The 288,358-nt window shown below is 36.2% G+C and overlaps 1 pseudogene across 1 annotated transcript; it reads left to right on the forward strand.

Moving 5' to 3' along the window:
* Positions 1–31,301: 31,301 nt before the first annotated feature.
* Positions 31,302–37,397, forward strand: LOC149153696 (linoleate 9S-lipoxygenase 6-like; annotated as a pseudogene). The gene is made up of 9 exons (XR_016263334.1): positions 31,302–31,311; positions 31,998–32,281; positions 32,605–32,857; positions 32,958–33,298; positions 33,405–33,490; positions 33,625–33,732; positions 35,846–36,150; positions 36,254–36,517; positions 36,611–37,397. The product of XR_016263334.1 is annotated as a linoleate 9S-lipoxygenase 6-like (transcript).
* The last annotated feature ends 250,961 nt before the right edge of the window (positions 37,398–288,358 follow it).

Genomic DNA, 288,358 nt, shown 5'->3' on the forward strand with positions numbered 1-288,358 from the left:
TTTCATTCAATTTTATGTCTAGTTGTGTTTCATTTTTTGCATCTAGCTTACTGTCCATTTTTGCATCCTTGCTTTCACATTGATATCATTTTTTATGCCCAGTTTTGTTCCCTTTTGTGTCTAGTGTTGCACCTTTTTTAATTATAGTTTAAAATCCTCTTTTTTTCCTTGTTTTCTTCTTGTCTTGACTCATAGTTTAAAATCCAATTCTACTTACATTTTTACATCCACATATGGCTTCTTTTTTACTAGAGTGTACTTTTCTTTCCATTTATGACCCCCTTTATGGGTTCATTATACCGATTTCAATTACATAGTGAGATATATTACAATTTCTAAATATCATTAAATTAGATATCACAATTAAAATTGATAACATAATGTTTGCAAGTAAATTTGAAGAAAATTGAAAACATCCATCCAGGGAATAACATTATCGTCATATATAATAATTCTCCATCAAAAAATCGTTGACAAATTTCAATAAACATATATGACTACCAAATCAACACCTATCACAGATATCATTATTCTAAGGTAAATTTACAACATCCATCTAGAAATAGTAATGCCATCATACACAATAATTCTCCATAAAAAAACATTGAAAATTTTCAACACATATATAAAGTAACAAGATAATACTAATAATATCATTGTCGTCTTTAATCAAATTAGCTAAAATTCAAATGTGTGATTACTAGATCAAAATATTTCATGGATATCATTATTCTAAGGTAAATTCAAAATATCCATCCAAAGATAATAGTATGATCATACATAATAGTTCTCCATCAAAATAATGTTGATAATTTTCAAAATGTACATAGGCATATAAAATTTAATCTTATAATGTAGTGATATGTGGTGAGAAAAGCAGTGAGGCTATGGGCCTCGATCACACCATTATTCAACAAATAAAAGGTTGAACATACAAGTGGGAGTATCATATTCATAAATTTTGTAACCGTTGGTATCATATACATCAATTTTGTAACCAGTTGGTATCATATACATAAGGTTAGCGACCTTGTAAAATAGCTGAGAAATGGAGAAAAATCCAGAGGTTTCCATATGCTTTAGATGGTCCACGCCTGATGTTTGACCTTTCAAAAGTACAACTTAGCAACAGAGAGTGGTTGCTGTTGCTATCAATGTTTCTACTATTTTTGGTGGTGGTGATTCCTCAGGCGTAGGATCCGAGGTTGTTTCTACTACTTCCATTGGTATTGAAGCCTCAAATACAGGAGTCGGAGGATAGGAAATAAGCAAGGTAACCAATGGAGGAGTAGAAAACAATGTAGCAGAAGTGACACATGGAATATACTGGAGGTATGAACACATGGAGGGGGTGGGATATGGGAAGGCCTCAACATGCACATATCGTTGTGTAACAGGAGAGGCCACTCATAAATTCTAATGATGTAGCTTCGAACAGTGGAAATACAAAATCATAACATTAAACTTATGCATGTCTTTCCCCTCCACTGTGAATCTATTTTTCTCATGTGTCAATCCATTGGATGGATTTGCATTATTAAAACACTTGTATTAGTTGTTAGGTCAAAATGATATGGATTACCATATACCATGGTGATAGTTTTAATAACAGATATCTAACCATTCAATATAGTTGTGATGATTCTATAACTACTATGGACATATACATTTCACAACAATAAAAACCCTTTATTCTTGGAATTAACTAGATTAAGTGAATAAAACTTGGTGCTCAAACCTTAATGCTTCTTTTACTTATGAGTTATGGAGATGTTATCGTTGTTAGACCTACATTATCAAAACCCATGCATTAGAGTTGTAGATCTAGCTATGGATATATGAATCTCACAACAATAAAATCTTTTTATCAAAGCCCATGTAGTATTTCTGGTATACCTGCATTATCAAAACTTGTGTATTAGGGAAATAGATCTAGCTATGGATATATGCATTCCAAAACAATAAAAGTCCTCTATCCAAAACCCTTGTGTTAGCTATGGATATATGCAATCCAAAATAATAAAAATCATCTATCTAAAGCCCATATGTCAATGAATTAGCTATAGATATCACTTTTATCGTTGAATTAGATCTAGCAAACCCCTGTATCAATGAACTGGATCTAGCAAACCCCTCTATCGACAAAACTAGATCTAGCAAACACATGTATATGTGAACTAGATCTTAGCAAACCCTTCTAGCAAATATCTGTATTAGCAAACTGGATCTATCAAACCCTGGATGAGTGAACTAGATGTAGCAAATATCTGTATGAGTGAACTAGATGTAGAAAATGGATATATGCATTCCACAAAAATTAAAAGCCAGATATATTGATAGAGTCTATAGATATATAATGAGGGAAAAAAGAGACTAGGAAGGAAATTTAACAAATGAGGAAAAAAATCATAATCCAAGGAAATTAAAAAATAAATAAATAAATGAGGGAAAAAAGAGACTCTAGAGAAAATTTAATTATTAATTATTTAATTCAAAAAAATAGTTTTTTTTTAATACATAATATCTAATTTAAAACCATTTTATTTCCAATTTAGTTATATATTAGCCCCACTATTTAGCCTTATTTATTGAATTATTAATAACCTTATTTTCCTTCAATTTAAAAAATGATTTTGCTTTTAATAATGGTTTATATATATATATATATATATATATATATATATATATATATATTCTTTTTATTTGTTTAAAAAAAAAATTATTAGTTTTAAAGCTAATTTTTTTTTTTTTACTTTGTATACATAATATCTAATTTAATACCATTAACCCTAGGATTTAGCCTTATTTATAGGCCTTTTCATCACTTATTTTCTTTCAAATTAAAAGAGAATGTTCTTGCTTCTAATAACATATTTTTAATATATTTCTCTTTATAAATATTTATATTTTTAATACTTATATTTTTCCTTATGTCATTTTTTATTATTTTTATGTCTACATATGTTTAAATAATTTTATTTTATTTTATTGGTTTTTGACTAATTAATGTTGGCTTTCTTTTTTATTTGATTCTTCCATTGAATTCAAGCATTTTTTCATTATTTATTTCCTCCACCTATGTCATGATGATGAGTTTGGAACACTGACCCCAAAATATTGTTGTGATTAATGGAAGAAGTCATTCTCTTAAAAAATATTCTGGATTATATTAATATTTAATTTTGATATCATCATGATTTTTCATTCTTAGATTAATTTAGGTTGAAGGTGCATTCTCATTCTCTAAAATACAAAAATCTATATTAATTTAGGTTGAAGATATATTCTATTTTCTAAATTGTATAAGTAGAGTAGGGTAAAATTAATATTAATTTAGGTTATTCTATATTTGTGAAATACCAATGAGATTGTATTTATTAAAATATTTGTCTTTACTCTAAATCTACCAAGCATAGAGAAGGATTGAACTTCTAGTGATGTAAACCTATTTTTGAGTGCAAAACTTAAGAAAAGATTTGCACCTTGAGAGATTTGATCCCTCTCGACACTTACAGATTTGGAATTAAGATATATATATTTGTTGGTTTTATCAAATGTCAAGAGGGATCAAATCTCTTGAGATGCAAACTCATTTTGAGTGAAAAATTGAGAAAATGTCGAAAGATGTGATCCCTCTTGATACTTAATAGATTCATAATTAAGATGGAAATATTCTTGTTCTTTATAATACTATTTATATTATATATAAATTTCACATGTCTATCAATAAAAATTCTTATTATTAATTTTATTATAATCCTTATAATACATATAACTACATACATGTAAAGGGAATTTTTTAGACATGTTTTATTAATATTTTAATGTAATATGCATAGCATGAGGTATATATAAAGAGAGTATGTGTACATGCTTAGAAAAAGAGTTTATTGTAAGTATTAGGTTGTTATATGTTTATTAACTAAATTTAAATTTAATGTTTTGAAATGTCATACTTACAAATATGAATCTCCCCTCTATGGAATGACTAAGACATGCCAAGTCGGAGAGTGCATGTCCATCATCCCATCTAACACTCACATATGAGGATGTGGCTATGCACCCTCCCTAATGTCATTAACAAGCCATCATGAAGTTTTTTGGATGATCGTTTGACATCACTCCAATTTGGTGTCAAATCCCTCTGGAACTAATATTGGTTTAATGGTTTCAACTGAGTTGAAATTAATATTATTTATGTTATTGGGCTATGTATTTCTAGAGAAATCATTGGTTTCATTATCAACCTACAAGCCTCTGCAGAACACTCATAATTTGTAGGTGTGGCCATTTTCTCCAAGAACTAGTCATAATTTGCACAAGGTAGATGTTAATTCAAGCTACAAGGCCTTGTAATGTATTCAATTATTAGCATTCAAGGGCTATTGTTCTTCAACTACAATAATGCCATAGGAGGTTTTCTCTAGGGATACTACTTTAACTCTGTATAGTGGATAATTTGCTACCCTTTGTTGTTTCCTTTATTTCTATTGTTCTCTCCCAGTGCATCCCCCGAGCATCAGTTACATTGTTTTCTCTTTTCTTTTTTGTTGTGTCAACTTTAAACCCCTCACTTAGACTGTTATAGTTGGGTTTGGCTAGGTTTCTCCTTCGCTTTGGATATATTTTTCAAGTAAGGAACAATCCTTCTCCTTTAAGTTCTTCTCTGAATCCATCCTTGAGAAAATCCCTCATCTCCCAAGTTCCTCTCCTCCTTGGCTTCCACTACCCTTCACTTCCATCTCTTAAGCAAACATTCATATTTTAGTAAGTTTGTGTTATCATTGATTCAAGCTTACAATGCATTGTCGATGCACTCAAAGCCTACGTGGAGTGGCCCACTACATAAAACAAGGCTTTTGAGCCCAATAGAAAGTTTAAACTTCAACACCTTTGTATTGTGTCGAAACTCACTAAATATTCATGACAAAATAATGACACTAAAACATGACATTGTAGGAAAGACCAAATGTTTGATAGATATCAAAGTGGCTAGAGAGGTAGCATATTGGGTGCTTAACATAGCACACACTAGAGGAAGATACAATTAATACATGTATATTGTTGATATCTACTAACATTTGAAAATTCTATTAGGTATTGTATTGTTGGATCACAATGAGGCCAAGGAGGAATTTTTCCTCATGTTCCATGAGTTACAACTTCCATTAAGAGGCATGAATTTTGGAGGGAAAAGAAGAAAACTAATTTTGTATTTGTAATTTCGGCTTCTCTCCTCATATATTTACTCAAATTTCAAGTGTAGACACTCATTGGATGCAGAATTAAATTCCGCATCCAACAAGTACCCATTATGCATACTTTTGAGAAGACCCGCATTGATAAAAAATGAAGATACATTAAAAAAGAGTGTTCAAGATGCTTTTTTAATGTATCTGAAATTTTTATCAATGTGAGTATTCTCAAAAATATGCATAATGTATACTTGTTGGAGGATGAATTTAATTATGCATCTAACGAGTCTCTACACTTGAAATTTGAGTAAACCTGTAAAGAGATAAGCCAAAAATACAATTAAAAAAAGTATTTCTTCTTATTTTCCCTCTAAAATATTTACATGTAGATCTTTTTAAATTTAAAGGATTTTGATTGGTTTACATATTATGACATGGGAATTACATGAAAATATCATGGACACTTTTAGGCTAAAATTTCTTGTAATGAGCTAATCATAGTGGAAGAACCAAACTCTTCTAATTTTGAATAATGGGTTATATTCAATTGGTTGGGAGGTTAAACTAGTTAGTTATTTCTCATATTCCTGCATTGATTTCATGTACAACCAAGACAACTAAAACTTATGCCCAAACAATGACCATTAACTTGGTTCATTCCACAAGACTAGGTAGACCACAATAAATAGGCGGTAAAAAGAAGAAGAATAAGAAAACTATTTTGAATGAGCAGAAAGAACCATAAGCTCCAAACGCAATGTCATGGGAAAGAAAGAGTGAAAGTTAAAGTTCCCATGTAAATTTTGTGTTAGGGGCCATATGAAACATCATTTTCCACATTTGGATGAGGTCAATGAGAACAATACTTAGTGAAATCCTACCACACAACCTATTGTACTGAAAAATCCTTTCCCACCTCAGCAACAATGCCAAATCATGATTGTTGCAAATATTGCACCTCTAGAAGTGGGAAATGTAGGGAATTCTCCTAGTGGGGATGCACCTGTGACCATTATGTTATGTGAAGAAATGGTAAACTTGACCATGAGAAGAAAAATAGATGAAATAGTCATGCAAACTTGGATGCAAATGTGGATTCAAAAGTGGAAGTAAATATGGGAGCAATAATAGGTGCAAAACTTGGCGCAAATTGTGGTGAAACAAAAGTGGATGCAACAATGGACACAAACTTCGATGCAAAAAGGATGCAAACTTGGATGCATAATAAGATGTAAAAAGGAATGTAAACATGGACACAAGCATGGGTGAAATAGTGGACACAAAATTAGATGCAAAAGTGGATGCAACAAAAGTAGATGCAAAAGTAGGTGCAAAATGAGATGAAAAACATCACGTAAAAGTCAATGCAAAAAGGGACACAAAAACATACACAATATTTGATGAAAAATTGGACAGAAAAGAGGATTCAAATGTGGATGCAAAAGTGGAAGAAAATTTGGGTGCAATGATATATGCAAAACATGGAAGAAATTGTGGCTCAAAAAATATGGATGCAAAAGTGGATGCAGCAAAAGAAAGAAATGAAGATGCAAACTTGGATGCAAAACAATATGCAAAAAGGGATGCAAAAGTGGATGCAAATGTGGGTGCAACAGTGGAAAACAAATTGGATGAAAAAATGGATACAACAAAAGTAGGTGAAAAAGTGGATACAAAACCCCATGCATAAACCTGACACAAAAGTGGATACAAAAATAGGCAATATTTGATGCAAATTTGGATTCAAATGTCAATTCAAAAGTAGAAGAAACACATCTTCAATAGTAGGTACAAAACATGGCACAAATTATGGTAGAACAAAAGTGGATGTAAAAGTGGATGCAATGATAGATGCAAAAAAAAGAAGCAAAATTTGGTGCGAAAAAAATGAAAAAATAGATACAAAAGTAGACATAAACATGAGTGCAACATTGGATGAAAAAGTGGATGCAATAGAATTTGATGCAAAATGAGACTTAAAACTCGATGCAAAACTTGACGCAAAAGTGGAAAAAAAAATGATGCAAAAATAAATGCAAAATTTGATGCAAGCATAGATGCAAATGAGGATGCAAACATGGATGAAAAATTAGAAGAAAAAGTGGGTGCAAAGGTAGGTTCCAAACTAGGTGCAAATTGTGGCACAACAAAAGTGGATGCAATAGTGGACACAATAATGGATGCAACAAAAGTAGATTGAACACTAGACACAAACCTTGACACGAAACTTGGTGCAAAAGGGGATGCAAAAATGGATGCAAAAAATGATGCAAAATTTGATGCACATGTAACAGAATGTGGATGCAATAGAGGATTAAAAAGTAGGCAAAACACAAATTAGGTGCCAAACTTGACGCAAAACCTAGCACAAAACCTAGTGCAAAGGATGGTGCAGGCCTTGGTGCAAAACCTCATGCAAGACCTGGTGCTAAACTTGGTGCAAAAACTGCTTCAAATTTTGCACCATATTTGATAAATGGATGCAAATAGCACCAAAAATGGTCTGTAGATGCAAAAAAGGAGCAAAAAGGGATGTTAATCACAAGGTTTTGTTGCAGTGATGAAACCTACTTTGAGAAGTTTCTCAACCTCAACTTTAATCAAAGAAGCCTTTGGCAGATGCAGTGGATGTAATTGTTGTCTAATAGGTTTTATATCTAGGTAAGTCTTAATCTCACGCACAACAAAGTGTGGGTCAATTCTTGGCATTCCCTCATAGGACCAGGAAAAAATGTCCCAGAATTCTTGAAATAGGGCTTTATACATTAGAATCGCTTCAAATGAGCACGAAGCACCTACGTGAATATTTGCAATAATTCATGTTTTGACTGAGATATCAAAGGAAATTTTTGTAGATATGTTTCCCAAATTATTTTCATATTCAACTTGAAAAACTAACATGGGCCATCTCATATTATCTACAATCGCTGTCAAAAAAATAGTTGAAAAATCATTCTCGATTTTATCAGGGTTAGGGAGAAAAGATGAACGATGATGATAATCATCCCATGGCATTTCATCTGTAATGATGACCTCCATAAGTCTTTCATCTGTTGGAAACATATTGTCGAAAGGATCAGGAAGTCAAATTGGTTCTAACCAAGGTAAAAGAGAATAATCATCATTCATCGCATTCACTCAATTAATCTCAAAATATGGTGAGTCTAAAAATGATTGAACTTCCTGATAAGCCAATCTAAGCGAGCTCAAAGGCATCTCATTTCCATAGGAGGTCAATTCAGACTCTGAAGGCACTATCCACGGATCAAAATATTCCACAGTGATTGATGCAATCATGTTAACCTCGGAAAAATTAGAATGAAATTTCGGTGGAGGGAGTTCAAAGGTTCCCATCAGTGATGAGTTTTTGAGAAAACCACCACCAATATCCTCATAAAGAGTATTTGTTTTTCCGACAAAAGGTATGCTACCTGTACAATTAGGGTCAGAAGTGTAGTAAGACAACTAGTCTACTTTGACAACTTTCCCTTTGTGAGGAAAATGTATCATATGGAAAAGTGTTGAGACCACTACTAACATAACATAGGTCCGACTTCAACCAAGCAAAAGTTTGTAATCGAGCTAAGAATAAATAACTTCAACATCGATTGTGATTGTTTTACCCTCCAACTCTATGGGAAAATCATTTAGGATTCCATAAGGGTGAAAAAATATTCCATCAAAGGCTTTCAAAGTGTTAGGTAATTGATTGATAGTTGGAGAAAATAAATATCTCCAACAAGCAATCGACATGATACATGTCGAATCTCCTGCATTAACAACTGTATGAAAAACTTGTCTAGTTTTGACAAATACTAGAATCTCAAATACCAGTTGATGTGGGAGTCTAGGTATATGACTTTCTATATCAAAGATAATTAGATTAGAATCTTGTGGATAAATCACTCCAATAGCTTAAAATAATAACTTTCTTTGTCTTGGGCATGTTTAAAACACTTCTAGAGATGACATTATTGATGGAGACATAGCCAAGACTTCAACAATGTTATAGTTATGTTCATCTCTAGCATGTAGGTTGAAAGTTGATTTTCAAAGAACACCTTTGGGAGGTGGTCAAATTATCATGTTAAGATTCGATTTCTTGATCTGTAATGGTTCAGAAGCAAGAGGATTAATTGAACTAGAAGGTTGAATAGATGCACTCGCCTAGTTCCCATTGACTATAGGACCTTTAGATCTGCAATATTTTGATCTTGTTGCTACCATAACTTGTTGCGAAGACATCATCATGATATATTGCGATGTGGAAGAAGAATATGTGTTATGAGAAACCATTTTTCTGTATTGAGAAGGAAAATGATCCTTCAAAACAACAGAAGTTGGAGAACCTTTAATGAATTTGGTAACCTCTACCTGATGTGGGCATTCCTTTGTATAATGATATTCATTACATATAAGGCAAGGATAACGAGGTTTAATTTTCTCGTCAGTAGGTTTAGGTTTAGTGGGTTTCTCTTTTGGGGAAGAATTTTGTTTTGTTTTACCTTTCCCCTTCCTTTTACCTTTGGATGATTGACCCTTTCCAATAGATGATTCTACGACATTAATTTAGGAAATAACTTCCAAAGAAAGGCTTTCAGCAGGTGAATCTTGTATGGCCAAAGTCTGAGTACTTTTAGAATTTTTTTTTACCCTTAGACTGTTGGCTGACAAAACCTATTATACCATTAGCGACATTAGATCTTGGAGAAGTTAAATCTGTTGGATCATTTGAAATTGTTGGGCGAGGTAAATTCGTGATTTTCTCATATAAGGTGTCAGATTGGGTATAGAATAAGTCTAAGTATTGGGCATGAGCAATTACCTATTCTTTGATCACGACATCTCCTTTCGCAACATTCTCAGTAATAACAGGAAGTAATGACTTCATAAACCATTCAACTAAAGTCTGATTTGGAATAAAAACTTTGACTAATCGATGCCTACGTCTCCATTCACGTATATGATTAGAAATGTGGGTGGACTTTGATTATTTTAAGGACATCAATAGTTCACTACCAATATCGTATTGAATCGGTAGCTGTAAATGGGTCAAAAACATTGTTGCTAAGGAGTTAAAGTTATGGAAAGAAGTGCGAGTTAACTCAATGTACCATTTGGTTGCCAAACCAATTAAAGTTCATTAGAAAAGGTGAATTCTAATAGAATCATTAATTAAGGAATTTGATACACACCAAAGATGATAGGTTAGCACGTGATTAGATGGGTCTTCTCCTTATTTGCCTTCAAATTTGGGTATGTCACTCGGTAACTTGGTGGGAATTGTCGGCCAAAAAGGATAATAATAAATAGGATCATTCATTAGCTGAGATAAATCAGGTAAATTTAGGGTTGCAATGAATGGAAACTATTGTTTAGGTTCTTTCTATAGAGTTTGATAATCTTGCGAGTTAAGACCAACTCCTAGAGGGGGATACCCAAGACATCCTAGAATAGCCTGTGTGATTGGAATTTTGATTCCATCTACGTAACCAGGGTGAATCATACCAGGTTGAGGTTGAACAAATACTTGATAAGTATGACTAGGGTATGGTTGACTCTAGAAAGGTTGACTTTGACTCATTTGACCCAAGTAATATTTCTCGTGCACAAGTTGAGCTTGTAAAGGTTGACCTTGAACAAATCAACTTTAAACAGGTTGACTTTGGATAAACTAACGTGAAAAAGGTTGGTTTTGGAAAGCTTGACCTTGGAAAAGTGAACATTGAAAAACTTGACCTTGAAAAGGTGGAACCTGATAAGCTTGACCTTGAAAATGTGGGCTTTGGAAAGCTTGGCCTTGAAAAGGTGTTTGCATTGTTCCTGTACCAGGTTGTCCAATAGGAATCTGTGGTGTAGACTGGACGGTAGGACCAGTTTGATAAGCAGAAGCCTAATGTATTTCTTGTGTAGTTTGTGGAAAAGTTATTTGAGGGGTAACTTGAATGGTCATTTGTGACACTCCTAGGATAGGTGTCTAGTGTGAACATGGAATTGGCTGTGAAATAGGTGTTTGAACATGTGTTTGAGGTGCACTTTGGATAGGTTGTTGAATTGGTTGTTCAAAAAGTTGTTGAGTTGGTTATTGAACAGGTGTTTTAGGAATTCCTTGGATAGTCTGTTGGATAGTTGTTTACGGAATTCCCTGAACAGGCTACTGGACAAGTAAAAATATACTTGGAATAGGTATTTGAGGAATAGATTGTCTAGTAGGCTGAACATGTTGATAAACTAGCACTTGCGGAGCAATTGGAGAAAACTGTTGAGAAAAAGTAGGGTTCCAAATAGTGTTTCTCCTAGGGTAAGGAGTATCAATCAAAGGTTGAGCCACAGTAGCTTGATTCAAACTAGCATGAGGCATATGACCATAAGTTCTAGTAAAAGGTTTTCCTCCAGCCGTAGGAGAATATCTGACAACAAGTTGTCCTCCAAGTGGAGGATAAGGTGGTTTCCCCTGGTGGGTAATAAACACCAGGGGGTTTACTTGAGGGTTACCTAACTTACCGGATACCATGTGAACATATTGGTTTGATGTCGTAGGTGCTTCAGGCATGGATTTCATGCTCTAAATAATAGATGTAGATAAACCAGATGACCAATTAGAAGGTTGATGAGAAGAAGAAGCTTCTAAAAAAGTCCTAGAAAGTGACTGGTATCAAGGAGGAAGTGACGAACCACCATACAATAGTCATTCTAAGGATCTAGTAAACATAGATGAAACAATAGGTTGGCTCCCAAGAGGAATTATAGCTAACATGGTTCTTCTCGGTGAATAAAAAGGAATGTGGTGAGGTGTAAAAGTAGGACCTAAAAATTTTAAAGGGGTAGAATACCAGGGATTAGGTCAGAAAGGATCGAAAGAAACTCTTGGAAAAACTCTTGGATCAAAAGCTTCACCAATTGTAATTGGAGTATGAGGTGATTCTTCCTCCTTGTTCCCAGTACTATCTTCAATGCTAATTAAACCAAGAGGTAATCATGTCATAATTATCGACTTCCTTCGAGGTGAAGGTGGAGCAGCAGTAGGATATATAACAACCAAAGGTGATTCATGATGAGAAATATCAAACTTAGGTTCTTCTACTTCTAGTTCAATCCGTTCAATTTCTAAAACTTCACCAATATCAGATTTAGCTTGAACAACTTTGGTAATTTCTAGGCCATAATGAACTAAGCCTGATTCTACTTCTTGCATTGGGTTCACTTCGGTTTATACTATCTCAAATTGTAAAACTCTAGATGTTTCATGTTGTTTTGTGGTTCCAAATCATGTTGATTTTGACCTTTCATTTTTTTTCTTTTCCAATTGACTTGGTGTAAATTCAGGGGGTTTACCCTTAATTCTATGTGAATGCCTTGGTGAAGCAACCAAGATGAAATTTTATAAATAAACCAAAAAATATTCATAATCCAATCCTAAGGTCTCTAAAAAGTAAAAACAAACAATTAACATGCGCTAAAAAATCTATGGATTCAAACCATGCAAACAAGCTTTTCACAACGAAACCACTAGTTGGTGATGAAATCCAATGTCACAGAGATAAAAGTGAAAATTTGTTATAGATAAAGCAGGTGGAACCATTTACATTGGCAACCTGCTTAATGTACACAATTTGGTGCAAGTAAACATCATTTATGCCATATCGAATGAAGAATACCCTCTAAAAAGGCCCAAGTGAGTCTAGCCAACATTTTTTCCAGGTGCAACATAGACTTCCCCTCCATCGTCACCTTAGGTAAAAGCCCTAATATTATGGTCTCTAAGGTTACCACGTAAAACAATTTAATATGGGGGGATAGTCGCAGATCTGACGTACACACAAGGTGGAGTAACAATGCTCAATCCCCTTGAAAGTTCCTCAACATGGTTAATCTGAGGTTTACTTCCAAGTGACTCCCAAGTACCTTTTGGCACTATTTTTTGTACGTGTAAATCACTCTACCATAACCAATGAAGTGGGGTCGATCACTCCACTGGGTTTGATATGATCTCGTGCTTGACTCCTTTTTAAGGGGAGCTTCCCAAAGAAAATTTTCAATAAATGGATTTTTCTCCCTATCGCAAGATGCTAATGTTTGTTTGTAGCTTTGGAAAGCTAACTCACTTCCCTATTCCAAATCCCTACAACCTAATCTAATGTATGTGGAAAATACCCCTAAAATAATAAAAATTTCTAGATTGATTTTATTAGTGCTGATTTTAAGAGTTCTTATTTGCTCAAAGGTAATGGATGTGAAATTGATGGAATTATAACTTGACACAAATCCTCATGCAATCAAAAATGAAATTGTAATCTTTTTGTTTCAATGAATTTCTATCTGAAGTAAGGAAAGAGTCTTTCCAAGTTTTCAATTAAAATGTAAAAAAAACTCTTCAATCCCACTATATCCCTTTTCCTAAATGTAGATGTCCAATTTTGAATTACACAAATACTAAAATTAACTTTTAAAATTTCACTTTTCCCACTAGCTCAAGAAACCAAGAAACGTCTCTTTGACATAAAATCAATTGAGAATTTGCAAAATGCAAGAAGAATCCAATCAACACTAAAATGATTTTTTCCTAATTGAATGTTATGAATCCACTCGCAATCAAGAGTACAATTCATAAACACTTCAACAATGGAACAAAAATTACTTTTCGATTCACATTTAGCATAAGAAGTACTTTTCACAAACAATACTCATTCTTGTAAATCATTTATTTTCACTCACAAAACTGATCTAATAGAAAGAAGAAAGACATGAAGAAAATAAAGCAAGACCAACTGATCTCTCTTTTGATAGATCGACCACTCACCAGATGAGACATTACCCTAATTTGTGAAAACAAGAAAATTATAAGAAAATCCTTTCACAACACTCAAGAATACTGACAAAGACTCAATGAAGGTACAAACAAGTGTAACTAAACGTGAAAAATAAAAAACTCTGGACTTGATGAGGATAAAACTGAAATTTACAAAAATTCTAGGTCTGTGTGTAGGTCATAGAACAAGCGAGTGCGCAAACATATTGTTGCAAAGAGAAAAGTGTACATATGTGCATTTTGTGCCTAAAGATAAAGTGCACACAACAGACTATAAAACACAAAATCTAGATTTCCAAAAGTTCCAGACACTTAGAGAGAGCTATGAATAAAGGATCAAAGGTCAAAATAAAGAGAAAAATGGAGAGTGAGACGTTCCCTAGTGGAGTTTCCAATTTGTTAGGTGGACTAATCCCTCTCGCAAACAAGAAGAATCTCCTTAGACCTTAGATAAATTTAGTAACAAACAACAAAGAATTTTTACCTTTCCCTAGCTTATGATTGACGGAAACAAACAATATGAGAGAGGTCACTTACCATTTAATTGAAATGCCTGATGAAGTCCCTTTCAGTGCCTTTAATCGTTCGCTTTTCATCGATTCTTTAGACATTGTTCCAGCACTTCCCATAGCTTTCCGATGATGTGTTGAAGGAGATCTGCATAGACAGAAACACACACAAGATCAAAGCATCCATTATATAGCATAAAAGATAAATGAACTAATTAACTCAACATATATCATAAATTGAATAGATAAACAATCATAACCTATGTGGGTGATCAAGTAATCACAAAAATGATATCAAAGAAGACATAATTAGGAAAGAACATTTTCTTTAATATTAATAAAATGGAGAACAAACTTACAGCCTAAAAGCGTTGATGTTACAAGTCTCTTCTCAAAATCTCCAACCCTCCCCTTGGATGAATAACCTCCTAGCCTTGTTTATGTCGCATAAGCCTACTTCCAATAGTCCCCCTCAATCCTCTGGCATGTGTTAGATTTATAGGCCAAGAGGGGGAAGTTTGGGATCCATTTCACAAGGGATGAGATCCATAAATGGTGGGATAGGGGTTCCATAAAGAGAGGGAGGCAGCTCCATGATGGGAGGGATCAGGGTTGAATAAGCATCCATTCGAATATTGTAAGTTCAGAAATATTCGATTAACAACACTTCTAGACTTAACTTTTATTTTTACATTCGTTAAGTCATGTTCACATGCCACAATGTAAGACAAAGAACACTTATGCACAATTTCTAATGAACTCTTCTGCGTATGCATAGAGATTGACTAGGGAACTGTGCAAGAAGCCAAAAATTGATTTTTGAGCCTTGGGATCCAGGAATTTCATTCTCTTTGGGATAATTTGTATTCTAGCCTTGCAAGGGGATGCTTTTGGAACACATTGATGGATATCAAAAGATCCAAACCAATGATCATGGTCTAATGTGACAAAATGACGTGTAACAGCCTAGGCTCTTCAGTGAGAAATTCAGGCACAATCCTGCTTTAATACCAAATCAGAAACTCACAACATACTTCATTAATCAAAATAATGTTACATGTATAATACATGAGTGTTATCTCAATATAGATAAGATATCTTGATCACACAATCAACTAGTTGAGCAAATCTCTCAACCTCACACCAGTCTAGGAACTATCTTGTTGGAGAGAATCTCTCATGCCCAACTAGAAATAACCAAATCCTAAATAATAGGAACATACTCCTTTTTGTAGAAATTTCCCTACCTAATCATAACAATTGAAATAAGACCACACACATGACAAGTAGGAGTTACATACTCTAACAGAAAAAGGATGAGATGTCTAACGAAATGGCATAAAGGTAAAAATGTCACCATCAATGTAACTTTGCATAGATTTAAGTTAATTTATGTAAATTTGATGATTTAAATATAACTATTACCTTGATAAGTACACTAAAGTACTCAATGGAGAGCCCATATTAAAAAAATGTAAATAAAGAAAAATTCTAGCATAATTTTTTATTAAACTTAAAGGAAAAAGTCACAAATTCATAAACATTAATAAAGAAGAACTCATGAATCTATAGGGGAAATTATAACATCAAGACGAGGCAACACTTTTACAATATTTAGTTCCCTATTGTGCAGAAAGTGGTATTTTATCACCAACTTAGACGTTTTATATCCCCACACAAGAAAATTTTCAAGTCCTTATCATTTCCTTTGATCTTATTTGATAAATGATAGTAACATTCATAAGAAAAACGATGCAACTAAAATGTTAACTTGTATGCTATCTCTAGTTTGAATTGATTTGAGGGTTCCTCATAAGCATCCTATCATGCATGATTATAAAAAATTATATTAATTTATTATGGGTTTAAATGTGGGATGTCCACCTATGGTTTAGAGTGTGATGATTTTGCATAAAGAAGTAGAGAAAAAAATGCAACTGCTAACAATGCATCTTCCTTATAAACAAGTTTTGTTGCTTCTAACAATATGCACTTGGATTGGATTAGAATGAAAAATATCTTATTGAATCTTATTACATGGTCAAACATTCTAATTAGGATGGTATGTAAATGAGTAGACTGTGGCATCTCTCCAACTACAGTTTAGAGCATGAACATCATTCATGAAGTAGAAAAAATGCAACCTCCAACATCTCATATTTCTTATGACCAAGGTTTTATTGCTTTTACCATTATGTAATTTGTTTGGCTTGAAATTTTGAACCTCTAATTGAACCCTTTTATATCATGCAACATGCCAATTTGGATGATAATTTAAAAACATCCTAAAGATTTGATGTTTCAACTTGCTCTAGTTTTCCATCACCAAAATTTGATAAGGAAATATGTGTTGATTTTGTAATCTATGATTAATGAAATTGTTATTTTTAATGTAAAAATGGATTTATTTTCCTTGAATAACTTAACTATATTATTGGATTGTGAAATACTAACATGTTATATTTTAATTTACATCAATCCAAAATGCTTATTGTTGGATTCCAAACTAAAAGTGCTAGTTTCCTTTCTCATTATTTTGAGAAATTGGAAAGAATCGGTAATCACATTATTAATATCATACTAGAACTTTTAAAACCCTTACGCTCTTGATGGTCAAATAAGTGGCTCATAACCTCAAGTTATTTGTGTGTTCACCCTCACACTAAAAGGCAAGTGGTCCATTCTCTCATCATGCTATGTTGACCAAGTCACTTAAAATCCCTCACCCATGAAGGGTGAAATACTTAACATTCTTATGCCTAGTATCCTTATCAATGAGTTGTCTCACACTTGATAGAAATTTTTATCATCAATTTTTGAATAGATGGTTTCTCCCATGTTCAACATCAATTCTTAATCACATGGGGATAATCATACTTGGTGGTATTAATGTTCAAGATTTTTCAAGGACCTTGGGCATTTGTTGTTCCAAAATCATGAATCATTGTATAATTTCTCATCTATTTCAAGGTACTTTCTAAGTGGAAATTTGAGTAAACTTGTAAGGAGATAAATACAATAACAAAATTAGTTTTATTTCTTCACCTTTAAAGATTTATAATTCTTACTTTATTATTTTAACTATTGTTTTATTATTTTTCATAGGAGGCTTATTTTAGACCTCAAAATTCTTATAATGTGAGATATTGATATAATTTTGGCATGGCCCTTTTTATTATCGAACAAGAACCACTTTGATGCATTATGGCATGGTTTACCCATTTATTGAGCCATGGATCCATTTGTATGATGTACTTTTCTTTATTAAGGTGTCAGCAATGAATCACTTGATTTATTAAATAAAATTATTATCTTACCTTGAATGATTGTGATTGCATGCAGTTTCTTTGTTCTATGTCTCATTAATGATTTCCTACACTTGCTCTTCATTTTCAAATGTATTAAAGGAAAACTTGATATATTTTGGCCATGCTTGATCCAAAATGGATTATTGTCTACCTTTTCATCTATTTTTGTACTTTCAGGGTGGGAAAAATTTGGCCTATTGGCTTGTAGGTCCCATTTTAGGGGTAGGTCCTACTTTGGTGATTTGGAGTCTAGAAACATCTAAAGAATTGTTTAGATCTTAAATGACCATTCTTTGGGCCAAAACTTTGGAAATAAATCAAACTACCTCTTAATTTTACCATACACATCGAGATATTTCCAATGGTGTGAAATTTTAAATGACCGCAACTATAGTTCATATGTACAAGTTATGTATTCCACAAGTTTATATATCTTTTTGACCACGAGGTACTAAGTAGATGACATGTCAACTTTATTTACTCACATATGTGGCACTAGTCACTTGTGTACATTTAAGAGGATTTTTTAGGTAATGGGGGATCTACAATATTGATTCTTGTGGTGAAAGGAAATGGTGAGAAGCTCAAAGATAAATATTGATAGATTCAATGGGTAGAATCTTGATCTGTGAAAGGTCAAAATGGAAGATTTTTTGGTGGAAAAATATTAGTGTATTGTTGTGGATCCAAGTACTATGTTGACAAAGATGTTGATAGAAGACTGGGCCAAGTTGGATTGGAAGAAAAAATATGGTTGTGTCTCTCAAATTCAGTATTGTTGAATGTTTCATGAGAAGCTGCAATGAAGGAATTATAGAGAAAGTTAAAGGATTTGTATTAGTCTAATTCAATGATGAAAATTTGTTCTTTGGAAGAATTTGTATAAGTTGAAGATGAAGGATGGAGACTAGGTGATAAAGCATCTGAATGCCTTCAATACTATGGTAAGTCAGCTACTATACATCGATATTAACATCTTAGATGAAGATAAGTGTATCAATATGTCTAATAGACTCATGGAATAGTTTGGTTATTGCCATAGGTAGTAATGAAACTACTTTACGTTTTGATGAAATAGTCTCATCCTTGTTATCGGAGGAGATGATCTAGAAAAACATGGAAAGATATGATGTAGATTCCCTATCTATATGAAGATGTTCCCCAAGATAGAAATAAAAATAAGTCCTAACTGGGAGATATAAATCTAGAGAAATCTCTAAGAAAATTCATAAAGGTATGGTGGAAATGTGCAAAACAAGGGCATTATAAGAAACATTGTAGATACAAAAGTGTTGAGAAAGGGAAGGAGTCTATTGATGCTCCTCCTATAAAAGAAAATTCCTCCTCAGATTAAGGAGGGGATGTGTATGTGGCTACTTCAACCACACATGGAGAAAATTAGGAATGGCTAGTCGACTTAGATGCATCTTTCCATATGAATCCTAATGCAAATGTTTTTACAAATATGAAATATATGAAGGAATTATTTTTTTCCTAAGGGATGACTCAATAGTCATAATCAAAGGGCAATGAAAATTCAAGTTGAAGCTCATGGATGGAAGGCTTAGAAGGGTCCCTAGTGTTATACACATCCCACAATTGGCCAATTTTTTTTTATTTTTGTAAGAAAGATGAGAAATGTAGGCTAAAAATAATGTTTGAAAAGAAACATATAACATGGTTTGAGGATCAATGATGCTTCTAAGGGGATTTTGGACTAGAAGTTTGCATAATTTTTTAGGAAGAACTATTAATAATGGGTACAATAATTCCATTCTTCCCTAGAGTAAAGTTGAAGAAAAAAAAAATTCTTATTTTCTCTGGTGAAAGACTATGTTGTGGCATCAAAGACTATGACATATTAGAGAGAAGGGAATTTGAGTACTACATGGTAAAGGTATGGTTGAATATATGTCTATGTTATGAAACCAGCTCAAGAAAAGATAGAAAAGATAGATCAACGCCTTAGAATTCAGCCTCTTCGAGGGGGCAACCTCCTTTACATTACATAAATGAACAATTCTTGGATGATACAAATGACAAAACCTCCTTTCTATATATAGGAGTCTAAGGAGTCACAATATAATCCATCCGACCTAACAATAATAATATAAAGCCACAAAAATAACAATAGAGGGATTCTATGGGGCACAGAAATAACAATATGGGGGTAATAGGGGCACAACAATATAAATAAGGGGTATAACTACAATAGTAATGGGGTAATCACTAGTATTATAGGGACCCAACATGCCCCTCTCCTTCAAAAAAGTGTTGTCCTCAATGCTTGAGCAGTTCTGGATACTTCTGCATAAAATTCTCATCCTCCCATGTGGAATCTTCAGCAGATAAGTTCTTCCACTTGATAAGATACTCTGAAATTGATCGATTTCGTAGCTGTCGAGTTCTTGTTTCTGTGACTGCTTCCGGTTCCAATATAATTTTTCCTTCCTCGTCAAGTTCTGGCAATATTGTTTGAACTGGGAGCTTGTCGCCTATAACCTTCTTTAAACATGAAACATGGAAAACTGGGTGCAATCGAGAAGCTGCAGGAAGCTCCAATTTGTATGCCATAGTACCAATCTTTTCCAACACCTTGTACGGACCATAATACTTTGGTGATAATTTATTATCCTTCTTAGCTTGCTTTAGGGACATTTGCTTATATGGTTGTAGCCGTAGGAATACCCAATCACCTACATCAAAACTTCTTTCACTGCGATGTTGATCTGCCTGTTGTTTCATTCTATTTTGTGCCAACACGAGGTTATCCTTTAAGAGTTGGAGGACTTGTTGTTGATGTTCGATGTGATGTTCCACTGCCTGAACCTTAGAATTTTCTCTTAAATATGATGTGATTGATGGTGGTTGATACCCATAAAGTGCCATAAATGGGGTCATTTTTGTTGTTGTATGGAAGGAAGTGTTATACCACCATTCAGCCAGAGGCAACCATTTGACCCATTGTGTCTGTTTATCAGATACAAAGCAACGAAGATATCCTTCCAAACATTTGTTTACTATCTCAGTTTGCCCATCAGATTGAGGATGATAAGATGAGCTATGAGCTAACTGAGTACCAAGACAAGAAAATAATTCTGTCCAAAAATTTCCAGTGAAAATGGGATCTCTGTCACTTACAATAATCTTTGGGTTTCCATGTAGCTTTTGAACTGTTTCCATAAATGCAGTAGAAACTGTACTGGCTTTAAATGGATGTGATAATGCACAAAAGTGTGCATACTTGGTAAGTCTGTCAACTACCACCATGATGACACTCTTTCCCTCAGACTTGGGTAAACCTGTGATAAAATCCATTGAAACCTCCTCCCAACGTTGGCTTGGAATGGATAAAGGTTGTAATAGACCCGGTGTCTTAATTGTTTCAACTTTATTTTGTTGGCAAACCAAACATTCCGCCACAAACTTTTGAATATCTGATTTAAGGCCATCCCAAAAAAATTCCTTCTTAACCCTGTGGTAAGTTTTTAAAAATCCTGAGTGCCCTCCTAAGGGAGAAGTGTGCAATTCCATAAGAATCTTTTGTTTTAGCTGGGAATTCTTACAGAGGTATAAGCGATCTTTGTACCATAACGAATCATTTTGCCAGCTAAATGTATCAGAAGTACTGGAATCTTGTTGTAGCTTTCGAATAAGTGCCCACACTTCTTCGTCATTCTTCCATTCCTCCTTTGCTTCGTTTATCCAATCTGGTTGGATAATAGAAATGGCACACAACAATGCTTCCACATCCTCATCCTTTCTTGAGAGTGCATCTGCCACCACATTTTGCTTCCCTTTTTTGTAGATGATTTCAAAGTCATAACCCAACATCTTTGTGACCCACTTTTGTTGCTCTTCAGAGGATAATCTTTGTTCTAAAAAGTATTTAAGGCTATCATGATCTGTTTTTACCTTGAAGTGTCTTCCCATTAGGTAGGGTCGCCATTTCTTAAGTGCATGGAGTATTGCCAACATTTCCTTCTCATAAATAGCTTTGCTTAAAAACTTTCCCTTGATTGGACGACTTTCAAAAGCAATGGGTCTTTCATCTTGCATTAGAACAGCACCAATTCCATTTCCTGAAGCATCACATTCCACAATAAAGGTTTTTGTGAAGTCTGGTGTAGCTAAGACCGGTGCTTGGCACATTGCCTCTTTAAGATGTTTAAAGGCCTTTGTTGCTTCCGGAGTCCATGAAAATGAATCTTTCTTCAATAATGTTGTTAGAGGTGCTGCTATTCTCCCATAATTCTTAACAAACTTGCGATAATACCCTGTCAACCCAAGAAATCCTCGCAGATGCTTTATGGATGTGGGGATTTTCCATTCCTTAATGGCTTTAATTTTGCTAGGGTCTACCTTAACTCCTTCATGAGATACAATATGACCCAAATATTCCACCTCCTGGACTCCAAAGAAACATTTGGATCTTTTTGCATATAATTGTTTCTCCTCCAATAGTTGTAGCACCTTGTCAACATGTTCAACATGATCCTTCCAAGACTTGCTGTAGATTAGTATATCATCAAAAAATACTAACACAAATTTTCTAAGGAATGGTTTGAAAATTGAATTCATCAAACCTTGAAATGTTGAAGGTGCATTGGTAAGGCCAAAAGGCATGACCAAAAATTCATAATGACCCTCATGAGTTCTAAATGCCGTTTTCGGAATGTCTTCAATCTTCATTCTGATTTGATGATATCCCGAACGAAGATCCAACTTGGTGAAGTAAATTGATCCATGCAATTCATCCAGTAATTCATCAATGACAGGAATGGGGAACTTATCTTTAATAGTGAGCTTGTTGAGCTCCCTATAATCTGGACACATGCGCCATGATCCATCCTTCTTGTGCACCAATACTACTGGAGCTGAGAAAGAACTTTGACTCGGTTGAATTATACCAGCCTCTAGCATTTCTGCAACCATACGTTCAATTTCACTTTTTTGGACATATGGATATCTGTACGGCCTGATGTTTGGAGGAACACTTCCTGGAATCAGATGAATAGCATGATCATGATCACGCATAGGTGGGAGACCTTTGGGAGTCTCAAATACCTTGGAATGATTGTCCAGGACTTTTTGGAGATCTGGAGAAATAGATGATTCCAATGTGGAAACATCTAGCGAACATAATTGTGCAATTACACCTCTTTGCTCCTTTTTTAGAAGCTTTGTCATGCCATTAGAGCTGATTATCTTTCCTGGTTTCCCTGCAATACCCCTTAATTCAACTTCCTTTCCTTCCACAGAAAATTTCATGAAAAGTTCTTGAAAATTAAAAGCTATTGTACCCAAGGATTGTAGCCATTGGACTCCTAGTACAACATCAGCACCTCCCATTGGAATGGAAAGCATTGGGCTAGTCAATACATATTCTCCCATGGATAGCTTGATATTATGGCACTTTCCAGAACAATTTATTGTTCCTCCATTTGCAATCATCACTTGACACTCTGGTGCTGGATATAGGAAGCAATTCAATTCTTTTGCTACCCTACAATGAATAAAATTGTGGGTGCTTCCTGAATCAATCAACACTATTACCTTTTTCTTCTTGATTTGTCCTTCTATCTTGATGGTTTGAGGAGTGGTAATTCCCGCCAATGCATTACAAGATATGGTCGGATTTATTTGTTCTTCATCTAGGCTTTGTTCCTGGAATATATCCTCTTCTTTTGACCTTTCTTGCTCCTTTTCTTCTTCCTCTTCACAATCTATGTAGAATAATTTCTTCTCAGCACACTTATGACCTTTTGTGTATTTGCTATCACAATTGTAACAAAGCCCTTTTGCTCTTTTTTCTTCCAATTGTTGTGGTGTCAACCTTGTAGGTTGTGGAAGACTATGGGCAACAACACTTCCGTCTTTATAGTTGTGAATGGTATGCTTCCTAGTTGCCATAATTTTGCTTTCCATTTTTCTTGCTAACCTGAATGCCTTCTCTAATGAATCAGGTTCCCAAAGGCGCACATCATGTTGGATATTATCCTTTAAAGACCCTATGAACACATCAATCCTATGCTCCTCTGGAATATCTTTTACCCTTATGTTCAATTTTTGGAACTCCTCAATGTGCTCCATTATTGAACCCTTTTGTTTGAGACTTATCAATTGGCTAAAAAAAGTGTTGCTTTTTGTATCCTCATAATGTGCTATCAATTCTTCCGTAAAAATTGCCCAAGTGATAAATTGTTTACGAGAACAAAGCCATTGATACCATACAAACTGATTTGGTTCCAAATATAAAGTTGCCATACGTACCTTTTGTGTGTTTTGCACATTATTGAGATCGAAGAATTGCTCCATCTGTAATATCCATGTGGCGGGATCCTTGCCATCAAACTTCCTCATATCGATTTTTGGAACATGGTGAGTCTTCGATCCAACATTAGAGTCTATGGAATCATGATTAACATTTCTTTTGTTCTCATCATGAGTTTCCTTTACTACCTTTTCACCATTAGTAACCCTTTCTTGTAGCAAGTTCTTCAATTCTTCCATGTCTGTCTTCAAATCTATCTTCAAATTTACCATCGAATCCTCCATCTTAGCTTCCATGCCCTTTATCTTAGATTCCATGCCATTTATCTTAGATTCCACGCCATTTATCTTAGATTCCACGCCACTTATCTTAGCTTCTGTTAGCTTTTGTGAGTGTGACATTTGTTGCACTTGTTCTTGTAATTTTGATATATCATGTAGCATTTCTTCCTCTTCTTCATGAGTCATGCTAGAGCTTTCAGGTTCCTTACTAGGTGTTTGCATTTTCTTTCCTCGGGGCATCAGTTACCGATAATAATGCTTTACTATGCCCTTTGAATTCCGTTAAACCAAGCTTACATAAAAATTTAAAAAAAAAACTACACACCTTTTTTCACTTTATAGAAGCCTGATATTGAATCTGATGTATCTCTGTAATTTCGGATCATCCAGTTCTGAAATTTCTACCTATAGTAGCCTTCTACGTCCTCTTTCCAATGCCACAAGTCTGAGCCAAATTGGATTCTCCAAGGAAGAGTTATGTGAAATCTCCCACAGTGACTTGCTTTTAGACTGGTTCAGTAGAGCGAACTTGTACGATGTGCCACGTGTCACTGTTTCAACCTTTGAATCTAAAACACACATACAAGAAACTACAATCTGTCCTCTTTTTGTACCTTCTTACGAAATTTCAATCCGATCCCCAGAGAGAAAGTTATGACGATTGTCCCCAGGTCACCTGGTTTGAATGTAATTCAGGAGTCTGCAAAAAGACCAACTTCCTCAGATCATATCTCCGCAAATATCGCGCGAAAAGATCTGAAATTCGGACCCAAGGTTCAGTGCGATTTCTTCTCAAATGGGTTTTTTTGCGACTTCTGAAACGTCACAGAAAAAAATTTATAGCGAAAATGCCACAATGACCTGTTTGGAGCAGCGAAACCCTAAAATCCAAAGCTCTGATACCAAATGTTATGAAACCAGCTCAAGAAAAGATAGAAAAGATAGATCAACGCCTTAGAATTCAGCCTCTTCGAGGGGGCAAACTCCTTTACATTACATAAATGAATAATTCTTGGATGATACAAATGACAAAACCTCCTTTCTATATATAGGAGTCTAAGGAGTCACAATATAATCCAGTCGACCTAACAATAATAATATAAAGCCACAAAAATAACAATAGAGGGATTCTATGGGGCACAGAAATAACAATATGGGGGTAATAGGGGCACAACAATATAAATAAGGGGTATAACTACAATAGTAATGGGGTAATCACTAGTATTATAGGGACCCAACAGTCTAATTGTCCTCTGGATTTTGATTTTTATGAACATTTGTTATATGGGAACAAGAATCATGTAAGATTCTCATCCAATGCTATGAGCATAAAAGGAGTATTATAGTTAGTGCACAAATATGTGTACGTACCTATGTTGGTTCCATAAATATGTTAATATGTGTACGTACCTATGTTGGTTCCATAAATATGTTAATATGTGTACTATGTATCATATATAGATGAATTCTTGAGGAAGACATGGATTTATTTCCTCAGGAATAAATATCAAGTTTTTGACAGATTTAAATGGTTTGAGGATCTTGACAAAAATCAAACAAAGAAGAAAATCAAGGTGTTGAGGATAAATAATGGTGGGGAATTTTGTGGTAATAAGTTTGAGAATTTTTTTATGTAGTTTAATATAGAAAGGAAGTAAAATACACCATACACACCTCAATAGAATGGCGTTATATAAAGGATGAATAGGATATTAATGGAAAAACTTAGTAAGTAGGTCACCCTTATTAGCATTGGATGACAAGAGTCCACAAAAGGTATGTAATAGAAATAAACCATTTGTTAAACATCTTAGCATATTTGGACATGACACTTATGTACATTCCAAAGAAGAATAGGAGTAAGGTAGATAATAAATATGAAAAGTGTATTTTTATTAGGTATAAAGATAGTATGAAAGGCTATAGATTTTGAACCCAAATGATCCATATATAAACAAGAACACAACAAATTACAAATATAACCATAAATACAAAGATGTAGTAGAAATAACACTTCATTTCATTAATCTCAAATACTGAAATATGCTTACAAACATAATGGAAATAAGACTAGCTCGGGCGATGGTAGCTTATCTCTGAGAAGAGATGTGGCGGCTACATGCCCCTGAATTGTGTTACAATGAGGCTCAAAGGCATATTTATTATTGAAAAGCAATGGAAAACCCTAAAAATCCAAAAACCTAACCCTAGGAGATGAAGCGCCAAACTATGGGCCCTATTTGGGTAAATTGGTACATCAACTTCCCGAGGTCATAACTTTGGCATACGATCTTCATTTGACGCACACAATACCTCGTTAGAAAGATCTATCTGAGGAATACAACTTTTGAATGACCAACATTGGTAAACAATCCATATCAGTCTTATTTTTCCCAAAATAATGTCGTTTAGGGCCTCAAAATGGCTCCGGAAGTTCAAGACCCGAAAAACTACCAAAAATAGTAAATTGTGCTACAAATAAGGAAACTGAAAAACTGAAAGAAACAATCATGGGGGTCCAAGTGGAATAAGTAGGTAGCCACCAATATCCACCTAGATCACCAAAAACTAAGAAGGTTGTGTATAGTTGAGATGTAATATTTAGAGAAATCAAAGATGTTGTCAAATAGTAATTCCTACCAAGGGAGAAAGAGCCAGAGACAATAAAGTTTGAATTGAAGGGTGATGAAACAGACTCTACAGAAGAACATTCTCGAAAAAATCCCATTGGCAGAAAATGAGTTTTCAAGAAGAATTTTAATGCAAAAGAAAAAAATGAGAAATACAAAGCTTAGTTAGTGGCAAAAAATTATTCCTAGGTAGAGGGAATTGGCTTTAGTGAAAAAATTTTCTCATTGGCAAGTTAACTTGTACTAGATTTTTTTAATCTACTGTTGTTAATTTTTAATTTGAAGTAGAATGAATGGATGTGAAAACAACATTCCTACATGGGGATCTACAAGAGTAAATCTACATGAAGTAACTAAAAGACATTGTAGTGAAGGAAAAGAAGAGTTAGTATGCAGGTTGAAAAAGTCCATGTATGGGTTAAAGTAATCAATAAGGATGTGGTATCAAAAATTTGATACTTATATATTGGGACTTAGTTTCATAAGATTAAAAGCAAATCAGAGTGTATATTTTAAGTTAGTTGTTGATCATGATATTTATTTGGTCTTGTATTTGGATGACATGTTGCTAATTGGAAATGACGACGATCATCCATGATGTGAAAACTCAGTTGTCCTCTAAATTTGACATGAAGGATATTCGTGTTCCAAATTTTATTTTGGGCATGGAAATTAAAAGAGATAGAGAAACATGAATCTCTAGTTAAATCAAAGGAAATATGTCGAGACAATATTGTGAAGGTTTAATATGCAAGAATGTAAACTAGTAAAGGCCCTTATCCCTGTAGCTATAAATTTACCTATAAATCATTGTCCAAAGACACAGGAATAGGAAGACAACATGTCCCATGTTCCATATGTTGGTGCGGTTGGAAATTTGATGTATGCATGGTTTGTACTAGTCCAAAAATTACACATGCAACATGAGTTTTGAGTAAGTATATGTCAAAACTAGGGAATGACTATTGGGAAATAGTAAATAAGTTTTTCATCTATTTACATGGAACTATTTTCTATGGATTTTGCTACCAAGGAATATTAAGATTGGACAGAGTGTTGGACACACATAGGTTTGTTGATGTATATTGGGTTGGAGATCTAGATCAAAAAAGATTTAAAAGTGGGTATATGTTTAATATATTTAGAGGAGCAACCAATTAGATGAACAAGAGACATTCTATAGTCACACTCTTAACAATAGAAGTTAAATACATAACATCCACTCATGCAAGGAAGGAAGCAATATGGTTACAAAAATTGTGTTCAAGTATTGGGTTGTACAACAAACTTTGAGGATAGATCGTGATAGTAAGAGTGTAATATTCTAGAAAATAACTAAAATTATCATTTTAAGGCAAAGCAGATTGATTTTTAGTATCATTTTTTCAGAGATAGAAAAGTAAGTGTTGTAGGTGAAGGTGGACACTTTGAAGAATATTATAGATTCACTAACAACATCTATGACAACTGAGAACTTTTCTTGCTGCAAAGAAATAATGGGCATTGGTTCCATAAATCATTGATCAAGAAAGCTTGCGTTCCCCAATATTCAATGCAAACAAGTGGGAGAATGTTGGGTATGTGTTATATCCATTACTCGAAAATCCCCATGCATGATTCATTGCATCGAGCGTAATGATGGGTCATATGGGGTGGAGACTCCCCTTCTAAGGGGTGATAGCCCTTGTGTAGGGCCCTAAAGGGGCCTATTGAGAAAAAAAATCATTGATAGTTTTTTATAAAGATTTTTTTATTTATAATTTTTTCTTGGTATGGGTTTTTTCCTTTATTGGTTTCATGGCACACAATTTTAAGTTGTGGTAATATAATTCTAGTTAAATAATTATTGGTTATATTCTAATTTAGGGTTAATGGATTTAAGGGGTATACATATAGTATTGTAGCATTGTAAAGATAAAGTATACTGAAGAAGAAAAAAATGGTTTTCCCGGTTTGGATTTCTAAGGTAAAATATTTGTGTTAAATGTGTGTGTGTGTGTGCGCGCGCGCGCGTGCACCATTGCATCTTTTCTATTTTCATTAAGAATATGGTTGCAACAATTAACTCTACAGAGTTAAAACCTATAGTTGCGTATAGCACATACCTTTATAGACCATATATTAACCTTGATATTAATCATGTGCATTACTTTCTCCCCTAAATGTGTATAGAAGGGGATAAAAATCAAAATTAATGAGCATGATCTCCTTGAGTAGTGCACACCCATTGAAAAGGTCAAAATTGATGTAGCCATTCTCTTAGGTTGATTAAATTAAACTTAAACTGATACATTGTGTGAATTAACCTATGGTGATTAAGTTAATACCTGTTGTGAATTTAATCTATGTAGATTAATTAAAACTTAATTATTTTTACAAAGTCTAGTGCACCTTTTTTTGTTGGGGTCACATTTTTCCATGTTTATTATGTCAAAATAAACTACTTGTGAAAATATCAATGTGTTTTTTTTATGGAGTATGGTGATTTGGTCATCCTTGATTGATATTAGGTACATATTATGCCATGGGATTCCTTAAGTAATGGACCACATTAATGATACCAAAGCATTAACAACCTCATACTCTATTTAAAATCATCTTTAATATATGTACTATCAATATTTTGGTGTGAATCCCCTCTAAATGTCTAGACTTGGTATTGGACATTAGGTTGTCACTACTATGATTCTCTTTTTTATGTTGAAAGTGCTACCCAACTTAATGCAATGTTCCTTTTATTGGCCCATTTTTATGGAATTTTAAAGAGAAAAGGGTTGGTGAATATTTTAAGACCAATAGACATAATAGATCTTTGGAGATGATCAAACCACAAGGAGAATGGACTTGGTTAAGTCACATCAATTCATAGGTATAGATCTTGTTGATGTATCTCTTTCTTCTTGATAATATAATCTCCTCCTTTTAACCCCATTTACTTTGTGTTGATTTAGTGTTTTTATTTGAATTCTTATTTTTAGATATCATTGAATCTTGCAAGTAGATTATAAGGGTTTTTTTTTTCCATTATTTAACAACTTATATCAATAGTTTTACCATTTGTAAAGTGTGAAGGGTGTTTTTCTTAACTTGCATAGAAGGATATTGGAGCTAGAACCTCAATTTTATTTCCATCAACCCAACGATGAGGATCCTCAATTTTATTTCTTTCATGTTTTTCTTGATTTCATCCTCATTTCTAGTTTCCTAGACTAAATTCAATTTCCTACCAAACCATGGTAAGGTTTCCAATCCAAGTGCACTATGTAGCCTCATAATAACTACTTCCTATAATCACCCAACAATTCTCCCAACCTCCATGCTAATTTCCTTTATTCTCCATGGATCCACCATTTGTATATGTCACATACCAGATGACATCCTTACATGGGATGTGATACTTTTATCCAATCCCTTCCTTTTGTCCTCACCAACATCTTATAGGAATCATATCTAGGAATCCATGGTTCATAAGGTAACCCAAAATTCCTTTGTGGAACTTTTGGTGACCTTCACTCTAATCATTTACAAAAGCCTCGCATTAATCTTGGTCATTGATCCTCTTCCTAGATCAACAACCATTAAAGACTTTTTAGGCCTTCCACACAACTACTCCTTGCACTTCATAATGTCCAAAACATTACAACACATGTCACATGATGATTTAGTCTCCATGTAACCTATTCAATCCACACCATTTTCACATTATTGGATGAGTTCGTCCTTCTTGTTCATCCACATCAATTCACTCCTTGAATGACTAGAGATGCTCCTACATCACCTTATGAGGAAGTATTTTTGCGTAACAAAGTGTTTGAAAATGATGACCTTGACTTGGTGAAGGTGATCCCTCAACTCTTGTTCTAACATAGATTGTGAAGGTGTAGAGAGGAGCGTTTGGTTGGGAAAATGGAGGGGCTAACATTGTTTCTTTAAATCGATGAAGGAAGAGAAAGAATTGTTCGACTAGGAAAGTGGAGGTGCCAATGTTGATTCTTCAAGTTGGTGAAAGTACAGAAAGAATTATTTAGCTAAAGGTCAATATTAATCTTTGAAGTGGGAAAATGTATAGAGAATGTATAGGTAGAAGTCTTTTTATTAAGAATATGGAAGGGTAAAGTATCTAATTTGGAAATGGAAGGGTCAATATTAATCTTTCACCATTTTGGCGAATGAATAGAAAGATATCTTTGGTTAGGAAAATGAAAAGATTAAAATTTGAAATTGGTGAAGATATCAAGAAAAGTGTTTTGATTAGAAAAATTGAGTTAATATTTAATCTTAAAGTTGGTGAAGATATGGAGAGAGGTACTTTAGTTAAGAAGATGGAAAGTGAAGATATGGAGAGAGGCTTTTGGTTAAGAAGATGGAAAACCATTTAATTTCGTGAAAGTATGAAGTGTTTCAATAAGAAAATTGGGAAATCTTGTTGAGTGGGTGAAAGTATGAAATAAATGTTTTGTTTTGAGGGTTTCTTTTGTAGGAAGGTATTAATATCATCTTTAAAGTTGGTGAAAGCATATCGAGACACGTTTACTTGGAAAATGAAGGAGCCACTATTGATTCTCCAAGGCAGAGACAAATTTTGGGTTGGAAAAATAGGCTGGCCACTATTGATCAATTAATGGGGCACGTACAGAGATAAATGTTTTGTTAACAAATATATAATGTTAGTATTTGATCATTTAATGTTAACAGATATATAAAGTGGCAGTAATCTAAGTTTCATAATTTTAGGTGTTTTATAAGTTTTTTTACACCTCAAAAATATGATTAAACATTGCATCTACAAAATATTTTGAAATTCTTTTATCTAAATTATCGTCCAAAAAATTTCTCAAATGGATTCCAGTGGGTGCTGCTTTCCCTTCATATACATTAAAGGTTCAATCTTCAAGCTGTTTTCTCCTTTTTCCCATTTTTTCAATTAATTTCGCAGATTGACCCATTTTTCTATAATTTAATATGTAAGTTGTTCGAAAATTCATCTGCAGGCAGTGGAAGTGGAAAGTTCGGCGAGAAAGCGCGTCTACAAAACTGGATTTCTACCCCTGAAAGACTCGTTACAGGCCAGACTACGTATGGTATCGACTTTGATTGGGACTCCGACTTCGGACCCCCTGGAGCTGTCTTTATCACCAATTCGCATCATGATGAGTTCTTCCTCAACTCACTCACCCTTGAAGTTCCCCATCATGGGAACGTTCATTTCGACTGCAACTCATGGGTTTATCCCGCTTCTACAGACAATAGAGGCCGTATCTTTTTCTCCAATCGGGTAATATGTATATATATGATCTTTATGTAGTGTTTTGTGCAACCTTCATTGATTTTCAGTGTGGTGCACGTAAATTTTGCTAAGTACTTCTCGACCACCAGGTTTATATGAGAACTTTTGTTTTTGCCCATGATATTTATGTAGAACATAAGGTTTTGCCCAAAACCATAAATTCTCTACACGAAACCACCGTAACATTGATCATGACATCTATGACATCGAACCACCCTAACATTGATCACATCTATGAGATCGGGCACAATGCTTTGAATAGGAACTGACGAAATTTTGCGCTACTAACCGTGTTTTATTGTAATCTGCAGAGCTATCTCCCTGCGAATTGTCCTCCCTCGCTCATAAAACTGAGGAAGGAGGAACTGCTAAACCTGAGAGGCGAATACGATGGAATGGCAAAGAGTGAGAGGAAGGAGAGGGACAGAGTGTATGACTACGATTTCTACAATGATCTCGGAGACCCAGACAAGAGTGTGGAGCTCAGCCGACCAGTGCTGGGAGGGTCACAACAGTTTCCATACCCGCGGAGAGGTAGAACGGGCCGCCCTCCTACAAAAACAGGTTAGTTCATTTGTAGTGCCGATCTATAAAACAACACAATCCCTATGTTCCCTCTCAATTGCTTAATTGTCTGGCATTCGTTGATTTTGTGGCATTACAGACCCCGCTACCGAAAGCAGATTGCCATTAGACATGAGCCTTGACATCTACGTTCCAAGAGATGAACGTTTTGGGCATCTGAAAATGTCTGATTTCTTGGCGTATGCCCTCAAGTCAGTCGTCCAATTCCTGATACCAGGGCTCCAATCTCTGTTCGATCCAACCCCAACGAATTCGATTCCTTTGAAGACATGATGAAGCTCTACTCCGACGGTATAAAGCTTCCCGAGAACCCAATTCTGGACGCTATCACGAGTCTCATCCCTCTTGAACTCATCAAGGAGTTCCTCACAACAGACGGCGAAAAGTTGCTCAAATATCCGCTTCCTCAAGTTATTGCCAGTCAGTACTTTTCTTCTAAACTGATCCCTTCATGTTCTTATTCTGCATTAAATTTCAACCAGATATTAATTGAAATTGATACAAATTATGGAATGAATTTACACAGCTGACGAATTTGCGTGGAGGACAGACGAAGAGTTTGCGCGCCAGATGTTGGCCGGTGTCCATCCTGTTGTTATACAGAGACTTCAAGTAATTAGCAAAGAGCTGGCCCCTTCTGCCATTATAGATATACAAAACTCAACTCGTTTGATTTTAAGTTATCCTTACTTTACATTGTTTTCATGTTATCAATGGTTCAAGTGACAGAATGATTGATTTCACAGAGTTTTCCTCCGAGAAGTAAACTGGACCCAGAGATATATGGTTGTCAGATCAGTTCCATTAACGCTTCACATATACAAAAGAATCTCGATGGGCTAACAGTAAAGCAGGTATCATCCAAACGTTATACGTGTTTCTTAATCCGATTCTGCTTATGTAATTATGTAAATGAAATTCATTGCATGCAGAATGGTAACAAATATTTACAGTATAGTATAATAAAGATCCCATATTTCAATGCAGTAACTATTTACGATTTTATATTTGATAATTTGATAAGTCAAACATCCGTATTTGTGTATTATACTTCTGGTTTGTGAGATAAGGAACTTACTTGTGTGTAGGATAACTAACTTATTGGCAAATAATTAGATTACTAAAATTTAATAAGGTATATATATTTTATTCTTTGTGTATTATACTTCTGGTTTGTGAGATAAGGAACTTACTTGTGTGTAGGATAACTAACTTATTGGTAAATAATTAGATTACTAAAATTTAATAGGGTATATATATTTTATTCTTTTATGGTTTTGAGCATGTGATTTCTTACAAGGAAAAAGGAATTTACTTGTGTGTGGGATAATTAATTTATTGGCAAATAATTAGATTACTAAAATTTAATAAGGTATATATATTTTATTCTTTTATGGTTTTGAGCATGTGATTTCTTACAAGGAAACACATGTTCTTAATCTTTAGACTCACTCAACCTTGAAATTGTTATATGCAAAAGAGAACTATTAGAAATATAATAATCATTTAAATATAAAATTATGAAAAGTTTATTAAAAAAACAATTTAAGTGATTTTTCCAACAAATTCTTTAACATTTTTAAAGTGTCTTTTTTCTTTTACCATGCTCTAGTAATGACTCAAGTGGCAATTTACAATGGGTTCATCATGTCATTAAATAGACTACATAATGTGATAATACCATGGGTTACTTGCAAGTAAATTGACTCTATATCCAAATAGAGTTTATGCTAAATAGGCTGTCAATCCCCTCAAATTTTATTTGTGGAGATTAACATGAATTATGCATAAATGCTTAACGTCAAGAAAATTTCAGATGAGAATACTTTATATCAAACTTCTACATGAATGCCACCATCTCTAATTATACTAGGTGATGATGAAGAACAAATTATCCTTAGTGCTTCTACCCAAAAATATTTTTCAAATCTTAAATTTGAGATACTTCTCACCATTTCAACTAATTCATCATTTCCATAGTACCATTATGTTGAGGAGTATCATCTTCTCTTGCTTTATCTAAAACCTATTACAATAATGCTTAAAGTCATTGGATGGAACAATATTCTCAATCATTATATGTTCTCAAACAATTCAACAATATGTTAGTCTCTCTTTCAAGAACATGATTTTCTCAAACATCTCGCCTAATTTGTTTTTCAGAGATAAGCCGAAATCAAGCTAGTTACATCATCTATAAATATTATAAAATATGAAACTTCTCTTAATGTATCAATTCTAATATATTTGTTTTCCTTTCAAAACTAGCTTCAATAAATGAAATTACTTATTACTTACAATTATGTGAATATAATAATTTAAAATATATACTCAGTGATAACACATCACAAATTCAAATCTAATAGAAAATAAAATATATACACCTCTATAAAATATAATAATTAAATCATTTTTAAAAACAATTCCAAAAACTTTCATCAAATCTCTTTTACGATATCCTTATTTTCCAACGAAAACAATAAGTCTATAACACATAATCACCAAAAACCATTATGAATAAATTAATTTTATGGCTAAAAGAAAATTCACCCTAACAAAAAATAAATTATTAATTACAAATAATTAAAAAAATTAAATTATTATCAAATAATAATAAATATTAACCGTTTAAGACGAACTTCAATTTAAAAAGTATATCTCGTGTCGATGGAAGGATGTATATTAAATTATCAGAAATCTTATAGTCCAACATAAATCTTGGATCCTTTCAAATATATGTATTTATAAATTAATATGATAGGTCTCTTATCAAAGGCAATTATACTGTTAAAAATCTTATATTGAAGATTTCAAAAATACGTATATATAAACTAATATTATAGGTCTCTTATCTTTGGTCAGATGTATTAAATTATTAAAAATCTTATAGTCAAGAAATTGGATCACTTTCGAAGGTATGATATTCAAAGATACGTATTTGTAAATTAATATGATGTGTACGTTCAGAGTCTGGAGAACAACAGGCTGTTCATTCTGGACCACCATGACGTCTTCATGCCTTATGTGAACCGAATCAACGCTCTGCCTACCACCAAGATATATGCTTCTCGAATAATTCTGTTCCTTAAGAAGGATGGCACATTAAGGCCAGTCGCAATCGAGCTGAGCCTACCCCCTTCACATCAACGCCGCGAAAGTGTTCAGAAGGTGTTCACTCCTGCAGAGGAAGGCGCACAAGGAGCTCTATGGCAGCTCGCCAAATGCTACGTAGCCGTTAATGATTCTGGTTACCATGAGCTTATCAGCCACTGGTAAGCATGCAGAATTGGGAATATATATTCAGAATCTATTTAGTATTTACAATATCATTATATAATATAGGGTCCCAACTGAGTAATGGTGGGATTTTTTCAGGCTTAAGACTCACGCAGTCACGGAGCCAATTGTCATCGCCACCAACAGACAGCTGAGTGTGATGCATCCCGTGTATAAGCTACTGAGTCCCCATTTCCGAGACACCATGAACATTAATGCTCTGGCTCGCCAAATTCTTATAAATGGTGGAGGCATTCTTGAAACAACAGTATTTCCTGGAAAGTATAGCATGGAGATGTCTGCGGTAGCGTACAAGGACTGGAGGTTTGACGAACAAGGGTTGCCTGCAGATCTCCTTAAGAGGTAATCATAATTAATACTGCCTAAAATCTAATCTCGATCTGTTTCATCCATGTGAATTTTGATTAATATATATATGTGGCTACAACTTGACAGGGGTATGGCAGTGGTGGACTCATCAACGCCCTACGGGCTGAAGCTGATGATCGAAGACTACCCTTATGCTGTGGATGGATTGGAGATATGGTTCGCAATAGTTTCATGGGTTAAGGAGTACCTGTCCTTGTACTACCAGAGTGATGATGCAGTGAAATCTGATACAGAGCTTCAAGCATGGTGGACCGAAATCAGAAATGTTGGTCACGGAGACAAGAAGGACGAGACATGGTGGTACAGCATGGAGAGCGTGGAAGAAATTGAAAAGGCAATAACAACAATCATATGGGTGGCCTCGGCTCTTCACGCTGCGGTTGATTACGGGCAATACTCTTACGGCGGATACATGCCTGATCGCCCCACCATCAGCAGAAGGTTAGTACCTGAAGAAGGGTCCCAGGAGTTCTCAGAGCTGGAGGAGAATCCAGACTTGGCTATCCTTAGAACTCTAAGTAACCCATTTCAAACCACCCTTGGTATAGCCCTCATAGAAATCCTGTCGAGGCATTCAACAGACGAGGTTTATTTGGGGCAGAGAGCCACGAATGAATGGAGTGACGATGAACGTGTGATAGAGGCTTTTGAACGTTTCGGAACAAAGTTGAAGTTGATAGAGAAGAATATAACAGAAAGAAACCTGAATTCGGAAATACTGAAGAACAGGTGTGGTCCGGCCAAGGTTCCCTATACTTTGCTTTATCCAAACACCTCAGATATGACTCACAAAGGAGGACTCACTGGCAAGGGAATTCCCAACAGCACTGCTATTTAATTTACACCATGTGCCATTAGAATGTCATATATTAAAAAATGTGTGAGTACAATGTGATTGGTTAATAAACAATAATAGTTTTACTGATAAGGCATTAATTCATAATGTCATGTATTGGTAAATAACAGTGGTGCGTTGAAATCCATTAATTAAGAAATAAGGATCTTAGTATAAATTCATGACTATTCATATGGATGAATAAGAGATGTTAGTAATCCATGTCTATTGATATCTATGAATATGATAGCAATCGATGACTCTTTATATTTATATTTATATTTGATTCAGAGGACTTCATAACTTTTCGATCTTGTGAGATACTTCAATCGAATCATATATATTTATATTCATTTTATCTTGTAATTTATTCCCCATGTTCATTTCATTTCATAATTCACTCAGCCACTTTGGTAACATTTTTGGCGTTTTGAAGTCAAACCCGCTTTCCTCCGAGCGGGCTGAGGTCCTGACGGAGTCCCATACCAATGGCAATGAAATTTTGCCACTGAATGCTATACATGATTACTCTGTTAACTATGTTATTGAAAATACAACCTTACCTATTCTAATAAATAATAAATTATTTATTATTTCTTGATTTAAATGAAAACCACCACATGGCCATGCTATGGCCGTGGTTCATGGAAAACAAAATCCTAAACTTAGTAGTTTAAACAATATTTTGGGTATGTTGGGAGGGCTTGAAAACATTCGCAAATACACTCTGTGAGGCTAGAAAATGGATTTTCCATAGCATTATGTGTGGTTTTGATTTAATTTTTTTTAATCTTTTCCTCAATAGCTCTCAGTCCCTTACTATTATCAATCATGGTAAATGGAAACAAAATGATAGAATTATGGTTGTTATGTTTTTTGAATGTTAAATGTGTCTTTATAGTAATTATGATAACTAATTTTGTTAAATATATTTTTAGTATTCTTGCAATTCTCTTGGATCATTACTTTCTAAATTAGATTTGGAAACTTATGTTAGGAAAATAAACAATGGTTTCTCCCTCCAAGCCACTAGTGCTTCGTCCAATACTTTCCAAAAAAGATTATGATATTAGTTAATCATCACAATCAATGCTAATACTATATGTTTCATCAATTTGAAATAGCAAAAACATACAACCCGATGGTACATGACTTTGACATTGTTAAATTGTACCCTATTTTTTAGTACAAAGAATTTTTTATAGGTTACATGCATAGTGAAGATTGTATATGTTTTAAAGACAATATTTATATGTTTTTGTAAAAGTAATTTATCTCAAGAGTAGATATTGCCAAATGGTTATAGGATCCTTATTAAGAATCTATTTCAATAAAGAAAGATTAAATAGTTTAAAGTAGGTTTGATGTGACCATAGATATTGTTGGATATGCCATACAAAGAGATTCTTTTTGAAGACTTAATCATATCATTTAGCAAATACTTTGAGAGAAAATTTGAAGTCTAGAGTCTACAAGATTCTATAAATATGATGTATTTCCTTATCTTATTTATATTATGTTTTTACATAGTATTGAAGCCTAAGGACCCGACCCCCTATGAATAATATTAACTTTTTTTTAAATGACTTTTTTATAAATTAAAAAGATTTATATTCGTCTTCATAAGCAAGATCTCTTTATTTATATATTTGTAATTTATTAATAATAGGACCTTGAGAATTAGATTAACCATGAACAATATCTACCTTACAATGACTAATATATCAAGAATACGTTTTTAGGGTATTGGATAGAGAAAATAGAGAACAAATTTTAATATTCAAGGCTACATAGGGTCAAATAGACAATGACAATTCAAAAGTGTTATTTGAGCATGTCTATGATTAAATAGACGAATTTGCATTTACTCAAACAGTATGATACGAGGAAGCCGGTATGTTTATCCCATTATACCAAACAAACAAGAAATGAATTAAAAAATGCAAAAACACAAATTATTATTTTATTATTTTATTTTATTTTTTTATTATTATTATTATTATTCTCCAGTTTATTTTTTTATAATATAAAGACAACATCATTGACAACAAGCATATAATGCCTTGCCAAATCCTTTCTCAAATGGGAGGATGAATGGATAAGATCATCAAATTTATGAAAGAGTAATGAGAAGAAGAAAACATTTGTGGCTCCATACTTAGAGTGTCCAAATGATATTGATAATAAGTGTCATGAAAAATAAAATTTAGTAAATTATCTTTTCTATATATGTTTCTTTATTAAGTAATATTTTTTTATAAAAACAACATTTATATTTTATGATAAATATAACTATTAAAAAAAATAATAATAATTAATTTATATATAAATTTTAATGGTATAATAGAATTTAAACATTTAATGGCATAATAGAATTTAAGTGTTTAAAATTGTCATCTAAAATATATATTATATCATATATAATGTGTGGTTATATATTTATATAAAAATAAATAAAATACAATATTGATTTTTTTTTAAATAATTTTTTTTTAATTTATAATTTTTCTAGTAGATTATAATTCAAAATTGTTAATATATTTTAATCTCCTTAATACAAATTATTGCATTTAATCAACTATTTCAAGAAAATATACCATAATACTAAAACAAATTGAAGTTGCTTTATTTATTTAATAACTTAAAATAAATAAATAAATCTCTCTCTCTCTCTCTCTCTCTCTCTCTCTATATATATATATATATATTCCTTTTTCCCACCAACCAATGTGGTTCATCCTCAAGACAATGTGAAAGAAATCGTACACTCTTTAGGAATAACTAGTAAGGATGCATCATTGCCCCAAATTTGCTATTGAAAACTAGTAGTTGAAGAACAATCAAACATGAAAATAAAATATTATTTTTATCTTAAAATTTTTAATATTTTTATTTTTATTTAAAAAGCTTTAATATTTTTTTTTTATTTAAAAGTTTTAATATTTTGATATTATTTAAAACTCAAGAAATTTTTATATATTTTTATTTAAAAATAGTTTTAATATTATAATATTATATAAAATCCCAAAAAATATTTTAGATATAAATTATTTAATAATCATAAATTTAGTAATACAAAGTTTTAATATTTTAATATTATTAAGAAGTGGTTTTTATATTTTAATATTATTTAAAATCCCATTTTTTTTAATTAGATATAAATTATTTAATATTCCTCATTTAGTAATAAAATAGATGTTAGGTTCCAAAAATAAGGTAAAGAGAGGTTTTCAATGGGGGATAGGAATTAATAAAAATCATAAAATAGTAAGGAGTAATATAATATCAGAAAACCCATAAATTAATAAGGGAGTTAAGGATAAGTTATAATAGGGAGATTATAAGAATATTAAAACTAATAATGTTTCAATCTCAATAATATGTATTACAAGGAAAAAGAGGTTAAATACTATTGAAGAAAATAGGAGATCAATAATTGGAATTAAATAAGTTAAAAATAGGGTTAAAAAGGATAAATCAAAATAAGGATGTATGGTATAAATAAAGGGAAAAAGAGAAATAAGTCACAGATGATCTGCTAAACTCAAATAAAAAAATAAAATAAAAAAGACAAAAAGACCAAAAGTGAAAAAAAAATGGGGGGAAGAGGATCATAAGGAGAGGGCTGGAATACAACTTTTACTTAATTTCCAACCATCATCTCTGTTGACATTCCTAGCACATGGTGCTTGAACTTGGAATTAAGTTTCTTAGAAATTAACTTACCTTTAAAAAATTGTTATTGTGCATTTTCCCTTTTACCACCTTTTCCAAAAAGCATTTGTGTTGTTTGCTACTATCCTCTCTTCCACGATGTATTCACCAAGAAACAACTCCTTGGGGCACATTCTCCTAAGGTGACCATAGATATGGCATATGGAGCACCTAAAATGAACTTTGACATATTCCATCATCTAATGTTATCCAACATCCATCCAGTATTATTACCTATCATAGCTAAAACTTTCTTTTTCCCCAACCATAAAGGAAAAGGAAAATGCATTATGGATAACATGAGAAAAGTTGTTCATCCATAATGTGCATGTGTGTTTTGAAAAAAATAAAAACATGAACAATTTAGTTATAACTAGAAATGACAATGCTTGATATATGTGTTTTTAAGATCAAATTGGCAATGTGGTCTAAATCCATATTAAGTCCAAAATTTTAATTATCCTAATGCACGTAAAACCTAAGATTGTAATGAGGTAATTATTGCTAATAGTGGTGAGGAAGTTAATGACAACAAATATGGTTTCATGGGACTATTGGAGGCATGTTTTACTAAGAAAATACCTATTGTAATGTGCTATAGAAACATTAAGCACCTAGTATGTCATATGTCAAAGTCAAAATTATAAGTTGTATTTGTCAATGCTAAACTAATAATGGTCAATATGAAAATCAATTACTAGAGTTATGCATTTGCAGGGACTAATAAATCTTAACTTGAAATTTGTTCATAACATTATGATCAATAATTTAATATTGAAATTGGAATTCTAAAATTATAAAAATGTCATGGTAAATCAATAAACAATTTTATATTTTGAAATTATAAAAGTTACATAATAAATCAAAAGATAAGTTTAGATTATGCAGATGAGTTGATGCCAATATTTGCTTCCTTTTCTTTCTTTTCTTTTTTTCTTAAAAATTACAATTTGCACATCATAATGTGGGTAGCTTTGAGATAAGGAAGTATCCACCTTTTAACATAAAACAATAATAATATTTATAAACTGATATTTATTCACATTTATAATAATAATTTTTTTTTGTAAGTTGTCTGTTATCATACAGGACTGACTTGTGGTTTGAGGAGCCGTGACCCAAGGGAATCAAATCTGTCAAAGTCACTCGGGGATCCCATCCGGCCTAGGCCACACCAACCCTAAGTTGACTAGATTTTTTAACATGTCTCCTCCCCTAGCACAGGGCACAACCACCCCATGTGAGGTTTGATCCTAGGTTTCCTTGCTAACAAGGCTCATCCTCAATTGATTGTGCTAGTAGGACTTGACTATAATTATAAAAATAAAATAAATCTAATAAAACTATAAAATATGTTAAATTATTTATAAAATAAATTATTTAATTAAAATTTATAAATATGATATTATTTACAAAATAAATATTTAACTAATATTTATAATTAATTAAATATTTTCTTAATATTTTTTAAACTTTTCAAACTTAAAATTAATTTTTATAAATCTCGTTAAAATTAGAGACAAAAATAATATTAACATAACTCTTTTAAAAATTTTCATAATGTTAGACCATGAAACTTTGAGCAAATAAACTCCATATGCCAAAGTGTGATCCTCCTTATTGATATTTATTATTTGTCATATATTATTTGAAATGCATTAGCAACCATGCTTTAGTTCATTGAAAAGTATTAGACAAATATGTGTTTAAAGGCTAGTTGATAATACATGTGGGAATGCCATAAAAATTGACAAAAGTTCTCCTTCGAGTGATCATTTGCAGTAAGCAAAGGTCTTATGGAAGTAGTAAAAAAATCACTCGAGTTGAAAAAATTCTTTATACAAGTACAATTGAAGAGCTTTTCAGAGTTTAGTTTATAAAAAAAGAGGTGTTAAGATATATAATTAGGGTATAGATAGATAAATCTATCAATCAGAGATTTTTTAACGATGGTTTTCCAAAGTGGGGAAGTAATTTCAAACTTGTGTGTTTATGAAGATTCTTCTTTAGTTATTAATTAGATTAGTAGAGCTAGACATATCCAAAATGTTATTCCTAGGTCTTTGGCTAATAACCTTAAAGTATTGATACTAGATTTGATCACTATTTTTGAATGTGCTTACATGGAACTCAATACTTTGGTTGATAACTTATCAAAAAAGGGACTCTAAAGTTTAGGAAGACTAGATGATTCTACTTGAGTTTAGAAATGGTTTTCTTGTCAACATTCTTTATTCAATCTAAACTATCTATTTATATGCTAATTTTTTTCTTGGATTATTTTATATGTATTAGTTTTTTTTTTCAATTCTAAAGATATATGATGGAAGCTTATAATCTTTATAATTAGCATAGAAACTTTGTTACTCTCATTTTTACAAGTCCTATGGGATAATATATATTATATTTTTTATTTTAAGAACTTTGGGGACAAGTATGACTACGGGTAAGACCTTTTATTAAGTTCTTTATGCATGTGAAACATGTAATTTTTGTTTTGCCTATGAAATTACTTTCATTTTTTGGAAAAGAAAAGAAGAGGGCATAACAATGACCTAAGATGAGATGATATCTCAATCATCACTATCATCATGTACTCTAAAAATAATCGTTTTAGTTACTCCCTCTACTATGCTTATAACCAAAATCATTACACTATATGGTAGATAATCTAAATAATTCATTTCGTCAATTTAGAACATACATGGAAAAATGTTGATAATGGTCATCATATTTAAAAGTAGCCAAGAAACCTCATGAATCTATTCACATGGTACTTGAAGGAATTTCTTGTATTCATGTTACCTTCATCTCATATATTGGTTATTTTGATACTTCCATATCTATGTGAAAAACAAAACCCCTTTAACTAGTCATCCTTCACCTTCCATTGATTTACCTCTATTAGGTAATTTAATTTGGACGGCTCTTACATACTTAAAATAAAATTATATTGCTTCTATTCCTCTATACTAGTCTTGCCTTCTATTCCTTAACTCTATTCCTCTATACATATCCCTATACTAGTCTTAATTTTAAATCATGATGGCCTAGAAAACCTACCTCACCAACTCAATTTAGTTTGAAGTGTTAATTGATTATTGTATCCCTTAATCAAATTAGCATTATATTTTCTCATTTTCATTTCTAATGTTTCTACCTTATAGTTAAATCTAGATCTTTATGTACAAAGTAATTAACCTTTCCCATTGAATGTAAATTTAGGTGTTGGCACTTTCCTATATGGTTTCACTCAAGCTAACATTCTATGTTTTCATTTCTATTTATAAATTTTCTATATTATAGTTAGTATTAGATTGAAAAAACCTAACATACTTATGTCCAAAATAATTAACATTTCTGACTAAATGTAATTTTAAGCATTGACACTTTTTGATACGGTTGCCTCAACCTAACATTATGTTTTTTAATTTTGATAGTATTACATGATTACATGTTTTTTTATATGATTTGAATCAAGTCTCAATTTTTCTACTTTATCCATCTTACAATCAATAGCCTTCCAACTCAATTTATGCAGAGCCTTCTCCCATGTCGCCCCATCAGCAGGTCGTCAATGTGTGGGAGGATCAATGACATATGGTTGAGCTTGACAGAGATCATATAGTCTGCCCAGATGTCGTGTTTCATTGGTAGATCATGGCTTCAACACAAGTGGGAGTGTGAGAGGCAGTGTATCTATCTATGTTGATGATGTTGCACACTGTCTAGATTTACCCATTCGAGGTACATCTCCTACAATTTTAAATTGTCTTTAATTTGTGTGTTTATGTCTTTAAATTTTCTTTCATTTTTAAAAAGTCTTCAATTTATGTGTTTGAATTTAATCTATGTGTTATTATGTTTAGTGTGTTATATATGTTAAATTATTTTTATGACTTGTAGAGCCTTAGCAGGGTGAATCTAAGAGTGATAATGAAAATTTGATCCCTCCGTGGGATGACAACACAACCACTATCACACTCCAGGATGTTAGGGTCCATCATTCTTGGATTACATGAGATCTGGGTACACTCCTTGCTTGCTCATCGACTAAATGTATCTTGAATCTAATGTTAGAGAGCATCAATGAGTTGATACAAGCCTACTAGAGGGCGGGCCCACAGAGCAGCTGCCAGCTTGCTATAGAGAGAACTAGGAGGTAGGATGTTAGAGGCACAAATGATTAGGAGGTAGTGAAAGCCACCATCGAGGGCATTGATGTGCATGGGGAGTTTTTTGACATCCCTGCGGGTCATGCTAGACATCATGGTCCGATTAAACTCAAATATATTAGGCATTTTGATGATGTTCTATTTGTTTATGATCAATTCATTAGAGCTTGGGGCCAGTTCCACCACCATGATGAGGTCCCCCTTTACTTTTCCTGGAATTTATATGTAGATTTTGTTGGGTTGTGTTATATCCTTTCCACGATTAGCTGACATAGTTCACTAGAGGGTTAGAGCGGGGGCGGAGCCCCCCCTTCATTGCGCCGATTTCACAGTGGAGGGGTCACAGCGGGTTTGAGGGGGGCGGGTGTCCCCCCTCTACGGGGTCTGGGGCAGCACCCCGGGAAAAAATTTTGGACCCTATATTAGGTTGGGCTGACCTACCTATGGTTTTGTGCATGGTTTACGCACATGGTTTTGAATGCGATGGTTTTCGGTCCATGGTGTTGGATGCTTTGGCATGTATAAATATGTATTGTAACATTGAAAGGAACATAATGAAAAATCAAGCTATTGGTCCCGATTTTGGGATCCAGGGGAAAATCTCTGTGTATATGTGTTTTATGTGTTATTCTCTTGCATTGTTTATTTTCTATGCTTTAGAATTTATATGCAGGTAATTTCTATACGAGGTTAAAACCTACATTTGGTATCAGAGATGTTTTGGCTTCAAGGGGACGCCTTTGTTGTTGAGGGGTTTCGCTCAGGCCTGTGGTAGACCCTGTTCAATGGGAGATCTGCGAAATCGATTCTGGTGGTGAAAGAAGATGGCAAGCAGTGCAAAGATAGAGATCGAGAAATTTAATGGTCAGAGTTTTGAGTTATGGAAACTCAAGATGGAGGATCTTTTGGTGGATAAATATTAGCAGATGATGGTAGATCCAGGTACTCAACCAACGGGAGTGTCCGATGAAGAATGGAATAAGTTGGATCAGAAAGCAAATAGCACAATACGATTGTGTGTCATAGTTTCAATATTGTTGAATGTATCAGGGGAAGCTACAGCTAAGGCTTTATGGGACAAGTTAGGGACTTTGTACCAATCTAAGTCTCTGGTGAATAAACTGTTCCTACAAAAAAAATTGTATAACCTGAGAATGAAAGATGGAGACTCAGTGACAGAGCATCAGAATTCATTTATTACTGTGGTAAGTCAGTTATTATCTGTTGATATTAAAATTTCAGATGAAGATACGTGCATCAGTTTGTTGTGTTCTTTACCAGATTCATGGGATAGTCTGGTTATTGCAATAGGTAGCAATGCAACTGCCTTACAGTTTGATGAAATAGTCTCATCCTTGCTGATGGAGGAGATGAGACGGAAAAATATGGAGAGCCAGAATGGTGATGCCTTGTCTGTACGAGGACGGTCCCAAAATAGAAACAAAAATAAGTCATCGAGTGGGAGATCTAAATCTAGAGGGAGATCTAAATCTCTAGGAAAGCCTCTAAAGGTGGTTTGCTAGAAATGCGGAAAGGAAGGACACTAAAAAAGGGACTGTAAATCTAAAGCTTCTGATAAAGGAAAGGCATTTGATGATGCTCCTTCTGCAGAGGCGAAAACCACCTCAGATGAAGGTGGGGATGTGTACTTGGCTTCTTCAAGTATGCATGTAGATCATGAGGCATGGTTGATTGACTTAGGTGCATCCTTTCACTTCACTCCCCATGGAAAGTGGTTCTGTGAGTATGAGAAATACCATGGTGGTGATGTCTTCTTAGGAGACGATAGGAAGGCTAGAATCGTCGGTCGCAGAAAAGTAAAGTTGAAGTTGAAAGGTGGAATGGTTAGAACACTTTCGGGTGTTCTGCATATTCATGCATTGGCTAGAAATCTGATTCTTGTAAGCAAGATGGATGGTGCAAGTGTGAAAACAATGTCTGAGAATAATACATGTAAGATGGTTTAGGGAGCACTGGTATTGATGTGGGGAGTTCAGATTGGAACTCTGTACAAGTTTCAAGGTAGCACTATTGTTGATGGGTGCAATAGTTCTATGGTTCTTGAAAGTGGAGCAGAAAATCTAGTGGTCTCTGGAGAGAAGACCATGTTGTGGCATCAAAGTCTTGGACATATTGGAGAGAAGGGCCTTCGAATACTTCATGGTAAAGGTATGGTAGAAGGTATGAGGAATAGCTCTCTGGATTTTAATTTCTGTGAAAATTGTGTATATGGGAAGCAGAACCGGGTGAGTTTCCCCTCTGGTGGTAAGAGGGTGAAATAGATATTAGAGCTTGTGCACAGTGATGTGTTTGGACATGTGAAGGTTCCATCACTGGGTAAGTCTGTGTACTATGTATCATTCATAGATGACTTCTCAAGGAATACATGGATATATTTCCTGAAGAAGAAATCTGAAGTCTTTCACAGGTTTAAAGAATTTAAGGCTCTGGTGGAAAACCATACAGAGAAGAAAATAAAGGCGTTGAGGTCAGATAATGGTGGAGAGTTTTATAGCTAGGAATTTGAAGAATTATGTAAGAAGTGTGATATAGCACGGCAGAAGACTACTCCATACACACCTAAGCAAAATGGAGTTTCAAAAAGAATGAATAAGACGTTGATGGAAAGGACAAGAAGCATGCTCAGTGGTGCCGAGTTAGGATAGGAATTCTGGTTAGAGGCAATGGAGACAACACGTTACCTAGTCAACATATCACCTTCATCAGTGTTGGAGGATAAGACTCCACAAGAGGTATGGACTGGTAAGAAACCCTCTCTTTCACATCTGAGGGTATTTGGATGTGATGCATATGTACATGTTCTAAAGGAGAAAAGAACCAAGTTGGATAGTAAATCTGGAAAGTGCATCTTTATTGGGTATAAGGATGGTTTAAAGGGTTATAAACTTTGGAACCCAGTAATAAGGAAGTTTGTGTACAGCTGAGATGTGGTGTTCAGAGAGGTGAAAAATGTTATTAAACATGAAGTCCCATCAAAGGAACCTGAGAATATAGAGTTTGAGCTAAAGGAGGAAGAATCAGACTCTACAGCAGAAGAGGAATCAGAATATTAAGAGCCACAAACTCTGGTTGTGAGAAGATCAGTTCGAGAAAGAAGGCAACCAAAAAGATATAGTCCATATGCTTTCTGTTCAAATTTTGTTTTATCTATTACTGATGATGATCCCAGAACTATGAAGGAAGTAGCAGATTCAGAGGATGGAAAACTCTGGAAAGAGGCCATAGTTGATGAAATGGAATCTTTGCACAAAAATGAGGCTTGGGATCTGGTGCAGTTTCCAACTAGAAGGAAACCCATTGGCAGCAAATGGGTTTTCAAGAAGAAGACAAATGCAGAAGGAAAGGTGGAGAAATACAAAGCTCGGTTGTTAGCAAAAGGTTATTCCTAGGTTAAGAAAGATTCTTCGGCGAAAATCACATGGAATATCATTTGTCGACGCGTTTCGAACCAACTAGTGTGGTTCATCGTCAGGACAAGTTGAAGAAACAGATCCAGCTTAGCATGATAAATAGTCTGAGCAGAGTCTCCAACGGCTAAATTAACGGCTAATTTTGACCTTAGGACCCAGGTCAAATTCTTATTTACTAATTTAATGATATTATTATAATTATAATTATTATTATCTTTCTTATGGAAATAAGTTAAATTAGGTAAGGTTGGTTTTAAAAAGGGAATCTATTTATTTATTTAAATTAAAATATATATATATATATATATATATATATATATATATATATATATATATATATGAGGTTATAAAGGTAGGATTAATAATTTTAATGGTTGGTTAGATAATTTATTTATTTATTTATTATTAAATAATTATTATTGGTATTCTATATATATATATATATATATATATATATATATTTTAATTAAAATCATAAGTTGACTAGTATTTTTATTCATATTATAAGTTGACTAGATATTATAATAATAGAATACCTAAAAATAAATATAGAAATAATAATTTTATTTAAATTATATTAATATAAAAATAATAATAATTTTATTTAATTTTTATTAATAGATAAAAGGTAATTAAGTTAGAGAATCAAAGATAACTATTATAAGTTAATGGGAAAATTAGTAAATGCCTCAATAGAATATATAAATAAAATAATGTTAATTAAAAGAATCATTTGATTAATAATTTAAAGTTAGTTAACTAAATGACCTAAAATAATAATTTTATTTCCATTTTATTAATATAAAAATAATAATTTAATTTAAATTTCATTTAAAAAAAAAAAGGAAATTATTACCATAAGTTAAAGGAAAAAGATATAATAAAATAAATTAATATTATTTAGAAGAATCATACAGAAAAGGTAAAAAAGGACCTTATAAGAACAACAAGGCCAAAATTGGTTAAAAATCTAAAGGACAAAATTAGTTAAAAGAAGGACATCAAAATAAGACGGCTACAAAATATCAGAAGACATAGAAAGAAAGGAGAAAACAAAAAATAGAAACGACACTAAAATTAAAATAAAAATAAATTAGTTAAAAAATAAATAAATAAATAAATTATATATATATATATATATAATAAAATAATAGTAACGAAAAACGACAAAAAAACAAAGAGGATGAAAAAACGACTAGGACGAGAGGGCAGGGACCCAACACCTACTGACTTTCCATCCATCATCCCCATTGAGATTTCTTGGTCTCTTTTCAATCTCAAGCGCTTCCCTGAATTTTCGATGGTGGAAATGTGAAACCTTAGCAATAACACTGGCCTCTTCAATACAAACATGATGATTGGTTTTCTCAGCATGTTCAGCCAAAGCGGAAGACTTAGCTCTCCTATGCTTAAGATCCGCTGCGTGCTCGCTAATCCTCTGATTAATGGAATGACCAGTCTCCCCAATATAGGGGGTCCCACAGGAACAAGGGATCATATAAACGCCCTTCATATCCTTAGGGTCAATAGGATCCTTCACTGATCTGAGAGACATACGAATGGTGTTCAGGGGCCTAAAGGTCACAGGGACATTATGCCTTTTAAGAATCCTGCCAATTCTATCAGTGGTCCCTTGAACATAAGGAAGATGGACACCTGGAATACGATCTCTAGGTTCTCTTTTAACCATAGAATTCCTGGAGGCTTTAAGGAAAGCCCTATGACCCAAGAATCTACTATAACCATTCTCCGCAAAGACATCCAGCAGATGGGATTTTTCTTTTTCAAAGCTCTTCTTGTCTGAGATCCTCAGGGCCCGAGTAGCAAGGGTACTAAGGACACCCATCTTCTGCGCCAGGAAATGGTGGGAACTGGCATGAAGATACTGCTCCGTATGAGTTTTCTTCCGGAAAACTCGATGGGCGAGGGAGCCAACATCATTCCTAGAAATACGAATATCAAGGAAAGGAAGGCAACCATCTACCTCCTGCTCCTTAGTGAACTTAATGGCCGAGGATTGCCTATTGAGATGGTCAAAGAAGAGATCAAGCTCAACCTGGCCATGAGACCAAATGACATTGGTGTCATCCACATACCTCCTCCAAAGCTTAGGAAGGAGCCGGGAAGAGTTCAGAGCCTTAGACTCAAAATCTTCCATAAACAGATTAGCAACAATAGGGGAAAGGGGGGATCCCATTGCCACCCCACATGTTTGCTCGAAGAACTCCCCTTCAAAACTGAAGAAGGTGGAAGTGAGACAGATCTCAACCAACTTGGCCGTGTCAGGATCTAAGGTTTCGCATTTCCACCATCGAAAATTCAGGGAAGCGCTTGAGATTGAAAAGAGACCAAGAAATCTCAATAGGGATGATGGATGGAAAGTTAGTAGGTGTTGGGTCCCTGCCCTCTCGTCCTAGTCGTTTTTTCATCCTCTTTGTTTTTTTGTCGTTTTTCGTTACTATTATTTTATTTTATTTTATTCTATATATATATATAATTAATTATTTTATTTATTTATTTATTTATTATTTTTTATTTTATTTTATTTATTTATTTATTTATTTTTTCTATTTATTTATTTTATTTATTTTTATTTATTTATTTATTTATTTATTTTAACTAATTTATTTTTATTTTAATTTTAGTGTCGTTTCTATTTTTTGTTTTCTCCTTTCTTTCTATGTCTTTTGATATTTTGTAGCCGTCTTATTTTGATGTCCTTCTTTTAACTAATTTTGTCCTTTAGATTTTTAACCAATTTTGGCCTTGTTGTTCTTATAAGGTCCTTTTTTACCTTTTCTGTATGATTCTTCTAAATAATATTAATTTATTTTATTATATCTTTTTCCTTTAACTTATGGTAATAATTTCCTTTTTTTTTTTTTTAAATGAGATTTAAATTAAATTATTATTTTTATATTAATAAAATGGAAATAAAATTATTATTTTAGGTCATTTAGTTAACTAACTTTAAATTATTAATCAAATGATTCTTTTAATTAACATTATTTTATTTATATATTCTATTGAGGCATTTACTAATTTTCCCATTAACTTATAATAGTTATCTTTGATTCTCTAACTTAATTACCTTTTATATATTAATAAAAATTAAATAAAATTATTATTATTTTTATATTAATATAATTTAAATAAAATTATTATTTCTATATTTATTTTTAGGTATTCTATTATTATAATATCTAGTCAACTTATAATATGAATAAAAATACTAGTCAACTTATGATTTTAATTAAAATATATATATATATATATATATATATATATATATATAGAATACCAATAATAATTATTTAATAATAAATAAATAAATAAATTATCTAACCAACCATTAAAATTATTAATCCTACCTTTATAACCTAAAATATATATATATATATATATATATATATATATATATATATATATATATATATATATAATTTAAATAAATAAATAGATTCCCTTTTTAAAACCAACCTTACCTAATTTAACTTATTTCCATAAGAAAGATAATAATTATTATAATTATAATAATATCATTAAATTAGTAAATAAGAATTTGACCTGGGTCCTAAGGTCAAAATTAGCCGTTAATTTAGCCGTTGGAGACTCTGCTCAGACTATTTATCATGCTAAGCTGGATCTATTTCTTCAACTTGTCCTGACGATGAACCACACTAGTTGGTTCGAAACGCGTCGACAAATGATATTCCATGTGATTTTCGCCGAAGAATCTTTCTTAACTTGATATGGATCATAGAAGCCTGAACTCTGTTATTCCTAGGTGTCGGGAATTGATTTTGGTGATATTTTTTCTCTTGTTGCCAAGGTAGCTTCTATTAGATTACTTTTATTTGTTGTTGTTGCTTTTGATTTTGAGGTAGAACAGATGGATGTGAAGACAATATTTCTTCATGGTGATCTGGAAGAGGAGATCTACATGAAGCAACTAGAATGCTTTGTGGTGAAGGGTAAGAAAGAACTAGTATGCAAGTTAAAGAAGTCTTTGTATGGGTTAAACCAATCACCAAGGATGTGGTATCAGAATTTTGATACATTTATATGGGGACTTGGCTTCACCAGAAGCAAGGTAGATCACTGTGTGTATTTTAAATTAATTGGTGACCATGCTATTTATTTGGTCTTGTATGTGGATGATATGTTGCTGGTTGGAAATGAAAAAGGAATTATCTAGGATTTTAAGACCCAATTGTCCTCCAAATTCGACATGAAAGATCTTGGTGCTGCAAACTATATTTTGGGCATGGAAATTAAAAGAGATTGGGCAAAGAGAAAGCTCTGGTTAAACCAGAGGAAGTATGATGAGACAATACTATAGAGGTTTAATATGCAAGATAGTAAATCGGTGAAGGTTCCTATTCCTGTAGGTGTAAAGTTATCTGCTGAACAATGTCCCAAGACACAAGAAGAGGAAGAGGATATGTCCCGTGTTCCATATGCAAGTGCAATCAGTAGCCTGATGTATCCGATGGTCTTTACTAGACCAGACATTGCACATGTAGTGGGATTATTGAGCAGGTTTATGTCAAAACTAGGGAAGGAGCATTAGACATCAGTGAAACAGGTTTTTAGGTATTTGCGTGGCACTAGTGATTATGGTTTGTGCTTCCAAGGAAGACCAGCATTGGACAGAGTTTTGGATATCCGTGGCTTTGTTGATGCGGACTGGGCTGGAGATCTAGATCAAAGAAGATCTACAAGTGTGTATGTTTTTAACCTATTTGGATGTGCAGTCAGTTGGATGAGTAAGAAACAATCTATAGTGGTACTATCAACTACAGAGGCAGAATACATGGCAGCCACTCATGCAAGCAAGGAAGCAGTTTGGTTTCAGAGATTATGTTCAAGTATGGGGTTAGTACAGGGAGCTATAAGGATAGGCTGTGACAGCCAAAGTGCAATTTTCTTGGAAAAGAACCCTACTTTCCATTCAAAGACAAAGCACATTGATGTTCAGTATCACTTTGTGAGGGATATGATAGAAGACAAAAAGGTGTTGCTAGCAAAGGTGGATACTTTGAAGAATATTGTAGATGCATTGACAAAATTTGTGAGCTTTGAGAAGTGTTATTGGTGTAGAGAAACAATGGGCATTGCAAGGCTGGATAAATGACTAAGCTCTCATGTGGCCCCCTGTGGAAGGAAAACAACAAGTGGGAGAATGTCGAGTTGTGTTATATTCTTTCCACAACTAGCCGATGTAGTTAATTGGGGGGTTAGAGGGAGGGCAGAGCCCCCCCTTCGTTACGTTGATTTTGCAGTGGGGGGGTCACAGGGGGTTTGAGTGGGGGCAGGTAGCCCCCTCTTCGGGGTTCAAGGCAGTGTCCTAGGGAAAAAAAAATTGGACCCTATTTGGATGCGATGGTTTTCGGTCCATGGTATTAGATGCTTCGGCATGTATAAATATGTATTGTAACATTGAAAGGAACATAATGAAAAATCAAGCTAGTAGTCCCAGTTTTGGGATCTAGGGGAAAATCTCTGTGTATATGTGTTTTATGCGTTATGCTCTCGCATTGTTTATTTTCTGTGTTTTAGAATTCATATGCAGGTAATTTATGTACAAGGTTAAAACCTACAGAGTTCATGCTACATATGAGTCCATATTACACCATCACCCCATCATGGTTGTATGGATCCGACAGAGGACATAGCTATGATCCTACTAGAGCTCGTGGGGGTGTTTCCCATGTACCACTGTCTTAGAGCATGGTTTTACCGAGCGAGATAGAGGACTCATCACGACTCAATGTTGAGATCAGGGATACCATTGTGGAGACCATGCAAACGATATTGGTCAGTGCACACATTACATTACATGGAGAGAGGAGCATATCAACATCGTTGCCTCGTTCCCCACCGGTTCAATTTGTTCTTGTTGAAGTGCTCAAGATTCTACCTCATGACCAACTTTTGGGATATTCACGAAGATGTCATGATGTCATCCATGACACTTGGAGGATGTATGACCAACTTTCCATAGGCGAGGCACACATATACAAAAAATTTGACTCTTATTGTCAAATTATACATTATTTATATTAATAAGTTCGTATTAGATTTCATTTATATTAATATGTCAATGAAAACATGTAAACACAAGGATATATAGATGATCTTATGAGGTCATTTAAGGTATCAATTAATTGTCCAGAGCAGGCTCCATCAATGTGTGTGGACATGGAGTCTCCAACACCATCTCCATGTCATCATTCTCACAAAGAGGAGAGTCACTATGTAGAGCCACATGGACTAGCACTCGAGGTGAACTTCTTTATTCCTAACATTTCAATTTTTTCTTTTTCTTAAGTTACATTCATGCTAATTAATTTATAGATTACTTATAATTTGCCTTTTCCATTGTGCTCACAGGCCTAGATGTAGGTTGGTGTCCAAGCTGCAACGATGTGGGTGCATGAGTGGGATGCTAGGTATGGAGGAAACCTTGATGCAAGCCCATTGACATGGGCCCCAATTGTTGAACCACAAGCCCAAGAGCACCAAACTTAGATTGATCAGACCCCCATCCCACACACCTTTTATTTGAGCTCGAGTCAAGTTAGTAGATTCATATGTAAATAAACATGGAAAAATCATTTATCTCTATATTGTTTATTCTGCAAATAATGATAAATAATTTGAATTTGAATTTGTTATATTACAATACCAGGAACTAGACACCATTTTTTACCAGAAGACACATAAGGGTAGTGGTACTTAGACCACATACTTTGTATATTTCTAGGCCCATTTCATAGGTCACATTCACAGGTACAATGCCTTGTATATTTCATATGGATAATTTCTGGATACATGAACATTATTTCAGTTTATGGATGCTTATTATTTTAGTTTATGGAAGTTTATAGATGTTAATTATTTATCTAGTTTAAATCAATTTCTACAACATAAATTTTATTAAAAAGATAACAATGATAGTAAAATTAATTTAATGGTTATTCATTCAATGGGTAGAGGTGTTTTAAGTGAATAAGTATTTCCATACTCATTTTCTTTGACGCAATGAGGGAAAAGATTTTGAAATATTGATACCACTCTTTTAATTGAAAGTGCCTTTTACCATATGAGAATACTTATTTATATTTTAAAATATAATTTTATTTTGTATTTAATGACATTTTTCATCCATATTTTGTCAATATTTTTCAATTATATGCTAGACTGAAATTATCTCTCCATGGTATTGAAAAATAAAATGTTATAACAAATCCATATGTAATAAACTCAAAACTCCATGGTATAAGAAAAGCATTATGTAGTCACCATCAAGCCATGAATATGGAATTTACAAGATTCAAGAAGTAAAATAATTATGTAGTCACCATCAAGCCACAAATATGGAATCTACAATATTTAAGAAGTAAAATTTTACAAAAGATTCATTTTGATTTCTAGTTTCATGGACTAAGAAAATAAGTACAATCTTACCATGCAAGTCACTTTGATACTTAAAATGAACTAAAATGGATTGATTAGAATACAAATGAATTGAAATGATAATATAAATGGATTTAAATAAGACAAATGAATTTAAACTTGAAAAAAATGAGTTATAAATATTTCATTAAAAAATGTATATGTTTAAAGTACATATTCCAAATTGGCTTGAATGTACATATCTCAAAGTATATGTATTTTGATATATTTACATGTGTATACTACATTTGGCATATCATTGCACAAATTAAAATTAGGATGGCACGCCCAAATACTAGAATGGATAATTGAGGAATTCAATAACTCTTTCCATCTTGACCAATGACATGTGCTTCTCAAAAGTTGATATTTCTTTTGTTCCCCCCCCCCCCACCAAATATTAAGCCTAGTTATGTCTAGGATCAAAGTGCATCTCCATGATTGGGAACAAAAAAAACAATGTTTATAAGTTTTGTCCTCAAAGTTATAAATCAACGAACTTTAAAAAATTATTTTTTATTCAATAATTTGTAATAAAACCTCATTGCAACCAAGAGGGGCATGGGTGCATGGTGTCTTCCTCATAAAACTCCTCTCTGCAATCTCGTTTTACAAAATTTATAGATGATCATTTAATCAATGAATTATGAATACAAATAAAATTCAATGTTTGACCATTAATGATTTCATCTACTATTCATCACACCACAAAAAGTGATTATGGTATTAAGAGATTATCATCCTTCACTAGGAAAAAGTCCATTGGTCAAACATTATTCTTGGATGTAATAATAGTGGATGTGACTACATTGGGCATAGTAGTATGTGAAGGGGATACTCTTTCCAATGGCTATAATCACCAAGTGTTGAACTAATTAGATACATGATTTAATTATCTAACATGAATAACATACATGTGTAACTTGTAAAAAAAAAATGAGACAATAATGATGGATGTGACACAAGTAGATTCACTTCTACAATATGGTCCCATAATAGATACACCAAAAATAAATTTTGAACATTAGTCTCACTCAAATTCATGGTGGGTATAAAGACAGTAAAATGGAAACAACATTACCATTTGTAGGTGCACTAGAATGGATAGGTACAAGAAGCACCTAAATGTGATGTGGTTAAGTTGGAAATAAAATCCAAGGAAACATGTTATGCATGTCAATATAAAACATTAATTTATATGATTTAACTCAATCATTACCTCTATGTGAGTTATCACTATCAACACATGTAGCAACAACGACTACTTTATGCATTATTTTCAAAGCCAACATAGTTATATATCTGGGAGAAATGACAATGTAATCAACTAAAATGGGTGATGAGGAAGGCATAATGCTCTATCCAACTAACAATTGAAAACACACATAATTAAACAATTGATAAATGTATGTATAGTGAATACATTCAACCAACAATAATGAATAGGTTCTACATTAAAATTAAATTCATTATTTTGTTATCTGTAAATTTTTATTTTTAGTAGTGTGTAATATTGTAATGATGACATGAATTCTAAAAAGGTGATCTAATATTAAACTATTATATCAATATGATAATGTTGTTATGAATGTTAGATGAGTTCATTCATTTTCTATAATCCACAAAGTGATATTAAGTCCTACAAATTTTAATGTCACTATTTTTAAAATTAAAGTTAAGATTCATATGTTTTCTTTAAACCTAAGTAGTCCATATAGGGATAAGAATGCAATTTATATAACACTCTTGGTAGGGATTTAAAGGAAACCCCCCCCCCAAAAGATAATTTTCCTTGAAAAATTGCTTTGTATAAGATATGTTAGATTTTTTCCTACAAGGAAAAGTCAATTTGGAATGTTAATCATTAGCTCATAATATTATGGTAGAATATATGTTAGGTTTTCTTCATTAGAATGTAACCCTCATTTTATGAGGAGATTATATTGCAGCCATGTATTATTGAGATAAAATTTTAATTAAGAGAGGTGACAATTGAATAGAGAAGAAGAGGTTGTAGTGGATGCATTTTAGGTCGTATCCCTTCATTTTATTGGATGGAATAAAATGTAGTATTGGCCATTTCTTCATACATGTAGCTCAACTCAGGTGAACCAAATCTATTAGTGTCTACTTTATATGGCTTCATTCTATGATTCATTTCCATTTTCATTTTGATTTTATTCTTTATGATTTTATTCCTAATATCTAATATAAGAGGGAAACATTTCTCTATGATTTTTATTCACATTCAAAATTACTAATTTACATAAGTATTCAATTGTCACATTTCTAAATTACAAAATTCGTATGTGGATCTCTTGTTATAGATTAGATTACACTTGACTGATATAGACTTGGCTTCGTGGATTTCCATTTGCATCATTTACTCATCTAGTTCACCCGCCTTCACTTTAATTTATGTGAGACTGATCCAAGATGGTATGACTAGATGATTGTATTGGAAAGATTAATATTCAGCCATAAAATATCTATAAATAATGTGACCACCCTATTTTTTCACCTTTTGAAAAAAATGTCCCATCACAACCATGTCACCAATTTGGTATTGGAATTGTCCATCTTCATACTATCGAACCAACCTGCATTTTACCTATGTGCATCACAACAAATAGTAAGGCATGTTCTCTTCATTTCTTGAGGGTGCAATGACAACAAAGGCATTGCCTACAACCAAAACAAAATATGTATTATTATACATTCGATATTTCAATTTATAGATGGAACTTTTAATGATGTACACCACATACCTTCCCTTACAACAACAGAGAATCGATCAGGATTAACTACAACAATAGCCTCTTCAGCGGGCATCTCTTTCCACATCGAAATTGGATGAGGTCCCCTTAGATTAAGAGGGACATACCTTCATCCTTTCACGTACCAATGTTTTTCACATTGATCAATTCTACATCCATTTACACCAATGCCAAACTCATTAAAACATGTGAGTTTTCTTGTCTCGATGACAAATATTTCCCCTGCGTCTTTACTCCACACTGAGTGTAATTCCCTCATGCCTGCTATAGTATTACAATACAAAGGAATGGATCTATTCACATTTCCAAGTTCAAATTTCCAGAAAAACCTATGAATAGGCCTAATTTGTTCATGACCTTAATGTCCTAAATGAGATTTGCATCAGTTCACCAACTCTACAGGTGATTTCAGTCAATTTTCATCATGGCTTATTTTGTACCTCCTAAGTTCTCATTTCACACAAGCACCTGCACCATCATGCTCACCCTTTCCATGTCCCATTTAAAAAAAGCTCCAAGTATGTTGAATCTTTGTCTCCTTTTGTATTCGACTCAACTAATAACAATTTTGTGCTGAATTGAACTACCCTACACAACCATCTAACCAAATCAATTTATTTTTGAATGATATGTCATTATTTTTGAATGATTCATAAATTAAGCCAAAGCAATGTTTCATAAACAACGTTTCGTGTTCATGTTCATCACTGATGTAGAAGTGATACTCCTTAATGGCATTGTGTGACTCGTTAGTGTCATCCCGACCATCCAAATTCAATTGTGCATGTTTGTACAAAATATGTACGAATATGGACACTTGGTCTGAGTGATAGTACTTAATCAGTGGCTCTGTCTAAGAAGAAAATTTATAATTCTTGACAAATTCTACCATTGATAATATTGTGCTTGGTTGGATTACCATGTTAGAATGCTTAAATTCAGAAGCTTTCCACCTAGAATTATATGAGTGTTTGACATATTTATAGATCTAGTTCTGAAGCTTCTCCATAAGTTTTGAAATAGGAATCTCATCCTCAACATAGTTTATCCTCCTAGGTGCCAGAGTTGAATAAGATGGTTGATTTACCATGACAAACTCACTTCCATGTGATCATGACATATCGCATCCCTAAATAGTTGGTATCAATAGGAAATTTCCTTTGGAACAATGCCAAATCACCACATTCAATGCATATTCTCCCACCTATACATATTTTCTTGTAAAACAACTCTTCTCGCTCCCTTTTGCAAAATATTGATGAACCAAATTGCACACTATGGGAGGAGGATGGTTGTCCTGCCATTTCTTCTTGAAAAATTCCCGAAACATGTCGTAATGAAGTTGGAATTCAACGTGATATCGAAAAAACACATTTCATTGTTTGTATTAGGCCTAATAAACCATGATTTCAATTTTCAAAACATGCTTATGGACATCTTGACATGGGGATTTATTTCCACAAATTCTTCAAATAGTGCAACTTCTATCATTTCTACAATGTTCTCAGCATGATCTACATACTCACCTTTACACAGGTGATGCTGCACAACACGCTTTTAGTTTGGTATAGCACGAGAATGGCTCTCCCAAAACTCTACCACAAGTGGTCTAGTTCTTCTTGTAAGTCTGTCTTGGAAGGGTTTCTTAGTAATAAGATCCCAGTAAGTAGCTTCATCATTTTTATTTACTCAAACCCTGAGTTTGGTATGGTTATGTAATGTTTGTCACAAGACAAGGAGAATTTTTGACATTATTGCCAACATTTGTTGTCATGATGTACTTGGTGCAACAACAACAATTGTAATTTCCCTACAAGTAGCTCAAACATTGGGTTTTCTTGATTTTCCAACCATAGAGAATTCCTTCGATATTTTTTTAGTTAAATTCACAAGTATCTTCCCACTTTTAGCATTTTGTATACCCATAAGCTTTGTGGCATGTTTTTTTTTTCTTATGTTTGATCAACCAATGTAGTATCTGAGCTTGTTTAACAACTGAATGTTTCTCAAGATATTTATGAATGATGTTAGTGACATTCTCTATAACAGTGCAATTAGGGATAGGCTCCCTAAGGCCCTATCTTGTGCTTTCATTCAAATTTTCTCCAAACCTTCCACCCCTTTCCAAACCATTGCAACTCCATGTTATCCTATCAACTTGAGAGGGCACAACCCATTCTTTTGGTGGTTGATAAACTTGATAGGGAACAACCCATTCTTTTGGTGGTTGATCAACTTGATAGGGAACACCTTATTCTTATAATGGTTGAACAACTTTATATGGCACATATTTTTACTCATGTGGTTGATTAATTTCCATCCCTACATAGTGGAATACAAAAAATAAAAGTGAGTGAATCCTATGTAATTAATAGTAGAAGGTGACTGAGGGGGAGTCCCTTGAATATATCGAAGAAACAACGTTGCATGTAAATATGATCCAACTACCAATTCCTGAGATGGAATGTATGTGGTTACCTTTTTATGAGTTGTAAGGGGAGAAAAGCCCCCTTCAATAGGAGGAATAATTTGAAGTCTTCGAGGGCAGTGTTTTGGGCCAAGGTCTATAATCATGACTACTAAATTTAGTGTGGGGAGATGTCAGACAAATGGAGTTCATTTTCCCAATTAAATACATGTGTTTATTTAATATGAAAAGGAAATACTATGCAAGAAATGAAATAAAGATGCTATAAACAAGTTTCAAGTACTTTGAAATCCACACATCTGCGCAACATGAAAAGAAAACATTCCTAGAAACCTATATGTCTTGTCCATTCAATGCAAGTCTCTAGAACCTTTCTACAAGCCACCACCAACAGGTGTCTCAACCTCATAAGATGGATGGTACTCATGTACTTGGTGAAAACTAGTTATAACGATGGATACTAGGGAGGGCACCAACAGCCACTGAAATCTGATCTAGGTAGCGTTGCTTACCACAATGGTCACCTATAGGGTAAGATAATTTACCTTGTCACTATGGTACCTTCACCAGATAGGGGATAAGTCATTGACCCTCAAATGGTATGTGATCAACTTAGAACCAAAGTGGTGGGTAGCCGCTAAGTGAAAGCACTAACTAGCATACCTCGGGTTTTACCTCCTTGTGACACAACATCACTTCCCCTAGGAATTATTTTCTATCTAGTGATGAAGGATTTTTTAATATCCCTACTCATGGCTAAAACACAATAGGATTTCATATTTCAATTTATCATAATCAATGCCAACAATTAATAAACATTTTTTATGCTCTACAACATGTCTTACAATTAGAGAATTCAATGATTTTAGCATCTTCCTGTTATGCAGGGTGACCAAATTATTTGTTGGAAGAAAGTGCATTGTTGAATGAAAGAAACCATTTTATGTAGGAGGCAATCTCATATCAATATGTAACATGGGAATATCCTAATCAACAATAAAGGGATCTCGGTTTGTCACATTAGTTAACATTTTTCATAAAGAGGATTGCTTTGGAACATTTCCTTTCTAGTGGAATATTGTATCAAAAGAGAAAACAAAGTTGAAATTTTTCCACAAGAAATTCCCTGCTATTTTACTTGCATACAAAGGTATATCTCTTAAATGAGGTAATTTACCAATGTCACCCACAATAATGATTATCATACCACTAAAAGGATTAGATTTGTAAATGAGAATCTATTTGTATGAATAACATTGGACCTATAAAGCTAATTTTTTCAAAGAAAATATATCCAATATGTGTTGAATTTCTTCTTGAAATATTTCTGGAGACTGGCCATGCATTTGTTTCATATATTTAAGAGGAATCTTGAGAGCATAGTGTATATTTTTTGCATGTATGTTAAACAAATCAATACCAATTGAAGTGAGCAAAAGAAAAATCCTAATACCAATAACTACCAAATTAGAAAGAGCTTGATAAATATAATGAATAAGTGAGACTTTCCAATGCCAACTATTCCTTGAATAATCACTTTAAGAGGATTGGAATTTTCATATTCAATTGGATGGTGTAAAATCATCTCAAAAGAAAGTAATTTTTTTTCTAACAATGAAGATGATGGAAAAAATTATTCTCATCTAAATTATTAGAAACAATTCCTTTGGATTGGAATTTCTTATAAAACTAGAAACATTTTTTACAACACCATATAATAACATAGTTTTTTCCAAATCAAAATATATATCAAAGTCACTTCAAAAATATTTTGAAGGTATGAACATTGACTCTATTTGGAGAAGTTTTTGGAGACAAGTTATCATTCTTTAGAATAGTATTTAACATCAACTTCTTATTTGAGGTTGTTATCATCTTCTTTAGCGTTTTCAGGTGACAAATGAACCTAATCAATGTGCCATTTTTGATATCCAAAATTTCACAAATTTTTAATCATTATTTCACTTGAAAAGTATATATCTAATGAAATGTTATGGAATGGTTGTATAAAAGCAACTTCATCCAAAAAACGTCTTGAGTTCTTTTGAACCCTTACTAGGAATAGCATTAGAGAATGACAAAAATTTAGTTCAATGGAATGGAAACATCTATGTTTCCATGGCTCTTTCTTACATTGGGCATGTAATATATATATATATATATATATATATATATAATTCTCTATGAATTATGAAGAGTTTTATATATTTGAACAACACTATTTTGGCATGATAATTGATGAGCATCCCTTGATAGTTTTATTAATACTTTTGTTCCAACATTCAAGAGAAAAAGAATTTCAACTACACAAAACAAGAGGTAGATTTCTTGTGTTGTAATGTCATGGTATACAAGTGTTTCTACAAGGAACCTTTTTTATGCACACAAAGAAGGATATCCAATGTCTTTTATGTTTTCAATTCTTTTCATCATATCTTGACAAATTTATAACCTCTTTTATACTTTTGAAGCATACTTTGCAATATATTTCACGATTACATGTTGAGAAACAACTAGCTGAAAATCAACATTAGATTGCCACAGTCTAAGAAGATTAACATTGTAAACATTTAGCATATCATCAATACATGCATGCTAATATTTCTTTTGCATTTATAATATATGAATAATATTGATTAATCATGAGCCTTCCATGGAGCATTGTAGTGATATGCAATAATAGACTCATTTTTGTGCAAGAAAGAATCTACACTACACTTTGTATGTCTTTGAACACAATTGAACAAATTCTCATAACCTTCATGAGGATTGCAAGAAGAAACTTGTGAGGTGTTCAAAAGGTAGGGATCATCATTTAGGATTCAAGGAACCATTATGTTATGATGATGGATGTCATGAATATTTCATGTTGTTATATGTTTAACAAAGAATGTCTTCTCAACGTGCACATTGGAAGGAGGGATACTCTTGCTCCTAGATCTTGACACATTTTCTCTCTTTTAACTCCTATAAGGATATCAAGCTTCAATCAATCTAATGTTTCTAGGTTTTGGAGCACCTATGTGACAACCCTTTTTTCTAATCCCTCTTGTAAATATTGCCATGAATTGTAATTCATGTAAATAATATGGAAATGTAACGATTTTCTTTGGTTAAATCACATCCTTAGTTTTTGTGAGTTACCCTCAACCATTACAATTCTTAGGTGGTTCACAATTTGCAATGGACTATTAATCTCACTTCTCAAGTGGTTTCCAATTTGCAATGAACCATTAATCACACCAAGTGATTTTTCATTGACCACAAACCTTCATTTATCATGACAAGTGATTATTGGTTTACCATGAACCATCATCATTGCAATTATGGGGATATAGTTTCCTTCTCATGGCTTAAAACCATTACATTGATATCATTTGACTAATGTACATACAAAAATAAAAATTCCTTATGCATGTTCATCTCAAAATAATCTAAGCCATTTAAAAATGGGTCCATCATTGAAAACCACTATCAAGGATTGCTTCAATTTTCTATTGTTTCATTCTCCATTGTTCCCTTATTAAAATCATATTTCCTAATGCATACAATATGGGGCAGGTAGTATGAAAAGTGGGACAAATAATTACCTATATTTGCATCAATTGCTTGAATTTGATACTATTCTTGTTCTCTCAATCTTAATCTCCTTTTCTTCATCCCTTCTCTAGCAATTTCTTGGGCATCCGCTTGGTTTATCACTTGAGCCCCTTTTCATGAACGAATCCTCCAATTTCCCATGTTTATTGTCAATCTCTGTGTAATTCCCACACTCTTTGTTATTGTTCCATGAACAAATGTTTTGCTGTGTTCTACTTTTTTTTTGGGTGGAAAAACGAGCTTGATCGAACTCTCGGTTACATGCATAAATTAGTAATTCGTTGGCGGAAATTTATGACAAGAAATGCTTGATCGAACTCCCATATTTGTAACAATGTCAATTAATATCAATTAATATTAATATTTGGTTATTGGTGTTCATGGGGGTTAATTATTAGAAGAGCTTGATCGAGATATAAACAATAGATCATTTGAGAGTTTTCTTTAACCCTGTCAGTAGCTTAAGCAAGGGTTTGTTAAACCCTCACTTGAGAAATTTCAAATTTTATCTAAATATCTCAATTGAGCATTTTAAGTGCTTGATCGAGCTATCGAGGGCCTCAAAAATAGATTTTTAGCTCCCCTTCTGTAGATTTCTCTGCAACACCATCTTGTAGCATGGTGAACTTAAGACAATATTTTCCTTAGGTGGTGGAATTGATCACATTAGATTCGTGAATGAATCATCTATCCAATGGCATATGAGTTTGAAATTTTCAAATTCATATGATATTTTTCATCTAATTTATTTTAAATCTTATGCTTGAATTTTTTTTAGACAATTTCGAAAGGGCTAAATGAAAAATAAATAACATAAAATATACAAAACAAATAAATTTCAAAAAAATGTATTATCTGCATTTATGAGTCTTATTCAAAAGGCTACTCTTGATTTTTTAATACATGCACAAACATGTGTTTGAAAATTGTAATTCTATTATTAATTTGCCAACTTGGAAAAATAATAAAAAATTATAATTTTGCATAAAAAAATAAATATTCAACATGCACAATTTAGTGCTTTGTGTGTAGATCATGAGTGAGTTGCAGATGCAGGTACTCTCTTACACTATGGCAAGATGACGAAGAAGGAGATGAAGAAGGAGGACATGCTAGATCAAAATTAAGGAGTTGAGGAGAAAATATAATCATCATATAAGAAGACCAAGGAACCCTAGGGTACGAAAAAAGATCAGAGATTAGGACTGCATGAAGACTCCATCTGATCCACTTCCCTTTGGAGGGTAGGAATGAAGAACAAAGCACATCTTTCATGAAGCTAAAATGCACCTCTTAGTGTAGTATGAAGGATAACTTATCGCTGTCATATCATTATGTATTTAATGACATGTATGGTCACAAACACTGAAAGTCATTCCATGTGTTTTTTTAAGTGCTTTTCTCCCTTTTACAAGATATGTAAGATGTTGAGTTTTTGCATGCTGGTTGTCACACTTTTTGCATAAGCTCATTCTAGTGGTTTCAAGGGCTCATCTTTGTGTTTACAAGTTTTCCTAACCATATTAACATCTATCACAACCATTCACAAAGTTTTGAGCATTGTCGCACAAGTGTTGCCACGGTTGTCATAAATTCTATCTTGGGTGTCACACTTGTCGTAGCTGGTCATGAAGTGGTCACACACAAGCGAAAGTGCTTTTCATGTGTCATGGGTGTTCAATTTTGTTGAATTGTCAAGTATTCTAAGTGTTAGGAAAAATTTGAAGCTACATCACTTCACTTATCAATCTCATTGGTCCAACACTTATCATTTTCCTAAGAATCTCCCCGGACCCTTAACTTGTCTTCACCGAGCCTGCCTGGACTGCGCATTGCATAGTTCAGTCATCAAGTTGTGACCTTGACCCCTCAATTTGTGCAATGCGCAGTTCCTGTCTCCTAGGACTACTACATTGCGCAATTCCTCAGCTCAAGACCAGTCTTCCATTCCATAATTGTGCAATCTAATCAGTTAGCCTTCCCTTCTAAAGTTGAACAGAAGATTCCTTTAGTGGTCCTCCCCTCATCTTGGACCATTGTCTCCCAGAATTTTGCAAAAATCAGTCATTCTTCTTCTCCATAACTGCACATAAATATTCTACAGTGGCCCCTCCTTCAATCGAACTCACTCATCTACAAAAATGCATAGAAGACAACCTATGAGCCTAGCATGGATTGTACATTGCACAGTTCCAAGCCTCAAGCCTTAGCTCTGGTTATTGGGACTGCATAATGCGCAGTCATTGAGCCTCTCTCTCTAACCTGCAATTCAATTTTGGATCAATCTTTGACGCTGAAGGCACCATCTTAGTCTAGGAGGTTTTCGGGATGATGTCGTCTTGTCATGAGTAAATTGTAGATATAGGTATGTTGTCATGGTGAGATGAAGGAGATGAAGGAGGAAGACATGCAAAATACATTCATGAAGCTGAGTAAGAAAGCTGAACTTCCAAGGCAAGACAAAGGGACACCAACTTGTGACCGCAACTCGAGAATTGAGACCATTGAAGATTCCTTTCACCAAGTTATGAGGAGGTGGAAGATAAGAGTATTCTCAAGAAAACATCATTCACAATAGAAACAGTGGCTTGACATTGCAATGTCCCTCAAGAAGTTCACATTAGCAATTTCGTGTCATGTCTTGTCACGAGTTGTCATATGCCACATCATCATTGTGGACCATGTACATTTTATTCATTGTAAAGTGGAAGTCCAAAGGACACATGTAATATGGAGAGTCATGTAAGATGAAAATTCATGGGAATTTGAATAGTCATGAGGGTAGTCAAAGAGTCGCAAAGGGGAAGCATCATCCCTTGGTTATATATACTTCCCTAATTGTATGAGCAAAGGACTTTTCACCTTAGCTCCTCCTGCAAGGCATTAGAGAGATCAACTAGTTCTTTGAGGAGCAAGGAGTGGCTCCAGTGTCCCACTACTAGGGCTAGTGATGTACATTGTAAACATGTGTCTTGGAAATTTTGGTTAATAAAAAAATCCTTTTAAGGCCAACACGTTCTTCATACATGGATTATGAATTTTTGTAAGACTATTCTATGGACGTTTGTATTTCATGTTTGCTTGCACGCGTACTAAGATAGTTGAACTATTTTGGTTATTTTACTGCTTATCTTGTTGAGAATGTGTTGTAATGGTTATTAACATTGTCCCATCCTTGTGGACTATTCCGCAGGATACCAAACAGATATTTCCTTGCTCGTTGGTTGTAATGATCATCGCATCCATTGTGAAATATTCTTCTGGATGTTAGACAGGTCCTTCTAGTTCAAGTGTGTCTCTTCCTGGGTGGTACTATTACCTCTCACTTAGAAGCTCACGTTTCTCTCCGCCTTTGTAGTAGAAGAACCTCGACATTGTTGCACTGCATACTCACTAGGCAAAATCCCCTTTCTTTTTGAAGACACCATTGCATCACTCTCTTGTGCTGACAACTAGAGCCAAGGAAAATATTTAAGGATCTGGAAACCAGACCTTTATACCGAATGGGACTCCTACATCAAATGTTGTGAGTTCTGATTAGGACTTCATATCGGGGAGATCCCCTTGGTTAACGGATTTCCAGCACCATAAAAAAAATGGCACTAGAAGGAGGGAAAAACGACAGGATGTGCCCATTGAATCTTGTTTAAATCTCTTATTTAAAATGGATCTTCCCAAAATCACAATCCAATGATGTTTTTTTAAAGAGTTTAATTGTACCATCCCTGCGAAATTTATTCATAACCTGTCCGAATTTAAGTTCGATGATGAGGGTTAATCAACTTTTCGTGAAAATCTGTTTCAATTTGTTCGTCTTTGTCTTTGTAAAAGAATTACGCTCCAAATATGTCATGGCTAGATTACTCACCCACATTCGAAGGTTTTGTTGATCGATGATGTCAAACATTACCCATTGCTTCTATCCATTCGTTCAACCGGCTTGCTAAGAAGCTTCATAAAGCCTTTGATAAGTATAACTATCAAGATGTTTGTGTAAGAATCAATCTTTTAAGAATGAGGCTGGATGAATCAGTTCAGGATTTTTTCGATCCATCCCTTCACCTCCGTTATGAAATTCCTAAAAAACATTTGAACTGGTATTTCTTGAAACAAGAGTTTGAGTGCTTGGTTCTTGTCTCTTCATATAGTGAACATGAACCTCCTAATTTTTCCACTTCCCCAAATCTTGCAAGTTATGAGGCACCTCAAATTTTAGAGGAGGAGCTTACTACCCCTTTTGTTCTTTGTCTTCCTCCCTTTCCGGTCCTGATTTGGGTGCCTCCTTGCAATGGTTGTAAAACTGGGAAATTTGCAAATCAAATCTCCAATCTATATTCTCATCTTCTCTTTCTCACGATTCAAATTCAATGGTGGAAATTTCAGAATGGCTCATGAAGCCTATGGTGAAGACTCACTCCTCCATCCTGCAAGATGATGTCACCATTTACAACTCTAGACTCAAAGCTAATCTAGATTGTTATTACTCTCTATCATCTACACATCCTGACTTTTTTGTACCATGACCCACTTGATCAATATCTTAGAAAATTATAGATTACAGAGAAATGGAACACAAAATATTGCTAAAATATAAACACAGAAAACGCATAAAACAAGAGACACGGATATACGTGGTTCACCCAGTTTGGGCTACATCCACGAAGAAACAACCAGTCCTTCCTTTTATATTATCCAGCAAACTAAAGAGATACAACCTACAACATATCCGCTATAACACCCTCTTGGCTCTGAATCTCCTCTCTCTTCCTCACTCAGAATATAGATATACATAGACGCAATACAATTCCCTCATATATAGTGAGGGGTTGCCTTCTAGGGAAAAAAACCTAAACTAAACATAACTTCTACCGTCAGATCATCTGCCTAATGAACGACCCAGATTGACTAGAAATTACTAGACTTTTATAAGGCAATTTTACATCTATTTTTAGCTTCAGGGGCACTGTCCCCGAACCCTGCCAAGGGACCGCTGGCCCTCGGGGGGATTATGCCCTCCCCCCCACGTGGAGGGGTGTACAATCTTCCTAGGGTATACATCCAGCTAAAACCTTTGAATAAAAAGATAATCAGGCTCCACACCCAATAATCTCCCACTTGGAGACTGATTATAGCAACTCCACTGCTGCTTCATTTGCTAGACAATGACTCCACTTTGGACCTCGTTGTTTCTCATCTTCTTCATCATACTTGAAGACCAATTGAAACTGAGCAGATTCTCAGTTTCTCCCTAGTTACAACTTTTGTTAACATATCTGCAGGATTCTAGCTAGTGTGTATCTTTTCCAGCTTCAACTGTCCATCTTCCAATGCTGACCATATCAAATGGTACTCGAGTTGTATATGCTTGGTCTTGGAATGAAATGTAGATTTCTTTGCGAGATGTATGGCACTCTGGCTGTCACTGTATAACCTGCCCAACTCTTTCTTCTTACCCAATTCATCCAGAAACCTTTGTAACCAATTCATTTGATCTTTACTAGCCTCTGTAGTAGCAACATACTCTGCTTCTGTTGTTGAGAGTGCGACAACACTTTGCAGTTTTGAGATCCAAGTGACAGCTATTCCACCTACAGTAAACACATACCCTGTTGTGCTCCTCCTATTATTTCTATCACCTGCCATATCTGCATCAACATATCCCTACAGAGCAATGTTTGAACCACCAAAGCATAATGCTTGATTTGTGGTACCTCTCAAATACTTGAGGATTCACTTCACCACCATCCACTGTTCTTTTCCTAGATTGTTCATGTACCTGCTTACAACTCCCACTACATGTGCAATATTAGGCCTTGTGCAGACCATTGCATACATTAAGCTTCCAACTGCTGATGCATATGGAACTTTAGACATATGAGCCATTTTTTTCTGAGTCTTGGGACACTCCTTAATTTTAAATGGCTAGCCAAAGGTATATTAACTGGTTTTTCATTCTGCATATTAAACCTTTTCAACACCTTTTCTATGTACTCACTTTGAGACAATGTTAATTTGTGATTCGTCCAATCTCTAGTTATTCTCATACCAAGGATTTGTTTTGCAGCACCCAAATCCTTCATTGCAAATGAGTTTGCCAATTTTCTTTTGAGCACATTTATTTCCTGCATGTTAGAACTTGAAACAAGCATGTCATCTACATACAATAACAATATAATATAGCTTCCATCATTTTGCCTTTTGAGATAAACACAATGATCAATGTGACATCTAGTATAACCTTGTTCAGACATAAACCTGTCAAATTTTAGATACCACTACCTTGGAGCCTGTTTTAAGCCATACAAGCTCTTCTTCAACCTGCACACTGGTTTCGCCTTCCCTTTTACCTCATATCCTTGTGGCTACTGCATATATATCTCTTCCTCCAAATCCCCATGGAGAAAGGTTGTCTTCACATCTAACTACTCAAGATGCAAACCTTCAACTACTACTAGACTTAAAATAGTTTTGATTGAAGTCATTTTAACAACAGGAGAAAATATTTCATCAAAATCAATACCTTTCTTCTGTGCAAACCCCTTCACCACAAGTCTAGCTTTGTACCTCCGTTTTCCTCCATCTTCTTCCTTCAACTTGTAAACCCATTTATTCTGCAATTTTGTTTTACCTGCAGGAAACTTGACTAAGTCCCAAGTCTGGTTATGTGCTAAGGGGTCCATCTCTTCTTTCATGGCTTGCTCCCACTTCTTCCTGGTTTCTACCTGCACTGCTTCTTCATAACATTCTGGTTCACCAGAATCAGTCAACAATACATAATATAATGAAGGATAGTATCGTTCAAGGGGTCTACTCATCCTGGTAGATCTTATAACACCACTTTTAGGTGTTTGAAGTGCTTGTTGCTGTTGTGGTTGTTGTTCTGGATGTTGATCATTATGATTTTCAGTCACCATCACTTTTTCTGTGATCTCATCAAGCACTGTGTATTCTCTGTTTTCTTTTTCTTGTTTCTTTTCCTGCAGTTGATCCTTATACAAAACCTTTTCATTGAATATGACATTTCTACTCCTAATGATTTTGTGTTTTTCATAGTCATAAAAGCGATAACCAAAATCATTAACACCATATCCAATAAAGGTACATTTCTTTGATTTTGCCTCAAGCTTTGTTCTATTTTCTTTATTGATGTGGACAAAGGCTTCACAACCAAAATTCTTTAAAAAAGAATAGTTTACCTTTTTACCTGTCCATGCCTCCTTTGGAATACCACCATCCAAGGGACTTGAAGGCCCTCTATTTATTAGATAAATAGTAGTATCTACAACATTTGCCCAAAATTGTAAAGGCAATCCTGCATGCAATCTCATGCACCTTGTGCACTCCATGATCGTCCTGTTCATCCTTTCTGACACACCATTTTCTTGTGGTGTTCCTGGAATTGTCTTCTATCTACAAATTCCATTCTCTGAACAGTACCTATAAAACTCTTTGCTGCAATATTCACCTCCATTGTCTGATCTGAGACACTTCAACCCTTTTCCTGTCTCATTTTCAACCAAAGCTTTCCATTTCTTGAAAATATCAAATACATCAGATTTATTTCGAATACAATAAATCCAGGTTTTTCTGGTTGCATCATCAATAAAAGTAACATAATAATGAGAGCCACCAAGAGATGATACCTGAGTAGGTCCCCATACATCTGTATGCACAAGCTCTAATTTTTCGCTCTTCTTTTCTTTCCCAACTCTAAGGAATCTGACTCTCTTCTATTTTCCATAAATACAATTCTCACAGAATTTTAAATCAACATGCTTCAAACTTGGCAACAAATTTCTTGAGTGAAGAATCTGCATCCCCTTCTCACTCATGTGCTCGAGCCTCTGATGTCATAATGTCGTATCTTCTCCTGTAGAGGTTAAAGCATTAACAGAATTAGAAATACCATTGCATAAATACAATGTACCAACCTTTTCTCATTTTGCTATTACCAGGGATCCTTTTGTGACCTTCTAGGTTTTATCTGTGAAAGTAGTTATGTAACCTTCACCTCCCAACTGCCCTGTTGAAATCAGATTTTTCTTCAGATCTGGAACATGCCTTACCTCTTTCAATAGCCATTGATTTCCATTATGTTGTTTTATGAAAACTGTGCCCATTCCAACGATTTTACAGGGTTTATCATCACCCAATAGAACCTGTCCAAAATCTCCTTGAACATAATCATGAAAATATTTCTTATCAGGTGTGGCATGGAATGAGGCCCCTGAATCTACCACCCAGGCATCAATAATATTTTCTAATGAAAGAATCAAAGCATCTTGCAACACATCACCTGTTACATTCGCTTCATGATTAGTTTCTTGTTGCGCGTCTCCTTCTTTTCCCTTCTGAGACTTGCAGTCTTTCTTCAGGTGTCCTTTCTTCCTGCATTTCTAGCACACTATCCCCGATCTGGACTTGGATCTACCTTTTCTTGACTTACTGCGATATCCTGGTGTTGGGTCCCTATAATACTAGTGATTACCCCATTACTATTGTAGTTGTACCCCTTATTAATATTGTTGTGCCCCTATTATCCCCATATTGTTATTACTGTGCCCCATAGAATCCCTCTATTGTTATTTTTGTGGCTTTATATTATAATTGTTAGGTCAGCTAGGTTATATTGTGACTCCTTAGACTCCTACATATAGAAAGGAGGTTTTTTCATTTGAATCATCCAAGAATTGTTCATTTATGTAATGTAAAGGAGGTTTCCCCCTCGAAGAGGCTGAATTCTAAGGCGTTGATCTATCTTTTCTATCTTTTCTTGAGCTGGTTTCATAACATTTGGTATCAGAGCTTTGGATTCTAGGGTTTCATTGCTCCAAACAGGTCATCGTGGAATTTTCACTATAACTTTTTTTTGCGATGTTTCAGAAGCTAAAAAAAAAACCATTTGAGAAGAAATCGCGCTGAATCTCGGGTCCAAATTTCAGAGCTGTTTGCGCTATATTTGCGGAGATATGATCTGAGGAAGTTGGTCTTCTTGCAGACTCCTGAATTTCATTCCAAACAGGTGACCTGGGGAAAATCGTCATAACTTTCTCTCTGAGCATCTGATTGAAATTTCGTAAGAAGTTACAGAAAGAGGACGGATTGTAGTTTCTTGTATATATTTTTCAGAGCCAAAGGTCGAAACAGTGACTCGTGGCACGTCGTACAAGTTCGCTCTACTGAACTAGTCTATAATCAGGTCACTGTGGGAGATTTTGCATAACTCTTCCTTGGAGAATCCAATTTGGATCAGATTAGCGACATTGGAAAGAGGACACAGAGGGCTACCACAGGTCGCAATTTCAGAACTGGATGATCTGAAAGTACAGAGATACATCAGAGGCAATATCGAGCTCCTACAAAGTGAAAAAAGGTGTGTAGATTCTTTTAAATTTTTGCTTAAGATTGGTTTGAAAATTTATTTTGAAGGAATTCAAAGGGCATAGTAGAACATTATTATCGGTAACGGATGCCCCGAGGAAAGAAAATGCAAACACCTAGTAAGGAACCTGAAAGCCCTAGCATGACTCATGAAGAAGAGGAAGAAATGCTACATGATATATCAAAATTACAAGAACAAGTGCAACAAATGTCACGCTCACAAAAGCTAACAGAGGCTAAGATAAATGGCATGGAATCTAAGATAAAGGGCGTGGAAGCTAAGATGAATGGCATGGAAGCTAAGATGGATGATTGGAAGACAAATTTGAAGACAGACATGGAAGAATTGAAGATAAATATGAATAAGTTGCTACAAGAAATGGTCACTAATGGTGAAAGGGTAGTAAAGGAAACTCATGATGAGAACAAAAGAAATGTTAATCATGATTCCATAGACCCTAATGTTGGATCGAAGACCCACCATATTCCAAAAATCGATATGAGGAAGTTTGATGGCAAGGATCCCACAACATGGATATTACAAATGGAGCAATTTTTCGATCTCAATAATGTGCAAAACACACAAAAGGTACGTATTGCAACTTTATATTTGGAACCAAATCAATTTGTATGGTATCAATGGCTTTGCTCTCGTAAACAAATTATCACTTGGGCAATTTTTACGGAAGAATTGACACCACATTATGAGGATACAAAAAGCAACACTTTTTTTAGCCAATTGATAAGTCTCAAACAAAAGGGTTCAATAATGGAGCACATTGAGGAGTTCCAAAAATTGAACATAAGGGTAAAAAATATTCCAGAGGAGCATAGGATTGATGTGTTCATAGGGACTTTAAAGGATAATATCCAACATGATGTTCGCCTTTGGGAACCTGATTCATTAGAGAAGGCATTCAGGTTAGCAAGAAAAATGGAAAGCAAAATTATGGCAACCAGGAAGCATACCACTCACAACTATAAAGATGGAAGTGTTGTTGCCCCTAGTCTTCCACAACCTATAAGGTTGACACCACAACAATTGGAAGAAAAAAGAGCAAAAGGGCTTTGTTACAGTTGTGATAGCAAATACACTAAAGGTCATAAGTGTGCTGAGAAGAAATTATTCTACATAGATTGTGAAGAGGAAGAAGAAAAAGAGCAAGAAAGGTCAAAAGAAGAGGATATACTCCAGGAACAAAGCCTAGATAAAGAAGAAATGAATCCAACCATATCTTGTAATGCATTAGTGGGAATTACCACTCCTCAAACCATCAAGATAGAAGGACAAATCAAGAAGAAAAAGGTAATAGTGTTAATTGATTCAGGAAGTACCCACAATTTTATTCATTGTAAGGTAGCAAAAGAATTGAATTGCTTCTTATATCCAGCACCAGAGTGTCAAGTGATGGTTGCAAATGGAGGAACAATAAATTGCTCTGGAAAGTGCCATAATATCAAGCTATCCATGGGAGAATATGTATTGACTAGCCCAATGCTTTCCATTCCAATGGGAGGTGCTGATGTTGTACTAGGAGTCCAATGGCTACAATCCTTGGGTACAATAGCTTTTAATTTTCAAGAACTTTTCATGAATTTTTTGTGGAAGGAAAGGAAGTTGAATTAAGGGGTATTGCAAGGAAACCAGGAAAGATAATCAGCTCTAACGGTATGACAAAGCTTCTAAAAAAGGAACAAAGAGGTGTAATTGCACAATTATGTTCGCTAGATGTTCCCATATTGGAATCATCTATTTCTCTAGATCTCCAAAAAGTCTTGGACAATCATTCCAAGGTATTTGAGACTCCCAAAGGTCTCCCACCTATTCGTGATCATGATCATGCTATTCATCTGATTCCAGGAAGTGTTCCTCCAAACATCAGGCCGTACAGATATCCCTATGCCCAAAAGAGTGAAATTGAACGTATGGTTGCAGAAATGCTAGAGGCTGGTATAATTCAACCGAGTCAAAGTTCTTTCTATGCTCCAGTAGTATTGGTGCACAAGAAGGATGGATCATGGCGCATGTGTCTGGATTATAGGGAGCTCAACAAGCTCACTATTAAAGATAAGTTTCCCATTCCTGTCATTGATGAATTACTGGATGAATTGCATGGATCAATTTACTTCACCAAGTTGGATCTTCGTTCAAGATATCATCAAATCAGAATGAAGACTGAAGACATTCTGAAAACAGCATTTAGAACTCATGAGGGTCATTATGAATTTTTGGTCATGCCTTTTGGCCTTACCAATGCACCTTCAACATTTCAAGGTTTGATGAATTCAATTTTCAAACCATTCCTTAGAAAATTTGTGTTAGTATTTTTTGATGATATACTAATCTACAGCAAGTCTTGGAAGGATCATGTTGAACATGTTGACAAGGTGCTACAACTATTGGAGGAGAAACAATTATATGCAAAAAGATCCAAATGTTTCTTTGGAGTACAAGAGGTGGAATATCTGGGTCATATTGTATCTCATGAAGGAGTTAAGGTAGACCCTAGAAAAATTAAAGCCATTAAGGAATGGAAAATTCCCACATCCATAAAGCATCTGCGAGGATTTCTCAGGTTGACAGGGTATTATCGCAAGTTTTTTAAGAATTATGGGAGAATAGCAGCACCTCTAACAACATTATTGAAGAAAGATGCATTTTCATGGACTCCAGAAGCAACAAAGGCATTCAAACATCTTAAAGAGGCAATGTGCCAAGCACTGGTCTTAGCTACACCGGACTTCACAAAAACCTTTATTGTGGAATGTGATGCTTCAGGAAATGGAATTGGTGCTGTTTTAATGCAAGATGAAAGACCCATTGCCTTTGAAAGTCGTCCAATCAAGGGAAAGTTTTTACACAAAGCTATTTATGAGAAGGAAATGTTGGCAATACTCCATGCACTTAAGAAATGGCGACCCTACCTAATGGGAAGACACTTCAAGGTAAAAACGGATCATGATAGCCTTAAATACTTTTTAGAACAAAGGTTATCCTCTGAAGAGCAACAAAAGTGGGTCACAAAGATGTTGGGTTATGACTTTGAAATCATCTACAAAAAGGGAAGAAAAATGTGGTGGCAGATGCACTCTCAAGAAAGGATTAGGATGTGGAAGCATTGTTGTGTGCCATTTCTATTATCCAACCAGATTGGATAAATGAAGCAAGGGAGGAATGGAAGAATGACAAAGAAGTGTGGGCACTTATTCGAAAGTTACAACAAGATTCCAGTATGTCTGATACATTTAGCTGGAAAAATGATTCGTTATGGTACAAATATCGCTTATACCTCTGTAAGAATTCCCAGCTAAAACAGAAGATTCTTATGGAATTGCACACTTCTCCCTTAGGAGGGCACTCAGGATTTTTAAAAACTTACCACAGGGTTAAGAAGGAATTTTTTTGGGATGGCCTTAAATCAGATATTCAAAAGTTTGTGGCGGAATGTTTGGTTTGCCAACAAAATAAAGTTGAAACAATTAAGACACTGGGTCTATTACAACCTTTATCCATTCCAAGCCAACGTTGGGAGGAGGTTTCAATGGATTTTATCACAGGTTTACCGAAGTCTGAGGGAAAGAGTGTCATCATGGTGGTAGTTGACAGAATTACCAAGTATGCACACTTTTGTGCATTATCACATCCATTTAAAGCTAGTACAGTTTCTACTGCATTTATGGAAACAATTCAAAAGCTACATGTAAACCCAAAGATTATTGTAAGTGACAGAGATCCCATTTTCACTGGAAATTTTTGGACAGAATTATTTTCTTGTCTTGGTACTTAGTTTGCTCATAGCTCATCTTATCATCCTCAATCTGATGGGCAAACTGAGATAGTAAACAAATGTTTGGAAGGATATCTTCGTTGCTTTGTATCTGATAAACAGACACAATGGGTCAAATGGTTACCTCTAGCTGAATGGTGGTATAACACTTCCTTCCATACAGCAAAAAAAATGACCCCATTTATGGCACTTTATGGGTATCAGCCACCATCCATCACATCATATTTAAGAGAAAATTCTAAGGTTCAAGCAGTGGAACATCACATCGAACATCAACAACAAGTCCTCCAACTCTTAAAGGATAACCTCGTGTTGGCACAAAATAGAATGAAACAACAGGCAGATCAACATCGCAGCGAAAGAAGTTTTGATGTAGGTGATTGGGTATTCCTACGGCTACAACCATATAAGCAAATGTCCCTCAAGCAAGCTAAGAAGGATAATAAATTATCACCAAAGTATTATGGTCCATACAAGGTGTTGTAAGAGATTGGTACTATGGCATACAAATTGGAGCTTCCTGAAGCTTCTCAATTGCACCCAGTTTTCCATGTTTCATGTTTAAAGAAGGTTATAGGCGACAAGCTCCCAGTTCAAACAATATTGCCAGAACTTGACGAGGAAGGAAAAATTATATTGGAACCGGAAGCAGTCACAGAAACAAGAACTCGACAGCTACAAAATCGATCAATTTCGAAGTATCTTATCAAGTGGAAGAACTTATCCGCTGAAGATTCCACATGGGAGGATGAGAATTTTATGCAAAAGCATCCAGAACTTCTCAAGCGTTGAGGACAACACTTTTTTGAAGGAGAGGGGCATGTTGGGTCCCTATAATACTAGGGATTACCCCATTACTATTGTAGTTGTACCCCTTATTAATATTGTTGTGCCCCTATTATCCCCATATTGTTATTACTGTGCCCCATAGAATCCCTCTATTGTTATTTTTGTGGCTTTATATTATTATTGTTAGGTCGGCTGGGTTATATTGTGACTCCTTAGACTCCTATATATAGAAAGGAGGTTTTGTCATTTGAATCATCCAAGAATTGTTCATTTATGTAATGTAAAGGAGGTTGCCCCCTCGAAGAGGCTGAATTCTAAGGCATTGATCTATCTTTTCTATCTTTTCTTGAGTTGGTTTCATAACACTTGGGCTCTTTCCTCTTTCCATTTTTCTTCCCCTAGTCTCTGTAGTCAAATCATTACCCGGTGTCTCATCGGAGCTTTTCCGTCGCATTTCCTCCCTAAGGATTGCACCGACAACATCATTAAACTTTAAAGTACTAAATCCAAAGATAGATTTACTAATGGCCATAACTAATCCATTCCAACTTTCTGGCAATGAGCATAAAAATAACAGAGCCCTAACTTCATCATCAAAATTTACCCCTACAGAACTTAACTAACTTGTAACTGTATTAAAATCATTTAAATGATTAGCAACATATCCACCTTATAACATATTCATATTAAATAAATGCTTCATAAGAAATACGTTATTTGAGGCCGAAGGTTTTGCATATAGTTTGGCCAATGTTGACATTAAACCCTCTGTTGTCGTTTCCTTTGAAATATTAAACGCTACCGATGCTGCTAGGCATATCCATATTGTTCCATCTACCTTTCTGTCGAGAATATTCCATTCTGTGTCTGTCATACTCGTCGGCTTCTTTGTCTTTCCGCTCAATGGTAGGTACAAATCTCTCTGATACAGATAATTTTCCATTTGCATCTTCCACAGTTGGTAGTTTTAGCCACTAAATTTTTCGACCCTAAACCTACCATCTTCCGCCATTGCTCCCACTCGAACTAGGAACCCTTCTCTCCTGCCAGTTTATCAGCCAAATAGGCCTTCGGCTCTGATACCAGTTGTTAGAAAATTATATATTACAAAGCAATGGAACACATAAAATATTGTTGAAATATAAACATAGAAAATGCATAAAACAAGAGAGACACAGATATACGTGGTTCACCCAGATTGGGCTACATCCATGGAAAAACAACCAGTTCTTCCTTTTATATTATCTAGCAAACTAAAGAGATTCAACCTATACTAGATCTGCTGTAACACCCTCTTTTCTCTCAATCTCCTCTCTCTTCCTCACTCAGAATACAGATATACATAGACGCAATACAATTCCCTCATATATAGTGAAGGGTTGCCTTCTAGGGAAAAAAACCCTAAACTAAACATAACTTCTATTGTCAGATCATCTGCCTAATGAACGGCCCAAATCGACTAGAAATTACTAGACTTTTACAAGGCAATTTTACATCTATTTTTAGCTTCGAGGGCGCTGCCCCCGAACCCCCGCCCCGGGACCACTGGCCTCCGAACCCTCCAGTCAAGGGGGATTATCCCCCCCGTGTGGAGGGGTGTACAATCTTCCTGGGGTATACATCTGGCTAAAACCTTTGAATACAAAAGATAATCAGGCTCCACACCCAACACAATATGCTCCACCAGTTGGATCTTCACATTCTCTTGATTCTCAATTTGTTGCCTCAAATTTCGATCAAGTACAAAGAAGTCAAATTACATGAGTAGAGGAGCAGAAAGGTGAAGACACTTCCAATCTTTCCTCTCTTTTTCAGGATGTTCCATGTCAAGATATTGCATTTCCGTTCTTGATTGATTCTAAATCTGCTAATCTTGGTAGACAATCCAATGCAATCAATTCCTAATCAACCCCCAACCTTCGGCACTAATCATTCTAATGACGATGACTCTATTGTTGTATGTCGTGACGAATGCCCAAGCACATCGCATGATCTTTCAATTTCTCATGAAGATTTTAATTTAGATCTAGAATCTGGTTTGGCTAAAGAAGATGTTCATATCGAAACTTCCTCTTCACCTCACTATCCTTTGTGTCCTACTATTTGCAAACCATCTACTTGCGATGGAGGTACTCCATGCTCTTTTATTTCTTCATCCGATGAGTTATCTACTCGATGGACACAAGGCAGTGAGGTTGTCCATGATGAAATTGAAAACAGTCAAATCATAGAGAACCCTTCCCACTCCTCATCATCTCTTATCTTTCATGAGGAAAACTCTTCAAGTCATATTTCTCATGAGATCTCACTGATTCATCTATCTTTAAATTTGCGATCAGAAGAGTCTTTCGACTTAATCAATCTAGTTGTTGAAGTTGAAACATCCGGTAAAATCTGTGACAGAGATGGTTGTTATCTGATGAGTAGTGATCTTACTAAAACTAGCAATAGTAGTTATCCTCAAACCATGCATGATCTTGTCCAACCTTCAAAATTTGATTCTACAATCATGGGAAGTTTAGGAACCTACCATGGAGTCGGGGCACTTCAACTACTATTGATGATTATATCAGGATCTCGTGACTCTGGTAAGCCCCACAAACTAAGTCAGATCTGGTTTCTCTCGCACAATTCATCTCACTACATTGTTTCACTCAATGTAAATCTCCTTGTGAAAAATGTTTGGTATTCTAGACGAACCTTTCCAATTTTTAAAGATTTTACTTCTGACTGAATTCAAGAATCTGTTATAGTTCATTCATTTGCATGCAAATATATCGCATCAAACTTGGGTATGGAATGTGAATCTCTCACAGAGTCATGGAATTGCAAAGTTGGTGATTCCAAGGACTATCTTTGCCCGAAGGAATCATACTTATCGAATTCATCCCTTAATGGTCAATTCTTAGGTCTTCTTGCAAATTCGATGTTGCAAATTTGTCCTCTCATTGCACTAGAAATCCTCTTGAGTGATAATGAATGCACAAGTTGTCACATGAATCAAGTTCTTCTCCGTTCACCATGTCCAAATTGGTATCATGCATTAGTGGCACTAGCATAATTTTTAAAATCTTTTGATGACTACGATGCTTGTATAATTTGTCATTAGTTGTAGGAAGGTGGTCTGTCATATTTGGTTCGCAAGGAACTTTTTTCGATCATTCAGAGCATTCACGAGATTATTCAAATAATTTTTTCTTCATTTATTACAAACTAGGAATTTGATGCTTCAATCATCTCACCTGATCATTTTTCTGTCTTCAATGACTATCATTCAGCTTATTATTTTCCCATATGCACATCCAACTATACATTTTTCACACCCCTTGATCTTTATTGTTCAACATCTCTCTATTTATATTTTTGTCAAGCAGGCGAGGCACTTAACCTTTACTGATGGTTATGGCAGGTCCTCACTATCTTGGCATGACTACTGAGAATGATCAGATATATTTTCCCTTACAAGATTCCCATCGTGATCCCACTCCTCTAATTGAAAAATCATATTTTCCAAGATTTCGAGGTTTTCAAGGGGGGCATTATGAATTTTATGATCCAATTGTTGAATGGATGGAACAATTTTACTTGGCAAAATTTGTAGAAAACAATAAGTTCTAATCTTTCCCCATGATTGTGAAGGGGCTTAATGTAGATGAAGACACATCCGCAAGAAGCTTTCGAGGTTTGTTGAAAAATGGGATTCATCGAAAAGGTAAACATGTGAATTGGATGAAATTAGTGGTTGTGACACACCTTTTTGGCCACAGGCAAGACCTTCCTTTTCTTGTGCAAGATTTTCAAGTTTTTATGTTGCACATCACTTTATATCTATTTAATTGTTCATATCTTTGTGGATGCAGGTTGGAAACAATTATGTTGGCTTCACTGGAAATTTCATTACACGTGACTCGACCTAATAATTGTTAGGTTAGGAGTAGGATTAGTTGCATACTAATTTTCCCTCTCTTGCACCCTTTATGCACTCGTCCTTTGTAGTCTATCCTCGTTTTCCTATTATTGTTCTACATCATGTTTGTTTTAGCCACTTTGTCCTTTTTTTCTTCTGGTTATGTTTCCTTGTTGTATGTGTTTCTTTCTTTTTGTCTTGTTTTTCTTTCTTGTTGAGTTTTTCCTTTTGTTTTAATCATGCAAATAAATGTTGTTCCTGCAAATGTTTTAGCTTCTTAATATGTGTGTGGCTGAACTATAAAGTCTTGTGATACTTTAGCATTTGGCTAGCCATCTTTCCATCTTCCTTGTGTTGGTTACATCTTTTGGCCAATGAAGTTCCAATGGAAAATATGATCCGTCCATAAGGAGAGTTTTGGCCCAACCATGAACCCATGTCTAAGTCCAGAAACATCATGCCTATACTCATTTTTCTGCTTTCGTGTTCTAAAGCTTATCCAACTAGTAGAAATGGAGAAGGAGAAAAATATAAATGAGGAAACCTAAATTATAGGTCTATATATACTTCTCTGAATAAACAAACTCTTCTACTCTCAATAAGTCGAAATCCCTCTTCCACCCCAAAATAAATAAGTGCCAATGCACATTTCTCTTTATATAAATAAATAAAGGTGAAAGGAGAGAAAGGATTCCCGCAGAGATAGGTGAAGAAAGCAACTCCACCAGAGTACTATCTAGGCTCGTCAACGATGGAGCAATGTTTGTTTCTATGTGACTCCATCGAAGAAATTTCTAGGCCTACTAGGCTCTAGTAGCAAAGCAACACCAGAGATGAAAAATTATACTATAAAAATATTAAGCTCGCGAGCTACACTACCCTTCCCATATTGAAACATTGTGATTATGCTAACTCTTATGTTGTGTTCAACTGAGAAGGTATAAAGGGGACTATGTCTGTTCATGGAGCAAGTGGGAAGGGACAATTTTTCATCATGGTGAATCAATACTCCATGAAGAAGCAAGGCCTTGTACGGAAGGAGTTAACCAAAACAGAGAATTTGAATTCTACCAATGTGTCGCCAAGTGGTGTAGCAGCTGCAACACCCTCCAAAATTTTGGCCTACACTCAAATTTTGGAGCCTACTGTGGATCCTATGATCAGTCATTCCTTAGTCACTTATTTTTCAGCTGATGATTTCAAGCTCCCTTCTTGGATCTCAAGTGTTGTCCACACTTTTATCTTTATATAGCTAGTATCGTCTTCGGGCATGGGAATTATCACTCATCATTCAAACGGGGATTATGGTTTTCTTCAAAGGGAAAACTTTGTGAGAATGATTTATTCTCATCATATAGACATGTTTCACACTCATTTCGGAAGTTTCAAGTACTATTACACAAGTGGCGTCATTATCCTCACAAAGTCTATCATGGGAGATGCACTTGTCGTAAGTTTCCACAATGCTTCTTGCATTAAGGGAAGTATGTTTTCATATGTTTTGAATGATCCATGTTGTATCACTAAGTGTCCAATTGTGTGGTCACAGTCAAGTTCTATTAATATTCACATTGGTTCCATTGATCCCACACTTAGCCAAATTCCGGAGGATTCCTAACAGCCAAGCCTCATCTAGCCTTCCTAAACTGTGCGCTTCACATCTTCAACCTTCAAGCATTTCCCTTGTTTGTTGGAACTACGTAATGTGTAGAAATCCCAGAATACCTTGACCTTCGAAATTGCGCAGATGCTTCCTCCAATGTCCTTCCCTCGGCCAGAGATCACTACCTCCCAAAACTGCGCCGTTCTATACCTCAAGCCTCTCAGCTGCCAAATCCCCCTTGCCTCCTGAAACTGCATAGTTTGTTCTCCCAAAACCCCATACCACAGCAGCCACTACCTGCTTGAACTACACAATTTTGTACCTCAGTGGGCACTATGCTAATTTTTCCCTTCATGGGCACCATGAAAAAATTTCCCTCATTGTGACTTGAGTTGCGCACTGCGCAGTTCCAATGATCAATATTGATCCTTGGCTGCTTGAACTATGCAATTGTGTAGTCACTAGGTCTTCTTCCTTGACTTGTCAGTCAGTCCCAACCTATTTCATGAATCCAAGAACTCTATCCTAGGCTATGGGTTTTCAGACCGATGTCGTCTCGTAATGAGTGAGTTGCAGTTGCAAGTACTCTCTTACACTATGGAAAGATGATGAAGAAGGAGGACATGCTAGATCACAATTAAGTCACTGAGGAGAAAAGATAAACATCAGATAAGAAGACCAAGGAATCCTATGGTATGATAGAAGATCCGAGATCAAGACTACAAGAATACTCCATCTAATTCACAACCCTTTGGAGGGTAGGTATGAAGAATATAGCACATCTTTCATCAAACTGAAATTCACCTCTTAGTTTAGTATGAAGGATAAATTATCACTTTCATATCATTATGTCCTCAATGACATGTATGGTCGCAAACATTGAAAGTCATTCCATGTGTTTTTTCTAATTGTTTTGTTCCCTTTTGCAAAATATGCAAGATGTTGTCTTTTTTCATGTTGGTTGTCACACTTTTTGCATCAGCTAATTCTGGTGGTTTCAAGGGCTCATATTTGTGTTAACAAGTTTTCCTAACCATATGAACATCTATCACACTCATTCACAAAGTTTTGAGCATTGTCTCACAAGTGTCATCAAAGTCATCAGAAAGTCTATCTTAGGTGTCACACTTATCGTAGTTGGTCATTGAGCGATCACACACAAGATAAATTATTGTTCATGTGTCATGGGTGGTCAATGTCGTTGAATTTTCAAGTATTCTAAGTGTTAGGACATAGTTGAAGCTTCATCACTTCACTTTTCAGTCTCAATGGTCCAACTTAGGCTTTTCTGAGGAAGCTCCCTCACCCCTCAACTTGGCTTCACCCAGCATGCTTGGACCACACATTGGGCAGTTCTAATCAACAGCTTGTGACCTTGACCCCTGGATCTACGTAATGCACAATTCTTGTCCCCCGGGACTGCTAGAATGCGCAATTCTTGAGCTCAAGACCAGTCTTCCCTTCTAGAATTGCGTAGTCTAATCAGTCAACCTTCCCTTCCAAAACTACGCAGAATTTTCCTTTAGTGGTCCTCCAATCATCTTGAACCATTGTCTCCCCAAACAAAGTAGAATTGAGTCAATCTTCCTCTCTAGAACTACGTAGAAATCTTCCATAGGACGTTCCTTCAACCAGACTCGCTCATCTCCAAAACTGCGTAGAAGACAACCTATGAGCATAGCCCAGACTGTGCATTGTAGTTCCAAGATTCAAGCCTCGGTCCTGGCTCCTGGGACTGTGCAATGCAGAGTCGCTGAGCCTCTCTCTCCAACCTGTAACTCAATTTAGGCTCAATCTTTGAACTTGAAGGCACCATCTTAGTCTGGGAGGTTTTCGGGTTGATGTCATCTCATCAAGAGTAAATTGCAGATACAGGTACTTTGTCATGGTAGGATGATGAGGAAGGATATGAAGGAGGAAGACATGCAAAATACACTCTTGCAACTAAGCAAGTAGGTTGATATTCCAAGGAAAGACAAAGGGACTCCATCTCATGACCACAACTCAAGACGTTGGTATTGTGAATTATGTGTTGTCCTTGATGGAAACATACCTGATGTGTTGTCCTTGATGACAACCTACTTGATGAGTTGCTATTTGATGGAAACAAACTTGATGTAGATGTCAACAGGATGTGTCTACAAATGTGACAAAGGCATAGTAGATCAAAGGAAGAGGAATGATAAATTTTTAATTCCATAAGTATATGTGGTTTTTGTTAAGAAAATCTAGTCGTACACACGTGAGCATGAAGAAGAAAAGGCACATACAATTTCCGCACCATAGTATTTCCCTATGGTATTGAGCCCAACAAAAAACATTTTGGTCCCATCTAATAAAACCATCGACTGGAGTATGGTTTTGACCTGTGGTATTGGATAAGAGATCAACTATATAAGGAGATGAAGATCTATTGGTAGATGTGTGTAAGTGATGTAAATATTATGAATAGTTATATCTGAAGAAAATACACATGTAATGGTCTATTGATGCTTTCCTTCATCTAAAACTAAGTATGCACCCAAGAGTTTGATGATGGATAAGATCCAATAGATCTGATATGATGACCATGATTATGAGATGATTTGATTTGGGTTGAGAGCGTCTTAACACGTGATTTTCCTATGTATTCCAAGATCTGGGTATGTTTGAAGTTTTGTGTTGTAGCGAAGATTTGATTCTGAAATTGCAGATCTGTACGTGAGTTTTATAGTCTACAAGGAGCGTACACACTCGAGTGTGTTTATGGCAAGTCACATACACACAGTTTTTCTTCCTGAAAAGAATGTACACACGCATATATGCTTTGAGGAAATCATGTACATAAAGTATGGTTTTTGATGAAAATGATGTCTGATCAGTTTAAGTTTTGATGTGTTTATGTTGTCTGTCAATGAAGTCTTCTTGATGATATGGGCTTAAACAATGATGTTTTGGTTATGGATTGATTGATTGAATAATGTTGAAGTTACTTGTTGATTGTGATTAAAGATCAGAGAAATTTTTTTGATTGTTTTAGAATGATGTAGTAAATATGTGTATGATTCAGTGTTTGTTTCAAAGTGACAATGTTTTAGTTTTTAGGTTTCCTTGGTTTAAGATCTGTACGTGGGTATGCTTCATGAAAGGCGCGTACACATACGAGTTTGCTACTGCAAAGTAGTGTACATATTTTTACAGATGGTTGGTCAGGGTTTGCAGTAAGAGGATCTGGTTTATGTGATGTGTAATATGTTGTTTGATATTCTTGTTAAAGTAATCTGATTGTTCTAGTTGATTAGTTGAGATTTCAGTAGATTTAGTGATTGTGTTTTAGTGATTATGTGATTCAGTTGGGTCAGAGATTGATTATTGAGTGCAATAATAAGTTTCAATTTTGATGATTGATATTGAGCTTAAATGTTGGTAGTGGGTCCAGTCTGAAAATTTGATGAAACATGGGCTACAAGTTGTGATGTTATGTAGCAAGTGGATCCAATATGAAAATTCATGAAATGTGGTCCCCGAAAGTGTTGAGGGTTGAATCCTTCAATGAGGAAGTTGAAGCTTCCTTCTAGAAGTATATGGTAAATCATATCAGGGGGTTGGAGCTCCCTTTCAGTCGGAGTTGGATAGAAAGAAAAGGTTGTAGCCTTTTGGAGGTGGGTTCCTGTGTACTTGTATGAGTTTATGTCAGTATAAGATTCAGGGGGTTGGAGCTCCCTTCCAGAAGGAGATGGAGAACGAGCGAAGGTTGTATCCTTCTACAAGTGGGTGCCTGGGTACTGGTATGAGTCTGCACCAGTAAAAGATTGTAAAAGCTTTTCTTTATATTAAAAAGAAGACAAAGACGACAACAATAGGTGGTTTTTTCCCACATTGGGTTTCCACCTTAAATCATGGTGTACATGTGTGTTTCTTATGTGTGATGTTTTATTTTGTTCTTACTAAACATGGTTATTGTCTATTTAATGTTTAATAAAGTACTGATGCACTGGATCGAGATAAACAAAAGATTATTTAACTAAAAAGTTAGTCTATTGGATATATGTTAGTTGTATTAAGAACAATCACGTACACACATGGTTTCCCTTTAGTAAAGTCACGTATATAAATCAGGATATAAAATTGAAAAGTTTAATGATTTGAAAATACTGATTCACCCCCCCCCCCCCCCCCCATCTTAGTATTTTTCCCAACAATTGGTATTAGATCAGGTCCTTCGACAGAAGCTTGATCGCTTCAAGGAGATCCATCAAGACAATGGGAAATAAGCAAAAGAAGAAAGACACTCAAAGAAAGAAAATAGTGAATGGAAGTAGATATTCAAAAGCACCTCACTTCTTATTGATCAAGAATGAAGAAGCATTATCAGGTATGGGCTTTTTTTCCAAATGAAATCCATCCCTTGTCTATGAAATAATGATAATGATGAAGGATATGAGTTTTACCAATATTGTCAATTACTTATGGCATTTGAAGATGAGTCTGATGATAATTTCATGGACACCCTAGAAGAAAATGACAATTTTTATTGAAGAAATATCTCATCTTAAGATTTGTTTAGAAGAAGCTAAATTAGCGGAAGAAGCTTTGAAGAAACAAATCATAGAAAACGAAGAGCATAATGAGAAGCTAGAATGTGAAGTAGTTAGTCTAAGGAAAGAACTTGAGAAATCAAAAAGTCTTAATCTTAGATTTTCTAAAGGATTTGAAACATTGGATGAAATAATCAAGGTTCAACACTCACCTCTTATAAAGACAGGTCCTGGATACTGTGAAGAAAATTCAAAGATAATAAAGTCTTCTACAAAAATAGGAAGTTATCTCAATGGAAGAAAAGGAAGCAGTCAACATCACTTCGTCCTACAACAAAAGAATAAAGGACCAAATACAGACACATGAAGCTATATCAATGCAGTAAAAGGAAGTAGTCAACATCACTCCATCCTAAAACGAAAGAACGAAGGACCAAATACCTCCCAGGTAAACTCTTCTCGGTTCAATCAAAAGAACAACACTAGAAGGTACTATGCTCCCAGACGATTCTACTTGTTTGTTCGAAATGCGTCGACCAAAAAATTCTCTCATGTGATTTCTACCGAAAGACTTTGTTTAATTCATTATGGATCACAGAAGCTTGAATACAGAGATTCTACTTTAATGAACAATGTTTTTCTTGTCACAATTTTGGTCATAAGGTTGCTCAATGTGTTTCTTACAAAACTATCATGACTAGGGAAGCAAGAAAACAAAAGAATGAGAAATACTCTCACAATGCCTTCTCTCCTCTTCAATATGAAATTGAATTCTCCCTTTGCAATAACTTTGGGCATAAGGAATATGAATGCAGGAGAAAAGGACGATCAATATCTCAGGATAAGCAAATGGAAACAACATCTAAGGTATGGAAAAATAAAACCATTGAATCTGAGAACTGTGGTCTAGATTTATATGCAAGGGATAAAGAAAATAGGTGGTACATTAATAGTGGATGTTCAAAACACATGAGAGGTGATAAACATACATTTATGTCTTTTAATTAAATAAAGAAAGAAAATAATGTAACCTTGGGAAACAATACACCTACTACTATCTAAGGAAAAGGATTTGTTATGTTAAAAGAAAGTTTTAAAGCTCGAAATGTTTTATTTGTTGATGGATTGAAGAATAACTTGTTAAGTGTCATCCAGATGTGTGACCAAGGGAATGAAATTTTTTTCAGATCAAAGAATTGTGTGGTCCAAAATCTCGATACAGGAAAGACCATAATAAAAGGAACAAGAACTCTGGGTAATGTCTATATCTTGGAAGGCGGTCTAGAACAATGTTACTTAAGCAATGCAGGAGAAGGTTGGTTATGGCACAAAAGATTGGGACATCTAAGCTTCAGTAAATTACATAAGTCAAGCAAGCTAGGAGTATTTTATGATTTGCCAAACATCTCTCTACCAGAAAATAGCATATGGAAATAATGTCAATTCGGTAAGCAAACCTGGGTACAATTAAACGCCAAAGAAGGTTTTGTGAGTAGGCATCTTGAACTTATTCATAACGATTTTTGTGGGCTAGTAAAGAATAGGTCACTTAGAGGTGAACAATATTTCATCTTATTTATTGATGATTTTACTAGAATGTGTTAGATTGGTTTATTAAAGTATAAATATGAAGCATTTGATAACTTTAAAGTCTTCGAAGATTTAGTAGATAATGAGTCAAACTTGAAAATCAAATGTCTCAGATATGATAGGGGAGGAGGATACATATCACTTGAATTTTTTGACTTTTGTGAACAACATGGCATCAAGAGGCAGTTTTCTATAGCTAAGACTCCTCAACAAAATGGGGTAGTAGAAATAATGAATAGAATAATTCAACAAATGGCATGTACCATGCTTGATGGGTTCAAGACACCTCGTACATTTTAGGGTGAAGCATCACATACAACAGTAAATATTCTTAACAAAGATCATATACATGTGAATAATGATAAAACAACTTATGAACTTTGGTACGTAAACCCCCAACTATTAAGAATTTTAGAGTTTTTGGAAGTAAGTGTTACATAAAGAATAATAATGATAAACTTGGAAAGTTTGAAGATAGAGCTAATGAAAGAATTCTCCTTGGATACTCCTCTAGAAACCAAGGATATAAATGTTACAATAAAAGACCTAAAAAGATTGTTGAATGCATTGATTTTTTCATTGATGAAGCATCCATAGGTATCAAGAGGGAAGCACCAATAGATGACGAAGATCCTCTTACATCTAGCCAAAATAATGAGGAGGAAAGAATCAATGAAACATCATATGAAGGAAGTGGCAATACAGAAGCACCAGAAAATACTTCGTCAAGATATGTTCAGAAAAACCATCCAGAATCTCAAATTATAGGTGGTAAGGAATCTGGAATATGGACTAGAAGAAATCTTGTTGGAACCACTAGTCATCTAGCCTTACTATCCACAATTGAACCACAAAATTTAGATCAAACTAGCAAAGATGAATGTTGGGTTAAATCTATGAATGAATAACTTGACCAAATAGAAAAGAATCACACCTGGGAATTAGTTCCTAGACCTCATGATAAGAATACTATTGGGACAAAATGGGTATGCAAAAATAAATTGAATGAGAATGGAGAAGTAATTAGAAATCAAGCAGGACTTGTTTGCAAAGGTTATGCTCAACAATAAGGAATAGACTTTGAAGAAACATTTTCACTTGTAGTTAGACTTGAATCCATAAGAATGTTTCATGCCTTTTAAATCTTTCATCATTTCAAAGTTTACCAAATGGATATTAAATTTGCATTTTTAAATGGGAATCTAGAAGAAAATTTCTATATTGAAAAACCTGAAGGGTTTATTCTAGGAAATGATGAAAAACTTGTTTGCAAGGTTAATAAATCATTATATGGGCTAAAACAAGCCCCTCGTGCATGGTATTATCATCTTAAAAAATATCTTCAAAAACAAGGCTTCACTAAGGGGTCTGTAGATAGAAACCGATATATAAAGGTGGATGATGGTAAAATTTTAATTTTTATTGTTTATGTGGATGACATAATGTTTGGTAGCAATGAATAATCCATGAGTCAAAGGTTTGCTTCTATTATGCAGCCAGAATTTGAAATGTCTTTACTTGGTGAACTAACATACTTTCTTGGTTTACAAGTACGACGAGCAAAGAATTGCATCTTACTCTCAGAAACAAAGTACCTTAAGAAAATTCTAAAGAAATATGGAATGGAAGATTGCAAATCTCTCTGCACACCCATGGTAATAGGATGTATTCTTAGCTCGCATAATGATTCTCTCGCAATCAACCAACCAGAATACAGATCCATGATCGGAAGTCTACTTTATCTTACCGAAACAAGACCAGATATTATGCATGCAGTCGGCATTGCTAGATGATTTCAGGCCAATGCAAAGGAAACTCATCTTCAGGCAGTCAAAAGAATATTCAAATATCTACAAGGCACTCAAGACTTTGGTTTATGGTATCCCAAAGATGTGTATCTTACTCTTCATGCTTATACAAATGCAGATTGGGCAGGAAATGTGGATGATAGAAAAAGCACTAGTGGAGGAGAATTCTATATGGGGCCCCACTTGGTATCATGGTTCAGTAAGAAAAAAATCTCAATTGCTTTATCTACTATAGAAGCAAAATATGTAGCTTCTACATCATGTTGCACACAACTTCTCTAGATGATGAAAACATTGCAAGATATTCAAATCAATTGTTATCCACCCATTTCCATTCTATGTGACAATACAAGTGCAATTAGTATTTCAAAAAATCTGGTTATGCACTCCAAGATCAAGCATATTCCAATTAAATATCATTTTCTAAGAGAACATGTGCTTGAAAAAAAGGTTAAACTGGAATATGTTCCCTCAAAAGAACAAGTTTTTTACAAAACCTCTTCCACGTGATGCATTTGAATAACTCAGACAAAAATTAGGAACGGTATCTGCTTCATCACTCAGTTGATTCTTCATGTTCAAGGGGAGTAATACATATGTGAATTGATCATGACTCCCATGGTTGTTTTTATTTTCATGTTTCTTTTACTACTGACAGTGTCTCTGGTGTAGTCATAATGCATAGGTACAAACAGAATAGACTCAGGGGGTGTTGGAGGTGTGAAATTTCAGTGTTTCACTTTTTGTACTTGGATACTATAAAGAAAAATTGTGTGTATATGCGAGTTTTGAACTGAACAATCATGTATATATTGGTATGTTGAAGAAATAAGATCCATTTTGCTTGCTGGTTCTAGAATTAGTTAAGTATAGTCTGTAGAGATGACACAGGTTCAGGGGGAGCATTTTCTATGCTTCAAATAATGCATTGTTGGCATTATATTTGCTTGATACATAATAATGTTCATCAACATGTTGTTGTTCATGTTTCTGACAGATGCTTATGGTGCAGATCATATATGGTGTATGATAGTTGCTGATGACTATCATGGTTTTATTGAGGTATTTGGTCTTGGTTATAAATGTCTTATCTATTATTTGATGTAAAGGTCATGTAAAGAGCTATGATGTAATCACTGTAAAATTTAGTCATGTATGGACTACTGTGGTTAAGTCCTTTTTGACATGTGATGTAATTTGTAATCCCACTGTGATTGGGAAGTTGATGTAATAATGATATGAAATATGTAAAACCAATGTGATTGGGTGATAGATGTAAGATTGAGGCCTTGGTGATAGGACAAGACATATGAGTCATAGAGTCATGTACTTCAATGTACATCCTTCAGAAAATTCAACATGTGTTCAAGGGGAGCATGATCAATTTCCATGCTGAGAAGTTCAGATACAAAAGTCTTCATTCAACATTGGTCAGCCCATTGCCCTTGATGTCAAAGGGGGAGAGTATCTTGGTTTGGTGCTTGGCTTGATGTGTTTTATAGGTATTTATAGGTTATGGTGACCAAACACCAAAGTGGTTTCCATCAATTCCAAAGGGGAATATTGTTGGCATTATGAATTATGTGTTGTCCTTGATGGAAACCTACCTGATGTGTTGTCCTTGATGACAACCTACTTGATGAATTGTTCTTTGATGGAAACCAACTTGATATAGATTTCAACAAGATATGTCTATAGATGTGACAGAGTTTTTTGACAAAGGCATAGTAGTTCAGAGGCACAGGAATGATAAAGTTGAAATTCTAAAATTATACACTCGTTCTATTAAGCAATGCCACGTACATAGGTGAGTATGAAGAAGAAAAAGCATGTAAATTTTTTGTACCATGGTATTCTAAATACCAAGGGTCCTTACCATGGTATTTCCCCGTGGTATTGAGCCTAGCAATAGATGTTTTGATCCCATCTAGGAAAACCATTGGCTGGAGTATGGTTTTGACCTGTGATATTGGATAAGGGCTAAACTATATAAGGACATGAAAATCAAAGTGGTAGATGTGTGCAAGTGATGTTAATATTATGAATAGTTATATCTAAAGAAAATACACATGTAATGGGCTATTGATGCTTTGCTTTAAAACTAAGTATACACCCGGGAGTTTGATGATGGATCAGATCCAATAGATCTGAGATGAAAATCATGATTATGAGATGATTTGATTTAGGTTGATAGTGTCTTAACGCGTGATTTTCCTATGTATGTCGAGATCTAGGTATGTCTGAAGTTTTGTGTTGCAGCGAATATTTGATTCTGAAATTACAAATATGCACACGGGTTTTATAGCCTACAAGGAATGTACACATGCGAGTGTGTTTTTGGTAAGTTGTGTACGCACGGGTTTGTTTCCTAAAAAGTGCGTACACACGCAGATATGATTTGAGGAAAGCACATACAGAAAGTAGGGTTTTTATGAAAAGGATTTCTAATCAGTTTAATGAGTTTTGATGTGTTTCTGATGACTGTCAATGAAGTCTTCTTGATGATCTAAGCTTAAACATTAATTCTCTGGTTATGGATTGATTGATTGAAGAATGTTGAAGTTGCTTGTTGATTATGATTGAATATCATAGAAAGTTATGTGATTGTTTCATAATGATGCAGTAAATTTGTGTATGATTCAATGTTTTTTTCAGAGTGACAATGTTTCAGTTTTCATGTTTCAGTGGTTTAAGATCTGTACGTAGGTATGCTTCATGAAAGATGCCTACACATGCGAGTTTGCTACTCCAAAGTAGCATACATATTTTGACAGATGGTTGATCAGGGTTTGCAGTAACAGGATCTGGTTTCTGTGATGTGTAGTATGTTGTTTGATATTCTAGTTACAGTAACATGACTATTCTGGTTGATTGGTTGAGATTTCAAAAAGTGAGAGGTTTTCCATTAACGACTGTCAAATTTATATATTTTTAAGAAGTTTGAGAAATCAAGTCATTAAATATCAACATTTATTAGTATATTATATTTTTAATTCAACTTATGACACACAGTAAGTGTTTCACTAGGAATGTTGTTGTTTATGAGGCTAAGTCATATTGGAATTATATTAGTTCAAACTTTCTTATCTAATCTATTTGATCTGTAGTTCATAATAATGATAACTTGTGTGATATGTGGCACATAATCTTGAAAAATGCATCAAGAAATTCTTAATTTGATTTTGCCTTCATTAGATTGAGAAAATTCAAATTTCCACATCAACAGACAACTTGGATGATGTTAACTTGTGTGACATGGCTTGTGTCACCCAGTTTACTCAGTAAATTCAAGTTGGAGGAGTTAGAGTTCAGTTTTGCATGTGTGATTACTAATTTGTAGCCATCAAGGTCAATTATCTCAGGTTGTTTTTAATTAAACTAGTTCCAACTTTTGGAGGAAATAGTAGAAGGTTAGTTAAGCAGTGAGACTTTAGTCAAACTCAGTGATCATCCATTTAACTGATCAATCATTCCAAAATAGCTAGTGCATGCATAGAATTCAAGTTACCCAGTTGAGGTAGATATTCCAAGGTAGTGTAACATCATTTGTAGACTAGTATTGAGTATGTAGGTGTTACATGTAGTTAGACGATTAGCCTAAGGAATTGTGGAATTCAATTAGAGAAATTTACTAAATAATAGGGGCTAATTCCTCAAGGAACAACACAAGGAAATAGGAGCTCAAGCTGAGGAAAAAAATGACTAGAGGCCTTCAGTGAGCAAAGAGATAGGTTGCGCCCTTGTAGGGTGAGCTCAGATGAGCAAATAAATTGTAATACATCTCTATTCATTTGATTAATGAAAGTAGGCATTGGGGTTTTTAGCAAATTTCTTTTCCCAGATAAAAATAAATTTTTCATGTGTGTTATTTCTTCTTGCATGTCTAAGCTTTGTTTTCTAAATTGTGAATTAATGTCCATAAAGAAGTAGAGTACGTTTGTGTCTTATGAATTTGATTAAGACTTCATGAGCACTTGAAAATATACAAACTAATTTCTACATGGTATTAGAGTTGGATTCACATTAGAGCAGGAAATTCGAATTTGTTTCCCAGAGGTTCGAATTTGAAGATTAGTGTAGCAGGATTTCTTCAAAGCTCAGAAGTTGGCCTTCAATGGACTAAGGCTAGAGTATGCCTTAGAAGGCACCTCTAATTTTTTTGCATGGAAGGATCGCATGGAGGCGGTATTGGATGACAATGGATTTCTAGAATACATCAAGACAAATGTTGCAAAACCTCAAGCATTTGATATCCAGAACCTTTCTTAGTGGAAGAAATATGTAGCAAAGGCGAGGAGAATAATATTGGAGGGAGTACGGGATAATATTGTCTCGAATATCCAATTCAAATAAACTTCGTTCATGATGTGGAAATCACTGACATAATTGTTCATGAATAGTGGTTACAACAGGAAGCTAATGCTCAAGGATAAACTTTGAAGTATCGAGATGTAGAAGAATGACACAATTCTCTAGTATCTGAGCAACTTTACAGAGTGTCATGATGAATTTAGTAGGGTCGATGTTAATGTCCCTGAAGAAGACATGGTAATTCAAGCCCTTCTGGGCCTTCCCAAGAGCTGGCATAGCTATCAAGATTCAGTGAATGGGAGAGAGAAACTACTAAATTGGGATCGCTTATTGTCCAATTTGGTATAGGAGGAAATAAGGTGGAATACTAGATACGGGACTTCATCCAAGGGCAAGGATGAAAAAAACTTTGCATTAGCTGGAAAGGAAACGAATGGAAAAGGGAAGAAATACCAATCCAAACCAGAATTTAGTCAAGGGGGAAAGAAGAAGGATTTGGAAAAAATTAAATGCTTCCATTGTCATGAATTCGAGCACTATGGCACAAAGTGTCCACACAAGACGAAAACCAAGAAGACCTCAGGAGGAGAAGCAGGTGAATCTTTGGATTCACAATTAGAACTTGACTTTACCCTCATTACATGCATGACCAACACAATGATGGGGAGTGTGTGGTACTTGTACTTAGGTGGATCATTCCATAAGACGAGGAATAGAGACTTTTTTAGTGACTGTTGTGCTCTACAACAACCCCCCATTTCATACCATTTTATTTACAAAACTATAATATGAAATGGGTCCCTTTTCATTTTTAATTGGTATCAACTTTGTATTATTCAAAAAGGTCTGAAAAAAAAGTGAAAACATTACAAAAAACCTTTTTGACAAACCAATTATTTGGTCTTATAATATAAATGATTAAGCTTTTATCACTGCGATAAAGCGATCGCAAGATGAGTCTGATGATAATTTCATGGACACCCTAGAAGAAAATGACAATTTTTATTGAAGAAATATCTCATCTTAAGATTTGTTTAGAAGAAGCTAAATTAGCGGAAGAAGCTTTGAAGAAACAAATCATAGAAAACGAAGAGCATAATGAGAAGCTAGAATGTGAAATAGTTAGTCTAAGGAAAGAACTTGAGAAATCAAAAAGTCTTAATCTTAGATTTTCTAAAGGATTTGAAACATTGGATGAAATAATCAAGGTTCAACACTCACCTCTTATAAAGACAGGTCCTGGATACTGTGAAGAAAATTCAAAGATAATAAAGTCTTCTACAAAAATAGGAAGTTATCTCAATGGAAGAAAAGGAAGCAGTCAACATCACTTCGTCCTACAACAAAAGAATAAAGGACCAAATACAAACACATGAAGCTATATCAATGCAGTAAAAGGAAGTAATCAACATCACTCCATCCTAAAACGAAAGAACGAAGGACCAAATACCTCCCAGGTAAACTCTTCTCGGTTCAATCAAAAGAACAACACTAGAAGGTACTATGCTCCCAGACGATTCTACTTGTTTGTTCGAAATGTGTCGACCAAAAAATTCTCTCATGTGATTTCTACCGAAAGACTTTGTTTAATTCATTATGGATCACAGAAGCTTGAATACAGAGATTCTACTTTAATTAACAATGTTTTTCTTGTCACAATTTTGGTCATAAGGTTGCTTAATGTGTTGCTTGCAAAACTATCATGACTAGGGAAGCAAGAAAACAAAAGAATGAGAAATACTCTCACAATGCCTTCTCTCCTCTTCAATATGAAATTGAATTCTCCCTTTGCAATAACTTTGGGCATAAGGAATATGAATGCTGGAGAAAAGGACGATCAATATCTCGGGATAAGCAAATGGAAACAACATTTAAGGTATGGAAAAATAAAACCATTGAATCTGAGAACTGTGGTCTAGATTTATATGCAAGGGATAAAGAAAATAGGTGGTACATTAATAGTGGATGTTCAAAACACATGAGAGTTGATAAACATACGTTTATGTCTTTTAATTAAATAAATAAAGAAAATAATGTAACCTTGGGAAACAATACACCTACTACTATCAAAGGAAAAGGATTTGTTATGTTAAAAGAAAGTTTTAAAGCTCGAAATGTTTTATTTGTTGATGGATTGAAGAATAACTTGTTAAGTGTCATCCAGATGTGTGACCAAGGGAATGAAATTTTTTTCAGATCAAAGAATTGTGTGGTCCAAAATCTCGATACAGGAAAGACCATAATAAAAGGAACAAGAACTCTGGGTAATGTCTATATCTTGGAAGGCGGTCTAGAACAATGTTACTTAAGCAATGCAGGAGAAGGTTGGTTATGGCACAAAAGATTGGGACATCTAAGCTTCAGTAAATTACATAAGTAAAGAAAGCTAGGAGTATTTTATGATTTGCCAAACATCTCTCTACCAGAAAATAGCATATGGAAATAATGTCAATTCGGTAAGCAAACCTGGGTACAATTAAACGCCAAAGAAGGTTCTGTGAGTAGGCATCTTGAACTTATTCATAACGATTTTTGTGGGCCAGTAAAGAATAGGTCACTTAGAGGTGAACAATATTTCATCTTATTTATTGATGATTTTACTAGAATGTGTTAGATTGGTTTATTAAAGTATAAATATGAAGCATTTGATAACTTTAAAGTCTTCGAAGATTTAGTAGATAATGAGTCAAACTTGAAAATCAAATGTCTCAGATATGATAGGGGAGGAGGATACATATCACTTGAATTTTTTGACTTTTGTGAACAACATGGCATCAAGAGGCAGTTTTCTATAGCTAAGACTCCTCAACAAAATGGGGTAGTAGAAATAATGAATAGAACAATTCAACAAATGGCATGTGCCATGCTTGATGGGTTCAAGACACCTCGTACCTTTTAGGGTGAAGCATCACATACAACAGTAAATATTCTTAACAAAGATCATATCCATGTGAATAATGATAAAACAACTTATGAACTTTGGTACGTAAACCCCCAACTATTAAGAATTTTAGAGTTTTTGGAAGTAAGTGTTACATAAAGAATAATAATGATAAACTTGGAAAGTTTGAAGATAGAGCTAATGAAAGAATTCTCCTTGGATACTCCTTTAGAAGCCAAGGATATAAATGTTACAATAAAAGACCTAAAAAGATTGTTGAATGCATTGATTTTTTCATTGATGAAGCATCCATAGGTATCAAGAGGGAAGCACCAATAGATGACGAAGATCCTCTTACATCTAGCCAAAATAATGAGGAGGAAAGAATCAATGAAACATCATATGAAGGAAGTGGCAATACAGAAGCACCAGAAAATACTTCGTCAAGATATGTTCAGAAAAACCATCCAGAATCTCAAATTATAGGTGGTAAGGAATCTGGAATATGGACTAGAAGAAATCTTGTTGGAACCACTAGTCATCTAGCCTTACTATCCACAATTGAACCACAAAATTTAGATCAAACTAGCAAAGATGAATGTTGGGTTAAATCTATGAATGAATAACTTGACCAGATAGAAAAGAATCACACCTGGGAATTAGTTCCTAGACCTCATGATAAGAATACTATTGGGACAAAATGGGTATGCAAAAATAAATTGAATGAGAATGGAGAAGTAATTAGAAATCAAGCAGGACTTGTTTGCAAAGGTTATGCTCAACAATAAGGAATAGACTTTGAAGAAACATTTTCACTTGTAGTTAGACTTGAAGCCATAAGAATGTTTCTTGCCTTTTAAATCTTTCATCATTTCAAAGTTTACCAAATGGATATTAAATTTGCATTTTTAAATGGGAATCTAGAAGAAAATTTCTATATTGAAAAACCTGAAGGGTTTATTCTAGGAAATGATGAAAAACTTGTTTGCAAGGTTAATAAATCATTATATGGGCTAAAACAAGCCCCTCGTGCATGGTATTATCATCTTAAAAAATATCTTCAAAAACAAGGCTTCACTAAGGGGTCTGTAGATAGAAACCGATATATAAAGGTGGATGATGGTAAAATTTTAATTTTTATTGTTTATGTGGATGACATAATGTTTGGTAGCAATGAATAATCCATGAGTCAAAGGTTTGCTTCTATTATGCAGCCAGAATTTGAAATGTCTTTACTTGGTGAACTAACATACTTTCTTGGTTTACAAGTACGACGAGCAAAGAATTGCATCTTACTCTCAGAAACAAAGTACCTTAAGAAAATTCTAAAGAAATATGGAATGGAAGATTGCAAATCTCTCTGCACACCCATGGTAACAGGATGTATTCTTAGCTCGCATAATGATTCTCTCGCAATCAACCAACCAGAATACAGATCCATGATCGGAAGTCTACTTTATCTTACCGAAACAAGACCAGATATTATGCATGCAGTCGGCATTGCTAGATGATTTTATGCCAATGCAAAGGAAACTCATCTTCAAGCAGTCAAAAGAATATTAAAATATCTACAAGGCACTCAAGACTTTGGTTTATGGTATCCCAAAGACGTGTATCTTACTCTTCATGCTTATACAAATGCAGATTGGGCAGGAAATGTGGATGATAGAAAAAGCACTAGTGGAGGAGAATTCTATATGGGGCCCTACTTGGTATCATGGTTCAGTAAGAAAAGAATCTCAATTGCTTTATCTACTATAGAAGCAAAATATGTAGCTTCTACATTATGTTGCACACAACTTCTCTAGATGATGAAAACATTGTAAGATATTCAAATCAATTGTTATCCACCCATTTCCATTCTATGTGACAATACAAGTGCAATTAGTATTTCAAAAAATCAGGTTATGGACTCCAAGATCAAGCATATTCCAATTAAATATCATTTTCTAAGAGAACATGTGCTTGAAAAAAAGGTTAAACTGGAATATGTTCCCTCAAAAGAACAAGTTTTTTACAAAACCTCTTCCACGTGATGCATTTGAATAACTCAGACAAAAATTAGGAACGGTATCTGCTTCATCACTCAGTTGATTCTTCATGTTCAAGGGGAGTAATACATATGTGAATTGATGATGACTCCCATGGTTGTTTTTATTTTCATGTTTCTTATACTACTGACAGTGTCTCTGGTGTAGTCATAATGCATAGGTACAAACAGAATAGACTCAGGGGAGCTGGAGGTGTGAAATTTCAGTGTTTCACTTTTTGTACTTGGATACTATAAAGAAAAATTGTGTGTATATGCGAGTTTTGAACTGAACAATCATGTATATATTGGTATGTTGAAGAAATAAGATCCATTTTGCTTGCTGGTTCTAGAATTAGTTAAGTATAGTCTGTAGAGATGACACAGGTTCAGGGGGAGCATTTTCTATGCTTCAAATAATGCATTGTTGGCATTATATTTGCTTGATACATAATAATGTTCATCAACATGTTGTTGTTCATGTTTCTGACAGATGCTTATGGTGCAGATCATATATGGTGTATGATAGTTGCTGATGACTATCATGGTTTTATTGAGGTATTTGGTCTTGGTTATAAATGTCTTATCTATTATTTGATGTAAAGGTCATGTAAAGAGCTATGATGTAATCACTGTAAAATTTAGTCATGTATGGACTATTGTGGTCAAGTCCTTTTTGACATGTGATGTAATTTGTAATCCCACTGTGATTGGGAAGTTGATGTAATAATTATGTCAAATATGTAAAACCAATGTGATTGGGTGATAGATGTAAGATTGAGGCCTTGGTGATAGGACAAGACATATGAGTCATAGAGTCATGTACTTCAATGTACATCCTTTAGAAACCTCAACATGTGTTCAAGGGGATCATGATCAATTTCCATACTGAGAAGTTCAGATACAAAAGTCTTCATTCAACATTGGTCAGCCCCTTGCCCTTGATGTCAAAGGGGGAGAGTATCTTGGTTTGGTGCTTGGCTTGATGTGTTTTATAGGTATTTATAGGTTATGGTGACCAAACACCAAAGTGGTTTCCATCAATTCCAAAGGGGAATATTGTTGGCATTATGAATTATGTGTTGTCCTTGATGGAAACCTACCTGATGTGTTGTCCCTGATGACAACCTACTTGATGAATTGTTCTTTGATGGAAACCAACTTGATATAGATTTCAACAAGATATGTCTATAGATGTGACAGAGTTTTTTGACAAAGGCATAGTAGTTCAGAGGCACTGGAATGATAAAGTTGAAATTCTAAAATTATACACTCGTTCTATTAAGCAATGTCGCGTACATAGGTGAGTATGAAGAAGAAAAAGCATGTAAATTTTTTGTACCATGGTATTTCCCCGTGGTATTGAGCCTAGCAATAGATGTTTTGATCCCATCTAGGAAAACCATTGGCTGGAGTATGGTTTTGACCTGTGATATTGGATAAGGGCTAAACTATATAAGGACATGAAAATCAAAGTGGTAGATGTGTGCAAGTGATGTTAATATTATGAATAGTTATATCTAAAGAAAATACACATGTAATGGGCTATTGATGCTTTGCTTTAAAACTAAGTATGCACCCGGGAGTTTGATGATGGATCAGATCCAATAGATCTGAGATGAAAATCATGATTATGAGATGATTTGATTTAGGTTGATAGTGTCTTAACGCGTGATTTTCCTATGTATGTCGAGATCTAGGTATGTCTGAAGTTTTGTGTTGCAGCGAATATTTGATTCTGAAATTACAAATATGCACATGGGTTTTATAGCCTACAAGGAATGTACACATGCGAGTGTGTTTTTGGTAAGTTGTGTACACACGGGTTTGTTTCCTAAAAAGTGCGTACACACGCAGATATGATTTGAGGAAAGCACATACAGAAAGTAGGGTTTTTATGAAAAGGATGTCTAATCAGTTTAATCAGTTTTGATGTGTTTCTGATGTCTGTCAATGAAGTCTTCTTGATGATCTAAGCTTAAACATTAATGCTTTGGTTATGGATTGATTGATTGAAGAATGTTGAAGTTACTTGTTGATTATGATTGAATATCATAGAAAGTTATGTGATTGTTTCATAATGATGCAGTAAATTTGTGTATGATTCAGTGTTTTTTTCAGAGTGACAATGTTTCAGTTTTCAGGTTTCAGTGGTTTAAGATCTGTACGTAGGTATGCTTCATGAAAGATGCATACACATGCGAGTTTGCTACTCCAAAGTAGCATACATATTTTGACAGATGGTTGATCAGGGTTTGCAGTAACAGGATCTGGTTTCTGTGATGTGTAGTATGTTGTTTGATATTCTGGTTACAGTAACATGACTATTCTGGTTGATTGGTTGAGATTTCAAAAAGTGAGAGGTTTTCCATTAACGACTGTCAAATTTATATATTTTTAAGAAGTTTGAGAAATCAAGTCATTAAATATCAACATTTATTAGTATATTATATTTTTAATTCAACTTATGACACACAGTAAGTGTTTCACTAGGAATGTTGTTGTTTATGAGGCTAAGTCATATTGGAATTATATTAGTTCAAACTTTCTTATCTAATCTATTTGATCTGTAGTTCATAATAATGATAACTTGTGTGATATGTGGCACATAATCTTGAAAAATGCATCAAGAAATTCTTAATTTGATTTTGCCTTCATTAGATTGAGAAAATTCAAATTTCCACATCAACAGACAACTTGGATGATGTTAACTTGTGTGACATGGCTTGTGTCACCCAGTTTACTTAGTAAATTCAAGTTGGAAGAGTTAGAGTTCAGTTTTGCATGTGTGATTACTAATTTGTAGCCATCAAGGTCAATTATCTCAGGTTGTTTTTAATTAAACTAGTTCCAACTTTTGGAGGAAATAGTAGAAGGTTATTTAAGCAGTGAGACTTTAGTCAAACTCAGTGATCATCCATTTAACTGATCAATCATTCCAAAATAGCTAGTGCATGCATAGAATTCAAGTTACCCAGTTGAGGTAGATATTCCAAGGTAGTGTAACATCATTTGTAGACTAGTATTGAGTATGTAGGTGTTACATGCAGTTAGACGATTAGCCTAAGGAATTGTGGAATTCAATTAGAGAAATTTACTAAATAATAGGGGCTAATTCCTCAAGGAACAACACAAGGAAATAGGAGCTCAAGCTGAGGAAAAAAATGACTAGAGGCCTTCAGTGAGCAAAGAGATATGTTGCGCCCTTGTAGGGTGAGCTCAGATGAGCAAATAAATTGTAATACATCTCTATTCATTTGATTAATGAAAGTAGGCATTGGGGTTTTTAGCAAATTTCTTTTCCCAGATAAAAATAAATTTTTCATGTGTGTTATTTCTTCTTGCATTTCTAAGCTTTGTTTTCTAAATTGTGAATTAATGTCCATAAAGAAGTAGAGTACGTTTGTGTCTTATGAATTTGATTAAGACTTCATGAGTACAAACTAATTTCTACATGGTATTAGAGTTGGATTCACATTAGAGCAGGAAATTTGAATTTGTTTCCCAGAGGTTCGAATTTGAAGATTAGTGTAGCAGGATTTCTTCAAAGCTCAGAAGTTGGCCTTCAATGGACTAAGGCTAGAGTATGCCTTAGAAGGCACCTCTAATTTTTTTGCATGGAAGGATCGCATGGAGGCAGTATTGGATGACAATGGATTTCTAGAATACATCAAGACAGATGTTGCAAAACCTCAAGCATTTGATATCCAGAACCTTTCTTAGTGGAAGAAATATGTAGCAAAGGCAAGGAGAATAATATTGGAGGGAGTACGGGATAATATTGTCTCGAATATCCAATTCAAATAAACTTCGTTCATGATGTGGAAATCACTGACATAATTGTTCATGAATAGTGGTTACAACAGGAAGCTAATTCTCAAGGATAAACTTTGAAGTATCAAGATGTAGAAGAATGACACAATTCTCTAGTATCTGAGCAACTTTACAGAGTGTCATGATGAATTTAGCAGGGTCGGTGTTAATGTCCCTGAAGAAGACATGGTAATTCAAGCCCTTCTGGGCCTTCCCAAGAGCTGGCATAGCTATCAAGATTCAGTGAATGGGAGAGAGAAACTACTAAATTGGGATCGCTTATTGTCCAATTTGGTATAGGAGGAAATAAGGTGGAATACTAGATACGGGACTTCATCCAAGGGCAAGGATGAAAAAAACTTTGCATTAGCTAGAAAGGAAACGAATGGAAAAGGGAAGAAATACCAATCCAAACCAGAATTTAGTCAAGGGGGAAAGAAGAAGGATTTGGAAAAAATTAAATGCTTCCATTGTCATGAATTCGAGCACTATGGCACAAAGTGTCCACACAAGACAAAAACCAAGAAGACCTCAGGAGGAGAAGCAGGTGAATCTTTGGATTCACAATTAGAACTTGACTTTACCCTCATTACATGCATGACCAACACAATGATGGGGAGTGTGTGGTACTTGTACTTAGGTGGATCATTCCATAAGACGAGGAATAGAGACTTTTTTAGTGACTGTTGTGCTCTACAACAACCCCCCATTTCATACCATTTTATTTACAAAACTATAATATGAAATGGGTCCCTTTTCATTTTTAATTGGTATCAACTTTGTATTATTCAAAAAGGTCCGAAAAAAAAGTGAAAACATTACAAAAAACCTTTTTGACAAACCAATTATTTGGTCTTATAATATAAATGATTAAGCTTTTATCACTGCGATAAAGCGATCGCAAGATCGCATATCGCAATGACAAAGGAGGCATAACTTAAAGGCCCATTGGTTTTCTCTGATGCGATGACATGCAATAGGCTATCGGATATCGGTAATAATAAGTTCCCATAATAAAAGTGCCTCCTGCTCCGATGCGATGCGATCAAGTGCTTTTCGCTCCGATGCGATGCGATCATGTCCCTTTCGCCCCGATGCGATGCGATATCGCTATCGGCGATCGGGGATATACCATGCATGATGTCTAAAGTGTCCCAGTTAATACTCCTGATGCGATGTGATGCGATATCGCTATCGGCGATCGGGGATTCCAAAAGGTGTCAATATAAATATTTAAGTTTTTCCCGACACCCGATTGCGATAAAGCCAAAAGCGCAAACTTCAAAAAACCGTTAAAGCAGAGGTATTACGATTAATTTGTATTAAAGGCCTTATCTTTCAAACAGTGATTCACCTGCGCTCAACCGCCAAAACATCCGAGGCACGCTTAAACAAATCATTCGGCCGATAAGCGATATGATGGGCATTTAAAGGATTGGCAGGTTTTAACAACCATTTAATGAAATAGTAAATTTAAAAAATATTCTCATAGATTTTATCCGCGGCCACTTTAAGTTAATCCTTCGTCGTGCATTGATCAATATATCTCACTCGTATTTGGTTTTCGCTACCAATTCTCTGTGTTACGCTTATTTCCACTACTGTGCATAATTCTCCCGAAGTAATAGATTCAAGCAGAATGGGGAAGAAGTCTAAGAAAACCACAATCGCTTCCGCTGCACCAGCCACAGGACAAGCCATCGCTGATCCATCAACTAAAAAGAAAGGATTGATATCTGGTACTACATGTTCAGGACTTGGCAAGACCACTTGGCAAAGTACCTATAATTTGATCGAGGCAGAAGAACCAAAGGTAATGGCAGTACAAGCTACAGCGGGTTCCAATCGAAAATCTGATGGTACTTTAAAAGACTTGGCCGACTCTTTCCTTCATCAGATAGGGGCTCGGGAACAAATTCTCCCATATACGAATGTAGTGAGGTGGGCAATTGAGGAAATCCCCATCACAGACAGAACCTTCTGCACCAGAGATGGGAGAATCTTCGGTTCATTCAAGGCTAATGATTTAAGGCAAATGTATCATTTGCCTGAGCCAGAGAAGAAGTACAACAAGGCATTTCTGGAGAAATTCCGAAGTGAGAAAGAAACTAAATCCGAACCCATTAGGGAATGGAGGCAAAATCTGGCAAAACACAAGCATGAAACTTCTGGTAAGTACTCTGTTGACTCCCTATGTTCTCCGTATTGTTATGCTGGGATAATGATGTGTAGATTGTGGGGGTTGCACGATTCCTCTAATTTCACTATAGAAATGGTTCCCTTGATGGAAGCGGCATGTAACAGTGAAATAATGGATTGGGCGACCATACTATCAGATAAGCTAGCAACAACAGTTCTTAATTTTAGAACTAAAACTTCCGTCTCCGAAAGGCTTATTCCCCCATTCTATTACAGTGCTTATATATTAGATACCCTGTGTTTTAACTCTGAATTTCCCGTGCTCGGCTGGAGGTGGACTCCACAAGACCCCATGCCTATTCACATATACCATCAGAAATTGTGGAAGACTTCCTATAAGCACCATTTATACCAAGTCTACAACGGCTTCATGTTACCCATTCATTATTCTATTTTTAATAAACCTGCTCCCAAAATTTCTTACCAAGCAGGGATTGATTTGACATCAATAGGAAGATGGTTCGGAGAGGAGAAATTTACTTATATAAGAATTTTCGGCAGCCAAGCCGAACCTCATGTCCTTCCTTTGTACATACCTGATAAACTGTTGGCAAGGGAGATAGCCTATCAGATTATTGCCGAAGGAGTTACACAAACTCTGAAGAAAAATAAGAAGCAAGTCTAGCCCTCTTTTCCTCTGAGATGTGGTGTCTACACTTTGCATGATTTCAAACATGCAGAAAAAGAAGCTACGAAGATGAATTCATTAACTCTATGACTCTCCCTAATAGGCGATTTGATCCCAACAAAGTCGCCTATAATGCACTTGAACAGGCCAAATTGACAAAGTTTGATCATATAGAAGATAAGTTTGATGACCTGTTCTCCTCAGCTGAATCAATGTATCAAGTTAGATCGCTGGCCATAATGGAGTACAAGGATGAAGGGTTAGTTGAATTCAACAGACTTAGAGAACAGAGGTTGAAAACTCTGCCTCTAGATCTGTTAGCGACAACCCCAACAACAGGATCAAGCGAGCCTGAACAGAGACATACTAAGGAACCTTCGGTTACAACAAGAGAACAGGAGAAAGTGCAAGAGGAAACCCAGACTAAAGAGCAAAAACAGAGCAACATAGAGGTAAATGTAGATACTCAAATTGATCCCAAATTGCTCCAGGAATGGCAGCAATTTGATTCAATTATCAGTGGTCTTGAATGCTCAAAAGACACCGAAACTTCAAAAGCGGCAGATACACAGGAGACCACTTCAAAACAGGTTCCAAGTGGAACCAGCGGCCTACCTAGTTCAAAGGAAGTAGAAATAATCCCAAAGGATCCCTCCGATCAAATTATTTTGCAGATAGAAGAAATTCCTCCCTTGGATGTGCTCTATAGCCCACAACACAAAGCTGTGGTAAAAAGACAGAGGAAGAGGAGAAGGACTGATCAACCTTCCCTATTCCCAGAACAAACGGTCACGGGCAATGTGGTTTGGAAGGAGGAGTTTGACCCCTCTAATGACCTAAAAAAACTATCACAATATGCTGGAGCCTATTTGGCAGCAACAATAGATAAGGCATCAGAGGTGAGTCTTTTATTAAAAACAAAAGACCAAGAGATCTTTTTATTACAAGCACAACTAACAGAAGCACAACAGAGGGCAAAGCAAGCAGAACGGCAATTGTTGACACAACAACAAATAAATAATCAACTAACTCAACAATTGCAGGAAGAGAAATAGAGGATTAATCACAGCGCAGTCCAGAAGCAGAAAGAGTTGTCTGAGGCCTTGGCACAACTGAGGGCAGCAAATGAACAAATGCTGAAGTCAAAAGATGAGCAGATTGCTCAACTATCAGCACAGCTTGAGAAGACAAAGGATCTTCCACAAATAGCCGAATTCAAATCAGAAGCATTACAGATAAATAAGGCATTAATAACACAGATCAAGCTTTTATGTCAACAAATCGCCCAGGCCGAACCATTATGCGATTTGACGACATCAATAAGTAAACAAACAGAAAATGCTAGAACAGACTTGGATCAAGCTGAAGAAACATTAACTGAATTTCTTGAGTGGCAAGATACCAATCAGGGAAAAGCGGCAAATTTACCAAGGATTTTAGAATCACATAAAGAAATATTATTTACAGAATGGCAGTCCCAGTTAATGAAAGCAGAGAGGGCAATTTCAAGATGCAAATCAACCACAAGTAATTTGGTTGAATTGGTTAATAATACTCTCTACTTGTCTAACATGATTTCCCAATGCACTCCAGGTAAATTGACAGCAGCGAAAACACTGGAGCAGTCATGTTATCCAGATCTAGAGAAAAATGGGAGATTAATTGTTGGGATTAACAGTTTAACATGGGATGCCTATTGGTTCTTCTTAGTAAAACCGCACAGTCAAAGAGCCGCCCTCAAATGCCTTACAGATGCAATTGGGTATATTATTCCCGATATTCAGGATGCCACCTATGCCGCCCAGCTCAATTCCCGCCTCAACAGACCGCCTGAAGTGGAGCCAATGCTTGTGATAAGTCAGCTCAAGTTTAAAGGCAAACAACCTACTTGATGATTCATGCCGCCGACTGCCAGGTTGCTGAGAAGGAGATATTCAAGATCATTTGATACCAATTAAGTAGGATTTCAGTTTCATAGATAGTTAGTTTAATTCAGTATTTATAGACCCTTTAATTGTTTTGGAAAGGGTCGTAAAGTTTTGGACTTGACTTAAAGCCTGAAGTTGCACTACTGTACTTCAGGCATATTCTTTTATAAAACTGGACCAATTATTCTAATTTTGGCAAAGAAGCTTTTATGCAAATGTGCACTACTGTCTTTGTTTGAAAGTATTTCTGCGTTGAAAGAAGAATCTCAAACAGCGATTGATATCGGGAGTGACTAGCAGCTCATATGGTACTATTATCTATGTCTGAATTCATTCCTTTTATATGAATTGTCGTTTGATCGCCTTTGCTATTATCGAATATATGTATGTGTTTTAACAACATTTCTTTATTTCCTCCACTATTGGATGTTTATGGTAATGCTTTTCTTTTGATCATATATGTATTGATGATATAAATGATGAGTGTAGCAATATTGTGTTAATCACTTTGTTTAACTATTTGAGCAAAGTAATCTTTGAATGAATAAATGTCCATGTTTATTAGATGGAGTCATCTATATGCCTGTTAATAAACATAGATCATCAAGCGCTACACTTCAAAATACAATAGTTCCCGGGATTAGTAGTAGTTCTTTTATTTTGCTGATAGATTAAGTTATTCGCCTATCATTAGATTAGACAATCAATCATTCATCCATCCCGTTTATTCATTTCTGGGAAACTGGTCCCATTATCCCCAGTCGGAGCCACCATTCCAAACGGAAAAGGAGTTGCATTAAGGTCCGAACCGGGTGGTTATCCCCCAATGTTGATACAATGATTTTCGGGGCATCAACAGTGACCTAGAGGAGAAATATTTTCAGATGCACATCAAGATGTGGGACCACAAAAGGTATATCACAACTCGGATTGGTACAGTTACCTTTCAGAGGGAGTCAAGCTCCCCCCTTGAGCTCAAGGATGTCATGTTCATTCCAGGGCTAAAGAAAAATCTCGTCTCTATTTCAATTTTGGAAGACCATGGTTATGATGTGATCTTTAGCAAATGAAATGCATTCCTGAGATACAAAGCCATGGGACAAGTGAAGTAGATTGGGTTTTGTGGGAATAACATGTACAAGGTAGATGCGGGGGACTGTGTTTCATTGATCACAAAGGCAAAGAAGGTGCAAAGCTGCGATTTTGGAGAAATTTGGCATAAAAAACTTGGCCATTTGCATCATCATGCTTTGAAGATCATGCAGCAGATAACCATAGGCCTCCTTAAAGCAGCACTTGAGTAGCAAGATGTATGCAAAGGATTTACTTTGGGGAAGTACACAAAATCCACATTCCATGATTAGGAGAGAAAATCATATGCAATCCTTGAAAGTATCCACTCTGATGTGTGTGGACTATTCTCGACAGCCTCCACTACCAATCACAAATATTTTGTCATTTTTATTGATGAATTCTCACAAAAGTGTTAGATCTTATTCATGCGAAAGAAGGATGAGACATTCTCCAATTTTGTAGAATTCAAGGCATTGTTTAATAAATAAACCAATAAGAAGGTGAAGGCTCTTAGGAGTGATAATGGAGGTTAGTTTATGTCGAAAGAATTTTAAAAAAATTGTGCAAAAGAAGTAAATTGATGAGAGTTGAAAGCACCCCACAAACCACAACAGAATGGGGTGGCTAAGAGAAAGAATCATAACATTATGGGAGCAGTGAGGGTGATGCTACATGATTAAGGCCTAACTCTACATTTGTGGGCCAAGGCATGCGACACATCAGTCAATTTGTAGAACCAGAGTCCACATCAGATTATGGGAATGATTACACTGGAGGAGGCTTTCTAGGGGAGAAATTTGGATGTGTCGCACTTTTAGGGCTTTTAGCACCTCTATTTACTACTATGTCTCCAAAGAATCAAGGAATAAGCTAGAGACAACAACATAATTGGAGGTATTTGTGGGTTACATAGAAACTCCCCACAACTACTGTGTGTACTTTTCATCCCCTAGAATGAAAATTGTGTGAAGGGACGTAAAATTTGACGAAGATAAATCCATGTGGTGCTCTCTTTAGTTGGAGATTCAAATCCCACCAGAAGAGGAGATTTTAGCCCCAAAGGAGGAGCCTCAGGAAGTTGTGAAGAAGCCACAAATTGAGGACTAGAAAGTGGAAAAATCCACCCAATAAGAACCATCTATAAAAGGAAATAAAAGGACCAGGGAAGCTGTGAGACTTGTTTAGGATGTGAGGGAGAATGTGGGTGCTCCTTCAAATAAACATAGGCAGAGAAGGTGACTAGATCGGTACACTATCTACATGGCTCTAATGACTGAGCTTGTAGAGAGTGGGCCATCTTCCTTCGAGGAAGCAGTAGATCAACCTGCATGGGTTGATGTAATGGTTGAGGAATACAAATCCATTGTAAAGAACAGTGTTTGGGAAGTGGTCCCAAGACCAACAAATAAATTTGTTGTGGGTTTGAGATGGATCGTCAAGGTAAAGCATGCAATAGATGGAAGCACAAAAAAATACAAGGCCAGGTTTGTGGCCAAGGGGTACTCTAAAGTTGAGGGGATTTACTATGAGGAGACCTTCACTCCTATAGCATGGTACTCGTCCATTAGATCAATTCTTTCTTTGGCTGCACAGATGGGGTGGAAGATCCACCATTTGGATGTAAAAATAACATTCCTCAATAGAGTTATTGAGGAGGAGGTGTACATCTAGCAACTAGAAGGCTTCAATACTTTTGATCGGAAGTCTCATGTGTGAACATTCAAGTGAGCATTGTATGGTATCAAGAAAGAACCCATGCTTGGTACACCAAGATCGACAGCTATATGACTAGTTTGGGCTTCACCAAAAGTGAAGTAGACGCAAACCTCTATCATATCTTGGTAGAAGGAAAATTTTGATTATTGTCTTATATGTTGATGATTTTTTTTTAACTGGTGATGAGAAACTGATCAGATGTTTCAAGGAGGACCTTACAAGAGAGTTTGAAATGAAGTACATGGGACTCATGCACTACTTCCTTGGATTGGAAGTATCGCAAGGTGATGTGGAACCATTTGTCTCTCAGGGAAACTATTCCAACAATATACTTCAGAGGTTCCACATGGATAGTTGCAAACCCTTGGAGACACCTCTAGCAACCAAATGGTGGAAAAAGGATGCCACTTTAGGTGAGGAAGTGGATGTTATTGTTTACCAACAATTGGTGGGTTCCCTAATGTATCTTGTGAACACATGACCAGATATGTGTAATGTAGTCAACCAGCTGAGCCAAGTTATCATTAGGCCAACCAAACTATTTTGGAGGGAAGCTAAGCATGTTCTACGATACCTAGAGGCAATACCCAATTTGGACTATGGTATAGATGGATAGAGGGAGTGAAGATATGTGGCTTCATAAAAGCATATTTGGTGGGCAGTCCATCAGAATAAAAGAGTAAATCAAGTGGAATTTTCAGTGTTGGGTCCGCAATAGTTCTTGGTATAGGAGGAAGCAAAGATCTATGGCACTCAACTTGACAAAAGCATAATACATGGTTTCCAGTCAAGCAACATGTGAAGCAATCTAGATGAGAAATATACTTATTGGATTGTTTAGTAAGATGTTGGATCCAACTTTGATTTAATGTGATAATTAGAATTCTATCAAGATCTCTAAAAATCATGTCTTTCACTATTGATCCAAGCATATAGATATCCGGTATCACCATTTATAGGATTTTGTGCAGAGGCAGATAATTTTGTTGCAGTACATCCTAACAAAGGAACAAGATGCTGACATTTTGACAAAGGCCTTGTCAAGAGGGAAGTTTTAGCTCCACAGGTGCATAATAGGGGTGGTTGATAATCCCTTTCTTGCTGAGAGGGAGTGTTGAAAAAATCAGAAAGAAATTCTAAATTTGATTTTTCCTTTATTAAATTGAGAAATTTTGAATTTCCACATCAGTAGACAACTTGGATGATGTTAATTTGTGTGACATGGCTTGTGTCACCTAGTTTACTCAATAAATTGGAGTTGGAGGAGATAGAGTTTAGTTTTTCATGTCTGATTTCTAATTTGTAACACTCAAGGTGAGTTATCTCAAGTTGTTTTCAATTAAAATAGTTCCAAGTTTTGGAGGGACTAGTGGAAGGTTAGTTAAGCAGTGGGACTTAAGTCAAACTTAGTGATCATCCATTTAACTGATTAATTAGCCCAAGATATATAGTGCATGCAGAGAATTCAAGTTACCCAGTTGAGGTGGAGATTCCAAGGCAGTGTAACATCAGTTGTAGACTATTCTTGATTGTATTGGTGTCACATGAAGTCAGATCATCAACCTAAGGAATTACATAATTCAAATAGAGGATTTTTTTGGGGCTAATTCCTCAAGGAATATCGCAAGGAAATAGGAGCTCAAGCCGAGGAAAATTTTGAAAAAGTCTAGGTCAGAGGCCTTCAATGAGCAGAGAGATAGGTTGTGCACTTGCAGGGTGAACTCAGTTGAGAAAATAAATTATAATACATCTCTATTAATTTTATTAATGCAAGCATGTATTGGCGTTTTTAGAATATTTTTCCCCATACAGAAACACTTTTTTCATGTGTGTTATTTCTTCTTGCATGTTTGGGATTTTTGTTCTAAATTGTGAATTAATGCCCGTAGAGAAGTAGAGTAGGCTTTTGTCTTGTGATTTTGATTAAAACTTCATGATCAGTTACAAATCTACAACCTAATTTCTACACACAAGTATGGGGCACTTGCATCATACAGAAATGCCTATTTTGAGGGAGATATTCACGTCTTTTAGCATTCAATATTCAGAATCATGGAGAATGTAGAGTGTGCACACTCACCAAGCATGCAAAGGCTTCTTTCCAAAGTAATAAGCATATGTCTGAGAATATTCTAGAGCTAGTGCATTTGAAATAATGTCAATGGCCTTAATTTTAGGAAGCACGTATTATGTTTCCTTCTAATTGATGATGTCTCATAAAACTTTGATATACTTCATAAATACCATGGAAAAGGTCTTTAGCAAGCTTAAAAATTTCATGACTGCCATTTGACCATTATACTATTTTTCATCCATATTGATGCTTTCATAATGTAAAAATTTCAGGAGTCAATTTAGAGGGAAATTTTTATTGGCAGGTCCCAATTTGGAAAATTGGGGTCTAAAACTATTTAGAGGAAATTTGAGACATTAAATGATGTTTTGGGGTCCAAAATCTCTTGCTTATTTTGAACCCTTTGGAATTATTCTACACATTGAGACCTTTGTAAGGGTGAAAGAAAGACATCAATCAAAGTTTGTATAGGTAAAAAGTTATGCCACCCATAAGTTGACCTTCTTGCTTTATCCACCATGATTCAAGAGGATGACACATTAACCCTATTATTAATGGAAAAGGGGCTATACATGTGGACACTACGAATAAGACTTTAGAAACATCATTTTTTAATCTCTAGTTGAGAGCTGAAGGAGTCAAACTTAACCCTAGTTTCCTTTAAGGTTTTGTGATAATTGGACCGCTAGGAGGAAAAGGGGTTCCATTTTATTTCAGTGCATTTGGTTCCATAGTAGAGAAGAGTAGATGATATTACAAAGAGTAAGAAGAATAGAGGGTATTTTTGTTCTATAGCATCCCATGGTCCATAGTTATTCGTAACTCCATAGAGATTTCCTTCTCCTTTGTACTTGTGTGATTACCATTCCAAACAAAAGAGTGCACAATGTGCTCACCTTACAATTGTGATTTCTTCTGAAAGGTTTTCCCAACACATATTTTTGTTCATTGTGATTGGTGTGTGTTTGTATTTTATTGTTCTCTATTTTCTACATTTTTTCTTTGTCATGCATAAAATACAAATCAATAATAACAAGTCAAGAATATAAAGGAATTAACCCTTCTTAGTGTAGATTTTCGATTTATTTTAATGGATATGTACTGACAAAATATCTAGTGGAATATCCATTATAAAAATTTATAAATCATATTTTTATTAGAGCAATTTCATTTGGGTATTTATGAGAAGTTGCAAGGGATCAAATTGGTTCACGTAGGAAGGCAAAAAAAACTAGTCATTGTTCAAGAATCAGTTTATGATAACCCTCGAGAACTAACAAAGGAGAGGGTTTCATAGATCGAAGTATGATTATAAGATACATAATCTAAACCTCCTCATGATAACCTTAATCAATAAGCTCAGATTTATAAGAGAATATGCGGGTTCTAACTCAGAGGTCATATTAGAGTGAAACTTGAGGGATCAGTAAGAACCAGAGAATGAATCTAGGAAACTTAAAAATGAGCAACCTAGTTTGAGCACTGTGAACCATTCATAATGTTTGTTCAAGATGGAATCGAAGGTGGATATGAATCCATATCAAGGTGAGACACATTATTTAAAACTAAATCATTGGTTGCATCAATTAGAGGTTTATTTAGTGTTCACGATACATAAGAGGAACAAAAAAAATTCATTTTCTTGTTTTAAATTAGAGAGCCATGGCCTAACCTAGTGGGAAATCCACATCAAAACCCTTAGTTTGGAGGGAGATCATCCCAAATGTTGGAAAATAATATTATTTGTAGATTGGATTTGACATTCCTTACTTGATAATTACTTGTGATATTAATTGGCCTTTTCATTACTCTTATTTCTTCTTCATCAAGCAATTACCAAAACAATGAAGATCACAAAGATACAAAGTACATAAGGTATATTCTCCAAGACAGGGAAGAATTTCTCTTCTTATAAAATCAAATCAAAGTGAGACTTCCAAGACCCAAATACCAAAGTCAAGATTCCTTTCAAGCACCAAGTCATGCCTCCAATAGGATCTCTTTGAAATAAGTCAAGGTCTACCAAAGTCAATGAAGGTCACACTCTTCAAAATATGCTCCAGCCAAAGTTTCAGTCCTACAACTTTAGGCCTAAAATTCGGACTTGCACTTATCGGCCTTGTAATTTGCACAAAAATGCTAATCTACTTGCATGTGTGGACAGAAAAGATAGATTTCTCAAGTCTTCTTCCTTTGATTTGATTTCTCCTTTCTTCCCTGAATTCTCACTCTAGATTATATTGTTGTCTTATTGCAGATAAAACTTGTGAAGTGCTCGAAATGAGTCGAAGTCTCATGTTATATGTGCACTCTTCAAGAAATAAAATAGGCCTATTCTAGGCTGACTTATCCTTGGCAAGGTCAAATTGGTCTTGGAGGATAAATTGACTTACTAGACTAAAAAATGATGATTTTCTTTTGTTACAACAATTCCAAATAGGATTACAATACATGACAAAAATTATTTTTTGACTCAACAAGACCTATAAGCATGCAGAAATGCTTTGACCTACACTTTGAGCATGAAAACCATGCTTGAATAAATAAAAGTTATTTTTCTCTTTTATATAAAATATATAATGTCATGATTACAAAAGTCATTATGGAGACCGAATCTAGTTACATTCTCCAACTCTCCATCTCAACTAGGGGGGTATTCATAATCCATCATGAGGTATAAGGATTCTCAAATTGAAGTATTTGTTGGGCGCAGCCCAAATTGGTCCAAGTTTTGGGTCAAAGACTCTGCATTTTTAGGAGCAGAGCTATCATGCAACCAGATCACAAAATAGAGGAAAATATAGATCAATGACTTCAAAATTAGCCTCTTCGAGGGAGCAACCTCCTTTACATTACATAAATGAATAATTATTTGATGATTCAAATGAAAAAACCTCCTTTCTATATATAGGGGTCTAAGGGGTCACAAATATATAATCAGAGCCTACATAACAACAATAATGTGAGGGCACAATAATAACAATAGTGGGCTTCTATGGGGCACAATAATAACAATATGGGCACAACATGGGCACAACAATAACAATAAGGGATACAATGACAATAATAATGGGGGAATACACTAGTATTATAGGGACCTAACATGCCCCTCTCCTTCAAAAAAATGTTTTCCTCAACGCTTGAGTAGTTTTGGATGCTTCTGTATAAAATTCTCATCCTCCCATGTGGAATCTTCCGCGGGTAAGTTCTTCCACTTGATGAGATACTCTGAAATTGATCGATTTTGTAGTTGTTGAGTTCTTATTTCTGTGAGTGCTTCAGGTTCCAATATTAATTTTGCTTCCTTGTCAAGTTCTGGAAATATTGTTTGAACTGCGAGCTTTTCACTTATAACCTTCTTTAAGCATGAAACATGGAAAACTGGGTGCATTCGGGAAGATGCAAGAAGATCCAATTTGTATGCCATAGTACCAATCTTTTGCAACACCTTGTATGGACCATAATACTTTGGTGATAATTTATTGTCCTTCTTAGCTTGCTTGAGGGACATTTTTTTGTATGGTTGTAGTCGTAGAAATACCCAGTCACCTACATCAAAACTTCTTTCGTTGCAATGTTTATATGCATGTTGTTTCATTATATTATGTGCCAAAGTGAGGTTATCCTTTGAGAGTTGAAGAACTTGTTATTGATGCTCGATGTGATCTCCCACTACTTGAACTATAGAATTTTCTCTTAAATATGATGTGATGGACAATGGATCATATCCATAAAGTGCAATAAATGGGGTCATTTTCGCTATAGTATGGAAGGAAGTGTTATACCACCATTCATTCAGAGGAAACCACTTGACCCATTGTGTATGTTTATCATATACAGAGAAACGAAGATATCCTTCCAAAAATTTGTTCACTATCTTAGTTTTCCCATCAGATTGAGGATGATAAGATGATCCATGAGCCAGCTAAGTACCTAGACAAGAAAATAATCTTGTCCAAAAAATTCTAGTGAAAATGGGATCTTTGTCACCTACAATAATCTTTGGGTTTCCATGTAGCTTTTGTATTGTTTCCATAAATGTAGTAGCAACTGTATTGGCTTTAAATGGATGAGATAATGCACAAAAGTGTGCATACTTAGTAAATCTATCAACTACCACCATGATGACACTCTTTCCTCTGGACTTGGGTAAACCTGTGATAAAATCCATTGAAACCACCTCCCAACGTTCACTTGGAATGGATAAAGGTTGTAACAAACTCGGGGTCTCAATTGTCTCAACTTTATTTTGCTGGAAAACCAAACATTCTGCCACAAATTTTTGAAATCATATTTAAGGCCATCCCAAACAAATTCCTTCTTAACCCTGTGATATGTTTTTAAAAATCTCAAGTGCTCTCCCAATGGAGAGGTGTACAATTCTAGAAGAATATTTTGTTTGAGTTGGGAATTCTTACGGAGGTATAAGCAATCTTTGTACCATAACAAATCATTTTTCCAACTAAATTTTTCAGATATACTAGGATATTGCTGCAACTTTTGAATGAGTGCCCACACTTCTTCGTCATTCTTCCATTCATCCCTTGATTTTTTTATCCAAACTAGTTGGATAATGAAAATGGCACAAAGCAATGCTTCTACATCCTCATCCTTTCTTGAGAGTGCATTTGCAACAACATTTTGCTTACCTTTTTTGTAGATGATTTGAAAGTCATAACCCAACATCTTAGTGAACCATTTTTACTGCTCTTCTGAAGATAATATTTGTTCTAAAAAGTATTTAAGACTATCAAGATCTATTTTTACCTTGAAGTGTCTTCCCATTAGGTAAGGTTGCCATTTCTTAAGTGCATGTATTATTTCCAACATTTCGTTATCATAAATATCTTTGTGTAAATACTTTCCTTTAAATGGATGAATTTCAAAATCAATGGGTCTTCCTTCTTGCATTAAAACAACACCAATTCCATTTCCTGACATTCCACAATAAAGGTTTTTGTGAAGTCTGGCGTATTTAATACCAGTGCTTGGCACATTGCCTCTTTAAGATGTTCAAAGGCCTTCGTTGCTTCTAGAGTCAAATAAAATGCATCTTTCTTCAGTAATGTTTTTAGAGGTGCTGCTATTCTCCCGTAATTCTTAAGAAACTTGTGATAATTCCTTGTCAACCCAAGAAATCCTCGCAGATGCTTTATGGATGTGGGAATTTTCCATTCCTTAATGGCTCTAATTTTTCTAGGGTCTACCTTAACACCTTCATGAGATACAATATGAGCCATATATTCCACCTCCTATACTCCAAAGAAACATTTGGAAGTTTTTTCATATAATTGTTTCTCCTCCAATAGTTTGAGTACCCTGTCAACATGTTGAACATGATCCTTCCAAGACTTGTTGTAGATTAGTATATCATCAAAAAATACTAACACAAATTTTCTAAGGAAGGGTTTGAAAATGGAATTCATTAAACCTTGAAATGTAGAAGGGGCATTAGTAAGGCCAAAAGGCATGACCAAGAATTCATAATGAACCTCATTAGTTCTAAATGACGTTTTCATAATGTCTTCAGTCTTCATTCTGATTTGATGTTATCTTGAATGAACATCCAACTTGGTGAAGTAAATTGCTCCATGTAATTCATCCAATAATTCATCAATGAGAGGAATGGGAAATTTATATTTAATAGTGAGCTTTTTGAGCTCCCTATAATCTAGAAACATGCGCCATGATCCATCCTTCTTGTGCACCAATACTACTAAAGCATAGAAATAACTTTGACTAGGTTGAATTATACCATCCTCTAGCATTTTTGCAACCATACGTTCAATTTCACTATTTTGGGCATAGGGATATCTGTAAGGCCTGATTTTTGGAGGAACACTTTGTGGAATCAAATGAATAACATGGTCATGATCGCGAATAGGTGGGAGGCCTTTGGGAGTCTCAAATACCTTGGAATGATTATCCAAGACCTTTTGGAGATCTATAGAAATAGACGCTTTTGATGTGGGAACCTCTAGTGAACATAATTGTACAATAACGCCTCACTGTTCTTTCTTTAGAAGCTTTGTCATGTTGTTAGAGCTTATTATATTTCTTGGTTTCCCTGCGATACCCCTTAATTCCACTTCCTTTCCTTCCCAAAAAAAATTCAAGAAAAGTTCTTGAAAATTAAAAGTGATTCTAACCAAAGATTGTATCCATTGGACTCCTAATACAACATCAGCACCACGCATTGGAATGGAAAGCATTGGACTATTTAATAATATTCTCCCATGAATAGCTTGATATTATGGCACTTTCTAGATAAATTTATGGTTCCTCCATTTGCAACCATAAATTGACACTCTGGTGTTGGATATAGGAAGCAATTCAATTCTTTGGATATCTTACAATGAATAAAATTATGGGTACTGCCCGAATCAATCAACAGTTTTAACTTTTTCTTCTTGATATGTCCTTCTATCTTGAGAGTTTGAGGAGTGGTAATTCTTTCCAATGCATTACAAGATATGGTCGGATTCATTTCTTCTTTTTCTAGGGTTGGTTCCAGGTGTATATCCTCTTATTTTGGTGTTCCTTGTTCCTTTTCTTCCTCCTCTTCACAATATTGGGTTGTGTTATATTCTTTCCACGACTAGCCACAATGGTGTTATATTTTTTGGACCCTATATTAGGTGGGCGGACCTACCTATGGTTTTGTGCATGGATTTCGCACATGGTTTTTGGCGCGATGGTTTTCAGTCCATGGTATTTTGTAGATTCGGTCAAGGGAACTATGGTTATGTTCTAATCCAGGGTTAATGGATTGGGGTTTATGGATGCTTTGGCATGTATATATATGTATTGTAACATTGAAAGGAATATAATGAAAAATAAATTCGGTAGTCCCAGTTTTGGGATCCAGGGGAAAATCTCTGTGTTTATTTGTTTTATGTGATATTCTCTCGCCATTGTTTATTTTTTGTTTTTAGAATTCGTATGCAGGTAATTTCTGTACGGGGTTAAAACCTACACACAATCTATGTAAAACAATTTCTTCTCAGCACACTTATGACCTTTAGTGTATTTGTTATCAAAACTATAACAAAGCCCTTTTGATATTTCTTCTTCCAATTGTTGTGGTCTCAACCTTGTAGGTTGAGGAAGGTTAGGGGCAGCAACACTTCCATATTTATAGTTGCGATTGGTAGGCTTCCTTGTGGCCATAATTTTGCCTTCAATTTTTCTTGCCAACCTGAATGCCTTCTCCAATGAATCAGGTTCCTAAAGGTGAACCTCATGTTGGATATTATCCTTTAAAGTCCCTATGAACACATCAATCCTATGCTCCTCTGGAACATCACTTACCCTTATATTCAATTTTTGGAAGTCCTTAATGTGCTCCACCATTGAACCCCTTTGTTTAAGATTCATCAATTAGCTAAAGAATGTGTTTCTTTTCGTATCCTCATAATGTGCTATCATTTCCTCCGTAAAAATTGACCAAGTGAATATTTTTTTACGAGATCAAAGCCATCGATACCATAAAAACTAATTGGGTTCCAAATATAAACTTATGATGCATACCTTTTGTGTGTTTTTCACATTATGGAGATTGAAATATTGCTCCATATGTAGTATCCATGTTACGGGATCCTTGCCATCAAAATTCTTCATATCGAACTTTGGAACCTAGTGGGTCTTCAATCCAACATTAGAGTCTACGAAATCATGATTAACATTTCCTTTGTTCTCAGCATGAGTTTCCTTTACTACCCTTTCACCATTAAGAATCATTTCTTGTAGCAACTTTGTCAAATCTATCTTTAAATATTCCATGTTGCCTTTAAGCTTTCTTTCCATGCCATCCATCTTAGCTTCCATGCCATCTATCTTAGCATCCATGCCAGCCATATTAGATTCCATTGTATTCTTTAAACCATCCATCTTAGCTTCAGTTACTTTTTGTGAGAGCGAAACTTGTTGCACTTGGTCTCGTAATTTTGATATATCATGTTGCATTTCTTCCTCTTCTTCATGTGTCATAGTAGAGATTTTAGGCTTCTTACTAGGTGTTTTCCATTTTATTTCTTCGGGTAATCAATTAATGATAATTATGCTTCACAATTCCCTTTGAATCACATCAAACTAATTTCTTAAACAAAACTTATGCAAGTTTTAAAAAAATACACACTTTTTTTTTTCACTTTGTAGGATCTCGATATTGAATCTGATGTATCTCTGTAATTGCGAATTTACAAGGTCTAAAATTCCATCCTGTGGTATCCCTATGAGTCTTCTTTCCAACTCCACAAGTCTGATCGTGATTGGATTCTCCAAGAAAGAGTTATGCCCAATCTCCCATGCTAATCTGATTATAAATTGGTTCAGTAGAGTGAAATTGTATGAAGTTCCACGTGTAATTGTTTCGACCTTCAGCCCTGAAAAATGATACCCAACAAACTGTATTTCATCTTCTTTCTTTCACGTTTTACAAAATTCAAATCCAATTCTTAGAGAGAAAGTTATGATGCTTTTACCAAGGTCACCTATTTGTGATGGAATATTTAAGCATGCAAAAACCCTATCTTCCTCGGCTCGTATCTCCGAAAATATGGTGTGAAAAGATCTAAAGTTTGGTCACGACATTTCACCACGATTTCTCCTCAAATGGGTTTTTTTTCAACTTCTAAAGCTTCTTAAAAAAATGTTATAGCAAATATTCCACGATGTCCTATTTGAAGTAGTGAAACCCTAGAATCCAAAGCTTTGATACCAAATGTTATGCAACTAGCTCACAAAATAGAGGAAAAGATAGATCAACGACTTAAAAAATAGCCTCTTCGAGGGGGAAATCCCCTTTACATGACACAAATGAATAATTCTTTGATAATTCAAATGAAAAAACATCATTTCTATGTATAGGATTCTAAGGGTCATAATATAATCAGAGCCTACATAACAATAATAATGTGAGGTCACAACAATAACAACAGTGGGCTTCTATGCGGCACAATAATAATAATATGGGGAAAACATGGGCACAAAAATGACAATAAGGGCTATAATGACAATAATAATGGGGAATACACTATTATTATAGGGACTTAACACCGTGCGGTGTTTTAGGGGCTTCAAGGCAGGTCAAAGCCCCTTACTTTGTAATGGGTATTGGGTATTAGTCTATTTTTTGTTGGATCCATGGTATGTGGACCATGGTCTTGTAGTAAAGAAGTATATATAAAAAAGATGTAATAATTTGTCAAATACGATGATATGAAATAAGAACTAAGCATAGATTGTTCATATTCTCTCTCTTGAGAATGTATTTTGGGGAAGGCTCCGTAGTTGAGTGCACGAAGGCCTTGAAGAGTCTGCAGCTGAGTGTGTAGACCACCTTCAACTGGGTGCATAGGTGAAGTAAGAACATGTATTGAAAATCCTTATTAATAAAGAAGGGTTTTTGGTGAAGTATTATGTACCTTTTTGTATTTATTCTCTGTTGTTATTGATATCGTTATGCATGAAAAATTATGCGAAAGAATACATGTTATGTTGTTTTAGGTTATAAGTACCAATCTGTAATATTAATCATTAGCACAAATTTATTCATGTATGTGAAGTTGTAGGAAGGTAGAAAACATAAGTAAATACATGAACACAACAACACACATATCCCTCTAGTTGGAAAAACCTAGTTCTGCAACCCCCCATAACCACTTCGGGTGAGACTGCAATCTGCTTGCAAGTCATTGCTGAGAGGGCTAGTGGTTGAGGGTTTTGTTGGTGCGCAACACACTTTGAACATGGCTCAAGCCACCTTAAACCAAAAAATGGTTCTATTTTTAGGATCAGGATCTGCTTAAGGGATATGTTTTGGAATCCATCGAAGAAAGAAATGCAAGAGTGGGTTGAACAGAAAGAAAGAGAATTTGTAGGAAAAGAAAACTGAAATCCTCGATTATCAGCTGAAGAGTGGTTGCAAAAGTATATATTTGAAGAGTAATATGAAATATTCATTGGTTCGCTCTACATTGAATTGTGCGAGTGGGTATCTAATTTGACCGAGCATAAGACTTGTTTCAAGAGAAATGAACCTAAGCAATGGAACCCTGAATTGATACAACGACTCAAGAACATTAGTAAAAGTATCTCAAGGGCTGTTGATTTCTAGATTGATAGCATTTGAGAGGATTTATCACTGAGCTCTTGATAGATGCGATCATGTACTATAGTAAAGTTGAATGAATATTTTTCAAAGGACCACGAGGTAAGTTCTTAAGATATTTTAATCTTTGGATTAAGATGTTATTGTGTGAAAAGAGGATTTTGCGAATGCAATTAGATTAATGTTTAGATGAAGAGGAAATAAGCCTGAACCAGGGTCTACATGAAGTGGAAAATGATACAAAATAGATCCAAATAATTTAAGTGAAACTAACTATAGCCCCCTGTTAGGAGGATCTGAGAGTGAAGAAGAAATAAGTAACCCTACAACCCCATGACACTCCCCCTCCCATCTTGAAGGCGCGCCGATGTTAGGAATTAATGATATGATAATCACCCTATGAGTGACCTCAGTTGATGATTTATTAAAAAAAATGTATTATAGATCCATGTGTTGGTTTGTGTTCTCTGTTATTGAAACAACGGATCGATCATATTGCCAATACACAGAAAATAAATGGAAAGACAGTACAGAAATACAGTAAGAAACACAAAGACACAAACAATTTTTAATAAGGAGTTCACCCTATTCTCCAGGGCTACCTCTCCAGTCCAACTTCAGTGATGGCCTTGTTTTATTATGTCTTTGAGCAGAGAAATTACAATACAGGGACTCAATATGAGTTCTCCTGAAGCAGATTTTGCTTGGCAGGGTGTTTCTTGGATTCCCCAAGCCACTTGGAGTACACAAACTCTTGTTCTTCCTACCATCTCTGTGACCCTCGGTCTAAAGTGGAAAGAGCCAATTGTGATGCTAAATCCGGACAGATTCCTCTATGGGAAGGCTTGAATCTTCAAGCTCTCTGGTGCTCGATGCTCCCTATGGTCAGCTCAGCCCTCTATCTCCTCTGCTTGGCTTTACTACTCTCTGTGCTTAGTCCTCCTCTCAGGGTTCACTATTCACTATCTCTCTTGGTTGCTTGGACTCTTTGCTCTCTTTTTTCTTTGATCTTGTTCACTATCTCTATTCATGGCTTTAGCCACTCAACCTCCATGCCTGTTCAGTTCCTCTTCCGTCTACGTCGATTCACCTGTCGCCTATGTGCTTGGAATTCCTCGTTTGGCGTCAACATGATTGCTCGAGAAGTAGCCACGTGTCCTCACTGGAACAACGCCAGCCTGTTCGTCGATTCATTTCCTTTTCCACCTTGGTGGTCAATGGATTCCAAATCCCCTTAATTGTGGCTTAATTCCTTGTCAGTTCCGCTCTGTCTATCGAACGCAATCTCAGCCGTCCGATCTGGGCTCCTCCAGATCCAATGTTAGTCACATGTTGAGTGCGATTGACTTGCTCGATCGATAACGCGCGATCACAGTGGTTTTTCTCTCACCTCCACTGCCACGCGTTGATCGCTGAGTGTGATTGCTCCGCTTTCCCTAAAACTGCTTACCGTTCAAGGGCACCCCGATCAAACCACCGGTTTCCAGGTTGTGGGTCCCACCATCATATGATGGCGCTTTACCTTTTTCCGCCCACAGTCCTCTTGCTCCCAACGTGACCGAGTGCTTAAGCTCTACCATTTCAGCCCTGTTCGCCCAGCGATGCGCGTTAGCGCTAAGCGCGCATTGAAAATCATCTCCTTTTCCCATTTCAGGGCTCCCAGGGGCTATTTTGACCTCTTGTGTAGTCTCCATGGGCCTCGTTCAGTGCGCTTTGACCGAGGTCCTCGTCGTTCCACGCCGGCTGCCATGGCCACTGGTTCAGGGTGTTTTCGATTGCTGTTTTAGATTCTTCACGGATTTGTTCATCCCGATTCAGTCATGGTTCTATGACAGTCGTTTATGGATCCGATTCAAATCATGGCCTCCCAACTGAAAAGCTTTTGGACCACCAAAAGTTGGTTTTTCTTCAAGCATCGACTAAGTGAGGAAACTGTTGTCTCACTTGTCCAATCCCAATCCACTTCACACTGCTCGGCTTCGAACCTTTAAGCCCAATTCTGAGGTATTCCACCTGTCTGCTGCACGTCGTTCTTACCTTCCTGTCCAGCACTATATCTTCCTGCAACTCATTAAGATATTCAGGTAGTAGGTCATCAACAGAAGGCAATTGACTCTGCTCTTCAGGGTCCTCAATCATTGAAGGTTCAAACAACCTCAAGCAATCTGCATTCACGACTGAGTAAATTTGCATGTAAGCTGGGAGATCAAGGCGAAAAGCATTTTCACCAATCTTCTCAAGTATCCTGAAGGGTCCATACCTGATAGGTTTTAGCTTTTTACCTTCACCTTGCATCCTGTCCTTGTTGATATACAGCCAGACTTGATCTCCAACTTGAAAAACTATGCTCCATCTGATGCTTATCATGCCTAACCTTGTACTTGGCCTGGATCTTTTCCAGCTGTTCCTGTACTGCCTGGTGGATCTCTTGGATCTGTTCAATGAACCTAGTTTCGTTGTCCACTTCACTGTGTCCATCAACCATGGTATCTTTACCAAAGGCAAAATCCAAGGGAGACCTTGGTATGAAACCAACGCAGGTCTCAAAAGGAGATCTTTGTGTAGAAAAGTGTTTGGCTCTGTTGTAAGCATGTTGCACATAACACAAGTGTTCATCCCAAAGCTTAGGGTGTTTGCTGCAATATCCTCTCAGTAACTGGATCACTGTCCTATTAACTACTTCTGTCTGGCCATCTTCTTGTGGATGAAAAGTTGTGCTTTTCTTTAGTTTGGTGTCCATTAGTTCCCACAGACTGGACCAAAACTTCCCCACAAATCGGGTGTCTAGATCAGATATAATAGAAGTGGGTAATCCAAAATGAACCCATACATGTTCAAAGAATAACTTTGCAGTTTGTTCAGCTGTAATCTATTTACTACAGGGTATCAAAATACACATTTTGTTGAACCTATCCACAACAATATATAGATAATCATGACCTTTCCTAGATTTAGGCAGTCCTCCAACAAAATCCATGGAAATGCTTTACCAAGGGTGAGAAGGAACTGACGATGGAGTGTACAAGCCTAGTTTTCTGTTGTTGGGCTTGCTTTTAGCACGCATAGCACACCCCTTTACATATCTAGAAACAGTCTCATTCATTCTTGGCCAATAGCAAAACCTTTGCAGCTGTGCAACTGTTTTACTTACCCCAAAGTGACCTGATATTGGAGAAGTGTGTGCTTCCCTAATTATCTTTGCTCTCTCAGTTTGTGGAATGCAGATTTTCCCACAATGGTATAAGAGTCGGTCCTTTACATGATAGTCCAATTCTTCTACTCTTTTTCCTTGACTCAAAGTTGCATATACATCTTTAAAGTCCACATCCTGAGCATACTGTTCTATGTAGCTTTCATGCAGCATAGAATTATGCTTAAGTATGGTAGATGCATTTATAATGGGTCTAGATAACATGTCTGCAACCTTGTTATGTATGCCCTTTTTATATCTAATGACTAAATGAAACTATTGTAGAAACCCCATCCATCTGTAATGTCTTGATTGTTGCAACTTAGTTTGGGAGTGTAGGTATTGAAGTGGCTGATGATCAGTATGTATTACTGTTTCTTTGCCCATTAAGTAATGTTTCCACTTTTTCACACTCTGAACTAATGCATACAATTCTTTATCATATGTAGGATAGTTAACTACTGCAGGATTAAAAGTCTTAGAATGATAACATATGGGTTTACCGTGTTGTGTCAACACTGCTCCCATGGCATAGTCACTGGCATCAGTTTGGATCTCAAATGGTCTTTGTAGATCTCGCAATGCTAGTATAGGTGTTGTACTAATTTTTTCTTTCAAGGTGTCAAAGGCTTTCTGTTGTTTGCCTCCCCACTGAAACACCTTGTTCAATCCTGTCAAATCATGTAAGGGAGCTGCAATTGAGGAAAAAATTGAAATGAACTTCCTCCAATATTGTGCTGCTCCTAAGAAGCTTCTCACTTCTGTAGCAGACTTGGGTTTAGGCCAATTTACAATGACTGCCACTTTAGATGGATCTATTTTCAATTCACCTCCCCCTACTATATGACCCAAATAATTTAGAGAGGTTTTGCCAAATTCACATTTGGAGAGTTTAACATAAAGTTTTTCTCTTTTCAAAACATCTAATGTCTGCTTAACATTCTTTAAATGTTCTTCCCATATTTTACTAAAAATCAGAATGTCATCTAAATACACAATAACAAAATCATCAAGAAAATCTCTGAGTACATCATTCATTAATCTCATGAAAGTAGTAGGGGCATTGGTCAAGCCAAAAGGCATAATCATCGATTCATACAATCCCTGCTTTGTTTTGAAAGCAGTCTTCCATGCATCTTGCTCTGCAACTCTGACCTGATGGTATCCACTGTGCAAATCTAGCTTGGTGAAATAGACAGCTTCCTTCAGTTGATCTAAAATATCATCTATGCAAGGAAGGGGATAAAAAAATTTTATCGTTATTTTATTCAGTGCTCAATAATCAATGCACATTCTCCACGAGCCATCTTTCTTTCTCACCAAAACGATTGGTGACCCACATGGTGATGTGCTAGGCCTGATGAACCCTTTCTCGAGCAACTCTTGCACCTGCTTCTTGATTTCAACATTCTCTAAAGAAGATAACCTGTAAATCCCAATGTTAGCAAAAGGAACATCTTGTTGCAAAATAATATCATGTACTATTCCCTTTTTGGGTGGCATACCTTGAGGTTCTTGAAACAAGACATCATACTCTGAAACAATCTTTTCTATATCAGCTTGCTGATCAGAATTACAACCCTCAAATACATTGGTTTTATCAGTTTTCTTTTCCTTTACAACCATCAGTAAGAACTATTTGCATGAATTTATCATTCTTTTCATCTGTCCTGAGTTTATGAGAGTATAATTATTCTTGAGCTTATGAGCTCTTACAAAGTATTCGATTCCATCTTTAACAAGTAGATACTTGTTCTCAGCTCTATAGAAAATAGCCTTTCTATCATACAAGTAAGGACTTCCTAAAACAATTCCACATATATCCAAAGGAATTACATCTAACTCAACCTCATCTACAAACGCTAACCCAAAATAAAACTTGAGTTTGCACTGTCTAGTCACTTGTAGTTGTGCTTTATCATTCAACCATCCTAACGGGTATGGCTTCTTATGAGATGTAGTTGCTAATCCCAATTTCTTTACAATTGCTTCAGAAATCAGATTTACTTGTGAGCCACTATCAAACAAAGTATCAATCTTTTGATATTTGGAAACAACTCGAATATGGAAAAGCTCACACCTTTTTCTCTCATGTTCTTCATCAATAACAGATTGAGCAGAATTACTAGTAGATGCTTTAGAATTCTTACCTTTTATACCTGTGGTTGCAATGATTGTTTCATCTCTTGAGTCTGACCCCAAATATTTATGAATAGCTGCAACAGTCTCCTTCTTCTTGCCCTTGGACTTCTTAGGTCTCAACTCTAGATGCAGAATCCAACAGTGCTCATTATCATGCCCCTCCTTTTTATAGTGAGTGCATGAAGCTTTGCCTTTCTGTGAAGTGTTAGTCTTCCTTGCTTTCCACTTCTGCTTTCTTTTCTCCTTGCTTTTGCTTACAGTGGGTTGGGATGGTCCCCCAACTTCTGGATTTCCATTCTTTCCTCTAGCTTCTAGATGAGTAGCTTGTACAGATACCTCATCTATACTAGTGGGATTAAACATGAGGATGGTATGCCTCATGTAGCTGTGTAGACCCCCAATGTACTTCAAAAGAGTTTCTGGTGAGTCTAATGAAATACCCAACATCAATGCTCTCTTTTGGAACTCTTGAGTATACCCTTGTACACTTTGCCCTTTCAACTGCCGAAGAGTTTGCCAACTCATCATGGCTTGTTGCATGTAGGCAAATGGATAGAACTACTTTTTTATTACAGTAAAAAAGTCACTCCAGAAAGAGATGGTCTTACCATGCTTCCTCATATCAGCTTGGGTTCTGCCTTCCCACCAAACCAAGGTAGTGCCTCCTAGGCGTAGGCTTACCAGCTGAATCTTACTCTTATCTGAGTCTATATTTTGTACTCTGCAATACACATCAATTTGTCTTATCCAATTGTCCAACTTTTCATCATTTAACTCTCCATCATACATAGGCAAATCGGCTTTAACATCTAACTTAATCAAAGATGCTTTCTTATTATGCACAAGGCTACTAGGAGGTGTAGGGAAGTTTTCCTCTTTCCCCTTTCCTTTGGAGTGGTCGTGGGAATGAGATTCATCTTCTTCTTTATCTTGCTTGGAGCCTAATGAATCTTCACCCTTATGCTTTCTAAAGTCCCTATACATTTCTTCTACCATGGACTTTATAGCTAGGAAACTTTCTATGAATTGAGAGTCTAGCCCTATGGAACCTTCTTTTGACATTGCTTTCGAGAATAGACTCTCCCAATTTCAGGATTAGTTTCCACCAACTCTCCTTCTCCTAATTTGAGCTTTGATCTAGTGATCATTCATAGCTAAACCAAAACAAGCTTGTCCAACCTTACAGCCTAGAGCTCTAATACCACTTGATCTGATAATCACCCTATGAGTGACCTCAGTTGATGATTTATTAAACAAAAAGGTATTATAGACCCATGTGCTGGTGTGTGTTCTGTGTTATTGAAACAACCGATCGATCAGATTGCCAATACACATAAAATAAATGGAAAGACAGTAGAGAAATACAGTAAGAAACACAAAGACACAAACAATTTTTAATAAGAAGTTCACCCTATTCTCCAGGGCTACGTCTCTGGTCCAGCTTTAGTGGTGGCCTTGTTTTATTATGTCTTTGAGCAGAGAAATTATAATACAGGGACTCAATATGAGTTCTCCTGAAGCAGATTTTGCTTGGCAAGGTGGTTCTTGGATTCCCCAAGCCACTTGGAGTACACAGACTCTTGTTCTTCCTACCAGCTCTGTGACCCTCGGTCTACAGTGGAAAGAGCCAATTGTGATGCTCAATCCGAACAAATTCCTCTATTGGAAGGCTTGAATCTTCAAGCTCTCTAGTGCTCAATGTTGCCTGTGGTCAGCTCGGCCCTCTGTCTCCTCTGCTTGGCTTTACTGCTCTCTGTGCTCAGTCCTCCTCTCAGGGTTCACTGTTCACTGTCTCTCTAGGTCGCTTGGACTCTTCGCTCTCTTTTTTCTCTGATCGCATTCACTGTCTCTGTTCATGGCTTTAGCCACTCGACCTCCATGCCTGTTCGGTTCCTCTTCCGCCTACGTTGATTCACCTATCGCATGTGTGCTTGTAATTCCTTGTTCGGCGTCAGCATGATTGCTCGAGAAGTAGCCACATGTCCTCACTAGAACAATGCCAGCCTGTTCATCGATTCATTTCCTTTTCCACCGTGGCAGTCAACGGATTCCAAATCCCCTTAATTGCGGCTTAATTCCTTTTTAGTTCCGCTCTGTCTATTGGACGCAATCTCAGCCATCTGACCTGGGCTCCTCCAGATCCAACGTCAGTCGCACATCGAGTGTAGTTGACTTGCTCGACCGATAACGCGTGATCACAGTGGTTTTTCTCTCACCTATGCTGCCACGCGTCGATTACTGAGTGTGATCGCTCTGCTTTCTCCAAAACTTCTTACCGTTCAAGGGCACCCCAATCAAACCTCCGGTTTCCAGGTTGTGGGTCCCACCTTCGTACGATGGCGCTTTACCTTTTTCTAGCCATGGTCCTCTGGCTCCCAACGTGACCGAGTGCTTAAGCTCTACCATTTCAGCCCTGTTTTCCCAACGATGTGCGTTAGCACTAAGCACTAACGCGCATCAAAAATCATCTCCTTTTCCCATTCTGGGGCTCCCAAGGGCTATTTTGACCTCCTGCAGTCTCCATGGGCCTCGGTCAGCGCACTTTGACCGAGGTCCTCGTCATTCCACGCCGGCTGCCATGGCCACTGGTTCAGGGTGTCTTCGATTGCTGTTTTAGATTCTTCACATATTTGTTCATCCCGATTCAGTCATGGTTCTATGACAACCGTTTATGGATCTGATTCGGATCAATTAAGAAGAATCAGGGCATCTTTGGGATTACCCATCCATCCACTCCCCTTACACCGCATCCCCTTCCCCATAATTCCCCTACACCCCCACCCCCTCCCCCTCCACCTAGCCCCCTGAGAAGGAGAATGGTTGATGACATTAAGCTACGTATTTTTAAAGGACTGGGATCAAAGGTCCTGATGAGTTTTGGTTTGTAGCTGATGTATTATGGACAACAAGACAGATCACTAGTGACGATGTAATGAAGGCAAAGCTCATCACATTGCTGCGAGAAAGAGCACTAACATGGTATATGAATTACTCTGTGACTAACTCGACTACTTCATTGGATGAAATTAAGAAAGTATTGGGGTCAGAATCCAAGAAGTAGAAATTAGCATCATAGTGCATCACAAAGTTAAAAGCAACCAATTAGACAATGACTGAATCTGTGTGGGAGTTGGATCAGTGATTCAAGGTTTTGATGGGTCAAGTAAGCTTTGATATACCCCCACAAAAGCATAAAGAGTGGTTCATTTCTGTGCTACTACCACATATTATGTTACCTTTGACATAGCAAAAGATCATGACTAAAGCTGAAGCATTGGATATTACGATGAAGCTTGAAGCTTCACCGATTGGAGATACTCATGCAAGAGTACAACAGATACAAAGTCAACTACCCAATCTAACCTTGGAATTTCAGGACCTCAAGAAAGGTAACATGGTATATGAATTACTCTGTGACTAACTCGACTACTTCATTGGATGAAATTAAGAAAGTATTGGGGTCAGAATCAAAGAAGTAGAAATCAGCATCATAGTGCATCACAAAGTTAAAAGCAATCAATTAGACAATGACTGAATCTGTGTGGGAGTTGGATCGGTGATTCAAGGTTTTGATGGGTCAAGTAATCTTTGATATACCCCCACAAAAGCATAAAGAGTGGTTCATTTCTGTGCTACTACCACATATTATGTTACCTTTGACATAGCAGAAGATCATGAATAAAGCTAAAGCATTGGATATTACGATGAAGCTTGAAGCTTCACCGATTGGAGATACTCACGCAAGAGTACAACAGATACAAAGTCAACTACCCAATCTAACCTTGGAATTTCAGAACCGCAAGAAAGGTAAAGAGACCAGATCAGAAGTATGGTGTACAAAATGAAAAGTAGAGGGTCATTATAAGGATCAATGCCCCGTGTTCAGAGATTATTTTGAAAGTGGAGCACCTAATCCAGAAAACCAAGGTCTGTGGTGTGATATTTCTAGAACGAGACACCAAAATCGCTCTAAAGATTGCTACCTGTTATAGAATTATGTATAGACCCTGAAGCAGCTATTTTGTAACTTCTGTAAATCAGTAGGCCATGATGAGAAAATATGTCGAAGTTATGACTTAATGATGGAGCACACTGCTGATAGTTATAGGCTACAAGTTGAGGGACATACACACGAAGAGCTAGTCCAGCACGTTGGTTGAGGAGGATTTCAAGGATGAGGAGGAGGAGGATGAGGAGGATTTGGTCGAGGATGTGGCTATATTATTTGTTACAACTGTGGACAAGTTGGACACTTCGCAAAAGACAGTCAGAACCCTACAAAAAACTACAGTTATTGTAAGTCCTTTGATGATGTGATAGAAAAATGCCCCATCCTTATTTCAAAGATGCAGGAGAAAAGAATCTAGAAGCCTGCAATAAATATCCAAATGATGATCATTGAGCTAAGGGAAGATCAACCACACATCGACATTGTAACAAGAAGTTTCGCTGCAACTGGAAATGATAAAGCCAATGGAAAAAAGGAATTTGAAGCCACATGGGTAAGAAAAACCACTGAGAAATATCTTGCATTTGATATCCCGAGGGAAAAGCAAGTATTCATGGAGGCGAGGCGAAGCTTTATGGATGATGGAGCCTCGACCTTTACCATGCATCTGACTCATAAGGATAATTACGAGATAGTACTGATTGCAACACAAGATGTGGATCCGAATATTTTGAAGTATTTTCTACAGACATGCATGAAGTTGTTGAGAAATTAGAATGTCGTAGATGGATTGAAATAATTGATAGAATCTTGTGCTCCTAAAGAGGTACCGTAGAGTGAGATGCACGTAGTGAATAATATGTATAGACACAAGAAGCAGACTGGAAAGGGAATGAGGCTTACAGTGTAGATTGAGGAATATGACATGGATCAAGTTATCTTGGATGTAGGATCTGATGTCGATGTCTTTCCAAAGAAAACTTGGGAATTGATGGGTAAACCGAAGCTGCAATGGTCAACTATCCATCTAGATATGGTGAATCAACAGAAGATCATCCCTCTAGGAAGATTGTTAGGTATCACAGTAGACATTGATGGAGTGCACACTACCACTAACTTCAAAGTGATTGAGATTGTGGATGACAATAATCCCTACCCCATGTTGCTTGGATTGGATTGGGAATTTGATAACATGGGTAAAATTAACTTGAAGAAAAGGCAAATGATATTTGAAAGCAATAAAATGAGAGTTATTGTGCCATTAGATCCATCGGAGTGACTGAGATATATTGAACCTTTCAGAGAAGAATACAACAAGGATGATATCGAAAACATTTACCAGATAACAACAAAAGAAGAATAATTGATTAACCCCACTATAGGTGGAAAAATGACTTGGGAGCAAGATAGTTCCTGCACTTAAGATTCAGAAGAAGAATTGGAAAATTGGTAGAACAGGTTGCATGAAGTGTCTACAAGGTGATGTGCAAGGATCACTAAAGTAATGTGTTGTATGACAACCGAGGTATGTCATTTACCTTTATATGATGGGTTGGGTGATGTAAATACTTTCTTTAGAGATTGTGAAATACGGTTACCAGAATGTCAGAGGTTGTTAGATCTGGATCAAGCACTGAGTGATACTCCTACTAGATGGTGGGGTACTCATAAGAGGAATACAGGAGATGGGAAAAAATGTAGAAGTTTGATCTAGGTAAGATTTGGAAAAGTAGAAACAGAGCTCGTAGACAAGTATGATGGTTAGAATGATCCTAGAGACCACATATAGCTCTTTATGACAGATTGGAGAGAACTCATGTGAGAAGAATTGGTGCATGGCTTCATCCATACCTTGGAGACAATTCCTCAGAATTGGTATCTAGAAACCGAGCTTCGACATGGTACTACTAGATAGGTAGAGACAGTTGATGGATTTATAATGACATTTAGATTTGAATATGACTATCCACATATAGATGCAGCACTCAATATAGTTAAGAAGAATATTTTTGAGAACAAAGTTCTAGTTATCTGAAAACCTGATTGGGCTACGTAGATAAGCAATGTAATGGGATGCTATAATCTCACTACCGAAGAGGATGAATATCCCCGCAACATTGACATCAAATAGTCATAAGGTCATCGTGAAGTAAATGGACCTGAGATAAAGATACCTGATATACAAATCCATTGAAGACGAGGAAGGTGAATATAGGGTCAGAGGTGGAACCGAAGTACACAACAATAGGAGATTACTAAGATGAAGACACAGTCAGCAAGATAATAGATCTCTTGCATGAATATCAGGAGTTTTTCCCTACTAATTTTTTAGATATGAGGGCATATTAGGAGATTTGGGAGTCATGAGGATTCCTTTGAAGCCAGATGCGAAGCTTGTCAAGCAAAGACCTTATAGTCTGAATCTTAAATATAAGGAGAAGGTGAAAGAAGAATTAGACAAAATGTTAACAGTTGGGATAATTGAACCTGTCGAAGAGTCCAAATAAGTAAGTCCCATGGTGGTTCAGGAAAGTAAGGAGAAAGGGGAATTCAGAATTTTTGTTTACTTAAGAAAATTGAATGATGCATGCCTACATGACCCATTCCCTACACCATTTACAAATGAAGTGTTGGACAATGTAGGAGGATGGGAGGCCTATTATTTCACAAATGGTTTTTCAGGATACCATCAAATCAGGATTGCGCTAGAATATAGACATAAAACGACTTTTGCAACAAAGTGGGGCTCTTATCAATACACGGTGATGCCTTTTGGACTAAAGAATGTGCTTGCTATATTTTCTAGAGTTGTAATTGTGGCTTTCAAAGAATATATACATAAGTTTCTGGAAGTATACTTCGACAATTGGACAATCTTTGGCCTATTAAAGAAGCATGTGGCAAGCTTAACGTTGATGTTGGATACATGTAGGTAGTACCAAATCTCATTGAACTTGAAGAAGTGCATATTTTATGCACCATTTGGTATACTATTGGGACATGTAGTTTGTAAACAGGGATTAATGGTGGATCCCACGAAAATCACTGTTATTATGAATCTACCAACACAAAAAAAAGGTGAGACAACTGCGCATGACACTGGGAAAAATTGGCTACTACATAAAATTTATAAAGGGGTACACACATATAGCTACACTGATGGAGAAATTTATGAAGAAATATGTGACTTTTCAATGGAGCAAAGAGTGCCAGAAGAGCTTGGATGTACTGAAAGAGAAGATAGTAATTGCGCCTATTCTAATTTTCCCGAACTTGAAGAAGGATTTCCATGCACGTGTTGATGTATCTTGCATAGCGTTGGGTGTAGTGCTAGTGTAGCCAAAATTATGGGAAATTGATCATCCCATAGAATTTGAAAGCAGGAAACTTTCCAACGCGAAAAAGAACTATAGCATGATGGAAAGAGAGGGATTAGTTACGGTGTATGCATTACAAAATTAGGCACTACCTTGTTGAGGGCGCATTTCAAAATTTTCACTGATCACTCCGCGTTGAAACATTTGGTGAATAAGCCTGCTTTAGGACGAAAGATTTGTCGATGGTTGTTATCACTCCAAGAGTATGACTTCCAAGTTATAGTAAATCCAGGGAAATTGAATGTTGGACCTGATCATCTATCAAGAATAGAGATAGGAGAAGAACCCACAAATATCGAAGATAACCTGCCCAATGCACATTTATTCACAATTAGAGTCACAGATGATCACTTCGCGGATATTATTCAGTTTCTAATCATAGGAATGGCACCTGTGGAGTACACTATGAAGCAAAAGAAGGAGTTGGTCATTCGAGCAACTAATTTCTCGTTGATTGTTGGACACTTGTACAAAATGGGACTAGATGAAGTATTGCATAGATACTCTGACAGAAGCTCATGGAGGAGTCACAAGATGGAACTATTAAGGAAAATACACTATGCAAAAGATATTGAGATTTGGGTTATGGTGGCCCACAGTACATAAGGATGCAAAAGAATTTTGTCAAACATGTGATGTATGTCAAATAATAGGAAAGCCATATAGAAGAGATGAGATGCCACTAGTGCCATAGGTAACTTTGCAGGATTTTGACAAATGGGCGATTGAATTTATTGGACCTATTAGTTTGCCAGGAAAGAAGATTGGTGTGAGGTATATAATCACTGCAACTGATTATTTGACAACATGGGTTGAGTCACAACCAGTGAAGGATTGAAGCGCATAAACTACTGTGAAGTTCATATTTGAATATATATTGTCTAGGTTTGGCTATCCGAAGACAATTATGAGTGACCAAGGCACACATTTCTTGAACAAGACAATTGAAGCACTAACTAAGGAATTCTAGGGTCATCACCAAAATAACACTCCTTATCATCCTCAGGCAAATGGAACAGTGGAAGATTTCAATAAGATTCTAGAGAACGCATTGACCAAGGTATGCAATGTGAATAGAGATGACTAAGATTTGAGAATTTCTGTGGTGTTGTGGGCATATAGAACAACATGCAATAAATTGACAGGGAAGACACCATTTAGATTGGCATATGGAAAAGAGGTAGTTATGCCTATGGAATACATTGTGCTAAGTTTGAGAATCATAGCTGTCATAGATATGGTAGACCCTAACATTATGAAGGAAAGAATGTCACATATAATAGCTCTAGAAGAAGACATGTTTATAGTAGGGTTCCATCAGCAAGTACAGAAAGCAAGGTATAAAGCCTGGCATGACAGGCATATCAAGAAGAAGACATTCCAAGAAGGAGATCTTGTATTATTGCATGACAAAAAATTCATAAAGTTCCAAGGAAAATTTAAAACACATTGGTTAGGACAATATATGATCAAGCATGTCTCTAATAGTGATGCAGTTCAACTAGCGAATTTTAATGGTCAGCTAATTCTGGGATGAGAGAATGGTAGTAGATTGAAGATATGCAAGGACGAAGTTGTCCCTAGAACTTTGCACTGAAAATTGAAGGGAAGACTTCTTAGTGCCACTTACAGTTGAAAGTCGGCACGGGAAAATAAACTACTCTACAGAAACAGACTTCACCGAAGGAAGATTACTGCACGATATTTAGGAATATGATGAAGTCTAAAGGAACTGTGATAAAGAAAAGGTGACTGCACTACGAGGGAAGGTTCATCCAAGTTGGACAGAAATATGACCATTGGAAGGAAAAATCTACTGTTAAATCAAAATTTTCATTAACTAGCGCGGAAAAAGAGAATTTATGAAGCACAGTTGACTGTATCTAGCCCCATACCTACACTAAATGAGAAAATATTGAAGAAATAATGAGGTTGGAAATCAAAATTGTTATGAAAACTATATCTTGTGCCACATTTGATACTTTGTTGTATGGAGAAGTTGAGAAATTACATAGAAGAGACCTACTATATGTCTAATAGGAGTTTTGACGAACTTGTTGGAATATTTACAAAGAAAGGACTAGCGGGTATTATGGAGGAACAAGGAGCGAAGGTACCTATGTCCCCAAGGCGCCAGAGTTTTTCAAGAAAGCGGGTACCTACATAACCATAGTCACAGAAGAAGCAGAAGAAGAGCTGAGGTCTCTGGGGCAGAACTTAGAACATCCCCGAGGAAGAAAACACAGATAGAAGTATTCACAAAGAACAAAGAAGATAAAGGGAATAAGTTAGTGTAGAAAGGAAAGAAGTTGATATAGCAGAAGGCACCTCAACAGGTCAATGAAAGTGAGGCAGAGTCTGAATTTCAACGTATGAAGCCATAGGGCGAAGAGATTCTCGTTGTGCTCCCACCTTCCATGCCACCAAGAAAACCAAATGCCAAGCCAGTTAAGGAGCCCAAGGATGGGAATTTCAATGTGTTCACTATATTTCTGTTGGAGGAAGTATCGTTTGAGGGCGAAGTGTTCAGGAGGATACCCCAACTAAGGTTGGAAGATTGGGACTTTAACGATCACAGAAAATACCCTCAATTTGAACCAAGTAGGTATCTGAAGTAGGTTCGGTACCCATATAGTTGAGTCATGATGCTAGAGTCATTCTAGTGGGTTGCAGGATTGTAGAGAGTAGGCCTCTTGAATATGTTGAATGTGCCACACTTCGTTTGAAGTACAGCCAATACAATATGTGTGGCAGCTCCTCACAATGGTACATTATGGACGCATTTGGCTAGGGACAAGGATCTGGATTGATGACATGTTAATCAGAAAAATCATAGCATTTCCCCATAAGGGAAAAGACCTCGTAGAAGAATTTGTGGGAAAGAATAAGGATAAGGAGATGGAACAAATGATGAAGGAAAAGTTTGGACTAGTGAAGAAGTCACGTCGATATGACATCAACTCCATTGATGACAAAGAAGTGTGTTTCACCACACGCATATTGGCAGGTAATATAATGAGGAAGTGCAGGGCCAATGAGGTGCCTACAACAGTAATATCTTTGGTTGCGAAGTGTAGCACAAGAGTCCAATTTAACTGGGTTTCCTATCTGTGCGAGGATTTTTTGACAGAAAACAGTGAAGCATAGGAAGAGGGGAATCCATTCCACTATGCTTGGTTGTTAATACTCATTGCGCTAATTGCATGGAAAGAACTAGAAGACTCACAGATTTCATCTGTCGAGGTGGATTTTTATGAGGCAACGAGGTATGCCTCCCTCTAGTTTACTAAGAAACTGACACATGCAATAGAGAATAGGGTTTTCTTTGTGGTAATGGAAATGGATCTACACATGGTGGTGAATCAACATCCAAGGCTATCACCTAGTTTGTATATCAATATTTTCACATTACATATTTCAAAGCAGACTTCCACAGAGCTTATGTGAAGGCAACAAAGGACCCAACTGAGACATGGCACCCATTTCCATACTTAGTAACTGGAGACAATTTTCTCACCGTAGTATAGCAATGGTAAGAAGAATGGATGAATCCACTTGGTGGAGTAGTTGGAATAGAGAAGGGTACCCCACAGGATGTAGGTACAAGTGGAAAGGATACAGAGGTGGAAACAAAGGAAACTATACAGGAGCATGAGGAACCCCTTCTGCTTTTTCCTCTTGTCTGTCACAGTTGTGTCTCTCCTTCTGACAATAAAAGGCCCAGAATGCATCCATTGCTGGAGGAAGCACACAAACAAGAGAAACAAATGGCAGAGACGGTCTAGTAGTATAATGCAGTATAATATGGAATTGCAGCAAAAATCAAGGGAATCGAAGTTGAGTGACTCGAGATGAGTCACGGGTGAGTGTTGGGGTCCTGTTGGGCACAACCCATCTTGGTCAAACTTTGGGTCAAAGACTTTGCATTTTGAGGAGCGAAATACACGGAGCCAATGAAGTTATATTCATCACACTGTGTTTTAGGGGCTTTAAGGCAGGTCAAAGCCCCTTATTTTGTGACAAGTATTGGGTATTAGTCCATTGTTTTGTCAAATCCATTGTATGCGAACCGTGGTATTGTATTAAGGAAGTCTATATAAAGAATATGTAATGCTTTTTGAAATATCATGATATGATAGAAGAACTAAGTATAGATTGTTCGTATTCTCTGTCTTGAGTATGTATTTACAGGAAGGCTCTACAGCTGAGTGCACAAAGGCCTTGAAGAGTCTGCGGTTGAGTATGCAAACCGCCTGTAGCTGGGTGCATAGATCAGGGAAGAGAATGTATTCAAGATCCTTATTAATAAAGAAGGGGTTTTGGTGAAGTATTATGTAGCTTTTTGTATTTATTCTCTATTGTTATTGATATCGTTATGCATGAAAAATTATGCAAAAGAATACATGTTACGTTGTTTTCTTTTATAAATACCAATCTGTAAGATTAATCATCAATGCAAAGTTATTCATGTATGCAAAGTTGTAGGAAGGTAGAAAACATAAGTAAATACACGAACCCAACAATGCACATATCCCTCTGGTTGTAGAAACCTAGTTCTTCAACCTCCCATAACCACTTTGGGTGAGACTGCGATATGCTTGTAGGTTGTTACCGAGAGGGCCAGTGGTTAAGGGTTTTATTGGTGTGAACACACTTTGAACCTGGGTCAAGCCCCCTTAAACCAATAGTATTCTCATAAGAAGAGTTGGATTGATAAGCCATCTTTTAAGCATCAATATCATAACCAACATTGTCAACATAGAAAGGCCTTAACTAACAAGCTCTATTTAGTTTAGAGCATAATGCTAGGAGGTTTCATGTGAGACACCACGTTACCTCTTAAGGAACATACCACATTCAAATGTTCACTAGGTATGTCCTTTTAGGACTATTCTGATCTTGGAATCATAATCCTAAAAGAATATCAATCCTCTTCAAGTACTTGTGGTTTGGATTCCCTACCTCAATCTCAAAGAGTATTAGTCTATGAGGCTACTTCTATCTTGGATTTCCCAATCCTCAATAAGTACTAATATCAGTTGATATAATCCTCCATACCTTATTCTCCCTTCATGGCCTTCACTTAGACGTATGTATGTTAGTCCTGGCCTAGTGCATGACACATGGAAAAGGGAATATAATATCCATTATTACTCCCTCTCAATCAAGGAGGCGATATACACCAAACCAAGATTTCTTCATAAGTACTCAAGCTTCTTTTTTGGAAGTGCCTTTGTGATAATATCAACTACTTGTTCATCTGTAGAGATATAATGTAGCTTCACAAGCCCATCTTGTACCAAGCTTCTGATCTAGTGGTACTTATTGTTAATATGTTTTTTCCTAGAATGAAACATTGGATCCTCAGTCAACCTTATGCAATTTTTTTCATCACAATGTACAATTGTAGGGCTCAATTTTCCTTTGAAAAAATCTGATAGTATCTTTCTAAGCCAAAAAGTCTCTCTACAAATTTATCTTATAGCAATCTAGTCAGCTTCAACACTACTCAAAACAACAATATATTGCTTATTTCTCATTCATGAGATCATGGAAGATCCCAAACTAAAGCATCCACCAATAGTGCTTCTACCATAGTTATCATTACCACCCCAATAAGAATATGTATATCCCAATAACTAAATCTCACTACTAGAATATCTAAGACAATTATGCATTGTCCCATGTAGATATCTCAAGATATGTTTTTTTTATCCAATGGTCATGCCTTGGCTCCATTTGAAATTAATTGAGGACATTTACTACAAAACAAATGTTAGGTCTAGTATTCACTAGATATATTGAGGAGCCAATCAATTGCCTATAGCATGTAGGATCCATTGAACTATATTTTGAACTCCTCAACTTCTTTAGATTAGTAATAATAGGAGTTGTCATTCTCTTACTATCCATCATGGAAAAGTTTTATAATATCTTGATCACATATTTTACTTGACCAAGATATATTTTACCAAGTTTCTTCCAACCTCTAATTCCAAATAATAGTGCATAAGTCCAAAATCCTTCATATCAAATTTGGTTGCCAACTACCTCTTGCATTCTTGTATCCAATTTTCCACACCTATGACAAGTAAGTCACCCACATTTAAAAGTATGACCATAGTTTCATCCTTGACCACTTTGATGTAGAGGTTAGAATTTGCAGAAATTTTAACAAAACCAAGTCTCAGTAGGTATTCATCCATCTAGGCATACCATGCTCTAGGTGCTTATTTAAGGCCATATAGAGCCTTCTTCAATCTACAGACATGTGTATCCTTCTTATGGACTTCGAATCCTTGAGGTTTCTAAATATAAACCTCTTCATCAATGGTCCCATTCAAAAAAGTTGTTTTAACATCCATTTGATGAATGTTCCATCCCATAGTGGTAGCCAAAGAGACAAGTGATCTAATAGTTGTATATCTTGTTGTAGGAGCGAAGGTTTCTTCATAATCGATACCTTCCTTTTGTGAAAAGCCTCTTGCCACAAATCTAGATTTATACTTATCAATGCTCCCATCCACTACATGTTTGATATTGTATATCCATTTGGAAGTGACAATATATTTGTCACTTGGTCTAGGAACAATTTCCCAGACATCATTCTTCATAATTGACTGGTATTATTTCTTGCATTTCATTCCTCCATTCTTGATGTTCAATTGCATCTTCATAGCAGGAGGGTTCAACCTCAATGAGCTTAGTCATATAAGCTACATAACTAGAATACCTTTTAGGTCTCTTAATTTCTCTAAAAATTCCCTTAGCTACTACATGTCCCTCAACCTCTTTTAGAGTTGTCCTCAACCCAGTAGGTCTCTTACAAGTTTCTAGAATAACAACATGATGTACAAGTTCACTAGGTCCTTCAAAATCTTCATGAATAGACGTAAGAACTTGAATATTCTTATCCCTTGAGATTTCCTCAAAAATGGGTACCTCTTCTTCATTAGAATCAACCGTGATATCTTTGGATCTTTTGTAAGATACATTTTAATCAAATATGACATCTCTACTTCAATACGATGATCATCTTTAATGTAGATTATTTATTCTTTTGATGAAGCATTATAACCAACAAAGATTCATTTTGTAATTGTAGGATCCAATTTCTTCCTCCTATCCTTTGGAATGTGCATGTAAACTGGACATCCAAATATTCAGAGATGATCCACTCTAGGTTTCTTTCCTATAAAAGCTTAAATTCTAGAGTAATATTATTGAAAATTTTATGAGGACTCCAATTTTATAAGTAGATTGTTGTTACAGATGTTTCTCCCCATAAAAACTTAGAGAGAACTTGGTCAGGAAGTATGGCTCTAACACATTCTTCGAATGATCTATTCTTCCTTTCAGCCACACCATTTTGTTCAGGGTTATAATAAACAATTATATCCCTCTTTATTCCTTCTTCCTTACAAAATTTTATAAGTTATTTAGAGGTATATTCTCTACCATTATCAGACCTTAAGGTCTTTATCTTCCTTTATGTCAGATTTCTACTTCATTCTTGAATTCCTGAAATTTCTCAAGTATTGCATCTTTATTCTTGAGGAGGTATATCCAAGTTTTCCTAGAATAATGATCAATGAATGTCACATATTATTGATGGCCTCCCAGATATTTTACTGCTATAGGTCCACGCACATCAAAGTGTATGAGATATAGGATTTCCTTGGATCATGTATCACTTCTTGCAAAGGGTTTCTTCACATTCTTTTCTAGAGTACATCCCTTAAAAATTCCTATTGGAATAAGGAACTAATGAGGGGTGGGGGGAGGTTGGGGCGTGAATCAGTAATAGTGAGGTTCTTTAAAGTTTTAAGTATAAGTCTATGATTCTTTTCACTATGGTCAGTTACTTGTGAGAGATTTCATACACAATACAAATGAACAACAAGATAAGGCATTCACATGTATATACAATCCATCACATGAGAAACATACACATATTGACACATGTATTTTTACATGGAAACCCACAGGAATAAAACCACCAATTTCTTTGTTGTTATGATGTAAATTAAGCAACTACTTAATTACATCAATTTATTTGTGAGAACCCACTCATGGGAAGCACCAACCCCCTTTAGGATAGCAAGCCACTACTTTCCAAGAGTCACCCATCTCTTAAGAATGCAAGCCACTACCTGCTCTAGCCACTATTGTACATTTCATATAATTTTCAAACAGAAAAGAGAGGCGAATTAATATACATAGAAAAATAAATCTAGTCTGATCCAGTGTCAGTTCCCTTCCTTAAGCTCCCCAATTCTCCTTTGAACTGTGCTCTCTGTTAGCTCAACCAGCTCAGGTCTCGACCCTGTGATACACCTTCATTCAGTGACACTTAGCTTAGTCACACACCCCCTGCTTTGCACTCTATGACACTTAAAAATTCTATTTTTCCCCCACTTTGCATAGCTTCTCTCCATAGTTTTGTTCCTCTCATGTGTTGTGATCCATGTTGTCGCTGCAACACAGTGTTTGGAAGTGTACTTCTACATGGATCTCCATGTTGATGTTCCATCAGAGTGCAAGACCAATATAATTTCATTAATCACTGATAATGAGATCCAACTGTAGCTGCATTACAATTGATGCAAAGAATGAACCCAACACAACAAAGCCCTTTCATGTTGTTTTAACTTCCGTTCTCAGTCACGACAATTGATTTAATGCAGAGGTTGGACATCTGAATTCAATTTTGTAGGAAGGCTTAGTTCACTCAATGTTTGTGGTTATTCAGTGAGGTTCACTATGTTCTTCACTCTACCCAAGTGTGTACTTATGAAAGGTTCTCCATTCTCTTGTTACATCCAAACACCTAGCCACTATAACTGTATTAAATTTGAGACTGTGATTTAGTGATTCTTCCATGTAGAGAATTAATTCTCAGTCCACTAGCACACTCAAGGATCTCCTCCATTTAATTTTTTCATGTACAAATGACATGGATTTATTGAGCTTGGTATAATATCCATTATTCTCATTTATTTCTTCGTGGCATGAAGAGAACTCAAGTTTAATTGTGTCAGACAACATTAAAATGCTATAGGTCAAGGTCGTTATTTCCTTGTATCTCAATTTTCCTGTCGATTCCATTTACTTTGGGTCTATTAGTATGTTATCTAAGCCTTAGGTCATATGACTCTATGCAGTAGACTTGCAATACATTTCATTAGAAAAAAGGCCTTCAAATGTATAGCACAAAAAAATACAGCATAATCATGACCTTAGTGCACCTTCCAATGTAGGTTGGGAGGTCGGGAGTCGGTCCACTTTGTTTGCTTATGCACCTACATTTCTTTCAACCCTGACTTTCATGTAGCCCTAACTAAATGCCTTTTCATCTACTCTAGGCTAGTTTTATCGATTCAATGTCGAATACCAAATACACAGGAAAAATATTGACAAAACCTCCCTTTGGCACAAACTTTAAGGTTATGCCACATCACCATATTAAATCATTTTGCCATCATTTAGGCCACGTGGCACCTTCTATACAGTGACATGTGTCACCTAGATTTGGCCCATTAGGCTAACTAAGAATGTTGAATATGCCTACCATTAGGGGAATTTTGAGGTCTAAAATGGGCCTCCTAAGGAAAATGCACAACCAAAATAAAATTTATAAGAACCAATAGGACTCAAGATGATGGTGTCAACCATGGGGGATGATTCACCTTTTTTGGAGTAAAAAAGTAGAAATATTAAAAAATAATAAAATAATAAAACTAATTTTTCAAATCATATTTTCAACTTATCTCCCAAATGTTTTACTCAAATTTAAAGTAGGAGTACTCATTGGATAAAAAAATTAATTCCTTATCCAAAGAGTACCCATGTTGCATACTTTTGATGGACCTTGCTAAACAAAAAATGAGAAATACATGAAATAACGTGATTGCAATCATGTTTTTCATGTATTTCTCATTTTTTGTGTAGCAGGGTCCATCAAAATTATGCAACATGGGTACTCCTTGGATGAGGAATCAAACTCTACATCCAATGAGTGTTCTTGCTCGAAATTTGAGCAAACTCATACGGATATAAGTTGAAAATACAAATTGAAAAAGTAGTTTTTTTTCTTTTTTCCCTCTAAAATTTGATGATGTAATCTAATATCAGTTTATTATTTCCACTATTCTTTTATAATTTCCTTATGAAGCCCATTTTAGACCTCAAAATTACCCTAATGCACGTGTCCTCCATATTATCCTATCACACTGATATCATTTTCCATGATGCATGTACCAGGTCCCAGATATGTTGGGGGGTTGGGATTCGAGGTGTTCTCTTGCAAATTATTTTGCGCAACACTGACCTCCGACTAGGCCCAACTTTTGACTTAAATATGGTCCCACATAGGTCAGGGGTTGGGGGGTCAGGATGTTCTCCTGTCATCTCTGCTATGTGACCCTGGCCTCCGACTTGGCCTTACTTCAGATGAAGCCTGACCTACTTCAAAATCTGCCAAAGTCCCGAGTAATGAACTTTTCTATATGCAAACTTAAATTGTTTGTAACTATTGATCTAGAAGGCCTTTTTTGGACTTCAACATACCATTGGAAATATCTTTTAGATCACTATCCAATGATTCTGAATTCATTTCCATATACATCTGATCTAGTCTCTTGAGACATAATCTCCTCTAAACTAATTCCCCTAATGCACGTGTCCTCCATACTATCCTATCACACTGATATCATTTGCCATGATGTATGTACCAGGTCCCAGATATGTCAGGGGTCGGGATTCGAGGTGTTCTCTTGCAAATTATTTTGCGTGACACCGACCTCCGACTAGGCCCAAATTTTGACTTAAAGATGGTCCCACATAGGTCGGGGGTTGGGGGGTCAGGATGTTCTCCTATTAGCTCTGCTATGCGACCCTAGCCTCCAACTTGGCCTTACTTCAGACAAAGCCTGACCTACTTCAAAATCTGCCAAAGTTTTGAGGAATGAACTTTTCTATATGCAAAATTCAATTGTTTGTAACTATTGATCTAGAAGGCCTTTTTTGGACTTCAGCATACCATTGGAAATATCTTTGAAATCACTATCCAATGAATTCGTTTCCATATACATCTGATCTAGTCTCTTGAGACATAATTTCCTCTAAACTATGGGACTTCCAACCATCATAATCTTGTTTTTATTGCTTGTCCACTAAGCCTGCTACTATGATGATTCTCTACATAATAATTTAGTAGTCATAGGACTCCCTCAAAACAATCATGATCACATCAATGCTAGAATTTGTTTCTTATGACCTATATGCTATTATAGTTGACATCAATTTTGACATACCAACTTCCACCAACCAATCAGACAATGAAAATTGTCTAAAAATATCCCCCTTTGGAAATTATGGCAACAATGTAAGCTCCCCATAAAATCAGGCATGGTCTTCTTCATTGTTGTTCTTCTCCTAAGCACCAATAGTCTTCTCTCCCTTTAGCATCAATGGCAAAGGATTCTCTTGAGAACTCCCCCTTAAGCAGTGCAACTTACTCTTCAATTGATCCCACATGTTGAGTAGCTACTAACACACCTTATAATTGAGTCATTTGGGAGGAAGAGTCACAACCCCTATCTTTTGCATGATATACTCAAAGGGTTATCTTGCCAATGGATTAGTAAATATGTCTGCAAGTTGGTTTTTTATGGTGACATATCCAAGTCGAATAATGCTAGTTGCAATATATTACCTTAAGAAATGGAACTTGATAGGTATGTGCTTGGTCTTTGAGTGCATGACAAGATTCTTAGAGATAATAATGGCACTAGTATTATCACATATCAATGGAATGGGATCAGCCAACTCTACCTTAATGTCCATCAAGGTCTGATTAATCCATATAATTTGTGAGCAACAAGTGGCAGCTGCAATATACTCTACTTCAACAATTGATAAATAAATGGAGTCTTGTTTCTTGTTGACCTAGGACACTAAGCAATTTCCCAAAAAGAATGTTGCACTAGAGGTGCTCTTCCTATCATCAATACTACCTACCCAATTAGCATCAGTATAGGCCTTCAACTTAAACTCTCTTCTTTTAGCATACCACAATCCATAATCTATTGTCCCTTGAAGATATTTGAAAATCCTTTTGATAGTGATGACATGACTTTCATGAGGGAAAGCTTGAAATCTGGCCACAAGACCCACTGCTTGCATGATGTCTGGTCTCGAATCTATGAGATACAAAAAGCTTCCTAAAATTGATCTATAGTCAGTTTGATTTACCATCGGTGTCTCATCTTATTTGTATAATTTGCAGCATGTAACCATGGGCGTGCTAACTGGATTGCAATCTTCCATCCTAAAATTCTTCATAGTTTCTCATAGGTATTTCGATCAGGAGATAAATACCCCATATTTTGATTGAGAAATTTGTAATCCTAACACGAAGGACAATTATTCTCATATCATGGACATCTCATATTCTATTTTCATACAATTTATGAATTGATGTCCTAATTGTTCTAGGTCACTACCAAAGATTATGCCGTCCACACACACTACTACAATTAGTAGATGATCATCTTCAGATTTTATATACAGATTGTTTTCTATAGTGCCTTTCTTAAATCCTTATTGCTAAAGGTACTGATCCAGTCTTGCATACTAGGCTTTGGGAGCCTGTTTGAGTCCATATAAGGCCTTTTTTAGTTTGCACACAAACCCTTCATTTTCGGTGAGTGTGAATCCTTCTAGATGCTCAATATAAACTTCTTATTCCATATCTCCATTGATAAATTTTGACTTCATATACATTTGATATACCTTGATGTCTTTGACTAGCAAAGGCAAGAAACATTCTGATAGCTTCTAGTCTGTCTATTAGTGTGAAGGTTTCCTCAAAATTTATCCCCTCTATCTGTGCATACCCTTTGTAGACCAATCGAGCCTTGTTCCTAATTACTTTACCTTTCTCATTTAGCTTATTTTTGAAGACCCATTTTGTACCTATGAATTTTTTCTCTTTGGATCTTAGAACAAGCTCCCAAGTTTCATTCTTCTCAATTTGGTTAATTTTGTCATTCATAACCCTCACCCAGGACTTGTCCTCACTTACCTAACTGAGATTTTTAGGCTCAACCTGAGATAGAAGAGCAACATTTGCATAACTTGAACTGCCAACAAATTTCCTTCTAGTCTGAACAACAAGCCTTTGATCTCCAAGAAGTAGACTCTCAGGATGTTCTTTATGTAGATACATGGAAGGTGTTTTGGGCCTTGGAGTTGTGCTTGTTTCTACGTCTTCATTATCTGAATCTGTTTCATCATAATCTGAGGACATGATGGTTGAAATATCTTCTCCATCTAAGTTCATGTTTCCTTTGGAGGACTCAGGTTGTGAATCTATTTCATCTACTACTACATCAATGCAATCCTCAACCCCTTTGTCCTTTTGTTGTAACACTTGTATCCTTTACTTTGAGCAGATTACCCGAGTAATATACCCTCACCAGCACATGAATAAAATATTCCAGGATTTATCATTCCTTTTGATAAAGCATTTTCTCCCAAACACCTTGTAGTGTTTAACTGGTGTAGGTCTTCCCTTCCACAACTCATAGGGAGTTTTATCACTATTAGGCCCGAGTTGTGTTATGTTTGATAAGTACATTGTTTCTTATGCTACTTCTCCCCAAAATATGTGAGGTACATCTTCTTCATCCATCATAGATCTAGCCATATCCTGGATTTTTTTGTTCTTTCTCTCAACTACTCCATTTTGTTGTGGAGTTCTAGCCATAGAATATTGCCTCCTTACGCCATGCTCTTCATAGAATTATTCAGAATATCTTGAAGTTTATTCTCCTCCTCTATCTAATCTTAAACATTTGATATTTAGATCTTTCTCATTTTCTACTTGAGCTTTAAAATGTTTAAATGCTTCTGATTTTTATTTTAAGGGAACGATCCAAGTGACCTTGGAAAAATCATCAATAAGGAGCATAAAATACCTTTCTCCTCTTGGGATCTTTTCTCTAGTTGGGCCACAGATATTTGTGTGAATTATTTCGAGTTGTCTAGATGAAGAGACTCTTTTTTCTTGAAATGAGTCTTAGTCTGCTTACCAAATTGACAGTACTTACAGATTGAACCATCAGGCTTTGACAGTCTTGGCAATCCTCTCACAGCTCCTAGCCTATTGACTCTTACTTGACTAACAAAATTCAATGACTAAGTCTCTTGTGCCATAACCGGGATTCATTCGTCTTTCTCAAATAACACCGTACTCTAGAGTATTCAAACACATACATTATTGTGAGTTCTGATTTCTTTTCCCATAATCTTTCCATTTTCTTCATTTCGAATCTCACATTCCTTGGAAGTCACATTATAGCCATTGTCACACATATGGCTTACACTAAGCAAGTTGTGCTTGATACCTTCTACATACAACACATTTTTGGCTTTAGTCTTTTGATCAAGATTGACTATGACCTTACCCTTAATTCGTGTTGGCGCATTGTTGCCGAAAGTGACATTATTCCCTCTATCCTTTTCTTTTAGCAACATAAATTTGCTCTTATCCCTAGTCATATGCTTGGAACAAACACAATACACATACCATCTATTCTCTTGATTTTGTGCTAATAGAGCAAGTCCACATTCCATGCTCTTTCCATATTTTTGTTTCTAATTCTCCTTATCTTTTTGAAAAGTTGGCTGCCAAGTGTTTTGGGACTTAGATGGGTACTCAAACCTGCTTTTCCACTCACTTGCCTTCTGTTGAAAATTATTACATTTTAAACATTCAACATCACTCACTAGGGGAGAGAAGGCATTTCGATCTCTGAGAGGAGAGCTTTGAGATTGAAGATTCTAATACTTATTATATCTGGAATTTTTATCTCTTTCAACTTTGATCCTTCTACAATCATCAATATTATGTCCAAACATGTGACATTTATAACAATTACCATAAAATAAATGAGAGTACCTGAAGTTGGAAATTTCATGAGTTTGTGCATGAAGGTACCTTTGTTGTGTGGCTAATTGATTCATTCTCCATTTGTGTGGCTCCTTGGGGTGGATGGAGTTATTATTCCAGTGATGGGCTCCTTGGGGTGGATGGAGTTATTATTCACCTTTTTGTCTTCATTTATTCTTTCTTGATACATATTTTCATAGCTCTAAGGTTCGTCAAATCCTACGAACCTGGAGTTCATCTTTCCCATAGAATATTCATGTGGTCTAGAGTATCCCAGGCCTGTTTTGTTTCCTGAATACCTTTGAATTTTTAGAATCCGATCTAGATTTCCTGTTCCTTATGCAATTTTTTCATTTATACCTTTCTCAGTCTCCACTTTCTCAAGATCCATTCTCAGAGAGACGACCTCTACCTCGAGAATCTGACAGTTCTCTTCCATTCATGGATCAAATCATGAATAACTTCTTCCTTTCATTTAGCTTCTTCTAATTTGACTTTCAAGGACAGAATTTCATATTTTCATGTTTTTTAGATCATTTCCTTCTTTACCTTAAACAATTTATGTTTTAAATCCTTGTTCTCTTCTTCTAGTTTCTCACATGTTCCTTGTTTTTCTACTAGTAGAAGGGCTAAACTATCTTTTCTTTTAATGGATTCTTCAAGCTTTTCCTTTTGATAAACAAACTCCTCATTTTCTAAGTTGTGCATACTTTCTTCAACACACTACAGTTGTTATTTTAGCTACATGTTCTTTCTCTTGGCCTACTTTAACTCATAAAGAGCACTGATGAGTTCCCCTTAAAAGTACGCTACTCCTACTTCTTCTTCTTCCTCTTCAAAGTCAATAATATTTTTTTCTTGGAGTCTGCTCCAAATTCCATGAGTAAATACTTATTTGAATCATCTTCTGAAGAGTTTTCGTTGTCTGACTCTGGTGCTGAACTATCCTCTTTGGAGTAGAGACCCTTTTTTATTTTAGAACTTCTTCCTCTGATGTTTTTGAGATTTTTTTCTAAATTTTTTATCATCTTCCTTTTTTTCCTTTCATTGTAATGGCACTTGGAAGAAAAATTCGCAACTCTTCCACAATCAAAGCATTTAAAGGGAAACTTCCCTTTATATTTTCTTGAGCCACGCTTTAATTTCCTGGAAAATTGAGTCAACTCCTGATCAGATTCACAGCTGGAGTAATTGTGATGATATTTTTTCTCCTTTTCCTTCTTAGACACTTTGAACACTGCCTCCTTGGGTTCATACTTATCTCTTCCTACTCTCATCTCATAGGTTGTGAGAGTACCAAGTAGCTAATCCATCTTGAAACTCTTTAAATCAGCCATTTCTTAAATCACAGAGACTTTGGCATTAAATTTCATGGGTAGAGATCTTAAGACCTTTTGAACAATCATATCTTCCTTAACTTCTTCACTGAGTCCTCTAATCATATTGGTTACTTCATCAACTTTAGGGAAGTATTCTGCTATGCTTTCTTCTTCACTCATTTTTAATCTTTCAAACTTCTTTCTAAAGGTTTGAAGTTTGGCATGCTTGAATTTATCATCTCCTTCATGAATCTAATTGAGATTCACCCACACTTCCTTGGAAGACTTACAATGCATAACCTTTATGAGTTCGGATTGACTAAGGCCAAAGATAATGGCATTCTTGGCTTTAGATCTATTTCCATACAATTTTTTATCATCTGCATCAGTGGGAGGGACATCAGGGACATCATAATCTACTAGTACAGAGATCCAACATCTACTCCTAGGGACATAAGATAAGCTTCCATCCTAAATTTCCAAAAGGAATAGTTTGTCCCATCAAACACTGGTATCTTGCTTGAGTAAGCATCTTGACTCTCTTACCTAGACATAATTCCTTATGGATCTACCTTCCTCTAGTTAGACTATTCCTAAAGGAACTTGGCTCTCATACCAATTGTTGGAATAAGGAATTGATGAGGGAGGGAGGTGAAATAGTAATAGTGAGGTTATTTAAAGTTTTAAGTATAAGTCTTTTATTCTTTTCACTAAGTTCAATTACTTGTGAGAGATTTCATACACAATACAAATGAACAACGAGATAATGCATTTACGTGTATGTACAATCCAGCACATGAGAAACATACACATATTGACGCAGGTATTTTTACGTGGAAACCCAAATGGAGAAAACCACCAATATGTTTGTTGTTATGATGTGAATTAAGCACCTACTTAATTATATCAATTTTTTTGTGAGCACCCACTCAAGAGAGGCACCAACCCCCTTTAGGATAGTAAGTCACTACACCTCTTAAGAATGCAGACCACTACCTTCTCTAGCCACTTTTCTACTTTTCATACAATTTTTAAACTAAAAATAGAGGCAAATGAATATACATACAAAAACAAATATGGTATGCTCTAGTATCAATTCCCTTCCTTCAACTCCCTAGTTCTCCTTCGAATTTTTCTCTCTGCTAGCTTAAATAACTCAAGTCTCGACTCTGTGATACACCTTCACTCAATGACACTTAGCTCAATCACACACCCCCTACATTGCACTTTGTGACACTCAACAATTATGTATTCCCTCACTTTGCATAACTACTCTCCATGGTTTTGTTCGTCTCCTATGTTGTGATCGATGTTATCTCTATAACACAGTGCCTGGAAGTGTACCTATGCATGGCTCTCCATGTTATTGTTCCATCAGAGTGTAAGGCCACTACAATTGCATTAATCACTGAGAATCAAATCCAACTGTAGCTTCATTATAGTTAATGCAAAGAATAAACCCAAAATAGTAAGGCTCTTTCATGATGTTGTATCTTGTGTTTTCAGTCACGACAAGTGATTTAATTTAGAGGATGGGCATTTGAATTCAATTCTTTAGGTAGGTTTAGTTCACTCAATGTATATGGTTATTTAGTGAGGCTCACTCTATGCTTCACTCTACCCGAGTGTGTACTTTTAAAAGGCTCTCCATTCTCCTATTACATCCCAGCGCCTGGCCACTGTAATTATATTAAATTTGAGAAAGGGATTTAGTGATTCTTCCATGTTGAAAATTAATTCTCAATCGACCAACACACTCAAGGATCTTCTTCATTTAACTTTTTCTTGTACAAACGACATAGATTTCTAGAGCTTGGTCTAATCTCCATTATTTTCATTTATCTCTTCATGGCATGAGGAGAACTCAGGTTTGACTATGTCGGAAAACATTAATATGCTAAAGATCGAGGTCCTTATTTCCTTGTATCTATTTTTTCTTGTCAATTCCATTTACTCTGGGTTTATTAGTATGTTATCTGAGACTTGGGTCATATGACCCTATGCAGTAGACTTGCAATACATTTTGTTCAGTGAAAATGACTTCAGATGTATAACACACAAAGACACTGCATAACCATGACTTGGGTGTGCCTTCCAATGTAGGTCAGGAGGTCAGGAGTCACCCCACTTTGTTTGCTTATGCGCCTACATTTGTTTCAACCCTGGCTTACCGATAAGCCCGACTAAAATCCTTTTCAACTGCTATGGGCCTATTTTATTGATTCAATGTCAAAGACCAAATACATGGTTAAATATTCAAAAAGCCTCCCCTGGTTCTGCCAAATCACCATCTTACATCATGTTAAAATAATCTAGGCCATGTGGCACCTTTTGTATGGTGACACATTTCACCTAGATTTGGCCCATTAGGTTACCTAAGAATGTTGAATCTTCCTACCATGTGTCCTCCATATTATCATGTCACACTAACGTCATCTACCATGATTCCTATACCGGTTCCCACATAGGTCAAGGGTCGGGGTGTTCTCCTGTCAATTCTTCTGCGCGACCTTGGCCTCTGAATGGGCCTGACTTCTAACTTAGATATGATCCCACACAGGTCAAGGATCAGGATGTTCTCCTTCCAGCTCTGCTACATAGCCCCAACCTTTGACTCCAAACTCTACGACTTCCAACCATCATAATCATATTTTTATGGCTTATCCACTAATCATGCTACTATGATGATTCTCTATAGAATACTACAGCAACCATGGGACTCACCCAAAACAATCATTCTCACATCAATGTTAACATATGTTGCTTTTGACCTCAATACTAGTCTAGTTGACATCAATTCCAACATACCAAGTGCCACCAACCAATCAGACAATGCCAATCATCCAAAAATTCCTTCATGTTATTCCTTTAATTAAGGAATGCCAGTGATCATTTGACAAGAGATGGAAATATGTTGTAGTGAAGGTGTCCATACCTTCTATGCCACAATTCAGAAGGGCTAACATATATGCGTACTATAGCTTGAGGAAGACGTGTAAGAAGTCTATACAATGTCCCCTCACAAATCCCAATTATCTTAGCATGTTCAATACTAGAGCCCTTTCCCCAAACCAAAACTTTGCCATCAACAAAAGAAATCCTATCACCTTTATCTTCTAGGCAAGAAATAGAAAGAAATTTTTTCTTCAAACCAGTAACATAAAGTATATTAATTATATGAATACTTCCATACTATAGCTTCAACAAAGTAGATCCAATCAATTTCACAAGGTAGCTCTTCGTGTCTCCAAGTTCGATTAAATGAGAAGAGGTCCCTTTTGATAAAGTTTGGATTCGACTGCATTCACCTGTCATATGTGTAAAGGCTCCACTATCAATAAACCATACATTATCATTATTAAAAGTACCTGAGAGATCAAAGAAGAAGCTTCCATCCATCACTTCTTTTGTTAGCTTTGAGATGTACTTCAAGATGTATCCTTTGATACTTACAAGGAGACTTCCAAGAGTCTTGATACCTTTCTTCTTAAAGCTTTCCGTTTGAGAATAAAGAGTAGATGAATGCTTTTAAATTTGTTTTCAACAAAGGTTCCAACAAAGATGTGATATTCCAACCTCCTTCCTTCACCTTAGCTCTGATACCATGTTGAAAAATCAAATTATTTGTAGATTAGAGTTTGCTTTCCTTACTTGATAGTTACTTTTGATATTAGTTGGCCTTTTATTACTTTTATTTCTTCTTCATCAAGTAATTACTAAAACAATAAAAATCACAAAGATACAAAATACACAAGATATAGGCTCCAAGCCAGGGAAAAACCATTCCAGGAGAAAACCAAAAAGGAATACTTCTCGTAGAATCAAATCAAACTGAGACTTCCAAGACCCAAATACCAAATTCAAGATTCCTCCCAAACACCAAGTCAGCCCTCCAATAGGATCTCTTCCAAAAAAGTCAAGGTTTACCAAAGTCAACGAAGGTCAAACTCTTCAAAATATGCTCCAACCAAATTTTCGGTCCTACAACTTTAGGTATGCAATTCGGACCTAAAAGTATTGACCCTACAATCTGCACAAAAACCCTAATATGCTCACACCTATTGACAGAAAAGATAGATTTCTCAAGTCTTCTTCCTTTGATTTGATTTCTCCATTCTTCCTTGACTGCTCGCTCTACATTATATACTTGTCCAATTGCAGATCGAACTTGTGAAGTGCTCCAAATGAGTCGAAGTCTCATGCTATATATACACTCTTCAAAAGATTGAATAGGCCTCTTCCAGGTCGACTTCTCCTTGGCAGGGCCGACTTGGTCTTGGACGATAAATTGACTTACTAGACTCAAAAATAATGATTTTATTTAGTTACAACAAGTCTAAATAAGACTATAATACATTACAAAAAACTCTTCTCTAACTCAACAAGCCCTAGAAGCATGAAGAACATGCCTTGACATAGACTTTGAGCATGAAACCCATGCTTGAATAAATAAAAAATATTTTGCTCTTTTATATAAAATATACAATATCATGATTACAAAAGTCATTATGAAGACCGAATCTAGTTACATTCTCCAACACAACAATTAGGTAGAAGGATTTTAAAGCCTTGTTAAATCCCAATTATATCCTATCAAGTATGTCAAGGAGCAATGGATCCAATGGAATTACTTTAGGAAAAGGTAAGGGAAAAATATATAGGAGTACACCACAAAATTTAAAAATATGGAAATAATGATGGGTATCTCTCCCATTACCCCATAGTAATCCTCAAGTATATTAGGAGTCTACATATAGCCATTTGTGAAAGAAAGTGATGTTTTTCAAACTAATAACAATGGACAAGGCTTTTGTAAGAACAATATTTGGAAAGGATATGCTAAAAGAAATGGAAATCTATTGATTCAAAGCAGAAGCAACACTAGGAAGCTTCCAAGGAAGGCGGGAAGAATAATAAAGGAGGAAATGAAAAGAAGACAATAACCACAACACGCTAGTGCAAACATCCTAGAAACCACTGCAAACACTACAATATTGATGGTCATAGAGAAGAGAAGCTTTGGAAATTACATCTGGAGATCAAACCAAAGAGCTAAAATAAGGAAACAAAGAAAAAAAATCTCATAGTCATTGATTTGAGCAATCACGTGGAAAGAAAATCAAACGTGAATGAGAAGATTATCTACACATCAATACAGAAGGGGGTGAATTTGAGTAGTCTTCAACAACGTGAAGAGAAGGATATGACCAAATTACTCTCAATATGAAGATAAAAGTCTAAAAGGAAAAAATTGATGCTTTTTTCAACTCATGATCATAGGAAAATCGCATAATAGTGGATATAGTAAAAAAAATTGGATTGGAGGTCCATGACCATCCTAGCCCACATACATTGGGATGGGTCAACAAGGGGGATGAGATAAAGGTAAAAAAAATTGTGTAAAATTAAATTTGTTATAAGTGTTGATTATATTGATGAAGAAGAATTGGATGTAGTGTCACTTTATGTATGTGGAGTTGTGTTTGGGAGTCCCTCCATGTATATGAGGGATGAAATCTTCATGCAAAGCTCCAACTAGTACCACCTCATCAAGGATGGAAAATCCTTCATCATCAATGTGCACAAAGGAAAATTGAAGATTTCACTCATAAGTGCCAATTAAACCAAGAAATTGAATAGTTCTAGTGAAATTTATTTTGCACTATTCTTAAGAGAAAATAATTCTATAGAAGAGTCAATGAGTGAAGGAATCCATGGAGGGGTACATTATGAAAAAGAGACAACAACTGGAAAAATTGTTATATGCATACAAGGGAGTGTTATGGGAGCCTGAAGGAATGTCACCCAATAGGGAAGTGGAGTACGAAATCTAATTGTTTCCTGACTGTCCATTGCTAAATATTGCGACATATTGACAATCCATTATAGAAGCTAGTGAAGTGAATCAATTGCAACAACTCTTAGAGCAAGGGGTTATTCGACTAAGTATCTCACCATGTGATTCACCCATCATAATTGTGTCAAAGAAGGATGGGACTTGGATAATTTTCATTTACTCTAGAGCATTAAACAAGATTATGCTCACTAATAGGTATCCTCTACCCAAGATTGATGACTTATTGGATCGGTTGTAGTAAGAAAAATACTTCGCGAAGCTAGATTTAAAATCACAGTATTACCAAGTTCGAGTCAAAGAAGAAGATATCTAGCAGACCACCTTAAAAGCCAAAAAATATTTGTATGAGTGGTTATTCATGCCATTTTGTCTATCCAATGCACCATATATGTTCATGAGATTAAGGAATTATATATTGTGCCCATATCTAGATTCAATTGTTATTATTTATTTGGATGATATATGAGTATACAGTGTTACCTAATACCTTAACACATCTCACATTGATGTAGGTTCTAAAGACATTGAAGAAGCACCAACTACTGGAAAATACCCAGAAGTGTGAGTTTGCACAAATTCTTTGTATTTAGTCTATTTGATTAGTGGGGAAGGAGCTTAAGATAGATCTTGCAAATATGGTGGCCATCATGAAGTGGTCGGTGCCTATAAATGTTTCAAAGGTTAAGAGTTTTTTGGGGGCAATATAATACCTAAAAAATACATAGCTTCATTTTAGGAGTAGTTGCGAGACCTCGTGCCATAACAATGAATGGGAAGATTTTACAGTCAAAGAAGGGTCAATAGAAGTGCTTTAAAGAGATGAAAAGGAAAATAAGTCAAGCACTAGTTCTTGAATCACCAGGCTTGCAACAACCCTTCGAAGTGGAGACATATGAAAGTGGGTGTGGCATAATAGTAGTGTTGATGGAGAGAGGAAGGCTTGTATGCTACAATTTGAATTATTTCATGGGACTGTTCTCAACTACCCAACTTATGAAAAGAAGCACTATGCTATCGTACAAGTCAAAAAGTGGAACATTATCCAATGGGTCAAGAGACCATCATCCACATAGATCAATAGTTGTTATAGTACCTGCAAGCCCAGAGTAGTTTATGAAAAACTAGGCATTACAAGTGGACGGGGTTCTTATATCAGTTTAATTTAGAGATCAAGTGTACAAACAAGTTGGTTGACATGCTTTTAAGACCACCTACATCAAAATTGACATCTTTGGGAACTATCATTGACATCATGGATCCTTCCACATATGATGCATACATAGAGGCATGTATAAAGGAAGAGGACTTTAGGGATGTTCATCAATAGCTATAGGGCTAGAGTCATGATGATGGTGATAGCATAGTTGACTATCATCTCGAATTGCAACTAATTAGAAATATTCACACCTCCAATGTTGCAATTAATTTTAGTGTTGGGAAGAAAATTTCCAATTTGCAAAAGTATGTGTGCTAGCCCAAGATGTAAGAAGGTGTATCTAGGTTCATTAGAGGATGTATACTATGTTGTACCAACAAGCCCAATAATAGGAAATAGGGTCTAAACCATCCATTTCCTATACCCACTCATTATTGGGAAAGTATTCCATGGATTCTGTGGGAGGTTTAATAACTACTAGGAAGGGATATGACTACCTATTTGTGGTATCTCACAGGTTCTGCAAGATGTGCATTCTAGTTCCCCATAAAAATACCATTAGTGGGAAAGAAGTAATAAACTTATTCTTTGAATAGGTCCTAGTGCACTTTGGAATACCAAGGAGCATCATGTCATACAGAGACACCAAATCTATTAGTGTATTTTGGACTATGTTGTGATAGAAGATGCAAAAAAAAATTAAAGAGGTCTACTACATTCTAACAAAAACTTGAAGAGGTCAACAACATTCCACCCACAAAAAGATGGGAAAATAAAAGTAGTTAATAGGAATTTGATATAGATTTATGGGGTTACAATCAGAAGCATCAAACTACTTGGGATGGAAATTTGGTCTACATACAACACTCCTACAATAGAGTAGTGCACACTTCAACAAGTAAGTCACCATTTGAGATTTGTTTAAGATATTTTCCACCTTCACCTTTGGATGGTGTCTATGGGAAGCAAGGAGTGAGGGAGGATCTCACAAGAGATGCTTTAAGAGTAGAAAAGTAAGTTGAGAAGATCAAATAGATCCATTTATGGGTACAAAAAGCACTAAAGAAGTCATGAGAAAAATACAAGGCTAGGCATGATCGACATAGGATAGAGAAATCATTCAGAGTGGGTGATAGAGTATGATTACTGTTGAACCGGAGGCTACAAGGTCTTTGTATGAAAATCAAGTCTATGTCGAAATTGTTGATCAACATAATGACACGGGATTTAGATATTAATATATTTAAATTTAAATGTGGATGCTTATTAATATTATACAAAAATTAAAGGTTAACATATTTTTAGAGTAATTGTGCATTTTTTTTCCATTTCAATTTAATTCAGTAATTAAAAATAATGTCACATGAACAATTATCACATGAAATGACTTGTTTTTTTAACCATTTGGTAATGACTAGTCATGATATTGGCTCATGTATTGTAACAAATATCCATAATAAAATAGAAATAAATCTCCATAAATAAAAATCATGTTATTACATGTTTCTATATATATATATGACTTACTATTATTTTAGAATAAACTTATAATTTAATTAATTCATAGCTTAGAAAATAAAATTCATTAGATAAATCATAGTTACACCATACAAATAATACAAAATAGATTTATTTATATCGAGGTTCCAACGCTTTTTTTTTGGGAGTATATTTGCTTACATAAAATAAATTTCTTATATTAGCGTGCAATGGCCACTTTGTAGCTATTCCCTTTGTTTTATTATACATTTTAACTATTTATATAATTGATATGATGTTCTATCAAAAAAAATAACATAATTTTAGAATAATAAATGAGTTTTTTCTTTTGGTGATGGTGATGATAAAGAAATCCTCCAATTAAAATATCTGAAAATATCTTTAACAAATTTAAATAATAAATAAATTCGTTTGCTGGACATTGTAATGGGGATGATAATGTGGTCATAATATTTAAAATATATTTCAATAATATTAAATGGTATATAAGTCTGTTTATTTGACAGGTTGATGGGGGCCATGATAAAGACATAATATCTTAAAAGTTTTTCTAACAGTTTTGTTGATGTCGGCCATGGTAAATAAGCTTATTTGTTGGACATGGTGTGATGCTTGATTTTACAGGATAAATAATAAATAAATCCAATGTATATCAGTTTTTTTAATATCTTTTTGAATTATCTATTATTTAGGTTGAGACTCGAGATATATCTTTTATTATTTCTTCCGAGTCTCCGTTCCTCCAGCCAGCAATGTTCTATTTTTTTAAATGGCATTCGCTTAATAAATTTTTTAATGATCTATTATTTAGGTTAAGGTATATATATATATATATATATATATATATATATATATATATTATTTAATATATTTGTCGTTAGTAAGATTAGCATGTTTATATTCCCAATTTTTCAATCATTATGTCGATGAGTCTACCAGCATGCGCGGTAGAATAAAATTGTTTTTAACTTTTTATTTTTCAATCATTATGCGAATTTACAATTATTATTGGCTATTAACTATCAATTCTCCAAATTTTAAATTTAAATTGTAACTTTAGTTGGCACATTGATTTGCTTCTGGGTTATTAATTCTTAAAATTTGCTTGAAATTCATTTTAAGATATTTTTTAATACTTTTTTAATGTGTTTGAGAAAATTATTCAAAACTTTGTCTCCGAAGAAAAATCCTTTGACCAAATACCAAATTATTAAAAAAATCACCAAATAAAATGAGAAAAAAGACGTGCAATTCTTTATCTAAAAAAACTGTCCCCAAACTCCTTAAATTCTCTAAAATTTTAATTTCTCCTTAAAAGACTCCTCCCCTCTTGTAACTCCTACATTTATATATATACTAATAGATATGTATTATACACATTAAATTTTAATATTCTACCTATTATATATTATCGATTAAGTATGCGACGAGATACATTAATGTTATTATTGCAAGTTATAGATGAGTAAACGGAAGATTAAAGTGGCTTGATATTATTTTATTACTCAGTATTATTAATTTGTTGAATTTACGCTTCTTTGATCCATGTCAAGATTAAGAGAATTCTTCGGCTTAAATCACATGATAGTATATTTGTCGACGTGTTTCGAACCAACAAGTGCAGTTCATAGTCACGATAAGTTGAAGGACCTGACCATGGCTGTGTATTAAATAGGGCGAGCAGATCATCCAACAGCTAGATTTGACCAAAAATGGCTATATTGAAAAAACGACTATATTAGGTCAAATTTAGATAAACCGCTAGTTTTGACATTCAAATATTTAATTATATAATATTATTATGCTAAAATATTATTATAATACTTATCATATGTAATTTATGTGAAAAGATAATAATAGAATTAGGGAAAATTGCTAGAAATAATATATTTAGGGACAATAATTGAAAAGATTTAATAATAACTAATAATAATTAATATACTATTATTCTAATGAAGTTAATTGTGTTAACCTTATTGTTAATGATATGTGAAACTAATTAAACTAAATTTAAATAAATTTAAGGATATTATTAATATTAACTAAAATGATCTATAATAATAGATCATTACTATCACAATTATTATTATATTAATATTATTACTATTGGTATTAAAAGTAAAATTCAAAATGATAATGGTATCTTCCTATCAATGGATAGGGTATCAATTTCTTAGTAATCTACTAGGAACCAGAGTTACTAGTTTTAGGGAATTAGTAATTGTAAGGAATTTATTATAGTTTTATAATAATAGAATTAAATTAAGGGATGGGTAACTAATTAACATAAATTTATTAGAACATAAATTAGTTATTTAAATATCTTATACTATATAATTTAACCTTGAAGGAAAGAAAAGGATTAAAATAAACCAAGGAAGAAGGCTAAAGAAAGAAGGTTAAAGGATAACAAGGGGAAAAAATCTAGAACAAGCTACCAAAAGAGGGAGGGGGAGGAAACAACTAAGAGGTGAGGGTCGGGATCCAGCATCTGCTAATCTTCCAACCATCATCTCTATTGAGATTGCTTGGCCTCCTTTCAATATCAATGGCTTCCCTAAACTTACGGTGGTGGAACTGCGAAATTCTAGCAATGACAATGGCCTCCTCAATACAAACATGATGTTTGGTCTTCTCCACTTGCTCAATTAGTGTGGAAGACTTAGTTCTCCCATGCTTAAGACCAGCTGCGTGCTCACTAATTCTTTGAGGATTTAATTTAATTAGTTACACATGTCATTAACAATAAGGTTAACACAATTAAATTCATTAGAATAATAGTATATTAATTATTATTAGTTATTATTAAATCCTTTCAATTATTGTCCCTAAATATATTATTTCTAGCCATTTTCCCCAATTCTATTATTATTTTTTCACATAAATTACCTATGATAAGTATTATAATAATATTTTAGCATAATAATATTATATAATTAAATATTTGAATGTCAAATTTAGCCGTTTATCTAAATCTGACCTAATATAGCCGTTTTTTGGTCAAACCTAGCCGTTGTCATGGTCTGGTCCTTCAACTTGTCCTGACGATGAACCACACTTGTTGGTTCGAAACGCGTCGACAAATATACTATCATGTGATTTAAGCCGAAGAATTCTCTTAATTATTAATTTGTTTTTAAAAAAAGTAGTTTATTAAAATATATTTTTTTTTAATTTGAATTATAATATAATTAGTAAATATATATTTATTTTGTTAAATATTATATATAATATCTTATTTGAGTGACGTTGGAACATTTTTTTTTCTTATTTTTAATGATATAAATAAAATATTAATGAGTCTCAATTAATCTCTTACTTTCTTAAGGTCTGAGTCATCATCATTGAATTTTGTTGATTTTATTAGGTTATGATTGATAAAACTAAATTATGGTGGAGTAAGTTTGATCATAAGTAATTATGGTTGACCACATTGGACCATGTTTCACTATGGTTTGACATGATTGACCATTGGTAACCATCTTTGACTATGATTAAATGTTTCACTAGTGTTGACTACGCATGTTTCACCATTGTTGACTATAGTTGGATATGATTAACCATGTTTTTATGTTTATAGCAAAAATTACTATTTAGTTTTGAAAATTAAATAAAGATTCAAACAATCAAGATAACTTAATTTATTTATTTTTGTAAATTGTGGTGGTACTTCTTTCTATTATCATAAACCAAAATATTACAGTATCATGGTGGCCTCACCCCGCCCTTATGGGAAACCAGGTATCTCAGCCATCATAAGTCTTTCATTGCCAACCAAAAATAATAAGTCCAGATTCTGTTTGTCCAAGCTAAATAAACTAAACAGTCTTTACACTTACTCTTACTACTTAAATGCATATAACATATTTCCTTATCTATAACAATGAGGATCTTAGATTTAACTACTCTTTGAAAACTCATCAAAATTAATGCATATATGTTTTCATGGAACTCCAGCTGCTGGTTGTTGATCAGCTTCTTGGTTGACTCCTAGATGTCCTTCCTTGATCATCGCGTGAATTTCCTCCATCTTTTTGTTTTGCATCTCCAAAGTAATCTGCATTATTCTCAATTCTTTCCTTAAATTTGGAACTCCCTGCGCCAATTCCGCCATTTCTGTTGCTGCTTGCTCCAGAGCTTTTGCCAACAGTCTTTTCATTACCCAATATACATGTATAGACTGCTTAAACAGAGTCATCCTACCCCTAGTATCGCCTGGGTCCGGAAGAAGGAACTCCCAGTCTTCCATCTCATAATCTGATTGAGCTTGGATGGCCTCTTCTTCCATGTGTTGTAATATCCTCCTGATTTTTGGGTTGGTGTTCTTGTTGTAGGCTCTTTCTGCATGTTGGATTTTCCTATCTAGAGATCTTTTTGACTTTCTACAATATCTCCCTGTTCTCCCTCTGCCCCTTCCTTGCGGGCTCTGTCCTCTTTTTCTTTCTCCTCTATTTCTGTACTGTCCCCTGCCACCCCTATTTCCCCTGCCTGGCGTGCTACTTTCGCCTCTGCCTCGCTTGCGTCCACGGACATGCTGTTCTTCACTTTCTGAATTCTCCAGCTGCTCTTCAATCCTCCTTTTCCTGCTCTTCCTGCCTGCCTCGCGTCTCAGGTTGTCCATTTCCCTGACTGCCTCATACCTTTCCTCCTCCTCTTCAGTATCATCCTGAATCTCATAAATTTCCTCCGCCTTTTCCTCCTTCGCCACACTCTTACCTTTACTCTCCCGGGTTCTGCGCTCCATTGCCTCCGTTTCTTCTTCGAACCTTGTATTCCTTCTGGTTTCCATACTGATCCTCCTCTTACAGTTATTTGCTTTGTTTGGTGCAGTGCTCTCGTCGTTACCGTGGTCCGTCACCTTCTTACTACACAGGTCTTTTCGCATTACAACATATCTCTTCTACCTTCTCCCGTCTTGTCCCTGCTCTTTAATAAGTCTCCTTACCTCGTTCCACCTCTCCTTCTGTTGAAATTTACCGTGCCACCTGTTATTTTGCTTGCCGCCATCTTCTTCCTCTGTTTCCCGAGTATCATTTCCACTTTTGGTTTCTGACATGCCGTCCTTTGCTCCTTTCCTCGCCATCTTTTCTCTGCTATTGCGATGTGATGTTTGCTTATTTCGATTACTTGTACGTGCCTGATTTAATGTCTTCTGCTCATTGCTTAGATTTCTTCTTTGCCACTCCCAGCACTCATTTATTAACCTGTTTCGACCGTCCATCATATCCATCAATTGTTTAGGGTAATTTTGTCTGTTATGCAGATTTCTCATGGTCTTGATTTATGATTATTGCCAGTTCCTCCCATTTCTTATTATTGATAACTAACGGCCATTTACTGTCAACCCTGCTGTCCTTGTTCGTACTTCCCCAGTTGGCGAGAAAATCCGCCACTTGATTTCCTTTGCGTCTGACATGGCTAAAAATTTTGTAGTCTATCCTTCTCATCAGTTTTGCCAAATCCTGCACTATCCCGGCCGTTCGCCAACTTACTGCCACTTGTTCCCATTTTTTTCCATTATTGAGTTTTCTCAACATTTCGATAACCAGCTGGGAGTCCCCTTCAATTTCTAAATTTCTGTAGCTATTTCTTATAGCGATTCTCAGGCCCTGGTGAACTGCCCATAGCTCCGCTTCATTATTTGTCATCTCGCCTCCCCATTCCGCGAAAATCCATCTAGTGGTTTTCTCACTGTCCCGGAAAATTCCCCCAAATCCTGCATTTCCAGGATTCCCTTTCGAGGCCCCGTCAAAGTTCAGTTTGATGAACCGCTCTCTTGGGTAGCAAAATTGATCTGGACTCTGGACAATCTTATTATTTCTTTTTACCCTTCTATTATATACCATTTCATATTTCAGGTTTAGTTTCGTTAGAATTTGTTCTTCATACCGATCTGCTTTCCACTCCTCCTCCTCCCATTCTTTAGCTAGGATTGTTTCCCTTACGGAACTTAAGACTCTTTTCCATACTACTTCAGTACTTTTATTTTTATCTTGGAAAGTTCTTCGGTTTCTTTCTTTCCACACCAACCAGATCACAAAGCCAACCGTGAGTCTCCATGCCCTCTGTACTACCTTGCATTGAAATTTCTCTTTATGCCACTGGAATATGGTTTGTTTTATGTCTCTGGGGTTTCTTTGAGATTTACCATACAGATTCCTTGTTTCTGCCCATAGGTTCTTTACATAAACACAGTTGTTCAGCAAGTGCTCTTGATTTTCTACCTCTATATTACACATACTGCACCTTGATGGGCCGCTAAAACCTTTCTTTTGAATTTTATCCCAGGTCAGAATCCTTTCTTTTGCTACTAACCAGGCGAATAGAGTTATTTTTGGCCACCACTTATTGTCCCATATTGTCTTCAATTCCTTATTTTCCTCTGTTCTTTCCTGCTGATCCATCAAGTAATAAGCCTCTTTGACTGTGAATTCTCCTTTCGTTGAATTGCCCCATCAGAGAATATCTTTTCCGATTCTGACCTTTATTTTCCTTGATTCGATTTCTCTCACATATGCTTTTTGCTATTCTTGGTCTATGTCTGTATTCCATTCTTCTGGCTTTTTCCACTGGCGCCATATTTCCTCTGTTTCCTCCGTTTTCCAGTGGTCTTTCACATGCTGCCAATTCTTTCTTAATGTTGTTTGTTGTATGTTCTGAAAGGAGTGTAAATTACTCAGTTTTTCTCGTTGTTGCCATTTCTCATCCCAGAATCTGGCTTCATTTCCTCCACGAATCTCCCAGAAAGCATGGTTATTTATTAGGTTTATGTTCTGTCTTGCTAGATCCCAGATGGTAGATCCTCTCGGAGTTTCTTCCAAGCGAAGGATTTCCTCTGTCTTCCTTGGCATATTATACTTATATCTCCATATTTCCTTCCAAAGGTCGTTACCTCCCCTCATCCATCTCCACCATAATTTTGCTCCGAGCACCTTGTTTAATTTCTCAGGGTCTCTCAATCCCAGTCCCCCTTCCTCCTTTCTTTTTGAAAGGTTTTTCCAGGACACTAAAGCCCATTTCCTTTGTTGATTCGGGCCTCCCCAGAGGAATTTTCCAAAAATTTCTCTGATCTTTGAGTAGGCTTTTTGGGGTGCCGCCATAATTGATAGTGGATAGATGGGTATTGCTTGTAGCACTGATTTCAGTAGCACTATTCTTCCAGCTATATTTAACGATCGGAATGCCCAATTAGCCATCTTGTTTTGAAGTCTTTCTATAATTCCTCGCCAATTCTTCCACCATTTGGGATTAATGTCAATCATGTTTCCCAGGTATTTTGTTGAGAGTTCCCCCTGCTTGAATCCCAAAGTCCTGATTAGGTGTCTTTTGATAGGATCTATTGTATTGAAGATAAACGTACATGATTTCTCCTTGTTGATTTCCATTCCTGAAGCTTCTGCAAATAGATCTAGGATTTTTTCCATGGTATACAACCTGGCCGCCATGGTCCACGCTTCTCATTTCGTATACAACCTGGCCGCCATGGTCCACGCTTCTCATTTCGTTAAAGTCTCGATTCTTCCAGTACGTGCTCCGTAATATAAACGACGAGCTTTTTTTTAATATCTTTTTGAATTATCTATTCTTCCGAGTCTCCGTTCTTCCAGCCAGCAATGTTCTATTTTTTTAAATGGCATTCGCCTAATAATTTTTTTAATGATCTATTATTTAGGTTAAGGTATATATATATATATTATTTAATATATTTGTCGTTAGTAAGATTAGCATGTTTATATTTCCAATTTTTCAATCATTATGTCGATGAGTCTACAATCATGTGCGGTAGAATAAAATTGTTTTTAATTTTTAATTTTTCAATCATGAATAAAAATGTTTTTAATTTGTAATTTTTCAATCATTATGCATCTACAATTATTATTGGCTATTAACTATCAATTCTCTAAACTTTAAGTTTAAATTGTAATTTTAGTTGGCACATTGATTTGCTTCCTGATTATTAATTTTTAGAATGTACTTGGAACTCATCTTTGGAATATTTTTTAATACCTTCTTAATGTAATTCAGAAAATTATTCAAAACTTTGTCTCTAGAGGAAAATTCTTTGACCAAATACAAAATTATTAAAAAAGTCACCAAACAGAATGAGAAAAAAGACGTGCAATTCTTTGTCTAAAAAATTGTCCCAAACTACTTAAATTCTCTAAAATTTTGATTTCTCCCCAGTCATAAAAGACTCCTCCACTCTTGTAACTCCTACATTTATATATATATACTAATAGATATGTATTATACAGATTAAATTTTAATATTCTACGTATTATATATTATCGATTAAGTATGTGACGAGATACATTAATGTTATTATTGCAAGTTATAGATGAGTAAACGAAGATTAAAGTTTTTAAAAAATAAAATATATTAATAGTTTTAAAAAATAAAAATATATTAATATTGTTAATGTGTGATTGCAATATCTTTTTGGTATAGTGATTCATATCATTCATGATATGATGGTTAAGATTTTTTGGAAAATCACATTGAGAATTATTGGTAATTATTGGTAGACGGGTTTCAAATTTCAATCTAGGTTCATCATTAGGATTAAGATGAGGAGCAAGATCAACAAACTGCTAAAATATATGCAACGATCATTATCCAATGCTCAAAAGAACATTTAATAATAAAAAACATTAAGGGATAAAAATTAATATCTTCAATAATTATTTTTGACTTTCTATTTTAAATTAATTTATTTCATATTATTTTATAATTTATTCCAAATAATTTATATTTTTTTAATTTGATATTTTGTAATATTATTATTTTAAAATTTACTTACGAGTCATTTTTATAATTCATTCATAATTATAATATTATAAGGCCATCATAATTTCTATTATTTTTATTCTATAAATAAACTATATTAATTTTAATTGATTTAAAAATAATAATCTAAGAAAATAAAAAGAGATTACAAAATATTATTAATAAAAAGTTAATAAAAATATTATAATATCACTATTTACTTATATATGATATGTTTGAATTAGGAACTTGATATTATTTTATTACTCAATATTGTTAATTTGTTGAATTTACGCTTGTGTGATCTATGTCAAGATTAAAAGAATTCTTCGGCTTAAATCACATGATAGTATATTTGTCGACGCATTCCGAACCAACAAGTGCAGTTCATCGTTAAGACAAGTTGAAGGACCTGATCATGGCTGTGTATTAAATAGGGCGAGCAGATCATCCAAGGGTTAGGTTTGACCAAAAAACGGCTATATTGAAAAAACCACTATATTAAGTCAAATTTAGATAAACCGCTAGTTTTGACATTCAAATATTTAATTATATAATATTATTATGCTAAAATATTATTATAATACTTATCATATGTAATTTATGCGAAAAGATAATAATAGAATTAGGGAAAATTGCTAGAAATAATATATTTAGGAACAATAATTGAAAAGATTTAATAATAACTAATAATAATTACTATACTATTATTCTAATGAAGTTAATTGTGTTAACCTTATTGTTAATGACATGTGTAACTAATTAAACTAAATTTAAATAAATTTAAGGATATTATTAATATTAACTAAAATGATCTTATAATAGATCATTACTATCACAATTATTATTATATTAATATTATTACTATTGGTATTAAAAGTAAAATTCAAAATGATAATGGTATCTTCCTATCAATGGATAGGGTATCAATTTCTTAGTAATCTACTAGGAACCAGAGTTACTAGTTTTAGGGAATTAGTAATTGTAAGGAATTTATTATAGTTTTATAATAATAGAATTAAATTAAGGGATGGGTAACTAATTAACATAAATTTATTAGAACATAAATTAGTTATTTAAATATCTTATACCATATAATTTAACCCTGAAGGAAAGAAAAGGATTAAAATAAACCAAGGAAGAAGGCTAAAGAAAGAAGGTTAAAGGATAACAAGGGGAAAAAATCTAGAACAAGCTACTAAAAGAGGGAGGGGGAGGAAACGACTAGGAGGTGAGGGTCGGGATCCAGCATCTGCTAATCTTCCAACCATCATCTCTATTGAGATTGCTTGGCCTCCTTTCAATCTCAATGGCTTCCCTAAATTTACAGTGGTGGAACTGCAAAATTCTAGCAATGACATTGGCCTCCTCAATACAAACATGATATTTGGTCTTCTCCACTTGCTCAGTTAGTGCGGAAGACTTAATTCTCCCGTGCTTAAGACCAGTTGCGTGCTCACTAATTCTTTGAGGATTTAGTTTAATTAGTTACACATGTCATTAACAATAAGGTTAACACAATTAACTTCATTAGAATAATAGTATATTAATTATTATTAGTTATTATTAAATCCTTTCAATTATTGTCCCTAAATATATTATTTCTAGCAATTTTCCCTAATTCTATTATTATTTTTTCACATAAATTACATATAATAAGTATTATAATAATATTTTAGCATAATAATATCATATAATTAAATATTTGAATGTCAAATCTAGCTGTTTATCTAAATCTGATCTAATATGGCTGTTTTTTCAATATAGCCCTTTTTTGTTCAAACCTAGTTGTTGGATGACCTGCTCGCCCTATTTAATACACAGCCATGGTCTAGTCCTTCAACTTGTCCTGACGATGAACTACACTTGTTGGTTCGAAAAGCATCGACAAATATACTATCATGTGATTTAAACCGAAGAATTCTCTTAATTATTAATTTGTTTTAAAAAAAAAAAAGTTTATTAAAATATTTTTTTAATTTGAATTATAATATAATTAGTAAATATATATTTATTTTGTTAAATATTATATATAATATCTTATTTGAGTGACGTTGGAACATTTTTTTCTCTTATTTTTAATGATATAAATAAAATATTAATGAGTCTCAATTAATCTCTTACTTTCTTAAGGTCTGAGTCATCATCATTGAATTTTGTTGATTTTATTAGGTTATGATTGATAAAACTAAATTATGGTGGAGTAAGTTTGATCATAATTAATTATGGTTGACCACATTGGACCATGTTTCACTATGGTTTGACATGATTGACTATTGGTAACCATCTTTGACTATGATTAGATGTTTCACTAGTGTTGACTACGCATGTTTCAACACCCGATGCAATGAGTGCTAAGTGAACTATTCAAAAATCATGAGAAATTAGTCAGTTACGACTACCTCTCATGGAAATGGTCATACGTTTGAATGACTTACTTAACGCAGTTGAATCCCAAAAAATGATATCTAATATAATACACTGCGTAATCCCCCATACTTAAATCCAAAAAGAGTCAAGGGATCTCTACTTGAATGGTTCATGAGGCACAATACTTGATAAGGTTTTGCAAATGGGGTAGCAAGCTAAGTGGGCTTGATTGTGGGAAAAACACCACAGTTAAGCGCGCTTGAGCCAGAGGAGTTCTGGGATGGGTGACCTCCTGGGAAGTCCTGGTTACCGGGTGCAAGCCCCGGAAGTGATGATTGATGCTATGTGATTCGTTCTCCACATTTCACTAGTTTCAATCCCACTTCTTCACCCCTGTGAGCATCACCCGATGCAATGAGTGCTAAGTGAACTATTCAAAAATCATGAGAAATTAGTCAGTTACGACTACCTCTCATGGAAATGGTCATACGTTTGAATGACTTACTTAACGCAGTTGAATCCCAAAAAATGATATCTAATATAATACACTGCGTAATCCCCCATACTTAAATCCAAAAAGAGTCAAGGGATCTCTACTTGAATGGTTCATGAGGCACAATACTTGCTAAGGTTTTGCAAATGGGGTAGCAAGCTAAGTGGGCTTGATTGTGGGAAAAACACCACAGTTAAGCGCGCTTGAGCCAGAGGAGTTCTGGGATGGGTGACCTCCTGGGAAGTCCTGGTTACCGGGTGCAAGCCCCGGAAGTGATGATTGATGCTATGTGATTCGTTCTCCACATTTCACTAGTTTCAATCCCACTTCTTCACCCCTGTGAGCATCACCCGATGCAATGAGTGCTAAGTGAACTATTCAAAAATCATGAGAAATTAGTCAGTTACGACTACCTCTCATGGAAATGGTCATACGTTTGAATGACTTACTTAATGCAGTTGAATCCCAAAAAATGATATCTAATATAATACACTGCGTAATCCCCCATACTTAAATCCAAAAAGAGTCAAGGGATCTCTACTTGAATGGTTCATGAGGCACAATACTTGCTAAGGTTTTGCAAATGGGGTAGCAAGCTAAGTGGGCTTGATTGTGGGAAAAACACCACAGTTAAGCGCGCTTGAGCCAGAGGAGTTCTGGGATGGGTGACCTCCTGGGAAGTCCTGGTTACCGGGTGCAAGCCCCGGAAGTGATGATTGATGCTATGTGATTCGTTCTCCACATTTCACTAGTTTCAATCCCACTTCTTCACCCCTGTGAGCATCACCCGATGCAATGAGTGCTAAGTGAACTATTCAAAAATCATGAGAAATTAGTCAGTTACGACTACCTCTCATGGAAATGGTCATACGTTTGAATGACTTACTTAACGCAGTTGAATCCCAAAAAATGATATCTAATATAATACACTGCGTAATCCCCCATACTTAAATCCAAAAAGAGTCAAGGGATCTCTACTTGAATGGTTCATGAGGCACAATACTTGCTAAGGTTTTGCAAATGGGGTAGCAAGCTAAGTGGGCTTGATTGTGGGAAAAACACCACAGTTAAGCGCGCTTGAGCCAGAGGAGTTCTGGGATGGGTGACCTCCTGGGAAGTCCTGGTTACCGGGTGCAAGCCCCGGAAGTGATGATTGATGCTATGTGATTCGTTCTCCACATTTCACTAGTTTCAATCCCACTTCTTCACCCCTGTGAGCATCACCCGATGCAATGAGTGCTAAGTGAACTATTCAAAAATCATGAGAAATTAGTCAGTTACGACTACCTCTCATGGAAATGGTCATACGTTTGAATGACTTACTTAACGCAGTTGAATCCCAAAAAATGATATCTAATATAATACACTGCGTAATCCCCCATACTTAAATCCAAAAAGAGTCAAGGGATCTCTACTTGAATGGTTCATGAGGCACAATACTTGCTAAGGTTTTGCAAATGGGGTAGCAAGCTAAGTGGGCTTGATTGTGGGAAAAACACCACAGTTAAGCGCGCTTGAGCCAGAGGAGTTCTGGGATGGGTGACCTCCTGGGAAGTCCTGGTTACCGGGTGCAAGCCCCGGAAGTGATGATTGATGCTATGTGATTCGTTCTCCACATTTCACTAGTTTCAATCCCACTTCTTCACCCCTGTGAGCATCACCCGATGCAATGAGTGCTAAGTGAACTATTCAAAAATCATGAGAAATTAGTCAGTTACGACTACCTCTCATGGAAATGGTCATACGTTTGAATGACTTACTTAACGCAGTTGAATCCCAAAAAATGATATCTAATATAATACACTGCGTAATCCCCCATACTTAAATGTTTCACCATTGTTGACTAGGACATTTTCACCATTGTTTACTATAGTTGGATATGATTAACCATGTTTTAGTGTTTATAGGAAAAATTACTATTTAGTTTTGGAAATTAAACGAAGATTCAAACAATCAAGATAACTTAATTATTAAATAAATAGTTATTTAAATGATTATTCCTAAGTTCTCATTACAACTTGATTTCTCATACAATAATGCATAGAAATACAAAGCATTTAAATCATTTCACTTCAAGAAAGTAAGGGAAAGATAAATGATTCAATTTTTGTATTCACAATTTAATAATATTATCAAATAGTTCAACGTGCAGAATTAGTCACCAAAGTCTTAATCTTCAATTCCTATAAAGGACTTGACAATAGTGTACATAATCTGCTATCTAGAATTTCCAACCCTTATTTCAGTTGGAACAAAATATATTTTTACATCAAAGTTCTTAACTTAGCATTATTTACTATGAAAATAAAAAAATTCTATTTTGAAGAAGATAATTGTGGATTCTAAGGATTTGATGTTCCTTCTTGACATGTCTAATTCTACCTTTGGATCTCATCGACATATGTTTGCCACTAGGCTTGTAATCATTAGAGGTGAGTGATTTTAACAAGAAATCTTGTATCCAAGTTTAGCTCACAGGAATATAAACTTTATTAGTTTTTATTAATGTTAGGGCATGTCCAGTTGTTCATCAGCTATGGTTGATTCTTTGTGTATTACTTGTGTTATTGGATGTCAACAATACGAAAATTGCTAAGCGTTGCTTGTCCCAAGAAATGAACATTAGTAATTTCAAAAGTGATTATAATGTCCACTGAATTATCCCATGTATTAGAGCACAAACTTATTCCACTTTTAACTAAGCCTTGAATATAGCTTAACTTTTATGACTAATCTTCAAAGTGCAATTTTATTTTTAAGATATTCAACCTCCACATCCTTTGAGAAACTCCTCGATGCTTTGATTGCTTCACATGCTAGTTTTAAAGGTTTTGAATTTAAGAACTTTTTTTTTGGATGAGTTATGCTAACTTAGCATTAATACTAATTGATAATTGGGTGAGAGCATTATGAAATTCTTGAATTTGGTTCAGTTGTTAATCGAATTCTTCTTGGTATTTCTCAATTATTTATTTTCCTTTTTTTCTTCTTTCTTATGCAATTCCAAATTGGATCACCTTCCTTGTAATTTATTTACTTGAGCAAATAATGATCAATCACTCTATCTTTCATTGCTACCAAACTTGTAATTGGGTTGGTAAGTTTCTCCTATAGTTGTGAATTTTCCTACTTGAATTGCTTATCCATGTCTTGTATCTTCATTTGATGTTGTTGTTATATGACATTGATTTTTTTTTTATGTTCTTATTTATTTACAAATTTCAATTTTTTTGGTTTAGTTTCTAGGTATTCATTTTTCCCTTGTTGAATGACATCCTTTAAGTTATTTATATAGCATTTATTTTCATGTGCAAATGCACCCATGGAGTTTGCTACTTCATTTATAAATTCCTCGTTACTTAACTTAGAAGCATCCCATATATAGACTAGTTTGGTAGTGATCCGAACTGGATCCATGAAGAATTGTCAGAAGGACCATGACTATATCAGGTCGAGACAGACATCAAAGAATTAAGAAACAGCGGTCAAAAACACCTTTGAACAGTGGCAATTAGCAGCCAGCATGGAGTGATGAGGACCTCATTCAAAGCGCACTGACCGAGGCCCATGGAGACTGCGCAAGAGGTGAAGCTAGCCCCTGGGAGGCCCGGATCGGGAAACAGAGGCAGTTTTTCATCGCTGGGAAAAGCCCCTTGAAATGGGAAAGCCCCAAGTGCTCGGTCGCATGGAGAGCCGGGAGAACCGTGGGGAAAAGGCTAAAGGACAAGGTGGGACCGGCGCTCCGAAAAACCGGCAGTATTGATCTTGGACACCCTCAAGCGGTAAGCGGAATTGGCAAAAACGGAGTGATCCCACTCAGCGCTCGATGTGTGGCAAGTGGAGGAGAGAGAAAACCGTCGTTGATCGCGCGCTAATGATCGAGCAATTCAACCGTGCGAAACATGCGTATGGCGTCGGATCTAGAGGCCCCAGATCTAACGGCTGAGATCGCGCCCGATGGGAAAATGGAATCAATGGGGAATTAAGCCGCAATTTATAAGAATTTGACATCCAATTTGACTGCCATGGTGGCGGAAGACTCATTCCACGACATAATGTAAGAACCAAACCGACGAAGCGAGTTGACGTAGCTACAGGAGGACAAGTGGCCACTCCCTGTGAGCCTGATGATGACGCCGAACAAGGAACTCCAAGCGAAGCTGTAGCAGGTGATCCGACGAGAAGTGGAAGAGGAATCGAACAGTCATGGGAATGAATGGCCTTAAGCCATGCACAGGCAAAGCAGAGAACACCGAACACCGAACACTGGAACCCTGAGTGGAAGACGAGAAGGAAAAGGAAGAAGACAGAGAAAACCAAAGAAAGATAGTGAAGCAAAAGCAGAACGGAAGACAGAGGGCCGAGTTGACCAAAGGCAACATTGAGCACCAGAGAGATTGAGAGGTTCAAGCCATCCCAGAGAGGATCTGTCCGGACTGAGCACCACATTGGGCTCTCTCCATTAAAGACCAAAAGGTCACAAAGCTGGTAAGGAGAAGAGTCTGTGTACTATAGTGGCTTGGGGCACCCAAGAACCACCCTACCAAGCAAATTTTGTTTAGGAGACTCACATTGAGCTCCTTCTTTGTAATTCTCTGCTTTAAGACACAATAAAAGAAGGCCACCACTAAGAGCTGGATCGGAGATGTAGCCCTGGAGGATAGGGTGAAATCCTTATTAAATTCTTGTGTTCTTATATTTCTTATTGTGTTTATCTGTTGTTTTCCATTTCAAGTGGTTGTGTATTTGCAATCTGATTGATCCGTTGCCTAAATAACATAGACACACAGTAGCACATGAGTCTGTAATACCTTCATTTAATAAATCTTTAATTGAGATCACTCATAGTGTGATTATCAGAACAAGTCGTATCAGAGCTCTAGGTTGTAAAGGTTAGACAAGCTTGTGTTGGTTTAGCTGTTGAATGCTCACTAGATCAAAGCTCAAATTAGGAGAAGAAGAGTTGGTGGAAACTAATCCTGAAATTTGGAGAGCCTATCCTAGGAAGACAATGTCAGAAGAAGGTTCTGTAGGGCCAGACCCTCAATTCATAGAAAGCTTCCTATCCATAAATTCTATGGTAGAAAAAATGTATAGGGACTTTAGAAAACATAAGGCTGGAGATTCATCAGGTTCTAAACAAGATAAAAAAGAAGATGAGTCTCACTTCCATGACCACTCCAAGGGAAAAGGGAAGGAGGAAAGCTTTATCACACCTCCTAATAGCCCTGTGCACAACAAGAAGGCATCTTTGATCAAGCTAGATGTTAAATTTGATTTACCTATATATGATTGAGAGTTAAATGCTAAAAAGTTGGACAATTGGATTAGACAAATTGATGTTTATTGCAGGCTACAGAACATATACTCAAACAAGAGCAAGATTTAGCTGGAAAGCCTATGCCTAGGAAGCACTGCCTTGGTTTGGTGGGAAGGAAGAGCTCAAGCTGACATGAAAAGACATGGTAGGACCATCTCTGTCTGGAGTGAATTTGTTTCTGCAATCAAAAATTAGTTCTATCCGTTGGCCTACATGCAACAAGCCATGATGAGTTGGCAAACTCTTCGGCAGTTAAAAGGGCAAAGTGTGCAAGGGTACACTCAAGAATTTAGAAAGAGAGCACTAATTCTAGGAATTTCATTAGACTTACCAAAAACTCTGTTGAAGTACATTGGTGGTCTACACAACTACATGAGGCATACCATCCTCATGTTCAATCCCACTAGTATAGATGAGGTATTTGTACAAGCTACTCATCTAGAAGCTAGAGGAAATAATGGAAATCCAGAAGTTGGGGGACCATCCCAACCCACTGCAAGCAAGAGCAAGGAGAAAAGAAAGCAAAAGTGGAAAGCAATGAAGGCTAACGTTGCACAAAAAAGAAAAGCTTCATGCACTCACTGTAAAAAGGATGGGAATGATGATGAGCATTGTTGGATTCTGCATCCAAAGCTGAGTCCTAAGAAGTTCGAGGGCAAGAATAAGAAGATTGCTACAACTATTCAGAAAGATTTGGGGTCAGACTCGGGAGATGAAACAACCATTGCAGCCACAAGTATAAAAGGTAAGAATTCTAAAGCATCTACTAGTAATTCTGCTCAATCTGTTATTGATGAAGAAAATGAGAGAAAAAGACATGAGCTTTTCCATATTCGAGTTATTTCCAAATATCAAAATATTGATACTTTGTTTGATAGTGGCTCACAAGTAAATCTAATTTCTGAAGCAATTTTAAAGAAATTGGGATTAGCAACTCATAAGAAACCATACCCATTAGGATGGTTGAATGATAAAGCATAACTACAAGTGACTAGATAGTGCAAACTCAAGTTTTCTTTTGGGTCAGCATTTGTAGATGAGGTTGAGTTAGACATAATTCCTTTGGATATAAGTGGAATTGTTTTGGAAAGTCCTTAATTGTATGATAGGAAGGCTATCTTCTATAGAGCTAAGAACAAGTATCTACTTGTTAAAGATGGAATCGAATACTTTGTAAGAGCTCATAAGCTCAAGAATAATTATACTCTCATAAACTCAGGGCAGATGAAAAGAGTGATAAATTCATGCAAACAATTCTTACTGATGGTTGTAAAGGAAAAGAAACCTAATAAAACCAATGTATTTGAGGGCTGTAATGTTGAACAGCAAGCTGATTTAGAAAAGGTTGTTCCAGAATATGATGTCTTATTTCAAGAACCTAAAGGTCTGCCACCCAAAAAGGAAATAGTACATGATATTATTCTGCAGCAAGATGTTCTGTTGCCTAACATTGGAATGTATAGGTTGTCAGCTTTAGAGAATGTTGAAATCAAGAAGCAGGTGCAGGAATTGCTCGAGAAGGGGTTTATCAGGCCTAGCACATCACCATGTGGGTCACAAATCGTTTTGGTGAGAAAGAAAGATGGCTCATGGAGAATGTGCATTGATTACCGAGCACTGAATAAGATAACAATCAAAAATCGTTATCCCCTTCCTCGCATAGATGATCTTTTAGATCAATTGAAGGACGTTGTTTATTTCACTAAGCTAGACTTGCACAGTGGATACCATCAGGTCAGGGTTGCAGAACAAGATGCATGGAAGATTGCTTTCAAAACAAAGCAGGGATTGTATGAGTGGTTGGTTATGCCTTTTGGCTTGACCAATGCTCCTGCTACTTTCATGAGATTAATGAATGATGTACTCAGACCTTTTCTTCATGATTTTGTTATTGTGTATCTGGATGACATTCTGATTTTTAGTAAAACGTGGGAGGAACACTTAAAGCATGTTAAGAAAACACTAGATGTTTTGAAAAGAGAAACACTTTATGTTAAACTCTCAAAATGCGAATTTGGCAAAACATCTCTAAACTACTTGGGTCATATAGTAGGGGGTGGTGAATTGAAGATAGATCCCTCTAAAGTGGCAGTCATTGTGAACTGGCCTAAACCCAAGTCTGTTACAGAAGTAAGAAGCTTCTTAGGAGTAGCACAATATTAGAGTAAGTTCATTTCTAATTTCTCCTCAATTGCAGCTCCCTTACATGCCTTAACCGGATTGAACAAGGTGTTTCAGTGGGGAGGAAAACATCAAAAAACCTATGACACCTTGAAAGAAAAGATTAGTACAACACCTGTACTAGCACTGCTTGATCTGCAAAGACCATTTGAGATCCAAATTGATGCCAGTGACTATGCCATGGGAGCAGTGTTGACCAGCACGGTAAACCCATATGTTATCATTCTAAGACTTTTAATCCTGCAGTAGTTAACTATCCTACATATGATAAAGAATTGTATGCATTAGTTTAAAGTGTGAAAAAGTGGAAACATCACTTAATGGGAAAAGAGAGAGTAATACATACTTATCATCAACCACTTCAATATTTACACTCCCAAACTAAGTTGCAACAATCAAGACATTACAGATGGATGGGTTTTCTACAACAGTTTCATTTAGTCATCAGATATCAAAAGGGCATACATAACAAAGTTGCAGACATGTTATCTAGACCCATTATAAATGCATCTACTATACTTAAGCATAATTCTATGCTACATGAAAGCTACATTGAACAATATGCTCAAGATATAGACTTTAAAGATGTATATGCAACTTTGAGTCAAGGCAAAAGAGTAGAAGAATTGGATTATCATATAAAAGACCGACTCTTATACCATTGTGGGAAACTCTACATTCAACAAACTAAGAGAGTAAAGATAATTAGGGAAGCACATACTTCTATGATATCAGGTCACTTTGGGGTAAGTAAAACAATTGCACAATGTTAGTGTCGGTATCTTCATCCCTCCATTAGTGATCAAATTTCTCTTTTTGCATGCATTTTAGGTGTCTCATTCGATCAGCTACATTCCATTATGTCATGGATCATTTGATGGTAGTGGTTATTTATCAATTTCCCTCATGATTTTCATCTGCTGGCCTATTTACACATGTACAGATCATTTGCGGTCATTTTTATTTCATTTCAGTTGCAGAAGTCATTTTAGGGTTTTCAAGTCTCATTAGGTCTAGGATTTACCACCATGATCTTCAAAAGCTCAATAACAGGCCAACAGTCACATGAGGATGTTCAATAAGTTCATAAAATCACAAATTTTACTCATGATTTGCTCCATAAAGGGTTTTTACCTCAAAACTCTGTTTTGAGGTGAAAACAAGGTTTTTCCATTTCATGTACAAATTTTATGTAATTTTATTGTTTTCATATGTAATAAAGCACCATCTGCAGCCCTGGGTCACCTTGCCAAACTCCAACACTCCAGCAACTAGAAAAGAGACAAGAAAATCCAAGCATTAGTCCATCAAATGACAAAAAGAGAGCCAAACTACAAAACAGAGTTTTTAAAAAGCAAAGTGAAAAGGAAACTTTAGAAAGTGGGTCTTTCCTAAATGAAAAATTAAAGTCACTTGTATATAAAGGGATCATTTGTGTTGAAGACATCATTTTTGTGCTAAAGTGAGAGAAAACAAGAGACAAAATCGCATTTGAGGTGAAAAGAGGGAAATTGCAGCAAGTTTCGAGATTTCTCTTGGCGCAGTGCACCTAGGCATTGGCGCGGTGCACCTGCCTGGCGCAGCACACCAGGCGCAAGATTTACACATAGTTTTGAATGGGCGCGGCGCACCTGGGCGTTGGCGCAACGCACCAGTCAACCAAGTTCAAAACTCATTCAATCGACTTTCTAAAGCTCCAAATTTTGCAAATACCATTCCTCCAAGTAAGTAAAACCTCCTATTTGCCATAGCAAGACATTTTATCATCCTTGATGGTGTTTTGAAAGGTGAAAATTCAAACCCTAAATTGTTGCACAGTTGTCTTGCAAAACTGTCTAGGGTTTTGTAGGGTTTTGTCATTCTTGTTGTTTATAAGCCCTTGCATAATTTTCCCATATCCCATCCCTCTTCACTACATTTCCTTAATTTTCTTCCCCTTTCCCTCTCTCATTTACACTCATCTTACCCCCTTTTTCCCAAACCCTAAGCCCTACACCTAATTCCCACTATTCCCCAAACCCTAATTTGCATTCCCAAAACCCTATCATCCCCTAATAACCCTACAGCTAGCATCAAAACCTTCCTTTCCACTTATATTATCAGTCAAACCATCAAATCCTCAAGAAGAAAACAACAGTCACCTATTCTTGAGAAAATCTCTTCATACTCATCATTCCACACTCCACATTTGCAAGCATGGAAACAGATTCAACATATGAGAGGGATGATGAAACTGTCAGTGATTCTTCCCAAGAGATTCATGTCACCATTCAGTTGAGTGTACCATCATTCAGAGGGTTTTCATCATCATGTCAGGCTCCAATGGGTCATTTTACACCTTGTTCATGCTTCAGTTGTGCCTAGGTAAGGTTCATTTCCCTCTCCTAGGGTTTTGAAGGTAATTTCTCTTGGATGGTCAAATCATCAACAAAACTTGTATCCTAATGTTCATACACCTTCCCTTATCCTTAATGTACCTTATTAAACACTTCCCATCACTGATATCCCTCAAATTCCTCATTTTCGCACAAACCCTAGTTTCTTACTACAATTTGGCAATTTTCTAGGCTAGGCCTGTGTTTTTCCCTTTTGTACCCCTTCCCCTCACTCAATCTTTGAAATTCCACTTTCCCTTGCTTCCTAACATCCCTCCCTACTTCCAAAAATTTTCTCAATAATTTAGAAGCCCCTTACCCCTTTCATTTCACTTCATTTCGACAAATCCCCTGTTCCACACATCGGGATAGGTTTTACTCAAATGATGTTTCTAAGCAAGAAAAAATTAATTTGGAAAAAGTAAGAGACATTTTTGTCCATACTACTCCAAGGAAAAAAAAACCTCCTTCACTTTTTACACAGGTATTATGGTTTTAGAGAAATGTCAAAAATACAGTTGCCTCAGGAGAATTGATGCACCTCTGAAGTGACCTTGGGAAAATCAAGATTTCACTAGCTTGGTTGGCCAAAAGGCTTTCTTGATGAGTCAAATAATAGCTAGACACAAATATATTTCCAATGAGCTATCATGGGCTCAATTTGGAGTTGAGGAACACCTTCAAAAGTTGGCTGCAACAACACTCTGCCTTTAGGAAGCCTCATTTTTCATATTTTGACCAGTCTTGGGAGATTTGACTTTTGTCAAGGAAAATGAACTCAAAACTAAAAAATTCAAGTTTTTTTGAAAATTAGACTCAATAATATTTCCAATGAGCTATCTTTCACCCAATTTGGACACCGGGAAGGCCTCCAAAACGTGATCTGAAAACGGCACTACGCACAGAATCAATGGCGCTACGCATAGAAATTTTTGACACAGGCTTTCCCAACAGGTGCGTAGCACCACCTGGCGCTCACTTTTGATAGGCACCTAATTTTGAAGAAAATTTGGCATTTTTGGATTCCTTATGAAAATTCATGCATTCCCAGAAATCACTAGGAAATTTTGAGAAGTTTTGGGTCACCTAAAGGGCCAAAAACACCTCAAAAATGCCCTCTCTGCCACTTTTTGGCCACACAGGAAGAAGTCTTGGGAGATTGCAATTTTGGAGGGGCAAATTGACTCCAAATCAAAAAAAGTCAAGTTGTTCCAAAAAGTAGACTCACAGGGCTTTCCAACAAGCTATCCTGGACCTGATTTGGACCTCGAGAAGCCTTCCAAACTCAGCTTGGAAAAAATGCTATGCACAGAAAAAGTGGCACTATGCACAGGATGAAAAAGTGCCAATTTTGCTCAAAAACTCTTTTTTTGCTTAGTTTTCTTCTAGTTTGACTTTTTCTCTCTTATGGTCAAATTCATAATGTGACATGATGTAAATTGATGTATTATGATGTAAAAATGATAAAAATTGACTTGATAAGGTAGATACATCATTTGTAGGTGGTTTGGAGTTGAATGAATCAGTTTCCTAGGTTTAAGAGGCAAGTTGTTCCACTGCCTATTTTTGTGTTCCTAGTTTAGATATGGTTGAAACCACCCCTCTTCTCATGGATTCAACCCCTGATGGATATAATAGGTGGTTTGGAGGTCTATATCATGTGTTTTTTCAGTCATTTGTCAAGGTTGGACTCTTGTGAATGCTTTGAGCACTATTGTACATCATCTCTGCAGTTTGGCAAGGAAATAGACCAGGGTTTGTAGCATTTTGTGGGATTCTTGTGGCAAGGTGACTTAGTATTGTTTCTCCTTCTGTAATTCAAGTTATCATGTGTTTATGTGTGCCATTATCTCTCTCTTTTTCAACTTAACTAAATGAATCAAGTATAAAGGTGGAAATCATTGATGTTGCAGTGCTCTACCTTAGGGTTTGTTTAGCTTTACATGTTTTCTACTGTTGAAGAGGACTCATGGCACTTCCATGCCCTCTCCAACTCCTCACTAGTCTTAAGACTCACCATTTCACTCAATTCAAGGTACTAAAGCACTTGCCTACCTTTCCCCACAGAAACCTCTGCAAAACGTAGCTCATTCCCTGGACCCAAAACTGCCTTTCACATCTGATCCAGCAAACCACCATAAAATTCAATCAAACTCCTCTGAGCATATACCTAGCCTAAAATTAGTCTTTATATCAATCATCTCAAGCTTTATTGGCCATATTTTCCTAAGATTGACAAGGAGAGAGCCCTCTCCTGACCTAGTAGGGCTAGCTACCAGGTTAAGCATGGTTTGATGTTACCCTAGACCTGCCTTTCTCAGCCTGAGGTAGATCTAGGACCTAACACATAGCTACAAAGATTTTGTTATTGGCCAAAAATGAATGAGATAGTTTCTAGATATGTAAGAGGGTGTACTATGTGTGCTAAAAGCAAGCCCAGCAACAGAAAACTAGGCTTGTACACTCCTTTACTAGTACCTTCTCACCCTTGGGAAAGTGTTTCCATGGATTTTGTTGGAGGACTGCCTAAATCTAGGAAAGGTCATGATTATCTAGATGTTGTTGTGGATAGATTCAACAAAATGTGTATTTTGATGCCTTGTAATAAACAGATTACAGCTGAACAGACTACAAAATTATTCTTTGAACATGTATGGGTTCATTTTGGATTACCCACTTCTATTGTATGTAATCGAGACACCTGATTTGTGGGGAAGTTTTGGTCAAGTCTGTGGGAACTAGTGGACACCAAACTGAAGAAAAGCACAACTTTTCATCCATAAACTGATGGCCAGACAGAAGTAGTTAATAGGACAATGATCCAATTACTCAAAGGATATTTCAGCAAGCATCCTAAGCTTTGGGATGAACATCTATGTTATGTGCAGCATGCTTACAACAGAGCAAAACATTCTTCTACATAGAGATATCCTTTTGAAAACTATTTTGGTTTCACACCAAGGTCTCCTTTGGACTTTGTCTTTGGTAAAGATACCACAGTTGATGGACACAATGATGTGGACAAGGCAACCAAGTTCATTGAACAAATCTAGGAAATCCACCAGGCCGTACAAGAACAACTGGAAAAGAGCAAAGCCAAGTACAAGGCTAGGCATGACAAGCATCAGATGGAGCGTAGTTTTGAAGTTGGTGACCAGGTATGGCTGTATATCAGCATGGATAGGATGCAGGGTGAAGGTAAGAAGCTAAAGCCTATCAAGTATGGACCCTTTAAGATACTTGAGAAGATTGGTGAAAATGCTTTATGCCTTGATCTACCAGCTTACATGCACATCTACTCAATCGTAAATGAAAATTGCTTGAGATTGTTTGAACCTTCAATGATTGAGGACCCTGAAGAGCAGAGTCAATTGCCTTCTATCGATGACCTGCTACCTGAATATCTTAATGAATTGCAAGAAGACACAGTACTGGACAGGAAGGTGAGGACGACGCGCAGGGGAGATGTGGAGTACCTCAGGATTGGGCTCAAAGGTTCAAAGCCGAGTAGTGCAAAGTGGATTGAGATTGGACAAGTGAGAAACCAATTCCCTCACTTAGTCGATGCTTAAAAACCAACTTTTGGTGGTCCAAAAGCTTTTTCAGTGGGAAGGCCATGATCCGAATTGGATCCATGAAGAATTGTCAGAAGGACCATGACTGTATCAGGTCGGGACAGACATCAAAGAATTAAGAAACAACGGTCAAAAACACCTCTGAACAGTGGCAGTTAGCAGCCAGCGTGGAGCGACGAGGACCTCGGTCAAAGCACGCTGACCGAGGCCCATGGAGACTATGCAGGAGGCGAAACTAGCCCCTAGGAAGCTTGGATCGGGAAACAGAGGCAGTTTTTCATCATTGGGCAAAACCCCTTGAAATGGGAAGGCCCTGAGCGCTCGGTCGCATGGAGAGCCGGGAGAACCGTGGGGAAAAGGCTAAAGGACAAGGCAGGACCCACGCTCTAAAAAATCGGTGGTATTGATCAAGGGCACCCTCAAGCGGTAAGGGGAATTGGCGAAAATGGAGTGATCCCACTCAGCGCCCAATGCGTGGCAAGCGAAGGAGAGAGAAAACCGTTGTTGATCGCATGCTAACGGTCGAGCAATTCAACTGTGTGAAACATGCATATGGTGTCAGATCTGGAGGCCCTAAATCTAACGGCTAAGATCGCGCCCAATGGGAAAACGGAATTGACAGGGGATTAAGCAGCGATTTATAAGAATTTGACATCTGATTTGACTACCAAGGTGGTAGAAGACTCATTCCACGACGTAACGGAAGAACCGAACCGACGAAGTGAGTTGGCGCAACTGCAGGAGGACAAGTGGCCACTCCCTGTGAGCCTGATGATGACGCCGAACAGGGAACTCCAAGCGAAGCTGTAGCACGCGATTTGATGGGAAGTGGAAGAGGAATTGAACAGCCATGGGGACGAATGGCCTTAAGCCATGCACAGGAAAAGCAGAGAACACTGAACACTGAACATCGGAACCCTGAGAGGAAGACAGGAAGGAAAAAGGAAGAAGACAGAGAAAACCAAAGAAAGATAGTGAAGCAAAAGCAGAATGGAAGACAGAGGGCCAAGCTGACCAAAGGCAGCATCGAGCACCAGAGAGCTTGAGAGATTCAAGCCATCCTAGAGAGGATCTGTCCGGACTGAGCACCACATTGGGCTCTCTCCATTAAAGACCAAAAAGTCACAGAGCTGGTAAGGAGAAGAGTCTGTGTACTCTAGTGGCTTGGGGCATCCAAGAACCACCCTGCCAAGCAAATTTTGTTTAGGAGACTCACATTGAGCTCCTTCATTGTAATTCTCTGCTTTAAGACACAATAAAAGAAGGCCACCACTGAGAGCTGGACCAGAGACATAGCCCTGGAGGATAAGGTGAACTCCTTATAAAATTCTTGTGTTCTTATATTTCTTATTGTATTTCTCTACTGTTTTCCATTTCAAGTGTCTGTGTATTTGCAATCTGATTGATCTGTTGCCTAAATAACATAGACACACACTAGCACACGATTCTTTAATACCTTCGTTTAATAAATCTTTAACTGAGATCACTCATAGGGTGATTATCAAATCAGGTAGGAGATGCTTGCATCTCCCCTACCTGGTTTTTACTTTTTCCTTCGCACTTGCTTTCCCAACACTACTAAAGAATTATTCATTAAAAGATATTTCTTCTTCTTCAATGGGTTCAATATATAAGAATAATTTTGGAAGGATTAATACATGTATAAACATTTATAGGTGTTTTATTGATTGTTGATGTTGTGATAACCCTTGTAATTTCTTCAGAGTTATCCTTAAAAGTAGGAGATTTACATTTTGAACTAGGTTCTATATGTGGTTGTGATTCTGTAATCTCCTATGATTATATTACATGTATTTTTGTAGGTGCTGACACATCTATAGGAATTTATGTTTGAATTTTATTCATTTGCACTTATGTAGCTTGTGTTTCCTATGATTGTACTTCCTATGAATTCAGAAGCTCTGATTGGATTGATTCAATTAATGAAGGCTCTATAAAGTTGTATTCAATTTGTATAGATTCTCCTTCTGCTAATGATCCACCCTGTGGTTGGACAACTGAAGGTTGATCAATTTGCATGACTTTTGGTTGAATGTATTGTGTTTTTTCTCCAACACTAAAATACTTACACAAATCTAAGACTCTCTGCCTTTGAAAAGCAAGGAAAGCATCTTTGTTTGGGCCTTCTAGAAATTTTTGAATTTTCTTAGCTACTTTCTCATAAGATCTAGATCTTTGAATTTTTTTTATCCAAACGTGAATCCTCATTGGAATAAACAATCAAACATTTTTTAGTCTTTCCATGCTCCTGAACAATTTTCATGGGATCATGTTTCTTAAATGAAATACAAGAAAAATTAAGTAACTCTAATGATGTTACTTCTTGCTTAGCATGTTTGGAATTTTCTAGGGAATAAATCCACAATATAATAGAGAAAGAGGGCCAAACTTTATTTGATATATTATGTAAAGCTTTAATAATACCTATGGAGACAATTTAATATGTCATTTTTCTAAGGGAAAACTTGTTTGCGAGATATATTGGCAAGGCAAGAGAGGGCCCTTCATATCCATATGGGGCTATTCCATCCATGGATACTTTAGTAAACCTAGGTGTAAATTACCAAATAACACTTGATGTAAATTAATCATAAAATTATTGCATATTTCATAAAAATAGTTAATCTCCTTATTGTCCCATAGTTTGGAACAATATATATGAATTAGCTCATAATCAAGATATGGACTCCATTGCATCAAAGGGAAGGGTTTCATGGCACAAACTATATCTAAAAGAAATTTTGACATGAAGAGCTAAGGTAAAAACCTTGGAGGAGCACTTAGGAAATTTTCAATCTATCTTTTCAAGTTATAGGACAAAATAGTTTCCCAATCAAAGAGTTTTCGATTGCCCAATGCCTGATGTAATAAGGGGACCCATTCTATTCTAGATAACAAATAATTTTGTCCACCATGTATTCTACTAAGCGTAGCAACACCGATTGCAGGGGAACTCTTCATATGCTCAATAGGATATAGGTTATTTTCTTTGGTATTTAATGCATCACCATTTACCCACCACCTTTAATTAAAGCTACCATCTCTAAATCATTCTTAATACCTTTATTAGTCATAAAACCCTCAAGGAACTCTTTATCATATTTGAGTTAAGGACTAGGAAATTTATAAATGATTTATAAGTCTTCTAGCCTGGATAATCCTATCATTTCTCTTTTACTCTTTAGGATTGTGTGGATTTTAACATTAGACTGAGTGAGTGTCCAACATACCATATTTATATACTAGATCAAAGTAGGAATGGCTATAATTTTATGAAGTGCTGGCCTCTAAAGATCAATGTAGGTGTCTTCATCTTCTTGGTATTCCTCATTGAAATCCCCTTATGTAGTCAAATATGTCCTGCCAATTCATGGAATTTTAGCTGACTTGTAAGAAGTGTCACAAAATAAAGTTGAATTTGGGTTGTTGTCTTCATCCTCCAAAGGGTCAACCATATTTTGTAATTTTTTGGTTTTCCTGGGAGACATTCTTAGAATATGCAACAAATTCAAAATTTGCATTTGATTAAACTGCTTATAATGCAAAAATAGCTAGAAATTAAATGTTCCGTGATCAATACTTAATTCAATGGCAGTGTTTTAACACTATATTGAGCGAAAAAGGTAAGTATGGCACTTGGAATACTAGTAATCAGAAGCAAGATCTGAAAATTGTGTGTGGTTTTCAAATATCAATCAGGTTTTGAATAGTAGTATAATTGTGACGACAATTCATCTTAAATGAGAGTTAATTCCCTGCCAATACCATCATAGGGAGTGGATGGTTCTTTTAATTTAAGATTTGATTGAAACTTAGAAAGCATGGCTAATTCATTTAACATGGAAATCCTCGATCAGAACCAATTTTAAATTAAAATTTGTTTATCCTTAATCCAATGTTTAATCCATTTTAAGATCATTTTTAAGACTTTTTTAATGCTTAATGACATTCCTTAATTATATCGAGTATTGTAATATTATTTTTATCAATGATATAGCACTATCAAGTAACCCAATATGATGATATATGATATTTGAATATTGGAAAGTTCAATGGGTGACGTCACACTGTATAATGTAGCAATACCACATGGGTGAAAATGTCATGTCAAAATTCCAAATCATTTTATAGAAATGAAAAATGGTGAGTGAAACATGCCATATTCCATGTCAGCACAATTCAATGTGGTGAAGCATGATTGGATGTCTAAGAATGAGGTGGCATAGTGATGTTGTATATTGAATATCAAATATTGGAGGTTTTGTGAAGTTAAAGTCCAAGACATCAAAAATAGCATATATTGGGTGCATTGGCATATCAGATATCAAATCAAAGTGTGGAAGGGTTAATGATGGAGTATCGATAATTAGATATTGGTCATTCATAACTATCATTGACTGATGGGAAAAGTTTCATTATTTGTCATTTAATTTTCCATTGATGCGGGGTATTGACACTCCAAATTATATAGTGAACGAATGTAAAGGAAGAGTTGATAAATGATATGTTGATATTTGAGGTTTTATGAAATGAAGTGAGAAAAAAATGAAAATGGAAAAACATGTATTTTAATGAAAATAACGTGGAACATAGGAATCAATGAATAGAAATAATATTTTCAGAAAGTCTTGATAATTTCCTATTTATGATCAAATGAAAAGGAAAAACACTTAGAGTTGTATTTTCTCATGGGTTTAGGTGATTTACAATGTAACAATCAAGGATCAAGGAAAATTATGAAATAAAAAATTGAATTTATGGAGGAAAACAATTGAAAATCAAGTAAATCTATACAATAATTCACCAAAATGAAATTTTAACAATAGGGACACTAAAAAATTCAAAATTTTAGGCGAGGTTGTTGTCATATCAAAAAAGGGAAACACATTGGAAGAAACAATTATCTATGTCAATATATAGATGTAGACATTATATCATCAATCAAATATAACTAAAATATGCTCTTATAAACTTTCACCAATAATTATGACAATATTTTTAAAATTTGATTTCATAAAGATTTAGTGCAATCATTTTAGCTCATCTTTCTATTATCCTAGTATTGTCTCGCTTCCAGCGAGTGTCCATAACCTCAGTGAAGTTAACTAGGTATCATGTAAGTATTAACTCTCTACCAATGAGTATCTATAGATCTGACAGGTTTAATACACTTTCCACACTTTATTTTAAGTGATTTAAATATTCAATAGTGGCTACAATATACATGAGAAGTATGTAAGATATCCGCTGCAATATACATGAGAGGATGTGTAAGGAACTTCTACCTTCTATTAACCAATCATCAATGTTGAAAAGTGGTTAATTTGGTGTTCATATTCTCTAGAACTCCTTAATTTTAACACATATTTTTGGTTAGAATAAGGTCTATTGTTCTCATGCAATAATTTTTTCACTAGTCCCTTAACTACTCCAATTAAATTCATATCAAAATGAGGTAGCCTATCAATGAAGGCTCAACAATTTGTTTGCTCAATATTGTAGGGATATATTGTCTAGTTGAATACTTTCGAAGGATTTTGAGATTGCATTTAATGACATGGGAATCACACTCTTTTCAACATTTGTGATTGGTTAATAGAAGGTAGAAGTTCCTTACATATCCTCCCATGTATATTGCAACCAATATCTTACATACTTCTCATGTATATTGCAGGCATTATGTACAATGGTCAATTTAGATTATGTGTGTTTCTTATGGTGTGCCATGTAAGTATATTAATTATGTATCATTTGTGGTGCATAATTTATGTGCATTTGTGGATTCTTTTTTACGGTCATGGTCCATTGCTTATGTGCATCACTTATATGTGACACCTAATATGGTGTATCATGGCTTTTGTGCATTTCTTTAGTACATTATTTATGGGGATCACTTAATTCATAAATATAATAAAAAGAACAGAACATCCCAAGGAAAGTGTATATAGAGAAATCTTATGTTGAAATCTTAGGCTATCCCCACTTCACTTTAGCTATCAACTAGGTTATCCACAATTATCCTTAGTCGACCATAGTTTAGTAGAAGCTGGCACAAGTAAGACTCTTCAAAAAAAGCTAGAAACCTTATCCACCAACTAGGGTATTCAAATTCCACATTACTAGGGCTTTCAAATTCCACATAACTAGGGTTTTCAAATTCCAAAACACTATGGTTTTAAAATTGCACAAAACTATGTTTTTTCAAATTCCACTTCAATATTCTCCCCACCTCCTCATATTTATGCTTACATTACATTTTTTAGAAAGAGAGGCATCAACCTCTTGTTAACATTTGGGATTGGTTAATAGAAGGTATAGGTCCCTTACATATCCTCTCATGTATATTTCAGCCAATATGTTACATTTCTTCTCATATATTGCAACCAATATGTACAATGGCCAATTTAGATTATGTGTGTTTCTTATGATGTGCCAATTATATGTTTCATGTAAGAACATTAATTATGTCACTTATGATGCATCCCTCATGTGCATGGATGGATATGTGTTGATGGTCATGGTTCATTTCTTATGCGCATGACTTATTTCTTGTTAGTTAAGGTGTGTCACTATTTATATGTGACACATAAGTCTGACCTGTCGATATGAAAGTAAAAATATCATCTTCATGTGAATATATAGTCACATATACATGACTATATTGAAATTAATAACACCCTATATGGCCTATTCATGCTTGCCATAATTTATTTTTTCTTGAATTCCTACTCTTTGTCGTAGTTACTCAGCCTGCTCAATGCTCTACTTTCTCAGTATGTGTAAACCCTATATTTTAACTATATTTATATGTTTATTTAAGACCAAAACCCAAATCTATTTTTTATATTACTCCTAGTCTAATTCATAAATTCATAAAATACATTTTTTAGATTTAACAAACAAATACAAAATTTTTCTTCATCAACAATATGTCTGGTTTTAGCCCACCTTGCTTAAATTTTTGTATCATATTGCACTGCATGATTATTCTAGTAGTATAAGGACATGCATTCCTTAACCCATGATAGTATCACAAACCATAACTCCAATCCATCCACATCATAGGGGTAATATTCAATCGTTAGGTTCAACCCATAGGGTATTGATCCGTCCACCATTATCACACCCTTGTCATCGTAGTCACATATAATATATTGATCAAAATTCAAATAGATGACACACAGATCGAACTTAGATTTTAGTTATTATTCATTTTAAGGAGATCTGCAGGAAACCAATGTTAATTAGACCTTTTATCCTTGTACACTACCGTAGACATTTATATGTTATACTTTCCAGGTAATGTCATTCATGGTGTCTCGAAAATGGGGACTTAATGGCTCATGAAAAAGGATTCATTCCACTCTGTTTTTGTTGGTAGCGATGACAAATGGTTCCATGATCATATAAGTCTTAAGCCTAAAAATATTTGACCATTACTTATTCTAGACCTTATATATGATTATTTACGAATAATATACAGATTTAACATCTATTCTACTAGTTGGTGGCTAATTAGATTTTACTAGTGGCTGATAAGTTGATGGTAACTATAATCATTAACGGCTATGTAGGCTTTGGAGACTTTTCATAGAGTTCCTTGTGCACCTTACTCTATTAGGGTAAACACTTTACGAAAGTGATTTAAAAGGGATAGGTTCAGATCGATTGCAATTGGTTGCATTGAGAGATGCATTCTACAACCCAATATGAGGATGATGTGTGATTCCATCCATACTCAATATGGAGTTGGAACGTGTCCTCTAAAAAAACTAAATTAAAAAATAATGTTAGCTATAATAAAAACATAATGATTATAACTATTTGGTTAGTTTTGATTAAAAACATTATAAACATGAATATTCTCATTCTCCTTGTGCTCTCATTATTAATATTACAATCCAATATAAAATAAATGTATTAAAACTATTTCACTTTTACTCTTGCCATTATAAATAAAATATTTCCATCTTTATATTAAATAATATAATTTTATATCAACTTTAAAATATATATATCTATATATATATATCTATATATATATATATATAAAACTAAAATAAATTATTTAAATATACATATTAACTAATATATTCCAATATAAAACACCTACATTCCATATTAATACCTTTGAAATTCATGGTTAAGATCGATGGATCCATATGGGTCTTAATATGCCATCCTTCTCATCTCAAAAAAGATGGAAGCATATATCTTGACAAAGAAAGTGTTTATTCTATTAACCAAAGTGCATGGACTCGTGATGATCTAGAATGAGGAGTCCTTGTTGTCCCCCATGCTTTGAACATATGTATCATTTTAATTTATAAATACATCAGTGTTTAGGGATCCCTTTTCTAAGAGTATAAGTTTTTAAATAATTCGACATAGAGAAACCTAAATATTTTTATATAAATATTATAATTTTATATTAAGTTATGTATTTTTTAATTAAAATAAAATATTCATTAAATTAAAACAAATAACGTTATATATATATATATGGCTAGTTTTAATTAAAAGCATTATAAAACATCAATAATATCATATTAATTGTACACATTAAATTAATTGATTGACATTACTATATGTGTAATTCTTTTAGTGTGTTTTTTTCCAGCAAGAAAAAAAGCGGTATATATATTCATAATGGGGTCAAAATACATATGAGGTGTTAACAAAATTCCATATCAGGTAAAAAACAGTATACGGGGCATGTAAAAAACTCATACCCATCCAAACATCAAACATCATAAATCCAACATTCAGCTGATATGACCCAAAAAGCATAGCCGTATATACAATATACAGAATATGTAGCATATGCGATTCTGAATCTGGGGTCAACAAATATAGAAAGCAAAAGGATTTTCATGACTGCAAAGTATGTATGTGCATACCTTCACTATGAAATATGCCATTGTATGGGCAATGTAAAGAAAAACATACCAGAATGTTTACCATAATTTAAGAGTTATATATCCGAAAGACAAAAGTCCTGGATCTGGAAGTTGTTGCTGTCCGTTTTGATCTGCATCCTCCATATGCCTTGGGGAGAAGTTAGACCCATTTTAGATAATGCATCAGCTTTTTTGTTTTTGTTCCTGTCAATGTGAGAAATAGAATAGTCCCTCCTGTTGTTCCATAACGCTGCAATCCTGTCCAACCATCCAGCAAGATGAATGTTTTTTATGTAGTGTTTTGACAAAACATGATCGGTTATTACCCTCGAGTCTCCATAGATTTGCAAATTCGGAATGTCAAGAAAGATACAAAAGGAAAGAAGACCCGCTAAAGCCACCACTTCAACTCTGTTATTGGACCCCGGACCAGCATTCCAATAGATTTCAATAGCCTGATCATTTGTTGTTCTTATATATATATATATATCTATATATATATATATATATATATATATATATATATATATATATATATATATATATATATATATACACTCCAGAACAGCAAATGATCAGGCTATATATATATGAAAAATTATTTCACCAGCAACCATAGATAAAATAAAAATATGTTGATTTCCATAGTAGGTAATATAAATTTATATCAATTTTATATAACGAGATAAATTAATTCAAATTAAAAAAAAAATCTTATATTTTCACTTCCTAGTGCAAGAAACATCAATTTTTTTATTTTTAAAAATATGTTCATGTAGGCCTTAAATAGAATATTTGAATACCTATGTTTTAAATTAACATATTTCAATATCAACTTCATAAAAAGACAAAAAGTAAGAATGCGTGTGTAGTTGTTGATTGTAAATAAAATATTTCAATACTTATCTTAAATAAAATTATTTTATATCAATCACCCTGAATTATATTAAAAAAAGAAAGAAGTCAATCTCCATATTAGGTAACATAATAATATATCAACTTTATATAAAGAAATAAGGTAATTCAACATTTAAGAAAAAAAAACCTTATATTTTCACTTTCTAGTGTAAAGAAGACATTTAATATTTTTATTTTTAAAATGATTTCAATGTAGGTCAAATATGTGTGTGTGTGTATAAGGAATATACATATTCATATATATTTGTTGATGATGACTATAAATAAAATATTTTAATACACATCTTAAATAAAATAATTTTATATCATTTACCCTTAATCATAAGAAAAATATGTCACTGACATAATTTTACATCAATTTTATATAAAGAAATAAAGTAATTCAAAATAAAAAGAAATCTTATATTTTCACTTTCCAGTGTAAGGAAGACATAATTCTTTTACTTTAAAAAATATCTAAATGTTTTTTTTTGTAACTTTTTGCAAGTGATTTTCATAATAAGAAAGAATATTCAATTGATAGCAATACTTTATTCCCTTGACCAAAAGACTCACCTGGTAGGCCAATGCCTCAACCAGGTTGTAACAACCCTGGTGAAAATTCCATATAATAAAAGTTAATAAAGGCAAAAACAATAACCACGGTTGATGGGAAACTTATTCCAAGCTTAATGTTGCGCAACACATCCTAGGGGGGTGTTCATTTGGTTGTTTATGGGAAAGGAAATGGCTAAGGCTTTGAAAAGGAAAAATGGCATTTTTGGCACATTTATTTATGAAAATAATGAAAATTAGGAGAAAAAGGAGGTGAAAGGTCACAGGTTGCATGTGAGGAGGAAATTGAAGGAAAATAATGGAAAATGAAGAAAATAGAGGCCTCATTCATAAAAAGGCTTCTAAGGATCAGTTGGTAACCTTTTGTCAGTTGAGTTTTTGAGCTCTCTCATTATTCTCTCTCTCTCTCACTCTTGGACACTTAGAGTTTTCTTGGAGCATTTTTGCATTGGATCAAGAAAGGAAAATAAGGCAAGAGGAAGAAAAGATCAAGCAGGGAAAGCAGGATCAAGCAATTATATAGCATGATTCATTGCAAGTATCGATTTTCATGTGCATTTCCTTGCTAGATTTGGTATGCATGGTATTTCATGTGGTTCTTTTGTTGTTGTGACTAGGTTTTTCTAGGTGTAAGAGTGTTTTCAACCTAGTCTTGCCATTTCTGGATAGTCATGGTGTGATGGGGTTCTCATGTTTTGCTTGAGTTGGATTGTTAGATGGATTCGAAGCTGAGTGGGGTGGATCTATGAATAATAGAGCACATGTCCTAGTGGTCCTTGAACTGGACATAAAGCCAGTGGCCCAATGACCCCTAAGACAGACTGTGGGTTGTGGTAAAGCCAAGATTGTGTTGCCTCGGTGGGCCTAGGAATCCTTGCTGGTGAATGACAAGATATACGGTAAATCCAAGAGGTGGTTTTCTCTCCATTGGGCCTATTATTCCTAGGTTTGGGGTATGTGGTAGAGCCTAGAGAGTGGATCTCGGTTTAGGGCCTAGTGATCCGGGTTTGGATTGTGGTAAACCCTGAGAGACTAGGAGAGGAAAATTCCTCATGGTGTAGGTGGAGAAATCCAGTGGCATCCATGCTTATTTGTCCTAGTGATCTGGTGGAGATCACGATAAAGCTTGTTATGATGTGTTAATTGTGTTGGCCTAGTGATCCGGAACAGATTATGGTAAAGCCTGGTTTCTATTGATGAGGGTGAGGTGTTTTAGCCTCGGTATGCCCTAGTTGGTTATTTTGGTTTGAATCCCACATTCATGCTTGGAATATGGCACGGGGTTGAATGGATGAAAAGAGATTTGGCTAAGCCATTCTATGGTCGGGTGGAACGTAGAAGTCTCATCTCAGGTTTGGTTTTTGCATCATTAATGAAAGGTTATTTCTCCTTGTATTTCTATGAGTATTTTGATGGATTATATGTGGTCTATATGGTTGTACTTTCATGAGTATTTATGTTGTTATTATGTTGGTTATATGTGTGTTTTATGACAACAGCTATGTATGGCTCTCAACATGTTTTTACTTGTAAATGAATGGATAATGTATCTATGGTCTAATAGATGGTAATGTAGAAAATGGTATGATGGAAGAATGGTTCTTCACGATTCTCAGATAAGTACAAGATCCATATGTTTAATTCTATTGGTTACACCCATAGATTACATGCTTGTGACATGTTTGACGAAATTCCTATCATGGCTAGTAGGGGTCTGATTAAGGTCTTGTTTAACTTATTGCTTTTGCATCATTGTTTCCCTGTTCTTTTATTGCTCCTAAGTTATCATTCCATTTTGGGTAGTGACCTAGGCTCTAGGCTTGAAAAGTGGCTCAAATCTTGGGGATGTTGGCACAGAACTGGGAAAATGAATCTCTGGACATTGGCGAGAAAGTCTGGGAGAGTGTTATAGATCTGATCTAAAAATATAATAGAATACAAATATACCCAGAAACAATAAGATAGAAATAGATAGAAATGAAATGCTTCTTTATTGATCAAACCCTTAAGGTAGGGCAACACCATATATTCACTCCTTAAGGAAGGAGAACACTCCACAAGTCATATGCATGTTCATACAATATTCCTTGACCTCTCTCAATATGGAGTCTCTAGCCTCTATATAGGCCTCATACATACAATACCATGGGTCATTACCATGGTTCCCTCAATACCATCTATCTAATACCATGGGCCCATTACATTATTACTAACTACTTGTGGTCCCTTACATGATATGGGTTAACCACCTTATTTATTACTATGGCCCATTACATTATTCCCTTGGGTACCTTCCTTTGTACCCCATATTATCCCCCCTAGGTATACTATAGAGAGTTACTCTAGGTTTTTGGACACTATCATGCCTATAGCATGAGAGCGGTTGAGGCTCAAGTTGGTCAAAACTTTAGTTGGACCCAAGGGCAAGTTGTATGAAGTGTTGGATTGGTTCCTAAAAGTCCTAAAGTTGATGTTGAAAAGTTGAATTAAGGCTTTTGTGATCCATGTCAAGTTTTTTTAGGATATTCTTCGGCGGCAATCACATAATAATGCATTTGTCGATGCGTTTCGAACCAACAAGTGTGGTTCATCGTCAAGACAAGTTGAGGAACCAAATCATGGAAACAGTTTAAATAGGGAGAGCAGATCAACCAACAGCTATAATAACGGTTATATTTGACTAGGAAACAACTATATTTGACTAGGAAATTGTACCAGGAAACAACTATGTTTGACCGGGAAACTGTACTGGATAGGGATAGGGCCATTCAAAAAAGTTTGTTATGTTAACTTTATTACTAAATAGGAATAAATTTAACTGTTTATATTAAATGAGTATAAACTAATAATAGATTCATTATTATTATTAAAATAATATAAATCAAATATAAATTAATATTATTTAGTTAGTTAGATATTAAATCAAAAGACCTTTATTAGTTGAATTCATTTTTAATTTCTTATTCATTTATATTAAAGATATAATGGGGTAATTAGCACCAATCATTAAATTTATTTATTAAAGTGAAACTAATTATATTAATTATTACACCATCTTAATAATTAACTAAGGTTTAATTTGATAGATTTATTATTCTTATTAAAGCTATATGGAATTAGAATATTAAATTAAAGAACTAAAGATAAAGAATATAGCTATTCCTAATAGGCTAGTTAATTCATTCATGACTATACCCAAAGGGTTGGTAAGATCAATAACTTTAAAATTCTATCAACAATTCTATTTCATTTATTTATATCATAATGATAATGGAAAGGATTATTATTACTTACTAATCTAGAGGGAGGGATAGGTTAGAAGATGAGGGCGAAAGAAAGAGCAGAGGAGACCTCTCAGAAAGGACAACGCACAGGGCAGGGGGAGGATTGGGGGGAGCGGGGGGGGGACAGCTAGGAAGAAAGGGCAGGGACCCAACAACTGCTAATATTCCAGTCGTCATCTCTATTGAGATTGCTTGGTCTTTTCTCAATTTCTATAGCTTCCCTAAATTTCTAGTGATGGAAATGCACAACATTGGCAATCACATAGGCCTCTTCAATACATACATGATGTTTAGTATTTTCACGTGTTCTGCTAGTGCGGAAGACCGGGTCCTCCCATGTTTTATGTCGGTTGAGTGCTCATTAATCCTTTGATTAATAGAACGACCAGTCTCACCAATATAAGGGGTCCCACAAGAACATGGTATAATATAGACACCTTTCATGTCCTTGGGGTCAACCGGGTCTTTTACCGATCTAAGGGAGCTACAGATGGTTTTAAGGGGTCTAAAGGTTGATGGAACATTATGCCTCTTAAGAATTCTAGCAATCTTATCAGTGGTCCCCTGGATGTAAGGGAGATGAACCCCTGAGACTCGATCTTTAGGGTCTTTTTTGACCATTGAGTTGTGGCTAGCTTTAAGGAACACTTTCTGACCAAGGTGCCTACTATAACCATTATTAACAAAAACATTAAGGAGATGAGCCTTCTCTTTATCCAGGCTCTTTTTGTCAGAGATTCTGAGTGCACGAGTTGCTAGCGTGTTAAGAACGCCCAACTTTTGAGCCAGGAAGTGATGGGAGCTGGCATGAAGATACTGCTCAGTATGAGTTTTCTTTCGAAACACTTGGTGGGAGAAATATCCATCATCATTCTTTGAAATGAGAACATCGAGGAAAGTTAGGAACCCATCAACTTCCTGCTCCATAGTGAACTTTATGGAGGTGGACTGATTGTTAAGGTGATTGAAGAAAAGATCCAATTCTTCTTGGCCATGAGACTAGATGACATCAGTGTCATCAACAAATCTCTTCCAAAGCTTGGGCCGGAGACGGGCTGAGGCCAAAGCCTTGGATTCAAAATCTTCCATGAAAAGATTAGCAACAACCAGGGATAGGGGGGAGCCCATGGCAACCCCACAGGTTTGTTCATAAAACTCACCTTCAAAGCTGAAAAAAGTGGAAGTGAGACAGATCTCAACTAATCGAGTGGCATTAGGGTCTGTGAGGTGGTTGATGACCTCAATGGCCTCCTTTATAGGAATGGAAGTGTAAAGGGAGACCACATCAAAACTCACAAGAATGTCCCCAGGGTCAAGCTTAATGCCCTTAAGCTCCTCAACAAAGGATGTTGAGTCTTTGACAAAAGACTTTGTGAGGCCAACCAAGGGCCTAAGCTTCAAGGTAAGGTATTTTGCAAGAAGGTAAGTAGGACCCCCAATGGTATTGATAATGGGCCTAAGGGGAGCTCCCTCCTTATGAATCTTCGGAAGCCCATAGATCCTTGGAGTAATGGGGCTACTCTCAATGAGTTTATGACAAAAAGAACTCACAGAGTTACAAGATTTGATCGCAAGAGCCATTGCTCTTGAGATCTTTTTTAGGGGATTCTTGGGAAGCTTTTCATAACTTCCACTATTACAAAGATGATCCAACATCTTATGGCGATAATATTCTTTGTTGAGGATGATGGCAACCCCTCCTTTGTCATCTTTTAGAACCACGATATCTTTATTGTGGTTTAAGGATTTGAGAGCGTCAAATTCATCCTTGTTGGTGTTGCTAATGGGGGGCTTTGCCTTCCTAAGGATGGCAGTGCAATCTTACCTTATCATGTCCTTAATATTATTGGGCAAGCCCTTAATCCCAAACTCAACATCATAGATAATGTCTTCTACCGAGATCTTTTTAGGGGCTAGGGCAAATTTATTCCTTTACACAAAAGACTAAAAACAAAAGGGCGAAAAGAGAAACTCAAAAGATTGACAACCTTATTATTATGAGAGGGAGTGAGAATATTATTATTATTATTATTATTATTATTATTATTATTTGTCGAATCATACTCATAATTAATTATCTTATCATAATCATTGTTGTTATTTTTATTATTACAATTATTATGAAATTTCTTACTACTAAGGCTATTAATTTTATTAATACTAGTTAAATTATTATTATTATTATTACTACTACATAAAGCAATCTTATTTTCGTTAAGCTCACCCTTAAATGCATTAATCATCTTCTTAATGTTAATATAATTAACATGAACATCACATTCATTATAATTGAATTCCATTCCATTCGACATGGCCCTAAGTGTATTATTATTAAGACATGGTAGCGTTTGATTGCAGTGACAAGACAGAACCCATGAATACATCCAGTCGAGAACCAGGTTCCAAGGCAGTGATTGAATGCAGTGGAACAAACCTCGTCAATTCTTTCGGGTGAGAACCAGGCTCGTTAGTCAACAAGATAGGAGAACGCTCATCTGAAGGGGGGAGAATGGGCTACATTGAGACCATGGAGGAGCAGCACGTTCTCCCCCCTTCAAATGAGTGTTCTCCTGTCTTGTTGATTAACGAACCTAGTTCTCTCTCGGAAGAATTAACAAGATCTGTTCCACTGCATTCAATCATTGCCATGGAACTTGGTTCCCGACCAGATGGATTAACAAGTTTTGTCCCATCACTGCAATCAAACGCTGCCCGAGAATAGTCGCAGTCACCGAAGCCTGAACCCATCGCTGCTGATCAGCATGCCTGCCTCGATAAGTCAAGCAACTCGATCATCATCATCTCCTCCGTCAATCTACCTGATAAGCCGCCATTGCCAAATCCAGGTCCGAGTTCTGACTGTCTCTTGGGTAATCCTTCCCATTGTCTTAATAATAATACACTTAGGGCCATGTCAAATGGAATGGAATTCAATTATAATGAATGTGATGTTCATGTTAATTATATTAACATTAAGTAGAGGATTAATGCATATAAGGGTGAGCTTAATGAAATTAATATTTCTTTATGTAGTAATAATAATAATAATTTAACTAATATTAATAAAATTAATAGCCTTAGTAGTAAGAAATTTCATAATAATTGTAATAATAAAAATAAAAACAATGATTATGATCAGATAATTAATTATGAGTATGATTCGACAAATAATGATAATAATAATAATCTTCTCGCTCCCTCTCATAATAATAAGGTTGTCAATCTCTTTGAGTTTCTCTTTTCCCCCTTCTGTTTTTAGTCTTCTGGGTAAAGAACTAAATTTTACCCTAGCCCCTAAAAAGATCCTGGTAGATGACATTATCTATGACGTTGAGTTTGGGATTAAGGGCTTACCCGATAATATTAAGGACACGATAAGGCAATATTGCGCTGTCATCCTCAGGAAGGCAAAGCCCCCCATTAGCAACATCAGCAAGGATGAATTTGACGCTCTCAAATCCTTAAACCACAATAAACATATCGTGGTTCTAAAAGCCGACAAAGGAGGGGCTGCCATCATCCTCAACAAAGAAGATTATCACCATAAGATGTTGGATCATATTTTTAATAGTGGAAGTTATAAAAATCTTCCCAAGAATCCCCGGAAAAAGATCTCAAGAGTAGTGGCTCTTGCGATCAAGTCTTATAACTCTGTGAGTTGTTTTTGCCATAAACTCATTAAGAGTAGCCCCATTACTCCAAGGATCTGTGGGCTTCCGAAGATTCATAAGGAGGGGGCTCCCCTTAGGCCCATTGTCAATACCATTGGAGGTCCTACTTACCTTCTTGCAAAATACCTTGCCTTGAAGCTTAGGCCCCTGGTTGGCCTCACAGAGTCTTTCGTCAAAGACTCAGCGTCCTTTGTGGAGGAGCTTAAGGGCATTAAGCTTGACCCTGGGGACATTCTTGTGAGTTTTGATGTGGTCTCCCTTTACACTTGCATTCCTATAAAGGATGCCATTGAGGTCATCAATCGCCTCACAAACCCTGATACTGCTCAATTAGTTGAGATTTGTATCACTTCCATTTTTTTCAGCTTTGAAGGTGAGTTCTATGAATAGACCTATGGGGTTGCCATGGGCTCCTCCATGTCCCCAGTTGTTGCTAATATTTTCATGGAAGATTTTTAATCCAAGGCTTTGGCCTCATCCCATCTCTGACCCAAGCTTTGGAAGAGATTTGTGGATGACATTGATGTCATCTGGTCTCATGGCCAAGAAGAATTGGATCTTTAGTTCAATCACCTTAACAATCAGTCCACCTCCATAAATTTCACTATGGAGCAGGAAGTTGATGGGTGCCTACATTTCCTTGATGTTATCATTTCAAATAATGATGACGGATCTTTCTCCCACCAAGTTTTTTGGAAGAAAACGCATACTGAGCAGTATCTTCATGTCAGCTCCCATCACTTCCCGACTCAAAAGTTGGGCATTCTCAACACACTAACAACTCGTGCGCTCAGAATCTCTAACAAAAAGAGCCTGGAAAAAGAGAAGGCTCATCTCCTTAATGTTTTTGTTAATAATGGTTATAGTAGGCACCTCGGTCAGAAAGAATTCCTTAAAGCTAGCCATAACTCAATGGTCAAAAGAGACCCTAAAGATCGCCTCTCAGGGGTTCATCTCCCTTACATCCAGGGGACCATTGATAATATTACTAGAATTATTAAGAGGCATAATGTTCCATCAACCTTTAGACCCCTTAAAACCATCCGTAGGTCCTTTAGATTAGTAAAAGACCCGGTTGACCCCAAGGACATGAAAGGTGTCTATATTATATCATGTTCCTGTGGGACCTCTTATATTGGGGAGACTGGCCGTTCTATTAATCAAAGGATTAATGATCACTCAGCTGACATAAAACATGGGAGGACCTAGTCTTCTGCACTAGCAGAACACGCGGAAAAGACTAAACATCATGTATGTATTGAAGAAGCTTGTGTGATTGCCAATGTTATGCATTTCCATCACCAGAAATTTAGGGAAGCTATAGAAATTGAAAAAAGACCAATCAATCTCAATAGAGATGACAACTGGAATATTAGCAGTTGTTGGGTCCCTGCCCTTTCTTCCTAGTTGTCCCCCTCCCCCCACACATCCTCCCCCCGCCCCATGCGTTGTTCCTTTCTGAGAGGTCTTCTCTGCTCTTTTTTCCCCCTCGTCTTCTGACCTGTCCCTCCCTCTAGATTAGTAAGTAATAATAATCCTTTCCATTATCATTATGATATAAATAAATGAAATAGAATTGTTGATAGAATTTTAAAGTTATTGATCTTACCAACCCTTTGGGTATAGTCATGAATGAATTAACTAGCCTATTAGGAATAGCTATATTCTTTATCTTTAGTTCTTTAATTTAATATTCTAATTCCATACTGTTAGATTTCTTTAATTTAGTATGAGGTCAATTGAATAAACTTTTATAAGAAAACTTTATTATTATTAATGATAAGATATTGCCATGATCTAACTAACGGGGTAAGTTGGCCCCTTAATAAATAATTCTAAAAAATTTCTCATTATTTCATTCTATATTAATAATATTATTTTGTTTGTAATAATTAATATAATTAGTTTCACTTTAATAAAGAAATTTAATGATTGGTGCTAATTACCCCATTATATCTTTAATATAAATGAATAAGAAATTAAAAATGAATTCAACTAATAAAGGTCCTTTGATTTAATATCTAACTAACTAAATAATATTAATTTATATTTGATTTATATTATTTTAATAATAATAATGAATCTATTATTAGTTTTCACTCATTTAATATAAACAGTTAAATTTATTCCTATTTAGTAATAAAGTTAACATAACAAACTTCTTTGAATGGCCCTATCCCTATCCAGTACAGTTTCCTGGTTAAACATAGTTGTTTCCTGGTATAGTTTCCCAGTCAAATATAGCTATTTCCTAGTCAAATATAACCGTTATTATAGTTGTTGGTTTATTTTCTCTCCTATTTAAACTGCTACCATGATCTGGTTCCTCAACTTGTCCTGACGATGAACCACACTTGTTGGTTCGAAACACGTTGACAAATGCATTATTATGTGATTTCCGCCGAAGGCTCTCCTCAAAAAAGTTGATGTTGAATATTTGTGTGTTATGTTTTCGTCGATTCCACTTCCTTAAGGTCACATAGGAGGTTGGATCAGAACATAGTAGCCTCTCGTCGCATGTTTACCCCGGTTGGATAGTTACTTGGGTAGATGTGAGAGGAGGGTGTTACAGAATGGTATCAAAGTATGGTTCACCCCTCATACTGGATGGGCTATGTGCTGGTCATGCATGCATGTCAGTTGCATGTGTGTCTCTTACACTTGCATTCCATGTTCTTGTTGCTTTTGCTTGATGTTGATCATGATGGTAATAAGGTTTTCATGAGGAATTTGATGATTGATTGTGTGGAATGCATCGTTATGAGTATATGACTAGTTACATATTGTTGTATGTCGCTTACATGTTGATTATATGTCACTTGAGTACATCCTTGTATGCTAGGTTTCAATATAGTATGTTTGGTTACATGTATCAATCTTGTAGGTTTGTTACAAGAATTGATAACTTATTTTCAACTACATGCATCTATATGTATGTGTATTTGATTAGGCATTGCTTATGCATGTTGATGATTGCATGTGGAAATGTGTACAATGGAGTAATTGTTGTTGTCATGCATGAGGTCATAGCATGCATTGTTGATATGGCCTTGCATTGATGATTGGACCCTAGATAGAATGATGTTTATGCATTGATGCACTCAATTGTTATATTTCTATATGTGATTATGTTTATGTTATACATGTATCATGATGATTTGTTGATCTTGCAGACAAGGTATCCTCCCCAAATTATACTAAGGTACGTTGACTTATTGTGATTTGGTTTATCTGACATATTATGCATTGCAGGAAAGAAATACCAAATGGATAGCAAAGTGGTAGAATAAATAGAATCTCCCTATGAATCAGATGGGCAATGTGGTGTGGGGAACTCTTTTGATTTGGCAGAAACATTGAGAATCCTAAAGGAAGAAATAAGGAGTTTTAAGGCTAGCAATGACAGGATCATACAGGCACAAGAGAAACAAGAAGAGGTTAATTTTATACTTCTTCAGATTTGGTCAGAATTGCAACAACAAGGGCCACTTTAGATCAGCCATGGATAGGAAGATAAAACTAATGGGGTGTATGGCAATAGGTCTCTTGGTAGACACAGGTCAGATAGATCTGATATGTGGAGAGATGGAAGGTCGTTGGATACTCTAGATAAGACAGATGATGGATACAGGTACTATTACAGTTCTGGTTCTGATATATGTCATGATTGTCATTGCTATCATCCTTATAGGAGGAATGATAGGGGATACTTTCTAGATGAGTTTAAGAAAGAAAAGACACCTACTTTTTATCGAGATATGAAGAAGCCGAAAGATGCATAGGCTTGGATACTTGGGATGAACAAATTCTTTGAGTTGCATAATTACACAGATAACATGAAGGCCAGAGTAGTGATCTTTAGCTTGAAAGGTAAAGAAGACATTTGTTGGGAAGATGTTAAGCGGGTCAAAGACATCAATATGGATGACTTGAGTTGGCATGAGTTTAAGAATCTTTTCAGGAAGAAATACTTTTAAGAGAGGTACTACGACAGTAAGGCCAGAGAGTTCTATGAGCTAAAGATGGGATCAATGATAGATTAAGAGTACATGACCAAGTTTCTAGAGTTATTGAGGTATGCTCCATATCTTACTAATGAGATGGCTAAAGTTCAATGGTTTTTCAGTGGTTTTACATTAGCATTTAGAAATCGGATTGATTATGATGAGCCTCGGTCACTTGAGGATGTTATTGGTAAATTGAAGCATTGTTATGAACAGACAAACTGTAAGAATGAATCTCAACAAGGATGGAAGGAAAAAGACAACGCTAAAGGTAAATTGAATCCTAAGAGAACAAGGCCTCAGAATGCAGATGAGAAAGAAAATGTGGCACCACAAAAGAGGTTTAATGCAGGTAGACAGGGACATGGGTCGCAATAGTAGCATAGAGGTGTTGGTACTGTTCGATTGGGGTGTTGAACCTGTGGCAAGGAGCACCTTAAGAGAGATTATCCATAGAATCAAGGTGGTAAGCCTCAAATATAAGTTCACAAGAGGCACAAACTGTTGGGGATGTTGGTCAGAATATTACGCGTATCTATGCAGCAGTGGACAATAGGCAGGCATGCCATCAGGAATTTATCATTGAGACAGACATTGTCTACAGGTACAAAGAAGTGAGTACATCATTGGATAAGAGCTTGTGCCTTTGACTTAAATGGTATGCCTACTGTAACATATATAAATGTATTATCATTGGGATCATACAATACTTTTTTGGGATGGATTGGTTTTATCTTCATAGAACCAAGGCAGACTATTATGACAAATCCATTGAGTCTGTTGATGACAATGGGGAACCAAGAGTTATGCGGGGTAAGAAGAAAGACACATCAGTTAGGATGGTGACAACTATGCAAGCAAAGTGTAGCTGTAGGAAAGGGTGTACGTTATTTTCAATGCACATTTATAGTGATAAGGGTAAGGAGGTTTAGGATGCAGATGTGTTGAGCAGGTACCTGGTTTTGCAGCAGTTTTTTGATGTATTTCCTGAGGACAATACAGAGTTTCCACCTCATAGGGAGGTAGACGTTTCTATTGAGTTAGTGCCAGGGGCAGCTCCAAAATCAAAATAACCTTACAGGATGAGCACACCTGAGTTGGTTGAGTTAAAGTTTCCATTGAATGAAATGTTGTACAAGGGATACATTAGGCCAACTGTATCACCTTGGGGCACATCAATATTCTTTGTGAAGAAGAAACATGGTACTCTCAAATTATGCATTGACTACAAACAATTGAACAAAGTGACCATCAAGAACAGGTACCCTTTGTCAAGGATTGATGACTTGTTCGATCAACTAAAGGGAGCAACAGTGTTCTCGAAGATTGATCTGAGATCTAGATACCATCAGGTATGCATCAAAGAAGAGGACATTTACAAGACCACATTTAGGTCCAAGTATGGCCATTATGAGTTTGTTGTAGTTCCATTTGGCTTAGCTAATGCTCCAACTACATTTATGTGCTTGTTGAATAGTGTGTTGCATCCAAATTTGGATAAGTTTGTTATTGTGTTCATTAATGATATACTGGTATATTCTAAAAATGAGGAAGAGCATGTCGAGCATTTGGCAGTAGTGTTGAGGTTGTTGAGGGAGCATCAATTGTATGATAAGCTTAGCAAGCATAGTTTCTTTCAGACTGAGGTACACTAATTGGGGCATGTTGTCTCCAAGGAGGGCATTGCAATAGATCCAGACAAGATAAGATCCATCATGGAGTGGGTAGATCCTATGAGTGTGGATGAGGTGAGATATTTCATGGGGTTGGCAAGCTAGTATAGGAGGTTCATCTGGAACTTCTCGCAGATTTCTTATCCTATCATAGATTACAGAGGGAAGGTAAGAAGTTTGAATTGAAAAAGGAGTGTGAGGCTAGTTTTTAGTAGCCCAAGAATTTGTTGACACATGCACCAGTGCTACAGATTGCAGATCCAGATAAAGAGTTTGTAGTATGCACAGATGCTTGCAAGAGAGGACTTGGTGGAGTCCTTATGTAGGACGGACAGGTGGTATGCTATGAGTCATAGAAACTGAATGAGCAAGAACAGAACTACGCCATGCATGATCTTGAGTTGGCAGAGATCATACATGCATTAAATATGTGGAGGCACTATCTTCTTGGAAAGAGGTCTGTACTGATGAGTGATGATATTTTGTTGAGGTACTTGTTTAACTAGCCAAATCTGAACACCAGGCAGGCTAGATGGTTGGCCATGATCAATTAGTTTTATTTTGAGATCGGGTATATCAAAGGTAAAGAGAATAGGGTGGCAGATGCTCTCAGCATGTGGGTACAGGTAAATCAGTTGGAAGCTATGAGCTCCTATGGGACAGACTTACAAGATAGGATCTTGAACGTAGGTCATCAGGATGTCAGGTATATGGATATTATCCATAGGTTGCAACAGGGTGATGGAACAGGTACAGCTACATGTAGTGGTACAAGTATAGGTGGAATCACAGGTATAGGCACAGGTATAGGTGAAAGTGCACAGGGTATGGACTATTGTCTTACAACGGATGGATTGATCAAATTCAAAGATAGGATATATGTGCCAAATAGCAACAAGCTCATAAAGGTGATCTTGAGAGAGTTTCATGCGAAACTCTATTCAAGTCACCCAGGTTATCAGAAGACATTGACTGCAGTGAAGAAATTTCATTAATTGTTGAATATGAAGAGGGATGGAACAGGGTTGTGGTTGGGTGTTTTGATTGGCGGCGAGTGAAGGAAGAGTGCAAACATCCAGGTGGACTACTACAACCAATTGTGATTCCAGAGTGGAAATGGGAGGTCATTTCCATGGACTTCATCAGAGGTTTTCCTAAGAAAGTGAGACAACATGATTCCATCATGGTTATTGTGGACATATTGACAAAGGTTTAAAATTTCATTCTAATGAATTCTACATTTTCATCTAGCAATATAGAACAGGCATTCATCAGATATGTGGTCAAATTCCATGGTATTCCGAAGAATATTGTGTCAGACAGATATGTGAAGTTCACTTCCAAGTTTTGGAAGGAGTTATTTGCAAGTTTGGGCTCAAAGTTGGCCTTCAATACAACTTATCATCTGCAGAAAGATGGACATATAGATAAGTTCAACAGGATATTGGAGGACATGTTGAGGATGTGTGTGATTCATCAGCAGTGGAAGTGGGAGGAGTATCTTCCCTTGGTTGAGTTTGCATACAACAATGTTTATTAGGAGTCATTGAGCATGATTCCTTTTGAGGCATTGTATGCACAGAGTTGCAACACTCCCATCAGTTGGAGTGATCCGGTTAACATGGTATTGATTGGACCAAGCATGTTGGCAGACATGGAACAAGAAATGCAGGTGATCAAGAAAAATTTAAAGGAAAGGCAATATAGGTGGAAGAGTTATGCAGATAGGAGGTTGTTCAATGAGTACCAGGTTGGGGAACAAGTGTACTTGCGCATCAAACCGAAGAATAGCTCCTTATGGATTGGATCATGTGCCAAGTTGGAACTGCGGTTTTGTGGAACCTTCAGTATCATTAAGAGGATTGGTCTAGTAGCCTATCGACTTACACTACCTCCGACAATGAAATTCCATGATGTTTTCCATGTATCATTGCTTAAGAAGTATGTTAAAGATGTTGATCATGTGATTGACTGATATGTATTGCAGGTGGAACCAAATGGAGAATTCTAGTTAAAGCCTCAGTGTGTATTGCAGAAAAATGTGCTCATGCTCTAAAACATAGCAATCAAGAAATTTAAAGTTAAGGTGAAGTGGAAGCACTTCAGGTCCGACGAAGCTACATGAGAGATTGCAGATCAGATGTGTGCTATGTATCCTTCCTTGTTTGTCGGTTGAGGCAAAGTAATTTTGACATCGTGTTTTGGTATATGTTTGGTATATGTGCATATGTATATGGATGTAAATACTGCCATGAGCTATGTTATAAATCTCCAGTAAGAGGTATGGGCGTCATGTTATTATGTTGGTTTGCTTTTCAGCAGGGTGATCATTGTAAATACTGCATCGAATTATGTTATAAAGCTCCATGGGCAATATGTTTTCTTTTCAGTGGTTTTGTTGAGGTCTTTGTGTGGTCTAACACAAAGGATGGTGTTCCCCAAGGGGGAGGGTTTTGTAATGGCCATGATGAAAATTCCATGTAATAAAATTTAATAAAGGAAAAAACAATAACCACGGTTGATGGGACACTTATTCCAAACTTAATGTTGGGCAAGACATAGTAGGGGGTGTTCATTTGGTTGTCTATGGCTAAATAAATTGTCAAAGGAAATGGCTAAGGCTTCGGAAAGGAAAATTGGCATTTTTGGCACATTTATTTATGAAAATAGGGGAAATTAGGAGAAAAAGGAGGTGAAAGGTCACAGGTTGCATGTGAGGAGGAAATTGAAGGAAAATAATGGAAAATGAAGAAAATAGAGGCCTCATTCATAAAAAGGGTTCTAAGGAACAGTTGGTAACCTTTTTTCAATCAAGCTTTGGAGCTCTCTCATTATTCTCTCTCTCTATCACTCTTGGAGACTTCGAGTTTTCTTGGAGCATTTTTTCATTGGATCGAGAAAGGAAAAGAAGGAAAGAGGAAGCAAAGATCAAGCAGGGAAAGGTAGGATCAAGAAACTACAACATGATTCATTGCAGGTATCAATTTGCATCTGTATTTCCTTGCCAGATTTTTCATACATGGTATTGCATGTGGTTATTTTGTTGTTGTGGCATGGGTTTTTCTAAGTGTAACAATGTTTTCAACCTAGCCTTGCCATTTCCAGATAACCATGGTGTGATGGGGTTCTCATGTTTTGGTTGAGCTAGATTGTCAGATGGATTCAAAACTGAGTGGGGTGAATCTTTGAATGATAGAGCACACGGCCTAGTGGTTCCTAAACTGGAATGTGGATCACGGTAAATCCACTGGCCTAGTGATCCCTGAGCCAGATTGTGGGTTGTGATAAAGCGAGGATTGTGTTGCCTTGGTGGGCCTAGGAATCCTTGCGTGTGAATGACATGATATACAGTAAAGTCAAGAGGTGTTTTTCTCTTTGTTGGGCCTAGTAATCCTAGGTTTGGGATATGTGGTAAAGCCTAGAGAGTGGGTCTCAATTTAGGGGCTAGTTATTTGGGTTTGGATTGCAGTAAAACCTGAGAGACTACGAGACATGAAAATTCCTCACACTGTAGGTGGAGAAATCCTGTGGCATCCACGATTGTTTGGCCTAGTGATCGGGTGGATATCACGGTAAAGCCTATTATGAGGTGTTCATTATGTTGGCCTAGTGATCCAGGATGGATTACGGTAAAGCCTGGTCTCTATTGATGAGACTGAGGTGGTTTAGCCTCGGTATGCCCTGGTTGGTTCTTTTGGTTTTAGTCCCACATTCATGCTTGGAATATGGCACGAGGGTGAATGGTTGAAGAGAGATTTGGCTTAGCCATTTTATGGTTAGGTGGAACGTGGAAGTCCCATCCCAGGTTTTGTTTTTGCATCATTAATGAAAGGTTATTCCTCCTTGTATTTGTATGAGTATTTTGATGGATTATATGTGGTCTATATGGTTATACTTTCATGAGAATTTATGTTGTTATTATGCTGGTTATATGTGTGTTTTATGACAACAGTTATTTATGGCTCTCAACATGTTTTTACTTGTAAATGAATGCATAATGTATCTATGGTCCAATAGATGGTAATTCAGCAAATGGCATGAGGGAACAATTTTTCTTAGTGATTCTCAGATAAGTACAAGATCCCTATTTTTAATTATGTTTGTTACACCTATAGATTACATTATTGTGACATGTTTGACGAAATGCCTGTCATCGCTAGTAGGGGTTTGATTAAGGTATTTTCTAACTTATTTCTTTTGCATCATTGTTTCCATTTTCGTTTACTGCTCCTTAGTTATCATTCCATTATGGATAGTGACCTGGGCTCTGGGCCTGAAAAGTGGCTCAAATCTCAGGGATGTTGGCATAGAACTGGCAAAATGAGTCTCTAAACATTGGCAGGAAAGCCTGTGAGAATGACTCTGGGTTTCTAGACATTTTCATGCCTATTGCATGAGAGTGAATGATGCTTAAGTTTGTCAAAAATTTAGTAGGACCCAAGGGCAGACTGTCTGAAGTGTTGGATTGGTTCCTGAGGGTCGTGAAGCTAATGTTGAATGTCTGTGTGTTATGTTTCCATCAATTCAACTTCCTTAAGGTCACATAAGAGGTTGGATCCAATCATAGTAGCCTCTCGTACATGTGTTACCCCAGTTGGCTAGTTACATGGGTAGATGTGGGAGGAGGGTGTTACACAGGTGTACACAAAACCATCAAAATTTATATATTGGACATTAAGATACGAAAACTTAAACATGAACACATAGCAAAATTGCTTTTTCTATCAACTATATCCACCAGTGTGTTGGAGCATTACAAAACGACCAATGATGACAAGAGAAAGAGCTAAGTGAACCTCATAGTAAGTAACTATTCCCCTGCACATTGAGCAAAAGGAAGGTGTGAACGTTTCCTTTCTGGTAAAGGCAATAGTGAGTGTAAGGCATTGGAAAAAAGCAAATACCTTTGAAGGCCTGGAGAGAAAGAAAAGTTTCCACCAGAAATCCATGCCATCGTACCAACATCCATTATGAAATGGAAACTGTAGAACCCATTAAATAACTTTAATCTGAGATAATGAACAGAGAGAGGGCGAAGAGTTTTTCTATTGAGAGATGGTGATTGGAGATGAAACATTTAGTGGCAAGATGTTTATGACAGCAAGGGCATCATATTTCACCTCTGCTGACTCATTCTTTGAGTTGGAGACCATGAATTTATCCACCCATGCTAATCTAGTCACAATGTCATCAAGGCTGAAATAGATGTTTTGAAGAGTCTTCTTAATATCCTCCTGACTTGCAAACAATTTCTAGTTGTATACCCGCTTATCTCAAGAGACCATACAAAGCATGGTTTTCATTTGTTGGTGCGATGTTATCGAATGTAAAAAATGAATTCGATGTTTCTTGAATATCCTTAGATCCAATACCCATTGGACGTTGCCTCTAAAAACCTCTGAATCAGAAAAATAATACCTTTCACCAAATTCTTTTGACTCGTGGAGGATAATTTCCTTCCTTACTTCTGGAGGGATCGAATCAAAGTAATTCGCCATAGACTCCCACCCAAATAGTCATCAGTGTGAGGAAGATGAGTCTTTCATTCCACCTCTACGACTTGGCATTATTTAGTGAGGAGCCATTAAATCAGAGAGGCAACGATAATATACACTAGACAAATGATCATAATACATATTTGAATCTAAAAATGGATTTACGATGATAAGGGAGGAAAGAAACCCAGATACAAAGTTATCATCCACAAAGGTGTAAAGAGTGGAGGGGGAAATCGTCCACCCAAATGTCCACCCAACCTAGAATAAGAGAAAACCTCAAGACTTCCACACCCCCATGGTCTCTATCAGCAAAGAAACTCTAATTTGAGAAAAACACATAGAAGTCAAGATGGAATAACTTGAGAGTATTATGTTAGGAGGCCAAATCCCCTTATTAAAACCAGATAGAGAACATGCCTACATACCAAACCCCCCCTAAAACAAAAACTGGGCAATAATCCCTACTTGGTCTGAGCCTGAAGTGACAAGGAGGGAAAAAAATACCACCAATTCAAAGGATGGACCAGTTCCTATACTGTGCACGAAGAGAATGAAAAACATTGACCCTCCCATAATCATTCAGAATAAGAAATACAAGTCTAGAAGACAGATCACGTGACAAAAAAATAAAATGTAAGAACCAGACGAGAACAATAAGGAAACACATATTCCATTAAAATTGAATATAGGTGAGGTATATACCAGGATCCACATGGCTTGGTGAAACCCTCATCTCCACCCCAAAAAACATAACAATTCTCCACCCATGGGAGACCCATATGCAATTATAAAGGGAGGTTGACAATTTTGAGTCTTTCACTTGAAAGATAATACCAGGGTTTGCAAGATCAAGGGAAGGACATTTCTCATGTATGAAACGCTATTTAAAAATACCAAACCTCCCATGAATCATTTTCTCATCAATGAGCTCACATATTTGAATGTCAGCCCCCCGCAAGAGCACAACCAATCCTTCCTTAGAGAACCAAACCATATCTTCTATTGCGTGATAATCTTGGGTGCAAAAGGGTATATCGTACTCTACCACTAACACTCCCACCTGTGATAATTTATAATGACAAGAATTAAGTAATTGGTTCCCAACCTAGAAGTGAGACATTTTCCACATTGTATTGCAGAGGTGCTAGGTGTATGGCATGGCATCATGCTCTATATTTTCCAACCCATGCTCCACTCCCATCCTTGGCATGTCAATCATGCCTTTTTTCATTCTTGGGAAGTTAAATAACACTGCCATCATGGACATCAGCTCCCTACGTGGATATGTCTTATTCCACCCATTTCTTAATGGCTTGAACTTCATCCCTAGAGAAAAAACCAACCAAGCTCCATCAAGTGCAAGGTGTCGTTCCTGACTTCCCCTATTGGCCAAGGCATCTGCCACCTTGTTCCCTTCTCGATGGGTGCGTTGGAGAATAATATAAAGAAACCTTGGTAATAGATAGTTGATGTTAGAGACTACATCCTACAAATTCCATCTATGCACCATTTTATGTGTGGGTTGCCCATTAAGCAACTTATGAATGCATTAGATTATGAGTTGTGAATCCTCATGAATCTAAATCAAGTGAAAACCTTCCCTAACTACAATTTGTAAACCTTTTTTAACCGTCAAGAATTATGCTAAAATAATTGTGGTCACTCCACAAGACCACGTGAAGATGTGTAGTGGTTTTGATTTATCATCTTGAAGTACCCCTCCACACCCAGCATTGTCATGGCTTCCCTCAGAAGCTCCATCAAAACTTAACTTAAGAAAGGAGGACGAGGGAGGTGAATATGCATTAGTTGTAGGATACCTAGGACATTGCACAACAAATGAATAAGGAACCAACATGGAAGTATTCAAATCAAGGCTCTTCAGAGTGATCCCTGATGATTCCTCTGCTTTCTAACTATCCATAGTCTAGGAGGGCGCAAGCATGGTCTCCCTAATATTAAGAAGAATAAATTCTTTGACCATTGTTACATGTCGACGCTTCATTTTCAAAACTCTAATATGTATTTCTTTCCATAGTTCCAAAGAGTGAAGCCTAACACCAATTGCCAAGCTCTCGAAACAATACGGCTATTAAACTTACAAAAAAACCAATGATTTAATAGAGTCTTCAAGTCTCGCAAGGAGAGTCGACTACACCTAAATAATTATGCAAGAAACTCCCATATTTCGCAAAGGGACATGAGAGAAAAATATGATCTGTTGATTCCTCTACCTAAGAAAAAAGTTGACATAGTGATGGCCCCTTGTATCCCCTTCTATGAATATGATCCCAAGTGAGAGCGCACCCCCAAGCTATCAACCACAGAAAGGTTGAAAGTTTGGGCCACCACAAACTATCCCAAATTTGGACCACACTGCTTCCTTATCCCTTCTCGTCAAACCGATAAGTAAAGAGTAAGATTCTTTAAGTGAAAAGGAACCTGATGATTGATGAACCCATATTAAAATGTCATTATTTAGAGAAAATATAATTTTTCTATCTTTGAGCTATTTTTGGAAATCCTCCCATGGATAGGTTTCTACAATACTCGTCCATTCACATTTTTTCTTCCATTTTCACCACAGTTGGTTACCTACCTATGGTTTCCAAAAGTCAACTATCTTGTCAGCACCTATAGCTTTAGTTAAGATTTTGATAGGTTTTGTAATGGCTACAACCACCCTCCAAAATTTTTCCTTAGCTTTGTTTTAGAGCCTCCCTATTAACCATCCTCAGTAGCATGTCTTGCACTATCAAGTACATCAGCTTCAGTTGTTTCATAGAGTCTTGTCAGCCTGTGCATGCAAGTTAGTTTCACCCCCTTTCATAGGCCGCTTTCTAGACTTAGTGTCATTTGCTGGTTGAGTAGATCTGTCTAGGAATTACACAATTCGGGAGGGGAACCAGGCTTCCCTCCAGAAATTGCACAAACCCGTCTAGACACCCAACTGGAATCTAGAATTGTGCAATTCTTCCTGATATAATTCCTCTAAAAATTTGCGAGATTCATCCCAAGACAACTGCTTAGCCCAGAAATTGCACAATTTTGGGCAGTAGTCACCTGTTGTTCCTAGAAATTGTGCAATCCATCTGGGACAGCTAGCCCAACAGCTAGCAGAAATTTCCCAAATCCAACTAGGCAGCTTGCTAGGCTCATAAATTGTGCAATACAGTCAGACAGGCTTCCTTGAGAAAATTGTGAGGTCAGACCCAGGGCAGCTGCTCAGCGCAGAAATTGCGAGATACAGTCAGACAAGCTTTCTTGAGAAAATTACGAGGTTTGACTCAAGACAACTGCTCATCCCATAAATTATGCAATCCTGGGAGATAGTCACATGTTCCTCTCAAAAATTACGCAATCCCTCTGGGAAAATTATCTCTGCTCTACGCAGATTTTTATCCTGGGCTCATAGACCGATGCATGTGCCTTCAGGTTGACCAGTTCCCTCTAGGACTGAGAAAAACTGATTTCCATTGATGGACTGCTTCTCCCAAGGTAGCATGCAAAGGAATCCCTTGATTCAGGGATCTATTTTTAGCAACTGGAGGTTACATGCAAGGATCATTTCAGAAACCTCCCGCCAAGTGTCTCTTTTCCTATATTTGTGGCATGCGCATCACAACCTCAATTTTATCAAAACTCATCAACCGGACACTGTAGATATCATTCCTCACATCAACCTTGCATCTTTGACATCCCACATTGCATCTAGGAGCCATCGAAACATTCATCTCAGTTGTTTCGAGGTAAGCACGCTTTTCACGTCTCGCACTGCGTTTTTGTCACTTTTTCTTTTTTTATTTGTGTGAGTGTTGTCTACTTCATTTGAGTGAGCACTTGTTGTCATTTTGATGTATGTTATCTTGTAGAAGCATCATTTCATTTTTTGTTCACATCTCACTGTTGTCGCATGCATGGCACTATTTTTACACGAACGATCATCGTTACGGCGACTCGTTTCACACACATGCATGCCTTCCCATTTCATGAATCCTACATTTGTTGTTTGCATGTATGAACATTCACTCATTTTTTCACTCATCTCATCATGCATTCAGACTTCTCATGTTTTCAATCACCCGGCGGTTGGCCTGGGCTTGCTTAGCCCGGACCTTGCCTTGCCCGGCTAGAACTGCACATTTGTGGAAGCGAAGGCTCTGCCTTCTCTCCAAAAATTGTGCAAATCTAGCCCAGCACTAACCTCCAGGCTTACATTGCACAAGTCTTGGAGGCAGTGTCCCGCTGGCCCCAGAAACTACATAATGTAGTTTGTTCGTTGCATGTCATTACTGACTGAAATTTTGCATTGTACAGTTCCAGTCCTTAGTAGGTGATGAGGGACTATGCATTACGTAGTTCCAACAGTCATTCAACCTCCTGATAGCCCAAACTGTGCCTTGCGCAATTTTGGAAATCAGTATCCCGACGTCTCGGCAGAAATTGTGCAACCTTCACGATTAATCACATAGGTATGTTGCAAGTTAGTCCACAAGTTTGTTTTGGTTTTCGACTGACAAATAGCTTGCCATGAGTGTTTCTATGTCTCCAGGAATCACACATTTTCCTCTATCTCTTAGCAGTACAAGTACAATGGCGTTCAGGAGAGCAGATTCAAAGGACACTGTTGAGAACACAACGGGGGTTGCAGCCAAGCAAGTGTCTATGAGATTGCCTACCTATGAAGACATCAAATTGTCCGTAGACAAGGACATCAAGATAAGATGGTAGTAGCATCACAATGAGTAGCACCATTAGCAACAACATAAGGCAACACACCCACATGCGATGAGTGTGAGAGGAAGGTTGTTGACAGCATAGAGGTGAAGCAAAGGTGCAACTTCAAAGTAGATCCACTCATGATGAAAGCAGCTTTGGAGATTGAGGCTATAAGGTGACGATGCGACAAGACGAAGATCACATGAAGGTAGAGAGAGAAATAGAGAAGGAGTTGCATGTGCTGAAGCAGCAACTCAAGGAAGAACAAGATTTCCACAGATGAGAGAATGAGTTGCAGCAGGAACAAGTACAATAGGGGGCGCAACATGCATAGACAGATGAAACTACGCCCACACAAGTTATAGATCCATCCCAACAGTTGGCAGTGAGCAGACAAGGTGAGCAGTGTTGTTGATCGCATGCAATGAAATTCAGCAGCATGCATGTCATTGTGCGCACGCATGCGATCCCACCCATTTGGTACACTCACCAAGGCAAAAACAAGAAGCAAGTCTGATTAGAGCTGAACATCTACTTCGACAAGTTGATGCACATGGTCACCAGCACACACTTGGAAATCAGTACAAACACTATGCATCAGTATGTTTCTGGTCCAATGACATTCAAGATGATGATGTGCATGCTATTAGACAAATTGGACGGAGGAGCCATTTTAGTGTACCCAGATGCAATAGAGGCAAGAGTTCGCTTTCAACAAGATGTCACCATTGAGTGCATAGACACCATCGCGGACGACCAATCTTGGCAACAGTTCGCCACCATTGACCATCACAAGGATGTTAAAGAGTTGGTCTCACCACAACGGTCTGAGTGTCAGTGATGTCTTACATGGCTTGCTCAAGCCATTTTCTCTCACATGGGTACATGTGCAGATTGTATGTAAAATCTTGTCAAGTGGAAGTTCAAGTGTTGATAGTTGAATGTAACACTCATAGAGTAGTTGAAGATTCATGAGGATATATGAACGATCATAGGGGGGAATTTCAAGGGTCACCCCACCCTTTGCTATAAATAGTCCCTCATAACTCATTGTAAAGCATTTTGGTCAACCAAGCTTTCGATAGGAGTATCTTAGAGAGAGCTTGGATAGTATTGTAACAAGCCTTGGCTTCTCCAGTATGCAGAGCTAGTATATCTCTTTGGAGGTGCAGGCGATTGTGACTGTAACATTCTGCTATTGGAACTAGTGGTTGAACATGGATGTATTGTATTACTGGAACTTACACTTCTTAATATAACAGAGCCAACACGTTTCATGCATATGTCATATTTTATTCCAGCTAGCTTGTTTACTCTAAATGATATATGTATTTGTTTTCTTACGCATGCATGTATGGACTATTCTGTATAAGTATGTATGAATCTTACTAAAATGTGTTGTTGGTTTAACCATCACTTTGGATTCCTCGCTAACTTACTCTCCAGTTTGTGATGCATCTTCGCTCATGTGTTCCCTTCCAAGCTGCATGCTATCGCAAGTTTCCAAGGGGCGCACTGACCCCACTTTCCGTGTATTAGAACCATTCATGAACCTTCCTTGACTTGTTGTAGCTGTCACACCCTTGCTACGAACTGAGACATCTTACTTGCCTCTATGTGAAACCGTGGTCAAGGCGATACCATACGACCCACTACTGGGACTCCTACACCAAACGGTCTGAGCTCTAATTGGGACTTCTTACCGAGGAGATCCCCTGACATGTTGGTGGGTCCAGCACTGTCAACATTTTTGCACTAGAAGGAGGGACAGATGACAAGCTGAGTCCTCATCATCTGTTTTGAGTCTTCTCACATCTATCATGGAGTTTGTTATAGTTCACCCTCCAAAATGTATGTCCAATGGACATATCTTTCACGTCGAGAGGGAGTTATGGGATAACTTTTCACAAATGACGTATGATGGTGAAGGTGAAGTTGTGTGGCCTAAGCACTTAGATGACTTCCATGCACTCATGGAAGGCATGGGAGATTTTAATGAAACAGAGGTATGTTCCCTGCTTGCACACACACTTCACGACCACCCATTGCAGTGGTGTGGCACACTACCTCATAACTTCGTGCACTCATTCAAGTAGTTCAACAGTATAATCAAATCTTTTTTCCACCATTTTGATCTTGAAGTACTTGATAAAAAGTTTTGAAAACAACTAAAGGACCCGCACTAATTACCCATGGAGTTTTCAGAGCGCTTCTGTCTATTCATGTTTGAAGCCCCAAAAAGTCAGATGAAATTTTAGTATCTCACGAACAAATTTGAATATTGCCTTATCTAATATGTCAATCCCAAGAACAAGTTCAAGCTCAAACCCTTCTCAACATACTTCAGTGATGGAGTTGTGCAATCACATATAGAAATGGTCACTATCACAAGTGGTTGTCCGTTGTCCCCTCATCAAACATCCCCACCATCGCAAAGTGATCTAGGAGATCATGCACACACATCCGTTCAACTATCACATCTTCCCAACATCAGTTCACTTAATTTTTGCATAGATTTGGTTGTGAGTCCATTGAGTTGTCACATGTATTTCGCACCTCAACCTCCATCCTCATATTCTGATCATCCTCTGGATTTCATTGTCTTGTGTTCTTCCATTCCAGACTCTACACATGTTTTGAACGAGGATCGATTTATCGACAGAGTTGGTGTTGCACAACCAACATGCATTGGCACTCATGAAGAGTATGACTAGGAGCTTGAACATTCACTGACAGCAGAGGACCATCCCTATCTATCTTTACCTCCTCAATTTTTTCCTAACATCCTTGATGATTATGTCATCCCTGATTTTTCATGTGTATCTTTGCCCATGGATGCACCCATTTTTTATCATTCGCAGGACACACTGATGTCAGTCCATCATCTGAAAATGGAGAGGACCAATCATTCTTTGAACATCCACTTGATTTTTCATCTATCTTTTCTAGAAACACAGAGGATGAACAATCTTTCTTCTCATCTACTCCTCTATTCAATTCATCGAATCATGAAGATGCTGACAAACATCCTGAATTTTCTGATCTTGGTTGTCATGATATCTTTACCTCATCATATGATCATGATGTTGATTCACTCATTTTTAATCCATCTAAGCCACTGGTCTACGATGATCCATTTGTCAACGAAGTCGAAACACCGCAGACTGTTGAGGCACTTTAGCCTGAGCTAATGGTTATGTCAGGCCCTCACTGTCCTAAGGTTGGTTTCATTTCTGATCAGGAAATTTCTCAAACATGCAAGGCTCCTCATCACTCATCTGTACACATTGAAGATCAATCCAACACTCATATTTTACTTCCTCCACTCAAACTACTCAATTCCATCGCTCATGCATTGAAGGAATCTTACTCAGCAAGCACACTTGCACAACGTAAGTGGTCTACATTCCTCAAGTGTGCTTGCATTTCATAGTCAAGAGTATCTACGTGCTTAACATCTACACATAGTGTCACATAGCATAATGGTATGTCCATGGACTACATGTCATGCACTTCCACTCATTTTTGTTCTGTGGACACTTGTAAGCTTGGAGTGTGTTTGTCTTCATTGTTGTATGTTTCACATCTGTTGGTCCACACAACTGTGTTGTTCGTGAACCATGCCTTCACTGACATGGGTCAACCAATGCTCTGTTGGCTTCATTGGAAGTATCAATTCATGTGAGATGACCCATGCACTATTAGCTTAGGAGTAGGAGCAGTGTTTTCTTTTTGAGTTGTTTTCTTGCATGAATGTTTGCTTCTTTATTTGTGTGTATGTTTGCTTACATGTCTGTCTGCTTACTCGCTTTTCTTATGCATTTTCTTCTTCTTCTTGCTTTTCTTTTTGGTTTGTTTTCTTGTTTATGTCTGTAGGTTAGTTTTGCATCGACCGTGTGCGGCTCTTGAAACAAGCTGGGTGAAGTACAAGAGGACTTGTACAACTATCAACATTTGGTTATCTGTTGTCCTCTCCCTCATGTAAGAACTTGTTGTATTCAGTCCATGATACATTAATATGTTAGTGCAAGGAGTTACTCCTAGACCGAAAAAGGAGTAAGCCTTACACATCATGATTTCATTTCAAAATTTAAAAGGGTTTTTTGAGTGGTGGGATGGCTTCTGAAGGAGTTTTGAATTGATTGTGTTCCTCTTTAACTTTCATGAATTTGGCAAGTTGTGGCAAGCATAAATATTGTGGTTAAGTGAGTAATATAGGGGAGTAGAGGAAAGAGAACAGGTAGCTGATAAATATCCTAAGAAAACTGAGTATCTTAAGACAGTCAATTCAAATACATAAATAGCCTTGTAACAAAATCTATTTCTTGGCAAGGAAAATAGCAGTTAGAAAGTAAGAAAATGTATAAAGTATTTCACAAATCCTTTGTGAAACCTTCACTAACAATTTCTACTTGAACTGATATTATGATTTACAGAAAACTAGATAGGAGATAAGTCATCATTAGATCCTCTTAATGATTTCTCACTCATTGTTGGCTTGTTGGGGCCTGACCCAGGTTCAGAGGTGATTTAGCCAAACAAATCCCAGTACTACTGGCCCTTTCAGCTATAGCAGGGAAAATTTTAAGAACCCCCCCAAATTTATAAATATAATAAATGGGCGAATCTCCATGGTATATAGGAAAAATGGAAGGCGATTTTATCAATAATATAATATGTATATATAATTTTTTGGCGAATCTCTCACCAGGCATGGCGAAATATTTTACTCAATTATAAAATCTTGTAAGATCTTGGCGAGTCTTTCACTAAACAATAAAACTTTGTAAAGTCCTAGTGAATCTTAGCATAGGCTACATGCTGGTTTAATTCCCCCATTTAAATAGGCTACATTCCAGGTGAATACCATGGGTCAATACCATGTGCCATTTTTATTTTTATTAATTCTAATATTAGGGTTAATAATGGTTTTTTGCATGGTATTAATAACAATCTAGTCAATGGTATTTGTCCCATAGTATTTTGGCCATAAGTTTCACCTAAATATAACCCATTTTTTGAGTGTTCGTAAATATAAGGTGACTTATGGAGTAAATATAAAAAAATGTTTTATTTGTTTACCATACCTCTCGTTTATTTATATTTTTATTTATTTACCATACCTTTTGAGTAAGTATAAAAAGACGTTTTATTTATTTACCATACCTCCACTTTACTTATATTTTTATTTGTTTACACTCTTACATGTATATAAGGTGACTTATGGAGTAAATATAAATTTTATTTATTTATTTACCATACCTCTCATTTATTTATATTTTTATTAATTTACCATACCTCTTTTATAAATATGGTATTTGGCCCATAGGATTCACTTAAATAAAACCTATTCTTGAAAAAGGGCGAATGGATTCACTTAAATAAAACCTATTCTTGAAAATGGGCGAATGGAAGGTTGTCAGTCCTAATTTCAAGGGCTAAATTTACCTTTTTTACCCTCTCCCTTAAAATAAGGTGGGCTATTTGAGGTGATTTGTAAAAATGTACTATGATACAAAATATTCGCCCACTAAAAATTTAAAACCCCTTAATTTCGCCAAAGGGCAAACATTCGACCCTAAAATTATCCTTGAGCTATAGTCTGCGGAGCGTGGACTGAGGTCTCACCCGAAGTAGTATGGGAGGGTGCTAGAACTAAGTTTCCGCACCCTAGAGATGTCTAATGGTATCCAAGTGGTCCGTGGTTTGATCCTACACGCACTTCACTACGCGCACTTATCAGTATCTCGCATCCTATGATTCTACCCTCGCGCAGCCCTACTCGGGGCCGAACAGTGTTATTAACCAAAAATCCATACTAGTAACCCGATATTAGTTGATCAACTTAGCTTATATGTATTCTTTCAGTTATACTTAACAATATTCACCATTCATATAAGTACGCACAACAAATAAACAGTATAATTGCAAATGATATCAACCAGAAAATAACACAAGAACAGATACACGGAATTCAGATAAAACTTCTCTTTATTATTCTTCTTCATTAGATACAAACTTGATCCGCGCACTCAGCTACGGACTCTACTAGGCCTCTGCGCACTCAGCTGCAGAGCCTCTTCCTACTACTACGACCCAAGATAATTAGACTCTTTCTCTATGCTCACTATCTTCTAGACTCCATCTGTTCACTCTCTTAATATATTCTCTCTTTACAACTTAGAGCCTCGCTCTATTTATACAATCCCATGGTCCGCGGACCACGGGTAGGCTGACACTACATTCAAAACTTAGGGCGAACAACCCTATGACTCTAACATATAATTTGCATTCCACGCCCGTAATTTGTGGAGTTTTTACAATAATACCAACTCAAAACTTGGGCTTTAAGCCCCAAAACATGTCGTGGGGGGGTTCCATGCCCAACAGGCCCCCAACACAAACATCGTGACTCGCCCTCGAGTCACTCAGTCGGCGCAGTGATCTTGGCACGGAGTCCCTCTAGTTGGTCTCAAACGGTCTGGATGTCTACAGTGCACTGAGCTACTGCTTGTTGAACCTGCTGCATTCTCCCTTCTGAACCCTCTATTTCCAGCATGCTGCGCTGCATCTGTTCCTCGGAGACCTCTGTAACTAAACTGTTCCCATACAGCCGTACCGATATGTATTTATAGTCCCACGCCCTTGTCTAGCTCTCTGAAGCACGAAGACTGTACTATTGTCGGCTAGTCAGATAGTCGACCCACCTGTGTAAGGCTTCAAGCGGCTGTCGTTCACTTTGCCTGGGAAGGGTTCTCCATTTAATTTGACGAGCTGGACCGCGCCTCCATCTATGACTTCCTTAACCACGTATGGTCCTAGCCAATGCATTTTGAATTTGCCCAGAAATTTTTCAAACTTACTATTATATAGCAGTACTAAGTCATTTACTTTGAAAGTGCACAACTTAATATGGCGATCATGCTAAGATTTTTCACGTTGTTTCTAAACCTGCTGATGAAAACCTACCAAGAACCGTTCCTCCTCAAGTTCTTCCAATTGTGCGAGTCTTTCTTCTAGAGCTTCGCGGTCCATCATCCCTATGAGTGCTACTATTCGCAAACTAGGTACGATATATTCCATTGGCATGATAGCTTCCATGCCATAGACTAACCAGAAAGGGGTTTGTCCCGTCATTTTCTTGCACATTGTTCTGTAAGCCCATAGTACTACAGGGTCATGTAGGTCCCAATCGTTTCGCTACACATTGCACACTTTGATCAGCACGATTTCCAGTATTTTGTTGAATGCCTCTACTGTCCCATTCACTTGTGGGTGATATGGTGTACTCTTCTGATGATATACCTGGAATTCTTCCGTGAGCACGTTGATGGTTTCGTTCAGGAAATGTGTTCCGTGATCACTCATTAATATTTTCGGACAACCAAAGCGGGTTAATACGTTTTTGAACAAAAACTTCGCAGTCGTAGCAGTCGTGCGGTCTTTAACCATTTGTGCTTCCGCCAATTGTGTCAGATACTCTGTTGTGGTGACAATGTAGCGTGCCCATCTTTCCCTGAGGTTAGATCGGTCCTACAAAGTCAATTGCCCATTTTTCGAATGGTTGTAGTGTCATTTGTGGATTTAATGGCATCTCGTCCCTCCATGATGGTTTTCCAGTCCTTTTACATATATCGTAGGCCTTATAATGCGCTTTTGAATCCTGTTGTAGGGTTGGCCACCACAACCCTGCGCAAAGAATCTTTTGTGAAGTGGCTTGTCCTGCATAATGTCCTCTTGCAGCGCCCCCATGTGCTTCCATGAGGATCTGACTTGTTTCAACTTCAAGTACGTATCTTCATAATATCTCATCATTTCCAATTTTGTATAGGTGCCCCGCGATGACAAAAAAATCCGTCGTGTGCACCACCAATTCCTTCTTTTGTCGGATGGAATGATCCTTCGGTGCAGTCCCTATTGTTAGAAAATGGATTATACCTTCGAAGTGCATGTCCGCAATGTGCACCGCAAAGATCTGTGCATCAGGTAATCCTTCCTCCAGACTAGTGGGTTCCTCGCCCATCTCAATGCGTAATAAATGATCTGATCCTATGTTCAAGCGTCCTTGCTTGACTACGACCTCGAAATCATATTCTTGGAACAATAACAGCCACCTGCATATACACCCCCCCAACATAGGCTTATTAACCAGGTATTTCAACGTAGAATGGTTGGTATACATCTTGAAATGTCCTCCTAACAAATAATGTCAGTATTTTTGGAGAGCATACACCATTGCCAACCCCTCGCGCTTGGTGGTGGAATAGTTCTTCTCGGCTTTAGATAATCTTCGACTTGCAAATGCGATAGGGTGATCCACGCCCTCCGTGCCCTCCTATGTGAGTACTACTCCCAGCGCAATACACAACGCATCAACATGTACATGAAACTCCACATCCCATTTTAGGAAGACCAGGATTGGAGCGGAGGCCAATTTCCCCTTCAGGACATCCAAACTCTTCATGCAATCATCATTCTAGCAAAATGTAACATCCTTTTTCAATAGATTTTCCATCGGTGTTGTTATTTGGGCATAGCTTTTGATGAACTTCCTATAGTACCCTGTATGTCCCAAGGTAGCACGCAGCTATTTAACACTTTGCAGTGCTTCCAAATTTAGAATAATGGCAATCTTCACAGGGTCGACCATTAGCCCCTATTTGCAGACCACATGTCCCAACAGGTTCCCAAAGGGAACCAGAAAGGTGCACTTCTTAAGGTTCAGCGCAATCTGGTGTCATCGGCAAGTATCCAGCATCAAGCATAAGCTTTCTACATGGTGCTTAACCAATCCAAAGACTATCTAGTCATCCAGATAGACCTCCAAGAATTTGTGGATGTATTCTTTGAACGCGGTAACGATGATGCGCGAAAAGATGGTTGACGTGTTATTTAATCCAAATGGCATGACGGTGTATTGAAAGCATCCCCATTCTCTTGCAAAGGTTGTTTTACTCCTATCCTCTAGTGCGATCTTGATCTGGTGATACCCTGAGAACCCATCCGTGAACGAGTAGGCTTCTTGTTGCCAACATTTTCCAACACCTCATTTGTGAACGGTGTTGGGAATGGATTGTGTACACAGGCATCATTCAGCTTCCTGAGGTCCACACATGTTCTTATTTCACCCTTCTTCTTTTTCTCCTGTACTACCATAGGACTCACCCAGTCGGATTCTTCCACTGGCTCAATAATTCCTGCGGTGAGAATTTTTTCTAACTCTACACAAACCTTTTCCTTGTACTTGGGATTCAAGCGGTAAGGCCTTTGCTTGACTGGCTTTGCGTCAGGTTTTAGGGTGATCTTCATCATTCCTAAGTCGCCAACGATCCCTTTTAAGTCTGTAATTTTGGTCGGGAATAAGTCTTGATATTCGCGAAGTAACTCCGTGACCTTATCTACCGTGGCATCATCCCAATAGTCTCTAAGCATTGCATACTTTGGTTCTACCTCTATTCCAATGTTTACTTGCTTTTTTTTTAGCGGCGCAGTGATGTCGGGGTCTCTAATCAATGGTCCTTGAACCTTGTGATAGCCTTCCGTTTCTGGGATGCTAATATTTCGTGGGTCCTCATCATCCTCCTCAACATTTACATTGTAACACTCCAGCATGCAACTCAGCTATGTCGCCCATTTTGGCTGAAGTACTTCTAGTGGCTCTTGAGGTATTTTGAAGATAGTTGCTTTTACTGCTTGCAGCACATCATCAACAGTATCCCACCAATGATCTTCAAATGTGAAAGTTGACAAAAATCCCTCGTGAAAAAGATCCCATTCGCTCGTACCATGGCGGAGCTCTATCTTAGTATACCAATTCATGGGTATGACATCCAGAGTATGACAAAACAAATGCACCCATTCAGGCTGTGGCTCATCCCCATAGGCCTTGGTCCATTTCGCGAGGTGTGTACATGGATCATCTCATCCATCATACTTTTCTACTAGCCGCATCTATGGTTTCCTAAATCGTAGGCACATCATCCTTCCGCATTCGTGCCAATCCCCGAAACTCTTCTGGTGCAGACCCCACCATCTTACGGGCATAGCGTGCAGTGCCCATTTCAGAGCATCAAAACGTTGTTTTTCTGGTAATTTGCTCTCAAATTTGTTCAAAAATTCATCCACCGTTGTCAACCCGTCGTACCTAGGCAGATCCCTTGTCTTTGTTGTCATGCAATGCAATGATCTTACCATCATGTTGCAATTGAGCATGGTTACTTCATGCAACTGATTCTTCCATCATTCTTTTTCTTCGTCTGAATCCGAAGTGTAGAAGCTTTCACGCTCCCACAAAATCCTAACATCTACTGTTGGATTCATCCAATCCTGTTCTCGCGTGGTTATCTTATAAATACAATCGATATCGTCATCACTATCATCGTCACACATTGGTTCAGTGTATCGCACTCCTTCGACAGGATCTAGCAGTACTACTATGCGTAGTGATTTTTTCTCAAAAATCATTTTGTGCTTCTTTAGATTTATGACTCTGTTCATATCAGTGGCCCAGTCTATGCCCAGTAGTGCGAGATAGGTATTGCTATCGTCGACACTCTCTATCACCTTGAAATCCGCCAGTGCGCTTGCACCTTCAATATCCACCGTTACTCCTTACAATCTTCCTATGGGTAAGATCTTCTGTTGGTTCGCCATTCGCAATTGAATAAGGGACCATTGTAGCGTGGGTCTTCCCATGTGTTCCCATGTTTGTTTCAGCAATACATTCACATCCGATCCGAGATCCAAAATTACCTAATCCATTTTGTACTCTCCAATTTACGCAGTCAATCTCATTTCCCTTCCTGTTCGCAATGCATGCTTTCCAAGTTTTCGGATTACACATGGTTCTCCTAACCCCACACACCTAGTGATAAGTTCCTATAGTCCTTTTACAGCCTTGCTGTCGCACAACAGTTTCATGCATGTCTCCAGAAAGGTAGTGAGCATTGAAAGATCCATCCTTGGTTCTAGTTGATCCTTACTACCTGAAGTGGAGGCCTCCATGAAGCTCTTCTTAGCTTCTATGAATGTCTCCTTCACGTGCTCCAAATCAAATTTAGGTTCCTTTGTAGGAGCCTTGCGAACCCACACACTTTCTTCTGGCTGCATACCTTTCTATGTTTACATTCGGGTCCTCTTCACATGGCTCAAACCTCATCATTTGCAAATTCTGAGTCGGGTGAGGCTCGAGTACCCCTTTCTCACGCAGCCTCGTTATCAGTGTAGGGTAGTCTTCTGCCTCATGATCAAACTGAGTACAATATAAACATGATGTTCTCATCAGATTCGTACAATCGCGGGCATAGTGCCCTGGCCCTTTGTAATTGTAACAAATTAGTTGTCCATGACCCCTTCCTGGTCCCATTCCACCTTGACCTCGTTCGCGCCCCTGAAATCCAATGCGCGCCATTCCTTCATTTGGGTCAAGGGCTCGCGTTTCGGTCTGTACTCTATAGGTAGGAGTCTAATCCATCATTAGTTCATAGCTTCTGCAGGTGCACTCATCATGGCCTACCGACCTAAAAATTACAAAACAATTGTTGGGACATTTGCGTATACTTCTGCAATAGATGACAATTATCCTCATCATCATTTCCTCCTATTTGATAGATTATGCACCACAATGCAGGCGCCGCGCTCGATACTGCTTGTGCCTCAAGTCTTAACAGCATCGACCCTCCTCCCACCAAGTTATTTGCGAAAACTGGGCAGTGGTCCTTTTCATGCCCCTGGCATTTGCATTTTATGCATCATACCTCCTCGCGCTCCTTTGGCCAAGGTGTCATGTCCTGTTTCAAACTTTTCATTTCCAGACACAAATTTTGTAGTTGCGTGTGGATTTGTTGGACTCCCAGACTAGGATCTTGTATAGGGGTCTCCTGCAATCTCATTGCAATCTCCAAAGCTTCGACCTAGGTGGAAAGCTTTTGTTGTGACAACGTCGTCCTTAAATGTGGTGTTAGTGACACTACAAACCATGCGCGGTGTTGTCCATCCGTCAAGGTCATGTTGGCTTCATGAATCATAATCTTCAGTCTCTGGTCCAGATCCTAGGGGGTCTCGTCCGAAAGCATCGCGATTTCCTTAAACTCGATAATTGATTGTGTCCCTGATTTTGGCCTGCTAAATTTCCTGTTCAGCACAGCCTGGATATCTGTGATTCCTGCGTTTGGATGGTCATTAGAATGCTTAATGTACCACGTTAGTGCATGATCCTACAACGCGCTTACTAGCATAGCCTTCTTTATATTGTCATCCACGACTCCTTGTGCTTCCCATACCGCCCTTACTATGAAGCAAAATTGGTCCAGATCTTCATTCCCTACTCCTCTGAATACTAGTAGTTTGATCACGCTCGCCATATTGAACTGTGGTGGTGGCAGAGGTGGGGTGGGCGGAGATGGAGGTGAAGATGATGAGACTGGTGGTGGTGTAGGTGGAGGTGGTAAGCGCAGAATTCACTGCCTTATCAGACTGACTGCACTTCTCGGAGAAACTTTCGCGAGCTCTTCCTCGCTCTCCCACCAAGGAAAAATCAAGGGGCTATTTTCTATCCCTGCGCTACCTTTGTTTCTATATATCCTCCAACTTCGCGTAGCCCCAAACATCAATTTATTCGCGTAACCCGCTTTTCACACAGTAGCATTTTAATCTAGGTATTCAAAGATTTAATGTACTTACCTCGCAGTCCCTTAAGGAAGTGATGTTTTGTCTCACTGTATCTGACTATCGTGTCTATTGCGAACTCAGTGATAAATCCCCCTATGATTCGATCAAGCCAATGGTCCACATCTCGCGCGATCTTATCTTCTGACGCTTCTAGTCTACACACTAATTCCAGAGTCCACACAATTGGTTTGTTGAGCCTACATCTTTGCTGACTGTCTGCTAGCTTCGTAATCCACTCATACAGCTCAGAGGGAAAGGATGCAAAGAAAATTTCATGGATTTCTGTATATAAGTAGCACTCCAACCACTATTCCTTTGATACTAATGGATTCCTATTTTCCTGCGCCGCGAACTCATGAATCTTCTTGTCCAACCACGCTTCAATTTCTTTCTTTGTTGGATTCCAATGAAACGACATCAGACATCCCCTATGTAGATCCTAGTCCCAGCAACGAAACAATTTGTTGGCTTGTTGGGACCTGACCCAGGTTTAGAGGTGATTTAGCCAAACAAATTCCAGTACTACTCACCCTTTCAGCAACAGTCCGCGGAGCACGGACTAAGGTCTCACCTGAAGTAGTATGGGAGGGTGCTTGAACCAGGTTTCTGCACCCTAGAGATCCCTGATGGTATCCAAGTGGTTTGCGGTTTGATCCTGCGCACACATCGGTACATGCACTTATCAATACCTCACAACCTACGATGCTGCCCTCGCGCAACCCTACTTGGGGCCCGAACAATGTTATTACCAAAATCCTTACTAGTGACCCGATATTAGTTGATCAACTTAGCTTATTTGTATGCTCTCAGTTATACCTAACAATATTCACCATTCATATAAGTACGCGCAGTAAATAAACAGTATAATTGTAAATGATATCAACCAGGAAATAACACAAGAACAGATACATGGAATTCAGATAAAACTTCTCTTTATTATTCTTCTTCCTTGGTTACAGACTCAACTCTGCCCTACGCACTCAGCTGCAGGGGTCCGCACACTCAGCTGCGGACTCTACTAGGCCTCTTCGCACTCAGCTACAGAGCCTATTCCTACCACTACGACCCAAGATACTTAGACTCTTACTGTATGCTTGCTATCTTCTAGACTCCATCCGTTCACTCTCTTAATCTATTCTCTCTTTACAACTTAGAGCCTCGCTCTATTTATACAATCCCATGGTTCGCGAACTATGGGTAGGCCGACACTACATTCAAAACTTAGGGCGAACATCCCTATGACTCTAACATACAATTTGTGTTCCACACCCAAAATTCTCAAAGTTTTTACAATAATACCAACTCAAAACTTGGGCTTTAAGCCCCAAAACATGTCGTGGGGGGATTCCATGTCCAACACTCATACTATACTAGCTGTTGTATTTTATCATTTAAAAGATTAAAACAGGCTTAACAAGGAAAACAACAACTAGAAAGTAAAAATATGTATAAAATATCCCACAAATCCTTTGTGAAACCTTCACTCACAAGTTCTACTTGAAACATATATTATAATTTACAAAAAACTAGATAGTAGATAAGTCATCATCAGATCCTCTTAATGATTCTCACTCATACTATATTTGGCTAATACAAATTTATAATTCAGAAAATTGAAATAAGGAAATAGACAAACCACACATTAGATATAACTTGAATCACAAAATCCTCGAGCATGAAGTGCAGAAAAGGCTATTTTATTAAGTTGAGTCTTCAGGTGAACCAAAATCCAACCCTGAAATGATATTTACAAAAGATATATATAGAGAGAGAGGCACCAACTCCAACTCTCCTAAATTCGTGGTTCCACTATTTTCTTGTTACATAGGTGTCTTTTAGACATTAAAATCATCTCCCATCGAATTGCAATAGAAATTATAGGTGTAGATGAGAAGAAGGGGAAAAATGACACTCGACTGCTGGAAGAACTGACTGGCTGCCCCTTTTGTGGCTGATTTTTCTCTTTATGGTCTTAACTATTAAATGACCATATGGCTTCATTAAATCCAACCTTCAACAACCTCATAACTATATTATATCCATCATCTTCCTTATCCATATTGTTATGGGTTGTTGTCTTCCCAAAGTTGGCCCGGAGTTTTTCTGCTGACAGCTGTATTTTTTTGTTGAAACAGGTGCTACTGGAAATTCTGGTAATACCTGTAATAGAGAAAAAAACTGGAAACACTTCCATGATTTTCGGTAGGATAACAATTTCACCTCAAAATTTTAACAGAAAATACTTCGAAACACCTGTATATGCTTGGATATTCTGAGCTTTAATCTTCATATTCAAAACTTTGACTTGATATGCAAAAAGGTATTTTTTAATGGAAAATTACCCTTTCATTCCATGTGAGCGGTAGCCTCTGTAAGCTTCTCCAAGTTTGTTTTATTTCTGGCAGTAGATTTTGACCTTGTGATTTTAGCTGTGTCTTCTTTGATAATGGTCTTTTTCTTTTCTGCTTATTTTTGTACCTTTCTTCTTTTGGGAGGCTCTCATGGTTGGTCCATGGGAGCTTTACCTCTTTTCTTCTTCAAAGATCTTCTTATTTCTACAATTGAAGGATCCACAATCTGCAACTCTATATGTTGTTCATCTATGAATATTACTTCAGTCAGTAAACTAGGATTATTTAGAGCTTTTAATTTCAGTCTATATTTGTTTCTTTCCCTAGTATGCCTTTTTCTAGCTCCAACAACTGGTTTTATGTATTTTTTCTTGTTTTTACAAGTCCTTTTATATCCTGCTTCTCTCAACAAATCCTCATCAGAATCAAAAGGTTGGTTTTATTGCTGTTTTTCATGTGCTTTTGAAATTTCAGGAAATACCTGTGCTTCATATTTCTCTTCAGCTGCAAGTTTTCTTCTCCGAGTTCTTGTGTAAAGCTTAGGAAAAGGTCTAACAAGAGGAACCATTTTCATGCTTTTTGTTTTCTGGATAAAAGAGCTTTCACATTGTTCCTTTTTCTTTTCAGTTTCAGTAGCTAGAGGCTTCTCTTTGCTACTTTTGGTACCTCTGCTTACACTTTCCTAGGTTGGCATGCCCTATAAAACAAGAAATGTTCCCAAGTTTGGTTTCTCTTTTTCAGTTCTTCTTCAACTAGAACCTTGATAATTTCCTGATGATACAAGTTGTATTCTGATGCTTCCTGGTGTGTTTGAATTTTGGCTGCCATTTTGGTCAGGCTCTTCAATATGAAATAGGGCAGATTAAGAGTCCTCATACTTGCAAAATGAAAAAGAAACCTCATATGGTAAAGAAATACTACTGTATACCTTCTCTCACAAGTGAGAAAAATCTTAACCAGTTTGACTGTTTCTTCCCATTCCTTCTTAAGATAATTGTTGGGAATTCCTTTGGCCCAGTTAGGATCTTTGTATTCATCTCTAATAAAAGTATTGAGATCTCCTCCTGTAATGAGTTGTCCCTTAAACCACTTTTCTCCTTCCTGGGGAAGGTTAAAAGCTTTTGCAATTGACTATTCTGAAACCTGCAATTTGAAACCAAAGATGGTAGCGTCTTGTCCATTGAAATTTTCAGAAAAATCTTGAGCTACACCTTGATGTGAGCCTCCTAACTTGGTGCAGAGTGGATACTAACTTGCCTGAATAAACAATATTCTAACACTTGGATTAGCATCAACTAGTTCAACTCCTTGAGGTTTGATTCTCTTAAGCTTTCCACCTTTCCTAGACTTTGGTGCCATGGATATATGCTTGCTTTTTATGAAGAATAGGTGTCAAAGTATGGAATATTACCCAACAGATGTTGCAATTAGCTTGAATTAGGCTTCCTAAAAAACTGGGATGTGTTCTTAACCACCTCAATCATTGTCTCCTTTGCTGCACTTCAGAAATTTGAAATGGTGAAATTTCCTCCATTTTCGAATATTTGAGATAAAGTTTTGGTTCAATCTCCTATGCATATGATCCTTCATGATTACATGAGATTTCATGTCATAATAGATAGCATGTAATAGTAATGATGAAGTCGAGTTGCTTTGGAGAGTCCAACTAATCTGCTACAGGTGGTTGTTTGAGATTTTTTGCAAATCTGGAAATATTCCTGCTTTAATTTGGACTGGCCGGAAATTCCAGTAGCGTATTATCTGGAACATAAAGAATGACCATTGGAATGTAAACATATGGCTAAGGCTGACACTGCAGACATGTTTTAATTTTGGAAACACGGGTTTATTTAAGATCAGTGGGGTAGGCAACGACTGGCTATGGTTGTGACTGACACCTAGCTAATACGATCAACCAAATCGATTAACCACTACCACTTGACTTGACTTAAAGTTTGTGACCTATCCAATCATGAAATCTCATGATTTGGATTAAATATTTCACCATTATGACACGTGGACAATAAAAAAAATTGTGTTTTCGGCTTTATTTTTTTTTAATGGGAGACTCTACCAAAAATTCCGATAGCATCGGAAAATTAAAAAAAAAATTAGGAAATAAAACAGGAACGAAAACACTGTCCGAAAAACAGGGGAGACTGTTTGAAAAAAAAAATCGGGCGCTATTGGAAATTTCGGTAGCATTTTAATTTTTTTTTAAATTTACAAAATTAATCCTAAAAATAATAAATTTAAAACCTACTCATGACTTAGCCTAGAACTGTGCTAACATTGGCTCCACAGGGGATAGAGCTCTCCCTACGAGGCTCTAAGAAATCTTTTATAGTTTCAGTGCCTTGTCATTGGGCTATGGAGTCTTATTATGAAATCACACCGGTATTTACAGTGAACTCAGGCTACCAACAGCCTTAGTAAAAGATTTTTTTAGAAAACGCCCATTAAATGGGCCTCCATACAGTTTTGTCCCATCAAGATGCTGCAACTCAAAAGTATTGTTCTGCAAGACATTTGAGATTTTGAAAGGACCAAGCCATAAAGCATCAAATTTTGAATGCTTACCTGGATCTTGGTGCTGTGCATCCCACTTCAACACCAGATCTCCAATTTAAAAATCTTCTTTTTTAGTTCCTTTATCAAAAACTTCCTTTATAGCTTGCTGATATTTTCTTACCAAATCATATTGTTGTTCTCTCTTTTGCTGCACTTCTATGATCTGATAAATTCTTCTAGTCATGTCATTTGGTTCAACTTCATGATCTTGCAGTAGTTTGGCTACAGGAATAGCTAATTGGACTGGAAAAACAACATCAATCCCATAAACCATTTGAAAAGGTGATGTATTAATAGACTTTTTGATTGTCACCCTATCAGCCCATAAAGCAAATTTGAGTTTTGAGTCCCAAGCTTTCTTGTTTTTCTCCAACAACTTGGTGATGATTCTTACCAAACTTTTATTAGATGATTCAGCTAAACCATTCCCTTGTGGATAGTAAGTTGTAGAATGAGTAAGCTGAATACCATAATCTTCATAGAAATTTACCAATGGTGTGGCTTTAAAAGCAGTTGCATTATCTGCTACTAGTCTTGATGGACATCCAAATTTGGTTATGATTCCTTCCAGAAAGTTAATGATAACTTTATGAGTGGCATTCCTGGTCACTATTGCTTCGATCCATTTGGTGAAGTAATCAGTGGCAACAAGAATCCAACGATGATGCCCACTTGAAGGTGGATGAATTTCACCAATGAAATCTAATCCCCATTGCCGGAAAGGTGCAGAAACAATTATGGGCTTGAGAGGTAAATACTTCAGATGCTTTTTACTAGTGAACCTTTGACATTTTTCACATGCTCTCACCTCAGCACATACATTAGAAAATAATCTAGGCCAAAAATAGCCAGCTCTCAATATTTTGTATGTAGTAGTTCTCCAATAATGATGACCTCCACAAACACTACTATGCATTTCAAATATGACCTTTTTAGATTCCTCTGGATCAATGCATCTCAACAAAACTCATGTAGGATCTTTCCAATACAAATAGTTATCCTTGATGCAATACTTAATGGTTTTCAACTTCAAAGATCTCACTCTACTTTTATCATAATCTGGAGAAGTTTTAAACTATTTAAGAAAATAAATAACATCTTTGTACCAGATACACTCAGCAAGCTTTGAATCTATTGTCATATTTTCAACATGTTCTGAAATTTTCCCTTCTAGATTATCATCCATGAAATTCAAACCCAACACTTTACAATTTTCTTCAGCAAGTAGTTTAGCTAATCCTTGACCTTTTATTAGTTTAGTAGGCTTTATCTCTAAATCAAATTCAAGAACTTTAGTCACCCATTTACTTCTCTTTCCATCAATATTAGGTTGAACCAGTGTCTCTCTAATAGTAGATGAAGGGACGTAGGCTATCACTTGAGCATGCATAATATAAACTCTAAAAACTTTCAGAGCTTTAACTAATGCATAAGAATGCTTTTCCAACATTTCATAATTTAATTCTCCATCGCTAAAAGCTCTGCTGAAAAATGCTATGGGCGCTTCTTTTTTTCTGAATCTTTTTGTAACAAAACATCAACAATGGTGTCTTAAGAAGCAAGTGATAAGATTAAGAAAGGTTTTGAATATTCGGGACTTACCAATTGAGGTGCTTCAATGATAGCCTTTTTAATCAGCTCAAATGAATTTCTAGATTCAACTGTTCACTTGACTTCTTTGTCCTTCCTTAGCATACAATTAATATGTTTCACCACTTCAGCAAAATTTGGAATGAATCTTCTGAGAAAATTTATCTTACCAAGGAAAGATTGAATCTCTTTCTTGGATCTTGGAAGTGTTAAATCTTGAATTGCAATCACTCTTTTTGGATCAATCCTCACTCCATTATTAGAAACTATGTGACCTATCATCTTACCTTCTTTGAGAGAAAAATGAGACTTCTTCGGATTCAAGGATATACCATATTTTCTAAATTTAACAAATATTTGTCTCAAGTGCTAAAGGTGTTCTTGATATGAAGCTGAAAAAATAGTAATGTCATCCAAATAGATGACCAAGAACTTGTCCTTTTCTCCAATGAATGCAAAGTCCATAGCACATTGGAAAGTAGCTCCAACATTCATGAGCCCAAATAACATCTTTGCATACATGAATGTACCCCAAGGAGTAGTGAATGTTGTCTTCTCTCGATCTTCTGGCCAAACATATATTTGATTATATCCGGAAAAACCATCTAACATGGAAATTTTGTTTGACCCAATTACCTTTTGAAGAATATGCTCCATCTTCGGCAATGGATAGTTATCTTTCTTGGAGCTTTTGTTAAGATTTTTGAAATCCACACACAATCTGATTTCACCACTTTTCTTTCTTACTGGCACTAGATTGGCAACCCAATCTGAGTATCTCAATGGAATAATGATTTTAGCATCCAACAGTTTCTTCACTTCCTTTTCCATCACTGGTAGCAATAGTGGATTGATTTTCCTTAACTTCTGCCGGAAAGGTTTAGTACCATCTTTCAATGGTATTCTATGCTCAATGATAGATGTATCATATGTCTTAAGATCTTCATATTTCCAGGCAAAAACATCAACAAATTCACAAAACAGCTTGTGATATTCCATCTTTCTTTCATCTAGTAAAGCTTTTGACAACTTCACATACCTTGGTTCTTGTGTTGTACCCAAGTTGTAATCTTCTAATTCAACATCTACTTCAGCTAACTGTGGCTTGACTGCAACATCATTCTGATCAAAAAGTTTCTCAAGTGGAATTAACCCCTTGGGAATATGATTGGTAGGCAGTTGTATGATAGGCTGATCAGCAATTTGTTTTTTTAGATTTCTAGAATCTTGATGATCAACATCAACTTGTGTTAGGTCTTCTTCTTTATCAATATTTAGAACAACAAACTCTTCAGCAACTTCAATGAATTTTCTGATCTCCTGGTCATCTTCAAAAACTTTCCAATGCTTAACATTATCAGGAATGCTAGGTCTAAACCTAACTTCCACTTCATATTTCAACTTTATAGGCATTGGAATTTTGAATGAGCTAGCTGAAATAGAGAGTGAATTGGCTAGAATATTACTTTCTCTTGGAACAAAAGAAATGTTAAAGGCCAGGAAGGAGTCTTCTACAATCTCCCATACTGCATTACGGTAATCTCCGAGTCTAGGATGCTTAGTTTGATAAACATTTCTGATTTGCTGAATAATACGTTCAGTATCTCCAAAAATAGAAATTTCTGATTTTTCCTTTTTTAAACCAATTAACAAAGCTTCATATTCAGCCACATTATTAGTTGTCTCAAATTCAAGTTTGAAAGAAAAAGTGAAACTTTCCTTCAAAGGAGAAATAAGAACAATCCCTGCACCAACACCTTCTTTGGAACATGAGCCATCAAAAAACATTTTCCATACCTTTGATCCTTCATGACTGATTTGATTTTCAGTAGGCTTTAAAATCTAAAAATTTTTTGTAGGCAAGGCAGAGTCATCCATATGTAGAATGCTTGAACCTACTCCAGTTGTTCTAGCATATATCGGATGATTAGTAGGGTCTTTGTTGTCACTAATGATATATGCCAGCTGAGCTTCTCTATAAAGTCTTCTTTGTTCTCCTCCAAAAACAGGAACAGTAGCATAAGTTAAATCCATTTTCAAGGTTCCTCCCAACCTTTTAATCCATGACCTGGAAAGTAACATACCAAATATGGGAGGGGTATCAACTACAACAATATCCATTACCATCCCTTTCATAGGTAACTGAAAAAGACTTACTGCATGGTCTTTGATGAAAAAAAGGCATTGGACTTTCCAAGAATCAAAAGAATAGAGATCTTAGTACTCTCTAGTTATCTCAAGACCTAGTTCATCCATAACTACCTTGGGCATTAAATTATGTGAAGCTCCAAAGTCCATAAGACAATTATGCAAGGTCTTTTCATGAATATTCAGAGATAGATAGAAGGGAGGGGTAGATTCATCTTGGTCTTCTACCAATGGACCTAAAATAACAGTGGGCTTATCATCTTGAAGGTTGACAAAATTAGAAATTACTTCAGTACGTGAAGGCTGCAAATCTTTCAAAAAAGTATTTTTGAAATCTTGATTTTTCATGAGTTCTACAAGGGGAACAGGAATCTCGATTTTTTGAATCTCATTTTCAAAATTGACAGCTCAGAGTGGTTTGTGACCAATTTTTACCTCAAGTGAAGGAAAATCAGACACTACCGGAATCTCTGATTTGTCAGGTTTGGTCACTTGTTTCTCTACTGGAATATTGGATGCTACCGGAATATCTGGTTTGCCAGATTTTTCCGCTGAAATTTTAACTGCATCTTTATTCTTCTTTGGCTATGCAAAAGGCTTAGAAGTGTCATCAGTTTTCTTTGATTTGCTTTGATGATCAGCTACAATCATGGAATGATTAGGACTCATTTAATTATTCTGAGTATATGACGTGAAGTCTTCATACTCTACTTGTGTAAGATAAATCATCCCTTCTTTGTCTCTAAGACAATTTATATCAGCACCTCTTTCCAACCCTTCAACTTCTTCTTCATCTTCAAATATAACATTCTGCAAAGGAGGTTGCACCTTTTGATCATCAACATCTCTTCTTTCTCTCTGCAGAATTTGAGGAGCATTAGGTCTTCTAAACTATTGTCTATTTGGAAAATCAAATGAAACATTTCTGGTAGTAGGTGGTCTTGCTTCCATCTTCAACTTAGAAATATCAGTAGTCAATGATTTGACCATCTTGGTAAGCTCATCTAGCTTAGGATCTATGTCAGAAGTTCCTGAAGTAGAAACTTCAGCTTTTTGCTTTCTTTTTTCTCTGTCAATCCCTCCTCTGAGTCTATTAGCTACTAATATATTTGATTCTACCTCTAGTGCATTGTCTTGCATTTTTGATAGTGTATTGGATCTTCTTTCTCTCAACAATAAACAAAAGTCAGGATCAAAAGCACCAGCATAAGTGATTTTAGCTGAAGCTTCAGTAGGCTTGATTTCAGTAGGTATCTTGCTATACATTTTATTGAATCTCTTAGAAAAATCAGAAACTAATTCTCCTTCTTTTCTTTTGATTGCACCAAATTCTGTGATATAATACAAAAAATCTTTCTTGTCACCCCATTTTCTTAAAAATGTATCATCTAGGACTTCAATTCTAGTGATGCTACCAGTTGTCAAAGATCTGAACCATTTCCTTACATCACCCTCAAGGCTCTGAACAAAAAATCTCATCCAAACATCTTCATGCTCAATGTTTAGATTATCAGCATAAGCATAAAAATCATCAAGATGTTCTTCAGCTATTACCTCCCCATCACCATTAAATTTAGGCATATACTTGAGATAATCTCCTGCAGGTAATGCATTCATAGGCTGAGGTAAAACTAAAGGAGCATACCTAGTAGCAACAATTGCATCCATTCGGTTAGGGGGTGGATTAGGACCTACCATGGTGTGAGTTATTGGGATTTGTGGAATAACAATTTGAGGATTTTGAACAGTAGATGAGGAAGCACCAACAATCGATGTAGAGGTTTTTTGGTTACTGGAAAGCTAGAGAGGTACATGAATTTTTGTAAAATCAGTAGACAAAATTTGTTGTACTTTTTCAGGAATAGCTTTTGAAAAACCAGAAACAAAAGAAACAAGCTTTCGCTTACTCTTTTTCTTGATTAGCTTCTCAGGATCAAGGACTTGGTTTTTCAAAGGAGAATATGGGTTTGCCCTAGTTCTAGCCTTTCTTGGAGCCAGAACTTCAACAATGGAGTCACTAGGCGTAAAGCAGTATAAAAATATAGTTGGAACTGTACACCTTAGAACCAGACTTATAATTTTATCATTTACCCATGGATAAACTTCAATTCACCACCCCGACAACGGTGCCAAAGATGTTAGCGCAAGGAGTTACTCCTAGACTACAAAAGGAGTAAGCCTTACACATCATGATTTCATTTCAAAATTTAAAAGGGTTTTTTGAGTGGTGGGATGGTTTCTGAAGGATTTTTGGAATGATTGTGTTCCTCTTTAACTTTCATGCATTTTGCAAGTTGTGGCAAGCATAAATTACGTGGTTAAGTGAGTAATATAGGGGAGAAGAGGAAAGAGAATAGGTAGCTGATAAAAATCCTAAGAAAACGTAGTATCTTAAGACATTCACTTCAACTACATAACCAACCTTGTAACAAACTCTGTTTCTTGGAAAGGAAAATAATAGTTAGAAAGTAAGAAAATGTATAAAGTATTTCACAAATCCTTTGTGAAACCTTCACTAACAATTTCTACTTGAACTGATATTATGATTTACGGAAAACTAGATAGTATATAGGTCATCATTAGATCCTCCTAATGATTTCTCACTCATACTATACTAGCTGCTGTATTTTATCATTTAAAAGGTTAAAATAGGCTTAACAAGGAAAACAACAACTAGAAAGTAAAAACATGTATAAAGTATCCCACAAATCCTTTGTGAAACCTTCACTCACAATTTCTACCTAAAACATATATTATAATTTACAAAAAATTGGATAGTAGATAATTCATCATCAGATACTCTTAATGATTATCACTCATGCTATACTTGGCTACTGCAAATTTATAATTCAGAAAATTGAAACAAGGAAATAGGCAAACAACACAGTAGATATAACTTGAATCACAAGATCCTCTAGCATGAAGTACAAAAAAAACTATTTTATTAAGCTGAGTCTTCAGGTGAACCAAAATCCAACCCTGAAATGATATTTACAAAATATATATATAGAGAGAGGCACTAACTCCAACTCTCCTAAATTCGTGGTTCCACTATTTTCTTGTTACATAGGTGTCTTTTAGATATTAATATCATCTCCCATCGAATTGCAATAGAAAGTACAGGTGTAGATGAGAAGAAGAGGAAAAATGACACTCGGCTGCTGGAAGAACTGACTGGCTGCCCCTTTTGTGGCTGATTTTTCTCTTTATGGTCTTAACTATTAAATGACCATATGGATTCATTAAATCCAACCTTCAACAACCTCATAACTATATTATATCCATCATATTCCTTATCCATATTGTTATGGGTTATTGTCTTCCCAAAGCTGGCCCAGTTTTTCTGCTGACAGCTATTTTTTTTTGTTGAAACAAGTGCTACCGGAAATTCTAGTAATATCTGTAATAGAGAAAGAAACTGGAAACACTTCCATGATTTTTGGTAGGATAACAATTTCACCTCAAAATTTTAACAGAAAATACTTCGAAACACTTGTATATTCTTGGATATTCTGAGCTTTAATCTTCATATTCAAAACTTTGACTTGATATGCAAAAAGATATTTTTTAACGGAAAATTACCCTTTCATTCCATGTGAGCGGAAACCTCTACAAGCTTCTCCAAGTTTGTTTTATTTCTGGCAGTAGATTTTGACCTTGTGATTTTGGCTATGTCTTCTTTGATAATGGTCTTTTCTTTTCTGCTTCTTTTTGGACCTTTCTTCTTTTGGGAGCCTCTGATGGCTGATCCACGGGAGCTTTACCTCTTTGATTCTTCAAAGATCTTCTGATTTCTGCAATTGAAGAATCCTTAGTCTGCAACTTTGTATGATGTTAATCTATGACTATTACTTCAGTCCATAAACTAGGATTATTTAGGGCTTTTGATTTCAATCTGTGCTTGTTTCTTTCCCTAGTATGCCTCTTCCTAGCTCTAGCAGCTGTTTTATTTCCTTTTTCTTGCTTTTACTGGTCCTTTTATATCCCGCTTCTCTCGGCAATTCATCATCAGAATCAAAAGGTTGGTTTTCTTGTTGTTGTTCATGTGCTTCTGAAATTTCAGGAAACACCTGCGCTTTATATTTCTCTTCAGCTAAAAGTTTTCTTCTCCGAGTTCTTGTGTAAACCTTAGGAAAAGGTTTAACAGGAGCAACCATTTTCATGCTTTTTGTTTTCTGGGCAGAAGAGCTTTCACCTTGCTCCTTTTTCTTTTTAGTTTCAGTAGCTAAAGGCTTCTATTTGTTGCTTTTGGTACCTCTGCTTACACTTTCCTAGGTTGGCCTACCCTGTAAAACAAGAAATGTTCCCAAGTTTGGTTTCTCTTTTTAAGTTCTTATTCAACCAGAACCTTGATAATTTCCTGCTAATATAGCCTATATTCTAATGCTTCCTGGTGTGTTTGAATTCTAGCTACCATTTTGGTTAGGCTCTTCAATATGAAATAGGGCAGATTAAGAGTCCTCATACCTGTAAATGAAAAATAAACCTCATATTGTAAATAAATACTATTGTATACCTTCTCTCACAAGTGTAAAAAATCTTAATCAATTTCAATGTTTCTTCCATTCCTTCTTAATATAATTGCTAGGAATTCCTTTGGCCTAGTTAGGATATTTGTATTCATCAATAATAAAAGTATTGAGATCTCCTCCTATAATGAGTTGTCCCTTAAACCACTTTTCTCCTTCCTGGGGAAGGTTAAAAGCTTCTGCAATTGATTGTTCTGAAACCTGCAATTTGAAACCAAAGATGGTAGCTTCCTATCCATTGAAAGTTTGAGAAAACTCCTGAGCTACACCTTGATGTGAGCCTCCTAACCTGGTGCAGAGTGGATACTAGCCTGCCTGAATAAACAATCTTCTAACACTTGGATTAGCATCAACTAGTTCAGCTCCTTGAGGTTCGATTCTCTTAAGCTTTCCACCTTTCCTAGACTTTGGTGCCATGGATATCTACTTGCTTGTTATGAAGAATAGGTGTCAAAGTATGGAAGCATACCCAATAGATGTTGCAATTAGCTTGAATTAGACTACCTGAAAAACTAGGATGTGTTCTTAACCACCTCAATCACTATCTCCTTTTCTGCACTTCAAAAATTCGAAATGGTGAAATTTCCTCAATTTTCAAATATTTGAGATAAAGTTTTGGTTCAATCTCCTTTGCATATGATCCTTCATGATTACATGAGATTTCATGTCATAATAGACAGTATGTAATAGTATGATGAATTCGTGTTGCCTTGGAGAGTCCAGCTAATCTGCTACAGGTGGCTTTACGAGATTTTTTGCAAATTTGGCAATATTCCTGCTTTAATTCGGTCTCGCCGGAAATTCTGGTAGCGTATTAGGTGGAACAGAAAGAACGATCGTCAGAATTTAAACCTATGGCTAAGGGTGACATTGTAGACATGTTTTAATTTTGGAAACACGGGTTTATTTAAGATGAGTGGGGTAGGCAACGACTGGCTATGGCTGTGACTGACACCTAGCTAATACGATCAACCAAATCGATTAACCACTACCACTTGACTTGACTTAAAGTTTGTGACCTATCCAATAACGAAATCTCATGACTTGGATTAAATATTTCACCATTATGACACGTGGACAATCGAAAATGGTTGTGTTTTCAGATTTATTTATTTTTAAATGGGAGACGCTACCGGAAAATTAAAAAAAACAGGAACGAGAGGACTGTCTGAAAAATAAGGGAGACTGTCTAAACAAGAAAATCAAGCGCTATCGGAAATTCCGTTAGTGTTTTAAATTTTTTGAAATTTACAAAATTAATCCTAAAAATAAAAATTTTAAAACCTACTCATGACTTAGCATAGAACTCTGCTAACACAATGGAAAATACATACTGTTCGAAGTGAACCTTGGTGAAAACACAATGCTTGCGTGCTAACTAGTATCACCTACTCTAGTCGGTTGTTTTTGGGTTAATCCTTGTCAGCTTAGTCAAGTAGAGTAAGGTGAGGGGGAAAACCTTAACAAGCACATCATAGGTATATATAAACTACTTCTTTGAAGGAATAACCTCTTATGCTCTCAATAAGTCGGAATCCCTCTTCCACCTCTGAAATGAATAAGTGCTATTCATAGTTATGAAAATGAAAAATGAAAAGTGAAAATTTTCGAAAAAATGGAAAATGAATAAGGCGAAAGAAGAGAAAGGCTTCCTACGTACAGAGGTGATACAAGTAACTCCACTGGGGTACTGACCAGGCTCACTAGTAGCATAGCAATGCTTGTGTTCCTGAATGACTCCGTCGGGGTATTGTCCAGGCCTGCTGGCAACGGAGTAATGCTAGAGATGAAACTAAAACTTTGACGATCATATGACTTGTGCACCAATATACCCCTCATCCCAATCGAAACAAATGTGTTGCCTTGGCTTGGAATGTGTGTTGACCGACCAAGAGCTTGACAGATGCTACATCTTACAATCAAGCAAGTGTGGAAACCAAGGCGACCAGAGAACTAAACAATAATTTTGGAGGTGTTAGACTTGCTTTTCATGAACAAGGTACATTCAGAGAGTTGGGGTTCTACCAGTGTGTCACCAAGTGTTGTAGCAGCTACAATGTAACGACCCATCTATTTATACAATAGAATAAAGATTTAATATTAGTATCAATCATTAAATAATATAAAGTTCTAAAACTTTATATTAAATTAAATATAAATAGAACTCTATAATAAATAAATATAAAATCAAACTCTGTATTAAATATAAATATAAAACAAACTGTATAATAAATATAAAGTTAAACTTTATATTAAATATAAACAATATAACAGGTTGATAAAGCGTGAGGGATTACAAATATCTGATGGTCTCGAATGCATGCAAGGCGTGTCGGGAGGAGGGAAGGCGGTGGCTGCAGGTAGGAGGGTGGCCACCGCCAAGCCGGCAGTTAAAAACTGGAGAACTGAACCGAGAAGGGGGTCGAACAACTGAGTTAAAAACCAGGAGGAGGAGTTCAGCAGGGAAGAAGGTTTGCCATTGGAAGAGCTTTAATCAGTCTGAGGTTCTGGGCATGGAGGACAGTGAGCTTCTGTGAGAATCTTACTGGATTAAGTAGCCAGTCTCTGCTCAACCTGGCTGGGTGGAATTGGTCGCCCAATAATTGGAGCAGAGCAATAGCAGCATCATCAACTTCACCAGATCAGATAGCAGTTCAGGTAAGTACAAAATCAAAATTTTTACGGTTCCTGTTTTCCAGTTTTGGTTATTACACATGGTATCAGAGGGTTTGTTCAAACCCTTTCGACCTTACCGGCCCTACGCATTATGTAACTCTCTGCTGAATTTTATCTGTTAAATTTTCTGTTGGAATGTCGCCAGAGGCAAGAAATTATTTTTCCTTGACTCTGCGTACGTAAGGTTATCCCCATGTTTTAATTGTCTCTCAGCTTCTGCTGTTAATTTACCTTCATTTCGGTCATATCACAGAGGCAGAACTGAGTATTGAACCGCAACCCTCTGATCTGGAGTCAGATGCGCTACCATTGCGCCTCAGATCTTTGGCTTACCTGCTATTATTAAAACCTCTTCCTTGTCTTTGGAAGTTCAAATTCGGCAAAGAAGGGTTATGTTAGTCAGAGTAGAAGAAGAAATTACGGAGAAACCACGACCAGTGCAAGTGTTGTACTGTGCAGTCTGCAGTTGCCAACCAAATACTGTGAATTCGGCCCCAATTTTAAAAGAAAATGTAAACCTTGGATAAATCCAAAATGCCCTTATTCGTATCCGGATCTCGTTAAAGAGATAGCTGACAAGGCAACCGAGCCTGGACAGTATTTAAAAACCCTGTATCAATTGACGGCCATTGTCGAAACGGAATTTGTCAGCAGGCCAGGTCGTGCGTGCAGTGTTCGGTTCCAGTGCAAAATCCTTGGGGGAAATTAGATTGTAGGGTTCTGTGTATAAATTAAAGAATGACATAGGAACTCGGTACAGAATCAGAACCGCCTCGGCAGTAGCCACATCATTGAATCCTCCAGTCTTATTAGCTTTACAATACTTGCTGAAAATCGAAATTACTCTCATCATTTATCATTGAGTCAAGCGTCTGGTCACAAAATGTTGATAGTCGACTGCTGCTGCCAACACGCTGCCTCTTTTAGAGAAGACTGGAGAGAAGTGTGGTCGTATTCTTGATAAAAGAAACCTAGTCACTGTATCGACTAAGCGGTGGCCTGCTCTCCGGTGTCTCCCGATGCATGGACCTGTGGCGCTATGCCTCCACCTGTCAAGCGGTTTGAACTGATAAATAAACAGATGTGTTCCAAAATAACCCAATAGAATGGTTATTAATACACACCATAAGCTATTTGCATTATCGATTCTGGATCTGCGTTTTTTTTTTTTGAAGGGTCCACATACGTGGCCGCCTACCCGCACCCCGCACCCATTCATTAGTTACAGAGGCTAACGGCTGTATGTACGCCGACGCTCCAGGGTTTGGTGGTTACATATATGTTATACCATGTGGGTAATGTTTCGGCGGATATACAACACATAGATATGTCGTTGTAACAGCGTGGCAAACCTCGGAGCTATGGGGGTTTAACCTCGAGCTGCCCTCATGTCAATGCAACTCACCACCAATGAGACATGACAGCACACGGATATATATATGCGTAATCGGTGGGGTATATACACTGCGGTGCGGAACCCATATATGGTGCGCCGTTTCCATGGTTATATACGGTGGCCATTTAATTGTAAAACTGTTATATATTAACCCGTAACCGTGGGCATACTCCGATATATGTTATATAGTTCCGTTCCACCATATGCGTTATATCAAACGTTTTTTTTTTTTTTTTGGTTTAAAACACACCATATATTACCTCCCATCCGTGCGTTGATTACAACTATATAAATTTTGTGATATGTTTAGTATGCCGTATATGATTAATATACCATATACGTTTAAAAATACCATATAGTTTTGTGCTATGTTTAAAATGTTATTTGGTATAACCATAATATATTTTCCCATACGTTGGTTATATCCACCATTTATTATAACCCTCCACCAAATAATTTATAATTGTCCCTTTTTGCCTTGTAGGCTGCCACTTACAATGTACTTCTAAAATTAAATTTTCCATAGTAAGTTGGAAGGTCCATTGAGATAAAAGGCTTGAATGTTAAAATTAATTGGTACTTGATAGGTCTTTATGATAATTTCTAAGTTAGTAGTTTTAAGGGTGAGTTTTTTTTTTTCTTCTTAAATAATTTAAATTTCTTTTAGCAAAATAATTTAAATTTCTTTTATGAAAATAATTTAAAATTCTTTTAAAAAAAAAAAAATTCAATGAATATGTTATAAGTTATGATTGATATTCTGATAGTATACATCAACATAACATATTCAACATTATAACTATGTGTGTCTGTCTGTAGAGGTAATAGTTTGAGGCGTGATAGGTGTGTTGACGATGTTCATTATAACGAGATATTTAATATTTAAAATAGTTAATTTTGTGAATGTTACTTAGTAATTAATTTTGGATGATCTACCCTAGGCATTAATAAACCATACACTTCTGCATTATTTCATATTAGGATAGAATACCCTGCATTAGGCCAAGGAGGTCGCGAGACCACCCTCCTTGACCTCGGTACCAGTAAGATCCGCCTAGCGGATAAAAATAGCAAAACTATACCCGTTTATGAATGTGAAGTCGCAAAAGAAAATTATGCGTTAAATTCGGTTGTCTACCTCAAAATTTTTATAGAATTTTATTATGTGTTCAGGAACCATTACAATGGTAAGGACGTATGAGCGACGACGACGTGATCAGGCAGCATCACCACCATTAATGCCGCCACCATCACCATCATCATCCCCATCACCATCGTCACCACCAAGACCATTATCAACATCAAACGCCCCAGCGCCGGAGTTAACTGTGATAATGAACTCTTTGGAAGCCTTATTAGAGACATTAAAAGAATCAACTAAGGCTAAAACCAAAGAGGAATTTCAGCATGTAGCCACCAGTTCAGCGGGACCAAATAATTTTGAGCCCAGAAGATCGAAAGAAGACATTTCTAGGGAGCTTCAGAAAATTAGACTCCCAGAATTCTCAGGGGGTCGAGCAGGTGAACGCGTTGAAGCATGGTTAGAAGGAATGAACAGATGATTTAGGTTAAGAGAATATTCTTCTTCGGCAAAAACAAAAATTGTCGTGTTTTAACTAAAGGAAAGTACCTTGATTTGGTGGGGAAATCTGGAAAAGCAGCTACACCTTACATCGGATAATGTCCCTTGGGAACTATTTGAGGAAAGGTTCCACGCAAAGTATTTACCTCCATACTTTCAACAACAGCAAGCCAGAGCCTTTCATACATTAATTCAAGGAAATAAAATAGTGGAAGAGTACGAGATAAGGTTTATGGAGCTTGTAAAATACATTCACTACTTAGACTCTGATGAACGTCAAGCTGAACGCTTCATATTTGGGTTAAACCCTCGCATCAGAGCCTTGGTAAGCATGTGGAAACCGTCATCAGTAGCTGAGGCGGTTGAATGTGGTCGTTATGCAGAAGAGCACCTAGGAATCAAAAACGATATGGGGCCAGTAGGGCCTTTACAATCAGGATTTCCAGGAAAGACTCCCCGGAACTTCTTCAGAGGAGGTAGCTCGAGGCCACCTTACGGTAACAGGTTTACCCCAAGAAATATAGGGACAAGAGCTCCCATGGCAGTAAACACTATAGCCGTGGAATCATCAAACACCAGTCCATGGGCATCTCGAGGGACCGCTAGTGGAGGAAGAAATTCAAGGGGAATCAACACGAGAGGACGAAGCTCGTTCTCTAGGAATTCACGCCCTGACTCAAGAGGATCAGCGCAGCTTAATTGTTGGGGATGTGGGGGACCGCATTTTCAACGTGACTGCCCAGAAGCTTCATTGAATATATTGCATAGGACTGGAAAGGAACCGATATCAAACAGTCGAGGTAATCATAGAATTCATGCAGTAGTCGACCACGACCAAGCAGCACATCAATCCACTATAGTGGAATCTTCAGGTACTATCAATGGTATAAAACTCAAAATCTTATTTGATACTGGTGCCACAGATAGTTTCATTTCGTCATATGCATTAAACAAATGTGGGCTGGCAGCGCGTAGACAAAATGATTTCCATCAAGTGGAAATGGCCTCAGGAGAACTCCAAACCGTGGGCTTGAGTGTGGATCAATGCAAAATCGATCTAGGGGTCTGTACGACTAAACTAAAAGTTTATGTCACAGCCTTAGGAACATATGATCTTATCATAGGTATGGATTGGCTGGAAGCTCACCAAGCTTGGGTAGACTGTTATGGGAAAAGAATTCTAGGCATGAATGATGATGGAGAAGTAATTCAAATTCAAGGAATCAAGAGGAAAGTATCTTTGCGCTACATTTCAGCGATGAAAATGAAGCGTTGTTTAAGGAAAGGTTGTCAGGCTTATGTAATTCAAGAGGTAAGCGAAGGAAAAGGACCATCCTTAGGACAATATCCGGTGTTAGCCGAATTCCCGGATGTATTTCCAAAAGAGTTACCAGGATTACCTCTGGTACGAGAGCTAGATCTCACTATTGAATTAAAACCAGGTACCCAACCAATCTCTAAAACACCTTATAGAATGACAGCTCCAGAACTTCAGGAACTGCAAATTCAATTGAAGGAACTACTGGATATAGGGCATATTTGGCCCAGTACATCACCTTGGGGTGCTCCTGTAATTTTTGTGAAGAAGAAAGATGTATCTTTAAGATTATGCATAGATTATCGAGACTTGAATCGAGATACAGTAAAGAATCAATACCCTATGCCTCGAATCGATGATCTTTTTGATCAAATGAAAGGAGTTGCTGTCTTTTCAAAAATTGATCTTCGATCAAGCTATCATCAGCTAAGGATTTCTGAAAATGATATTTCCAAGACTGCATTCCGGACACGTTTTGGACATTATGAATTTACTGTGGTACCATTTGGGTTAACAAATGCGCCAACCTTATTCATGAATCTTATGAATAGTGTTTTCCGTAAATATCTTGATCAATTTGTGCAAGTATTTTTAGATGATATTCTCATCTATTCCAAGAATAAGAAATAGCATGAAGATCATTTGTGGATAGTAATGTTGTGCCTTAGGGAACGTTAGTTGTATGGAAAACTATCCAAGTGTTCATTCTTTCAGGAAAGGATTCATTATTTAGGTCACATCATATCAGGTGAAGGGATTTCAGTAGATCCTGAGAAGGTAAAAGTGATCATGGATTGGCCAATACCGAAAAATGCAAGTGAGATACGAAGCTTTATGGGTTTAGCCGATTATTACTGAAGATTTGTGGAGGGATTCTCCAAAATCTCAAAGCCAATTACAACCCTTCAGCGTAAAGGTGTTAAGTATGAATGGACCGAGGAATGTAATAAAGACTTCTCTGAACTCAAAAGACTACTCACCAATACACCAATCCTAAGAGTCCCTGACATGGACAAAGATTTTACGGTATGTACTGATGCATCCAAACAGGGACTGGGTGCAGTGTTGATGCAGGATAGAGGAGTAATAGCATATGCTTCCAGAAAATTAAAACCTCATGAAGAACTCTATGCTACTCACGATTTAGAATTAGCCGTTGTAGTGCTAGCTTTAAATATTTGGAGACACTATCTAGTGGGACGAAGTTTTACACTTAAAAGCGACCATCAAAGTCTACAATATTTGTTCACCCAAAGAGACTTAAATGCCAGGCAAAGGCGATGGAGTGAATTCCTAAGTGAATATGACTTCGGAATATCATACATTAAGGGAAAAGAAAATGTAGTAGCAGATGCTTTAAGCAGGAGACCTCGGATATTTTCTCTCATACCCATTAGAGTAGACTTAAGACAACGAGTACTGGATCATCTTATAAAAGACAGCTGGTATTTAAAGGTGAGAGCAAGTCTTGAGGATAAAAGGGCAAAAGAATCTAAATTTGAGGGATATGATCTAGAAAACGATGGAATCTTACGATTCCATGGAAGAATGTATATTCCTGATGATAAAGATCTTCGAGATACCATTCTTGGGGAAGCCCACAGAGCAGTATATTGTGCTCATCCTGGAGTAGGGAAAATGTATGCGGATACCAAGAAACTCTTCTTTTGGTCAGGTATGAAGCGCGATATCACTCAATTTGTTGCAAAATGTTTGGAATGTCAGCAAGTAAAGGTAGATCATTGTCACCCAGCGGGCCTCTTACAACCCCACGACATTCCTATGTCTAAATGGGAGACCATTTCTATGGATTTTATCACTGGGCTACCTCTTACTTCTCAAAGACACAATGCCATTTTGGTAGTGGTGGATAAATTAACAAAAAGCACCCATTTCATTCTCGTAAGAGATACTTACGATGTTGCTGACGTAGCTCGAGTATTCATAAATGAAATTATCAGATTTCATGGAGTACCTAAAAAGATTATATCCAATAGAGATTCGCGATTCACTTCTAGATTCTAGACTTGCATGCAAACAGCCTTAGGTACTCAGCTAAATTTAAGCATTGCTTACCATCCTGAGATTGATGGGCAAACTGAAAGAGTAAATCAAGTACTTGAAGACATGTTGCAAAAGTATGTGATGGATCAACAATCACACTGGGAAAAGTACTTACCTTTGGTTGAATTCGCATACAACAACAGTTACCACAGTTCAATTGGAATGCCTCCATTTGAAGCTTTATACGGCAGACCTTGCAGAACACCGTTAAGTTGGGACAGGTTAGAAGATCGAGTGATAATAGGACCCGAATTAATCCATAAAATGGAAGCACAAGTAATAAAAATTAGACAACGATTAAAGGAAGCACAGGATAGGCAAAAGAGTTATGTTGATACTCACCGAACTGATAGGAGGTATAAAGTAGGGGATCAGGTTTTCATCCGCATCAAACCAAATAAAAGTACTATCCGATTCGGAAAAGGGACAAAGTTGTCACCCCGATTTATTAGACCATTTAAAGTCATGGAAAGAGTTGGACCTATTGCCTATCGTCTTGCCCTGCCACCTCACCTGCATAGAATTCATAATGTATTTCATGTTTCTGTGTTAAGGCATTATATAGCTAATCTATCTCATAACCTTCAATGGAAGGAATTGCAGGTATCAGACAAGGGAGTCGTAACGGTCGAACCATTACGTATACTGGAACATAGAGTTCGGCAGCTGAGGAACCGCCTGGTGGACCAAGTTAAGGTCCAATGGGACAAGTATAGTCCTGGATCAGCAACTTGGGAAAATACAGAGGACATATGTCAGAGATACCCTAATCTATGTCAATTTTGAAGAACTTTAAACTATGTTTAGTATATATTTACTTCACTACAATTAGAGACTCAGAAACATTTTGAATGATTATAGATAAACGTGAAATTTTGTGACATAATATATGTTTAACTTCTGCTGGTACATGGATACCAAAACGATATATGTGGTTCATTTTACTAAATTATAGTTGTCAAAGTAAAGTTAAGACAGTTGAATGATTTTACTTCTGATAAAAATTAAGATATTATAAATCTGATTTATTATACATGTCAATATGATCAATGGGATAGAAATCAGGAAGTGAATACATTCTAGATGAAAGTCAAAAGACATGCATGGAATAGGGCAAAATATGTTGTACTGTAGTATCATAGATGAATTCATAAGTGAATAATACGTGAGTTATTTTGAATATGCTGATGCACATTTTTCGAATGCATAGATAAGTGTATGATTGCAGGTAATAGACAGTTACCGGGATGACCACGTGATGACAGAACCTCAGCACAATTAAAGCTCAAAGTGATTCTATGATAGCCCTAATTCTACTAGGAGGGGTGGAGGTGTTGCCCACCATTTATCCTCCGAACCCTGGAGTCATGGGAGGACTGTGCGAATCACGCTCCCCTAGACGTGTGATGATGACTGTCGGATGCCTACTGGGAATCAGGTCGGTATAACCGACGCTGTCACCTTAGAGTTTATGAATGGTTAGGTCAGTAAAACTGACGCCATGGCACACTCCAGTAGAGGACGGATAGGATGGGAGCGGAAGAGATTAGGAAGGATAGGATGATTTTAGAATAGCTTGGGAACTTGGATAGGGTAAGATTTATCCATTAAAATCATAAACCTAAAACTCTAAATTTTATAGTCTCTTGATATTAAAATAAAAATTTTAAATCTAAGAAGGGGGTACTAACTACTATCATAAGTAATCAAAAAAAAAAAACTCTAACTTCGGGACGAAGTTTTCTGAAGGGGGAGTGTATGTAACGACCCATCTATTTATACAATAGAATAAAGATTTAATATTAGTATCAATCATTAAATAATATAAAGTTCTAAAACTTTATATTAAATTAAATATAAATAGAACTCTATAATAAATAAATATAAAATCAAACTCTGTATTAAATATAAATATAAAACAAACTGTATAATAAATATAAAGTTAAACTTTATATTAAATATAAACAATATAACAGGTTGATAAAGCGTGAGGGATTACAAATATCTGATGGTCTCGAATGCATGCAAGGTGTGTCGGGAGGAGGGAAGGCGGTGGCTGCAGGTAGGAGGGCGGCCACCGCCAAGCTGGCAGTTAAAAACCAGAGAACTGAACCGAGAAGGGGGTCGAACGACTGAGTTAAAAACCAGGAGGAGGAGTTCAGCAGTGAAGAAGGTCTGCCATTGGAAGAGCTTTAATCAGTCTGAGGTTCTGGGCACGGGGGACAGTGAGCTTCTGTGAGAAGCTTACTGGATTGAGCAGCCAGTCTCTGCTCAGTCTGGCTGGGTGGAATTGGTCTCCCGATAATTGGAGCAGAGCAGTAGCAGCATCATCAACTTCACCAGATCAGATAGCAGTTCAGGTAAGTACAAAATCAAAATTTTTACAGTTCCTGTTTTCCAGTTTTGGTTATTACATACAACCACCCTCCAAAATTTTTCCTTAGCTTCGTTTTGGAGCCTCTCTACTGACCATCCTCAACAACATATCTTGCACTGTCAAGCACATCAGCTTTAGCTGTTTCATAGATTCTTGTCAACCTATGCATGCAAGTTTGTTTCACCCCCTTCACAAGCTACTTCCTGGACTTAGTTTCAGTTGTTAGTTGAGCACCCCCCTCTGGGAATTGTATAATTATAGAGGGGAACTAGCCTTCCCTCTAGAAATTGAACAAACCCAGCTGGATACCTAGCTGGGCTCTAGAATTGTGCAATTCTTCCTGACAATCTTCCTCTCAAAAATTGCGAGATTCACCCCAGGACAGCTGCTTAGCCCAGAAATTGCGCAATTCTGAGCAGCAATCACCTACTTCTCCCAGAAATTGTGTAATCTCTCTGGGACAGCCAGCCCAACAACTAGAAGAAATTGCATAAATCCAATTAGGTAGCCTGTTGGTCTCAGAAGTTGTGCAATACAATCAGACATGCTTCCTTGAGAAAATTGTGAGGTCTAACCCAGGGCAGCTGCTCAGCTCAGAAATTGTGAGATATAGTCAGACAGGCTTCCTTGAGAAAATTGCAAGGTCTGACCCAAGACAGCTACTCAGCCCAAAAATTGCGCAATCCTGGGAGACAGTCACCTGTTCCTCTCAGAAATTTCACAATCCCTCTGGGACAACCATCTCCACTCAGCCCAAAAACTGTGCATATTTTCATCCCAGGCTCGCAAACTGATGCATGTGCCTTCGGGTTGACCAGTTCCCTCTGGGACCGACCAAAACTGATTTTCATGCATGGACTGCTTCTCCCAAGGCAGCATGCAAAAGCATCCCTTGATTCATGAATCTATTTTTAGCAGCTGGAGATTACATGCAAGGATCATTTCAAAAACTTCCCGCCAAGTGTCACTTTTCCTAGATTTGTGGCATGCATGTCACAACCTCAATTTTACCAAAACTCATCAACCGGATGCTGCAGAGCTCATTCCTCACATCAACCTTTCAACTCTAACATCCCACATTCAATCTAGGAGTCGTTGGCACATTCAGCTCAGTTGTTTCAGGGTAACCTCGCTTTTCATCTCTCCCATTGCATTTCTGTCGCTTTTTGTGTTTCACTTCATGTGGCTGTTGTCTGCTTAATTTCAGTGAGCGCTTATTGTCATTTTGATGTATGTTAGCTTATAGAAGCATTGTTTCAGTTCTCATTCGCATCTCACTGTTGTCACATGCATGACACTGTTTTTTCATGAATGGTCATTGTTATGGCGACTCGCTTCACACACATGCATGCTTTCCCGTTTCTTGAATCCTGCACTTGTTGTTTGCATGTATGATCATTCACTCTTGTTTGCACTCATCTCATCATGCATTCAGACTTCTCATGTTTTCAGTCACTCGACGACTGACCTAGGCTGCCTTGGCTTGGACCGTGCCTTGTCCAGCTAGCACTACGCATGTCTGGAAGTGAATACTCTGCCTTCCCTCTAGAAATTACACAAGCCTAGCCCATTCCTGACATCTAGGCTTGCATTTCGCAATTCTTTGAGCCAGTGTCCTACTTTCCCCAAAGACTGCTCAATGCAGTTTACTAGTTGCATGTCACTGCTGACTAAAATTGTGCAATGCGTCATTCCATTCCTCAGCAGGCTAGGCTGGACTGTGCATTGTGCAATTCCAACAGTTAGTCTACATCCTGATAGCCCAGACTATGCCTTGCATAATTTGGGCAGTCAGGCTCCCGACCTCTCGACGGAAATTGCGCAACCTTCATGATCAATCACACAAGTATGTCGCAATTCAGTCCACATGTTTGTTTTGGTTTTCAACTGACATATTTCTTGCCATGAGTATTTCTATGTCTCCAGGTATCACAGGTGTTCTTCCGTCTCTCAGCAATACAAGTACAATGGCCTTCAAGAGAGAAAAGTCAAAGGACACTGTTGAGAGCACAACCTGGGTTGCAACCAAGCAAGTGTTTATGAGCTTGCCTACCTATGAAGACATCAAGTTGTTTGTAGACAAGGACATCAAGATAAGATGGAAACAACATCACAACGAGCATCACCATCAGCAGTAGCAGAAGGCAACACACCCGCATGCGATGAGTGCAAGAGGAAGGTTGTTGACATCTTAGAGGCAAAGCAAAGCTGCAAGTTCAAAGTAGATCCACTTATGATGAAAGAAACTTTGGAGATTGAGGCTATGAGGTCATGGCACGACAAGACGAAGATCGTGTGAAGGTAGAGAGAGAAACATAGAAAGAGTTTCATGTGCTGAAGTAGAAACTCAAGGAAGAACAAGAGCTGCATAGATGAGAGAATGAGTTGCAGTACGAACAGGTACAATAGAGGGCGTAACATGCACAAACGGATGAAACTGTGCCCACACAAGTTATAGATCCATCCCAATAGCTAGCACGGAGCAAACAAGGTGAGTAGTGTTGTTGATCGCATGCAAGAGAATTCAATAGCATTCATTTCATTTTTCACATGCATGCAATCCCACCCATTTGTCACACTCACCGAGGAGAAGACAAGAAGCAACTCCAACTGGAGTTGAACATGTACTTCAACAAGTTGATTTGCATGGTCACCAAAACACACTTGTAAATTAGCATAGACACTATGCATCGGTATGTTGCTGGTCCAACCACACTCAAGATGATGATATGCATGCTATCAAACGAGTTGGATGGAGAAGCCATATTAGTGTACCCAGATGCAATGGAGGAAAGAGTTCGCTTTCATCAAGATGTCACCATTGAGCGCATAGACACCATCACGGACGACCAATATTAGCAGCAGTTTGCCACCATCGACCATCACAAGAATGTAAAGAGTTGGTCTCACCACAACTGTCTGAGTGCTAGTGATGTCTTGCATGGCTTTCTCAACCCATTTTCTCTCACATGGGTACATGTGCAGACTATATGTAACGTCTTATCAAGTGGAAGTTCAAGTGTCGATAGTTGAATGTAACATTCATGGAGTAGTTGAAGAGTCATGAGGATAGATGAACGGTCATAAAGGGGAATGTCAAGGGTCACCCCACCCTTTGCTATAAACAGTCCCTCATAACTCATTGTAAAGGTTTTTGGTCAGCCAAGCTTCTGATAGGAGTATCTTAGAGAGAGGTTGGACAGTATTGTAACGAGCCTTGGCTTCTCCACTGTGCAGAGCTAGTATATTTCTTTGGAGGAGCAGGTAGTTGTGACTGTAACGTTCCACTATTGGAACTATTGGTTGGACATGGATGTCTTGTATGACTGGAACTTACACTTCTTAATATAACAGAGCCAACACGTTTCATGCATATGTCGTATTTTATTCCAGCTATCTTGTTTACTCTAAATGATATATGTATCTGTTTTCTTACACATGCATGTATGGACTCTTCTATATAAGTATGTATGAATCTTACTAAAATGTGTTGTTGGTTTAACCATCTCTTTGGATTGCTTGCTAACTTCTTTCCAGTTTGTGATGCATCTTCACTCGTGTGTTCCCTTCCAAGCCACATGCTATCACAGGTTTCCAAGGGGTGCACTCACCCCACTTTCCGTGTGTTCGAATCGTTCATGCACCTTCCTTGACTTGCCGTAGCTATCACACCCTTGCTACCAACATGACATCTTACTTGCCTCTGTGTGAAGCCGCAATCAAGGTGATACCATATGACCCACTACTGGGACTCCTACACCAAACGGTTTGAGTTCTAATTGGGACTTCTTACCAGGGAAATCCCCTAACATGTTGGCGGGTCCAACACCATCAACAATAGGATACAAACCCTCATTCTTATCCAAGGGAGGATGTTGTTTCCAAGCGTCCTCCTAGAAGGACGAATTCGTTCCACCTTTTACATCCCATAAGTCATATTGTCTCACCAGATCCTTATATATGTGCTCCCACAACCACGTACCAGATCCTTTGATATGACCCTGAAAACACAACCTCTCCTCCTATGTGAACAAAGGTACATATTTCATGAGAAAAATACGTTTCTAAAGTGCATGACCTCCTTGAACCCAGGACCACCACAACTTCATACCATAGGCATGGCTAATCAATTCTAGATCTCGGAAGCCCAAGCCTCCCATATTCTTTGATATTATCAATTTGTCCCATCCAAAAACAACCCATTTTTGTGGTTTAGTTAATCCCTTCCATAGGAATTCAGTCCATAAAAAGCCAATATGATAAAAAACTATTTTAGGAATGGACATGACCGCCATATAATAGTTTGGAATTGCCTGTGGTACTGTTGGGTCCCTATAATACTAGTGATTACCCCATTACTATTGTAGTTATACCCCCTATTTATATTTTTGTGCCCCTATTACCCCCATATTGTTATTTCTGTGCCCCATAGAATCCCTCTATTGTTATTTTTGTGGCTTTATATTATTATTGTTAGGTCGGCTGGATTATATTGTGACTCCTTAGACTCCTATATATAGAAAGGAGGTTTTGTCATTTGTATCATCCAAGAATTTTTCATTTAAGTAATGTAAAGGAGGTTGCCCCCTTGAAGAGGCTGAATTCTAAGGTGTGGATCTCTCTTTTCTATCTTTTTGTGAGCTGGTTTCATAACATTTGGTATCAGAGCTTTGGATTCTAGGGTTTCGCTGCTCCAAACAGGTCATCGTGGAATTTTCGCTATAACTTTTTTTCTGTGACGTTTCAGAAGTCGCAAAAAAAACCCATTTGAGAAGAAATCACGCTGAACCTTGGGTCCGAATTTCAGAGCTTTCTGTGCAACATTTACAGAGATATGATTTGAGGAAGTTGGTCTTTTTGCAGACTCCTGAATTACATTCAAAACAGGTGACCTGGGGAAAATCGTCATAACCTTCTCTCTGGGGATCGGATTGAAATTTCGTAAGAAGGTACAGAAAGAGGATGGACTGTAGTTTCTTTTATGTGTGTTTCAGATTCAAAGGTTGAAACAAGGACTCGTGGCACGTCGTACAAGTTCGCTCTACTGAACCAGTCTAAAATCAAGTCACTGTGGGAGATTTCACATAACTCTTTCTTGGAGAATCCAATTTGGCTCAGACTTGTGGCATTGGAAAGAGGACGCAGAAGGCTACTACAGGTAGAAATTTCAGAATTGGATGATTTGAAATTATAGAGATACATCAGATTCAATATCAGGCTTCTATAAAGTGAAAAAAGGTGTGTAGTTTTTTTTTTTTAATTTTTGTGTAAGCTTGGTTTAACGGAATTCAAAGGGCATAGTAAAGCATTATTATCGGTAACTGATGCCCTGAGGAAAGAAAATGCAAACACCTAGTAAGGAACCTGAAAGCTCTAGCATGACTCATGAAGAAGAGGAAGAAATGCTACATGATATATCAAAATTACAAGAACAAGTGCAACAAATGTCATGCTCACAAAAGCTAACAGAAGCTAAGGTAAATGGCGTGGAATCTAAGATAAAGGGCATGGAAGCTAAGATGGAGGATTCGATGGCAAATTTGAAGATAGATTTGAAGACAGACATGGAAGAATTGAAGAAGTTGCTACAAGAAAGGGTCACTAATGGTGAAAAGGTAGTAAAGGAAACTCATGATGAGAACAAAAGAAATGTTAATCATGATTCCATAGACTCTAATGTTGGATCGAAGACTCACCATGTTCCAAAAATCGATATGAGGAAGTTTGATGGCAAGGATCCCGCCACATGGATATTACAGATGGAGCAATTCTTCGATCTCAATAATGTGCAAAACACACAAAAGGTACGTATGGCAACTTTATATTTGGAACCAAATCAGTTTGTATGGTATCAATGGCTTTGTTCTCGTAAACAATTTATCACTTGGGCAATTTTTACGGAAGAATTGATAGCACATTATGAGGATACAAAAAGCAACACTTTTTTTAGCCAATTGATAAGTCTCAAACAAAAGGGTTCAATAATGGAGCACATTGAGGAGTTCCAAAAATTGAACATAAGGGTAAAAGATATTCCAGAGGAGCATAGGATTGATGTGTTCATAGGGTCTTTAAAGGATAATATCCAACATGATGTGCGCCTTTGGGAACCTGATTCATTAGAGAAGGCATTCAGGTTAGCAAGAAAAATGGAAAGCAAAATTATGGCAACTAGGAAGCATACCATTCACAACTATAAAGACGGAAGTGTTGTTGCCCATAGTCTTCCACAACCTACAAGGTTGACACCACAACAATTGGAAGAAAAAAGAGCAAAAGGGCTTTGTTACAATTGTGATAGCAAATACACAAAAGGTCATAAGTGTGCTGAGAAGAAATTATTCTACATAGATTGTGAAGAGGAAGAAGAAAAGGAGCAAGAAAGGTCAAAAGAAGAGGATATATTCCAGGAACAAAGCCTAGATGAAGAACAAATAAATCCGACCATATCTTGTAATGCATTGGCAGGAATTACCACTCCTCAAACCATCAAGATAGAAGGACAAATCAAGAAGAAAAAGGTAATAGTGTTGATTGATTCAGGAAGCACCCACAATTTTATTCATTGTAGGGTAGCAAAAGAATTGAATTGCTTCCTATATCCAGCACCAGAGTGTCAAGTGATGATTGCAAATGGAGGAACAATAAATTGTTCTGGAAAGTGCCATAATATCAAGCTATCCATGGGAGAATATGTATTGACTAGCCCAATGCTTTCCATTCCAATGGGAGGTGCTGATGTTGTACTAGGAGTCCAATGGCTACAATCCTTGGGTACAATAGCTTTTAATTTTCAAGAACTTTTCATGAAATTTTCTGTGGAAGGAAAGGAAGTTGAATTAAGGGGTATTGCAGGGAAACCAGGAAAGATAATCAGCTCTAATGGCATGACAAAGCTTCTAAAAAAGGAGCAAAGAGGTGTAATTGCACAATTATGTTCGCTAGATGTTTCCACATTGGAATCATCTATTTCTCCAGATCTCCAAAAAGTCTTGGACAATCATTCCAAGGTATTTGAGACTCCCAAAGGTCTCCCACCTATGCGTGATCATGATCATGCTATTCATCTGATTCCAGGAAGTGTTCCTCCAAACATCAGGCCGTACAGATATCCATATGTCCAAAAAAGTGAAATTGAACGTATGGTTGCAGAAATGCTAGAGGCTGGTATAATTCAACCGAGTCAAAGTTCTTTCTCAGCTCCAGTAGTATTGGTGCACAAGAAGGATGGATCATGGCGCATGTGTCCAGATTATAGGGAGCTCAACAAGCTCACTATTAAAGATAAGTTCCCCATTCCTGTTATTGATGAATTACTGGATGAATTGCATGGATCAATTTACTTCACCAAGTTGGATCTTCGTTCGGGATATCATCAAATCAGAATGAAGATTGAAGACATTCTGAAAACGGCATTTAGAACTCATGAGGGTCATTATGAATTTTTGGTCATGCCTTTTGGCCTTACCAATGCACCTTCAACATTTCAAGGTTTGATGAATTCAATTTTCAAACCATTCCTTAGAAAATTTGTGTTAGTATTTTTTGATGATATACTAATCTACAGCAAGTCTTGGAAGGATCATGTTGAACATGTTGACAGGGTGCTACAACTATTGGAGGAGAAACAATTATATGCAAAAAGATCCAAATGTTTCTTTGGAGTCCAGGAGGTGGAATATTTGGGTCATATTGTATCTCATGAAGGAGTTAAGGTAGACCCTAGCAAAATTAAAGCCATTAAGGAATGGAAAATCCCCACATCCATAAAGCATCTGCGAGGATTTCTTGGGTTGACAGGGTATTATCGCAAGTTTGTTAAGAATTATGGGAGAATAGCAGCACCTCTAACAACATTATTGAAGAAAGATTCATTTTCATGGACTTCGGAAGCAACAAAGGCCTTTGAACATCTTAAAGAGGCAATGTGCCAAGCACCGGTCTTAGCTACACCAGACTTCACAAAAACCTTTATTGTGGAATGTGATGCTTCAGGAAATGGAATTGGTGTTGTTCTAATGCAAGATGAAAGACCCATTGCTTTTGAAAGTCGTCCAATCAAGGGAAAGTTTTTAAGCAAAGCTATTTATGAGAAGGAAATGTTGGCAATACTCCATGCACTTAAGAAATGGCGACCCTACCTAATGGGAAGACACTTCAAGGTAAAAACGGATCATGATAGCCTTAAATACTTTTTAGAACAAAGATTATCCTCTGAAGAGCAACAAAAGTGGGTCACAAAGATGTTGGGTTATGACTTTGAAATCATCTACAAAAAAGGGAAGCAAAATGTGGTGGCAGATGCACTCTCAAGAAAGGATGAGGATGTGGAAGCATTGTTGTGTGCCATTTCTATTATCCAACCAGATTGGATAAACGAAGCAAGGGAGGAATGGAAGAATGACGAAGAAGTGTGGGCACTTATTCAAAAGCTACAACAAGATTCCAGTACTTCTGATACATTTAGCTGGCAAAATGATTCGTTATGGTACAAAGATCGCTTATACCTCTGTAAGAATTCCCAGCTAAAACAAAAGATTCTTATGGAATTGCACACTTCTCCCTTAGGAGGGCACTCAGGATTTTTAAAAACTTACCACAGGGTTAAGAAGGAATTTTTTTGGGATGGCCTTAAATCAGATATTCAAAAGTTTGTGGCAGAATGTTTGGTTTGCCAGCAAAATAAAGTTGAAACAATTAAGACACCAGGTCTATTACAACCTTTATCCATTCCAAGCCAACGTTGGGAGGAGGTTTCAATGGATTTTATCACAGGTTTACCCAAGTCTGAGGGAAAGAGTGTCATCATGGTGGTAGTTGACAGACTTACCAAGTATGCACACTTTTGTGCATTATCACATCCATTTAAAGCCAGTACAGTTTCTACTGCATTTATGGAAACAGTTCAAAAGCTACATGGAAACCCAAAGATTATTGTAAGTGACAGAGATCCCATTTTCACTGGAAATTTTTGGACAGAATTATTTTCTTGTCTTGGTACTCAGTTAGCTCATAGCTCATCTTATCATCCTCAATCTGATGGGAAAACTGAGATAGTAAACAAATGTTTGGAAGGATATCTTCGTTGCTTTGTATCTGATAAACAGACACAATGGGTCAAATGGTTGCCTCTGGCTGAATGGTGGTATAACACTTCCTTCCATACAGCAACAAAAATGACCCCATTTATGGCACTTTATGGGTATCAACCACCATCCATCACATCATATTTAAGAGAAAATTCTAAGGTTCAGGCAGTGGAACATCACATCGAACATCAACAACAAGTCCTCCAACTCTTAAAGGATAACCTCGTGTTGGCACAAAATAGAATGAAACAACAGGCAGATCAACATCACAGTGAAAGAAGTTTTGATGTAGGTGATTGGGTATTCCTACGGCTACAACCATATAAGCAAATGTCCCTAAAGCAAGCTAAGAAGGATAATAAATTATCACCAAAGTATTATGGTCCATACAAGGTGTTGGAAAAGATTGGTACTATGGCATACAAATTGGAGCTTCCTGCAGCTTCTCGATTGCACCCAGTTTTCCATGTTTCATGTTTAAAGAAGGTTATAGGTGACAAGCTCCCAATTCAAACAATATTGCCAGAACTTGACGAGGAAGGAAAAATTATATTGGAACCGGAAGCAATCACAGAAACAAGAACTCGACAGCTACGAAATCGATCAATTTCAGAGTATCTTATCAAGTGGAAGAACTTATCCGCTGAAGATTCCACATGGGAGGATGAGAATTTTATGCAGAAGTATCCAGAACTGCTCAAGCGTTGAGGACAACACTTTTTTTGAAGGAGAGGGGCATGTTGGGTCCCTATAATACTAGTGATTACCCCATTACTATTGTAGTTATACCCCCTATTTATATTGTTGTTCCCCTATTACCCCCATATTGTTATTTCTGTGCCCCATAGAATCCCTCTATTGTTATTTTTGTGGCTTTATATTATTATTGTTAGGTCGGCTGGATTATATTGTGACTCCTTAGACTCCTATATATAGAAAGGAGGTTTTGTCATTTGTATTATCCAAGAATTGTTCATTTATGTAATGTAAAGGAGGTTGCCCCCTTGAAGAGGCTGAATTCTAAGGCGTGGATCTCTTTTTTCTATCTTTTTGTGAGCTGGTTTCATAACAGGTACTAGTTTAGTCAGCACAAGGCGACTAGAAAAATTGAGTGCCCGGAAAGCCAAATTATTGATCCTTCTTTGAATGCTCTCTATAAAATCCTCCCATGTTGACACTCAATTATGATATACAACAAGGGGCACGCCCAAGTATTTGGATGAACTCCCTCTTCACAATTAAAAAGATAGATGGTGGTTTTCCCTTATTTACAAGTGTTACTGAGGCTTCCATAAAAGTTTGTAAAGTCTTACTTACTCCCTTCACTTCCTTTAGAGTGGGTGGCCCAAAACGAACGACACCATCCACACATTTTTGATGCATTAGAGGGGAATCATCAACAAACAGTCATAAACCAGATATATAACCATGAGAACACAATTTCCTATACATTCATCCTAACCCTTCCATTTCAAAAATGAAAAGAAAAGGTGATAGAAGGTCGCTTTTCCTCAGCCCTCTTGAAGAGGAAAAGGTAGACGAAGGTGAACCATTGATGAGAATGGAGAAGAATACAGATGAGATGGGTGATTCTAGCTAGGATAACCACTTCCCTAAGAATCCAAAAGCCTCTAGGACCTATAACAAATATGGCCATCTAATCCAATCATAAGCCTTTGACAAATCCAATTTAATAATCATACTTGGGCATTTCATGACCCTTGAGGAATGAATAATTTCTTGTGCCGCAACAATGCCATCTGTAATGTGAATTCCCTCTACAAAGCCAGTCTGATCTAATGATATTAAACTGGAAGAAGTGGCTTCAATCGATTTACGATTATTGTTGAAATTATTTTATAGATAACATTACAAAGTGTTATAGGGAAAAACCATTGAAATCCTTGGAATTCCCTCCTTTCAGAATGAGGGTGACAAACGTTACATTAAGTGCGGCTGGGATTGAGAGAGTATGTCTTGATTCCTCCACCACCTCATGAATAGTTGAACCAAGGGATTCCCAACATGCCTTTAAAAACTCAGAGGTGAAGTTATCAGGTCGTAGGGCCTTGTTCCCAGGAAAATTTGAAACCACCATTTCCACTTCTTGAGATGATATTGGTCTCATAAGGACCACATTTTGATCATTGCTAACAAGCCTATGAATGTTTGAAGAACTGAATTGTTGGTTGAATATCTCCAGGTAGAGTGATTAGTTATGATACCTTGATAATAACCTATCAATTCTTCCTTTATCTTATGATGTAGGATTTCCCTATATCCATATTTTCCTTGAATAGAGAATATCCTATTATTGTAACACGTCTGTAACATGGAATTATTGAATAATTTGGAGTTGCTCTACCCCTCCTTGAGCCATTGGACCTTGGATTTTTGTTTCCACTTGATTTCTTCATGTTGTCGTGGTTGCTCCATTTTTTTGAGAGTGATCCCCTCCTCCACTAGAATTTCAAGTGATATTCCCTCCAAAATCATATGTTATTGTATATGATGCATCTGCCCTTCTAACATAACCTTTTGTTCAAAAATGTTGTCAAAATATTACTTATTCCATAATATTAGCTTGTTCTTTTATACTTTAATCTTTAGTTGAAAGGTATGTGTTTTGTACTTACCTCCAACCTTGATCTATAGCCACCATTCTTTTAAACACTCCACAAAACTAGGCTCCTGTAACCAAAAGGGATGATTATGGGGGGCCTCCTTCAAATCTAACTTTAGACTAATCGGCCAATGATATGAACCCATGCAAGGAAAAATAAGAACTTCGACAAAAATTTATTTATGCATGAATCCCTAAGAGAGAAGAAATCGGTCCAACCGACTCGCTATTTGATGTTTTCTGCCCTGTCGGTTGTTCCATGTGTGGATACTATTTATGGTTGGGATATCCACCAAATGGAGTAGTTCTATATACCTATCAAAGGAGGTCGATTATGGGTCCAATCTGCACACTCCTCCTCTCTTCTCCTTTAGTGATCTAATGAGATTAAAGTCTCCACTGACCACCCATAAGGAGTCTCCAATCAGTTGTTTAGTGGCCATGAGTTGATCTAGGAAAAGATCGTTGTCTCTTTTCGTAGAGGGTCCATACACTACTATAAGAAAGACTAGATGTTTTGTCCCAACATAACGAAATCTTCTAGTCAAGATTCTTGCACTGACCATCCAATCTTGAAAAATGACCACTAAAGGGTTCCACAAAATCATCAAGCCCCCTGCACTACCTTTCACATCGAGGGCCATTTTTGACAACCTTTCTAACATTTATCAACAATTTGAGGCAATTTGTCCTCCATTATTTTTGTTTCTTGCAAAATGACAATCGTTGGTTTCTCCACCCTGATTCTCTCTTTAAGATATCATTCTCTTATTTTATATTTAATCCCCTAATATTCCAAGATAATGTATTCATGATGAAGGGTTCGATAAAGATGGAAATAACTCTGGAAAGGTAGCTACTTGATTAGAGTTGATGAGGGTGTCTCATGCACTTTGCAGCACTTCGTTCTTGGTTTTCTTTCCCTTCTTTTTGAGATCTTTCGTTAACTATTTAATGAGAATATATTTCTCTTTCTCTTTGAGGGCTTAAATGGAGTGTGGCCCTTTTCCTTCTCCTAAGGCCTGGCATTGTTTTGTTTTCCAATTGATATAAGTAATGACACATTTCTCCCAATTTTCCTTTGTTAAATCTCCCAAATCTTGTTCGGCCCACTCATTCACCATAGTCACCAAATGTTGCTCTACAATTGTTAGTTCATTAGGGCCTTGCTTCATTAACATGGAAACTTCCTAGATTCCTGGTAAACCAAAGTAATTATAATCGCCTACCTGAGTTGCATCTTCCTAAAAATTTCTTTTCTAGGTCAGTTTATCTTGAATTGTTTTCAACGATTTATCCAGCATTGGAATATCCTCTAAAATTTTAGGGTCCTCCTCCATCGACTCCAAGAGCAAGAAAGAGTTATTATCCTCCATTGGCTATGAGGTTTGAGCATTACGACCATTCTGAGTACTTCTTCTAGTTGTAACCTTGGTGAAACCCTCAAACCCCGATACACCTCCTATTGTTTTCTCCTTCCTTTGCTACAGACAATCACTAATGACAATAACGACACTTAAAAGGTGCATGTTCATGGTCAATTGGTTAGTTCCAAATTTCTCCTCGGCCTTGTCCAACTCTATAGATTCTAGCAAGGGTAGAGAAATGTTCATGTAGACACATAAGCAAGCATAATACATATTTTTTCCTCTTCTAGTTATTTCATATATCTTTACAAAACACCCTAAAGCATGGCCAATACCCTCTAGTATTTCAGGTATCCATAAATCCACAGAAAGAGAATACAACCTTACCCACATTGGTGTCGATAAAAAATCCACTTTTCTGGGTTAAACCATGCTTCCCAATGTCTGATATATAAGCCAACATTATTGTAGAAATAAGCCCCCCCCCTAAAAAATTCTAGCTTTATCCTCCAAATTGAAGAAAATTACCATGAAAAACCCTTTCAGCCCCAATCTCAAATATGCTTCCCCTTTTGGTTTCCATGTCTGTTGAAATCATTTTTCCATCTCCCTCTCCGTAGGCCAACCTCCAATAAATTTACAAATGAAAGCATGATATCACATGCACTTTCTGTGATTATTGATGAGCCCCAAAAATGTACAATTATTTGGGCTCATTCAACCTCCTAATTTGGCTTAATCCATCATTCTCATTTGTTTATTGCATGTTTTTGATTATTTTTATGTTAATAGAGTGAATTTGGTTAGTCATTATGCCAACAAGTCTAATGGGTGCTTTGTGTAGCCTTGCTGGTCAACTTGGAGACAAATTTGAAGGTCTTAATGAGCACTTGGCAGCCAAATTCGTGGGAGAACAAGCTAGAGGATTTGTAGGAAGGTGTCCCCCTCATTTATGGGCCCTTACCTCGAATTCTCCACCATCAGCTCGGAGTTCAAGGGCCACCGAATCAATCAGCTCAAGGGCAGCCAAGCAAGTCAAGTTGGACTGCTGTTAACTCCAAGTCTTGGGCAGCCAAGTCCCTAACTTTTAGGAGGACTGTTGGGTCCTCAAATTGTATAAATAAGAAGGCTTGGGGCCTCATTTTGGGTTAGCTAGTGGTTAGTCATTTTGTAGCTAGTTAGTCATTTCGTTTTAGCCATTAGTTAGCTAGTTTGTAATTCGATTTTTATGCAGTAGATTAGCTTTGCTTTCAGCTCATGCCCAAGTTCTTCTTGTGGACAGTTTTGATGTAACTTTTCATTTCTTGATTAATAAAGATGGATCCAGTTTTGCACCAGCTCTAAATCGCTCTTGGGAGGCTGTAGTTCTTGGGGTTGGGCCCATCTCAAGCGCCCAGTACCTCCCTTGTTTATCTTTATGTGTTTGCTGCATTCTTGAAATAAAATCTGCTCTTTAGATTTAATTCGTGCTTTGTTACTTAGGTTTCTTTTGATGGTTCAAGTAGCTTCTCATGTTTATAATAGATTGGTAGGAGTTTGTATGCATTTAGATCTTTTGGCATGTTCTTTCTCATGTGATGTATATGGTTCTCTTTTCAAACAAGGCTGTTGTTTACTCATTCATTAACAATTGGATTGAGTTAGCTAGGACTTGGTTTGTTTGCAAGAATTCATTGATTTGTTTGAATAAGCATTGTGCAGGGCATCTCTATCACCTTCATCACCTCCTCGTTCATCTGAGCCTCGTTCAGATCAGCTCCTCCATCACCAAGTCTGTTCCCTCATCTCCCATCTTCTCTTTTGCCAAGTAACCTTACCTTCTTCCCCATTGTTGTCTCAACCACCTTCAAGCCAAGTCAGCTTTCCACATCACCTCACCACTCCATCCATCAGTTCCTGGGTCACTTCAGACCCCCATCCTACCTCCATAACCATCCATGCATCTTCCATCAACCATCCATCCTCAAACATCCCATTTCAGAACATCCTGTAGAAGAGTTGCAGACCTTCCTGTAGAAACCCCTGCGTTTCCTGTAGAATCCCCTGCAGACATCCTGTAGGAGGCCACTCACTCGGTTGCTGAGCCTTTGAACGTGAGGAACCTCTGTGGACTGATGCTAAGGATCTCTGGGGACCTCTCCTAGCCTCCCCAACCTTTCCCAAGCTTTCCTTCCTTCCGCATCACATCTGCACAACCAAACCCTAATAAGCACAAAATCACAATCACTTCATCCACTTAAAGGAAAAATACAAAAACATGTTTTTTAAGATGCAAGTAGATTAGATTCATGCATTTTCACTTATTAGAAGTAATGGCATCATTGGTAGAGGTTTCCTTCACATTCTTTGCATCATAGAGGTTAGACTAGTTAAATTAGGGTTTCCTAGGGTTTCTATGTTTTGATTTGCTTTCAGTTCATTTTTGCCAAGTAAATTAGTCTTCTTTGAGCTAGCTTTCGTCCATCACTCATAAAGCTTCTTCTGTGAGCCTATAGAAGTTGGCTTTAGCCCTAGCAGACTTGTGCCAACTGACCAAGTGACAGCTGCGACAAGAGCTAGTACTTGTGCATACAGCACCGTCGCTTCCAAGTTTGTACGAACTACCGGGTTGATAAAATGAGAGACAGGAAGCCCCAGGAGTTGTAGCATTATTGCTACAATACTGGAGCTCACCAATTATCCAAACAGTTTGTGGGTATTACAAATCGAGGGTTTTTTTAGGATTTCAGGATGAAATGACCCTTTAAACTTGCTTCCCATTTATCGCCTAAAATGGATGCCTTTAGAGACCTTGTGGGGGCACTAGAAGAAACCTTTTTTTCTTCCATATGAATATTTTTACTTGCCAAAACATTTTGGAAGGAGGGGACCCCCCCCCCCCCCCAACTCCCTTGACCTCGCATTCATCCTTTAATCTACCATTATTTTAGTGCTCTATAGATCTGGTACAAGATAAGCATGAATTAAACCCCACGTCCCACTATCGAGCCCTATTGCGTCCCAACCATTCGCTCAAGGAACTTCTTTCACACAATAAAAAAATTTGAATGTTGACCCTAAATAATATATGTGTGTGTGTGTGTGAAATAATATTCATCATGTCACTTGCAAGAATTGTACCTAGACAAGGAGGATCCCAATTATTCCACCACCGACAATAAACTCAATTAACACATTATTGCGTCAAGAGGCACTCTCTAGCTTGGTATGGAAAAGATAAAGATGCCCTTTCCTATTATGTTATGTAAACATTTAACAAAAAACAAAAAAACCAAACAAAAACAATAATTTTAGGTATAAAATAAAAATTAAATTGAATAAAACAAATAAAATTAATAATTATAGTTATAGTTATAAATAATAATTAAACTAGCTTAGATCAATCTTAATTCCGGATCTACCAAGGGCTAAGAGGGATCAAATCTCTTTTCACTCTGAAAGAGGTAGATCATGAGTTAAAATGGATCAAAGTTGTTATATATATATATATATATATATATATGGAGGGAGAAAGGGAAAGGGAAAATTCAATTACTTCATTTGATTCTTAATACAAAATTGATATATGACATTTTATAAATATTATTAAAAAATATATTTCATTATTCATGGTTAACTAAAAACATATTTCAATTTCATAATATAGAAAGATGCTTACCAATTTGAGAGAGACATAAAGCCAAAATATTTTATTGGTGTGTTGTTTGAGATAATATGTAATACCCTTCTCTCTATACTATTGATCTAAATAGAATTAAATCTTTTAAACTGTAATTTTTTTTCCAAGTTTTATATTCTAAAAAATTATATTTCAAAAAAATTAATCCTTCTAATAATAGATAAATCTGAATTATTTATATTTTAAATTATAATTTTAGATAATCTAAAATATGTTATATTATTATTATTTATAAATATTATTTTTGAAAATATCGAATATATCTTATTATTAATTTATTATGAAAATAAAAAATTTCAGTAACGTAAATACATAAACATCCATAATAGTTTTTCCTACTGTTCAAAATTTAAAAACATACATAAACATCTGTATGGATCATTGTGCTCTACTGTTAGCCTATGAAGATTCTTCTGGTCGGTTGCGTAGGTAAGTTACAACCCCAAAATTATTCATCTGTACATGAAGGTATTAGAAATGATTTGACAACCACATATCTGTGGGTCCTCTTTTCTTCTCGCAGGTTTACATAATTGAAAATCCAACGGGATTAGATATGTTGATAATGATACGAAGGATTTGTTACTTCGTTTGTGTGGAGATTACATATATTGATAACCATACGATGGGTTTATTTATAGATGTATATTATTTAATTTGTGTGGGATTTATTTTTTATTAAGTTATTTGTTTAAATTTTATGGGAGGAGTGAGGGGAATTATTTTTTAAGATAAAAAATGTTTTATAAGGGATAGAAATTGTTTTCGCGGGTATGTAGGTTTCACTACACTATTTTGATGACAATGTATCATGGATGGACATATCATTTTTTCATTCAACATTGAGGCTCGTCTTAGCCTAGACTCAACTAAGTTAGAAAAAAAAAAATCAAGGAGCATCTAGTTATTTGCTAATTGCTTGTAGAGTCCCTATACGACAATAAGATTGACATCATCCAACATCTAGCATGAAAATTGTTTGTCTCTCCTCTTGGCAAATTCCTTTATATTTCCCATTCATTCCATTTGAATCAAGTTCACTTAATGGCTAGTGGAAATCTACTATGGAAAAAGAACATGCAGGAATCAGTTTAGGAGAAAAGTACTCACTAATAATAACTTGAGGGAGTGGATACTTGAGCAAGCTTCCATAATCTGTTTTGAGGAACTTCTTGATGAGATCCATCATCTATTGCGAGGAACTTCTTGATGAGATCCAAAGGGATGAGATTCATGACAATGTCCAAAATTAGGTTGTCAAGCAACTTCATCCCATTGGAATAGAGCTTCATAATGTCTTTCAAGGAATCAAATGCATTCTTGGGTGGATCAAACATAGATTAGAGTTGTAGTACGAAGAATTGGATGACTAAATAAAGGGAATAAGCCAAGAAATCAAACATTTTTAGATGCCCAAAATGGTCATCTTGGGGAACGTAAATTTCAAGGCTCATTTCTAATGGTAATCAGCGTTGAGTAGCAAGTTCAATTATCAATCAAAGAATGACACAAAATGTAGTGATGACAATCGAGTTGTTCTCAAATAACATTGCAAGTAAATTGGCCTATATTTATAGGAGGATAGCCCATTCTACCCCTCCAAGGGTATGGAAAGTGTTGAGACCCTCCCAAGGTTGGCTACCTAAGCTCCATATTCTTGTTTGGGTCTTCTAGATCATTAAAGAAATTGTAGTCATACATTCAGTCCCACTCCTTCCTCTTAGTCTCTGTCATTCCATCCCCTCATAGTTATCGAAATAGCAAAGGACAAAATAAACTTAAAACAAAACAAAATAAATGGTAAAAGTTACAAAGAGGATTAGTATCTTTAATTTATTAGCAAAATTATATACATAAGCTTTAACTCAAATAAGTGAGTGATTTTTGACCCACTCATTTTCACCCATTCACTTCTCACCAATTCATTAATTTTCCTCTTACAAATGAGGACTCCTAACATATTTATAGACTTTATTTCATGCAATACCATGGACCAATAGCATGGATCATGAATACCATGTGCCCAAAACCATCACTTATTGAATCCTTCGTGGCTCCTTCCATAACATTGTAGAAGCTTGAAAGAAGTGAAGAAAATAATAGATTTATTTATTGATTTGATTTGGTCTTACACATAACAACCTCCAAATATGCCTTTCATCACGTTTGCATTAGTATGATCAAGGTTCAACAAAAGTTTGGCTTATCTCCTGGCAAAATATTTGTCAACATATCAACTAGATTATCTTTAGTGTGTATTTTCTCCAACTATAACGTCCCATCGTCAAGCACTTAATGAATCAGTTGATATCTAACATCATTGTGCTATTTCTTAGAATGATATGTTGGGTTTTTGCTAAATTAAAGTTGTTATGATTAAGAACACATATTTTTCTTGTTTTATTCCCAATTCTCCTAAGAATCATTGCACCCACAACATCTCTTTGCAAGCTTCCATCACAAATATGTGTTCTTCCTTTGTTGTGGAGAAGGATACTATTTTCCGCACCTTAAAAATATATATAAATAACCAGTGTTAGGATTTCTTATGCACATTTCCAACCATATTTTCATTTGCATAAGCTTCAAGCATAACATCACTATTACCAAAAACATAAATAATAATGACTAGTAATTAAAATCTACTTTATCGCCTGCCAATGTTATTTGTCTGAATTTGCAAGGAATATGTTAACTACTCCCATTACATGTGAATTATTTGGTTAACTATATACCATGGCACACGTATATCTGTCAATTACTGAAATAAATGATTTTACTCATTCCCCCCTTCTTGTCATCACAGGCACATAAATCAACATTAATTTTAAAGTGGGATCCTATGGGTGTACCAACTAGTTTGGCACACTTCATGTTGAACCTATCTAAAACCTTCAAAAGATATTTTTCTTGTGAAATTCACAATTGTTTTGTTATTTTTGTCACATATGATCCTCATGTCTAGTATTTGTTATGTTGGAACCAAATCCTTCATTACAAATTGATTTCCCAAATCCTTCTTTAACTTATTGATCATGTTCTTAACATGTTCGATAATTAACAATAGTATGATAGTTTTTTCTTGGTCATGCCCCCTAATATAGACAAATTAATTAGCCTTTAGTCTTTTAAAACCATTCTCCTATACATAAATGAATCAAATTTATTGTATCATTGATGGGGTTCCTATTTCATCCCATAGAGGATCTTCTTCAACCTACCAACTAGGTTCTCTTTACTTATTCCTTTGAATCCTTTTGGTTGATCCATATAAATATCATTCTTCAATTCTCCATGAAAGAAGGTTTTTTTTACATCTAACTATTCACATTCTAAATCTAAAGCGACAACAAGACTAAGAATAACTTGTATGGATGACATCTTAACAACAGGTGAAAAAGTCTCAACAAATTCAATATTTTCCTTTTGGGGAAATCCTTCATCACCAACCTTGCCTTGTATGTTTCCTCCTTCCCTTCACACTCATATTTAATCCTATATACCAATTTCTTTTGCCGGGCATTTTTTCCATTTGAAAGCTTTAGTAACTCTCAAGTTTTATTTTCCAATAGGGAGTCCACTTCTCCCTTCATTAGTTTCTTCCACTCTTTGCTACTCTCCCCTTTACAAGCCTCATAAAAGCAATGATGTTTACCTTAATCAATTAACAAAATATAATTTGAGGGTTGATAACTTTCGAGGGCTGATGAGGCCTAGTAGACCTATGAACCAATTGTGGTAGTGTGTTTTCTAGTTAGTTCCCCTGTAATGGTTACTGCACCATTTCTTCTTCTTATTCTCCATCATTTTCCAATTGTTATCCATCATGTTCTTGAATTGGTTTCCTGATTTCTCGCGACAATGGGATATTTTATTATTGTTCTACAAACCTACCAACAATTTTCTTGACCTCCATATCACTTGTAGACATTTTATATATCTTTGACTCATTAAATATTACATCCATACTTCTAACATTTGTGTTTAACTGAAACCAATAGAAAGTAACCAAACTCACCATCTACATATCCCAGAAAAATGCATTTCATTGATTTATCATATAACTTGGTTCTATTCTCTTTTGGAATATGCATAAATGTTTCACATCCAAAAGTTAAAAATTTCTGAGTGACAATATTTTACCTTCTTACTAGTCCAATCTTCTTTAGAATGCCACCATCCAAGGGATAAGACAAGTTGCCCTTACTTCTTCTTCATGAAAATGCTTTTCTAATCCTTAACTTGACAACATACATTTCACCTTCTCCATGATAGTATAATTGATCATTTATACAAGACCATTATGTTGAAGAGTAAAATAGGTATTCTTCTCATCTTTATCCCAAACCTATTAAATTAATATGTGAATGCATTAGAGCAATACTTTCCACCATTATCTATCTTCAAACACTTTGCAATTTATTAGTTTCTCTTTCAGTAACAACTCGAAATTTTTGAAATATGTCAAATACCTCACCTTTGCTTTTTATGAAGTAAGCACAAACTTTTATGGATACATCATTTATGAATATTATAAAATATGAAACTCCTCATAAAAATTTAATATTAACTAACCAAACACAAACACATATAAGTATATCAATTTTAATATATTTATTTTCATTTCATGACCACCTCTTATCAATAAAACTCTATGTTGCCTATCAGATATATATATAATGCTCACACAAATCAAGTTCATAAGATTTTAAACGTCGAAAAATATATTTCCAATTAAAAAAAAATTAGGACCTTTAATTCATGTAACCCAAACACTTATATCATAAATACATTGAATTTCTTATTTTTAATAAATATGCTTCATATTTCCAAATTATTTTTGAGAAATACTATTTTCACCCTTTTATGGATGATGTTTCTATTTATTTATTGTTATCTTGAAACGAAATGAAAGAGGTGTGAACTTTGAAGTAGGAAATGCACAACGTCCCATTTTAGTATAAAAAAGAGACTTACGTGTGAAATGTAGTGTCATCCCTTTAATAATGTGCGGAATGAAGTGTCATTTATTAAAATTGGAATGAGAAATTAAATGAAAGGATTATTGGTTGAAGTATATTTATACAATAAGTAAAACTAAAATAAAAATTGTGAAATATAACATTAGTAAGATTAGCATTTGCACCATATGTTTGAAAGGAAACGCCATAAGGCATAAATTTGAGAAGAACAGTGAGATATAGAAGATCATTGAATAAGAGTAAATTAGTGAGATAGAGTAAGAGTAACTCTATGAGTTTTGAGAACAAAGAAAGACTAGGGAATGCTTCCAGACTTGCTAGGGCAGATTAGTGAGAAAGAGTAAGAGTAACTCTGTGAGTTTTGAGGAAAAAGAAAGGCTAGGGAAATGCTTGCAGATTTGTCAAGAGTTGCAGAATGGAGAAGAGTTGCAAGCTAGTAACCATGAACAACTCAAATGCTCTATAAGGGCGTCTCTTGAAAACTGAACTGGAATTGTCAAACTAAACTGGAATTGTCATCTGAGGAATTGTCATATGAGGAATTGTCATCTGAGAGATTAGGCACAAAGTCTAATGCGGAATTCATTTAATGTCTTGCAGAAACATAACTATGTACCTACTTGGGAAATGGAATCAAAGGAGATTAGGCACAAATTCTATTGCAGAATTCATTTGACATCTTACACAAACATAACTATGTACCTACTTGGGAAATGGCATCAAAGTGTCCTCAGCAAGTAGACTTTTCACACTGTAATACCCAAAGAAATACAACAATCAAAAGTCATAAGCAAACACAAATCCCTATGGGACAATATCAAATATAGTCTCTTTCTAATTCACATGCTACAATTTCAACATAATTTTGCAATTTTGTTATTGCTGCATCGACAGACTTTCTATAGACAAGTCAACAAGTCCTTTGCTACAATATTTTCTAAAGTATTGCAGTTTTTTTATTGTTTAAGGATAATGGCCTATTGTTATTCATGTTTTTCTCAAAATTTGTTTCCCTGAAGGCATCTTCCGCAGGTTCAACTTAGTGTTTCTTAGGCATCTCCATATTTATGTGGATATCAAAAACAAACTTTAGTGAAGCTATCAAGAAATATACATTTTGTCAGTGTAATTATTAATTTACTAAATTATAAACTATAAAAAAAATACATTTTGTCAACATAGTTGATAATTTACTAAATGAAATGATCTCCGTAAGGTTTTAAAATAAAATTTCTTAAAAAAATATCTATCAAAAGAAAAGTGAAGCTATCAATGATCCATATTTAAACAGGAACGCAAAAAATTACATAGATAAACATAAACACAAAGATGCAGCGGAAATAACACTTCATTTCATTAATGTAAAATACTGAGATATGCTTACAAACAGAAAATGGAAATAAACAACTAGGGCGATGGTAGCTTATCTCTAAGAAGAGATGTGGTGGCTACATGCCTCTGAACTATGTTACAATGAGGCTCGAAGGCCTATTTATTGTTGAGAAACAATGGAAAACCCTAAACATCCAAAAACCTAACCCTAGAAGATGAAACACCAAGCCGTGGGCCCCGTTTGGGTAAATTGGTACATCAACATCCTAGGGTCGTAACTTTGGCATACGATCTCCGTTTGACGCGTACAATATCTCATTAGAAAGATCTATTCGAGAAATACAACTTTGGGAAGAGCAACATTGTTCCATCCTTAGATGACATCCTAATCTTCAGCCAGAGTTGGGAAGAGCACCTCCAGCACATCCGACGGGTTCTCCAAACACTGCGGCAACACAAGTTATGTGCCAATTTGGAGAAATGCACTTTTGGAATGACCCAGGTTTAGTATCTAGGATATATTATTGATGAACAAGGGGTGCATGTGGATCCAGCCAAGATCCAAGTCATTGAGGATTGGCCCTCTCCAACCACTCTAACGGAGCTCCGCAGCTTTCTAGGTCTTGCCAACTTCTACCGCAGGTTCGTGTTGGGATTTTCTCATATCACTTGGCCCTTGAGTCAAGTCACCAAGGGAGGAGCGAAAGCAAAATTCTTTTGGTCTGAATCTCAACAGAAGGCATTCACAGAGTTGACCACCTCTGCTCGGCACTAGTGCTCGCATTGCCAGACTTGCAACAACCATTTGAGGTCAAGACAGATGCCTCTAACTATGCTATTAGGGCATTCCTTACTCAACACGGGCATCCAGTGGCATATCATAGTGAGACACTTTCAGACACAATCCAGAAGTATCCCACTCATGACAAAGAGATGTATGCCATTGTGCAGGCCTGCCGACAATGGGAACATTACATTTTGGGGAAGGAAACGGTCATCCACATAGACCACCGACCCCTCCAGTTCATACAAACCCAAGGAAAATTACCGAATGATCGCCATCAGAAGTGGTCTACATACCTGCAACAGTTCCATTTGAATATCAAGTATAAGAAGGGCAGCACCAGTGATGTTGCAAATTGCCTCAGTCGACCACCGATCATGTCATTAACCACTGTGCTCAACTCTTGTGGGCACGAGACTTATGATTGGCCACTTCTCTACAAAAGCGACCCAGACTTTGGCCACACATACCAAACACTCTTGGAGGGTCGGCATGTTCCAGATTTTCACCTCCAGGATGCCCTGTTATGCCATCTGGGTCACCTTTGTGTTCCTTCAAGAGAGCGTGCCAAGATGATTTGGGAAACACACTACAGTCGAGCTGTTGGGTATTTCGGGGTTAAGAAAACGGTGGCAGTACTACAGAAGTATTTCTACTGGCCAAATCTTCAACAAGATGTCGGGAAGTACATCAGATCATGCACTGCCTGCGCCATTGCCAAACCGACAGTCAAGAAGCAAGGCCTCTATACCCCGCTGCCTACCCCTAACGACCTTGGGAATCCATCTCCATGGATTACATGTCAAGCCTTCCTTCCACTAAGCATGGAAATGACTGTGTTTTTGTGGTCATCGACAGGTTCTCGAAGATGGTCATTATGGTTGCCTGCAAGAAGAATATCACAGTAGAAGCCACTGCTAAACTCTTCTTTGAATGAGTGTGGGTGCACCTTGGGATCCCACAGTCTATCATCTCAGATCGGGATAGCAGGTTCCTCAGTACATTTTGGTCCAGTCTCTGGTCGATGTTGGACACCAAACTCACTAAGTCCACAACCTTCAATCCTCAAACTGATGGCCAGACGGAGGTTGTCAACAGGATGATTGTAAACATTCTGTGCATGTAAAACTCAAAGCATCCATGCACATGGGATGAGGGCCTCCCCTATGTTCAGCACAACTACAACCAGGCTCTCCACAGCTTGACTGGCCACATCCCTTTTCAAGTGGGCTTGGGATTCCAGCCATTATGTCCCATTAATGTGGCCATGCCATTTGCAGCTACTCACGTAAATTCAGCTCATGTCTAGTCCAAAACAGATAAGGCAAATAGCTTCATTGAGCACATCCAACATATTCGCCAGAAAGTCCATGAAATTCTGGAGAAATCAAATGCCAAGTACAAGCAGCGACATGATCAACATCGAGTGCCACGCAGGTTTCAGGTGGGCGACAAAGTCTGGTTGCATTTGCAAAAGGAACGCCTTACCGAAGCCTATCGGAAACTCGGACCACTCCGATATGGTCCTTACACCATTACCAAAGCTATGGGAGACAATGCATTTGAGCTCAGCATCCCCCCATTCCTTGGCCTGCACCCAGTGTTCAATGTGGACCACTTTCGACCATACTTTCCACCATTACTAGACACATCCAACATTGCAGAACAACTCACACCTACAGATTTAAATCCAGATTGCATGGAACAAGCTGCAACTGATCGAATCATGGACACACAGATCAAGCACACTCACCAGCAGAACATCCAACTGTATCGAGTTGTCAAAGCAGGCCAACTCCTTCACCAAGGCAAGTGGCTCACTAGGGACCAAGTTCAGCAGAAGTTTCCTCATCTCATGGAGGAACTCAACGCAATGGGGACCATTGCTTCCTAAGGGGGGAGGAATGATCCAGGTGGATATTGGTGGCCACCCACCAAGTCCACTTGGACCCCCACCATTGTTTCTTTCAGCTTTTCAGTTTCCTTAATTGTAGCATAGTTTACTATTTTTAGTAGTTTTTCGGGTCCTAAACTTCTGGAGCCGTTTTGAGGCCCTAAATGACGTTTTTTGGGAAAACTAGGAGCAACATGGGTCCATGGACCGATGTTGCTCTTCCCAAAGTTGTAGTTCTCGGATAGATCTTTCTAATGAGATATTGTACGCATCAAACGGAGATCGTATGCCAAAGTTACGACCCCGGGAAGTTGATGTACCAATTTACCCAAACGGGGCCCACAGTTTGGCATTTCATCTTCTAGGGTTAGGTTTTTGGATGTTTAGGGTTTTCCATTGTTTCTAAACAATAAATAGGCCTTCGAGCCTCATTGTAACACAGTTCAGAGGCATGTAGCCACCACATCTCTTCTCAGAGATAAGCTACCATCGCCCTAGTTGTTTATTTCCATTTTATGTTTGTAAGCATATCTCAGTATTTTACATTAATGAAATGAAGTGTTATTTCCGCTGCATCTTTGTGTTTATGGTTATCTCTATAATTTGTTGCATTCCTGTTTAAATCCAGATCAATCAAGAAATATACATTTTGTCAGTATAATTATTAATTTACTAAAAAAAAAAAAAACAAAAACAAAACATTTTGTCAACATAGTTGATAATTTACTAAATGAAATGATCTCCATAAGGTATAGGCTATAAGGACTAATGGGGAATAATCCATATCACATAAGCTAGTGTGAGAAAACATATTGGAAGTTTTTGTCAATCAAGCCTCTAAGTTGTTGCTCTGTGTTATTAAATCACTAAACTTATTATTGAGCATTAAATCTTTAATTATTTAATTAATTAATGATGACTATTGTTTTGACATTATATAAATAAGTTTAAAGTTATTGAAAACTCTTAGGATTTTGAAGTAGCATGTTTATAAGCTAATTTAGTATATTCACATTAAATAATTAAAAAAATGATTAAAAGTTATGCATATTAATTTAAAACTATGCTTTATGCCTAAGGCCATTCCTACCTCTAATAAATTTGGAATCAAAATCAATTTTCTTAGTTTTTCTTTCACACAGAGATATAAAAAATTGCTAATACTCTATCACACATAAAGCAATAGGTCAACAATCATCTCTCTCATAGCAATAGGTCAACAATCATTTCTCTCATAGCAGTAGATATAATTTATAAAAATACAATTGTCAAAGGCACACATATCCATAAAAAAAAAAAAAATTAAAAATTAAGTAAAAGTAAAATAAAAATTGTCAAATATAATATTAGTAAAAATATTAAAATTTATTTAGATATATTGTTTTTGTTACTTAGTTATCTAATTTTCAATATTTTTGTACACAAATTTTGTTTAAAAAAATTATATAACTATCAAAAAAAAATAATGAAACACATAAATTTTCATCTATTGTTTAGTTATCTAATTTTCAATATTCTTGTACATAAATTTTGTTTAAAAAAATTATGTAACTATCAAGAAAATAACGAAACGTATAAATTTCCATCTAGATTAACACTGAGCTATTAACAATCCATAATAAATAAATATAAAAAAGATATATGAAATATGTATAGAAAAAAAAAAGGCAATAAATAAATAAAAAAATGTAAATTTTTATACACATTTAGATAGAATAATTACTTTTCAAAACAATTCTTGCATTACCTTTCTATTAATATTACTAACCACAACTATCATTATATTTACAATTACTTATTTTTAATAATTTTTAATAATAACATATATAATTATTTTCATTATTTATTTTTTTCTTAAAACACTAATCAATTATTATAAAATAAAAATTATTAAATTAATTAGTATTATTATTATTATCTAGTATATTTATTTAATTTAATCAATAATAAAAAAACAAATAAAATTTTCAAAAATTATGATTACCCAAAAACTGAATGTATATGTCATGACAGAGATGCCACTTACCAAGGCACAACAAAGGTCCTTCTCACAAGCATCTTAAGAGTACTTAAGGTTAAATGTCCTAAATTTAAAAAACATGACTTTGGTTTTGCAAGAGATTGATCAATTGAGACAAAGTTACATTTGGATTTTATCACATTTATGTTAATAAGTAAGTTCTATTATTGAAAAGGGAAATATCAATTCCTTTTTTCAATTAATTTTTGCCTTTTGTTTCTATAATTACATTTTTTAGAATTTTCATTTAGTTGTGAGATATATTTTAAATTAGTCACAATTAATAAGGTAGTTATTGATAATGATATTTAAACCCTTGTGTTTAAATCAACTTATTCTCTAAATCCTCATTAATATTATTGATCTATTGGTAATAGAAATCATATTCAATCTAAAACAATAGAATATACTTTGTGAATTCAAAGACTAAACTCTAGTCAATATGGAAATGGTAATACAAATTTCATCACCCAACGATTCTCTGAATTCAGAAACAAATATCTCAAGAGCATAAAAATTCATCAAAGTAATTCCCATTTGAATCTTTCCAGAATGAATAAGGTTAGAGCTTGGACAAATCTTACCATATCATATGAGTGATTCAATAATGCCCTTCTCTCAATATGATTACTTACATTAAAGAAATCCAAGGTAATGACCTCAACACCCATTCAAATGATGAATTAGTCACAACACTACATTGATTGATCAATGTGAGATTGAATCTTCACTCTTCACAAAGCCAACTTACCTAATCTTTATTATTACAGAGAAAAACTAAACCATTCAAAATAGAAAAGTTGTAGAGAAAAGAGAATACCATAGGAGAATAAGTGAGCTAGGGAAGAGGGGGTGGATTAGAATGGTAGAAGAAGATGTTTCTGTATATGTAACTTCAATGCCCTAACTTTGTTACACCAACCCCTCTTGCGGAGAAGAGCGATCTCCCTAGATCCTTGACAGAAACTAGAAACAAGAAAGACAATTGAACTAAATATTTCCTGAAGTTAAACTTGTTTGAATTATAAGAATTAAAGCTAATGGATGAGCCTCTTACCTATTTCACGAAATGCTCGATGAAGATCCCTTGTTGTGATTCGATGCAGCTCTTCAATGCTTGATAAGACCTGCAAACATTGACCATAAAAGGATCAAAAACACATGTGATATAATAACCCAAACAACTTAACATTATCTTTAGTAACCGGAGAACCCACAGTAAAAACCATTATTTCTGTCAATGTTTCAAATCCCAACAGGGATCCATCATCAGGACTACTATTGAGTGTTGATAGAAGAAGAGCTTGATAACGAGAAATAAATATTATCCTTGACAAACCTCATACTATGTCTAATAGAAATTGAAGGTCTGCAGCTCTTCTTGCTATCTTCATCTTAAATTTTTTGAGTAAAAGGATTTCACTCCATGTATCCCCTCCGCATAGGGAAATTATTCTGGATTTAAGGAATTGAATTTGCCATGATAAACATTATAAACACTTGTAAACTATTCATAATTCCAATAAGATAAATCAATGGGAGAAAGTGTTTGTTTTTATTAATTAAAGATTAAGGGGAGCCTTAAAACCTTCGCCTTGATGCCGTGAGGTCCCTCTCAATTGCCTTCAATCTCCTCACATGACAGTCTTTCCAATCTCAAACCAACAACATAAGTTTGTCTTCTTTGAGTTCTCACCTCCACAATACCTCTACCCTCTAGTCATTTTATAGGCCAAGCGGAGGAAGTTTTAGATCCAAAAGAGGAGGATGAGACTCCTTCATTGAGGCCATGAGAAAATGGATGAAGATGCATCATATGAGGGTTATATTTCAAATAGTCATCACCTGGAAGCTTTCAGTTGGGAAATATTCAACCAACTATGTTTCTAGAATGTACTTTTTTATTTTTACTTTCTAGAATTCACCTCCGCGGGTTTATAGTGGCAAATAGAGTGCCTCTCTACACTGTTCTCAGAGTTAATTTCAACGCATGCGCGGGAAAATCTAGAAAAATCAGTGCAAGTGGAACTTAATAAGGTGTGATAGCTATTTTCTCCAAATTTCTCATCTACTTCAAAATATTTTGGGTTGTTTGACTTTTGAGGTAGTTGCTTCAAACATGTTCATGGATGGTAAAAAGACCCATAAACTGATCAAGTGTCATGGCGAAAAATTTACATGTGGCAGATTGCCCCCTAAAGTGCAAAGTCTGTAAAATAAGTTTAAAAGATTGAAGTGCTTTATCATTCCAAGGATCGAATGAGAGGCAATGGTCGGAAACCTGCAGGGAACATTCAAGGATTAAAATGAAAATATATATCAAAAATAATCTTTGAGGTGGGCATTCTCATACTTAGAGTAAATTGAATTCAATAAACAAGCATGGAAAAACTAAACTCATATAGATGGTAGACACAGTATGGACGCAACCATGTG

The sequence above is a fragment of the Pinus tabuliformis genome, chromosome 9, assembly GCF_031772625.1.
Source record: "Pinus tabuliformis cultivar Carrire ecotype Pingquan chromosome 9, CPIR1, whole genome shotgun sequence".
NCBI classification, from domain to species: Eukaryota; Viridiplantae; Streptophyta; class Pinopsida; order Pinales; family Pinaceae; genus Pinus; species Pinus tabuliformis.